Source organism: Ictalurus furcatus, chromosome 9 (assembly GCF_023375685.1).
Source record: "Ictalurus furcatus strain D&B chromosome 9, Billie_1.0, whole genome shotgun sequence".
NCBI classification, from domain to species: domain Eukaryota; kingdom Metazoa; phylum Chordata; class Actinopteri; order Siluriformes; family Ictaluridae; genus Ictalurus; species Ictalurus furcatus.
In genome coordinates, this window is record NC_071263.1 from 13,853,171 (window position 1) to 14,108,724 (window position 255,554).

The 255,554-nt window shown below is 39.4% G+C and overlaps 8 protein-coding genes across 14 annotated transcripts; 6 read left to right on the forward strand and 2 right to left on the reverse strand.

Annotated features, from left to right (window-relative positions):
• Positions 1 to 2,400: 2,400 nt before the first annotated feature.
• Positions 2,401 to 29,362, reverse strand: rps6ka5 (ribosomal protein S6 kinase, polypeptide 5). Its single transcript, XM_053633060.1, has 17 exons — positions 28,248 to 29,362; positions 22,169 to 22,240; positions 21,868 to 22,086; positions 19,884 to 19,999; positions 18,994 to 19,095; positions 18,358 to 18,441; positions 18,121 to 18,224; positions 16,818 to 16,968; positions 16,526 to 16,687; positions 15,021 to 15,146; positions 14,762 to 14,895; positions 13,318 to 13,411; positions 11,387 to 11,557; positions 10,763 to 10,954; positions 6,307 to 6,466; positions 5,992 to 6,155; positions 2,401 to 4,230 (listed from the first exon to the last, which is right to left on the reverse strand). The coding sequence occupies exons 1-17, from the start codon at positions 28,312 to 28,314 to the stop codon at positions 3,964 to 3,966; spliced, it is 2,385 nt and encodes a 794-aa protein (XP_053489035.1). The 5' UTR covers positions 28,315 to 29,362; the 3' UTR covers positions 2,401 to 3,963.
• Positions 29,363 to 31,400: 2,038 nt separating this feature from the next.
• On the forward strand, positions 31,401 to 45,380 carry cdan1 (codanin 1). Its single transcript, XM_053632218.1, has 28 exons — positions 31,401 to 31,526; positions 32,220 to 32,917; positions 33,127 to 33,327; positions 34,030 to 34,220; positions 34,779 to 34,898; positions 34,994 to 35,072; positions 35,175 to 35,295; positions 35,643 to 35,752; positions 35,844 to 35,933; positions 36,047 to 36,122; positions 36,204 to 36,409; positions 38,114 to 38,246; positions 38,784 to 38,927; positions 39,920 to 40,086; positions 40,161 to 40,242; positions 40,333 to 40,419; positions 41,466 to 41,520; positions 41,610 to 41,743; positions 41,907 to 42,010; positions 42,143 to 42,292; positions 42,399 to 42,462; positions 42,533 to 42,611; positions 42,719 to 42,927; positions 43,114 to 43,221; positions 43,316 to 43,379; positions 43,474 to 43,655; positions 43,756 to 43,863; positions 43,963 to 45,380. Exons 1-28 carry the CDS (start codon positions 31,407 to 31,409, stop codon positions 44,053 to 44,055), a joined length of 3,975 nt encoding a protein of 1,324 aa, XP_053488193.1. The 5' UTR covers positions 31,401 to 31,406; the 3' UTR covers positions 44,056 to 45,380.
• A 1,030-nt stretch (positions 45,381 to 46,410) lies between these two features.
• Positions 46,411 to 81,552, forward strand: stard9 (StAR-related lipid transfer (START) domain containing 9). Its single transcript, XM_053632857.1, has 23 exons — positions 46,411 to 46,724; positions 50,697 to 50,766; positions 53,997 to 54,125; positions 65,500 to 65,616; positions 65,717 to 65,749; positions 65,845 to 65,903; positions 66,039 to 66,151; positions 67,620 to 67,762; positions 68,645 to 68,712; positions 68,910 to 69,007; positions 69,119 to 69,319; positions 70,567 to 70,664; positions 70,771 to 70,848; positions 70,936 to 71,013; positions 71,153 to 71,332; positions 72,147 to 72,201; positions 72,310 to 72,435; positions 73,060 to 73,142; positions 73,365 to 73,426; positions 73,667 to 73,839; positions 74,765 to 75,233; positions 75,361 to 81,358; positions 81,505 to 81,552. Exons 1-23 carry the CDS (start codon positions 46,678 to 46,680, stop codon positions 81,550 to 81,552), a joined length of 8,526 nt encoding a protein of 2,841 aa, XP_053488832.1. The 5' UTR covers positions 46,411 to 46,677.
• Positions 81,553 to 81,629: 77 nt separating this feature from the next.
• Positions 81,630 to 91,504, forward strand: LOC128612258 (stAR-related lipid transfer protein 9-like). Its single transcript, XM_053632219.1, has 11 exons — positions 81,630 to 82,530; positions 83,312 to 83,512; positions 83,678 to 83,861; positions 83,972 to 84,112; positions 84,397 to 84,496; positions 84,599 to 84,762; positions 84,854 to 84,918; positions 85,014 to 85,216; positions 85,320 to 85,399; positions 88,562 to 88,720; positions 88,843 to 91,504. The coding sequence occupies exons 1-11, from the start codon at positions 81,662 to 81,664 to the stop codon at positions 88,942 to 88,944; spliced, it is 2,268 nt and encodes a 755-aa protein (XP_053488194.1). The 5' UTR covers positions 81,630 to 81,661; the 3' UTR covers positions 88,945 to 91,504.
• Positions 91,505 to 93,801: 2,297 nt separating this feature from the next.
• sptb (spectrin, beta, erythrocytic) lies at positions 93,802 to 123,625 on the forward strand. Of its 2 annotated transcripts, XM_053633679.1 has the most exons (37): positions 93,802 to 94,020; positions 98,044 to 98,257; positions 105,556 to 105,707; positions 105,792 to 105,965; positions 106,934 to 107,031; positions 107,128 to 107,208; positions 107,312 to 107,427; positions 107,530 to 107,642; positions 107,746 to 107,933; positions 108,049 to 108,166; positions 108,323 to 108,481; positions 108,597 to 108,899; positions 109,075 to 109,225; positions 109,408 to 110,278; positions 110,485 to 110,622; positions 110,738 to 111,497; positions 111,593 to 111,795; positions 112,470 to 112,560; positions 112,668 to 112,814; positions 112,938 to 113,207; positions 115,505 to 115,729; positions 115,811 to 115,900; positions 115,990 to 116,274; positions 116,449 to 116,579; positions 116,658 to 116,862; positions 117,092 to 117,315; positions 117,515 to 117,665; positions 117,798 to 118,042; positions 118,133 to 118,271; positions 118,395 to 118,479; positions 119,218 to 119,414; positions 119,492 to 119,565; positions 119,652 to 119,715; positions 119,829 to 120,085; positions 120,215 to 120,388; positions 121,083 to 121,125; positions 122,284 to 123,625. In XM_053633679.1, the coding sequence occupies exons 2-37, from the start codon at positions 98,110 to 98,112 to the stop codon at positions 122,470 to 122,472; spliced, it is 7,059 nt and encodes a 2,352-aa protein (XP_053489654.1). In that variant the 5' UTR covers positions 93,802 to 94,020; positions 98,044 to 98,109; the 3' UTR covers positions 122,473 to 123,625. The 2 variants fall into 2 exon arrangements, with proteins under 2 accessions (XP_053489654.1, XP_053489653.1); XM_053633678.1 differs by lacking the exons at positions 93,802 to 94,020; positions 98,044 to 98,257 and adding an exon at positions 99,882 to 101,102.
• A 1,504-nt stretch (positions 123,626 to 125,129) lies between these two features.
• On the forward strand, positions 125,130 to 187,908 carry ccdc88c (coiled-coil domain containing 88C). 3 transcript variants are annotated; one of them, XM_053633681.1, is made up of 30 exons: positions 125,130 to 125,944; positions 127,595 to 127,695; positions 130,599 to 130,707; positions 156,047 to 156,116; positions 157,886 to 157,944; positions 158,608 to 158,691; positions 158,794 to 158,934; positions 159,071 to 159,252; positions 162,050 to 162,131; positions 162,542 to 162,700; positions 162,850 to 162,996; positions 163,117 to 163,261; positions 163,441 to 163,622; positions 163,721 to 163,858; positions 163,947 to 164,915; positions 164,998 to 165,125; positions 166,852 to 166,993; positions 167,096 to 167,281; positions 167,392 to 167,553; positions 168,516 to 168,793; positions 170,121 to 170,264; positions 173,606 to 173,792; positions 174,070 to 174,215; positions 174,309 to 174,398; positions 174,528 to 174,817; positions 179,211 to 179,417; positions 180,086 to 180,160; positions 180,315 to 180,383; positions 183,461 to 183,708; positions 186,464 to 187,908. In XM_053633681.1, exons 1-30 carry the CDS (start codon positions 125,879 to 125,881, stop codon positions 187,283 to 187,285), a joined length of 5,808 nt encoding a protein of 1,935 aa, XP_053489656.1. In that variant the 5' UTR covers positions 125,130 to 125,878; the 3' UTR covers positions 187,286 to 187,908. The 3 variants fall into 3 exon arrangements, with proteins under 3 accessions (XP_053489656.1, XP_053489657.1, XP_053489658.1); XM_053633682.1 differs by lacking the exons at positions 180,086 to 180,160; positions 180,315 to 180,383; positions 183,461 to 183,708; positions 186,464 to 187,908 and having other exon boundaries at positions 175,321 to 179,270; XM_053633683.1 differs by lacking the exons at positions 180,086 to 180,160; positions 180,315 to 180,383; positions 183,461 to 183,708; positions 186,464 to 187,908 and having other exon boundaries at positions 175,324 to 179,270.
• Positions 187,909 to 192,120: 4,212 nt separating this feature from the next.
• LOC128613113 (ovarian cancer G-protein coupled receptor 1) lies at positions 192,121 to 199,390 on the forward strand. Of its 3 annotated transcripts, none has more exons than XM_053633686.1 (3): positions 192,121 to 193,067; positions 193,173 to 193,283; positions 196,369 to 199,390. In XM_053633686.1, exon 3 carries the CDS (start codon positions 196,459 to 196,461, stop codon positions 197,497 to 197,499), a length of 1,041 nt encoding a protein of 346 aa, XP_053489661.1. In that variant the 5' UTR covers positions 192,121 to 193,067; positions 193,173 to 193,283; positions 196,369 to 196,458; the 3' UTR covers positions 197,500 to 199,390. The 3 variants fall into 3 exon arrangements, with proteins under 3 accessions (XP_053489661.1, XP_053489659.1, XP_053489662.1); XM_053633684.1 differs by having other exon boundaries at positions 192,121 to 192,960; positions 193,152 to 193,283; XM_053633687.1 differs by having other exon boundaries at positions 192,121 to 192,960.
• A 12,108-nt stretch (positions 199,391 to 211,498) lies between these two features.
• Positions 211,499 to 239,205, reverse strand: slc24a4a (solute carrier family 24 member 4a). Of its 2 annotated transcripts, none has more exons than XM_053633197.1 (17): positions 238,409 to 239,205; positions 234,917 to 235,030; positions 225,776 to 225,852; positions 225,344 to 225,418; positions 225,107 to 225,191; positions 224,930 to 225,033; positions 223,519 to 223,593; positions 223,128 to 223,153; positions 222,985 to 223,038; positions 221,296 to 221,441; positions 219,273 to 219,442; positions 218,163 to 218,304; positions 216,800 to 216,966; positions 216,516 to 216,630; positions 216,283 to 216,395; positions 216,073 to 216,138; positions 211,499 to 214,136 (listed from the first exon to the last, which is right to left on the reverse strand). In XM_053633197.1, the coding sequence occupies exons 1-17, from the start codon at positions 238,566 to 238,568 to the stop codon at positions 213,987 to 213,989; spliced, it is 1,839 nt and encodes a 612-aa protein (XP_053489172.1). In that variant the 5' UTR covers positions 238,569 to 239,205; the 3' UTR covers positions 211,499 to 213,986. The 2 variants fall into 2 exon arrangements, with proteins under 2 accessions (XP_053489172.1, XP_053489171.1); XM_053633196.1 differs by having other exon boundaries at positions 218,163 to 218,310.
• Positions 239,206 to 255,554: the final 16,349 nt, after the last annotated feature.

A 255,554-nucleotide genomic window follows, 5' to 3' on the forward strand; every position in this document is an offset into this window, starting at 1 on the left:
TGCTGGGGCATCATTGCAACTGTAACATAAGTCCATATAAAACAACAGCATTATCCTACATGAGTGCTGGACATTTCTGCTAGATATATATATATATAGTTAGAATATTATATATATATATATATATATATATATATATATATATATATATATATATATATATATATATATATATAGTTAGAATATTATACACACACATACAACCAGTCAGAAGTTTGGAGACACTTGACTGAAATGATCTTAAAAACCTTTTGATCTGAATGTGTATGATTAAATGTTTGAAATCTGTGTTGTAGACAAAATAAAATTGTGCCAACATATTCATTTCTTTCATTAGAAAACTAACATTTTATTTAGAATTTTTTTTTTTTTTTGCGGCTAATAAGTGTCCAGCATAGGTGGGAACTCCTTTAATACTGGTTTAAAAAGCATCTCAAGAAATCGGTTGAGAAAATGCCAAGAATACATTTCTGGAAATTCTAGGCTAAAAAGGTGTCTACTCTGAAGATGCTAAAATATTAAATTATTTTTGATTTATTATCATAACATAATAGTTCCATTTGTGTTATTCCAGAGTTTTGATGACTTTATTATTATTCTAAAATGTGGAAAAAGAATAATAAAAATAAAGAATGAGTTTCTAAACTTTTGACTAGTAGTGTGTGTGTGTGTGTGTGTGTGTATATGTATATATAATATTATAATATATATATGTACACACACAGATATATATATATATATATATATATATATATATATATATATATTTATATATAGCTTCACTGATGGTAAACAATGGTTTGGAAAGGTACAAAGAAATGTAAAGCTTTTGTTGTTTTTTGAAGCTGAGGATTTGCTTTGAGCTTCACTGCTACAGATCAAAGCTTTGGCAAAAAAAACAAACAAAAAAAAAACAAATCAATGGATAAAAGACATACTATGAAAATCTATGAATATTTTTTACTTTCATATTAAGGACTGATACTCGCCCATCTAGAGCAACAGCATGTTCCAGTATTAGAGAAAACTGAGGATTATTTCAAGATGCAAAAGTTCAGGTGTCAGAGACTGCCTGCCACAACACAGTGAGCTGGTGTTGGTAATGTTAATGTTAAAAGCTCCTCTTTGTCACATTTGTTTTTCACCAGTCAAAATTCTTGCTTAAAAATGTTGCTCAATTGGACAAAATTGTACGATGCTGCAAGGTCAAAGTTAAATGTCCTGTTTAGGACTATGAGAGGTAAGTTCCTGCTCCCCAACCAGTTCTAAAAATGACAATTCATACAAAACGACCATAAAATCTGACTTCTTTTTTAAACAACAACAACATTCTTCTACTGAACACAACATTACAAAACAAGCCCCAATTATTAACATTAGAAACACAAAACAGGTGATCTATAGCCACCTTCCTCTCAGGTTACATAGCCTATGACGTAAGAGACAGCATTCATAAGGGACATGTCGAAGCTCAAATCATCATGGAGAATTGCTCCACCTCCGTGAGCAGATGAAAGAGTGATCCAACTGTCTGACCGCTGGCGGCACAGAGAGATATGTACTCACACTGGTCCCTCTGCTACGATACCAGGAAAAAAGGGCCACACAATTAACCAGCTTCGGAGAGCATTAAAGTAGGCCAACAATAACTTGTGATGAAGGAGTGCTCAGATCAAAGGAATGGGCTCTTTTCAAGAGCATGCTGTTACGATATGTGTTCTCTCTACCTCAGAAAATGGTAAAAGATACTCTCTAGAATATACATGAAACCCTCATTCAGCCAGCTAGACCAGAGAGCTCTTTAGAACTCTGAAAATCTGCTGCTGGCATTGGCTGACGCAAAACACAACTGCTTTAGAGATCAATGAAACGATAGAAGAGAGTGCTGACCTATCTGCCCGTATCAGAAGCATAGGTCTTTTGCCTCGGAGTCTGAATAGCTCTGGCGCATATTCATCAAAGCCAAATTCTCAGCCTCTTCCTAATGCTGTAAAGCGCTGACCCTGTTTTTTCCTCTCTGTGTGTTCCCATGCACCTGTCTCACTGCCCTTGTACTAGGACTCTGAACTGGCATGCTTAATCTCCCAAAGGACAAACAGCACTACAGTAAAGCAACTACTAAGGCCTCCACCCGCCCAAGTGGAGTTCAATATAGGACACATACACGTACTCTCTTTCCTGTTCTATTATTATACCAAAACAAAAAGAGCAGAGCAGGATTTGAGGGAGCTGCGGGGGTTTGGCACAAAGTGGAGATGGAAAAAAGCCACGTGCAGGCCTTTGATACTGGAACGTGAGCTGAGCTCAGGATGCTCTTATTGCTCATCTGTTGCTCTGTCACGTAGGCAGAAGCAGGAGCACCATTGTATCTGCATGCATGTTTGTGTGTCTTCTATACACTCTATACAAGCCCTCAGTGATTCAGTTTGTGGATGTTACCACTTGTTTCAATGTAAAGGTAAAGAGGTAAAGGATATGTGAGCTCCTACTGAAGGAGACTGTTTAATACACAGGCTAGTTGGCTTTAAAGAGGCATGATGTTTTGGTTTTGTTTTTTTTTTTGCTCACTTGTTTATAATGCATAATGGTCCTATACACAAAAGTCATGCTAAAGAATGAAATGCAGCTATTTTTGCATAGCAGGTCAACTGCAACGTTGAGTCTTATCAGTAGAAAGTCTTCCAATAGTACAACAGAGAATGCTATTATATCGAGCATTTTTATAAGGACGGTCCTTTAACCTCATGATATGCTCATGTGCCTTCAACAATGAAATCTATTATAACCGGAAATGCCAAACTTGGCTAATTCACCACATCGAGCACAGAAAGTACAGAGAAATGTTCGGCCATCTGTACAAAGACATAATATTATGAGGCAACCGGGCCTATATACCTTGACGCATACACTCCCTGCTGCTACCTTTTGTTCTGCTTACTACTTAGAAATCTATTTTACTAATTTGTCATTACGTACAAATTAGGACATAAAGAATATATTTATAGGGATGCAGAAGCATCATTCTGTTCTTTAGTTAAATATGTGGAGCATAAAACATTTTATATAAACATCTGCTTTAACCTGGCTATCAGATAAAAACTCTCTCAGAATAAATCCATCACTACTGGAATTTGTTTGATTGCAGTTTCTTAGCACTATGTGTTAGGATCTTAGTTAGATTTTTAACATATACGTTCACATATACAGTAAAATAATCCTTTTTACTCCCAAAATAACCCATTTACTTGCATAAAATAATAAATTTGGAACACTGTGTTAGATGTTCTTCCTTGACAACTTTTTTTTTAAAAAAGAAAAAAGAAAAAAAAGATTTGTCTGAATACACGCAAACAAATCTCTGCTACTTCATCATGAAACTCAGATCGGAAGAAGCCTGCACAAAATCAAACAAGTCCTGGATCGCATACTTCTGACCCAATCTAGACAGAGACAACACGCTTAACAACTCAATTTACAAAGACATTCACCAAAGATAACAGACTTGACCATAGGGCCATGAGAATAATTTAACACATAAATAATAAATCTTATCTTTTTGTTTGAATAAAGAAAATATCCCTTTCTTCCATTTTTTTTTTAGCCTAAAGGGGTGAGACAGCACAGGTACTGGAGCATTCGTTCCAGTTAGAGTATGATGTCATGCTTCTCTGAGTGACACTCAGCTTATGTGTGTACGTGACATATAGCAGATGCGGATCCATGGCCACTTGGATCAGGAGTGCGGAATTAAGTCTGGACCAGTCCAGAAATCAGTGGATCATAAAGGGATCAGGCCTTTTTTCTCAAACACCCCCCACACAGTACTACCCTGCACCACACATCTATTGCTAGTGAAGGGCTCGGGTGATTTCGGCTCTGGCGCTCCTGCTTGCGTGCTCTGCATTTGTGATAAAGGGAGACCCGGCTAATGTAGAGGAACACGCACAGAGAGGACGAGACAGCTCACTCTGAGAAGCTGAAAGCAGACTGTGGTTCGCTCTGAGAGGGCTCATCGTCATCAGGGCCCTGTGTGAGGGGCGTGCTGACAGACAGCTGAAGAGGAGTCTTCTCCTGAGACTGGGAGGAAGACGAGGATGAGTGGGTGCTCTCACTGGAGCTGCTGCGTGTCTCTGTGCTTGTGCTGGTCTTTTTCATCTTCCTGCGCTTGGCTAGAGGAGCCTTATCCACTGTCTGCAGTCGGAAACCCTCCCGCTTACACTTGTTGAAGGCCTAGGAGAAAACATAGTGCTACTTCACATTAGTGATGGGGAAAAGTCACTGACAATATGTAACCCCCTAACTGATTTTTTGGGCTGATGCAGAAACAAGAATCATGTTGCTGATTTTCTATTACAGTCGGAAAACAATGTATGGATTTCATACAGTCCCCTCTGAAACGACTGGTACAGCAAGGCCAATTTGTTTGTTTTTGCTCTAGACTGAAGACATTTGGGTTTGAGATCAAAAGATGAATATGAAACAAGAGTTTAGAATTTCAGCTTTTATTTCCTGGTATTTATATGCAGATGTGCTGAAAGACATAGAACATAGCACGTTTTGTATCAGACCACCCAACCATTGTAGGCGAGCAAATATTGGAACACGTGACTGGCAGGTGTTTCTCACTACTCAAGTGTGTCCTGTTAGACTGACTGTTTAAACAATAAATAGGTCTGAACATCTACTCTCGGTTTTACCCTTCAGTTTAACCTTTGAAGACTGCATTTGTTGTTAAAAAGGATAAGCCTCTACCAAAGTGAAGGAAGGCCAAAGTGTAGAGAAAGGCTGGATCTGCTCATGATCTAAAACATACAAGGGGTGGCGGTAGTGTCATTGCTTGGGCTTGCATGCCTGCTTCTGGTACAGGCTCACTGATCCTTATTGATGATGGAACTCATGATGGTAGCAGCAGAATGACTTCAGAAGTTTACAGGAACATTTTGTCTGCCAATTTACTAAGAAATTCATCCAATCTAATTGAGAAGAACTTCATCATGTGGCAATGGTTTTAGACTGGCCAAGTCAATCACCAGATCGTAACCCAATTGATCATGCATTTCACATCTTGAAGAGGAGACTGAAGGGAGAAACCCCCGAAACCAAACAACACCTGAAAGAGGTTGTAGTAAAAGTCTGGAAAAGCAACACAAACGAAGAAACCAACAATTTGGTGACGTCAGAGAGTCGCAGGCTTGATGCAGTTATTTCAAGCAATGGACATGCAACCAAGTATTAAGTGTTACTTACTTTTAATTTACTTTTGCTAACCTAAAATTGGGATGGAAAAAGATTCTATGTTTTATGTTGTTTAACACATCTAGATGTAAATACCAGGAAATAAAAGCTGAAATCCTAAACTCTAGTCACATAACCATCTTTTTATCTCAAACCCAAATGTCTTTGGTGTATAGCACAAACAAATGAATCGGCCTTGCCGTTCCAATAGTTTCAGAGGGAACTGTAGTTCATGTTGTGCTATTGAGCACAACATAGTTTAGTTTGTTAGCTTTCAGGAATGGTGTTGAGTGCATCCACCCAAAGCTTGTGCTGTAATACTTCAATGTTAGTACAAAGAAAGTCAGATGCAGCATAATGCAGCAAAAATAAGTTGTATCCACAGCTACATTTAGAACAGTTTAACTGGTGCACTAAGTAGATCCTACAATGCCATACTATACTGTATTTAATGAGCATACAGTGAAAAGGAGGTCATTGGTGATTAATCCTACACATATTCCTGCATGACAATTAAAACTGTGGGTAAACAGAAAAGAAATTTTCTATCTTTGAATATTAAATAGAACTTCATTCAATTTGCTGCCTAGTTTTTGTCACAAATTAAACTGTTTTATTTATCATTAAATTGTTGCTACTAAGCAGAAATTACAGAATTACTTGAAACGGTCTTCACTACAACAGCCCGACAATAATGATATATTGTTTTCCCTAATCATTACCCTCTCTCTCTCTCTCTCAATCTGTTTCACTCACATTGAAGGTGGCTTTAACACAGGTGTTTACAGAGGCGGTAGACAGGCCCAGAATGTCAGGCGTCATGAGGGGGTTGGACGAGAGCTGGCTGTCGTCCTGCAGCCACGTGTTATAGCGTAGCTCACACATCTTTATCCTCTTGTTAGGGTCTACTGTCAGGAGCTCTGTTCAGATCCCACAGACACATACACACACACACATACACACACACACACAGATACACATGCACATAACATTTACTCACAGTATTAGAAACATACACCATCTTAATTCATTACTGATACAATCTGCTCTTCAGCAGCACATCAGTCTCACCTTGAATGAGCTCCTTGGCCTGCTGTGACACATTCCTCCAAGCTTCGCCCTGGAAAGAGAAGTCTCCTTGTTTGATCTTCTTCATGATCTCCTCTGCACTCGTGTGTGTTAGGCCCTTCTCCTGACACTGAAATGGCACCTGGCCAGATAGCATGGTGTACTGCAACACAACACAGCATGGAGCAAGGGATTTAGACATACTGTACATTTTTCAAGTCCACTGTTCCAACACTTACAGATCTAGAATTGGATCTAGATGAAAAGTGTAACTGTTTAGATGCTGTTATATCAGATGAAAATAATCAGATACAGAGTTCCAAGAAAGAAAAAAAAAAGAGTATGATTCAGATCAAAAGCTGCAGTTCCTTTTTACAAGCCAACGTTATTAAACCTACAAGTGCAGAGGAAAGCAGTCAGTGGTGTCAGGTCAGAATATTTGGTGTGACAAAAAAATAAAAATAAAAATAAAAACAGAAGTCTCCGGAACAATTAGCTGCTAAGTTTTATTGAGCATCTTATTAGCATTCAGTTATCGCAAGCCCTTGCGATAGGCACTTTTGGGATATCGATAGTTGCGGTCTATTGTGCAGCCCTAATTCTCATTGAACATGTATTACTTGGCACTTGCAGCCATGTGATTAATCCACATGATGCAATAGTTTTCTACCAGAGAGAGCAAAATTTCAAGATCTTACATACAGCAGCTTAAAAAAAAGGTTTCACTTCCTCTTTATTTGGCCTCCTTCTGTCATGCTCCTGCTCAAAGAGAAAAAGACTCAGATACACAACTGTGTGTGCACTTTATCTCTCACTCTAACACTCAGCGCTGCAGGGCCTCTCACAGCCTGTCTGAGAGCATGTCATCAAGTGCTACCCACTGCACTACCCTGCTCACCCCCCTCAGGTGGCTAGAGTAAGGGCTAACTCTCACACAAACATGCACACATAGACAAACAAAAGAAGAGAGAGAGAAGGTGAGAGAGGGAGAGAGAGAGAGGGGGAGAGAGCAAGAGGGGGGAGAGAGAGGGGGAGAGAGAGGGAGAGAGAGAGAGAAGGGGGGTGAAAGAGAAAGAGAGAGCGAGAGAGAAGGTGAGAGAGAGAGAGGGTTAGAGACAGGGAGAGGGTGAGAGAGGGTTAAAGAGAGAGAGAGAGTGTTAGAGAGAGAGGGTGAGAGAGAGAGGGTTAGAGAGAGAGGGTGAGAGAGTGAGAGGGTTAGAGAGAGAGAGAGAGGGAGTGAGAGGGAGAGAGAGAGAGAGAGACAGGGACAGAGAGGGAGCGAGGGGGTTAGAGAGAGAGCGAGGGTGAGAGAGAGAGAGGGTTATAGAGAGAGAGATGGTGAGAGAGAGGGTGAGAGAGAGGGTGAGAGAGAGAGAGAGGGTGAGAGTGAGAGAGAAGGTGAGAGAGAGAGAGAGACAGGGAGAGAGAGAGGGTGAGCTCTCTCTCACTCTTAGCATGCTTTCTATATAGCGCTTGGTGAAACGCAGTCGAGTAAAAACTAATATTTCAGCGTATGGACAGTCTCCGTGATTTCCATGAAATCCGAGGCCATTTTCAGTAGCCGTTTTCTCCTTGGTCCTTTTGCTTTTTCATTCCTTTGTATTCTGCTTTTCTCACAGTAACATGAAGTATTTTACATATATAGTAGCTAATACCCCTATTCCAACACAACCTAGGGTTAGTGTAATATGCCCTTCAATACACATACAAAACGACAAAAAATGTGTAAACTGTGTAAACAACACAAACGAACAAGGTAAATAAAAACCGATCCGCAAAGTAAGATATAATATATAATATATATGTAATATATAATATAATATGTAATGTATATATAATGTAATGTAATGTATGTATGTATATATAATATGTAATATAATATATATGTAATATATATATATATATTACTGCATTCTTCTAGTTATTGGCCGGTTTGACTGGTCACTTGAATGAAATAGGTTTAATCTTAATAACTGAAAAACACAAAGGCCCATAAATAATGGCACCCTAGTGTTCAGTCACTGGAAATTTCAGGAATGGAAAGCTCTATGGCTCTGGATAAATATCCAGATTATTACTGCACACATTTGAATAATGAGCCTGATATTTAAATATTTCATAACATAAATTAGTGGGGATTTTTTTTTTATGGTAAAAGTGGTCCATGTTTTCAAAGGTTTTGAGAACCCCTGCTCTACGTGGAACATGGAATTCCATCCTGTCAGGTAGTCTCATAAAGATTTCACTGTATAATACTCCTTGCTATATTTTCTAATGATTTAGATAACGCGCTGTAAAGTCAGCTGTATGTATTCATTCTAGCAGCTGGCTAAATAGTTGTAACATTCTGACCTTAACTTGATCTTAATGTGACCTTAATGTGTTTTAAATGCCAATAATGATTATAATTATCATTCTCATCAAGTGTGTTTTATATGCTTTTATACAACAGCGTGGTTGAATGCTCGTTGAATCTGAGTGCATTATTTTTGTATAACAGCACAGGTACAGTAGTGGCTGGCTGTAATGAACAATAATTAGTTAGTTAGTTAGTTACAGTTATATTTATATAGCACTTTTCTAGACACTCTAAACATTCATAGTATGGGGGGGAATCTTCTCAATCACCACTAGTGTGTAGCATCCACCTGGATGATGCAACTACAGCCATAGTGCACCAGAATGCCCACAACACACCAGCTATTAGTGAAGTGGAGAGGAGATGGTGATGTAGCCAATTCAGGGATGGGGATTATTAGGGACCCATGATAGAGAAGGGCCAATGGAGGAATTTCGACAATGGAGGAAAATCTCAGGAGGTGTATCTTTTTACGATACACCTCCTGAGATTTTTAATGATCACAGAGAGTCAGGACCTTGGTTTAATGTCTCATCCGAAAGACGGTGCTGTTTTCACACTATAGTGTCCCCGTCACTATACTGGGGCATTAGGCCCTACAGAGACCACAGGGTGAGCAACCCCTTGCTGGCCTCACTAATATCACTTCCAATAGCAACCTTAGTTTTCCCCAGGAGGTCTCCCATCCAGGTGCTGGGCAGGCTCAATCCTGCTTACATTCACTGGGAAACCAGGTAAGAACTGCAGGGAGATACGGCTCTGACACACATTAAGTTCATATTGATGTGCTCATTATAATACAGTATTGCTTGGTAACAGCTCAGATGCAGGGACTTGAACACCAGACACTCAGCAACAATCTTAGACTAATAATAAATGGATTTAAAAATGTGTTGATGTTTAACAAAGCAATTCTTATAACTGTTGAAGTGATTCCTGTGTTTTCACAGTAAAATGACAGGATTTGCCTCTGTCTGTGTGTGTGTGAGAGAGAGAGAGAGAAAGAGAGAGAAAGAGAGAGACAGAGATAGTGATAAGATCCAGTATGACAGAGCTTGATAAGAGAATGGCTGTTTATACTGTAGATGTAACGTAGGTGAGAACAGGAACTAACGTGTCTCTCGAATATTCCACAACATTAAATCTAGCTATAAAGCGTTATAATGCAGACGTGTCATTCAATAATAAATTAAACATTGTAATCATTGGCAAATGGCTGTGGTATAAGCAGAATAACACACTCCAGCTCCAACTACTTTGGTGGGGATGGGCATGCATTATTTTTGTATACCAGCAGGGTCGTGTTGTTCCTCACATAAGCAAGGGATAATCCATGGCTAGGTGTGCATTACACAATTTTAATGCACGACATGGTGACAAATAACCACCCGATGTGAAGTGGAGAGCATTAAAGTAAGTGCATCGTGTAATGCACACCTAGCTGTCGATTATCCCTTACATATAGTCACTGGCCAGCATTAACAAGTCAAAGCTGTCATTAATGTTTGCAGTGCAAAGAGAGAGAGAGAGAGAGAGAGAGAGAGAGAGAGAGAGATTGTGCATGTGTGAATTACCTGCGTCTGTGCCACGTCTCTACTAATTATGAAGCTATGAGTTTTACTACTATATGGAAATGTAACTACATGTTACAATAGCTACAATTGTTTATAGGCAGTGCATTCATTTAGAACCGTGATTACACTTACTGGAACTACCTGTGTGTTTAACGATATGAACACACACCTTCCAGCCAATCAGAATCGAGTATTCAGACAGACCATGGTATAATGCCCATATAAGTTCATCTTTAGGCTTTGGTCTGAATGGTAGTGTCTGGAGGTTTTTCAGCAAGCATAATAAGCATTTGTGCTTATTATGGCACTGAAATGTTAATATAAAAAAGGCAAAAAAAGGCTGTCATTTCAACAAGATTAACATTAAACCGATCTATTGAAATTAAACAAACAAAACAATAAGTAAGTTAAATCCTATTAGAAGTTTACATTTTTAAGTTTTTCCATTTTTTTAACCAAGTTCCTTTTGGGAACAAATAACATATGCATTGCTGTTTCGATTGCAAACCCAATGGCATGCTCTTACCAGTATGACCCCCAGACTCCAGAGGTCACAAGACTCATCATAACCGCCGTATTTGAGGATCTCAGGGGCGGCGTACTGTAGGGTGAAGCAGGGTGTCTTCAGAAGCTGGTTGTCAGGAGGCTTGAGCCGAGCAAAGCCAAAGTCGATTATTTTTATTTCTGAACTCTCACTTTCATCAGTGAAGAGCAGGTTCTGAGAAGAAATCAGAGAGATTAAAATCCAATACTACTATCATTAACAGTACCCATAAAGTAGAGTTTTATCTAAACAGTCGTTTTATTTGAACATTGGAAACTGGCCTATGGTGTTTAATGTAAATTAATCTAACTACACAGTGTATATATTGGAGAGTGATGTGCTCTGTTTAGATGTTCAGTATGGTTCAGTATGATTCTGCTTTGTATACCTCACCCTTTTGATACACACCCTTTTTTCAGCATTCCCACAAAAGCGTAATAAAGACTCATAAAGAGTCTAATACCAAGAGATCTATGCGCAGTTCATCTAAAGCAGTTCCCATTATGTGGGGAGTTGTCAAACACGTTCTCTCAATCCCAAAAGACGTGCCAGGGCAAATGGTGGAGCTGAGTGTTAAGTGGCGTAGCAGTAAAAGGTCAGCTGTACCTCTGGTTTAAGGTCCCGATGCACCACACCTACGTCGTGCATGTGGCTCACAGCGGACACCAGCCTCCGCATGATGCGGCTTGCCTCCGTCTCACTGAAGTGCTGCTTCCTCCGGATCCGCTCCAGGAGCTCTCCACCACGCAGCAGCTCTAGAACCAAATACGTATGCAGCTGCACACAGACGTGAGTGTGTGTGTGTGTGTGTGTGTGAGAACAGATGAAAAGCAGCAGGCAAATATTCTTTAGCCCAGGCAAAAAAGCAACAAAGGCCGGGTAGATCAGCACCATATTTTGTTTTTCATCTCAAGAACCACATTGGATACCATGATAGGAATAAGAGGCATACACAAATATATATGAACAGGTTATTATAGCTCAGAGGAAGTGTACAGCAGAAGCACTTGGATTTTTTTTTTATAGAAAATAATAACATAATACGCACATAATAACAATAAAATATGCAATTGAAAAGGGTATACTTAATACTCTTCATCTTACTCCGAGCTAGCACAAAGCATAGCATAGAAAATGCATAAGTATTATTTAAGGAGAGGGTAAGAGAAATAGAAATGAGAAACTAACATAGATAGGAGGATTTGCATTGAATGTAGGGCAATGGGCATTCAAATACATTTGCTGTGCTCCACTTCCCCTGACTGAATAAAGTGGTAGCATGCCTAGAGCAGGTCCACAGCCCTTCAGCCTCTCTGTTTCTTTATCTCCCTTGCAAACACACACACACACACACACACACACACACACACACACACTAGGGCTGCAACTAACAATTATTTTGATAATCAATTAATCTGTCGATTATTTCTTTGATTAATTGATTAGTTGGATTAAAAGGCCAATTTTAATTTTTTTATTTTATTTATGTGAAAACACATTTTCACATTCTGCCGATGTTGTCCTTCAAACATTGTGCAAATTGAAGGCTATGAAAAAGGTATTAAATGTATCTATATGGGCTATGCTATACATTGTGCAAAGGATATTTAAAAATATTAATATTATATTTGGAAAACAAAAAACAACAACTGATTGTCCACAAGCTTTAAAGCAGAAGTTAAATCACTATATTAAAAATGTTAAAAAAGAAAAACAAAAGCACAAACTATGTGTTAACTGGTAAGAGGTTGAATGTTCTGCAGTAACACACACATTCACTCATCTGAACACAGTAACGTTACTTTATTCTGTAAATGTTTGACACTTCTTACGTTTATATGCAATTACATGTTCTAACCTCATTACAGTTACTGCTCTCATAAACACAACTACTTTTGTTTCTAAATATCACTACATATAGCATCTAACAACATATTTGATCAAAATGAATATTTTAGTCTGAGTTATTGCGCTTCCTTTATATTGCATGCTGTTTGATTGACGCGTAGATTCGCGCTCACTCAGTGAAGTTTAACGGAGACTCGCTCACTGTCAGGACGAGTCTTTATGTAAAATGGAAATACTGGCGTGAATTTCGAACATTTACAGATAAGGATATAAAGGTAAAAATGTCATTTCTGTGCTGAAGAAAACATGTCTGGAACACATTAAACAGCACACGCATGTGTCTCAGTATCCGACACGACAAGCCATGTTAATACACTTACGAGTTTGTTTGAAGAGCTTAATATAAAACATTCTCATGTTTTGGACGACCTGGATCGTGCACTTTTCCCGCAACAGCTCACTCTGTGACCACCACTGTTTCTCGGATGTGTTTTATTCATAGAAATGTGTTTTTCACCATTGTGAAGTGACATCACTGACGGGAGTTCTCCACAGTGACGTCACAGACCCGACTAATCCATAATGAAATTCCTTGTTGATTATTTTAATCATCGATTATTTTCGATTATTTTATTGATTAGTTGTTGCAGCCCTAAAACACACACACACACACACATGCAGTGGCCTACCTGATCATGGTAAATCTCATGAAGCTTGACTATGTTGGGGTGTCCCTCACATAGCTTGAGAGCAGCTATCTCTTTCTGCGTCTGTGCCTCCATTCTTCACAAAGAGGGAATACATACAAGTTTGTTTAGACCGTAAATGCTCGTTTTATTACCGCATTTAAACTCAAGACTTTCAAAAATGCACGCAGTACATAAATTTAGCCTTGTATTCACATTCCCAAGAATGCTACAACCAGAATTGAATCCTGTGGTACTGTTAGAAATGGGATATATCACGACACTTTCATAGAATACGTGAAGAATATATATGTCATTTGATAATAAACATGGAGCACACTAAATTAAGAATAATTCCTTATGCAAAGTCAAGATCCGTGATGTGAAATAATTCATGAGACATGGATTACACCGACTTAAATCACAGTATTGTTGAAATCTCAACTCTGATTGGTCAGAAGGTGTCCTTGAATTTTCTCGAACAGCGTGGCTCTGACAATAGTGCCAGCTGCAAGGCAAAGCACAGCACAGCTCGGTCTAATGTGCTATCATTTCTATAGTAACAGCTACTATAGACAGAGGACTTTGTGCCTGTTGGTTTCTCAGTAACATGACCAGCTGTGGGCGATTTTTTTTTTTTGTTTTAAAATGACAGAAAGAATGAAACTATTTGTAGCTGCTGTAATGAACAAACTAGTTCTAGGGATGTTCCACAACATTAAGTAACCACATGTCATTTTTATTTATTATTTATACATTTTTCATCCTTGGCAAAATATCTGCGGTATAAGATGAATAAAAATCTTAATGCTCTAATAATTGAGGTGGTACGTTTGGGGTTGGGTATCACACCACCATTGTCGTTGAACATGACGTTGTTCCTCTAACAGTGTACACTGTCGTGATTTATTCCTTACTTAACAAACATATATACATGTATATACACACACACACACACACACACGCACGTACTACTGTACATGACCAAATGTTTGTGCTTTTTGAACATCCCGTCAAAATGTAGTCTCCCCTTTGCTGTTATAATAAAACCTCCACTCTTCCGGGAATGCTTTCCACTAGATTTTATGATATATTACCGGTCCCTCCAGGATTTTGCGATCGCAGAAATGAAGACAAAATCAAGCATACTTTGCAATATTCTGAGGATCTCGCAATTTTTCTAAATTACTGCAGATTTTCCACAGATTTGGGTTGAGACGTGCCATGTGACATCATCACAACGCGTTCAGCGATTCACGTACGTCGAACGTGAGTACGGCCAAACGATTTCATTTACCGACAAACGTCACTGCGAAAGACGATTCAAAACTTGCATCGCAAATTTGGAAAAAAAGCTGCAGCAACATCAATCACAAAAAACTCCACGAAACCCTGTACGGTAGTCCAGTATTACACTGCTACTATTATAAGCGCTGTACGTAAATACCTTTTACTGACAATCTTTACTGCGTATTTCTGCCCACTCTTCTTGTGTGTGCACTGCCTGCAGATAGAGAAGCTTCCCTCCCCAAGTGCTGTCTCCTTCAGGTCCATCTCATAGTTCACGTAGAAAGGGGAGTCCTGAATGATTCACAGCACAAAATATAGTATCCACACTATTCACACATAGCACATGATATTTCCAAACTCTTAATATTTCATAGGCCCTAATACGACACCAGTAAAAAGGGCCGGTGCTCTGTTACCTTCATCATGGCACTGCGTGCAACTGCAGCAGGTACAGGCCTCTCCACTTCACCGCACAGCTGAACTGGGTCATCCATCACCACATTCCTCTTGAACAGGATAGAGGGAGCTATGAAGGAGTATCCCTGCACCAGGCAGCACACATTCACACATACACAAAGACAAGAGTGAGCAAACATCTCAAACAGACTGAGGCAAATTTAGCATTCCAGGAAGCGAAGCTATTACCATAATTACCATGTCTGTAAATACCTAGAGGCCATTACAGTTTTCTTACAAGTGCTTAACTTGTCAACAATTGTATGCATGCTATTATTACAGCATGAAAACACACAAACATAGAAACAACTTGTCTGTGAATCAAGTCACAACCTACAGCAAGGCCCCCCCACACTTTTTTTTTTACCTGTTAGGACTGTAACTAACAGATTCATTCCAGATGACAAGCTTTGAAAAACATGCCCCTGGGGGAAAAAAAAACCCCGCCCTCTTGCTTTTCTCTTCCCCAGTGTCGAGCAGCTTGAGTTAGAAAGTCACATTTGTTGTCCATCTGCAGTAAGTGCATCGTGTATGGTGTTTAGCCTGCATAAAAGACTCAGTCAGCAGTGGCCCCCTCACACACTGAGCCTGCAGCTGTGGGTGCGACATTGGGTGGAGGAGTGGATGGATGGACGGAAGGATGAAGGGATGAATAGACGAAATGCTCTTAATTGCCGAGCCGAGCTGTTTGATTGCTCTGCTTTTCAAATCGCATCACGGCCCTCTAATGCAACTTAATTTGGTTTTGTGAAGGGTTTGAGAGGCGGGGGAGCAGGCTGAGGGCTGAGACGAGACACGCGCGTTTAAAGTTATCACTGCAGACGCAATCGTAGCAACGCCAGCAAATTACCAAGGACCAGAATTCCACAGTACATGAAAGAGGAGCGTTTATAAAAAAAAAAAGAAAAAAAAAAAGGCAAGCTGAAGTTAGTAATCAAAGGTTGAAGGAGTAATTGAGGCAGGCATGGTTATTCTAGCAGACGCCAACCTTTCATTGCATGACAGTGTCCTTAATGGAGCTATTGATCCTGCAGAGTGGAGCATGCAGAAGGCAATCATAGATACGATTTCATTCAATGGCGCCGACATCAGCTGGCATCATGTTATAGGCAACATTATGGTTCAAGTCGCATCAAAAATAGTCATTCACATCTGATACTTAAATCCATCTCCACATCAGCATAATTACATGCCTCTAAACAGCCCTTCTGCTCATTTCAATACCAACACAGCCAGCCAGGCTTACATTATTTACACTATCATTATAGAATGTCAAATATCACTCTTTACTTTCACCCGAAGGCAAATAGAGGGTCAACTTCACCACCACAGAAACTAACCGTATGTCCTTTCTTGTCTAAAAAAAAATCAGTTCAGCTTTGCGTCTATAAATGTGTTTAACGTTCTGAATGAATTAAACTGTACATTTCTGTGTTCCTGAGAAGTCAGGCTCTCTGACCCTCACCTGGAAAATGCGGTCGCAGTTCTGAGGCAGTGCGGCAGGGGAGTAAGTAGGATCCATCTCCGTGAACTCTTCCGCAAAGTTACTCACGTCTAGTTCATCCCGGATGACTGGCTTAAAGGGAGCTGGCACTTTCTTGGCAGCCAGATCCTCCCAGTTTATTTTCTGAATGAGACACAAATATTTCTGTTCAGTTACTATGTGCTTGTACCTCAAAGAGAGCTGTAACAATGATTTACCTTGAGTCAAGAATTTCTACTTTAATATTCCTAATAGGATTGATGCCATTTCTTGCCTGGTAAAAAGGGTGGCTCTTTACATCCTGAGCCCCTGAGAGCCCAGAGCCTAGCCTTTTCTTTGGGTCCTTAATGAGGAGTCGCTGAATAATGTCTTTGGCCAGGGGCCCCATGTCCTTGGGGTATGGAGGATCCTTCTTCAGAATTCTCCTGTGATGTGAGAAAGAGCAATAAAAACAGATATATAAGGTGCCATACTCTCTTTTGGTTATCAAGTGTTCCAAGGTCTAGATATGTATGTACTCTCATGTAAAGCTAGCATACTGTAGGTGCAAAAGCCACTGAAATATTAGAAGGGATCACAATAATCATTTTTCTAATCCAAAAAATGTAGGCGAGTAAAAACCTACATTACACAGTCCGTATTGGATCACGCAGAGATTTAAAAAAAAATAATTTTTGTGATCGTTGCGGCCAAAAATGCTTGACTTTGTTGCGGCTTTGTTCAAAATTTGCCATGCAAATTAGTGGCTTTTGTTGTTGGTTGTTTTGCAGAAAAATGCTCGAATTGGAGAAATTGCAATTGCACAAAATTGTTTTGCACGCTCTTTCGCAGTGATGTTTGCTGGTAAATTAGACCTTTTAACTGTACTCATGTTCGACACACATGACTCGAAGAGGGCTTTTGGCTGAATGCGCGTTGTGATGATGTCACATTATGCGTCTTAGCCCAAATCTGTGAAAATCTGATTAAAAATTTTTTTTTTGCTTGATTTCACGTTTATTTCTGCCATCGCAAAACTGCGAAATCCTGGAGGGACTGATTATAGTACATCATAGGCTTCTACAGGTGCATTTTGTTGCTGGACCAAATAATTTCCCCTTTATTCACCACATCATCAGTTGACAAACTCTCATACAATAAACACTCAAACAGTAAAAGATATACACAAGTACACAAAATCCAATGTGGTGCAAATTATCAGCCAAAACATTCTAAACCATGTGTGTTTTGTTACACTATAAGTCCTTGTCATATACAAAACTGTAGAGTGTGCAAAAAAAACCGCACCTCCCTACAGATTTAATTAGGAAGTAAGTAAATTATCAAACCACAATATCAAACTGAGGCTTCCTCTTTATCTCAACAGTTCTAGTTTCACCGGAGACAAACTCTCTTTCTCTCAAAGAACTAAGCATGCAGCGATGTTCTGAAAGCAACATGAAATCACAATTTGTTGCGTTTTAACAAACGGTCAGCGCTAAGCAGTTATACATAACAGAACAGCACTGACATTAATGGCCTGCATAAATTAAAAAAAAAACACAACAACCAAAAACCACAGTGTAATGTGTATTTACTTAGCTATATCGGAGTGGGAGTTCTCATCACCATCCACAGTGAAAGGAGAGCCACCAGTCATGAGCTCATACATCAGTACCCCAAGACTCCACCAGTCCACTGCCTGCAAGTAAGAGGTATCTATTTATCTAATGTATGTATTTATTACACATAGCTAAGTAATACATTAACTCTGTTACCAGACAAGCAGAGTGAATGGCTGAAATAAAGTAAGGAGAAGACCAATGTATAAGTACCTTGTCATGTCCAGATTCTCCACCTTCTACAATCTCAGGGGCCATGTATTCAATTGTGCCACACACCGAGTAAGCCCTCTCTAGCTACAAGGTGAGGAGTGGAGCGACAGTAAGTAAGGGAAAGAGCTTTATGAGCTACATGCTTCCTAGTTTCTATGCAGCCCAGCTTGCAACAACATTTTTCAACAGGTAAAAAAGATAAATCACATTGAAGCTAAACATTATATATTGTAACTGGTATGCATGGGTCAACTATGGGTCAGCTAAACATGTTTGACAAGAGCAAAGCATGCTAGGGCGTGCATGTACAAAGCTGGGTGGTCTCTGGAAAGTAATGAGGAAAAACGCTGTTTTCATGCAAGTCTTCTTTAAGAGCCTGGACATCTGGATCATCCTTGACTGTTTTAACACACACAACGTAGGACTTCCTATGCTTTTTACCCTGCTGTCTTATATCAATGTAATGCAACATTTTATAATCTGTCTCTAAACTTTTACATTGAAGTTCACTCTCTTAAATCTCTGCGATTTCATAGCAAAATACTGCTCTGATGCGCAACTGAATCGAGTGTACAATCTATAGCCAAGGACTGCTTTGTGGCAGTACTGAAATGTACAGTCTATGACTGGCCTCACCTCATCAAATTCCTTGCTAAGTCCAAAGTCTGTCAGGACAATGTGACCAATTGAGTCCAGAAGAATGTTCTCCAGTTTTAGGTCTCTGTAGACAACCCCTAGCTGAAGAAAAAAAAAAAAAAAAGAGAACAAAACGGAAACAGAAATGCTGATTTTTGTGAACAGAAAGATACCGCTGAAAATAATTAGCAAGATTTCTCTTTGTTTTGCATTCATGAAATCCTCTTTTATTTATAAATGAGCTCTAAGCTTCAGAACAGCAGCCTGTATGAAGCTTTAAGGGTTTTAACATTCACATGAGCCACAAGCTGTCAGTATGTGTGCTATGATACTGAGTCTGGTTTTTTTGGGGGTTTTTTTTTGCCCACCCCTGGGCAATATTTGTCTCCATCAGAAATTGCAGCTGTGCAGGGAATCAACATGAAGCAAAAATAGTGTTCTTCTGCTTTCTGTAAACAATGCCTTTGAGAACATTTGGGCTATATCTGTGTCCATTAAATTGGCTGCCCTGGATTCTCTGCAACAGCAAAAAAAATGGAGCAGATGTGATGTATAATGACTAGGGAAAGGAGAAGGGCTGAAGTGAAGTGAAACTCTTACAAGAGACTTTCACAGTATTCCCAATTTAAAAATCTTTTTTTTTCCTTCTGTATTTTGACATATTTCTGAGCAAAACAGGCTTGCTGTTTAATCGATTAGAGCTGGGTCTGGGGGAAGAGGGAGATAAAATACATTATATGGTATGTTTCTCTCGGCAGAGTGTGCAGGGTGGCATAGTCAAACATTTAACAGCAGGCACAAGTCAGAGTACTTTGATAGATGATCACAGAAAACCAAGACCTTTGTCCTGATGAATTATACACAAAACATCGAGATGCCATGCTCCTTACCTGATGTAAGTGTTCCAGTGCCAGTACGATCTCTCCACTGTACAAAGCGACCTCTTGCTCTTTGAAATGGACCCTTTGCACCAAGTGTGTGAAGAGCTCTCCCCCATTCACATAGTCTGCAATCAGAGCCTGGCATCAATCTAAACTCACTGCTGCTTGCAGATGGCTCTGAGAAATGATCTCTCTAATACGGTTCACAGCATCGTTCCAAATAAACATATAGTGATGAAAACAGAATGTACTTTAGATACCGTTGTGTTGTCTACATGTGCAACACATTTTACTCTTATGAACTTACAATGGAGTATACAGTTGAGGTTATAAGTTTACATACACCTTCCAGAATATGTCAAATATTAATAATTTAAATAAACAAATAAATAAATAAATGAGGGATCATAAAAATTGCATTTAGATTTTTTTATTTAGTCCCACCCTGAATAAGTTATTTCTCACAACAGATGTTTACATCTAGTCCACAAGACACAATAATAACTGAATTTACACAAATGAACCTGTTCAAAAGTTTACATACGCTTGATTCTTAATACTGTGTGTTGTTACCTGGATGATTCATGACTGTTTTTATGTTTTGTGATAGCTGTTCATGAGGCCCTTGTTTGTCCTGAACAGTTAAACTGCCCACTGTTCTTCAGAAAAATCCTCCAGGTCCTGCACATTATTTACTTTTCCAGCATCTTCTGCATATTTGACCTCTTTCCAACAGTGGCTATATGATGATGAGATTAGAGATGCACCGGTACTAAATTTCTCAGCCGATAACCAATTATTCAGAGTGATATCGGCCGATACCGATAGTTCTGCCTTTTTTGCCTTCTTTTAAATTAATAATAATTAATTCAACAATTCTGAAAAAATGCAAATAAAAACTTTATTCTCTCCATTTCAACAAGTTGTTTCACAGTAACTGGTCTCATAAACAGAAAACACATTACTCTAATTAACATTAACACATGAACTAAATTCTGAAGACTAAAGTAAGATTTCTTAACTTACTGAATGTTATTAATTCATATTAACATTGACTGAATTCTAAAAAACCTCCTGTTACTCTCACATTCACTCACCACAAACAAAAGCATTTCTACTTCATCATTGACATCAAACTGGTAATATATAATATCAACTTTTTTATATATTAACATTAACTGGATATGAAATATACTACTCTACAAATATATTTTTCTGTGTAATATATACTTTTTTGTCAACTCATCTTCATTTAAATATTTCAACGGTGTACTGGTGCTTTGATTCAGCACGAGCAGCTCGGCAAAAAAAAATAGACTAGACTCCGAAACTCCCGCTTCACCGCTGCAGCGTCCGGTGTAAATTTTAGCAGTGCAGAGATTACAGAGATTACAAATGCAGTTTTGTCATCATTCCACAGAAGAGATATCATCTTTACACACAGCACAAAATCTATGTGTTTTCCTGCCCTCTTTTGATTGACAGGATATAATCGGCCCTGATCATCGGATGTTTTAAAACTATCGGCCGATAGCCGATAGCATGACAAATTGCCTTCATCGGTGCATCTCTGGTTGAGATCCATCTTTTCATGCCAAGGACAACTGAGGGACTCGTACACAACTATTACAAAAGGTGCAAACATTCACTGATGCTCAAGAAGGCAACACGGCACGTTAAGAGCCAGGGGTGTGTAAACTTTTGAACAGGATGATCGGTGTAAATTGTTATTATTTTGTCTTCTGGAAAACCTGTAAATATCTTATGTAGCTTCTGAAGGGCAGTACTAAATGAAAAAAATAAGATCTTTAAACAAAATAATAACAGTTTTCACCGCTGTTATGTGAAATGGCTTATTCATTGCAGTTATAAATAAATAAATAAATAAACAAAATGTGATTTTTAAGATCCCTCATATTATTATCACTTTTTTGAAATTATTAACAACTTATGACCTCAACTGTAAGTGCAGACTGAAAAAGAAGACACGTACCTAAAATGAGGTGAAGCTTGGTGTCTGTCTGGAAGGCATAGTGCAGGGTCACAAGGAACGGAGACTGTCTGATATGCTCCAGCACCTGCCTCTCTGTACGCGTGTGCTCGGCTGTCTTCGCCTTCTGCACGATGGTGGCCTTTTTCAGCACCTTCATGGCGTACAGCTTGTCTGAGTCGTGTCCGCTCACTTTGCGCACCAAGAACACTTTTCCGTACGCTGTTCAAAAACAATGAGATCTGAGTGCACCCAAGTGGAGGACAGAGACCAGAAGCATAGAAGCAGGTCCACTGGTACTCACCTCCTGTACCCAGAACCTTCAGCAGCTCGAAATTCTCAATGCCTACACGTTCCACATGACCCGTCAGGTTTGCTGGAGAGAGGAACAAACAAGAGGCTGATTCTATATCATCTTACAATTTGACAAAACACAACAGGACGTGCTGTTATCAGAAAACAATCCAGGACGATGTAGTGTGATGCGGGCCAGCCTGACGTTGATACATTTCCTATAACAGCATGTCTGAAGTGTTTTACTCCTCTTACATCACAGCGAGTGGACAGACTTATCTTTTAATTACAAATTACCAGCCGAATACTTTAACCCCAGTTTCATGACAGCTTTAACACATAGCTTGGTACAAGTAAAATAAAAAGTGGTTGAAGTGATTTAAGTAAACAATAAAACACTTTAGGAGGGCTGTTACCACCCTGAGTGGATTATATTCCTAAAATTCCCAAAGTGAATCTTATACCACACCAATTTCCCAACAATTACAATTTTTATTTATTAATGAACAAAATATTGTGATTTGTAACCATTTATAGTTGCACTTAATGGTGTGGAACATCCTCTAATCACTTATATTATAGTAGCTATTACCAGTTCCTCAGGGTTTTTGGATCGCAGAAATGAACGCATAATCAAGCAAATTTGGGCCAAGATGCGTCATGTGACGTCATCACAACTTGTGCACATTCAGCAAAATCCCTCTTCGATTCACACGTGCCGAACATGAGTACAGCTAAAAGGTCTTGTTTACCAACAAACCATGCAAAACAATTCACTTGCAATTGCAATTTCGCCAATTCGAGTAGTTTTCCCACAAAAAAGAATGAAAAATCAAGCATTATTCGGCCAAAAACACGGTCCTTTTCTTACCAGCCTCTCTTTTTCCCTCTATTTTTAAAGTTTATAAGACACATAAATGCAGCTTTTCCTCGATATTCCCGAGAAACCGCAAAGTCCTGAAGGCTCTCCCGTGACTGTTACAAGACTCCTTCCAGAAACGGTAAAAATGTTTTTTAAAAAAAGACATCTCCTCACAAAAAAAAAGCTTTTGTTTTTCTTTTGTTAAAAAAACACTTATTTCAAATGTGTTTTTATTAACAAATTAGTATTGTTTTGTTTATGTAGACCATCCTCCATATAAGCCCCTGTGAATGAGGTGCTACTATAGAAATGAGAAAACATTAGAACCAGTCCGTTAATATAAATGATTTTAATTACAGCTGGTGCTACTGTCAGAGCCGGGCTGGTACAGAAAATGAATCAGCCCCTTCTGACCAATCAGATTTGAGAATTCAGCACACAGGAAATATCACACGCAAAAATATCCGTGTCTATGTCACACAGGCATTTCCAAAATCAGTGACGATTTTCATTAGCATATTACAATCACGTTGATTTAAGAATCAATGACTGACTTACTGCAATGATGTCACTTGTCTATCGAGAAGAAATGCTGTATAGCATAGAGCTGTACTGTTGCGCTTGGCAGAAAAGCAATGCAAATTACTACGATTAACATGTGAACATTCAGTGCATAGGGTATACATGTTAATGGAAGTATTGTTCAGAGATGTCTGAATGTTGCTGTAGAGGTGAGGGCTGTGTGAATGGACTACGTGGAACAGCATTTGAGAAGAGCAGGCCTGCACATGTGCTATCTAAAGCATACAAATAGTAAGAGGTCACATGTTCCTTTAGGTGGCTGTGATGAGCATGTCCACTGAGATAAACACATTCCTGCTCTATCTCTTTCTCTTTCTCTCTCTCACACACACACACACATGCATGCATTAACCTCACAAGGCACTTATCTCTCATCGCTTTCACTCTATGCATTACTGACTTATCATAATGCTCAGTTTCACTGCATTAACAGCAGGAATGCAGGAGCGTTTGTGCATTTAACAACACGCTAAATATTCCAGTCATTTTTTTTTAACTGTTTGCATGAGATTAACAGCGCTCTGGTTTTCTAAAAAATCCCTGATTGGGAAGCATAAAGTAGGCTATTAAAATAAATTTCATGACTAGATTAATCAATTGCAGCGACCAAAAACTACAGTTTAAGGTACTGTACTTGGGCAAGACTTTTTTCAAGAAACTGATATTAACAGGAAATTTAAACTGGATCGAACATAAACCAGACCAATGACAGAATTTGCAAAGCTTGCTCATTTCTGTTTTCTTGATTAATAAGGCTTCACTTCTACGGTTCCCAAAATGTCAGTCTTGAGTAAATAAAGTATAAAACATAAGAGCGTGCGCTGGTACATGAAAACAATCACCAGCAGGGGGATGTGATGCCGTTACCGCACCAGAGTGGCTCATTTTCCAATAACTACATTATCCGAATGTTTTCATTTCTCTTATACCACAGTAATTTCACATTCAAAAAAAATCTTTATAACAACGTCATACTTTTTTATTTATTGATTTAAAATTACATTCAATGTCATGGAAAGTCCATGAAACAAGTTATTTCCTGTAAGTGATCACATAGTTTATAACAGCTATAAACAGTCTTTCCCTCACCAGTCTCACTTTTTCAGACGCAATATAGCCAAAATTTCTGTTTATTGTTGCTCTGCTAGCAGAAATACATCCCAAAGAAGCTACAAACACTTTATAGCATGTGGGCTATCCAGCTAGCTAGCTCACATTGAATTGTACATTCTAGTAAAATTGGTGTCCCTTCATCTGACAAGCTTTCGTATTTTAAGTCAAACGCCTCGACCAATCAAATTAGTGGACCAGAACGAACTGTTGTATAATTAAGCAATATCACACAAGCAAGAACATTGTTATACTGAATATCAGCACGGCTGTGATCTGGCCATAGATACGAAGCCACAGGCCGAGTGCAGCAGGCATTCACAGCTGGGCTGATATTCATTACAACAGCACGATTGCTAGTGTGAGATTGCTTAAACATGCAACAGTTGGTTCTATAAACAAGAAATGAATATCAAGCCCATGTTATATCTATGGAATCCTTGGAACAAGACGAACAAAACATATATCTCAGCGTTCATTTCCGTCATTAACAATTTTCCGCCATCTTGGATTTTTTTTTTCGTAAAACCTACTTTTGCGAACTAGTCCTAGGTTTTTCGTCCTATCGGGACCAAACCAGTGCCGAACGATTCTATGTTGTCTCAATATCAATAATTATCAAAAAAAGTTTGAACTTTTACTCGAGGTAGCTACTGTATGCGAAAACATACGAAGTAGGCATGGCCACTTTGTTATTTTCGTTCTTGAACGAAATAGGATATCTTCACCAAACTCTGTATGCTTATGTATGAGGTCAATCTAAGGTTGCCCGAGTGTCTTTGTCTCAGGTTCCATCATTGTCTGAGGGCATTCACGTATGTTGAATAACATGGCCACCATCAGCCAATCAGCTTTCAGCAGCTATTAGACAAGGTTAACAATGGCCAGTTGGAACGAAACTTGGCGAACCCATTTAAATCAAACAGAGGTTTGTATAAAGTAGGTTTTTGTAGGTGTTAATGGTTGCATATAGTAATATATTTCAAACAATAGCTCTTCTCATTCTAAACAACTTTGCCTCAAGAATGAAACCATTCAGTATATATTTCAGATAATGTTAAAAACCTACTTTTGCAAATTAGTTGTAGGTTTTTTGCTCAATAAAAAAATTTTAACTTTCAATTTTACATGTAAACGGCATGCAAAAAGTAAAGGCAGTGGACTTAGCCACATTAGTTACATAGTAATAACTCTTCAACTGAATGAGATATTTTCACCAACTTGGTATACTTATGTAAGGTTTCAGTCTGAGGTCACGTGACAAAAATTGCAGAATTTGGCTGCTTGGTGGTGCTAATAGTAAAAAAAAAAAATCAAAATTGTGTGTAAATGATTGTATATTATACAATGTTTCAGACATACACATGTTCTTTGTATCATGTTAGATCTCCTCATTCTGAACAACTTTGCCTCCAGGACCACTGCTTAAATCAAATCGTTCCTTAAATATTTGAGATTATTTTAAAAACCTACTTTTGTGAACTAGTCCTAAGTTTTTCGCTCAACTGAAATAAAACTATTACAAGACAATTCTTTGGACTACTTAGCTCAATAATTATCAAAAAAAATGTTTTACCCTCACTAGGGCATCAAAACGTTTGAAGTAGGCGTGGCCTCTTTTACTTAATTGGCTGTAACTCTTGAACAGAATGAAATATTTTCACCAATCTTGGGATACTTATTTATGGACTCAATCTGAGGACAGATCTAAAAAAAATGACTGACTGTGACCAGTTGGTGGCGCTATAACAGAACAAAACATGCAATTGGCACTAAATGTGGAACCATTGGTCCAATAGACTTGATAAATAAATATTGCAAGAATTGTCACTGTCTAAGGTCCTATCAGTGTATATGGGTACAATTGTGAATCTTGAAAAACATGGCCACCAATGGGATTCAACGTCATGGCCGGCAATCAATGTTTGGCAACTATTAGGCAAGCTTAATGAAGGCCGATATTTCTTATAATTATCTTGGTTTTTCTTTGATTTAGGTGCTTATATGATTGCACAATGTTAAAAAGTATCTTTTAACGTCTTTAACGGTCCTAAACGGCTTGAACCCGGATAATTGCTGCTTGCAGCTATATATTTTTTTGTGATTGTTGCAGACAAAAATTCTTGATTTTGCTGCTGATTTTTTCAAAATCTGCGATGCAATTTGCAGAGGTTTTTGTGCTTTTTTGCAGAAAACTACTTGAATTGGTGAAACTGCAATTGCATTGTCTTTCGCAGTGTTGTTTGTTGACCTTTTAGCTGTACTCATGTTCAACGCACGTGAATCAAAGAGCGTTTTGGCTGAATGTGCGTTGTGATGACATCACATGACGCGTCTTGGCCCAAATCTGTGGAAAATCTACGGTAATTTTGAAAAACTGCAAGCTCCTCCGAATATTGCATAGTTTACTTGATTTTGCGTTTATATCTGCGACCGCAAAAGCGATAAATCCTGGAGGGACTGATTGTAAAATCAAGGCTTGTTTTGTAATTACTGGTCCAGGGGTTCTTTTGAAGATTGGTGCTCATCATGAATCCTGTTAGGTACTAGCAATTCTTTAAACATAACCTGGTTGTCTCTGCCAGGAGGTTACAACTTGGCTGAGGATAGGTCTTATGAAAACATGCATCCAAATCAACACGGAAATGACATGTTTCTTGCTATTTCAGTCTCTGAATTTGAATCCCAGTTGAACAGCAGACAGCGTAGCAGTACAAACCCACGTTTTGGATGGATGAGTGTCCCTGATCCCTCAGCAAGTGTCTCCAAACTTGATACACACTACAAGAAGAGGCTCAATGCTTTTAGTTAGGATGAATATTAATTACACGGTGTCTATAAGTTTGAATTCACTGTATTACAGAGAAAGTTATACTATTAATACTGTAAAAATTGTTTGTTTGTTTTTTAAGAAATACTCTACACAGCATCACCATGGGTTTTTATTACTCATTTTCCTGAAGAATCACAATCATTTTGGACTAAGTTATGACAGGACAACTGAATAAACCAGGGCCTGGGTGTTATTTTAATAACTTTTATTTGGTTACGTTGAAGCCAAAATTGAACTGATATGAGGTTGTTGTTTTTTTTAAAAGCAAACTAGGTGACCTACATTGGCGAGGCTGCACACTACAGAGGACCAGCTAGCTTAGCTAACTATAGCTTCTCATTTCCTCAGCCCAGGGTATCTCTGGTTAACACCGCAAACTGACTGACAGCTACACTGCTTTTTACTTCATTTTCCCGTCTTTGAGAGGCCCCAGTATTGCGACTACAACAATAGTAGCACTGGCAGTTATTCTATGAGAGGCACAAAGCTCATTCAAGATGAATGTAAGCTCTGACAAACCGGAGTTTAATGTGAGTGTGTATTACAGTGTTGTTAAAAGCGTATGCATGCATGTGCACCGCGGCTTATGACAGGTCAGATGGCGGGCAAGCTGTTAGCTCACAACGCTGCTAAAACCGCCAAGTAAACTAACCAGCAAAGTGTGAACATAAATCCCAGATGTCTTGCAAACCCCAGACTTACCGTTTTTTAGCTCATGTTTTACAGTAACCACGTCACCTCCGGATAAACCTTCCTCCGAAGACGGCATTTTTTTTTCTCTCAGAGTGCTAGTGGCGAAAGCGCAGCTGCTCAATCAGTCCCCGAGTTACACTAATCCATAAGCAGTGTTTAAAATAAGCAGGACATGACGCGGAAACGTCGTGTACTACATACTTACAGGTAACAGACAGGCAGACAGGGAAACTGCAAGCACAGTGTTACTACTGCAGCAGACTAGCTGGTCATATAAATAATAAACACACTCTACACACATAGACCAAACCCCCTTCCCCTACGTTAAAGAAACGCCCGTTCAAGTAGATAAGCGAAATCCTCCACAGTAACACCTTCCTGAAGCAGCTCACTTCAAGCCTAGTGTGATCAGCTACAAGCGCGACTGATTACATCCAGCATCGCCAGTTTTCCCTGAGAGCCCTGAAAGCTAGTTTCCCATCTGAAAACCCTCAGAAACCCGACTGCTGAGTAACAAAACCATCACCACCATCGTAACCCGCCGCCTGTGGTGCTCCTCTTGTGCCATAGCTTACTGTAGCATTAGCTTCTGGATTTCAAACTTCTCTGTTTAGAGCTTTTAGACCAAAGAATAACCTCATACCTAGCGACTGGTTTATCATTTGCGTTCTGTTCAAGTCTAAATTACTTTAAAATGTGACTTAACGTCGAACCATACAAAAAAAAAACACAACAACAACAACACAGAGTCGTGGGAACCCTGGAGCATATCCCAGGAAACTAGGGGTACAAGGCAGGGGACACCATGGGCACGGTGCTAACCCATGACAATCGTACACTACTGACAATTTGGAAATGCTAATCAGCCTACAACGCATGTGTTTGGACTGGGAGAGGAAAACAGAGTAGCCAGAAGCACGGGGAGAACATGCAAACTCGACGCACACAGGGACAAGGCAGGATTCAAACCTCCAACCCCGGAGGTGTGAGGCAGATATGCTAAGCACTCAGCCATCGTGCCCCCCACTCACAGTTACATTCCTTTTCATTCATTCATGTTCAGTGAAATGCTTTATTCTGGTCATGGCTACAATGGATAAGGGGTCTGTCCCGAAGACACTGGGTGTGAGAGCAAGAATACGCCCTAAAAGAGACACCAGTCCATCGCAGGGCTCCTTGCACATATACATTCACACACACATTCACACCTAGGAGTCAGGATGTTTCTGGGAGGAAACCAGAAAACCTGGAGGAAACCCTGGAGCTGTGAGGTGAGAACTTGACTCACTGCATGAAATACTGCATGTATTTTCTGTCTTAGCTGCCCAGTCAGTCTGACCCATGAACAGTATGCTAAGTAGCAAAAAGAACATAAGGGTTAACATGGTCGTGCTGGTTGATAAAGCTTGCTGGTGCCAACATCATGCATTATGCTGCTCACGCATGATGACTAGCCATTTAAAAATTAAATCACGTCAATATTAGCCCTGTGATGGATTGGCACCCCATCTAGGGTGTACCCCACCTTGTGCCCCATGCTCCCTGGGATAGGCTCCAGGTTCCCCGCAACCCAGTAGGATAAGTGGTATAGAAAATGGATGGATCACTCTTCAATCATTGCCCTTTTATTATTCACTGTTATGAGTTAAATATGCACAATAATATTTTGGCTATTATTATTCCTGAACTTTTTGCACATTTTGTCTAATTGTCATTAGATTCAGGAAGGCATCCGGTTCAAAAAATTACTTATAAGCCTAGGCCTTTTGTATTTCTGCTCTTTATTTATTTATATTTTACATTACTGAGGTTTGGATTAAACTTATTCAATTTAAGTGACAAGTTGGGATAATAACTATAAGAACTAAATAATAAATATAATAACTCTGAAAAAAAAAAGGTACAGACTGCCCAACTGTGCTTCACAGACCCTTGGAAGTCCCTGGATCTCATTTTTTTGATTACCATGGGTCTACACCATATATTTATTTAATGAATATATTCCATCTAGGTTCAAATATGAACAGTAATATTACTGAAATGTGAACAGTTATATTATTAAAATGTGAACAGCAATATTCTGACTATATATTAGAACACTAATAGTTTTTGAGTTATTGAAGTTTGGATTAAACATTCAACATTCAATTCAAGTGACCAGTCAGTTCATTGTTTGTATTGTCTGAACAGCTGTTGCTTGTGTTCAATATCTATAATCATACACTATAGAACTTTCATACATTTGCACTTTAAAGCTCTCATCTGGGGGCGCATGTGGGTTAATGCTTGGCATGTTCGCCTCACACCTCCAGGGTTGGGGGTTCGATTCCTGCCACGGCCCTGTGTGTGTTGATTTTGCATGTTCTCCCCGTGCTGTGGGGGTTTCCTCCCGGCACTGCGGTTTTCTCCCCCAGTCCAGAGATATGCATGGTAGGCTGATTGGCACGTCCAAAGTGTCTGTAGTGTATGAATGGAATAGGGATAGGCTACCTGGGATAGACTCCAGGTTCCCCATGACCCTGAAGAATAAGCGGTATAGAAAATGGATGGATGGATCTCTCAACTGGACAAGAAACTGTTACCTATCTTTCACTGTCATATCTAAGCGTTGCACTACAACACAATGACAGCTGCTATAGTTAATAACCTCAGTTCTCAGGGAATAATACATTTATCCACACTGTGTTATTTATGAAGGCTTCATATCTACATTCCTGTATTGTACTGGTTTTGTTGCTGCTTGTACATCTGAGCTGTTGCACTGTTATTGCTCTATTACTATTATAAAGACTGTTTATAATGTTTATAATGTTACTTAGATGCTACAGTTGCACACATAGGATATACACTTGTTTTTTTTTAAATTGTATTCTTTATTTATAATTTCTTATATCTAGTAAGGAAGTTACAAACCCAGTTTCTTTTTGCTTGTGCATTACATATTATATATTCAATTCTGTTCTGTTCTATTCTCTTCTAGATAGGACAATAACTGTAAGACCTATATAATAAATAAACTTTGTTAAGGTTGCACATTGGTTTCCTGGAACCCTATGAATATATACAAACAAACAAACAAACAAACAAACTCCATGGCCATGTATGTTTCAGGAACTTCAAGTAGAACAACTGTTTCTCGATAAAGAAGCGCGGACTTTTATTTTGAAAATGAAGTTTGTTCTTGTTTCTCTTTACTTTTCTCGGGACAGAATGGCGGCTCTTTTGGAATCGTTGCTCCGGAGAGATGTGGAGTTGTGCAGCGCTTTGAACTGGCTGCGAGCACAAACTGTAAGAAGTTCATCGCGTATTTATAAGGGATCAAACTGTGTATTCTTTGTGAGATAAAAAATGGTATTGTCATCGCTCTAGAGAGTTCACAACTTCAGTTAGCAACAAGCGCCTAGCTCGACACGCCATTTCCTCACAGAGACAGAAACGTAGCAAGTTAGCTATGTGATTTTAAATAAATAAACAAACAAACAAAAGACAGAGAAAGAGAGAGAGGTATACAATTAATGACATATTGAGATATATAATGTATAAAAATAGTAATTTTCGGAAGCTAACAAGCAGAAGCCACTGTTTACTTCAGTTTGTAATTTTGCTATATCTAATGAGAGATTTTATACTCCAAAATAACCATATTCGAAATTGCATGTTATTTTATGACACAATATATAGAAATCCAATGCGTTTATATTATTAACTTTGCTCGTATTTTTTTTGTGTGTATTTTCCGTTAGTGTATTATTATCCTACAGTACCGTTTGTTCTACAGTTTAGGCCCATTTCATTGTCTTTATGCTATATAAACTAAATGATATTTAATATATTATGATATAAACTGTAAGATACTTAAATTATATATATATATATATATATATATATATATATATATATATATATATATATATACACACACATATACACATGTGTGTGTGTGTATATAAATTATAGAGAGTTTGCTTTGTGTCATGACAGGACTGTAACGGAGATCAAGATCTGCTGTTAACAGTAAGGAAGTACGAGTTTGTGCCGTTCCTCCTGAACTTCCTGAGGGATCAGAGCAGTAACACTCTGACTCATGGCCCCAGCACCCCGGCCAAGACACCCAGCACCACCAGGTCACTCCGAGCCCAGAGCTCCTGTAACGAGCGGAGAGCATCAAACAGAACATCCGCAAGCCAAGGTTCCCGCAGTGCCAGCCGAGTCCAGCTCTTCTCGCCTGCTCCCTCCACACCGCAAGCGGACAACCCAAGCGAGCAGGACAGTCCTCTGACGGCGTCTCAGAGTCTGGCTGGTATAAGTGCTTTCAGCAGCCCGTCGTTTAGCTCGGGATGGAGTCCTGCCCCTAGACACGTGACATCTGAGCGTCGATCTGCTCAGCGCCATTGTCTTGCTGACTTTATGACCTCACCACCAGACACTCAGGCCAGCCCTACGTTTCAGCCACATCGAGGGCGCAGGAGAAGCGGCGGCTTCGGAGCGTCTGCATCAAGCCGTCAGACAGGAGCGCGTGGTGGTCATTCGGCCGAGGCTGGAGGCTGTGATGTTGCAGGAAGGAAGGAAAGAGGTGGAGGGAGGTTGAGTGATCCGGTGTCACCTCCTACACAAGTAGAGCTCAACTTCAACAATTTGGAGGATTTTCCCCCAGTGAGTGTGTCTCATGCCACCCCTATGTGAGTGATTTTTCGAAAGCTAATTCTTCTTGAAATGTTGTTCTTGAAATTTTTTTTTGATGAAGTGCTGTATTGTTATTTTATCTTTAGTGGATGTGTTTTACAACAACAAAAAAAACCCACATATGCCAACTGATGTTTGTTAGACATTTATTACATACATACATGCTTTATTGTAGTCAAAGACTTATGTTTCTGAATGTGTTTAGAGCAACAAGACCGTCGCGGCGCATCAACCCAACACCAGTAAGTGCAGAACGGCCAAACTCTAAACCCAAGAGCTGCTTTATCTCTACACCCCTCAGCAAGCCATGCAGTCCTCCTTCCATCCCGGAGACCACGGGTTCTGGGCAGACTACTGGGAGCCCACTTTGTCTGCAAGAGGAGAGGGAGCTACTAAAGAAAGAAAGGTATTCATTCTGGCACTGGAGAATATATTGATCAAATTCTTAACTATTTCTTTCTCGTTTCATTGTCCTTAGTGTCACTGACTATTCTGTAAACTATACTGTTTACACGCACATCAAATTCCCTTTAAGGCCTATATTCAGCTCTTGGCCATATTCCGAATACAATGTTTGTGTGTGCAGGCATCCTCTCTGCGTTTCTTCCTCATATCATCTCAGGGAGTTTTTTCCTTGCCACCGTCGCCTCTGGCTTGCTCATTAAGGATAAATTCATACATTTAAAATCAATATCCTTAATTTATATATTTCTGTAAAGCTGTTTTGGGACAATGTCCGTTGTTTAAATCATTATACAAATAAAACTGAATTGAATCGGAATATTCCTGTATACATGGTTGTTGTAAGTATGCCGGTCTGCACACGCACTTTTCCTCTCCTGATGTTATTTCCTTGGAGATTCAAGATGCTGCCGTCACTACCCACAATTCCTTGTGGACTGACCACGTGCATAGATCGTGAGGCTCCTTTCAGTGGAGTTTCTGAATAAGGTGTTTACGTGCAACAGATTTCCGATTAAAACAGGCAAATTCCAGGGGTGGCAAACAGAGTATTGTCTTAATCTGAATTGGGCAATCGGATCGCGGCGTTTACGTGAACGTAGTCACTGTGTCTTTGTCTCTTTCCCCATGTTCCCCTTTTCTTCAGGTCTAAACTTGCACAGCAGAGCAGCTCCCCACTGAAGCCCGGTGCAGTTGTTTGCACTCCCACCAAATCAATATTGAGGTCAGGCTCAAAGGTGACTCCGGATCCCCAGGCGCCCTGCCCTGACCCTAATAAAGTGACTCATGCACCAGAACTTGAGCTTTTAGCTGAGCTGTACTGTGCATGCATTTCAGGTGAGATACCACTAGAGGGTGCTGTAGAATAAATACTGGTGAACTTTCAAACATTAAAAAAAAATAGTATGCAAGGTAGCATACTAGATAGATAGATAGTTTGATAGGGTTTTTAATTCTATTAAACTAGTTCAATTAGAATTTTTGAGTCTCCATTTACATTGTCGTGTTTATTTAACAGCAGCCAAAGCTGCCCGAATATACTGTAAGAATCAAAACAATTTTTTGCATCAGTTTTGAGGCTTTATGACAGTTTTACATTTTTAAGTCAATAATCAGACCTGACCACCTCAACAGCTTTAAACTTGTTTCATGTGCTCACAAACTGAGCTACTGGTTACATATTTGTTAATAAAAAGAAAACTATTATTTGAAGTCTGTGGTAACAAATTTGGTCCAAGCACCGATTAGTATAATCGTAGTAAGTCATCTACGAGATGTTGGCCATTTAAAAAATCACACTTCTGTGTTTAAAGGTATTTTTTGGACCTGCTTTTCCTTATTTTGGTGGATATCTTTTTTATTTGATTTTTGTTGTTGTTGGAACTTTCATTCTAGAGAACTTAGTGCCATGTGTGTTCCTGGAGCTGTTCTTTGTGCTGCAACTGCTGACTTCACGGAGCGTGTCAACCTCTGAACCTACAGAAGTGTGTCCCAGTGTGTGTGAAAGAAAGCCAGGTTAATGTCGTGCTCGTGTCTCTCAGCCATTTCGTAACCCTGCCGGAACTCCTTGTCGACCTTCTCATTTATATAAGACGTTTGTCATTTTGCAGATTCTCTTGAGAGAACCTATCTGGGGAATGTCCACAGCTGTGTGTATTTTGCAGTGCGAGTTCTGGAGAAGCAGTTTGCGTGAGTGGATTTATCTTCTCTTTGCTTTTATGTTGTCTGCCTTGCTTTGGTGCTGATTGCTCCTGTTTTTGACCACCTTGTTGTTTTTTTTTCCCCCCTCAGTTTGCTTTCACACCTGGACCGTTGCACACTGCGCCTCCTGGCAGAGAATGAAAGAGTTGCCACTTTCTCTCCAGCCCTGCGAGATTGCCTGGCACAAGCTCAAGATACCAGCACAGCTAAGGTTTGCAATCCATAAATAACACGCTCTTGATCCTGTTCCATTTATTTTAACTGATCTAGGCAGATCAGTAGCCCAGGTACCTGAGGCAAGCAGATTTCATGTCCCAGCTATTAGCTTTTTCTTCCTGCTTGTCTGGAAGATAATTAGGTTCAATAACTATAGGGAAAAAAGCCTCTACTCTTTATTGACTTTTGCAAAATTTTTTTTTTCCCCCATTTGATATGTAGTTATGTTTAAGTGTACTTGACTTCACATTGATGCTGTAACTAATCTTCCATGCTTCCAAATCCCCCCAGAAACCTCGTTTTACCAAAAAATTAAGCCCCTTCTCTCCTTCGGCACCCTAGGTACTACCCAGCCACCCCACCTTCATTCATACGGTGTCGTTCCAGCCAGCCACTGACAACCGAACTAACTTCAGCAGTGATAAAGCCTTCCACATCTTTAAGAAACAAAGGTACAGTACAGTAGAAACTCTCAACGTGATGTTTCAACGTGTGGTGTTCCAACCAAATCATGTTATTCCACGTGTTTATATTGTGTTACAGAGATATTTTTTATGAGCTGTTAAGAGAGTGGGAAGATTATCATAAGGAGCCAGGCTGGGAGTTTGAGGCAGCACTAGGCCACCGGGTCAGGTGAGGTGGCCGTTCTGTTCGTGTTAATTAATCTGCGAGTTTAAATATTTATATTATGAAACGCTACAATAATGCTTTGTAAAATGTGATTCTGCTAATATTTATTCCCACAGGGCGATGGTCAGTCAGTTGACTGCAGCAGGAAACCATTGTCACTTTGCCAGGCTTTTCCAGAAGCAGCTGGTTCAGGTAAGCCATGACGGGGTTTTTTTTTCTTACATGTGTATTGTACTGTTGGCTCGCACGCATTCACGGTATTTCTTGCTGTAGATGTGTAAGGGCCACAGGGAGCTCGGCTCTCCTGGAGATGCTCCAGATGCAGATCTCCTGGGCATGGTGGGGGCAGACAGCCTGGGGAGACTGAAGCGCCTGCAAGAGCGTCTGATCCAGCCGCAAGCTCTAAGTGGCCCTTGCCCTCCACCCTCTTTCCCTGGACACCAGGAGTTCTTCAGAGATTTCCTACAGATAGCTAGCTGGTAAGAAAAAAAAATGGAGTTATGCAATTTTTCTTAATTTTCCTGTAATATGAATTGCCTGAATCTGTCTACGACGTAAAGGCTGGGTCCATGTTAATCCGGCTAGATCCGAAAAACCGTGTCTTCATTTTTAAAACGCTCTTCGTCTACACTGGCATTTTCAAATGTTTTCCGAAAATTACTCGCCCATACTGAAACGTCTGAAAACGCTTCCACCTCTATATTGCGCACGCGTTAAAAACGTAAGAAACTGTGGCCTGCGTCGTTTCTGTCAGGCGTTTATTTAAAAACGCAATCTGAAGGTTGTACAAAGTGACATTAATCTATAACAAAGCTATCAAACTGGATTGCAGGCACAACAGCTGCAGTACAACATAGTACACCATCTTGTTTGTTTCAAGTCGAATGGGTCACATAATTGCCTCACATGACTAAAAACCCACCATTGTTTATATACGTAGAGAAAAAGATGCATTTGCAAATGGATTCGGATTAATGTAGACGTAGCCCGAGTCTGTCGTTGTGACTGCTAACGTATTATTAAAACGTTTGTGTAATTTTACTGGAAACCATAATTTAACTGATGAGGCATAATTTAACTGATCAGGTCACTGCTGTCTTGGGCGATGTGGAATTTTGGGGTTTTTATTGCGTGACTCGTTAATTCAGATATTCTAGGGATGCACCGAAATTTCTGCCGGCGACAATTTTTGGCCGAAAATGCCATTTTTTGGTTTTTGGCCGAAAGAGAAAAAAGGCCGAAAATATGAACCGAAAAAATATGCCGCTATGCCCCGCCCCTTCTCTTAGTGCCCAGCAATCAGATTTGACCCTCAGGTAGCCGACGGTCATCATGACGCTTCCCAGCAAAGGGCGATCATGTCATGTTTGGAAATATTTCAAAGTTTCTGATAAGAATTTGCCATCTGCAGTGACTGTTCAGCGGAAATTTCAAGAGGGGGTATGGTGCCGGAGCACTTTTACACAACAGGTTTGATACACCACCTGAAAACACGACATCCCGTTCAATATGCAGAGTACAACCAAACAACAACAACAGAATAGAGGCCCTCAAACATTCTGTGTTTTGCCTGTTGTTTTCATTAAAATGATTGTGTAGCATCTTTAAACTTTTTATTCTGCTCAGTTCATTACTTGACTGCAGTTTTGCAGATCATAAATTGTTAATGTTACATTATTTAGATAATTGGATAAAAAAAAAATCGGTTAAATTTTATTGTTACAGAACTGAATGAAGAATAATATATTTAATATTGTTTTTGTTTTGGTGTGTTCATTTCAATAAAAGTGTGATCATTTTATTGGTTTGTAGTTTTTCCAATTCAGATTCATTAAATTCATGAAATGATTTAAAAAGTCTTATATTAACACAATTATACAAAAAAATAGATAAAATAGGTTTCGGTTTCGGCCCAGAATTTTCCTTTCGGTGCATCACTAAAATATTCAGATCCATTTGTTGTTAAAGTTTCCAGACAGTCATTAAATTATTTATTTATAACATGCGCAAAAGGTTTGTGTTACTCTTGTGGGAATTTTACTATTCCTATTTCAAATTGAAATATATATGATCAAATTTATGAACCACGGTTTATCAAAAAGGGCAACATTCACTATTCAACACTGTAATATTGCAATTACTCGCACAGTATCTATTTCTTATGCTCCTCTTCTCTGACCCAGCTGCCAGCTGAACCAACACCTGAAGGATGGTTTGTGTCAGCAGCTCCTGCAGTTGAATGAGGTGTCTATCCTGGGCGCTGACGACTCCTCAACCACAGGAGAGGAAGGGGGTGACGGAGACATGGAGCAGCAGGTTCAAACCATGTTACTGGTTAAAATAGAATACTGACAGCACTCAGTGTGGCTCTAAATGAATTTTGCAACAGTTGTCTAATTGCACGGTTAAACACTAAGTGTGTATTTTACATTATTTTCTTCACTTTTTGCTTCATTTGCTGGAGGTGTGACTCAAGAAAACCAGTTTTGCTATTTCATTGAAAAGATACATTTGTGCACATTCGCACGGTACATACACAGATTCCGTGTTTACTCCGTTAAGATTAAAACGCTGTCGAACTAGCCGAATTGGAGAAACTGCTTCTACTTTCTGAAAAGATGTATGGCCATTACGGTTTTTTGTTTATTATTAATGTTTTGTGGGAATTGTTTTTTGAGAAACTGTGGTTAACTCTTTACCATTCAGATGGCAGAACTGTGTAGGAAAGTTTGTTGAACGCTCAAGATTGAACCGATTTAGCAAATTTTAAGCCATCCTCCATTCGAAGTTGCTATGTTTGAATTATGAACGAGTACTGAATCTCACCTCGCTTTAATGTCTTTCTCTCTGAAGGATGAGAAGCAGCGATTCTCTTCAGTACTCCTTCTGGCTCAACTTCTTGCCAAGTTCCTGGGCTTCATCTCCTTTATGCCTTACCAGACCTCTGAGGCACCATCCAGAGAGATCCAGGAGGCTGCCATCGCTCTGCGCAGTAAGGTACATGCATCTGCAAAGTGTGACCGAGAAATCTCTTAACTATACGAGTTACTTAGTGGTCTTATGGGGGAAGGAATATATATATATATATATATATATATATATAGATATAGATATATATAGATAGATAGATAGATATAGATATAGATAGATATAGATAGATAGATAGATAGATAGATAGATAGCGCAGTGATGTGCGGTCAGGGGAAATGTAATGTGTCATCATGAAATGTAAAAAATATTTATATATATTTTATATTTTTTTATATATAATAAATATTTGTTCACTGATCTGTGATAGAAATGTAATTATTGTATGATTCCAATCATTTCAATTATTTTTATAGTCCGTATCACTGAATTTGTGTATTTTCCTGTTCAAATACGGGGGAAAGACGCGAAGGGAGGCAGCGACGAGCTGAGCCTCCTATTGGATTGCGCAATCCCTCACAAACTGGGTTGAGCTGCTCATTTTTTTTGGGCTCAGCTTGAGCACGTGCAATTGATCTCTCTGTATGTCACCAATGTAATGTTTGTACACACTTTTATTATATGTCCTCACATTCCATAGTCTAGGTCATGTATTTCACGTAAGTGTATAACATATTAGTCTTGCTGATCTGACATAACGCCGCAGTGAAAAAGCAGGAGGAGCTGCTGTGATGGCATCAGAGCTTAGTGCGGTGCAGGCCAAATATGTACCTTACATATGTGTGTGTAAAGAATGCTGATATGGAATATGAAATAAAACCAGGAGTCAATGTGCAAGCAGCCAGATGAATGGTGAATTTATGCTACTCTGTTGAATTCATATATTTGTAAATCTTACTTTGAAAGAGCCAGTGCCTCCCCAGCCACAAACCTCACCGCACGTCACTGATATATATATATAGAGAGAGAGATCTAGATAGATATATATATGTATGTATGTATGTATATGTATGTATATGTACATAAAATATATATATATTTTTTTTCTGTATATTTTTCAGAGCGCCCCAGCGCTGGATGTCTCTGCAGTGTTGATAAGTTGTGTTCGCAGGAAGCGCACTGTGCTTACTGTTCCCTGGCTGGTTGAGTTCCTCTCCATGCTGGATTACACCGGCCCATTTCTGCCCTGCTACAGGACTGCTCTGGGCCTCCTACTTCAAATCTACAAGTTTGTCACATACACCGCATATATGATGTAATTTTTATTTGTCAATATCCCAATTGTATGTGTGCTTGTGTTAGGAGGATGCGGTTGGGTAAAGATGGAGAGCAGTGTTACTTGAATCAGATGTTGTTGGTGGCAGTGCTGGGTTGGCTTTTCCAGGTGAGGCGAATTGCCCTGAAATAACTTGGAAACACCCAAGAACAAGGTTCCAGACAGGACTAGACTAATATTCACACTGTCTAACTCTAGATCCCAGTCTTTCCAGAGGATCTCTTCTTTAGCATCAATGTGCAGGAAATAGAGGACCTGGAGAATCACACTAGCAGTCAGGGGCTGGTGAGTAAATGCCAGTATTTCAGTTAGCACACTCTGCAGTTACATCATTCATTCTTTATCGCTGTAAAGGCTTTTGAGATTATAATATAGAAACTGATTGGACTGGCTTCAGTATGATTTTTAACAGGCACATTTCTGTTATTGCATCATCTAAGTCAGTGGTTCTCAAACATTTTCACTATGAGGCCATCCGTGCATCCGTTTGTGGCCCCCTAGAGTCGTAGTTTTTCGCAGTTTTTTTTTTTTCTTCAGTTTTCTTCTGTATGAACTTTCTCAGATAAGAGACTACGTCCTCTATCTAAAAACGCATCCGTTTTAAACAGTCTTAGGTTTTATCAGCGTGTGGCTATCAGGACTGTACACTGGTATATCAGCAGATGTCTGTTTGGTGTGTGTCTTAGTGTGCTGTGTATAATTGATTTCATTTATTAGTATTTCTCATTTTTTATGTACATCATAGTGTAAAGGTTTGCAATCCGGACTTAAATACAGGTAAAATTAATTAAAAAAACAACAACAACATTCTAGAAATTCTAAGTGGTCCCCCGGCAACATCTGGCGGCCGCTCAGTTTGAGAACCACTGATCTAAGAACTGTCAATGCCAAAATAACTGGCATGCAAAATTATTGTATAAAAATACATATTGATATTTTTTCTCTTAGGTACTTGATGTGTACATAAGCAGTATGTAATTAGTTTTTGCCGCACTAACTTAACAACAAATCTAACCATAAAATGCAATAAAATATATGATTTTATGACAGTAAAACTAATTGCAATTTTTGAAATAATTGCATTAGATTGTCCTCAGTCTCTGAGAACAGTCTCTTGTTTCTTTTAAACATTTTCTCTAGGGTTTAAATATGAGGTTGCACAAATGTAAAATCGATTTTGTAATCCGTCGTCTTATAGAGAATCAAAGCGCTTTCAAAAGAAATGAGACAGATGTACCGCTAATTCTCGAGCTGACTTTATAAATACAGTCTCAATATTGATCAAGTAGTAAATACCTATATTTATTTATTTATTTATTTTCTCTTCTCAGGACAATCTGCCCTTGGTGGATCAGCAGCTTCTCTATACCTGTTGCCCATATTTAGGTGAGAGGAACTCACACAATGAGAGATTCTGACATTCATCTCATGCTGATGATTGTGTATTGAGAGTCATTGGAAATTTGTTTAACCAGGGGAGTTTCGCAAGCTGTTGGCAGCTTTTGTGTCAGGAAGTGCGTCCAAGGCTGGAGGCTTGATCCGCAAGATCACGCCTACGTCTGCTGAGCCCAGAGGTTCCCCCACCACCCGCTCTCAGCAGAAACTACAGGTAGGACAGGTTTTTATTATTGGCGTATTTCGACTTCAGATCAACAAGACCGAACAAATATCTATCCAGTTTATTATTTCTTGCTTATGCAAAAGCACGCGTCCAGTCAGAAAAAAGTCTGCATCTTATTTATAACGTAGCATTTTATTGTCATTCATTGTAGCTGGACCTGGAGCAGGCTTTCTTTCATAATCAACCTGCTTCACTTAAACGTACCGTGGAGTTTGTGGCCGAACGAGTCGGATCCAACTGTGTCAAACACATCAAGTCAGTCTCAACTCTCACTGCTCATATTGTGTATTTTCTGTGTTAATAATGGATGTAGTGGTGTGTGAGATTTATGTCTTCATCTTATATTTGCACACTTTCTATCATTTTGCACACACGTGTGTGAATCAGGGCCACGTTGGTGTCTGAGCTGGTGCAGGGCGGAGAGAAGACTCTCAGGGAAGGGTTGGGTTCAGATAGTGTTAACGCAGCCAAGCTGAATGACCCAATCTGTGCTCAGCTTTGTGACGCGGGCATGCAAGCCTTGGAGAAAGCCACCAGGTCAGCTTTAGTACTCGTATAGTCATGCATAGGTGAGAATGTGTTTGATTGATTTATTTATTTATTCTTCCCCTCGACTTTTCTGTGCTTGTGTCTCCTGTACTAGGTTTTGCAGTGAGAATGCTCCAAGAGCTGTAAGGGTTCTTTTGCCTGACGAGACATCTCGAGCTGTAAGTAGCCTCATGTCTAACCTGTTCTTTCTGGTGACAGCCCTCCTTAAACAGAACTTGTGTCTTGCAGGTTCTGACAACAGCTGAAAGCATCACCACACGTCTGGCAACTGAGAAAGCCTGCAGCTGGCTCTCCTCCAATATCACAAGTACTGTAGCGAAGCACTCACAGTGAACTTAATGCATTGCTGGTTATTGTGATACGACCCCTGTGTAGTATAATTGAAGAAGTATATATGCATACACTTCTCTATAGCTCTTATAAAGAGGGAGTGGAAAAGTACTTTCGAACGGGCGATGAAGAATGTGCCGTGTCCTGCGAGCACCGAGTCTGTGGACGCAAGAGGATCTGGTAAGAGTGTCCAGACACAGAAAAGCTCTTCAGGACAGGATGCTGTGTCCTCATGCCCACAAGATTGCTCCCACAAAGGTCCGCTGGCATCAGATGTTATTAACGAGATAAAGGTACAGACGGGATACTCACTGTAGTAAATGTCGCTTATATGTCATGAGTAAAAATGTGTACTGGTAACAGTAGGGGTTATTAAACTTAAAAGGGCCTTGCATAACAGTGAATTAAAACAGTGAATTGAGGATGGTTTCTGTTTTGTTGTCAGAGTTTGTTTATACTTAGACACGTGTTCATTTCAGGAGGTGCTGAGCATCGCAGTAGGGCCCAGGTCTGAAGACGAAGTGTGTACAGTTCAACAGATCGGCTCACTGCTAGATAAAGTGAGACAGACACTAAGATGTAGAAAGGTGCAGACTGTTTCCGTTCATATATCATCTTGATATTCTGTAGCTATTGTTATTATTCGCTTATTTACCCCACCCGTTTTTGTTCTGTTTGCAGTTCATTTCTTCAGTAGCTGAGCAGATGATGTTGCGTTGTACCGTCTTGTTGGCCTGCAAGCTAGGTGATTGTTTACGGAATGTATATGCGTATAATAAACCAGAAAAAAAATCCCAAACCATTCCTAGTGTAAAATGTTGTTTCGCATGTGTTTGCAGTTTCAGGAGAGCTACCCCTGGTGTCCTCCGCTGGGGATAACAGGAAAGAAGCTGTTGATGTTGGACCTTTATTGAATGAGTTGGTTGTTCTGTGGATGCGTGTTTCCTCTGGCAGTGTGACTTTGCACCTTCTCTACAATGAGCCTACTCTCACTGCCATTATCAACGCCAGTGACCTTCAGGTGACCACCAATCACAGTAGACTCGACACTGCTGATATTTATTTCGTTTTATGTGTGGTTACAGCAGTTTGAATCCAGTTTCTTTTATCTGTCCTTACAGAGATATAACTATCTGCTCTTCATTAGAACGCTTATAGAGAAAGGCCTTCTGAGAGAGGAAGAAGTGGGCTCTCACTGGGCAAAGTTATCAGAGTTATCTTTTCCAGGGGTAATGGTCTCATACACACACCACAAGGAAAATCAGCTCATCAGCATTATGTTTATAGTCACAGGAACTGTGTCATCATTTATGTCTGCTTTATTGTAGGAATCCATTGAGAAATTTCAGAAGATGCCTCTGGCCTCTCCTCCGCCAGTGCCTTTAGTGAAATCTAGTGACATGCTGCAGATCTCCCAGTGACCAAAAGAGGGCGACACCTACACTACGTGGAATATACAAAGGAAAACAATCGAGCTCACTTTAGCTTCTGTTTGCTTTTAAAACGATTTTAAACACTCGGTTTACTACCTGGTTAGCATTTGATACTCCGAAAGCACTTACCAGAATTTTTTTTGGTGCACAGCAAATTTTGTTTAAACGTCCTCACAGGTTTTAAGCACTAAGCCTGCATCTTGTACATGCCCTTGATTGAGCCAATTACAGTGTATTGAAATCTGATTTGCTGGTGGTGCAATAGTATAGCATTTGGTCTTCAAAGTAGCATTTGCAATCTGTTTGCACCTCAGATTTGGATTCCTCTTTAAGTATCAGTGTTTTTTTAATGGAAATAGGGATGTACAAAGAAGGCTATGTTCAGGGGAAAAAGCTATTTAAAATATGCGTTTATCATTTTGGCCATCATTTTGACTGAGAGCTTTTGGAAAGGTTTGTATAATCCTTCCTAATGGGTAAGGGGAGTGGTGCAATAGATCTGGGCAGTACAGTTAGCTTTTAATAGATATTTGAGTCTGAAGTACACTGTATGGCCAAAGGTTTGTGGACACTCCATCACCACACTCCTGTGTGCTTTTGAACATCCCATTCCAGATTCTGTTCCCCCCATTCGCTGTTATTATAACCTCCACTCTCCTGGGAAGGCTCTCCACTAGATTTTGGAGCGTGGCTGTGGGGATTTGCTCATTCAGCTACAAGAGTTTTAGTGAGGTCAGGCTCTGATGTCGGGTGAGGAGGCCTGGGGTGCAGTCAGCGTTCCAGTTCATCTCGAAGGTGAGGTTGAGGTCATGGCTGTCTGCAGGCCACTCAAGTTCCTCCACACCAACCTTAACAAACCATGTTTTTATGAATCCACACATGGGTGTGATTTTCAGGTGTTCACAAACCTTTGGTCATATAGGGTGTATCACTTGTGTATTGATACTATGGTTATGAATGCACCTATCTCAAAGACACATAGGTGTGTAAGTCCAGAACTGAGGTGCAGGGGACATGTTATACACCTATTTTTGAAAATGATATATCTAGGCCTAAAATTATATGCAGTAGGCTACAGAAAATTGCATTGATAGACACTTACATCATGTTAACGCATTTATGTCGTGCATCTGATTATATGTGCTTATCCTCTTATCCATATTCTAGATGTATTTCTTATATATTAATGTTTGTTGCTCAGAATGCTTTGGAATGCATTTTAACCGACACTTGGTTCATGTTGGACTTAATGTTATCAGTTGATTTTAAACTATGTTTAATATCAAAAATATAATAAATGTTTTGTAATTGGTTATTTATGTTCATGTGTATTTATTTAAATGACATCAGTCAGTTTTAATATTTCACCAAATCACAAACAAAAAAGTGTCTGAGAGAGTATGTATGTGCAATGCGGACAAAGTTACTGCTGGTGGTTTGGGGGGCGGGAACGTTGTCTTAGTGGTTAGCACTGTTGCCTCGCACCTCCAGTGTTGAGGGTTTCAATCCTGCCTCTGCCCTGTGTACCTTGACAGGTTTCCTCCTGGTACTCCAGTTTAATCCCCAAGTCCAAAGACAGGTGTTGTAGGCTGATTAGCACTTCCAAATTGTCTGTAGTGTGTGAATGTGTGTGCGATTGTGCCCTGTGATGGGTTGGCACCCTGTTCAGGATGTCCCTCGCCTTGTACCCTGAGTTCCCTGGGATAGACTCCAGGCTTCCCCCACGACCCTGTTTAGGTTAAATGTTACGGAAATTGGATAGACCGACACTTGATGGCTGACGGTGAAAAATGCAGATGCAAAATGTAAGACTAATTTGCCCTTAGGTGTTAACGTAAAGCGTGTGTGTGTGCGCGCGCGCAAACATGCTGCTCTGCTGTCCCATCCAGGGTTTATTCCTGCCTTGTGTCCAGTTTTCATGGGTGTAATCTTCGGAGCAGTCTTGACCAGGATAAAGACGTTACTGAAGATGAATGCATTTTTTAAACACAGGTTTAATACGGTTTTGCATTTTTGACAAATTACCTAATCTGTTTGTAAGTGAAGTTGGATTGAACTTTGTATTGAAAACAAGTCATATTAATGCAATATTATAGATTCAAATGTTCATTAATAAATTAAACTTACTACTATCTTCGGCATGTGCTTTTTATCAGTAATGCCTCATTTCACTATTTGACATCTTTGATGCTTTTTGTTCACACACTTGTACAGTCCAACAACTTTTCAATAAGATATATTTAGAAGAAAAAAAAACCCGGATGTCGAGTGCATTTTTTTTTTTTTAAATAACCGTCATTTAAAAGTCTGAGTACGTTATTGTTTAAATGATTGATGAAGTGACTGCATGATTGTCCACAGTGCTTGTTTGGCACTGAGCTCTGTCCCTCCTCCAGTGAGCCCTGGAGGAGGCAGGAAGTTCCAGCTTCAGTGCGGTTGTTCTCGCAGCTCTGGTGCTGTTGGGTTCTTCCTCCACACTGCCATGAACAGCATGGATTTGAAATCTCACTGCCGACGCCCTTCATTTTATCAAGATGAACTATTTATCAGGTGGCATTTAACCACATTTTAATTCGGCCAGTTCCTTCTCTGTCCTGTTGAAAACCTTCAATGGCCAACGTGAAAGTCGCAATTCGAGTCCGTCCTCTAAACTCAAGGTAAGAAAGAGCGCAACCGTAATAAGCTTCCTGTTCGGTTATATTTTATTTCTATTTAATATTATTGGTGAAAGTGCTAACGGAGAGCTTTTGTTGGTGGTGTTGCTATGTGTGGGAATTGGAGCACGCTGACAGCAGACACAACGACTCGGTTCCTCTTCTTGCCTGTTGAAGTTTATTTACCGTTTGTTCTAAAAGGAAAATGTCTTCATTTGTGGATTAAATATGCTCCAGTTAGTTGTTTGTCCCCCCACTGGAACGTTCATATCAGTAGTTCAACGTCCAGTGTCCAGTGTTTACGTATAAAAGTCCAGTCATTCCTGCTGGAACGAAAACCCTAAATAGAAAACCTCAAATAATTTGTAATGGTTAAAATGGGAATTGTTTTGGTTTTAATGGAAAGTGTAATGGTCCATGTGGGCCACTACTGGTAATATGTTGCCTTCTGTTGGTGGCATGTCTAGTGGATACCATTGAGGACCAGTAATGGTTTGTAAATATTAGAATTTCTGTCATGGTTTCTTTTTTTCCAGCAGGGACGTTGTAGGCACAATCACATGCTGCTTTGAGAACTTCAGGGAAATATGCTTTATTTCCCCCCTCAGCTCTTTAACAGCACCATTAAAGTCAGAAATGGTAATGGTTAGCTGATGGTTTGTAATGGTATTTATAGTGGAAACCGTTAGCCTTTCTGTCATGGTTTCCTTTCTTTCTTTCTTTTTTTCTTTTTTTTTTCTTTTCTTTTTTTTTTTACAGCAGGGATGTTATAGGCGCAATCACATGCTGCTTTGATAACTTCTGGAAAATGTGCTTTATTTCCCCCCTCGGTTCTTTAACAGCACCATTAAAGCCAGACATGAGGTAGTAGCATTGCTCCACCCTCTAGCATGAGCTAAATTACTGCAGGATGTTGGGTTTAGACTCGCTCTGGGGGTGAATACTTATTTCTTTCCAACCCAGTCTATAGGGACCTGTGTATAACTCATATTTTCATTTGTCCCAGCTCCACTGTACCAGTGGAAGTGTTCTTCACCACATAGTTAAGTTGTACCTGGAGCTGGAACAGACCAAAACACAGGCTCCCAAAAGTTCTTCATTGGGCGAGACTAATGTGATAAAAGAGGTAAAGAAAGTGGGGCCCAATCTTTCTGCCTTTTTGGACTTCCCTGCTAAGTCATGCTTGGTCTGACCAGCTACCAGCTGCCTAAACACAGGTGAAACTAGTAGATCGATCATCTTTCCCTGCTGAATAAAACAACAACAATGGAAACCCTCATAGAAATTGTAATGGTTTTAGTGGTTATAATCCGAATTGTAATGATCTCTGTGGGTCTCTACTGGTAATATGTTGTCTTCTATTTGTGGCGTGTTATGTCTAGTGGATACCATTAAGGACCAAAAATGTTAATGCTAATGATTAACTGATGGTTTGTAATGGTAATAATAGTGGAAACCATTAGAATTTCTGTGACGGTTTCTATTGTTTTCTTTAGCAGGGTTGCCAGCCGGTAAATGCTGGTAGAAAGAAGAGTTTCTGAATACTAAAACAAGAAGTTGATTTAAAGAAATCAACACAACACTAAAGCAGTTAGAAAATTCGACATCAAATATTCATGGATCAGTTTAGACAAGTGAAAAGCTTGACCAGCTCGAATTGTGTCAGACCGAGCTGGATTTTTCAGCAAGCGTTTTGACATTTAAATGTCCCCACAAACTGTTCGTCCATAACAAAGGATGACCTCATGTCTTACTGTTCCTGTTATGCAAATAGACATGTCTTTGCAATAAGCCCAGTTTGATATGGAGTTCAGTGACAATAGGGTCTGCTTCTCTTTCCTCTTTTCATACTTCCTATCTTTGTCAAATTAAAGCTTCGTTAAGAAGTAGTGTGTTCTGTTGGGGTACGTTGACATTTGTAATCATCCATTCGGCAGAAGCTTGTATCTAAATGAGCTTAGAAGTGAAGCCAAACATAACTGCATACAGCTGTTAAATGAGCCGCAAGTTATAAAAGTTGCACAAGCCTTCCACCAAGTTTCCATCAAACCAGAACCAGTAACAAGGCAAAGACAGTTATAGGAAGAACAAAGTTAATCAAAACGCATTATAACAGTTAAAGCTAGTGCTATTAGCACTGAAGTACACAGTTGTGTCAGAAGCAAACATTGTGAGAAGTGGCATTTCATGTAAATTATGCACAACAATCTTTGTTTATATTATATTCATCTGGACAAGCTTTGATCCATGACGCGTTATAAATCTTCCTCATGGCCAGGAGCCGAGAAGGCAGGCTGCTGAGGTTTTGGGCAGGGCTGCCTTAAGGGTTGGCAGAAAAAATAGAAATCTGCTTGGTACCACTGATTGTAGGGAATAAAATGAATCCTTTCTCTGATACACCCTGCAGACCTGAACATCTCTTAGAGAAATAAAAAAAAAAATAAGTATTTCAAAATTCAGATTGATACACTTTTGGGACCGACTTCAGATTTCACTCTCTTGCATCAGTCTGGAACAGCTGGAATGCACACACAGCTGTCCTTGCTCTTCTCTCTCTCTCTCTCTCTCTCTCTCTCTCTCTCTCTCTCTCTCTCTCTCTCACGTAGCAAGTCTGCTTTCCCTCAGCTGTGCAGCTCATGGTGGAGTTGTTCACTAATCTGTTTTCATTTCTGTTTGACACACTCTGGAGTTTGCAGTGCAGCACAACACAGCGAGAGTAGAGTCTCAGAGCCGAACCACTTCACACTGCTTTCACTCGTCTGTATGGAGTCAGCTCTATTTTTGATAAATATGATCACCAGGGAGGAATTGGAGATTATTGCCTTATTGAGGAAAAGCATTTTCATTTTAAGTTTGGCTTAATGCCTTAAAGTTTCATCTTAAACCCTAGTATTCAGTAACTACTCTGAACTAATAGAAAATGTTTATAGTTGTGAACATGAGGAATATGTATCTGGCTCCGATGATGGGTTTAATGGGTTGACGAGTATTCTCTAATCATTAAGTAAGTAATGAAACTCGACGTGGCATGCTGTAACAGGAAATAATCAACAACGGGAGGATATTTTCCAACATTAGAGATTCCTGAAGCGTTTTATCCCTCTTATGCTCCAACAATTTACCGACTCTCAGTGTTTTTATTTAAAGAATGACATCATATTTTATCCATTTATACAGAGTGCCCCAAAAGTCTCTATACATACATAGGGGACTAGATAGGTCAGAACCACGTTGGTAATGCCTTCGTCAGTGGATGTTTGTGGCCGTCCACTTCTCAGTCGGTCCGCAACACTTCCAGTCTTTTTGAATTTGTTGATAAGTTTGGCAACAGTGTCGTGTGTGATGTGTTTGCCATGTTTCTTGTTCAAGTCCATCGCAACCTTCCGTCAGCTTCCCGATCCAGCCATGAGAATGATTTCATTAAATTATATCAACGAACTGTGAAAAATTTTGCAAAAAAGTGTTCATTTCCTCCAATGTATGGAGATTTTTGGGACACCCTGTAGTTATGTTTCATGTGATGGAACGTTCATGAACCAATTTAATTTTTGTTATTCTTGTAATTCCTGTTAACAGCTTTAAACAGTCATTCTCTCCATGTTTTCTCTTATTTTTGAAGATAATAAGACAAAAATGTAGCTTATCATGTTATCAAGAAACTTTAAAGCCCTCCATCCTAAAGTGCTGACACTGGAAACTCCTTCCAAAAAATGTCAAATAAACATCTCACAGGAAAGATTCTACCACATCAACACTTTTTAAAATAGGTTCACAAATCCCTTCTATGGAAACAATACCATATTAGAATGAGTACATTAATCTAAACCTGTGTAGTAGCAGCACAAAACAGTCTGGACTTCAGTTGCACTGGAACGATCAAAACATAGTGTTCTTGTTTTAAAAACATAATTGTTTGATACGCAGATGTTATATCAGATGTCGGATGTTATCAGCTTCTTCTGTGTTGTCCCACAGGGAAAGTGTGGATGGAGGGAGAATAGCAGTACAGGTGGATGACAAAGTGGTGAGAGTAAGAAATGTGAAGGTAAGTTCTGAGTTTCAAGGCTTTGAAGTTTCAACCACAGAAAATAATTGATGTAATGGATCAATAATACATAGCAGGAGATTCAGTGAAATACAATAAACCAGTGTAAACACATGCACTGTGTGTGTGGGGGGCGGGGGGGTGGGTGGAGATTTGAGTGCAATGATGATCTCGGGGTATCACATGAACAGGAAGCTTAGAGTGGAGATTGTCCACTTCCTGCACGATTACACTGCTGTTTATTGAAAGTACCCACTACACATACAAACATTTGGTTTGTAGTCACCTCATCAAAGCTTCCACACAGACCTACTCACTTAACAGCCATGTAGTTAAACATGAGTAAACAGTGTAGAAATGCGCTTATTCTAACCCTGAATTCCATACCTCAGTGTTCTGACTGAAACCAAAGCTATATAACCTGATTTATGGGATGTTTGTGTGTCAGAATGTCTCAAAGTGTCTGTTTTTGTTTATTGACCTGTGCATTTTTAATGACATTGCTTTTGTTGTAGCATGTTGTTTACAGTCCCCAGGGATTGGTTCAATTACATTTTATTGTTGGTGTGACATTTAATTTGACTCTCTGAATTATCTTTTGTTTATTTTATCCATCAATGCAACACTTGAACTTGTCTACCACTTATAGGTTTTTGTAAATTATCATTTCATTTGTAAATAAATTTGAAATAAATCCATCAACTAACGATCGTCAGCTCAGCTAACGTGATATTTGTGAATGCACGCGAATAACCAAATTGATTAATTTTAAAACATCTCATTTGAATATATTTTGATACATTTAAGAAAAAAAATTATAATATTATTTAAACATTTTGAAAACTTTCCTACAGACCCCCTGCAATTACACCACTGACCACTAGGAGTCTGCGGAAACACTGGACGGTAGAGTATATAGTGCATAGTGTATGTGCACAGTACGTCATTTAGGACACAACTTTAGTATTTACTCTCCGAAGTGTGTTTTCAGAACAGAAGTAACGTAATGAGTAAACGTACAGCGCGCAGACCAACTAATCAATAATGAGATTCGTTGACAACGATTTTTATAATCGATTATTATCGATTTTATCGATTTATCAATTCTTTCATGAACTAATGGAAAGACTGAAGTCTTGCATCTGGTTTACATTTACAGTTATGGCATGCCGTAGTGCAAATCATCCCTTCAATATAAAGATATTAAGAGTAACATGAGTCATAAGGCTGCAGCATAAGAGAACACTAGACATTTCTCGTGTTCATTGTAGATGTGGGTCTTCATTATGTGTTTAAACACAGAGATGGACGGCCAGAGAAACTTCCGTATGTATTTCTTTTTTAGGTTGAGCTGTACTTGTAGATCAATGGCCATTGAGCTACTGTTTGAGATTTGATGAATACCATCAGGTTGCCTATGTAGCCAAGTATCAGGGTTTGAATTAGTATGTAAACAGCTACAGGAATCCAGAGGAGGGAACACGGCTTCGAGTGACATTGGTGGAGCTTGAAGAGAAGTCAGGCTGCGTTGGGGTTAGCCGCTGTCAGTGTGGAAAGAGAAAGCGGGAGGAAACAAAAACAAAGTCTTTGGCTTACTCTTGTCCCGTGAGAAGAGATGACAGATAAGAGATTATTTAGAGATTGTAGGGCAATTGATGGAGTGAGCTGATTGGCTAGTGCAGGCATGGACAAGAGGCTATACGCAGCTGGAGAAAGAGAAAGAGAGAGAGAGAGAGAGAGAGACACACACACACACACACACACACACTGCTTAATTCTATGCAAGATTTTTGCCAGTCTGAACAAACTCTTTACAATTGCAGATTCCAAATGTTATTCACATTAAACTCAACTGGGAATAACTGCACAAGGAATACAAGTTTTATTGACGTTTTCTAAACACCCCCCCCCCCCCCAATTCACTGGGGTCAATTCCCATCCAGCATCTGCATTAAAAAGATGTCCATCACATCAACAGATTTTGATAAAGTACTCAGATACAAAGGGTATTCTTCTATTTAACAGATAAATAAAAATTACCCACCTCATTCAGTCCAAAAGAAACCTTATTCAGATTGGCCTCAGTCAATTGACTATTCGGACTGAGGTGTATACATGAACGTTTATATTCTGATTGCGCTATCAGTCAGAGTTTGAACGTATTATCTGGCTGTAGGTACAGAATCATTGGATAAAGTGGTGGTAAATACATGAAGCTTTCTAGAGCGTTGAATTGTTTTTTCACATCAAAAGTGAAACTGGTCCGACATCAAGGTTCCCTTAGGGAGACATTAGAATGCAGAGAAGTTAGATATGCCTGGTATTATACACAGTATTAGTATGCATCCTGCCTTACAAATCTGTAGTCTTATAAAATATGAATAGCACAAGTATTGCAGTAATGAGGCACATTACTTAAGCTCCGCTTGTGAAAATGGCTGGATCTAAATTTAACAGCAGAGGTTTAATGGCTGTAGTAAAACCGTGTAGAGTTGTGAGGTAACTCATGCTGAACAGAGCCAGGAAAGTGCTTCACTACAACCGCAAACACACCGTTGCCATTGGCGATGAGTGGCATGTTTCTGCATGCTCCTTTCCCTGCTGTCTTACCATGACATGACATGGCGTAAATAAATGACACAGCTGGATGGCCATTGAAGCAGGTCAGGTTTGTTTAATAGAGCTGATAAACTGCTGAGGACTGTCTGTGCATTTCATATTTGCAGTGATGTGTTTACTGCTTTATGCTGACGCTAAATGGAACAGCGGTTTTCTAAATGTCAGCAGAGAGCCATTCATGAATAGTCAAATCATTTATTTCTGCTGTAGAATGGAGTGGAACTTTATTGCCGTCAGCTCTGCTGTCGACCACCCAAGTACAGGCTGTGCAACATATTTTAATTTTAGATTTTTGCATCATTTGTTAAAGTGGAGTAAAAGTTCCAGCAGAAACGGTCCAGTTTCTTTAGAAATCTTAAATTACAAATGAGATTTTATGAGAAGGTTGTATGCTATGAGTTATTATCTGTCATTTCATAAGAGCATAATGAAAGGATGCTGGCTACACATGTGTTTGGTATCAGTAATTGATGCTTAAACTACTCCCTCATAGGATATGACCTCATTGGTGCTTTGGAGTTTTGGCAGTGGAGATATGATATTTTCTCACACTCTCTCCATTGGGTCTTGAGTTCTCCTTCTCTTTTTCCGCCATATTTTTCTTTTTACAGCCGGATGGGCGTCTGGATGGGCGAGCCGAGGCTCCAGGTGACTCCAGAGAGAGAGTGTTAGAGTTTGGCTTTGATTACTGCTACTGGTCCGTGAACCCCGAGGCACCCAACTATGCATCACAGGAAGAGGTGAGTGCCATCTCATCCACGTTTACCCCCAACAGTCAGTACGTTTACATGTACAACAATAATCCGATATTAACCCGATTAAGACAATACTCTGATTAAGAAACTACCATGTAAACAATGATTTCTGATTTCTTAATCCGACTAAAGTCATACTCGAAGTAAACACAAATCGAATTAAGACGTGTGGAATATTCCTGTTTTAGTTGCATTTTCGTAGTGCATTACAGATATGTAAACACTTTAATCACACTATTAATGTCGTGTGGGAGTTTTCACCGCATTTTGCGACAGGACACGTACACACATGGCAGTGCTCAATCGTTTGACAGCAAACAAGAGAGCACGACTGCATCTGAAACTAACCTACTACAGTATATAGTAGGTGAAATACATGTATCTCAGCTACTATATAGTAGGTAAGTACGTGGTTTCAGACGCAGCCAACAGCTTCAAGCAGTTGTCTGTTTGCACGTACAGCATGAGAAATAATTAACTGCACTTGAAGCTTTCGTAAAAAATTAAATATGAAACACCCAAAACTGTATACGGTACCATAACGAAGACAAACTGTATGTTGATGCGTGAAATTCTGGAGGGAACATCGGACGGTGTGGCGCGGTGACGTAATGACGTGTGCCCTTAATCGATCTATGTTCTATAACCTGTAAAACAGGAACATGAAAGGAGTATTCTAAAAGCAGCTCGTGTAAACACCTTAATCACAATATTGTCTTATTCAGAATAAGGTCAATAATTAGATTACTGCTGTCCATGTAAACGTAGCTATTGTCGTGTCACTGTAGCGATGACGAGCTGTGTTTTAGGGTTGTGGAGGCTGATGCATGCCAGTCAAGCAACTCTGGAATTAGAGGATAGTCAAAACCTCTGGAAGCAAGTTGCCTACTATCTTCCTGCAAATGAATCAAAAAACTTAGGATGTCCATCCATGTCACAGGGGTGTTTCTTATAGCTTGTCCAGTTTGATCTAATTTAGGTCTAATTACATTTTTCACAAATCTGATTTGTGTAATGGGCCGATTAGATTCACGTGTATCTCTATGTGAGCAAAAGGCTTTCTTTATCTCAGTGTTCCTCCTCAAACTGCTCTTTGTATGCTATGCCTGAAGCCCCACTCTGACACACACAGTCATTGTCACTGGGCAGGCATCACTCCTCTCTCTCTCTCTCTCTCTCTCTCTCTCTCTGTCATTTTCTCAATTCTGCAAAGTCAGAGATTATTGCATAGGCCTGAGGCAGACATTCCTCATATAACCTATGACTTTGTTAGTGGGAGAGACTTGTTATAGTTCTCTAGGAGGAAGCAGGAGCTGCTTCATTCACATGGCATCTATAAATGTGTATTTAGAAGAGGATAGTTAGGTTGAAAAGATGCGGTTGGCTAGATTCACAGATCAGAGGAAGCACATGTTAATCTTCACCTTCATCAGGTTCCCAAAAAATACCAAAGAGGGAACTAAATGCTAATGTTAGGCAAGTATTCTGTGTTTGTTGGGTTTCTACAAGCAGTCATTCCTTTGAAGTCTTATGTGATACTAACATGGCATGTACTTGTTAACAGGGAATTTGCATTTAAGATGAAAACAGGTGTATTTTAATTGTGATAGATTGGCATTCCAATAGTTCCAATAGTATACTATTTGCTAGTTAGCATGCTTGCTGTATTGTAACATCATATACAGTGCCCTCCACTAATATTGGCACCCTTGGTAAATATGAGCAAAGAAGGCTGTGAAAAAAATGTCTTTATTGTTTAACCTTTTGATCCTTTGTTTAAAAAATTCACAAAAATACTCTGCTCTCATTGATATCAAACAATTGCAAACACAACACAGGTTTATAAAAAAAATTGTTGTTAAATATAGGTGTGCAACAATTATTGTCACCCATTTAGTCAATACTTTGTGCTACCTCCCTTTGCCAAGATAACAGCTCTGAGTATTCTCCTATAATGCCTGATGAGGTTGGAGAATACATGGCAAGGGATCTGAGACCATTCCTCCATACAGAATCTCTCCAGATCCTTCAAATTTCGAGGTCCATGCTGGTGGACTCTCCTCTTCAGTTCACCACACAGGTTTTCTATGGGTTTCAAGTCAGGGGACTGGGATGGCCATGGCAGGACCTTGATTTGTTGTCAGTAAACCATTTTTGTGTTGATCTTTATGTATGTTTTGGATCATTGTCCTGCTGGAAGATCCAACCACGGCCCATTTTAAGCTTTCTGGCAGAGGCAGTCAGGTTTTCATTTAATATCTGTTGATATTTGATAGAGTCCATGATGACATTTATCCTAAAAAAATGTCCAGGTCGTCTGGCAGAAAAACAACCCCAAAACATTAAAGAGCCACCACCATATTTAACCATGGGCATGAGGTACTTTTCCATATGGCTACCTCTCTGTGTGTGCCAAAACCACCTCTGCTGTTTATTGCCAAAAAGCTCTATTTTGGTTTAATCTGACCCTAGAACCCAATCCCATTTGAAGTTCCAGTAGTGTCTGGAAAACTGAAGATGCTTGAGTTTGTTTTTGGATGAGAGTAGAGGCTTATTTTGTTGAAACTCTTCTAAACAACTTGTGGTGATGTAGGTGACTTTGGATTGTAGTTTTGGAGAATTTCTGACCCCAGGACGCAACTAACTTCTGCAATTCTCCAGCTGTGATCCTTGGAGGGTTTAAGGCCACTCAAACCATCTTCTTCACAGTGCGTTGAGACAATATAGACACACGTCCAATGCCAGATTGATTCATAATATTTCCAGTTGACTGGAACTTAACTTAATTATTATAATAGGGCAACTTAATTATTGCCCTAATGGTGGAAATGGGTATTTTCAATGCTTGTGCTATTTTCTTATAGCCACTTCCCATTTTGTGAAGCTCAACAACCTTTTGCCGCACATCACAGCTATATTCCTTGGTATTACCCATTGTTATGAATGACTAAGGGAATTTGGCCTATGTGTTACCTCATATCTATACCCCTGTGAAACAGGAAGTTATGGTTGAACAATTTCCTGTTCCTAGTCACCCAGGTGTATTTAAAAAAAAAAGTAAAATATAAATGGGAATGTACTTCAAATATGTTTTTCTCATATGATTTCATGGGGTGCCAATAATTGTTGCACAACTATATTTATCAAAGTTGGGTTTTTTGTTTTTTTTTGTGATAAACCTGTGTTGTGTTTGCAATTGTTTGATATCCATGAGAGCAGAGTATTTTAATGAATTTTTTTGAACAAGGTTAAACAATAAAGACAATTTTCACAGCCTAGTGGAGAGCACTGTATAAGCTAGAAGTGGGTGTTTCTCTTGTGTGCTGTGCAATGTTAGGATATTCACCTGTGTAGCCAATTCTGCATGGAAAAGCAGGTAATTCATGTTAAGAAGTTGCTAGAAGTCACCTGATTCATTTGCATAGTCAGTAAATCATCACAACAACGATCAAAAATTTGAGGAACCAGATTCACTCTACATTATACCGCTACAAAAGTGGCTCAGACTGAGCCTGGAGTTTATTACCTCCAGGGGATTAATACAAATTCCAGGGTGTCCATGGATCTTTTAAAAGTCCTAAATTGTCTATGAATTACCGTCCTTAATATGTAAGAATGTTTGAAATTTGAATTCATGCATCTTATAATATTAGCTTTGATTCTAATCTTAGTCTGATGTCGTCTCATTTGTGTTTTCTGATCTCTCACAAATATCAGATGAATCGGGATTTCCCATCCTCATGAGGCAGGAGTGTGCCTTAAACTGAAAATAACTGTAACGGTTGTTGAGCTACTGTAGCATACACATCTTAGAGTCACGTCTATATGGGGAAGTTCAACCGAAAGTGGCTGCAGAACAATAGCCTGCAGTTCCTTTTGCTGGTTAAAACCTGTGTCCATACAGATTATGCCATAAAGCTTGGCATATGGAAGCTATCTGCAGTTTACACAGAAATAGACAATTTCTCTAAAGTGTGAAGGTTTTTTAAGTAAATAAATAATAATAATAGACAACGTGATGGCGGTCTAATTGCGTTCACCTTCCATAGCAATGTTTACACCATGCCTGGTTTAAATCTTTCTGTCCAGTTTTCTTGAACTCGAATGTATCGCCAGGCTCTTGTGAAGCAGCCTGTTGCTGTTGAATTGCTTTTGAGCATGCAGCCGTAAGCTGAGACTTCACCAGCCGTAGCATTTCTCTGGAGTCAGTCCTGAGAGACCGTTTCACCATAAATCCGCCAGTGGAAGAGAAACCAGCTCCACTTTCAGTCTTTGTCTTTCATTCTTCACTTTCCTGACCTTGATATGACTATGTATGAAAATGTAAGTGATTCTTACAGTGAGAGCTTGTAGATGATGTAGACGAACAGGAAGGAGGTCTGTATACATTCAAGTTTTGATGGAACAGGAAGAAGAATTCACAGAGATGGGGGATGTTGTCTAGGCCATGAAGCAGAGCAGATAAAGAGGAGTAATGGAAGCCAGCTGTTGCGCTCATATGCTCAGAGCTTACAGCTTAGGCAGTTTCGAAAATCTCGTCTCGTTTGTGTATTAAGCAGGAGGTACATGTGAGCCCTAGAACAAATGCACTGTTGCGAGTGTGCAGCTCATGAGCTAGGCTGAGAAACAAAGCTGAAAGTGGAGATCGTTGTGGGGCGGAGGGAAGAGGGAATTCCAGACCCCTCTGCAGCCAACAGCACAGCTGCTTAAATGAAAGATTGCACTGCGTGGACGTCACTGGTCAAAAGCCGGCACACAATGCTGGTTTTCTTTTCCAAGTGAAGTCAGCTCTTATGTTTTCTGTTTCTCTTCTTTTCTCCGCTCTCTCTCTCTCTCTCTCTCTCTCTCTCACACACACACACACACACACACACACACACACACACACACACACACCCCAACCCACACATATCTCCCTCTCTTCCTTTGGATTGAGTGTGAGGTTTGATGCACTGCTAGTCTTGAAAAATAATAGACGCACTGTGTGTGTGTTGCATGCAAGCGACTGTTTCTTCGTCACTGCACACACTCTGGTTAACTTATTCACAGACTGACATTTGAATTTTGGGTTGGTGGATGAGCATTAAAAAAAAAGTTATTATCAATGGGGGAGGAAACAGAAGATCTTGTATTTTACTTAGTAAACACTGTAACAAAAGCAATAATGAGGTTTTTTACAGCATTTATCCGTAGCTCCAGAAACGATGACTGTCCATCGAGTAGCAGCAGAGCACACTCTGGCCGTGCCGTCCATGCATAACCATGCCTCCAGTGTGGAGTTTTAAATCGGGGTGCGGAAGCCGTTTAACCCTCAAAAGCGTTGCTGCACATGAATAAATTTTTCTATATACACTGTCTAAATTTTTCTGCCTCTTAATTTGGCCTTGATTTGATTTAGATGGCCACTTGTAGCAACAGGTGGCTGATAAATGCCATTCCCCTCTTCTCTGTCCCACCATGCAAACTTGACCTACAAAATTCTGTGAAAGTATGCCTGATGAGGCAAGTTGAGTCATTGCCAGCCAGTGAACTCCCTCCCAGTCTCTCTCTCTCTCTCTCTCTCTCTCTCTCTCTCTCTCTCTCTCTCTCTCTGACTATTTGTGTATCCCACTTGTCCCTTTTTCACTGGTTCACATGAAGCTATAAACAGGATCTTGAACTTGGCATAACCGCTAAGTGAAACCAATAATGTTCAAACATAACACTAAAACAGAGATAATCTATAGACAATGACTACAATTCTTAGTAGCACATAATTTCCCGGTGACTTCACATTTGTCACCACTTGTTCCTTTTTTTCATGGGGCTTAAGTTATTTGCCAGCTGTCCAGTACAGCTTTCCAGTGTTGACCTGCCTGGCTGAAGTCACTGAGAACAAATATCCTGTATCCTGTATCATGAACAAAATTATCCAAACTTCATCCACCTTTTGCACTTTTTCATGATTAATCTGCTACACTGAGAGAGTTTAGTCCCAATAAGTGTTTATGTGAGATAATAGCCCAACCTTTAAGTTCACAAATGGATTTTACTAGTTAGAACAAGTTTGTTAGGAAATAGGTGAAGCTTGTGCTGTTGCTGCTTGCAGTGTTGAGATATACTACTGTATGTAGCCAAATGTTTGTGTACAGTTGACCATTACACTCATTCGTCCAGCCTTTGCTGTTATAATAACTTCCACTCTTCTGGGAAGCCTTTCCACTAGATTTTGGAGCATGGCTGTGGGGATTTGTGCATTCAGCCAAGAGTATTTGAGAGGTCAGGCACTGATATCCAGTGAAGAGGCCTGGGGTGCATTTAGTGTTCCAATTCAGCCCAAAGGTGTTCAGTGTGGTTAAAGTCAGGACTTTATGCAGGCCACTTGAGTTCTTTCACTCCAACCTTGGCAAACCATGGTTTCATGGACCTTGACTTGTGCACAGGGGCATTGTCATGCTGGAACATGTTTAGGTCCCTTAGTTCCACTGAAGGGAAATTGTAATGCTGCAGCCAACAATGACTACGTTTACATGGACAGCAGTAATCTCATTATTGACCTTACTCTGAGTAAGACAATATTGTGATTAAGGTGTTTACATGAGTCGCTTTTAGAATATTCCTTTCATGTTCCCGTTTTACATGATATAGAACATAATTAGATTAACAGCACACGTCATTACGTCCCCATGCCACGCCGTCCGACGTTCCCTCCAGAATTTCACGTATCAACATACAGTTCATTTTCGTTATGGTACCGTATACAGTTTTGTGTGTTTTTATTTAAAATTTTTGCGAACGCTTCAAGTGTGGTTAATTATTTGTCATGCTGTACGTGCAAATAGACAACTGCTTGAACCTGTTGGCTGCGTCCCAAACCGCGTACTTACCGTCTGTATAGTAGCCGAGATGCATGTATTTCGTCTACTACAGGCCTATAGTAGGTTAGTGGGCGGTTTCGGACGCAGCCGTGGTCGCTTGCTTGCCGTCAAACAGTTGAGCACTGCCGTGTGTGTACGTGTCCTGTCGCAAAATGCGGTGAGAACTCTCACATGACTTTAAGTGTGATTAAGGTGTTTACATATCTGTAATACACGTCGATAATGTGACTAAAATAGGAATACTCCACGTCTTAATTCGATTTGTGTTTACTTCTAGTATGACTTTAATCAGATTAAGGTAATTAAAACAATTGCTGTTTACATGGTAGTTTCTTAGAGTATTGTCTTAATCGGGTTAATATTGGATTATTGTTGTCCATGTAAACGTACTGACTGACATCCTATACAATTGTGTGCTTCCAATGTTGTGGCAACAATTTGGGGAAAGCTCACATATAGGTGTGATGGTCAGGTGTCCACAAACTTTTGGCCATATAGTGTATATTTCAGTCCAGTCCTAATATGCTTAAGAGCTCCTAATAATTTTCTGCAGGTTTTAAAATACTTGAATTCATAATGTGTGAAATGTCAGTAAAGCCTATATGACGGTGTAGGTCACGTTATCCAGCCAGCATGTGACTTTCTCGAGAAACTGTATCTATTTGACCTTATTGAAGGTGGTTCACTATCTCAAAATCATCAGATTTTCAGTTATAATCATCTCATCTCCACAGTCTCCATTTGGCACACTATTTATAATTGTAGTATGCAGTTTGGGATGAAGCTGCCACAAACTGTGAATATTATGGAGCTGGATCTGCTCTCTCAGTTTCAGAATGAAGTCATTTAATTGTGTATTGCATGCTCGTCTCAATATCGCTCTTAGGCAAACTGTTGTGTGTGAGGGCCCGTGTTCTCCTGACACCACAAGCTCATCAGAATTTAGCTCTGGCTCAGTCTAATATGGTGCCAGTAACCTATTAGGCTGTGTTTCAGCAGACTTCAGTTGCTTTTCCTCACTCATAAGGAGTTTCCTAGGGCCTGCTATTGGGTCAGCCACATGAACCAGTCTCCTCTGTGCAGTCCACCACAAACAGTGATTAAAGGGCTTTTGCTAAAGTGGACTTATTACACATGTCTTATAGGCATTCTTTTTTCTCCCCACTGCTTTTTTCCTCTCGATTTTTCTGTGACTTTATAAGCATTACTTTATAAACCTGTTCAGTCTATTGTACATAACCTTAACCTATGTTACTGAGGCCACTGTTGTGTTCGTATGTGTATTATGGAACGACAACTTTTGCCTAATATATAAGGTCATTTGACCTTCTGGGTATACCCTTGGATTGACTGAAGGGTCGTTTATTTTTTGGACCGGACTAAACCTCTTGATTCTTCACATTCCCTCCATAATATCTGCTGTATTCTGTATCTGCTGTATTCTAAGTTACACTTGGTCCCAGTTGGTATGAGCATGTTTGGTTTTTTAAGGCTGGGGCAAGAAAAGGGAGGCCAACTAGGGCTTGTGTATGTGTGCTGTTGTTTTTATATGGATTTCCTTCAGGAACACATGCATACACTCGAACACAGGCTCAGAGAGCCATGAGCTTCCTGTTGATGGCAGTGTTTAGTCTTTTGAATCACTGCTGCCTGCATGTTTGTCTCCTCAGTGAACTTCACTACTTGATGTGCTTCAGAGACTCGACTCTACTTTAAAACGAACCTCAGTTCTGCGCACACTGGAGGCTGTTATTTCCATGCATGACATGTTATATTAATACTGTTATAATGATGTGAAATGGCAGGAAAAGAGCTCCCTTGGTAAATAGAGATATGCTGAATATGATATGCTGAAATACATAGAGCCTAGGCATGTAAGTGAATATGAATATATGATTCTTAATCAAGATATTATGTGTTCTGAAGTGATACAATGCAGATAAGAATAGGTGTGCTGTTCTGGGTATAGGTGCTGGGAATAGGTGTCCCCCCCCCGCCTCCCCCCCCCCCACAAGCTTGCAAGAAATGTTTACATGGTGTCTAGTTGTGACTAGTGCATTGGGTCTGGGATCCTACAGAAAGTAATCTTATTTTGTCCCTGTACATTGTAATGCATTTACAATGTTCATTCACTCATCCTTAGTAACTGCCTGGTCAGGGTTGCTATGGTTCAAATTGGGCTGCTAGTTTGTTTATGTTTTTGGGGGCGAAACAGAATCAACTAAATTAGTTGAAAAATATAGAGAAGGCAGGTGCAAATAATAACAATAATAATAACTAGGCAAATGGGATTAACACTCAGCACTCTAGTTGAGACCAATTCTGACCTCAGATGATGTAGATGAACCAGAGTTCACAGACCAGTCCATACAGGATTTTGTGGAGTTGTTTTTGTGATTGTTGCTGCCAAAAAATCTTCCAATTTAGGCTTACAGATACAGATGTTTGGACCACTAACCAGTTACAGAAACAGATAGTGGCATTGCGTTACACCCCAAATCCCCAAATGGAGCCTTAGCCCTGTTGTAGTAAACTGTTTTATGCACATAATTGTGTGTGTTCATCGGTATGTCTCTAGGCCAGAGATTCTCAACCTTTTAACAGTTAGAGACCCCTGTAAAAATTAGGCAAATTATTTAAATAATTATGTCTTTACAGTAATATTTTGGTTACTGATTGGAGTCATTTTTTTTCACTCCTAGAACCCATTTTATCGGAATTGTCTTCAAATTTCCACTTCATGTTTATTTATAGGCATCATAACTTTAATAATGGTGGGATGTGATTTCCGCCACGGTATCAAAATTAGAAAACCATGGACCCCCTTCACAAACCCTTGGAGGTTCCTGGACCCCACTTTCAGAACCATGGCTCTAGGCTATTATGTATTGCATTAGAGTATGTTAAATTCACAAAGAGATCGAGTCTTTTTGTGCTGTGACTGTGAAATCTGTAAGTGACCCTAGCCCAGTGAAGTGTGATTTTATTTTTTATTTTTAACAAGCTCCTCATTGAATTCTTAAGGCAGAGTAGTCAAGCTCAGGCTAATTAAGAGAAAAGTGGACAAGTGTGCCAGCACTCTTTAGAAAGCTGTTGCTGATCCACTCATCCTGTAGATTGCATGCCAATTAGCCCCTATTCAGAAAGCCCACTAGGAGGGTGGAAACTGGAAACTGCTAGACCACATCAATCCAGCTTAGTAGTGTTAGTCAACAGAGTGACTCTTATTTTGCTGACTTACAACTTTCTCAGAGGGCAGAGGTCAGATTTGTCTATCTTACCTAAACCCTCACACACCTTTTGTACACAGCAGGGCAGGCGAAGAGCTGTTTGAAGGTGTGCCAGATGTGAGTTCTCTTCACTTTCTCCACCGTATAGTTATGAGTGTGGTCTCATGTATCATACCATAGCTGTCAATGTGTTACTGGAGCTTGACTGGCACGTAGACAAGGTCATTTGTCGTCTCACTATTGTAGAATTGCACCATGTCAATATTTGATCTACGAACGGCCTGAAAAAGCATTTGGTTTTGCATCCTTTCTTTGAACTATTTAACTTCCCTATTGCACACAAATGGTCTGTTCATTCTTCTTGAAATGAAAGGGTGTTTAAAAATGATCTCCATTTAGGCTGACTACTTCAGACTTGCAAGTTCTCGTAGAGAATATCCATATGGATTTGATCTGTTTTCCTGAGGTAAATCTGACCTGGAAAGCTAGTAAAACTAGCACCTTTCTCATTATGTGTCTGATGAAGTCCAAATGCTGTGTATGCAGAGAATGATGTGCTGTCTGTGTTTGTGCTAGCCTGCCAGTGTGTGTGAAGGGCATGTCCTGGACTCTGCTGCCACTTTCTCAGTAAGGAGAGTGAAAAATGAAAACACATGGAGCAGCTTGAGTTCAGGACCTCCACATGTTCATACCAACACCCTCAGAACCATTTATTTTCCTCCCTCTCTCTTCTCTCCATCTTCGTCTGCTTTTACTCTTTACTGCATTCCAGGTGCTGATGATTTTCAACCCATTCAGGTACTTTGTCAGAAAACAAACGAGCTTCAGAGCATGAGGCCTAAATTTCAGTGCAGCTTAAGAGATTGAAACAATCGGATCACATGAGTGACACAAGGCGGCTAGAAATACCTTGGCACGCCAATTAACAGCCCAATATTGACTTCAAATCACATCTTCTATACGCAAATGCAATTCATGCGGACTTAGCAAACTGTATCTAGTTCATAATCGATCATTGTAGAGCTGTGGATAGTTACAGAATATCTGAAGCCAGTACAGTAATGTCAACAAGACATTCTGCAAATTAATTGCTGTCCTATACTTAATAAAATGTGTTCCGTTAATATCTGGTCCTTGTGAAAATGCAGTTTCTGTGGTCCCTGCAAACTGCTGTACTGGTCCAGTGGAGTCTCATGTCATCTAAAAAAATAAATAAATAAAAAAGGAGAGCTGTCGATGTAAAAATAAATGGTTCGGTGTCCTTTTTTATAGGTGTTCCAGGATCTGGGTATGTGCGTGTTGGCTGGAGCAACTGAAGGCTACAATGTCTGTCTGTTTGCGTATGGACAGACGGGCTCAGGGAAGACGTACACCATGATGGGCAATCCAGTGAGTAACACAGTACAGGCTTTGCCTAGTACACATCTATGGGAGGTGACTTAAATCTAACGCGTAAATGTAACCCCTTCATCCCTTCTTTCATATGCAGGATTCTATTGGATTGACGCCAAGGATTTGTCAAGTAAGTCTCGGATATGAAATGTAATATTTTGCAATCATCACTTCTGGTTCATACAGAGGATTTTCACCAGGGTTTCTTTCATTCCATAAATTCAGGGGCTGTTTCAATCTGGTATAGACTCTCCTGATGGACAGAACTGCAGAGTTGAAGTTAGGTAAGAGAGCACTGCACACATGTGTTTGTGTATTTGTGTCCTATGTGTGACCCAGCAGTAGGTTATGCGCTCTTTGTTTAGGCATGAAAGTTGTTGTAAGGAGATTATTCATTTTCCCTCCCTCTCCATCTCCAGTTTCTTGGAGATCTACAACGAGCGGGTGCGTGATCTGCTGAGAGGGCCGGACCAGAAAAAGCCAGCGGCCCTACGTGTGAGGGAGCACCCAGAAAAAGGGCCATATGTGCAGGGTGAGAGTTGTAAGAAAAACTGCTGTTTAGATTGAAACTGAAATAGGAATTAGATTCATTTGGTTAACACAACCAAACCTGAAAAAGCTACAAACCAAAACAGTTCTGTTTACATCTGGTGTCATTAAAGAGCAGTGCTTTGGCCCAGCTTCAATTTCCCCACTCCTTTTTTGGCCTATGTCCAGCATCCAGTCATTGTGTATATCAGGAGAAAGCCCTGAACAGCAAAAGGAAATGACCTCACTTTCCTGTGGCTGTAGAAAGCCTAGTGGAATACACACACAGTCCACATCAATCTCTCTCTCTCTCTCTCTCTCTCCTTAAACTACTATTAATATGGGCTAAGATTTATTTGTCATAATCTTGGCCAAGGCTCCAGTTTTTCCTGTTTCCTTGTGTATCTCTGTTTTCCCTTTCCTTGTGTTTCCTGTGTTTGTCCCTCCCTCTCTTCCTGTTTGTTTGTGCTCATGTGTGTCCTTTGGTGTGGCGCTCTGCTCTGCTCATCCACCTGATTGAATCAGCGAATGCACCTACTCCTCATCATCTTATAAGCCTGCAGCGCTTAGAAACCCCGGTTCTCCAGTCACACGTCTCCAGAACGTTCTGTCTACCTGTTCACTTCTCACCCTGCCTGCCTGCCTGCCTGCAGTCTGCTATGCCCGGTCTTGCTTCGCCTCCCCTGTGGCTCATGGACAGAGTGTCCGACTCCCATGCCACCGACCGTCCGTGGTTCCCAGACCGAGTGTCTGACTCCCATGCTGCCGACCTGAGTTCAAGTCCTGGCCCAGAGAGAAACATCAAGCCACCCTTCATAAAATTAGAAATATTTATTATTATTATTATTTATTACTGGGGGCACGGTGGCTTAGTGGTTAGCATGTTTGTCTCTCACCTCCAGGGTTGAGGGTTTGATTAGCGCCTCTGGGTACTCCGGTTTCCTCCCCCAGTCCAAAGACATGCATTGTAGGCTGATTGACGTGTCCAGAATTGTCCGTAGTGTATGAATGGGTGTGTGAATGTTTGTGTGATTGTGCCCTGTGATGGATTGGCACCCAATCCTGGGTGTCCCCTGCCTTGTGCCCCGTGCCCCCTGGGATGGGCTCCGGGTTCCCCGTGACCCAATAAGGATGAGCGGTACAGAAAATGGACCATAATCTTTTCAGATGCATGCACACACAGTTCATAAAAAGTACTGCCATGATCAAAACTGAATCACGAGAATAAAATCTCAGATACTCCAGTAATAATAATTACTTTACTTCACCTCTCCTTGTAAAAGTAATTCATTCCAAATAGGGCTTTAGCTGAAATTACTCACTTCATAATTAAAGGGCTGCACAAATTCCTGACTGATCCATTAAGTGTTTCTCATTAGCAGAGGACTGTCTTTGCAAATAGAATAAAGTTGCTTTGTGTATTAAAAAAAGGAAGATTTAAGATGTTTTTTTATACTGTGTGTGCGTTCCAGGTCTCACTCAGCATGTGGTGGAGGACAGCAAGCAGGCAGCAGATCTGTTGGAAGAGGGCATCGCTAACCGCATCACAGCTGCCACACACGTTCACGATGCTAGCAGCCGATCACATGCCATTTTCAGCATCCAGTACACGCAGGTCTTACTCACACATCTGTTCAACATCAGCATTGCCCTAGTTTTGCAATTGAGCAAATCCTGTTATATAAGGGTTAGTTTTGTGACCTGTAAGACTTTGTGTCAGAATACTAATGATGTGGTCTTTTATGTTGCTATTTCACTGAACAGTGAGAAAGCCTAACTGATTTCCTGAACCCAGTTATCATAGCAGCACCTGTGAAAGTAGGAGGGGTTTTCTAGAGATTGTAAGGTGATTCCCTCATTTCCCAGCCAGTGCTAGATTTAATAGTACACTAAGTAGAGTAGCAACAATGGAGGAGCATTAATGTATGATTTACAAGGCATACGGTTCAATATGGATGCCGCCAACTAAATGTAAATTTCTCAAATGGAGACTTTTACGTTGTTTTCAGTGGTTATTATATCAGACACGAGATTCTAGCTAGCTAGTGGTTTGTTTGTTTGTTTTTTTTGTCCCCAAAATGCTACTGGTCTGACTCCAGAGGTGACTGGTGATACTTCAGTGTTGAGTGTTGCTTCAATATTTTCTGGCAAATTTAGTTGGATCAGTTTCTCAAAAGATAAATAAATGAGTAATTTAACCCACCATGATACTGACAAGAATAAAGCAGTTACTGAAGAAAAATGAAATTAAAGAAGTAAATCCATCAACAATACTGTGAGAGCACGCTTACACGCCTATTCAATCAGGCCAATAAATACAACAACTATCTATATGGGATCACGGTTACCAGAAAAGTACTTTTTTATTACACATTTAATTGACGTGAATAAGCTATTAGTAAAAAGTCCTTTATATGTAATGGCTCCTGCATATTATCTGTTGCTTTGAATTATGAAGTGGACTTACATATTGTTTTGGATAAATTGTCTTTTGTAGGCGATACTAGAGAATAACCTTCCATCTGAAATAGTGAGCAAGATCAACTTAGTGGACCTGGCTGGCAGGTTGGTGAATTTGTAAAAAAAAAAAAAAATTATATATATTTTTTTTGTACAGCTGCTTAAAGACCTTTTAACCCAACAGTCTTAATCTATTTTCTGATGTTGTCTACACAACGATCATGTCGCCCCCTAGTGGAGCTCCTTTTTTATTTCGCACTCATACTGTTTTTGTGCATGGTGTGCCTCTTCTTGTCTGTCAGTGAAAGAGCAGATCCTAATTACTGCCGGGATCGGATTACTGAAGGAGCCAACATCAACAAGTCTCTAGTTACTCTGGGAATTGTCATATCTGCTCTCGGTATGGGAAATTCCAGTAATATTCTTCTCAATAAACTTCTGTCTATTATCGTTGTTAGAATTTTGCTTTTTTTCCCCCCCTGTTTGATGTCTTTGGTCTGTCTTCCCCTAGCTCAGAACTCTCAGATGTGCAGTAGCAGTCAGAGCATTAACAGCATGCTGAGTGAGGGAGAAGCCAGCACGGTCGGGAGTCAGTCCAGCTCCCTGTCTAGCAGCAGCCGCAGACACTGCTTCATCCCCTACAGAGACTCTGTCCTCACCTGGCTCCTCAAAGACAGCCTGGGTGGCAACTCCAAAACCATAATGATCGCAAGTGAGTCTGTTTATGGATAATAATTACAAATTATTCTACTAACACACAGTTCAAATCACAGGTTTATATTAATACTAATACATTACAGATTCTATAGTAACGGCCCTGCTGGGAACAAAAAACAATAGAAATTTTCATAGAATTTGTAATGGTTTTAGTGGTTATAATATAAATTGTATTGGTTTTAATGGAAACCGTAATGGTCCCTGTGGGTCTCTACTGGTAATTTGTTGCCTTCTGTTGGTGGCATGTTATGTCTAGTGGATACCTTAGAGCGTCTATGTACAATCCTATAACAAAGCCCTTTTTGGAAGATAAGCACTCTTATTTATTCAAGGAACCCTTTAAAGAAGAACCATTTTTTCCTCCTAAGTGGGCAAGTATATACTATAAATTCCAAATTATTTGCGATTATTTTCTTTTTAATACCTAGGCATTTAAAAGTAATTTAAACTGTCTTGCTACTTACAAGTACACTCTTAAAAAGTTCTTGAAAGGTTCTTGAAGAGTTCATCAAAGGGTTCTTAGCCTGCTAGTTTGACTTAGGTTCCTAGTTTGACTCCTTTCTAAACGGGAAACCATAAAAATCTAGCGTGGATCTATAAATGTCTCGTGGATAACATTAAGGACCAATAATGGTAATTGTTTGAATGGTTAACAGCTGATGGTTTGTAATGGTATTTGTAGTAGAAATCATTCGAATTTCTATGATGGTTTCTGTTGGGTTTTTTTCAGCAGGGAGGTAATTCACAGGAACTTGTATCACTGATGATGTATACGTCTACGGCTAATAAACCAATTTTAAAGTGTTATTTAACAAAGAATAATGTGCAGTCGTTGATAACGTGATGTAAGGAGATGTTTACTTAATACTTTTGTAACTGTCAATTTCAAGAAAGAGAGGGAAAAAAGAGTGACTTGTGAGGGAGCAAATGCTTAGAGCTGCTATTATGGAAGTGATAACAGGAGCTAACTTGTCTCGAAGATGTTCTGCAACAATAAATGTAACTATTAATGGTTAAAAAGTATCGGTCATTAATTAATTAATTAATTGATTGATTGATTGATTGATTAATTAACAACAAATGGTTTGGCCATGGTATAAGAGAAATAAAACATTTCAGGACTTGTGGAAAATAATCACCTCTGGGGTGGTGACACAAACACACCAGCACTGATTATTTTCCTATAACAGCATTCCCATCAATCATTTTCTGTCTTTCTTTCTGTCTCTCTATTCCCTACAGCAATCTCGCCTGCTTGCAGCAGCTACAACGAGACTCTGAGCACTCTCCGCTATGCTGCTCATGCCAAGAACATTGTCAACAAGCCAAGAGTCAATGAGGTGTGTTTGTGAATGAGTGTTTCTACCATTCTATGGTTAATACCATTCACTGATGATGATAAAATCGAGACATCTTTGTTCTCTGTTTGCTCTGTTTTGTTTGCAGGATGCCAGCGTGAGGCTGATCAGGGAGCTTCGTGAAGAGATCGATCGACTGAAGAGCATGCTGCTGAGCTTCTCTATGGTAATTAACTTCTCTTAGAAAATGCTCCCAGCACAGACAGCAAAAGCGATCGCTCATACAGACGTTGTTTTTGCTGACTGTCTACAGCGGAGAAACCCCAGCCCGTCTCTGAGTGATGAGAGAGACAGCAGCCTTTCAGACATAGTGCTACAGAATGAACTCAAGGTTGGTTAATATGCTTAACGTATGCTTAACACGTAATAGGAAATGCAGTATTAAAAGCATCCGCTTGTTTTTTTAGGCGCAGCATTATAATAATCTTTGGAACCCACTGACATTATTTTTGCTCTCATTTTTGCTCCAGGTGGAACAGCTTACTAAAGACTGGTCGGAGAGCTGGCGGGATAAGCGAGCTCTTCTGGAGCAGTACAGTGTGGACATTAACCAGGACAGGGCAGGAGTTCAGATACATTCTCTCCGACCCCACCTCATCACCCTGGAACCAGACGTCCTGAGCACAGGAGTCACTATTTACCACCTCCGGGTACTGACATTAACCTCTCAGTTTCTCTTCAATTCAGGTGCATGAGATTGGACCTGTCTAACATTAGCATATTTCTTGTATACTCCAATATATTTAAATAGTCTGCTTTCTAACTAATAACTCTTTCTTTTGTTCAGATTCTCCTTTATTCATCTTTTTTTCTTACTCTTGCTCTCTCTGCAAAATTCTTTGAGATGCCTGCCACAGTCAGGTAAAGCAGCTCTGCTTGTGTGCACTTAATTCCTTCTTCAAATTTTCCCTTTTCACCCTTTTCCTCTATTATTATGTGTACGGTTGAGGTGAGGTTTAGTTGAGGCTTTATTTCAGAGGCTATGAGACAAAGTCCAAGTCAAAGTCCCTCTGGGGAGCCTTAGAGCGTCTATGTGCAATCCTATAACAAAGCCTTTATTTATCCAAGGAACACTTTAACGAAGAACCTTTTTTCCCCCCTAAGTGGGCAAGTATATACTATAAATTCCAAATTATTTGCGATTATTTTCTTCTTAATACTTGGGCATTTAAAAGTAATCTAAACTGTCTTGCTACTTACAAGTACTCTCTTAAAAAGTTCTTGAAGGGTTCTTGAAGAGTTCATCAAAGGGTTCTTAGCCTCCTAAATGGTTCCTACCTTGACCCCTTTCTAAACGGGAAACCATAAAAATCCTCCTGCATGCCTTTGAAGTCTGTAGGTTAAAAAACCTAAACCTGTACCAGGGTGGGTGTATTGACATGCATTTGTAATGGGCACAACCAAAAGTCTCTGTTTAATATTTAATTCCGTGCTTATTAACTTTCTTCCCTTTGTGTGTTGCAGGAAGGAATCACCAGAATTGGACCTCAAGATCCAAATGAGGAAGAACCCCATATTGGTAGCTATTTTCATATTTCTACAGACTAATGTGTGACAAAATGATTTTACTGTAATAGCGTCCAAAATGATGACTCTGTGTATAATCTGTTGCTCTGTAATGTCTTAGTCATGCCAGAGGGTTCTGTTTGTGAAATTGAGAATCAGAATGGAGTTGTTACCCTCAAACCCCTACCACACACAGCCTGCACGGTCAACGATAGAGAGGTCACTGAACCTTGTCGACTCGCACAAGGTAAATGCAAAACACAGCTACTTGTTTACACACATTTTGGCCTTGTTGTAATAAAGGGTGACTAGCATCTTCAGTGTCAGTGGCAGCTCAGTTGTTAATATGTTGGATTACGTTGGGTGGCTGTGGCTCAGGTGGTAGAGCGGATTGTCCACTAATCATATGGTCGGCGGTTTGATTCCCGGCCCCCGTGACTCCACATACCGAAGTGTCCTTGGGCAAGACACTGAACCCCAGTTTGCTCCCGATGGCAAGTTAGCGCCTTGCATGGCAGCTCTGCTACCATTGGTGTGTGAGTGTGTGTGAATGGGTGAATGAGACACAGTGTAAAGCACTTTGGATAAAAGTGCTATATAAGTGCAGACCATTTACTATTACTCATCAGAAGGTCGTGAGTTCAGATCTGCCCTGGGCCCTTGAGCAAGGCACTTAACCCTAAAATGCTCAGTTGTATAAATGAGATAAATGTAAGTCGCTCTGGATAAGGGCGTCTGCGAAAATGCCACCATGTAAAAATGTAAATGTAAACATCTGGGTGTGAATTGAATTTGTGGCAATAGTAGACAGTGGAATATATGAACACATAAGTGGAGTTTGGCTATTGTAATGGTCATCTGCTTGTTTTAGGTGCAGTGATAACATTAGGAGGATGTCACAAGTTGCGGTTTAACCACCCTGCAGAGGCTGCAGTTCTGAGAGAGAGGAGACGTGTATGTTCACATACTTCATTCTATAACGGTCTACTTGAGAATAATAAAGTGCTTTTAAGATCAGAACTCTATCTGCATGTATTTTCTTTAACACCCATGGATAAGGGAACAGAAATGAAATTACTTCAGGTGCTTCCTCTCATTATGTAATCCAAATAATACATTCAAAAATGATATCATTATAATCTCAAATCTCGTTTATTTTTTTATTTTTTTTTACAGATCATTGAAGGTGGTCCACTTTTCAGCTCATCTGAGCTTAGCGCTCTCACACATAACTCAAGGTGAAAAGTTTTGCACTGTGGTTTATATTTGTTGTGCTAATAGCTGGAAATGTTGGACTGATAATGAGATCCCTAGAGCATTATTATCTTGTTTTTGCTGGATTGACTTCAGGTTGCTTGGTTACAGAAAGATGCTAAATGTAGGCAAAGCTCATTCACCAAGCTAGTTGTCTACTTGTTCTAGATTTCTGTGTTCGGATGCAGAAATATTAGTGTCGCTTTATATCTCTGTGTGTTCAGGGCAGAGGATGTAGGCAGTCAGGAAGCCTGTGACAGGTTAGCTCCCTGGCGGAGGCTGGAGGAGCATCAATGCTACGTGGAATGTTTGCGCGAGGAGATCCTGCTGGAACAGAGAAGAGCTGAGAAAGACTTGGAGAGAGAGCAGGCCCATCTTCGAAAGCAACACTCTGAGAGTGAGTTATTTTCTTAATACCCTATAGGCAAGGCAGATTGCTGCAATATTTGTTCATTTATGATTTTAAACTTAATATACAGTGGTGTCCAAAAGTCTGAGAGTACTAGTGAATATGCTTCTATTTTGCATTCTTTTCTAATTTAATGCCTAATTTTAACTACAAATTATATTACCAGAAATGACTTGAGTGAAAAGTACAACCTTTCGTCTAGAAATATGTATATGTTTTTCTTAGCATTTGATATTCCCCTTTTGCTTTTGACAGCGTGGATTTGGGCTGGCATGGACTCCAAGTTTTTGATCAATCCGCTGGATCACATGCTTCAGTGGAAGAATAGAAGTCAATAAAAATCTAGCATTTTGTACAAAGGAATTAACATGGTCAATATCACAAATTTGCTTAAATTTAAATAGTGACCTAGAAATAGTGCATAATCTTGAATACTGAATATTCAATATACTGAATGTTTCTTTTCTTTGATTTTCGCAATTTTGAAACATTAAACTTTCTGTTGATTTTCAGTTTAAAAGCTTTTCAGTGTTGTCTCAGAAATTTGGGCCTGACTATATGTAAACTTTATAATATAAAAAAATGTATTTTATGGAGATATTCTTTCCCACTTTTTGCCATTTCTAAAAAATATTTTACTTCATAAATTACAGACATGTCTCCTGTCTGTTATTAAGAGAGATCTAGTCAGTAGTGCAGCTATTTTATAGAAAGAAATAAAGCTAAATGATTTTATTAAACTACAGTGCATATTAGATTTCATTTACATTTACAGCATTTAGCAGGTACTCTTATCCAGAACTTACAGAAGTGCTTTGTAATCTCTATCAAAAACACATCCTCTTGCTAGTTCACATGGTTAGGGACTAAGACTGTATTAATATTGAAACTATGTGTTCCGTGTATTTTACAGTCCAGCAGTGGATCTTGCAAGAAAAGCAGCGTCTTGTTGCCATCAGGGAGAAGGGAACACTCGACTCAGGGGTGCAGACAGATGTCGTTCCTCTGCCTGCACTGGCTGGCATTAACGAGAAGGAGAACAGCAGTGAAACAGTGCGTCCATCACTAATTGTGGGTGATAGGAAACGGGTGGTGCAAGAAGAGCTCCTGAAGCACCATGCATTCCGAAGAAATGAGAATCGCATTCGGCGCAAAAGACTGCGCTACCAGCTGGAAAGAATAGCTCGTAAGAGACACCTGCTAGAGGCAAAGCAAGAGCTTCAGAGACTGGAGACTGCCCTTTCACTCAGAGTTGATGGACCTCTGTCCCCTGATTTAGGATCTCCTTCAAAGCGCAGAGGACGTCCAATGGTCTTGCGAAGGCATTCCTTTTCTGTTGACCTTTTATCCCGACTTTACCCTCAGCATTCACCCATTTTCAGGTCAGTAAGAGGCACTTAATTTGGTTCTGTTAAGAGATGTTCAATCAAAATGAGCATAATACTTTAGATACATAAATCATTCAGAAAGCAAGCTCCTAAACTTAAGTCACTTTTTTTCTTTTAACAGCCAGTTTCTTAGGAGGACCAAATTATCTGAGTCAACATCATCTCTGTCTAGGGTTATCTTTCCTAGAAGATGGGTGTCTGATGAATGTCTACCAGGCAAACCTAGAGGCCGCTCTAACACTATGCCCTCAAGATATAGTCAAGCGACTTCAAGTAGGACAGGCTCCTCTGAGAACATCAAAATGTTAGGAAAGGAAAACATACCATCTGAAGGAATGACTGAGAGAAACGCTCAATCATCAGTCTGGAATCATAACATGGATTCGGATAATAGAGATAGTAAGAAGGTACTTCCGATAATAAAGCAATCAAGTACACAAAAAAACTCAGCTAAGGAAGGAAAGAGTTCACCCCATGAAGGAAACAAGGGCTTGGAGACAATCCGCAAAGCTCTTTCTCGATCAGTTGGCTTTGGAATAAAGATGGCTTTGTCAAGGGTTTTCCGCAAGCCTCCTTTAGGGTCACGAGGTGGCAAAAGTGCTAAGTCCGCTAGCAGAGCGAAAACTCAATTTGCCATGGAAGGAAAGAAAGACAAATTTGTAGGAGACGTGGAGACAAAGCAGCTAAAGTCCTCTATTAAATCTACAGTGTCTTGTGATGGTTTAGACCAGCTCATCTCATTAAAAGAGAATAAGCAGGGACGCTGGCATAGTGCAGAGACCCTGACTAAAAAGACCATGAGATGGGTCAAGACGCAACAAGATCTGACTGACTGGGTAGAAAAAAATGGTGAAGGAGTGGTTGATGACTCTTCAGACTGTGACAGCCTTTTTTCAGTGGACTCCCTTTCATCAGCCTATGCCACTGCATTGGCGGAGCAGCTTCAGCAAGAGGACTGTGAGCCGAGTGAAGTAGAGAGTGAGGACAGTCAGATGTCCAAGGACTCACTTGTCAAGAAAAGTAGTGGGAGCACTGATGCAAGGCCAGTTCTGAAGCTTGGTCACTCCATTCGTCATACTTTCCATTCAACATCTAATCCACAATCAACCACAGGTAGAGGAAAAATAGAAGAATCCAAAGAAATGCCTGAAGAGCTTTTCAGGAGTCTACATGGTCAAAAGGTAATAAGACAAGCAAGAGAGGAATCCTCACACTTCTCACAAGTAACATCTGATTCCCGGCACTCTAGTGATGCCAATGTCAGAGAAACAGAAGCTTTCCTTGCACTCACAGATGCATGGTCATCCACTGATGCAGCAGATAGTCCTAGGATCCTTGGGGCTTCAGAGACCTTGTTAAAACTATGTATACTATCAGAGACCAGTAGCAGCCAAAGTCAGGCTAGTCTAGATCTGTCTGGTACAACAACTGGATCTGAATGCCAGATATCACCCCATTTTGATTCTACACAAGGCAATAATGCGACAGTTAAGGAACAAAGTCACACATCCTATGAAAGGAAAACCGTCTTGGACTATTTTTTGAGTGATCTTACCTCTACGTCCTGTTCTGCACCTGAATGCACATTATTGCAAGAAAATAATGGGCTGTTGAGTAATTTTGAGGCACCGAGCACTTCTCTAGAGGCTTCCATCTTTCAGAACACAATGAGCAAGAACACATATTGCACAAACAAACCACCACCACCGGAATTACTGCCATTAGAAACGAATGATGATGATATGCTAATGGTCAATGCACCTTCCAAAGAGAGTGCTGTTCTGTCTGGTTGGAGTTCTTCAGCATTCCCAGGTAATCCCCCCCCTGGTAAGAACTTAAAAAGCAGTTCTACAAAACAAACTGAACGTATCCCATCAGCTGATGAGAGTGTCCTCACTAAAAGCTTTGCACCACAAAATAACTTAATAGAATCAAAACAGGAAACACAGTCCGAAGAACGTTTCATTGCCGAAACACAATCCAGAAATGGTAATATTTCCTCAAAATGTGATGGACAAACACATCTAGAAATTCAGCATTTTCACAGTACACTTCAACCAGGAAGTGCTTTGAAAAGCAGTAATAAGCAGAAACCCATATGCTCCAGTAAGGAACTCCATCAGTCAGCAGTACATAGTTTGAAAATAGAGAATGATTTTCAGTGTGAGCCACTAGGCATAATGGAGCATCTGATTAACCATGTTGAAAAGGAAGTAAGTGATGAAAAGACCTTGGTGCAGCATCAGGTTCAGTGCACAGAAAAATGTTCAGAGTGCTATGATACAAGAAATACAAAAGATTACCCTTTTGAAATGAACATCAAGTCAGACCATGCAAACGAAGTGGCTGGTTCTTTAAGACACTGTGATGCTCAACTCGAACCCTTTAATGTGCACACAAGAAAAAGAAGCAAAGATTCTCAAGATGATTTAACAGGAAATCTGAAAACCCCAAAGAGAAGCTGTGTTAAGTCCCTTGTACCTGGTGATTCTGCTGTAAATAATGTGCCATTCATCAGCAGAGACTCAACAGGCAAACTGTTACTAACAGAAAAGGAGATACCTGGAGATAATTTGTCCCAAACATTTCAGCAAGATTCTAAAACTGCATCTATGGACAATCATATCAACATGTACCACAACAGCAATACTCCTGTTGCCAGATCTCTCTCTGAAGACAGGCTTGCATCTACAGTAACAAACGAACAGAAAGTGTCCAACATTCCCATGAATAAAAGTGAAATGCAGTGTATGCCAGATGTAAAAATTTCTGATGTTATGGTTGTAGACAAAGGAGTGTTTGAGAGCTGTACATTCCAAAAGATTGGCCTTACGATAAATGACAAAATATCAGAAGTGGTGAAGGAACACCTGAACTTGTCATTGCAAGTGGATGGTGGTGAAGACATTAATGAAGAACCAGAGACAAACAACAAAACATCCTCAGCACCCAACATTTATACTCTTAAGAACAATAATGAAATTACAGCTGAGGGCTTACAAGGAGAACTTGACCGTTCTCAGACATTTCCATGTGTGACTGAATATTTTGTTGATGATGGAGAGAATCTGGACAACACAGATGACTGTTTGAGAGGCCAATATATAGTAAAAAATCCCACTGAGAAAGAAGTAATAGACCACCAAGGAGTTGGATTCCTTAGCAGTTGTCCAGCTTTGTTGGTGAAGAACAGTGCAGAAATAGAAAATTTAGAGAATCATAATGCATATGGACCTGTGCCCCAAGATTTGAAAATAAAGTTACCAGAATCAAACACTGTCCTATGTCCAGTAACAACTGATAATCATCCAGAATTGTTAAGTACCAGCCATTCCAATGGTCTAATCGATGAAGTGATCAGTGAAAGTAACACAACTATACAACTGACATTGATGTCTACTTGTAAACAAAGCCCTGTAATTTTATCTTCTGATTATGTCACTGTGGCTGAGGAACATGATCAGTTCAGTCTGATGAAAACAGAGACTATACCAATCGATAAAGTCGTTCACAATCCGGCTCCTACAGGAACATCTGTAAGGAATGAAGACAACGGATTTGATCTTTCATCATATACACAACATAAGCCAGGTATTTATCCTGAAGAAAACAGCATTTCAGAAGCTTCAAATCCTGAAACAGAGTCCAATCGTTGCTCAGAAGCTGTTGTGGACCACATTGCCTCAGACATGCTTAAGGAGGCAGTGGAAGCAAGCAAAGTAAATACGGCACCTAAATTTCAGCAGGTGCAGGAGTTAAACACTGTTTCACATCTTGACACTGAGTCAGCAATTCAATTTCAGAAGGAGAATGAACACTCATTTACTTCAGACAGAGCTGAACATGTTCCAGGTACTGATTCTAGACCACTTAAAAAACAAGTATACCAAGAATGTGCTGAAGAAAAACATGGTTTTATGACACAAGAACAACTTCATGGTGGACAGAACACAAATGAAACAGAGGACAATATCATGGACTTTGAAAACCACACTTGTTCAGGAAAACTACATAAAGAGACCACAGTTTCTAAATCTTGCCAGGCTCTAGTGGAGCTACAGAGAGACAACCAAACACAAATCATCCAAAGTGTCATTATGAGTGAAATGCATTCAAGCTGTCCTCAAAATGAAGATCAATCATTGTGTAAAGAGGACCATACACTGCAGAGAAGGAAAATTCAGGAACAGTGTGTGAATGTTCAAAAAGAACAGAAGCATTCATACCAACCTCAATCTCAAGACTTATCCATCCTTTCTAAGTCTGTACAAAGACCAGAGCAGACAGACATGAGAGAGGCAAATACACCGGAGCTTAAATTTTCTACATCTGGGTCGTTAGACTTGAAAGAACCAATTCAAGTTCAAATTGAATCTACTGAAAAAACTAATGGAGTGAAACAGCATGCAACAATATATAGTTCAAGACTCATATTTTCTAGGACTAATGAAGAGCGACAGAGAGTAAAGCCAAAGAGACACAGGAAAGCCCATTTTACAGCTCCAATAAGTTCATCCACTGATTCAACACCTGATTCATCCTTAGATGAGATAGCTAAATCCAGAATACATAAATGTGGCATTGCCACTCCAGCCATACCTGGCACATCTGCTCCTGGAAAAGCAACAACAGAAAATAGAAATAGCTCATCTGATGAATCAAGTTCATTTCTGTCTTTAGAAATTAGTCCAGGATCAACAGCATCAAAATCAAAACATAATCAGTGTTATGGGACTGGCTCTGATAATCCATACTTTTACATCAGAGATGTTACCACAGAGGAAGTGAGACAGAAAAAATGTAATTTTACGGCAAAGCTATTTAAAATTCCTGGTCAATCAAAGGATGATGAAACAATTCAGTTAACCAGAAGCAATTCTACTAAACATGTATCACATGAAAATAACAACGAGAGACCAAAATCATTTGAGAATGATTCCATCCAAAATAGAGAACCCATTCTACATTTTGGCTCAAGTGACATCAACCCCTTTGTTCATACAAGAAAAAAGGATCGGTTACTTGAAGCTGCATACAAAAATCAGCCATTTGGAAGTGCAGTCAATATACCCAGTCAGCTTTCCTCACTTGAAAGTTCAGGCAATGGTATAGCAAGATGCTGTAGTATGGACAATGGGTTGAATGTCCAGAATTCTCCTTTCAGTTCTCATCTGAGCACTTATGCAGTCCAGAAGGGGCTTTCTAGCACATTGAGTAGTGCTGAAGATTCCAAAGAACATATTTCTACAGAACCCAAGCTGAGGGAAGCTTTTCGTACCCCAAATATTTGTAATGAGAAGATCTTAACAGCTTCAGGCAGTGGCTCTTGCAATGATACCTTAGACTTAGCCAGTAGTTCAGGCCAAGTAGATGAAATAGTGCTGGTCTACTCTTCTGAACATGAAAGTCAGGAAAGTAAGCAAGATTCAAGAAAATGTGACCATGGTACCCAGACAGTCAAGTTTTATGAGGACCAGGAGAAGAAGAACAGACACAGAAGAAGCAGTACCCAGGTTCCTGTGTCCAGACAGGCACAAGAAAGATCAACCACATGGACAAGTCTACAGAATATGTCTGAACATCTTTCTGAGTTGATTCTCAGCACGTCTGATCTTCTGGGGAACATTCAGTGTATGAGAACAGGGGGAAATTCTTTGGAAAATACGCCTCCTTTAAAGACTTGCAGTAAAGTTTCAAAGGTAAGTTCTGACAACTATTGCAAGAGTGATGGCTCCACCCAAACTGCCATAGATGTTGGGATCCAAACTGAGGACATTGCACTGCTAATGAAGCAGAACAAAGTTCTCCAGCGTACCCCGCTCGTACAGAACCCCAAATCTCATGAGGTCAATGTGATCGTCAAAGTTATTGGCTCCGAAGTTTGCAACGTACCAAAGCACAATGGTGTCATCAAATCTATTAAAGATCAGTGTGACAGCAAACAGACCTTTGAAACTGTTAAACGTAATCCTGACTTGTGTCCTGGAGGCTCACCTTCCTCTGAGCAGTTTAGTGGAAAGTTAGACACTGTAAAAATTCTCTCCCTAGAAACAGTTGCACCAAATCAGCACTGTTTCAATCCTGTCACAGTAGACCATAAAGCTTCCAACGCTTTTGCAGTTTGTGCTCAGAGAAAATGCACTTCTCAAATGTTAGCAAAGGACAATCAAGCACATCAGCAAATGAAGCCAAAGAATAACCCTGATAAAAGGGTGATGCTTATCGACCGTGCCTCTTCACCTATTCTCACTGTGGATGTGGCAAGTTTACAGAAAGGGAAAATCAAATCTGGTACAATCCACACCCCCACTGAGATGCCCTCAAAAACTGAAAACAAACCAGTGTCCACCAGTAAACCTAAGTCACAGTATCAAAGAGAGAATTTTTACACATATCAAACTGTAAACAAATCAGTGTCTTCCATGTCTCTTGAGAACCTAAGTAACCACAGTTGTATAAATTTAGGTGCACCAGATGCACACTCTACAGAAGTCTCATCCAGCAGATACATACAAAATGGAAGAAAGAAACACTCTCATGGAGTGCGAAGCAAAGAAGCAAGCCAAGCTATTTGGTGCAGTCCCCTGTCTCATAGTCACTCTTCCACTGTCAAACACAGGCAACCTGTAGACTTGAGCCAAAACACATTACAATCCTCAACACCCATTAATCAAAGCCACAGCAGCAGCATGCAGGAATATAAACACAGACTATGTAAAAATATGAGCTGCTGGGGTGATGTGAGCAAAGACACTCTCCAATACCAAGAGGAAGACAGCATGTCTTTGGCTCCGAGTGACTGCAATACAGACATCCTGGTCAGCATTAACCCACTCACTGAAGCCAGTCCACTCCAAGAGGATTACTGGATTCCTGAAAACCTGCCCATGCACAACAAGTTCACCAACTGGTCAGGCATCAGTCAGCAGCCACCAGCCAGGCTCACTAAGGAAAGCAGTACAACTATGCAGAAATCCCCAGATATTAACACACATAGTCTCCACCTAAGTTCAGCAGAGTCAGAGAGTCTTGGGTACAGGTACAAACCAGAGCTCTTGGAATCAGCAGATAGACGGAGCAGAGAAATTGAGAGACTGCGGAAGGAACGGGAGCAGGTACTTGCCTCTATGCAATTAGATATGAGTCCTCATCCGCTCAGTGTAGAGCTTGCAGAGGCCAAGTTGCACTATGGCCTGGGGAAGACAGACACTCTGCTAAACATGCTGAAGTCCAGTTCCAGAAGTCCAGTTGCAGAGTCTACCATGTCTACCAAACAGCAGCTGTATGACAGGTGAGAGTTTTACGCTTGTAAAAAGTGATTATTAAATTTAAAGGGCTTATAATGTACACTATGTTAGATTTGAAACCTGTATATTGTATATTATGTTGCATTTTCACTGTGCTCAGTTTTCCACAGGAGAAATGGCCTTCTGATCAGGAAATGTGATCAGTATGATGTCATCAGTATGATAAAACACTTTGAGACATGCTGTTACAGGGAACCAGTCACCATCAGGGTGTGGATTTCCAAGAACACCATCTCCTGAAGTGTTTTATTTCTCTTAAACCACAGCAATTTGCTTACTCTGACCATTTCTAAATGTATTTAAGAACATCATGTATATCAGCTAATAGTTATTTTTAATGTTGTAGAATGTTTTCAAAAACAAGTTAGTTCCAGTTATCCCTTATGTTATAACGGGTATAAACAGATGTTCCCTCATCGGCTGCATTTTTTCCCTCTTTCTTTCGAAGTTAAAAAGACAGAAATGAAGCTTATCGAGTTATATAGAAAGCCCTCTGAGCATTACAAAGATTCTTCCAAAAATGCCAGATAAACATTTCCTAACAAAAAACCTCATCATATCAACAACTATACACATTTGTTTTAGTCCATTTATGGAGCATCTGCCGTATACGTCCTCTGTAAGTGCGATTGCATAAGCTTGTGATTTGCCTTGTAGCCAAAACGAATGCCCGAGCTGTTCAGTTATAGAAAAAACACCTACGGGAATAGAAAATTCAACAGGGCTGTGGTATTATTAGAATATCGCCTGTTATTATTTCCTCAGGCACAGGAGGCGTATTGATGGTTTAAGGAAGGAGAGAGAAGATCGTCTTCAAACGTCCCGCCGAGCTCGAAGTCTCAGCCCCAGCAAGCATCCGAACTCATCAAATCACTTGACAGAACAGTCTGAAAGACCTGTGGGTCTACCCAGCCGGCAGCGGGAATATCTGCAACACCTACGCAAGGAAGTAGTGGAGATGAGCAGGTGAATGACTAAACCAGTCCCGTTCCGCTATCTGTCACTTACTCTTTTTCTCAATTTGTGATAAAGAATTTTATTACATATCTATCTAATTTTATCTATCTAATTTCATGTTATTACATATGATTTCCTAAATGAATCGACTTTAATCCAAATGACCTTTCATAGGGTTCCAGATCCACCTAGGAGAGAGGGTCAGTATCCCACTGATATTGAACTCCTTCTGCGTGACTACAGTCGTGCACGTGAGGAAGCGAAGACGGAGATTGCCAGAGCGCGAGTGCGGTTACGTGAGAGGACGGAACAGGAGAAGCGGAGACTGGAGCAACAAGCTCTCACACAGTCTGTAAAGGTGAGTTCAAAATGCAACACTCAGACCAACTGGCATCTTAAAGTCTTATTTTATATATACAAATACCACAGTTTGGAATGATTTTATATTTCTCCTCATCACTCATGTAGGATCATATGAGACTTTGTACACGTGTCAGTAATAGCACCTTGTGCACTGGTTCCAACTTAAGTCTCTCTTCTGGACCTACATCTGGCTACAACAGTAGTAATGCAGCTGTACTGAAAGACGGTACCTCACCATCTATACAGGTGAGGGGAAAAATATGCAAAATATGTGTTGTGTTTATTCACAGATGAATAGCATGAAGGCTTTAATAAACTGTTTGTACATTGTTAGAGACTTGGCTTTATCAACATATATACACACAATACTACTTGTATAATGAGATCCAGTTTATTGTTGTTATAAACAATTGGGTATAATTCGGGCTTGGGAGTTTATCTTATAAATTATTGAGTTATAGGAAGAAAATAGGTTCACTGGTTGTATCTTTTTAAAGGTTAAAGGATATTTGTATGCCTGTACTCTGCAGATCACTGGAGTCTCAGATAGGGAGTTAAGAATCAGGTCTCGACCTCCCATGATCCCTCCTCAAAGTTTAAAGGCTCCTCGTGCATGGCTATCAGCTCAGGGTAAGTAGTGACTTCTTTTTTTTATTTTTTTATTTTTTTTTTAAAGAAGCATTCGTCCAAATAACCCGCACAGGATTTTACTAAACCAATAATCCTCGTTAGATATTCGTGTGGAGAGCTCCTCCTTGGGATATGAGCTTCACTCCTCCTCCTCTCCTTCATCTCCTCCTGGAAGACAGCGCACCTGTTCCTTTAGCTCTCCCTTATCTATTTCTATTTCATACCAGGACATTGCAGACTGTACTCTCACAAGTGCAATATCAGAGGTAAAGTGCATAGTTTTCACCATGTCCATCTCTAAATTCTGTGACATGAAACTGGCTGCTGAGTGTTTGACTAGAGTTTGTGATGTAACAGGTTCATTTAGCCTCTGGAGGAGATGTAAGGAATCTGCTGGCAGGGAGCGCCGAAGCTGGCTGGAGGTTGGTGTTGTGAAGTTAAAAAAAAAAAAAAAAAAGCACTATGCTTTGATATAAAAATTAGACCTATTCTACATCAACCCACTTTTTTTTTCCAGACACCAGGGCTTAGAGAACGGAGTACAGACCTTCCACCGGCCCTCCTCCAAACCCTCTGCTCACGGGTTTTTGGGTGCCATGGAACTGGAGAGACCCCTTGCTAGTCTGTGGAGTTTAATCCGAGATCACTCCAAGACTCATCTCTACAACAAATCTCTAAAGTCTGCCTGGACACGATTGCTAGATGACGCTACACAACTAGGTGACTGTCTTTTTATATTATGTGCTACATTATACAAAATGATGTTATATATTTATTCAGAAGAATGTAAGATAATTACAGCTCATTTTGTCACTTTCACCAGTCTACCTGCTGACTGACCCGTCCAGCTGTCATATGAAGCAGCCGCGGGATTTCTGTTGCCTGAGCGCTGAAGCCAAACGGGTTTGTCCCTTCAGTTATCTGCTTAATGTTGTGAATTTATACAGATTTATACCACAGAACTGAATTCTTAAAGCTAATTAGTCAGATGGTGTAGATAGATTTCTGAAATGTGCTGACTGCAAGGCGAAGCACGGGTTTATATTAACGTGCGCATTCTAATACGTTATCTTTTCCACGTAAACGGATTTAAAAATGTGTGCAGTTGTTGATGTGGTGGCGTTTTCTGCTAGATGTTTATTTATCATTTGGGGAAAGAGTCTCAAGTGTCAGTGCTTTGTAACAATTCGAGGTAAAGCTTTACGTTTTCTGAGCAAGAAAAGTCTTTAGGACTGGCAACTCGATAACATGCAAGTTACATTTGTGTCTTATTGACACAGAAAAAACGAGATGCTAGTGAGGGAATGACTGTTCCACAATATTAAACGGAAATATAAATGGATAAAATGTCAGTGTATGATGTGAATTTCTTCTAATAAGTAGTTAATTGTGATGGTTGAGAAATTACTGTGGTATAAGAGGAATAAAACTCTTCAGGATATGCTGTTAATCAACCTCAGTATAGTAAGCACCCTATCACTGATTATTTAACTTTCTGCGTGCCTGGTATGTGCTTTTATTCTTAAGCAAAATTCACTACATTACATTGTGGGAATAAATTTAGGACACATGAAAACACAAGGGTAACAGAGTATGTAGTTTATTGAGAATCACTGTCATACACTGGGGAGAGGCGAGGACTCGTCTGAGAATAATCAGTAGGTGATGGATAATATGGTGGTGTGTTTGATGCAAAGCTACTGTCATCATCAAAGGAAAGAATAAATGGGTCCTCCACAGATGTTATGGGAGACAGATGAACCTCAGTTTGAGTAGAGGCATGAGCATAGGTTACCGATGGAATGATACGATAAACGGGAGGATGAGGAAACTATGGGGGTACAGGTGAAGAGGAGAGCCATTCCAGCAGAGCAGTAATGTCCACTGCCAAATGTGCCAGCTGATGACGTAGATATTCATCCAGGCCTGAGAGATTGAGAAGCCGAGAGAGAGAAGGTCCAGCTGAATGAGGGTGTTGGCCAGCTGGACAGAGAACAGAGAGAAAGCACAAAAATTAGAAAGAATACACAATAAAACAGTAGTGGTAACACACATATCATATATCCACATATACATGTACAAACACATGCAAAGAGTGTAAGCAGTAAGCAATAATAACAATATATCTCACCCATTTTATTTATTTATATATATATATTATAATATATATATATATATATATATATATATATATATATATATATATTATAATATATATATATATATATATATATATATATATATATATATATATATATACACACACAGTGAGGGAAAGAAGTATTTGATCCCCTGCTGATTTTGTACGTTTGCCCACTGACAAAGAAATGATCAGTCTATAATTTTAATGGTAGGTTTATTTGAACAGTGAGAGACAGAATAACAACAAGAAAATCCAGAAAAACACATGTCAAAAATGTTATAAATTGATTTGCATTTTAATGAGGGAAATAAGTATTTGACCCCCTCTCAATCAGAAAGATTTCTGGCTCCCAGGTGTCTTTTAAACAGGTAACGAGCTGAGATTAGGAGCACACTCTTAAAGGGAGTGCTCCTAATCTCAGCTTGTTACCTGTATAAAAGACATCTGTCCACAGAAGCAATCAATCAATCAGATTCCAAACTCTCCACCATGGCCAAGACCAAAGAGCTCTCCAAGGATGTCAGGGACAAGATTGTAGACCTACACAAGTCTGGAATGGGCTACAAGACCATTGCCAAGCAGCTTGGTGAGAAGGTGACAACAGTTGGTGCGATTATTCGCAAATGGAAGAAACACAAAAGAACTGTCAATCTCCCTCGGCCTGGGGCTCCATGCAAGATCTCACCTCGTGGAGTTGCAATGATCATGAGAACAGTGAGGAATCAGCCCAGAACTACACGGGAGGATCTTGTCAGTGGTCTCAAGGCAGCTGGGACCATAGTCACCAAGACAACAATTGGTAACACTACGCCGTGAAGGACTGAAATCCTGCAGCGCCCGCAAGGTCCCCCTGCTCAAGAAAGCACATATACATGCCCGTCTGAAGTTTGCCAATGAACATCTGAATGATTCAGAGGACAACTGGGTGAAAGTGTTGTGGTCAGATGAGACCAAAATGGAGCTCTTTGGCTTCAACTCAACTTGCCGTGTTTGGAGGAGGAGGAATGCTGCCTATGACCCCAAGAACACCATCCCCACCATCAAACATGGAGGTGGAAACATTATGCTTTGGGGGTGTTTTTCTGCTAAGGGGACAGGACAACTTCACCGCATCAAAGTGACGATGGACGGGGCCATGTACCGTCAAATCTTGGGTGAGAACCTCCTTCCCTCAGCCAGGGCATTGAAAATGAGTCGTGGATGGGTATTCCAGCATGACAATGACCCAAAACACACGGCCAAGGCAACAAAGGAGTGGCTCAAGAAGAAGCACATTAAGGTCTTGGAGTGGCCTAGCCAGTCTCCAGACCTTAATCCCATAGAAAATCTGTGGAGGGAGCTGAAGGTTCGAGTTGCCAAACGTCAGCCTCGAAACCTTAATGACTTGGAGAAGATCTGCAAAGAGGAGTGGGACAAAATCCCTCCTGAGATGTGTGCAAACCTGGTGGCCAACTACAAGAAACGTCTGACCTCTGTGATTGCCAACAAGGGTTTTGCCACCAAGTACTAAGTCATGTTTTGCAGAGGGGTCAAATACATATTTCCCTCATTAAAATGCAAATCAATTTATAACATCTTTGACATGCGTTTTTCTGGATTTCTTTGTTGTTATTCTGTCTCTCACTGTTCAAATAAATCTACCATTAAAATTATAGACTGATCATTTCTTTGTCAGTGGGCAAACGTACAAAATCAGCAGGGGATCAAATACTTTTTTCCCTCACTATATATATATATATATATATAAAATGTATATGTATGTATATATGTATGTGTGTATGTATATATATATATATAATATACCATATATCAAGGTTTAATGAGAGGAAAATTGTTGTCAAATGTTTATAAAAAATCCTTTCTCTCTCCCTGCTTCATTCTCTCTTTAACTCTTTGGATCTTTTCTGCGTACTGTCCATCAGGATGACATGTGGGTGTTGGCCATGCAGTCTGTATTTGAAGAGTCTCTCCCTCGCCCAAGTGTGGACACTGTACGTGGAGAGATGTTTCCCAGTGCATGGATACTTCAGCGCAGTCAGCGGCAGGGTCGAGAGATTGTTACAGTTATCTATCTACTACAGGTAACCTTTCTATCCTCACCCTCTATATTTAATGGTATTTTGTTTAACCTACTATTGTAAACTGCAGTAGTTTAGCTTTAAATATGCTGCTCGTACAGTAAACATTGTGCCTCCGTCTACAGGTTGATTTGGGAACTCCAACCCTGCCTCAGAGACTGCTGAAAGTTGTGGCCAGGAAGCAAGCAGCTGTAATCGCAGACCTTGATTCGTTTTTGTCCTTGTGACAGAGCAGGTCACTAATAAGCACTTAAAAACCCTTAAAGGTCTTTCCTAACATTTGCACCTCATTACTTTTTTTTTCTGTTCTGTTCTTTTGGTTCACCTCAGAGCACTGATAATTAGTTTTTTTATAGAAAGATACAGTTTGTGAGATTATATTGATACTATTCTACATTGTGCATACTCTTTATGGTGCTTTTTTTTTTCGGCCAAAGACCGGACAAAGAATTCACATAGGAATATTTAGGTTTTTGTCCCAATCACCCATAAGCTTTATTTCTAAAAGTACTTGACATTAAATTGCTTTGTACATATCTCTACATAGGATAACGCAAATCAATCCAGTATTTTTCTATGTGTAGCAAAGCTCATTTTAGTGAACGTCCAAATCTAAGCTGATCTATTTGAAACTTGAATTTGCAAAGACATCTTTTTGATTGCTCATGTCAGAATGTATAATATGCAGCACACTGCTCCTGCGTGGACATCTTAGCATCTACCCATAGTTAGAGCAAACGGCTATATTTCTGCACTACTCTACACTAAAAGTCGTATAATGCTGAGCAGAAGCTACAAATAGTCGTTTTTTGCCAGTTTTTCTGACTATTGCCACATGGTGGCATTTGCAGTATTTTTTACTTTTGCAAGAAATATGCAATGTGGTGTCGTAAGCTTTCCTAATTGATTCTCTAGCACGAACAAACTTCATCACACTCGCCGTCATAGTAAACACAGTTGATTAATACATTTGATAACTACTAGAGATCTAGTCTCAGAGTAAGCTTTTATTCTGAAGTTGTTCTAGTACAACTGTTTATGAATCGAGTGAGACAAGTGGCCACTACAGTGCTAGGGCTGTGTGAAGTGTCACTGAATTTGAAATCATCCTTTAGGGTGGAGAAAATCAAATCAATATATTTATTTATTTTTTAATAAATTTGTGTATGATGTAAAAATGTTATATATATATAACCATATCTCACCAGTCTGTATTGCGTGGACATACTGTATTGTATCTGTATTGCGTGGACATACTTATTTGACTCTAGAGTGAAGTGCTGAATTGGATGTGCAGCATAAAATACATCCCTCACCACAAACCCCTGTCCTTGTTCACATCATTAGAACATATAAAGGAACTGAAAAAGCCATTGAGTGGTACTGACACCTGGAGATTGTGGCTATGAGAATAACACTGAGAGAGATGACCCTTATACACGTTTAAAGTCAAGGTCAAATGAATTATTGACTATGTAATTAGACCAGGATTTTCTTTTAAAGCACTGTAGAACGGGATTTATGTGACGTAAAAGCCCCAAGTGAAGGACCTGAAAGAGAAAGAGAAAAATCCTGTGACTTATGTTCCTCTGTTTCTTCTGTTCTCTTTAACATTTTTATTGTATATACTGTACCAGTTACCTGACAACAAATATTGCCATATGTAATCACTCCTTTTTAAATGTAAAATAATTTTTTTTGACATTTTTTGTTAACTTTTATTTTTGTATAATATTTTTTTTCTGCTTTTTATAATTGCATATTTATGTTTTTATACTTTTGTTAAATATAAAAGGTTGATTTTCCAAATGACTTGCCTATTGTTTTTTCACCCTCTCTTTTCTCCCCAATTTGGTAACCTGCCAATTCCCACCCACCTGTCAGTTCTCCTCTATCATATGACAGCTACCAAATGGGGAGGGTGAAGGCTAACATGTGCCTCCTCCGAGACACGTGAAGCCAGCTATCTGCCGTTATCCTCATACGTCAGCTTGACAGGGGATCCAGAGAGTATGGCCAGTTTTGCTGTCTTGGATGGCACCATTGTTCATTTTTAAGATAAAATGGATAACATAAGATTGAAGCATGTGGTGCAAACAAATTCTTACTATTCACATGACCTGTAGAACATGTTTGATTGTCCCCCACCACAGGTACTGGAGGTCAATGTCTCATTAGAAGAATGGTAAAGCAAAGCACATGGTGTGTGTCTTAACATTCTGAATTGTATTTAGGCTATGATAGTGATATAGTGATAATACATTATTATTACATTTATTATTTCTTTTATGTCTCAGACGCCATCATATAAATAATGAGACTTGGAAAAAGCTGTTCTAGCTTAACACAATACATAAAATGGGCCATTCATTTCAGCTAAAATGGGTCACCTCCAGAACGGACTGTCTTTCCAATAAATAATGTTCAAATCTTATTGAAACGTTCCAGATCGGAGTTGTTATTCATATTGAATTAACATAGCACAGACATTCTCTGTTATACACAGAGCGGTACAGAATGATGCTCAAAGAAATACTATTGCATGTTAAGGTTCATCATCTGATACTGCTGTAGTTAAAATGGCAGTGAGTAGAACTATGTTATTGCAGGTAAGTTCCATAACAAAATTTCTTTCCTGCACAGGATAATCTGACTGAGTGGCGAGCCAGTCCACGTTTAAGGATTATTCAAGAATTTAAGACATTGTGAACGAAATATCTTCTAAGGATATAAGCATCTAGTTAACCTTCTGTGACAAGGAGGTAGTGTAATTGTAGGAGGTTATAAAGAAGGAGAAAAAGTAGCTGTAATTGCAAAACGTAATTAATATTTTCAAATTAATTCAGTGTCATTCTCACTATATATATATATATATATATATATATATATATATATATATATATATATATATATATATATATAATATAGACGACTAATCAAAAAAGGTAAAAAATAAAGCAAAAAAACCCAAACAAACACAAAAAACAGAAGTAGTCATGTCTGCGTGTTGTTGCCCTTTTGATGGTTTTGATGTTTCACTGATTTGCTGCCACAATATCTCTGAAAATAAAACTTAAAACATTAAGGTAATTGATACAATCTGAACGTTGTGTCAAAAAAGTATATTAATATACTAAATATTAAGGTATAGTATTACACCCCCAATATTAACAGGTAACTTACAGCAGTGTACAATATGGACATGCTGTATGATGTGTTGGTATGTAGTTTGGGAGACAGCCAGTGACTATTAAATATTATGAATATTATGCAGGTTTAATATATATATATATATATATATATATATATATATATATATAATGTGTGTGTATATATATATATATATATATATATATATATATATATATATATATATATATGTGTGTGTATATATATATATATATATATATATATATATATATATATATATATATATATATATATATATATATGTGTGTGTATATATATATATATTTCATATTAACCATGCTGCTATGGCTTTTTTGGCAGATATAGTTAGAAATGGTTATGAGAGCAAACTTTACTTTGCTCTTTTTGCCACAAGCGAATGGTGATATATTTCATGGATGCAATCAACGCACAAGCATTTCCTGACAGAATTATTATTTTATATTACTGCCACCAGCTGTATTATTTTGATGAGTATTCATGTATGGCATCATGAATTTATTGGTAGATATATGGTGTCAAGTGAATGGCCTGCTGTAGAGCTGCAGAACATCACGCTGAGCACAGCTATAACTTTTATCGAGCTTAGAAAACTAAACCATACTTCAGTCAGTTTTTTACACCAGTTTGGTTTACACCAGATATACAACGGAACCCCTGTCTTCCAAACAGTTCCACTTTCAACTCATCAATCCATAGAACATTCTCCCAAAAAGTTTGATGATCAACAAGGTGTGCTTTGGCAAACTTCAGAGGAGCCTTAATGTTCTTCTGGGTTAGCAGTGGTTTTCACCTCACCACTCTTCCATTTACATTTACATTTATTCATTTAGCAGACGCTTTTATCCAAAGTGACTTACAAATGAGAAAATACAAGCAAAGCAATATCAAGCAGAGAACAATGGAAGAACTCTTCCATAGATGCCATTTTTCCCAGTGTCTTTCTGATAGTGGAGTCATGAACAGTGGCCTTTATTGATGCGAGAGAGGCCTGTAGTTCCCTTGTTGTCATCCTTGGCTCTTTTGTGACTTTGCTGGATGAGCCGTTGTTGTCCTCTTGGAGGAATTTTTGAAGGTCGCCCACTTCTGGGAAGGTTCACTACTGTGCCGAGTTTTATCCATTTGGAGAAAATGGCTCTCACTGTGGTTCTTTGGAGTCCCAGAGCCTTTGAAATAGCTTTGTAACCCTTCCCAGACTGATTTATTTCAAACACACTTTTTGGCATAGTGTGTTACTGTGTAAGATCTTTTAACCAACTTCATGCTGTTGAAAAAGTTCTATTTAAGTGTTGATTTGATTGAACAGGGTTTGCAGTAATCAGGCCTGGTTGCATCTAGTCCAGCTGAACCCCATTATTAATTCAGTTTCATAGATTTGGGGAATTAGCAACTACATTTTCACACAAGCCCAGTTGGTATTAGATAATTTCTTTGCTTCAGTAAATAACATTATCATCTCAAAACTGTGTTTTGTGTTCACTCAGGTTGCCTTTGTTTTATCTTAGATTTACGATTTACTGTCAGATCTACACAAAAACAGAAGAAATCACGATGTAGCACTGTATTATTCACTCGATGTCATGTGTTTACTGGAGTTCACGTGCAATGTTTTCCCCATGCAATGGCATATTACTCACATGTGGAACAATGTAAAATTTAAGGTAAAGTGTATATGATATGAAAGGTGTCCTATGAACCATAACACTTGGTGCCCTTTTTTTAAAAAGCTGAAATTAGCACAGGCCTCGTGCTCCCTGCGGTGTTATTGGTGGTCTACATTCCCAGTTCATGTAGAGGTGATTCTTTTGCATGGCCAGTGTCCGTGTGAAGGCGGAACACACTCTAAGTGGGAGTGAGCAGCTCCATTCTCAGTGCATGTGCCATTTAAAGGCAGTGGTGCTCAGCAGGAATGTGCGTCCTGCGCTGTGCGCTGCGAGGCGCGCTTTATTTTTAACCGTTTGGGCGGGTCGAGAGCGCCGAGCTGCACACAGTCCCCATGTCGCTGTCCCCGGCCTCAGCTCCTCACCTCGGATTATAACACACCTAACACACAACTACAGGATTCCTTTCAACTATACACTGAAGTTGCCAATAAGATTTCAATATCTCTATTGGTAAGTCTTTTTAATTTCTTAATTGTAATTCATAAATTCATTAATTTCTTAAAATAATGTATAAGACTGTTGTTTGTTATTTAAAAAAAAGAAAAGAAACTACTTTTATTATTGTATTATTGCATTGTAGTAGGCTACAATTATGTTCTGCTCTATGTGCTACTCTTTTTTTTTAATGCCTTATGATATTGACACAGTATTTACTACGTTATTATTCATGAATCATTTTGTTTGTTGGATCTTCATGGCTGTACATGAGCAGTATAGTATATTGTTTCTTGTTAGTGTGTCTGTTGGAGAAGCTGAGAGCCACAGAATGTGTACTAAAGTGTAAAAGCCAAAGGACTTGAAGATGAACTTTTTCCCCACTTTGCTGACAGGTGTTACTTGTTGTGAAAAGTTTAGTTTGTCCTTTTAAAATTGCACACCTCACCTTTTTTATCTTTATTTATGTTTTTAAATTTTATTTCCAGTGTAACGCACACATTCTGGTACCATAATGTAAAGTGTAAATACACGAGGGCACAAATAACTTTTAGCTCCAACGTCTCTCTCTCTCTCTCTCTCTCTCTCTCTCTCTCTCTCTCACACACACACACACACACACAACACACACACACACATTCTGTGTATTAAATAAACAGTGTGGTTCACAATATCAGTGGAAGTAAAACAGCCCTGTTTTACCACCAAGCTTTGAAATAACAAAGAAATTATGTGTCCTGCCTAGTCCTAACCTTATAAGGACATCCTGCTGTGGTCTGCACACTTATGTTATGAACTTAAATCTAAATAGAATTACATTAACAATCTGTTGACTGCTGTTTATTATATTCCAGGAACATTGATTTGTTCCACTTCAGTTCTTCCAATCCTGTTAACCCCTTGAAGCCTCAGTGTATCACTCAGTTATTCACAGCAAAACTCAGTAACTACTATAAATGATTCATTAACTAATAAAAATGCATGTAGCTCCTGACCCCTTGACAGGTCCTGGAAGTATTATGGGTTTAACGGCAATCAGATCACAAAGCCATGTTTGATTTTCCACGTGCATGTTATAATGTCTGTTAACGCACTCTATTCTTGTTTTGACTTGGCTGCTATTACAGCACAGTTTGCTTAACAGGTTTCCAGGATTAATGCTTTATTTGCTAACTTCATGGCAATAACACTGATCATCAGTGCTTCTGTGGAAAACAGAGCACTCATTGCCAGGTTGTAGCTCTTCATACCACAGCGCACGAGGGCATCCAAACCACGCCTGTCTCTAGTTTCACTACTTCATCATCACGCGCACCAGAAATATTCCACTACACTCTCCTGCTTCACAGCTAGTGTACAACAGTTCGCTTGGCATGATAGAAATATCAGCCTGCTCATCACACATGTTTAATATACAGAGTATCCAAATCAATATCCATTTTGAAGTTAAATTAGTAATATATATATTTTTAAATAATACATTTTTATGTGAGGACATTAGACCGGCTCTTCCTATCTAGATTGCAGGAGCTATGTCACATGCCATGTGTTTAACCATTAACGTAAGTACGGTTGCAGAAAGCAGGCTGACGGAGCAGGAGTAGACTCTGTATGCTGTGATAAGGGGATTCCCGCTGAGGGAGGGAGCATCATTCTCTGATAACATCCTCTCTGCAACCTCCTGATACAGAGGAGAGAGTGAAAGAAGCACTCCTCCTCCACCAGGGCCTCTTCTCTCAACCTGTTGTTCTCTTTCTTCTTTGCATCACGTCTTTGTACGATAGCTGCATGATAATTGCGTCATGATTCAATGGGGATATCATCAGTGAAAGCGATAACCTTACTGTGTTTAAAGCTCATAGCATTATGATTTATAAAACAGTGGTGATTTCTATCAAATCGCTATATTTGCTAGTTAACTAAAAAGATTATATATTTACCCAGGCATGAGATAGACCTGGTAATGTCTGGAGACAAGTAGTCACATAGAACGGCCCCAAAAAGTGTTTGGACTGTTAAGCCACACTTGTGGCAGATAAAGGTATGAATTTCACTAAATTAAAAAACACATCAAACAAAATGGCAATTTATTTTATTTTTTAAAAAGAAAGATAGCACAAGCACACTTTTCAAGCAAAAAAATAGATGGTTATTTTGAAAATATAAAAAGAATAGATATACTGTTCAATATTAGACCAAAAAAAGTATTTGGACACTCCATAGTGGCTTACTTGAAGATCACAGTTACAGTGTTTCAGTAACCATAGTTTGCCATCCTTTGTTCTACAGAACTTCTTGACAACCTCTGGGCTTTGAATTAACCAGTTTCTCCAAGTTTCAACCAACAAAACGTTCAATTCATCCACACTAGAGCATAAACAATCTGCTAATTTCTTCTCCATTGCATCTCATAGATGCTCTATAGAGTTTAGGTCAGGATTCTGGGAGGTAGGTCCATTGCAAGACTTCGATTTTCTCTTTGGCAAAGTATTCTTTTAAAAGGCGTTCTGTTATTCTTTGGATCATTATTCAACACCACTGTAGGAAAAACCCAGACTTGGACATTTCCACCTCTGTGCTTCAAACCTATAGTAACTACTCTACCATCAGGTCCATTCAAGTTAAAATTGGATTAATCTGATAATAAGACAGTTCCCCGTTGATGTTGTTTTGAATAGTTTGTGCTCCAGCGATATCTGATAAATCACTGATGTCTGAAGAGATCCTTGCTTCTGTTTCTCAACCGTTTTTTCTTGATTTTACTCAGAAGTATCCTGCCTAGTCTGCTGGTGGTCTTTCTGGCTCTGCCTGTATGTTGTCTGTTTTCATTTGAACATTTTTTTATTATTATTTTATTTTTTACAATATATCCAACTGTGGAGGAAGGAACAGATGATGCAAAGTTGGCTGCAAAGCCATTCTTGCAATTACTTTTAACCAAGGTAGTTTATAGTGGATGTGTGGAGTCATTTAGCGGAGTAACCACATGCTGTAGTTCATCACATTAACTATGAATTAACCGAATAGACTTAGGTGTCCAAAAAAATTTTTTGTCTAATTTTGAACAATATATCTTTTTTTTTTTCATTTTTAAACATAACAGTCTACTTTTTTGGGAAAGATTTTGCTTTAAAACTGTGCTTTATTATTATTATTATTATTATTATTATTATTATTATTATTATTATTATAGTTATTATAGTTATTATTATTATTATTATTTAAATAAATGGCACTTGGTTAGACGTGCTGTTTCCTAATGCAGTGAAATTCCTATTTCCTATTTGTAGGAAATACTTTTTTGGGGGCCATTGTATAACAAGTCCTGTCTTTGCAGTATATGTGTCTCAAATAGTCCAGAAGAATAAGTCTGTAATTTGAAGCCACTGCATGGTTAAAATGTGCTGAATCAAAGCTTTTACACATGGCTGAATCATGAAATAAGCAGCCATGTACATTAACTCAAAACACATAGTATGTGACGACGATATTAGTAGAATTCTGTGTTATTTTACTTGGAGGGGTTGCCCAGCCCCTGTGTTGGGCGATAAGGGTAGGAAAAAGCAGCATGCCTCTGGAAGATAGAGCTATCTTAACCACATACCTTCACCCATCACGCCACAGAGGTACATGCACGTACTCTGAAAATGCTGGCCTATTCAAATAACTAATGTGAAGAGTATAACTATGTGTTGCTTTGGTGTCTTGTTTAGTGGTAATTATTTGTGCTGGTATATGGAAAACTCACACATCATACAGTACTTTAAAAAACATAGTGGCTACACTGGCTTTTAAGTATCTTAAGCCATCATTTCTTTGTTTATTCTGTAGTGGTTTTACTACTTTTCCAAATAAAAATGTTCACCATTCATGTGTTTAATGAAAGCAGATCAGGATTCGGCCATGCACAATAATCTTCAGCATGAAGAAATCTGCGATATGAGTAGTCTCAATGGTTTATTTTAACCCTGAAACTTGAAGTAGGTTGGCAGAAAAAAATGGTTAATGGTTAATAATGGGTCTCTTCTGTCTTTACAGATAATCCATTGGCCCCATTCCATATTGCTCTGAGGTCTTCTTGCCCTCCCGCCCCCTCTAGCAGCCATGACTTCCACCACAGACTTTGACAGTTGTGATATCACACAGCAGTACAGCCGCATCAACACGCGCTTTGAGCTGTCCGATGAGGAGCTGGACAACGACAACAGCACAGCTCGGCGCTTCGAGCGTTCACGCATCAAGGCTCTCGCAGGTGACTTTTGTATGATGTGACCTAAAGGGTCATTTTGGCTGATTACACATTTTTGAAAACTCTTTAAGTCTCTCAGACTAAAAAGTCTAAGAAAAGCCTGAACCCCCGGCATCCAAACCCATTCCCTAGATTCTCGTTTCCTCCCCCTTTACTTCTTCAGCCAGCTATCTCAGATCTCTGCTACATGCCCAGAGTTCTTTAGTCTGATGGAGCTGGACAGCTGCCCTGCCTGTCTGCATTCAAGGCTCAAAGCAGTGAGAGCATGTCATTGCTGCTACACCTGTGGCATGGCTGCTCTGAAACTGGAGCCTTAAAATAGCTCTGTGCAAGGCCAGAGTTCTAGTGCTCCACACACACACACACACACACACACACACACACACACACACAGAAACAGAGGATTCAGGGCACTTCTGAGGCATTTATACAATATAATTAATTTGTTATTAGATCATACAGTTATTTTATGTATTTTCACCCAGTTCTACTCTTTATATTCCCAAAATGTCCAATATTTAAGATGTAGGTGGCAATATGTAAACATTCATTTAAATTTGACTTATTCATTCATTCATCTTCAATAACCACTTTATTTCACATGGACAATTTCACTGTGGTCGCTGGGAGTACGGTTGCTGCTATGGCCTTAGGACTGCTATTACCACATACAGTTTTGCACTCAAGTCTCCTTTAGTGAACAGTAGATCAGTTCAACAAAACAGACGTCATATAAAAATTATAATGAACTTCCCTTTACTTTTACACTATCCGTTGTTACCTAGATGAGGATGGGTTCCCTTTTGAGTCTGGTTCCTCTCAAGGTTTCTTCCTCATATCATCTTAGGGATAAATTCACACATTTTAAATCTGTATCCTGTGTTTATATGTTTCCGTAAAGCTCCTCTGAGACAATGTCCATTGTAAAAAGCTCTATACAGATAAAATTTAATTGAATTAAATTGAATCCTGGTTCGGGTCACACAGTGGAACGAGAACATACCCTGGATGGGACTCATTGAAATTTTAATTTATTATATCCTTATATGTGGTGGGGGGACCACGGTGGCTTAGTGGTTAGCACACTTACCTCTCACCTCCAGGGTTTGACTCATGTCTCCGCCCTGCATGCACAAAGCTTGCATGTTCTCCCTATGCTTCAGGGTTTCTTCCAGGTACTCCGGTCCCACAGTTCCAAAGACAGTCATGGTAGGCTGATTGGCATCTCTAAATTGTCCATAGTGTGTGTGTGTGTGTGTGTGTGTGTGTGTGTGTGTGTGTGTGTGTGTGTATGTTTGTGTGTAATTGTGTGTGCAATTGCTACCCCGTCCAGGGTGTCCCCTGACATGTGCCCCAAGTCCTCTGGGATAGGCTCCAGGTTCCCCCACATGTAGGATATGCGGTACAGAAAATGGATGCATGGATGTCCTTATATGCCATATTTTGTCATAACAATGATCCTTTTCCTGGGTCTCTGTTTATACAAACCCTAATTTTATATTAGTGTCTGAGCATTTTTTTTTCTTAAACCAAAACTACGCCCTTGCATGAGCACAAAGCATTTTAGTGAAATATTGATTTCTGTGAATTTGTGGGAGATCTTAATTGCTCAGATCCTGTGACACTGTAACAGGGTTGCTTGTTTTAGAAGGACAGGCAGAATAATTTGTTCTGTGTTGTTGATGCTTCTCTAGCCTGTGTCTTTAAGGTGCAGACATGCTGCTGCAGTAGAGAGCTGGTGTAATGTACTCAGCATGTGCAGTGATCTTTATTTAATGCGATTAGAGTTTCCTGACAAAGAGCAAGGTAGACACTAAGCAGACAGACTGAGGAGTGAGGGGATACGTTCTTTAGTGCTTGTGATCAAACTTCTTTTGTAACAAGCTAACAAAATGATTATATTTCACATTATACATGTAATTTCACATTACATTTCACATTACAGATGTAGTTCACATTACAGATTTAAATATACAGTTGTGTTCAGTTCTTGCAAATATACACTTCCTGTACATTTTCATCTATCGTTTTATAGAATATTTATTTCTTTTGAGAAGCCTGTATTAATGAATGCTTTTCAAAGCATGCAACCACGTACTTCCCATATGATGACATCATGTGTTTGTGCAAAGGAGGAAGTGAGCAAGGATATACTATATGCATGAGTTGGGTGCTGGAGAAGCTGCTCCTTGCACTAGCTGAGAGTAAAAAACAGGGAGGGAGGGATGGAGGGCGGGAGAATGGGAGAGGAGGAGGACTCGAAGACAGAAGAGAGGAAGCGATAGACTTTGCATCTGTCAAGCTGACCCGCAGAGGTGTGTGTAGCGCTGTCTGATAATGAGCAGCCCTTGTCTGTGTCACACCATGCCTGTGAGTCAGAGCCAGTTGCCAGAGGTGAAGCTCAGCCTGAACACCAGCAGAGAGGTCAGTTCAATCCGCTCCAGTGCCTACTCCTCAGGAAAAGAACTCCCCATCCGCATCAGCACTCAAGCCACCAGAAGCAGGAGCACACCGCCTGTGTCCAGATTTCAATGTAGCGAGAACAAAGCAGCACCCAAGACTAACGGACACACCAAGCATGAACCCAAGAATTTGCCTGAGAGGAACAGCACTTTACGGGGCATTCCACCAACCCAAGCCCCCTTAACGGTCTCTGCCTCCTCCTCCTCGTCTTCCTCTTCCTCATCCTCCTATACTTCGAGACTATCCCGACCCTCGCCCCCGCAAAAACCTTCTTCATCCTCATCATCCTCTTCGCAGAGTATGAAACGCACCCGCTGGCTAAGCCACAGCACCTCCAACATCTACTTCAACTCCATCTTAGACGGGAGGTTCAGACTTCTTCAAGGTACAGTTCTCCTTTGGCTACATCCTCTGCCCCTCGCTCCCTCCGTGAGACAAAGGGTAACATCCTCTGCCATGTCCAGCCTCCCTGTGTCCCTTTCGTTAGTTAGGAGAGTTTGGTTGTGGTGGTTTTTGTGTAGGGCAAAATCTGTTGTGCTTGGTAAGTGCTTGTTCACATTACTGCGTTTACATTAAATATTTAACGGTGTGGTGGTAGAACAGTGTGCTGGTATACCACGTTTAAGAAAATAGTGATGGTGTTTTAGTAAAGATATTTTACACTATGCTATATTGATCATAAAATGTTATTTCTAAATGCTAAAAGGTTTTGTGCATGTAGATCAGGAGTGTCCAAACTTTTTTCAAAAAGACCATATCAAAATACCCGAGGGCCGGTCGGGGTTTAACAAAATAATATTAATTAAAATAAAAAAGATATTTATAGAGTGACCTACTTATTTTTTCAACAAACATTGTATTTCTACATGGTTTTAAAAAAACAAAAAACAAAAACATAAGGTATGTAAACAAGTTTATTTGAACTCCAGTACTTTCCCTGACCAAATAATTCGCCACAGTTTTTTTTTGCCATTTCATTTGTTTGTTTTTGAAATTCTAATGCTGTATGCATACTGCAGCTTGTGGAAATACATTGGCAATTCATTTCCATGTATTTTATGCTTCATTTTTGCGTTACATTTAGTAACATAATATCAGTGACATTTAATGTCACCAAACATGTGCTAACACACAAATTCTTTACTGAAGTAAAAATGCAAATACTGAATAATTCTGAATAAATAGTCTAATGAAAGGTGAAGTACAGCTTCAAGTTCCTGACTCAAGTTCAGGTAGAAAAGTATAACATGACAGTAAAAGAAAACAAAAGAAAAAGAAGTCAGTCTCAAATCAGACGCTTGTTTTAGTTACTGAAGGTAAATCACTGCCCCTTTCTTCAAGGAACTGAGGAACATTGGGAAATATCAGCTACCTAGCAACAGCTTTATTCCTAATCTATCAAACGTTAGCTACCATGATAACTCTATTGTTACAAACTAGCTGAGTGCTAATAGCTAGCCATCACAGATCACAGTGATAGGTATTAGATTTAATTCTTGCTGTCACATGTCTTAAAGTTTAAATATGTTAGGAATTTAGATCAACTCCATGTAGTGCTCAGATGCAAAATATTAGAAATAATTGTAATTCGTTACTTCCCACCTCTGCTTACTGTTTATGAACAATTCCTTGTACTCATGCTTGTAAAAATTGCACAAAGCATATTTCTTAGCATTAAACTATGTTTAAAATGGTGTTAATGATTTGTAATGAATTACAGACAAGCATTATGAAAAGAAAAGAAAAAAAAAACCTCTGAAAAAAAGAAGTGATTCCAGCTATGCTGACTTTTAGCTAACGTTACCTAGCTAGTAGTCAGTACCAGTAGGGGTTTGGTAGCTTATTATCATTATTATTATTATTATTATTATTTATTTATTTATTTATTTTTTAAATCCCTGAATAACTTTTTTTATTTGGTTTGGTTTACAGAATTATAGTTCATTTGCACATAATGATGAGCTAATGATGCTAGTGGCAGTTTCTTTCAGTTTTTTGGGCTTGGCATAAAAGCAGATTGTGTTTCAGTCTTCTGTTTTTCTCTACTTCTCTATTCCACCCGCTCCTTCCACTGATTATTTTTGTCAAATGTCAACTATACTCTGACCTCCAATCACCCTGTTAGACATATTACCATTTCACTCAGTTAACTACAAGTTAGCATTTAGTGATGGGCACCAATAAATTTTCTGAATGGCTTTACAGCAAATGCTGACTGTAGTGAAAAACACAGGCTTACTCGGTACAAGGAAAATCCATCAGTATAAATAATTCATTGACCTGTCGCTAGAGCTTGAGAGGAGATTTGAGCCCAAGCCATGTGAAGCTGAGCAACATTTAGGCTCACTCTGATGCTGAGCTAATACCACCTGAGAGACAGCACAGTTTAGCAGAGTTTATATTCCTCCATGTGAGGATTCAACTTGGTGAGAACAGCCAGAACAATGCTCTTGCAGCAGCTGAGGGATGGAAAAAAAGAAGCCATGCTTGCTTACACACTACACAGAGAGGCAGTTAGCAGTTAGAATGATATTGCCTTTCTATCTTGGAGCAAATTTAACAGACAGGGGTCTGAAATCCCAGTTCAGTGGTGCTTGAAAGTTTGTGAACCCTTTAGAATTTTCTATATTTCTGCATAAATATGACCTAAAACCTCATCAGATTTTCACACAAGTTCTAAAAACTAATAAAGATAAAATATCATTTTAAGAGTAAAGAGAACCCAATTAAACAATTAAAAAAATATATATTATACTTGGTCATTTATTTGCTGAGGAAAATTGATTCAATGCTACATATCTGTGAGTGGCAAAAGTATGTGAACCTTTGCTTTCAGTATCTGGTGTGACCCCCTTATACAGAAATAACTGCACTTAAATGTTTCCGGTAACTGTTGATCAGTCCTGCACATCAGCTTGGAGGAATTTTAGCCCATTCCTCAGTACAGAACAACTTCAACTCTGGGATGTTGGTGGGTTTCCTCGCATGAACTGCTTGCTTCAGGTTCTTCCACAACATTTCTATTGGATTAAGGTCAGGACTTTGACTTGGCCATTCCAAAACATTAACTTTATTCTTCTTTAACCATTCTTTAGTAGAATGACTTTTGTGCTTAGGGTCATTGTCTTGCTGCATGACTCATTTTCACGACTCATTTCAGTTCACGGACAGATGTCCTGACATTTTCCTTTAGAATTCACTGGTGTAACTCTGAATTCATTGTTCCATCAATGATGGCAAGTCGTCCTGGCCCAGATGCAGCAAAACAGGCCCAAACCATGATACTGCCACCACCATGTTTCACGGATGAGATAAGGTTCTTATGCTGAAATGTAGTGTTTTCCTTTCTCCAAACATAACCCATCTCATTTAAGCCTAAAAGTTCCATTTTGGTCTCATCTATCCACATAATATTTTATGTGAACTTCTCACTTGTCCATGTGATCTTTAGCAAACTGCAAACAGCAGCATTGTTTTGTTTTTGTAAAGCAGTAGCTTTCTCCTTGCAACCCCGCTGCACACACCACGGTTGTTCAGTGTTCTCCTCATGGTGGACTCATGAACATTAACATTAGCCAATGTTAGAGAAGCTTTTAGTTGCTTAGAATTTACCCTGGCTCCTTTGTGACCTCGCAGACTATTACACTTCTTGCTTTTGGACATGTCTCATTTGTTTAATTGGGTTCTCTTTGTCAACTTTTAGGACTTGTGTGAATATCTGATGTTTTAGGTTATATTTATGCAGAAAATATAGAAAATTCTAAAGGGTTCACAAACTTTCAAGCACCACTGTAAAAACAATGATGTTCATTTATTCAGCCAAAAATCTTAATTTGCATAGTACAGTAAGTTAGTGTCATAATGTTTGCTTTTTCTAATTGTCATAACTTTTTCAGGCATTGGTGATCAGGGTTGGTGTGTTTTGTAGTGGCGTATAGTGCTGCAGCTTTCCTTCCTCTCTAATATGATTTATTCAGAACGTTTATTTCCGTACTGTACAAATCTGGTGTTTTTTTGTGTGTGTTTTTTTTTTTGGGGGGGGGGGGGGGTTGTGGAAGAGTGACATATGGGCCATATGTTTTGACAGTGCTTCTACACTGTTATTCTGTAGTTAGTGGTAAAAGTGGTAGGCTAGTGTCTCATGGGTCTCAGGGAGGATAAGCTTAAAAGCATGGGTTCGTACTCTCAGGCCCTGCACCCTGTTCTAATGTTTTCCATCCAAATGCCACTTTTCTCCATTACCGTTAGATGCATTCTCTCTCTCTCTCTCTCTTTCTCTCTCTCTCTCTCTCACTCTCTCTCTGCTGCCTGACTTTTGTTGTCATGAGGACTGAATCATTTATAAAACACTTATTAATGATGCAGTTTAATTTAAGATCTCGTTTGGCAAGTGGCGAGTTATAAATAAGAACATCATTTGAAATACTGCGAATGCTACTTCATTTGTATTTGTTACTTAAGATGTAAGGTTTCAAACCCAATGGTGGGAGGATTTGTGAGCTTTCCATGCTGATATATCATTTTTGGGTATTGTATTTTGCTTTTGCTTAGCATTTTATCTCTTGTACTGTTTGGGAAGCCCCTGTGGTCCACTTATTTCATAAGAGGAACAATCAAAAAAAAATATGTGTGACAAAGGAAGTCAAAAAGTACACCTACATGCATATTTCTGTTTATCTCAAATACACATTCCTCAGCAGATAGTATCTGTGTGTACTCTTAAGGCCCCAAAGTCATAAATCTATGTTACAAGTGAACATATGGACGGGGGGGGGGCAAGCAAGCATTTTTAGACTAGCTAGCTTAGCTTAATAGTTTCCTCTCACTCTGCCTACCAGATGAGCGAGAAGCTGTGCAAAAGAAGACCTTCACAAAATGGGTAAACTCCATCCTGGCTCGAGTCAGCTGCCGGATCTCAGACCTCTATCTAGACCTGCGGGATGGGAGGATGCTCATCAAGCTACTTGAGGTTCTGTCAGGTGAAAGGCTGGTGAGTATCTGTTGATACAACTAGGCAGACTTTACAGACATAGTTATCTTTCAGCATCCTGTAGCTTATTTCTGCATTTTACAGCCCAGGCCCACTAAAGGTCGAATGAGGATTCACTGTCTGGAGAATGTAGACAAGGCCCTGCAGTTTCTAAGGGAGCAGAGGGTTCATTTGGAGAACATGGGGTCACATGATATTGTAGATGGGAACCATCGACTTATCTTGGGGCTCATTTGGACAATCATTCTTCGCTTCCAGGTGAGCTGAATACACCCGATTTGAGATTAAAGTGCTCATAATGTATATGAATGAGTAACATGTTACCTAAGTAAAAGTCAGAAACAATCTTCAAGATATTCAAATGTCCCACCATTTATACAGCAGTTTGTATCCATGCTTTTTAATTTGGTTTCACAGCAACAAAACATTAATATTTATACTGACAAATAACAGGGTCACTATTTAATTTTAATTACTACATTGACAGTCAGTGTATTTTTAGCTCAGCTAGTTTAAACAATATGATCTGCTGCATAATTTAATCCCTCCACTTGGAAGAAAAGGAGAGCAGAGGAAAGAGGAAAGAAAAGGAAAGAGCAGAGCTGATTACTTTTTCTTTGGTCTGGATTCTTCCATGTGTTAAAAAAACTGAAAAGTTAAAAGAGAGCATATCCATTTTTAGCTATTAATCCTTACACAGCTCCCAGAACTCAAGCCTAAATAAAATCTAATTAAGTGAAGTTATGTGGGACAGTGAGGGCATGGTGGCTTAGTGGTTAGCACATTTGCCTCACACCTCTAGGGTTGGGTGTTTGCATCCCATCTCCACCCTGTGCACAGAGATTGCATGTTCTCCCCATGCTTTGGGGGTTTCCACCAGGTACTCCGGTCTCCTCCCCAGCATTGTAGGCTAATTAGCAAATTAGCATTTACAAATTGTCCGTAGTGTGTGAATGTATGTGTGATGCCTTGCAATGGGTTGGCACACTGTCCCTGGGACAGGCTTGAGGCTCCCCGCAACCCTTGTGTAGGATGTGTGGTATACAAAATGGATGGCTGTAACATTTTTGATCACAAGGAAGGCATTAGCCAAATGTTTTACATTTGATTACTCAGGGTAAATTACAATGCCTATAAATGCCATGAAATAATGTGCAGTTTTGGAAAATGGGATACCAGTAACCAGCTTATACCCATCTGCTTTCCATTTTCTTCCTGTCTCACAGATTCAAGACATTGTAGTGGAATCAGACCTGACGGGTAAGCAGGAGACACGCTCTGCTAAAGATGCCTTGTTGCTTTGGTGTCAAATGAAGACAGCTGGGTAAATGTTATCGGTCGTCTCAGTGCTATCAGTATATCATATATCATGTACAGTATCATATATAGGTTTTAATTTGGTTCTATTTTGTATTCTTAGATACCCGAATGTAAATATCAACAACTTCACCACAAGCTGGAAGGATGGCTTAGCTTTTAATGCCCTCATACACAAACACAGGTGCAGAGAAACAAAAGCAAACTAAACAAATACTGCCAAGAAATGAAATACTGTAATACGTTGAAATAATTTCATGAATTTTGCTTATCCTTCATTCCTTTAGGCCAGATCTGGTTGACTATGGCAACCTGCAGAGATCCAATCCAACTCACAATCTTCAACAAGCTTTCAATGTGGCTGAGAGAAATCTTGGAGTCACCAAGCTCTTGGACCCAGAAGGCAAGAAAATGTCTTTATACCAGAGACTCCTAATGCAAACAAACTTTTATTTTACCATGGTTCTGTTTGAAAGAGACCATCTCTTTCTTCTGTTATTTGCAGATGTGTTTACTGAGAACCCAGATGAGAAGTCCATCATCACTTATGTTGTTGCTTTCTACCATTACTTCTCCAAGATGAAAGCTCTGGCAGTTGAAGGCAAGCGAGTTGGGAAGGTGAGAGCAATTCTATTTTTATGTAAGTGTTTGCTTAACTCTGTGTGAGCATGCGTGATTTATACAAATCAAACTTGCACTGAAAAGGCATGTCATTCTTCAGGTGCTGGACCAAGCCATTGAGACAGAAGAGATGATTAAGATGTATGAGACACTTTCCTCAGACCTGCTAACATGGATTGAACAGACCATCATTATCCTCAACAACCGCAAACTCGCAAACTCTTTGAATGGAGTCCAGCAACAATTACAAGCCTTCAACTCGTACCGTACTGTGGAGAAGCCTCAAAAGTAAGCGCAAAAATGGACCTCATTTATTTTTATTCTTATTATTTTTTACGTGTTCTTAATTTGACTTAGGCAATGATGTTGAATTATCTCACATTTAATCCCAACATCTATAAAGATTCCAGGATAAGGGAAACCTGGAAGTACAGCTCTTCACAATCCAGAGCAGGATGAGGGCCAACAATCAGAAGGTTTACACCCCTAAAGAAGGCGCATTGGTGGCAGACATCAACAGGGTGAGACACCTCTACTGGCTTAGCTTTTCTTATTTTCTATTACTGTAAAGTATATATGGTTTGCATATAATAACAATATGGTAAAATTAGTAATATCTCATGTTGTATAACACTATTATTGAGTTATTGAGCGCGAACAATTATCACTTGACCCAGGCATGGGAGCGATTGGAACGGGCTGAATATGAGCGAGAGCGGGTGCTTAGAGATGAGCTCATCAGGCAGGAAAAGCTTGAACAAATGGCCCGTCGTTTTGACAGAAAGGCTGCCATGAGAGAAACCTGGCTGCTGGAGAACCAGAAACTGGTAGCACAGGTAAATTGTGTTGCCTACATGCTTTGGAATAAATTGGGACTGGTTGTTTTTTGCATCCACATGCCACAGTCTAAAAAATAAGCAATATACTTCAATGTACCCCTTTACCTTTTAGGACAATTTTGGATATGATCTACCAGCAGTAGAGGCAGCGAAGAAAAAGCACGATGCCATTGAGACAGACATTGCTGCATATGAGGAGCGTGTACAAGCCCTGGTGGCCTTGTCTAAAGAGCTTGAGGCAGAGAGGTACCATGATGCTAAAAGGATTGATGCGAGGAAGGATAATATCCTGAGGCTTTGGGACTACCTCCAGGAGCTTCTGAGCGCTCGCAGGGGCCGCCTGGAGAAGAATCTCACCTTGCAAAGAATCTTCCAGGAAATGCTTTACATCATTAACTGGATAGATGAGATGAAGGTAGAAGAGGATTTTGATTACTGCCGTGAAATTAGTTAGTTCTTTAAGCTTTAAAAATTTTCTGTAATTGTCTTTTCAGAAAGATCCGGCAAGGAATAATTGTGTTCTAAATTTCAAGCGTATCAAGTTTCTTTGTATATGATTTGATTGTGACTTAACTGATACTTTTTATCAGAATCGTCTCCAGTCACCTGATTTTGGGAAGCACTTGTTGGAGGTGGAGGACCTTCTGCAGAAGCATGCTTTAATCGAGGCAGATATTGCTGTGCAAGCAGAGAGAGTGAGCTCTGCTAATGCAGCTGCTCTCAAATTTGCAAATGGAGACAGTTAGTAGAACAGTTTTCTTACACTTCCCCTGCTATTAGCATGCTATTATGCTATTGTCATATACGATTAGCACCGGAATTGTAAACTTGTAAAGTAATTTGACCTATGAAGTACAATAATCATACAATCATAGATTCATCTATGATTTTTACTAAATTCTGCTCTCTGCCTCCTCAACCAGGCTACAAACCATGTGACCCCCAAGTGATTCGAGATAGGGTACAGCACTTAGACCTTTGTTATCAGGAGCTGTGTGCACTTGCAGCACAACGCAAGGCCCGTTTGGAACAGTCTCGCCGTCTATGGCACTTCTTCTGGGAAACAGCTGAACTGGAGAGCTGGATCCGTGAGAAGGAACACATATTTTCCTCTCTCGACTATGGCAAGGACCTGACCAGTGTGCTGGTGCTTCAGAGTAAACACCGTGCTTTTGAAGATGAGCTAGGTGCTTGGCGTGATCACCTGAAGGAGCTGATGGGTGAAAGTGAGAAGATGATAAAAGCCAAGCATTTTGGTACCCCTAAGGTGCAGCAGCGCATGCAGGAAGTACAGAGGCAATGGCAGCAACTGGAGGAGCTGGCTGCATTCCGCAAACAGAACCTCCAGGACACGCAACATTTCTTCCAATTCCAGGGTGACGCTGATGACCTTAAGGCCTGGTTGTTGGATGCCATCCGGCTTATGAGCTCTGAAGATATTGGGCATGAGGAGTACACCACACAGAGGTTGCTCAAGAGGCATCGTGCCCTAAGTGATGAGGCAGTTAAGAATGGAGCCACCATTGATGCTTTGACCAAACAGGCCAATTCACTGCCCGAGGAGCTAAAGAACACCCCTGACATCCAGCGGCGTTTGCAGGACATTAGGGATCTGTACATGGAGCTCTTGTCTCTCTCAGACCTGCGACAGAAGAAGCTAGAGGACACTATGGCACTGTACACCATTTTCAGTGAGACAGATGCCTGTGAGCTCTGGATGGGTCAGAAAGAGACATGGCTGATCGGGTTAGAAACACCAGAGACGTTGGAGGATCTGGAGGTCGTTCAGAATAGGTATGTACATGCTGCAAGCCCACCCTGTTTGGAATGTGTCAAGTAGAGTGGTATTTGGTACTTCTTATTTTAAGAACATATGGGCATTACTGACATGCATGCCATTCCACTGCAAATTCTGCATTCCAGGAGCTGCCTGGTGACACTTTGGTAAACATTTTTCAATAGTGAAGTTTTCTTACATGAATAATTTCTTGTGTTGTCAGGTTAAGCATCCTTGCCCAAGAAATGGGCAACATGCAGATATTGGTGGACAACATCAACAGAGCAGCCAAGCAGCTAGAGGACAGCAGGCACCCACGATACAAAGAGGTGAAAGATTGTCAGACTCGTCTCAATAAGAGGTAAGAACCATTCTTTAAGTATAGACTTTCAAGCCTTGCTTGCTAAATTTAGTTTGTCCTATTAAATATCAATAGATATCACATATCTTTAATAACGCTTATACTGCCCTCACAGGTGGGATGCATTTAAGGATATGGTAGAATCTAAGAAGCATAAGGTGGATTCAGCACTCAGTCTTCACAATTATGGGCTTGAGTGTGATGAAACCGGGGCATGGATCAAAGACAAGACACGAGTCATTGAGTCTACACAGGACCTTGGAAATGACCTGGCTGCTGTCATGACTATCCAAAGGAAACTTTATGGCATGGAAAGAGACCTGGCTGCTATTCAGGATAAGCTGGACTTCCTGCGTGGTGAGGCTCAACAACTTGTCAAGGACCATCCTGAGAATGCCGCTGACATCTTGGCCCAACAAGCAGAGCTAAACAAAGCTTGGGAGACATTGAAACAAACGCTAAAGGATAGAGAGGATTCTCTCGGTGAAGTAAGCAAGTTGCAAAACTTTCTGCAGAACCTGGATGACTTTCAGTCCTGGCTTTTCAAGACACAGAAGGCCATTGCATCTGAGGAGATGCCTACAAGCCTGCCAGAGGCAGAGAAGCTCCTAAGTCTTCACGATGCACTAAAAGATGATATGGATAGCCATGAGGAGGACTATCACAGCATTAGAGACACTGGAGCAGCCGTCACCCGTGACCAAGAGGAGGATGCCCAATACCAAGAGCTAGATCAGAGGCTGAAGGGCGTAGATAAGGGTTGGGATGAGCTGCAAAAAATGTGGGAAAGCCGAAAGAACTATTTGGACCAAGGCTTGGGTTTCCAACAGTTCTCAAGAGATGCAAAGCAAGCTGAAACCATCTTGAACAACCAGGTAAGTATATTGCCAACCTTTTTCCAGCTATTTGGCCAGTCCAACCCATAACCCAAATACAAAAACCTTTGTACATTTGTGTTTATATTTACTAGGAGTATGTTCTGGCTCACCTGGAACAGCCTGACACACTCGATGGGGCAGAGAAGGCTTTGAAGAAGCATGAGGACTTTGTCACCACTATGGATGCTAATGAGGACAAAATAATACATACACTAGATGGAGGTCAAAGGCTGATAGACAGTGGAAACCTTTACTCACCGAAAGTAAAGGACAAAATAAACTCTATCCAAGACAGGTCAGAAAAATTTAATAATGTTTATGCTAAATACTCTTATCTTAGTTCCTGTTTCAGATTCACTGATATTATACTGTGTGTCCATGCCTCTTGTGTCTTTTATTTGACCAGTGTTATTCTGCAATTTACATTTACATTTATGGCATATGCCCTTATCCAGAGAGACTTACATTTATCTCATCTCAGTTGAGGGTTAAAGGCTTTTTGCTTAAGGGCCCAGCTTGGTGGTGCTGGGATTTGAACTCATGACCTTCTGATCAGAAATCCAAAGTCTTATCAACTGAGCCACCACTGTAAACCTTATAAGAATAGGATAAGACAGGAAAAGAAAAGTAACCACAGTCTAAACTGCTTTGAAAGTGTCTATATGTTCTCCTTCTAGCAGGTAGTGTTAGGAGATTACTAAAACATGCTGTGTAATCTCACCGTTCTCGGGTCAGCATTGAGACAAGAGCATTAGGTAGTGTAGAGGAAGTCTATATTTTTCCCATAAGTGGAGGTCGTCTGCTGTAGTGAGAGCTGGGCGCCTGTCCTGATGGGTATTGATCTCATAGTAAAAGTGCTCATCTAGAACAGCAGAGCTTTGTTCTGGAGATAGCAAGACGTTCTCACTGTAAGTTGTGTGTTTATATGCACTGGAAACTTGCCTAATGTCTGTTTGTATGTTCCTGCAGATATGAGAAGAACCAAGACAAAGCCAAAGAGGTATCTAAGAAACTCAGAGACAACAAAGACCTGCAACACTTTCTTCAGAACACTCAGGATGTAAGTGAATTTTCTATCCGATCTGAATGAATATAGATAGCTTTCTCTAGCCTTCAGTCATTTTACTTTTAATACTCATTTCTTCCTATCTCTGGCTCATTTCTCAGCTTACTCTGTGGATAAATGAGAAGATGCTGACTGCTCAGGACACCTCATACGATGAGGCTCGCAACCTTCACAGCAAATGGCAAAAGCACCAGGCCTTCATGGCAGAACTGGCTTCAAATAAGGATTGGCTCAACAAAATTGATCAGGTTTATACATGTCTGAGCTCACTATAAAATACTTATTACTCGCATACCATAAACGATGTAAATCCCTTTAAATCTATTCAACAACATGCAAATGTAACTTCTGAACCTTGTACACCTATGTAGGAAGGTAAAGAGTTGATGGCCTCCAAACCAGAGTTTGAACCCATTGTGAAGGAACGTCTGACGAAACTTCATGAGCTGTGGAACAAGCTGGAACATACCACACAGGAAAAGGCCCGACTTCTGTTTGATGCACATCGCTCAGAGCTGTTTGAAGAGAGCTTGGCTGATTTGAAGAAGTGGTTGGCTAATCTGCAGCAGCAGCTCCAGGGTGATGTTAATGAGGAGGTTAAAGATCTTACTAGTGCCAATATCCTTCTCAAGAAGCATCAGGTAAATATTCATATTCATTTTTGAAAATACCAAACACTTCTCTTGAAAACAAGCAGCACTTTAGATGGTCTGCCACTTTCTGTTTTGATAACAGCTGTTTTTGGGATTCGTCCAAGTGCTTAAAAGTGCTCAAAATAAAATGTAGAACTCTAAAGTCCCTCTGAGGGAACCCTTTAAGGTTCTTTCTGAAAGCCTACAACAGAGTTTCTCTTTCACAAAATGCTAAAAAAAAACAACAACAACAACAACAAAGACAGAACTATTAACCATCCAATGAACTGGTTCCCATTTTCCCATAGTTCCCAGTACCATCCCATGATGAACTGGTTGTTAATAAGAGCATGCTTGAAAACTACGTTTAAAATGTGCCTAATTTTGTATCAATAAAATACTAATTTATGCTTGTTTTAGTCAACAAAATAATGATAATTTGAAAACAAAAGCATGTCGTAGTTAATTTATTCTAACTAGTTATATGTTTTCCTTGTGTGCCGTTGTATTGTTTTGCTTTCGTTTGTTTTTTTTTGTTTTTTAGTAAATTAATTTACAATATAATTGACTGTAAATTAGCAGTTGGCCTCTTTAGTCTGATGTTAGTACTGGATTTAAAGCAAATCAGCAAGTATCAAGTACTTTATATAAGGGTTCATGGACTCCATTAGAATAGGCTTTTAGTCACAATCAAACCATTCAAATATGAGGCAATAATATTTTGGCAATTTGTTGGAGCCATAGAGTTTTTTCACCCTGAAATGTCCACCAACAAGCCTATCTGTGGTCTGGTTTAAACCCAAGTGACCAGTCAGATATTACTAACTCCTTTCTAACATGGTTTTAGCTTGATTGTATTCTTATACCCTGACTTATTTGTACTAGCATGAGGATATGTTTTTGATAGAGACTAAAAAGCACTTCTGGAGAATGGCATCTGTTAAAAATGCTGTAAATGTAATTTAAAATGAAAATAACTGTAAGAGGTCAATAATAAATATAACTGATAATGGTGGGTCATTACCAGTCCTGTAACAATATAATATGACGTTTTTACATTATACCATGCCATCTTGATATTGTGCCAGGTTACCAGTTCATTATGAATTATAAAGTTTGAAAATGGAAGTTTGTGATTACAACAAGGGCTAAACACACATACTACAAGTTATGTAAGAAAGGAATTGACCATGTCTTAATATTTTTAATCTGTGCCAAACAGCCTGAAAAGACTTCATAACTCTTATGAACATGAGAATGAAGTGACAGATCTTTTTTCATTGTTTGGAACAGCAGCTGAAACACAAAAATAGGCACCTATGCACTCTGGCTGAATTACACATTCAGTAAGAGTGGAAAAGTGGGCAAAATTGACAGCCATTATTGCTTAACAGGGTTTGTACTGTTAAAGCCAGAGGGTGTGCATAAACTAGCAAAAGAAATAACACATACCTGTGTTTCAGTGTTTCACCCACTGTTCCAAATCACCGGTCTGGTGATTTTACACGCCAGTCAAAGTGTCTCAGTGTTCCATTCTGCTTGTCAAACAACTTACACACAGCCCTGTAGACCCAGCATTCATACCCTACAGTTGTCATCCTGGAATGTGGGAATGTCAGTGTTGTGTTCTGCACGAAAGGCAATCTGAGAGTCTGGCTAATACAAGATAATCCATTTTTATGACAAATTACATTTGTTCAGGTACTCAACATTGTAAATTATGGTGCAATTGGTAGACGTATATTTAATTTGTGTCTGTGTTAGTAATTTTTGAGACCAGGTGACAATTCTCACAGACATCATCAAGATAGTAAAGTATAGTCTATGTTTATTCATTATACCTTCAGTAACCTCATTATCCTGGTCAGGGTCACGGTGGATCCTGTACACTGGGCACAAGGCAAGGTCACACCCTGAATCCCCAGTCCATCTCACCCCAGTCCATCTCAAGCACCACGCAAGCCCACATTCACACACTATTTCACACCCAGGGGCAATTTTAACATAGGCATTCCATCTACTGGTATGTTTTTGGGAGGTAGGTGGAAACCTGAGGAACCCGTGCCCGGGGTGAACTTGCTCAGAAACTCCACACAAACAGTAACCTGAGCTCAGGATCATACCAGAAACTGATGTACTGATATAACATTTTATGTATAATGAGCTCAAATGTTGATTTGCTTTATACTAGAAATAGTCTGGTTAACTTCTTAGACAATGCTGTAAAAATGCTTGGATTTCATTTTGGATTTTCACTTTAGCCTTGAAACCTCTATATATAACCAGTGTGACCTGTACTCCTGCAGATGACTGAAAATCAGGTGCGAGACCGAGGTCGGGAGCTGCAAGAGCTGCAGGAAGCTGTGCAGCAGCATACTCCACTGACTGAAGAGCAACCGGAGCTGGAAGCTGAGCAGCAGATCGTCCAGAGAGACTTTCAGCAACTCCTTACACCTCTGGCTCAACGCAAGGGACAGCTCGAGGCAGCTAAAGCTGTGTACCAGTTCTACAGAGATGTGGCAGATGAGATAGTGAGTGGCAATTCCACACGGAGGGATTCACAGAGATCTAATGAACAGTCATTTAATCTTTTGATTCGATTTTGTTTTTAGCTCTGGCTTGAAGAGAGGTTGCCTATGGCCATGTCACAGGATCATGGGAACAATCTACAGACAGTCCAGCTTCTCCTGAAAAAGAATCAGGTGGGCAAGTCTTATCCTGCCTTGAGGCAACATCACAATTGTTTAATTGTTCATGATTATTTGCATTAACCAAATTTATCCAAATACAGACCCTCCAGAAGGAGATTGAAGGTCACCAGCCACGTATGGATGAGGTGTTGCAGCGGGGTCGACGTATGATGGCGGCTGCAGAAGGTAGCCCAGAGGCAGGGCATATGTCTGAGGAAATGAAGAGGTTGGAGGAGGTCTGGGCACGGCTGCAAGATGAAATGGCAAAACGGCGAGCTCGACTCAATGCCTCTAATGATGCCCAGCAATACTACAATGATGCAGATGAAGCAGAAGCATGGATTGGTGAACAGGAACTCTACATGATTGCTGATGATAAAGCAAAGGTAGAGCTATTCAGGAAGTGATGAATAAATGATTGGACACCTTTGCAAAACTTTACACAGAATAGTTTATTTTTCCTTAAACTTTTGTTTGCTATTTGTTGGATTTCTTTGAAACCATCGAGTTTAAAGACCTGCTTCTCTCTTCTTGTAACTTAATATCTCCATTCTTTACAGGATGAGCAGAGCGCTGTGATTTTGCTAAAGCGGCACTTGGTTCTGAAGCAGGTTGTTGATGACTATGCGGATTCTATCCAGAAGCTCGCTGACCATGCTCAGAAGATGTTTGCTGAAGAGCATCCTGAAGGGTATGCTAACAATTCAGTTGTAAAACAATCTTTAACAAGAGGAGTGTTGTAAATTCACATTCTCATTTTCCTGTGCAGGGAGGCCATCATCCGGAGGCAGGGTCAGGTGGACAAACAGTATGCAGGACTGAAGGAGCTGGCTGAGGACCGCAGGAGGAACCTTGATCACACCTACCATCACTTCCTCATGAGCCGGGAGGTGGAAGATCTGGAGCAGTGGATTGCTGAGCGTGATGTGGTGGCTTCTTCACAGGAAATGGGACAGGACCTGGACCACGTTACGGTACTGCAGATCATACACACCTTCACACACATAGTAATGTAAGACACTTAGAAGATGAAGATGTTTACACACACATGTCTATTGTCTAATGAAATATTGAACAAGCTCTTGTTTCTGGCCTGGTAATTAGGTCACAGGCTAAATTGTCACCATGTAACAAGATATAAATGTATAATGCTGCATTTGTTATTATAATGATTAGTCCATGTGACTCTTAAATGACACTTAGATGCTGAGGGATAAGTTCAGGGAGTTTGCCAGGGAGACGGGGACGGTGGGACAGGAGCGGGTGGATGCTGTCAATCACATCATTGATGAGCTGATCGAGGCTGGTCATAGTGAATCATCTACTCTGGCTGAATGGAAGGACGGCATTAACGAGAGTTGGGCAGATCTCTTGGAGCTCATTGACACCCGCACACAGCTCCTCACGTCTTCTTATGATCTGTTTAAGTAAGTCATTGTGGATAAAATCTAATCAGTTAAAATAAATACTTCTCAATGCATAATGTTTTACTCACTTTATTTATCCAGCAGGCAATAAAGATCATGTAGAAATAATGAGTATGATTTCATGTGCATTCCTGAGTATGTACATGCAATTTTACTAAACGGTAGAGAAGAAAAGATTGTAATCTGTCGTGCTGCCCAGGTACTTTTATGATGGCAAGGAGTTGGTAGTCCAGATCGAGGAGAAACAAAATGAGCTTCCAGAAGATGTGGGAGAGGATTTCAGCAAGGCAGAGTCTTTCCATCGCATGCATGCTGCATTTGAGAGAGATATCAGCTCCCTTGGAAAGCAGGTAGATCACTATGAAGATATTGAATGAGACTTGAATACCTTTCCATCACTAATATGTTTATTTACTGTACCTTTGGACTTTTTTGAGAAATATGAATCTTAATTTTGCTCTATTTGGCATATATATATATAGGTACAGCAGTTCCAGGACACTGCAGCTCGTCTGCATGCCCAGTATGCTGGAGTCCAGGCAGATGCCATCAAGGCAACAGAGAAAGAGGTGGTAGATGCATGGAAGGGTCTTCTGGCTGCCTGCGCAGGTAGACGGAAACAGCTGGAGGAGACAGCAAACAAGTTCCGTTTTTTCACCATGGTTAGGGATCTAATGGCCTGGATGGAAAGCATCATCCAGCAAATAGAAACTCAGGAGAAACCCAGGTGAGCTGGGACTTTCACCACAGAGAATTAAAGTAATGTTATGAATTGTGAAAATGTTTATAAACGTGTTTTTCCTATGCACGAGTACAGAGATGTGTCATCGGTGGAGTTGCTAATGAAGTATCACCAAGGGATCCGTGCAGAGATTGAGACTCGTGGACCAAAATTTAATGATTGTGTGGCATTAGGGCGGACTCTACTAGCACAGAAGCACAGGGATGCAAATGAGGTAATCAGATACAGCACTATTGGAGCTTTCATATTCGGATCTGTAGTATGGGTGTCTAAGAGGATTGATTTGGTAAATTTGTAATTTTCTTCTGTTTCTTTTTCATTGCTGTGTCTCCTGTAGATCAAAGAGAAGTTGATGCAGCTACTTGAGAAGAGAGAGGAAATGATGCTTAAATGGGATGACAGATGGGACTGGCTTAGACTGTGTATGTGCTCTTGAATGATTCAAACACACTTCACTTATGTTTAAAGTCCTGTGAAGTACCTTGAAACATTCAGCGTTATTCGATGTCTTGACATCATTTCCACTTAACAGTCAGTACGGGACATATTAAATTTTTTAAATAGCCAATAGAATTTAGCTTACTTCACAGCCTGGGCTAAGCCGTACTTGACAGTTAGTACCATGAAAAAATTCATGAACTGGCACAAGTACCTTCTTCTTCAACGCGAATGAATTCAAGCCATTTCTTTCTTAACCAACTTACAGTAGGGAAATTGAATAAAATGCATGCGTTTGAACAGCCAAAGTCACATTTATGACCCATGCTTGCTGATGATTTCTCTCCCTCAACAACAGCAACTTTGGCAAGGTGATTTTTTTATAATGTTGTGGTGGGATGCTTCAGATTCTAGACAACATTTGACTGGACAGAAAATCTGATGGGAAGCTGAAGTGCAGTATGATGTCATCAAAATTGTTGATCCATATTAGTGGTGGAGAGAGATTGTAAATTTTGAATGCATATATCTTCTAAATGCGAATTTTGTCATTGTTTTGGCACACACTAGCTTATAGATAGCCTTAAGGCTAACATGTTTGTACTAAAAGCCACAAAACTTCAAATCTGAGTTCATGAAGACTTTAACACTTCATGCACATTCCACTCTTTATCCTTCATGTATACATAAGCCTGTAAACTATTGTTAATGTCTCCCTCTAGTGTTAGAGGTGTGCCAGTTTGCCCGAGATGCATCTGTAGCAGAAGCCTGGCTTGTAGCTCAGGAGCCATATGTGGCCAGTAAGGACTTGGGTGAGTCTGTGGATGAGGTAGAGAAGTTGCTCAAGAGGCACGATGCCTTTGAGAAATCCACTGCCACCTGGGAGGAACGATTCTCTGCACTGGAGCGCCTTACAACGGTAAGGGCAATCAAGCTTTGACTATGTATGTATAAGAGAAGGTGTGCTTATAATTACTGTTTTTTGTTTGGTGCTAGCTTGAACTGATTCAAATCAGAAAGCAGCAGCTGGAAATTCAGCAATACAGACAGGAAGAGGAAAAGGACAGCAGGTAAAATTCAAGTTCAAGTCAGACCCTTTGTGGACAGTTTATCATCCACAGCTTAAATTTATTATCCCTGTACCTTTGGCTCTTAGGAGGGATGACACAGGCTATGTCGAAGAGTCCTCACGTTTGGACACAATTGAGGAGCAGTCTCTTGTCAGTGAATTTTGCCACTTTGCCACTCCATCTCCATTTTTATTCTATATCTCTGTACCATTTAATGGCCATTCATCAAATCTTTCTTTTCATACACCTGTATTTGTGTTTAGTCTGGCATGGCAGCAGTAGATCCAAGCTCAGGACATGGAGATAGCACTGCAGGGGACTCAGTGGTGCCCATGGTTTCAGATATTCAGGAGAGTGGATCTGTGGAACCGGAACCCTCAACGTCCACCCAGGCTACCAAAGAGGCAGAGCGTGCTGCCACTCTTCCCATGATGCCTACACAATCCCAGCCACCCCTGCTGCAGGGAACCCTCACACGTAAACATGAGATGGAGGGACCTAATAAAAAAGCAGCCAATAGGTAATGTAATGTATACTGTCCTCAGCTGATGCTCTCATGTTGATCTAAAATCCACTCTTATATAAAAAAAAAGAAGAAGAAGCTGTCATACAACATGAAGTACCTTTCACTTCTCTCTTCTTATCTCAGGTCGTGGAACAGCATCTATTTTGTTTTAAAGCCTGGCCAACTTTCAGCCTACAAGGATGCAAAGAGTTTTGCCCATAGTGTTACATACCATGGAGAAGACCCGCTGTCACTCCACGATGCTGTTTGCGAGATTCTGACCAATTACAAGAAAAGGAAGCAGGTGTTTAAACTGCGGTAAGCATAGCAAAATGTACTGTTCGTTATCAAACCCAAGTAAAAGAATAATTAGTCGCTCTGTTTTATGACATACATGAGAAGTTTACTTATCCTTAAGGCAGACTGAAGAAGACAAAGCAGAATTACAAGCCACAAACATGGTAAAATAGCGATTAGCTGTTAATATTGGAAGAAACCAAACTTATATGAGTTCAAAGGTTTGTATTTCCCTTTCTGAATGTGATAGTAATATTCTCTAATACCAAGCCCTTGCCTTGTCTTATTAACTGCATCCAAATTATCATATATTCACTTTTGGATAATTCCAGTTGTAACATTCAGCTCCAACAGCCTACCCGTTCCTGACATTTCTGTTCTCTGCCAGATTGCTTGGCAAATCTTTGGCTATATATCTAGAACAGTTCCGCCACATGTCATATACTGTCTTCAGGTCTACATACCAAGAGACTGAAATGTTGTTGGCAGAACTTTTCAAAATGTTATTTTTGCGCAGTGTTTAGGATTATTATCTTTAAAAATCATGGGGAATGCAAACTTTTGAACTATTTCATACAGCTATGTGTATCTGTCACTGGTAATTGAAATAACTTCAGTGTCTTGGGACTTCTTTGAAACCTAACCAAACTGATTCTTTATTTAGCCATCTGGAATGAAACATGAAACAATCCTCTGTTGTTTTTGCATTCTCTAGGCTTGGAGATGGAAGTGAATACCTATTCCAGTGTAGAGATGAGGTCAGTTCTTTCCCAGAATACACTTTTAACCCTATAGCCTATTTTACACCAGAAGCGACACATGATGCCAGTCAACCTCTCTGCAAAGGGAGTGGTGCATTCATTTATGTGTTTTCTTGCACTAGTTTAGTAAATCTAACATGAAAACATCTGTTCTGAGTGGCAGATTATAAACATGCCTTACCACTGTATATGATCGCTCCTGCATTCTGCACCATGGAGTTTCAATTTTAACTGCTATTCCATTCCCCTAATGTCCTCATAACTTTAAAGTAACCTTGTGATAAAATGTGATGGTGCGGAGAACATTCTGGTAACCTTTAGGGCACTTTCACACCTAGTAGTCCATTTTCTGCACCTGAATCAGAGTGAAATTGACACTTTTTGTTCATATGGTATTTGGTTTGGTTTGCTTTCTCACTGCAAACAATTTAACAAACCGAAAAGCAACAACAACAACAACAAAAAAACATTGTCCAAGAGGTGTATAGAGTAATCTCGTATAATCTTGCGTATCATATTATTTCCTTTGTCAAATCATCCTGGTCAGTTATCATATAACCATAAAAGAATGTTGTGTTTTGAAGTTCAGAGAATGTTTTAGGAACAGTGCTGACTTTCTTAGTCAAAATAGAACATTCCCAGAACATTATAATAGGATTCCCAAAAAATAGGAGAACCATAAGAACCAAAGGAGAACCATATGCCCAACGTTAGGGAAATGTTCTGTGTTTGCAGAGGCACTCTCCACCACCATCATTAAAGCACCAACCGAGGGAGTAACCAGTACCAGAAACATGTAGAATCTGCGTCAAAGCACATTAAAGGTGTTTTGAAGGCTTGTGGTGGCCCAATAGCTTACTAAGACACTTTATGTTGTTGTTGTTTTTTTTTTCTCATTTAATTTGACACAGATTATGGATTGTTTAAATAATGGAAATACATTCCATAATATAGCAAAAATATAGTGTTCTGTATGTGACAGAAGTACAACGTAAGCAGAAAAATTGTGCTTGCTATGTGTTTAGTGTAAAATATCACCTGTTAAAGAAAACGTATTGAAAGCGGTGCCACAATTTACTTTCAGTTTTCAGTTGCATGTGTCTAAAATTTTAAAGGAGTCATTTTAATATTCTCGGTGACATATTACTTCCACAGGAAGAACTGAAGATCTGGACTAAGGCCATAGAGAAGGCAGCAGAGTATGTGGCAGAAGAGCAAGTAGCAGGGCCTTCAGAACCTCAAGCCCAGAGCTTGCCCCTTCCTTCATCCTCAACTGCCTCAGAAGTTCCCTCTGCCAAGAAGGAAAAGGAGAAGAGGTTTACTTTATTCACCAAAAAGAAGTGAGAGGGACCCTTATAGGTCAGGACCTCAGCGAGAGCACGCAAAAACCACAGAGGACAGACAGTGGGTTGGTGAAGAAATGAACTGATTTATATTAACATGCTACATGCATTAAAAAACAACAACAACAACAAAAAACATTATGTTAATTTCTATGATTACAAATTACACTTGTGCCTGTATGTATGCCAGTGAACTGTTGCAATGGTCCACTTGTTTACTTTTTTAACTTTACTTTTTTCCGTAAAACATACCAGATTCACATTCAGACAAAAGCACAGGAATGCTGTTTTCACACTCAACCAAAGATTGTTTGTTTGTTTGTTTGTTTTTGCATTACTTGATCTTCTGTTGTGCATGCTTTCTTAATATTATATAGTAGATTTATAATCACATATTAAGCATTTTGTCAGTTTGCCATACTTCTCAAAATGGTTGTAAAATGTGATACTGTGCTCTTTGTGTTGGAACTTGTACAATGTACAATTTACAATTGGACGTTACAGAGTTTGTTGTAAATGCCAATTAGCCATACAGAGGTTTACTCAGGAGGTTTAGTTTATACACTGTACACTACTGTATAGAATTAATACAAGTGCAGTAAGCACAGTGGTCAGCAACCTTTTTTATTGTTCAAGTTTAGCTTTTTCCCCCATGGAATTAGGATTAACTTTCTGCAAAATACCTAGAAGGTACCTTGCTAGACAAAACAAGATGGCAATGTACTAAGAATTGTCCAAAACCTCTAATATGCGTAATGTTATTTTTTCTAATGCATGAATGGATGTGTTTATTTTATATGGTGCTATGTTATTACACACAGTGGCCACAGCGGTCACTGGCTCTTTCCTGACTAATCTAAATTTATAGCAGCTATCAAAAGCATGCATCATGTCTATTGTTTTAATCATATCAGATGAATACCATGTTTTGTAAAGAGTATAATGTTGGGTCAGTGATGTTCAATGCAATCATTCAATTTCAGAATGTATATGGAAAGAATGTGTAACACCAATTTGAATGTAACATACAGTAGGAGGAAATGAAGCCATGGAAGAGGAAAAGAAGACAGTAAAGACTGGTATTTAGTGGATTTATCAGGGAAAAGATATAAAGTTATATGTTTATGCATAAATAATACATAATCAAATCTGAATTGTTTTAAATGTCTCTTTTTACATGTGTATTTCCATCAGCACCTCTTAATGCAGTGGTAGTTTGTGGTTTTCCTTGCCCTAACACACCTGATCCAACAAATCAGATAAATTAACAGACCCTTTCTGAGATGATGTTGGTGTATTAGAGCAGGAAGAACACTAAAATGTGCAGAGTTGGTAGCAACTATTAACTTCTTATAGTGCAGTGGTCACCAACCCGGTTCCTGGAGATCTACCTTCCTGAAGACTTTAGCTCCAAACATAATTGTGCCCGGGGCGCATGGTGGCTTAGTGGTCCGGGGTTTGAGTCCCGCTGGGGCCATGTGTGTGCGGAGTTTGCATGTACCGGGTTCCTAAGGGTACTCCAGTTTCCTCCCCCAGTCCAAAGACATGCGTGGTAGGCTGATTGGTGTGTCTAAAGTGTCCGTAGTGTATGAATGGGTGTGTGAGTGTGTATGTGATTGTGCACATGGACTGGCACCTTGTCCAGGGTGTACCCTGCCTTGTGCCCGATGCTGCCTCCAGGTTCCCCGTGACCCTGAAAAGGAGTAAGCGGTAGAAGATGGATGGATGGATGGATAATTGTGCCCATCTGACCATCTAATCATTGCCTTAAGAAGTTCTTGAGCAACTAAAACAGGTGTTTTAGATGAAACCTCCAAGCAAATTCTAACACACCTGTTAGAACACATTTTAGTGTTCTTCCTTGAGATGGGAGAAGAGAGTTGGTGACCACTGCCCTTGGTGTAATGTAAACCTGCAGAACAGCATGCCCCACACCTCATCTAACTAGCTTAGTTTCAACAAAGTGTTGATAAATTGTTTTTAATCCTTGGGAAAGCCAGTCATTCTAAATAAACTGTTCAAACACTAAAGTAGTAGAAGATAAATGTATATTGTGTGACCCATATCTATGTCATTCGCTGATCTACAGTACCTTTTTTTTACTTCGTTCCTATTACGCGAGCAATGCAAATACAATAAATGGAAAGGTATCTATGAAGAGCTACGAAAACCTGCAAAATGAAAGCATTACCTTCATGAACTGATAGACACAGTACAATAATGTGCAGTACAGAATTTCACTAATGATTTAATATTTCCTTTAAACTGCACACTCTCAGAAAAAAGTAGTCATCAGTTCTATTAGCACCCCTTGTTGTTGGGGAGGCACACATATTTTGTACCTTTTAATATTTATCCTTTGCGTGGAAATGTGGACAGTGTGTACCTTTAAAAATATATTTAAGGTCGCTACATAGATTACATAAACTGTAATGACCTTTTGGAGCAGAGCTTTAAAAGGTACACTGTATGCACATTTCTAGTTAAGATATACACGCTGAAGGTAAAGTTGTACCAGCCCAGTCACAAGGAATGGCACACATTAGTACTCTTTTTATTTTCCCCCTCTCTCTTAGAGTGTAAACTTACAACTGGAAACGTTTGAGGTAAAGTTTACTTCATTCTTTAATTCATGGTAATCAGGTGAGAGACCTAGCAGAGGGTGCTATTGAACTGAAAGCCACTTGAGTAACCTGCCTCACCGTTTGGCTTGTTAGCTACGTCATTTTTGAATGAACCCCGCCTCCCGGCTGTCATTCATTGGTTATTTGTCTCAATCCTGAGGCGGTAACTTATTTCTGATTGGGTATTTGGCATGTCATTGTGCCTTCCTATTCATGCTTACCACAGGTTCAATGCTCAGCAACAAAGTAATTCAAGTGAAGCGTGTGGGAAGGAGATGAACTTTATTTCTTTTGCAAACACTTGCAGGCCATAACTTTTTTTTTTTTACTCCTTATAATGTTGTGAGATTCCGCGTTTGGATTGCGGGTTTCGACTTATGCGCGTAACATAAAAAAAAAACTATTTTGTTTTTAAATTCGAGTTTATTATTTGTCCGCTGTAATGTAGGATTCACTTTGTTCAGGACCCTCGCGCGCTGATCATGTCTCAGGAGGAAATGGTGCCGTGAATGTTTATCAAGCAACATCTAAAAGCGCCGCGTTCTAGTTCCTGGAAAGTACCTTGGTGTTTTATTTCTGCGCTGCACGATTTTTTTTTTTTTTTTTTTGGAAGAAGAAGCATCTTTCTGGCGCTTAAAGGATAAACATGTTTCTCATTTTTAACTTTGGTGTCATTTTGCCCACCGCGGTATTGTCCTCCTCTGAGCAGCGGTGTGGAGTTTAGGAAATGTGCTAGTGAACTGTGGTACAAACGCCTTTTGGAAGTTCTTGCTGTTTCTCAAAATGGATGTAACTGTAACTGTGTCTGAGCTGATGGCGAACTTCATGGAGTCCCCGCTGGTGGTTTGGGTAAGTCTGAAATGGAAAAGGGTGGAACATGAAGGAAGACACAGCACCTGCTGCTGCTGCTGCTGGGTGTGTTATTTTGAAAACAGACCTTTTAGTATTGCACTGCATTCTAGTGTTTATTGCAGGTAAAACCTAAACCAGGTAATGCAAACCAGGCACCAGGACCTCTAAACCTCTCTGTTTGATAGACTAAATGATGGCTTGGCTCATTTTTAGAGCTTATATTTTCACACGATACCTTTCAAACACTTTGCTTACTAAACCATTCTGCAATTCTTGCTGTTTTTACTATCCTAACTCTACCACATGAACATCACACTTACACGTGCTTTCAAGACACATGTTATGTTTAACATATTTTCCACATGTGGTGCATGTGTTATTTATTTATTTATTTTCGTTATTTTTTTTTAACCACATGATTAGTTTTTCAGATGATTTCCCTGCGTGGTTATTTCATTTTCACACGAGATCACATGTTTGTGTTTACTTGAGTTCAACCTCAGGGCATAAGGTGGTAAAATTCACCTTCAAATGTTTTATTTTCATGTGATTGACATAATTTTACATGTGATTGTCAGTAATATCACATGTGTATGTTTTTATTATTATTTTTTTTCCTCCTTAAGGGGATATTTTTATTACCAATGTACAGCGCAGTTACTTTCTGGATTCTTAATGTGTAAAATCACACGAAATAAAAGAAACAAGAAATGGACAGTTTAAGAAAATAAATTTTTAACTGCAAACCTTTTTGTTAATGCAAATGCACATCTGAGTTATGAACACTTCAGGGTTACTTAGTTTGTTTCTAGGGACTGTAGAATCCTACAACAGTGTGTTTTTGTAACACCCTTTGGGGGAAAAGAAAGGGTACTAAACTGGACCATTCCTTGTTACTGAGGTTGTATCTTCAAGGGAATATATATTTTGTACATTTAGTGTGTATCTTTTACCTAGAAAGGTACCTATAGTGCTTGTGTAGTATTATGCACTTAATGTTTCTTTTACTTAGGTGCTTGTGTACATTTATTATGTATCTTCTACCTAGAAAGGTGCATGAAGTGTACCTATTACTCTTAACAAGGAGATGATGGTCCATTTACGTTCCTTAAATCTTTTTAAAAGTACACTATATCCACTTTTTGAGGTGAAGTGTGCATATTAATTGTACAAAATGAGTACCACCCCAGCAACAAGAAAAGGTACATTTTAGTACCCAAGAATGCAGAGTGGGGAACTTGTAACTATCCAGGGGAAAAAAAACCCTCGACCCATCTGACTCTTGCGTTACACTGAGCTGAGTTAGTGTATAGAGGATGGAGTCTGTGTGTTCATGGGGAGGTGGTCATGCTTGCTGAAATGGTTTGATGAAACCTGCGGAACTTCCCACGACCCCTTCACCGTGGCACTGCATCCTGTTTGGCTGCCTCTCATACTGCTTTCTCCCCTCAGCCTCCAGCCTTTATGTTTCTGTGTAATATTTTAGCGTTTGCACAACAGCACGCTGCTGTACACAAGGTCTCAGTGCAAAATTGAAAATGCTGCTCTGTTTAGAGGTGTTGATTGACAGCAATATGGCATATAGTGTTTGTTCTCGTGCTTACGCCTTGTTGTTGTAGCCATAGTAAAGTTCTACTCTTTCTACAGGTGAAGACCTTTGGGCCACTGGCTTCTAACTCCGAGGACAAGCTCTCCATGTTCATGGAGTTAGTGGATGGGGTCTTCCTTCATAAGATCATGACCCACATGTGAGTGGCCCCAACAGCAGTTCATACAAATCTTTGTGTGTATGTGTGTAGTTTAATCGTGCAGCTGTCGTGTGGCTTGTATTTCTGTAACCACATCCTATCTCTCTCTGCTTGATATCAGACTGGGTACTGACACCATTTCTGCCTTTATGCTTCATCACGCTCAATCAACGTATAAGTATTGTATATCTACAGTGTTTAGTTACCTGGAGCTGCTAATAAGTGGTTAAGGGATATATTAGGGATGTATGATGAGGGAGATAGTTAAGGACATGTTGGATCATTGATAGTGTATTGAGCTTTCATTTGGCGCCTTTTTAAAAAAAAAAAAAAAAAAAAAAAAAAAAAATTGTAACTCAAAATGACTCATAAGAAGTTTCACTTTGCTCTGCTGTAAGAGCTGAGGATTGTAGGTGACTTCCCTGCTTCCTGTTCTGAAAACGTTACGTTTCTGATGATAAATGACACTCCTGCTGTGGAAGAGGCTTTGCTAGGGAACAGGACATATAATGCTATATTGCAGTGGTGTTGGAAATCTAAAACTGCACCTCACTCTCTGTGTGTTTTTGGTATAATGACGAAGTGGCGCAATTCTAATGTAGGAAGGTGAGGAAGTTTTGGTAAATTGAAGCATTCTGACCTCCTAAATTGATTACGGTTCAAAGTACACATAATATTAGCATCAAAGCCTTTATAGTCTCTCAAAACAATTTTCCAAAGTAAGTTTTTTAAGAATGTGTTTTCAGTCACATTCAGTCAGGTATGCTTTCTGCTGGTTGTGAGTTTGCTGCTGTCCCTACTGCTTTGCCATGCACTCACTCAGTGTTTGTGTCTTTGTGCTTTTCCCAGCTGTGCTAACCGAAGTGTCCCAGCGTGACCCTGTAACCCCTCCCCCACCCCCCAAACATCCATTAACCCCATTTCCATCAAGCTGCCCAGTCCTCTCTGTTATTAATGAATATGACTACTGCTCCTCAGACAAAGAAAATATTTTGCTCATAATGGGGGGTTTGTTGGGACTGGGGAAATTCAGATAAGGACATGACATGTGCTTGTATTATGCATGAGCTCCCCTCTGAGAGTCTGACTGTCCCATTCAAGATGGCCTGTGTTGTATAAACTGTATGCATGTCTTACTACTTGCTGTGTTACTGTGAGATGCACTCTATAGAATATCACATGCATTAAAAAGCTTTGTGTTTCTGGAAAGCAACCTTAATGAAAATTCAGTTTTATTTTGTCTGGAAAAAAACGTTTGCCTTGCACCTCCACAGTCAGGGGTTCTATTCCTGTCTCCACTCTGTGTGTGCAAAGTTTGCATGGTCTCCCCATGTTTTGGCGGTTCCCTCCAAGTACTCTGGTTTCTTTCCCCAGTCCAAAGACATGCGCTGTAGGCTGATGGCCATCTTTGTCCATAGTGTGTGAAATGGGTGCGTGTGATTGTGCCCTGTGATGGGTTGGCACCCTGTCCAGGCTTTTCTCTCAGTGTAGCATCATTGTTTGCGAAGAGGTTTCGTCCTTGATCTCAGTGTTTGTATTTGCATATTAGTTTGTATTTACATCTTTCTTTCTCTCTCAAAAGAACTTTGTGTCGGTATGTCTTGATGTGTTTATAACATGCTTCCTTACCAGTATGCATAAAGATCTACGCCGTATAGAGGGCAATGTTATTCACACTAACACGAACATGTCCTGTCTGCAGTTGCCCTTTCTGTGTACTCTATCCTTTCTCTAGATTTTTCACCAAACAAGCTCTTGTTATTCTTCTGTCATTTCCTTTAATTATGGCTCCAAAGGTATTCACACAGCAGTTGTCTTGACCTAAACACTGCAAAGCATTTAAAGGGACAGCAGGGTTGAAAAACGGTCATTGCTTTTAACTAGGGTTTATTTATTTATTTATTTATTTTTTATTAAAGCAAGTAGGACTGGTGAGCCAGACTGGCAGAATTTGCATGCCGTTCTCACAAAGCGAATGTAAATGAGGCTGGGACAAATAAGGTTTGTGTGGGAGCTCCGCTTGTGTGTGCCAGAGCCAGTCTGCTGGTCAGGCTGCTCCGATAACTAGAACTCTGCTCACTCTAAGGCACACATCAAAATACAAATTTTATATGGGTGTAACAATAAACAAAATTCTAACTTGAAACCATATGGTAGTGTCTCAATGCGATGCATTTTCGATACCGCAAAAATAGGCATTGCCTGAATATGTGCATTAGGTTTCCGTCTTCAGTCGATTAAAACATTCAACACTGCAAAAAGTACAACAGCTGAAACTTAATAACGACTGTGTGAGATCCATTCAAACTCTTTGCAGCATATGGCGAAACAAAACAAAAGCTGTTAGTTAAGCATTAGCTCTTTGGTTAAGCGTGTGTGTGCTAGTGTGGCGGGTTGCCAGGTCTCTGCACAATTTTCTCTCCAACTGCAACGTGAAAACTGCACAGAAATACCTGAAACTAGCCCAAGAATTCAGCAATTGGAAAAGCCCCCTTACGAACCCCCACCTGCCACCTTCCACCCAATTTATTTTGCGTTAGTAACAAGTATCAAGTTCACTATGGTGTGCACGTTTTTAATTTTTTGGCTTTTTGTAGGATGTCACTCTCGGGGGGGGTATGTCTGAAGCATGGGGTGCTTTATTTCACATTCACGGCTAGCTAGTGAAAGTCATGCGGCTCTGGGTTTTTTGTTTGTTTGTTTGTTTGTGTGTGATTATAATATGTTTACTTGTATTACTTTTTTCAACAAAGCTTGAGGTTAAAAATTAAGCAGTGTGTGTTGGGATTGGTTGTATGGTAATGTATTTGCATCCTTGCTTATGTTCTTTAGCATGTTTTATTTGAAAAATTGTTTCCTGTGAACTAATTTTTCCTGTGAACCCCCCCCCCCCCATCCTACAGAGACCCAAATCCTACGAACCACCGGGTGAACAAACAAGTGAACAGTGATGTCAACCTCAGAATCCAGAACCTCAGCATTGTTATCAGACAGATCAGAAACTACTACCAGGTAAGAGCACAGTGGTTTGATGTTCTTGTGCATCAGCATAGGACTTCCTGCTTACTATGAATAGTCTGCTAAAAGTGTACCTCGGATTTTTAGACATGGTTCGAGATGGCAGCTGGTGTGCAGACTTATGGCAATTTCACTTTCAACGAGATACTGGTAGATTTAAAAAAAAAAGAAGTTAGTCATCCTGTTATTGTTCAACATACTAGAAAAAGTACAGCATTACTAGACTTGTTTAGTGGCTATAATTGTTTATTGGCTTTATTTAAAGTTCAAGTGAATTATTTTAGACGGCTAGAAGGTAGAGGGCAAATAGGGTGGTCTCTGAGTTTTTGAAAGTTTTACTAGGCTTGTAATGATCTTAATGATAGGAATTAAAATAAGGGGAAAGGGAGGGTGTTCAGAAGAACAACTATCCTGAGCACAAATCCTCCAGTTTCATCCTGCATCCTGATGTGTGGTTTAACAGAACACTTTTGTAGGAAGTGGCTATAATTTTGTGGTTATGTGGGTGGATTTTGTGTCCCAGCAGTGTTTTGGTTGATTCTGGGGAGTGCTTCAAATTTTAAAGGGGTGTTTCCTAAACCTGAAGCCTTATTTCATGACCGACTCATCCCTACGGCATTCGCTTCTCTACAGAGTACCTATACAACTGCTAGAGAAAGGTTAATACAAAACCCTGATGCATGCATCAAATACAAAACCATGATGCATGCTTAAAATGTACCACTATATAAATACATAAAAATGCTGGTTACCAGACCCTTCAGGATTTCGCAATTTTTGCGATCGCAGAAATTAGTGCAAAATCCAGCAAACTCCGCAGTATTCAGAGGAGCTTGCAGTTTTTCAGAATTACAGCAGATTTTCTACAGATTTGGGCAAAGGCACGTCACGTCATGTCATCACAACATGCATTCGGCCAAAGTCCGCTTCGATTCACGATTCACAAAAAAAACTCTGCAAATTCCATCGCAGAAAAGTTGCAGCAAAATCAAGCATTTTTGGCTACAACAATCCCATAAAACTCCACAAATCCTGTACGGACTGGTTTACTCTCTCTGTCTCAGCCTTACTACTTTCTTAGGTTTCAGTGCGGGTGTCTCTCATTTTTCTTTGCGATTTAAATTCAGGAGTGTGCTGACTGTGTTGTTAAAGAGAGTCGGTAACACACAATTCACTCCTTCTAAAATGGGCCTCCTCAGAAGCGTATGTAAATTTAGACATCTGTTCTAGACCTTTAATCAGGGATTTTGAAGCCCATTCGAACCTCACCCAAAGCACAGGTTTTTAAAACTCGACTCCAGTCTGATTGCTGTAATAAGTCCTTTCTAACAGGATTTTAGCGTGATAAGACCTGACCTATTTACAGTAGCAATGAGGATCTCTTTGTGATGGAAAATGCAAAGCGCTTCTGTAAGTCACCCTGGATAAGCACATCTGCCAAATGCTGTAGAGGTAAAAGCAAAAACTTGGTCAATGCTAATCAGAAACAAAATAACACCTGATATCGTTAGAGAAGTCATTTGCTAATTAATATTTTATAGTATTAAAATCCACCTAAAAGGGTGTCCTAATAACACCAATTTGCGAATGTCTAAGTTTCCTTTCTGTTGTGTTAAATTACAGTGATCTAAATCAAGTTTCTGCTTTACTTCACGTTCACACTTTTACACACTTTCTAATCTAGACTATGGTGTTGTCCATGTGAGTGACTCGCGTGAGGTAAAGTAAGGAGGAAAATGCAGGCTGATACTGACTGCCAGTTCTAGTGTGATCACTTTTCATTTTGTAGGCCTGCTGTGTGGGCATTCTTAATAAGTAACAGAGCTGTGTGTGTGCGCATGTGCGTGCACGCGTGGGTGTGGGTGCTAATTTAGATGCACTTTTAACTTGTGGTAAATACACCCTACAGCATGCACTTAAACCTGTCCTAACGCAGCACTTCTGTGTGTAGCCAGTATGACTAAAGGCTAATTCACACTACACCGCGTCAGCAGGTTGCTGTGCTGTTCAGACTTCACGACTTGCTGTCTTGTAATCAGGGGTCATGGTCATTGTGTTCACACTATGTGATTGCTCGGCGACAGGGGGTCACACACTACATGATCTGACAACGACTCTGTCACCCGACGACTCTTATCTGCTGTCCAAACTACGTTTTTTCACGAAAACACATGTGAGAAGTTGCACGGATAGTTTAAACAGGAGTTGTTTATTTGAAGATGGACGTAGGAGAGAAACATGCTGTGCGAGCTGTTTGCGTAAGGATCTGTGCTGAAGAAACCCCAAAAAGGAAAAGACAAGCTCCGTGACTTGTCTACACTTTTCATGTTATCATCATCTTTTTTTTGTTGCGTCTTCGTTGTCGTCTTCTTTTGAATGTTAAAAAGTTGTACAGCTTCTCGCCTTTATGCTTCTGCCAAAGGTTTCTCGGGGTTCCCTTCCTCATGGTGACCTCACCCCATCGCTTGCTCTCTCATTGGCTGTAGCTCGTCGCCGCAATCACTGCCAGTGATGACGCTTTTCACACCACAGGATGTTGAGTCGCCTGACAGATCCAGATATTTAGCATGCCAAATACCTGTCTGGTGTCAGTGATGCCTCTGCAGTGCGTCGTCGAGTAGTTCACACATAACGATCAACTGCTGATCGGTGAGCGCCGATCAAAGGGTTTATCGGCGAGCTCGTCAACTTGAAATTCAGGCTTAAAATTGTGTCATGTGAACTAGGCTTAAGGCAATCAGTGTGGATATGTGCAAAAATGACCACCGTAACTTTTTCACTGAATGTGAAATAGATAGGCACCTTGTTTTGTGAAACCTCATCACCAGACTGCAGTCTCATAATGGCAGTCTAAACAGCAGTCTACAGAGCATGAAACATGTCCACTGTGGTTCTTAAGATGTTGGTGAGGAGGGGCTTCAAAGCAGCAACATCTACAGGTCAGCACTTTCCTGATCAGGAACAGATGTGTTGTTTTAGCTTACGTTAATCGCACCCCCACGCCGACCGTCACTCCCAGGACAGCGAATGGTTGGTGTAGTTTGAAAAATAGCTCCTAGGTCCCCTGACTTGTTATTTTAAGGAAATCTAGTAAGTTGTCAACGGAAATGCTTACCACTTGTACTACATTAGCTCTCACTTTAGATTAGAGTCAGTTTCTCTCTGCCGTTCAGTCTGATCCCATTCTACCCCTCCACCCTCAGCCTCCAATGAGGTGTGTAGTCTCAGGCTTTTTTCAGCTTTATTTAAAGACTCATTAAATGTTATGTTTTCAAATGTAAAAATCCCTGATGCTTGGTGACTAATTAAATTACAAGTTCTTAATTAAATTCATAAAACAGACTGTGCAGTAACGTGATGTCCGATTGTACGATGTGGTTAAAGAAAATTACTACGTTCTGCTTAGGTCATCGATCAGTGTGTTCTGGGCTTATGCAGAAAACGAGGTTGCATAAACGCAAACAAACCATTGGTGTCATAGTAGCAGTGCTATACTTGGAGAAAACATGTTTTAAAATGCACAGAAGTGTTTGGAGCAGTTTCTGGAAATGGAATGGAAAGCTCGTTCTTTAAAGTGAGTTAATAAGGATATTGTTTATGTCAGTATTTCAAAAGACTGCTTGCTATTAGTAGCTGTTTTAATGTGTTTTGCATCATACTATTCCTTCCTGTCATTGGTGGCTTTTAGATGAGCAGCAGTTGTATGGAGTTTTTAATAAAAATTTCTGATACTGTCAATGTTGTCTCAGGCTGTCTTTGGTTGCAATATCACACACACACACACACACACACACACACAAAATCATTATTTATTTATTTTTTTGGTTAGCAGCAGCAAAACATACAGTGTAAACTTGGCTTAAAGCTGTATAATTTATTATTTATTTAATTGTTGCTATTGTATTGGATTTTGTAATGGCAGTATTCCAGCAGTCTGTAGTAATTATGTGCACTACCTACCTAAATAAATAAATACTGTTCTGTGAATATTCTCAGAGGTTCTAGACACAGTTGAATGTCTTGCAGTATCCTAAATTAAATAAAGAGGGATCCTAAATTTTTATTTATTTTTATTTAGTACTGTCCTGAATAATCTATTTCTCACAACAGATGTTTACATCTAGTCCACAAGACACAATAATAACTGAATTTACACAAATGGACCAGTTCAAAAGTTTACATACGCTTGATTCTTAATACTGTGTGTCGTTACCTGGATGATCAACGACTGTTTTTATGTTTTGTGATAGTTGTTCATGAGTCCCTTGTTTGTTCTGAGCAGTTAAACTGCCCACTGTTCTTCAGAAAAATCCTCCAGGTCCTGCACATTCTTTACTTTTCCAGCATCTTCTGCATATTTGACCCATTTCCAACAGTGGCTATATGATGTTGAGATCCATCTTTTCACATTGAGGACAACTGAGGGACTCACAACTATTACAAAAGGTGCAAACATTCACTGATGTAAACTTTTGAACAGGATGATTGGTGTAAATTCAGTTATTATTGTGTCTTGTGGACTATATGTAATCTGTTGCGAGAAATAGATTATACAGGAATAGAGCTGCAACAACTAATCGATAATAATCGATTATGAAAATCGTTGTCAACGAATCTCATTATCGATTAGTTGGTCTGTGCGCGGCACTGGCAGATTTACTCATTACGTTACTTCTCTTCCGAAAACACTCTTCGGAGACTAAATATTAAAGTTGTGTCCCAAATGAAGTACTGTACACTTACACTGTGCACGGAGTACTCTACCGTCTAGTGTGTGGATTTTAGAAAGATAATATCATCTCAAATGGAACACTAGTGGGTTTTTACTAACCAGAACTATAAGCCACTTTCTAGTCGACGGTGCTTGACGTCACACGCACGTATTGCAACACCGCTAGCTTTAGCCTCAGAGTCACCGACAATGACTTTCTTCAGTTTACTGTTTGTCAGCGTAACCTTTTTTTTCCCAACATGACCTCAGTCCTCATCAGACGGAGGCAAAATAGTCACGTGACTGAGGAAGAACGTGTGCGACCTCGAAGTCCTATGAGGCAGGGAAGCATTTTATATTCAACACTGCAAAGAAGATTTATAAACTTTATAAAGCGGAGTTTGTGGAGCACAGAAGCATGACAGTGATGCGGTCGTGAGTTGCTTAAAAGGTTTAATTTAATTTCAGTTTATTGTCATTATATGCTGTATTTGTGCGCTTGCAGGTGTAACTTCTGTAGTTTATTATAACGGTAGTGAAGTGTTAGTAACGAGGCCACTTTGCCGACGCGGTGATTCAGAGTGTAGCGCGAGTAAGATCTGTAATGTCTAATTAAAACATTATGATTGAAAATAAAATATGTCTAAAGGCAGTGAGCAACAGAAACCACAAGGTGCAGTGAAAAGTGGTTTTATTATTAATTTAGGACTGGAGTTTAATTCAGTGCTTTTTGTCCATCCATAAAAAATAATGCTATCTTTCTATCTTATTTAGTTAGCTTATATTTATATTATATAAGTACTTATGCATTAATTTTTTATGGATTCACAGAAAGTACCGAATTAAACTACAGTCCTAAATTAATAATATATATTCTTGTGTGTGTTTTGGGTTTTTTCTGTTTTGGACAAACAGTTGTGTAAAGTTTTAGTCTGTAAATTTATATTTGTGACACTCAGGATTTTATTTTAAATAAACAAAAAAAAGGCACTGAAAGTTTGCCCCGCCCGGTCAGTCTTTTTTTGTGATGCATCATTAGTTTACCAGTTTGTGTTCATATATCCTATGGCGTTCATTGGGTAGAAACGGTATGCATATTTTTTTGCTACAGGCTTTCTGAGAGAAGTTACATTTTCACATTCGGTTACATTATGTTATAAAAAAATCTGTAATAAGACATCCTGACATTAATTGTAATGGCTTCCGCTCTTCCACTTCTAAAAGTTAGCTATGAATGAAAGAATGAAATGTCCCCTACCTATCATTTTTATTTTTAAAGTAAATGAAATGTATGTAAATAATACATATTTGTATCATTAAAAATAGTGTATTGTTCATTCCTAGCATACATTGTAATGGCTATGTGACCCACACCAACCCATGCTACAGAATATAAATACATCACAAATAGCTAGGATTGTACACATTTATTCATTTAGCAGTATAATCCATGTTGGTACTGTCTAAAAGAGCAGTTCATTTTCTGTGAGATGAGTTTTTGAGCTTGAATTGATGTCGCTGTATTAGTGTTATTGTAGGTTAACTCACCAGCATCCAGTGAAGTATGTGTCGCACCTTTAATTATGCTTACAGTTTACTCGTTCATTACTACGATAAACCCACGAGGCTGGGGACATGAGGAGCGAGTGAACACTACTCTTTTGTCTGCACACTATCATCCTAATTTACTTTATGGACTGAAAACACAATTAAATGATCTCTTTGATTTGTAACTCATACTGATCTCAGCTATTCAGCTCAGTGATGTGGTTTGAGATGACTGAGCATCAGCACCTAAGTGTATGTGTTAGTCACACAGGAAGTGTAACTGATAAATTACAAATAACTTGAGCAGAAAAATGTTGACACTGATATGAAGAGCACCATTTCTTTCTTTCTTTTTTTTTTTTTTTTGCTAAAAGTGCTGTCATGCCAGAACTTTGTAAAATTCCAATATTTGCAATCAAAGTAATTTTGGGGGGGAGGAGGAAAAAAAACAGCCCAACTATTTTTGTCTGTCTTGTTTAAAAACTACGCTCGTGCAAAACTTCCATCCAGCGCACTAAAGTGTTCTTCACTTTGTCCCTCTGTTTGTGCTGTCATCTCTTTACAGATTCCCTCAAAAAGACAAGCCCAGCTGCAGTATGAGAGCTCATTTGTATAAATATATTTCATGTAATTCCTTACCTTGGCCATTACCAGGGGTTCAAGAAAGCAAAGTTAGTCCTGCATTTGTACATAATACATACCTTGTACATAACACAGCTTGTACTTAATTAGTCAAAACTATTTCATTAGTCATAACGTAAGCTAGATAATGTAAAAAAAAATTGTCTGGGTAGTTGTTTTACTGCAGCTTTAAAGATCTGGTTGTGAAAAATCTGTTACAATTTATGGATAAATAAGTTATGCAAGTGTTTTTTGTTTGGACAGTTCATGACCAGTAAACTTTGGTTCTTTGTGATGTCTAACAGTGTATTTCTGTGAAAGTAGAAGGTTCTTGCCATGTTTAATGATGAAAAGATTTCTCTAAAAAAAAATCCTGCCTCACAAGGCTAACAGTAATCAACTGAAAGGCAGACGCTGAAGTCAAGTAAAGCTCCAGTGATTTGAAAACAAAAGCATTAGATTCCACACACACACTCTCTCTAAAGCTCTGATCTGTACCTGACCTCCTGCAAGACATCCTGGCAAACCTGTTGTAGGTCTGAATTGGTGTGAAATTTCATTCCTGCATTTCCAGCTCCCATATTATACCTGTGTACTGGTCTGCACTACAGTCTCTTACTTTGCCCATTGTCCTGTTTTAATACTTACTGTACTGTCTTGTGGTGTTTGCACACGTTTTTATGTGCACTTTATGTAGAATGTGTAGGTCTTGTTTTAGTTCTGTGTCGTCACATGTGCTTGGTATGTTTTTTTATGTAGCAACATGGTCCTGGAGGTTTCATTTCACTGTGTAATCACATTCCGCTGTGAAATGACAATAAAAAGCCACTTGACTTGACCGTACCTGAAAGAAGTATGGCGAGAGATGCACCTCCAGATTTACTGTATGACTTAACACATAGCCTTTGTCATCATAATAGAAGCCTTTCCCCTTAACCTGCCTTTGACCCAGATATCATCTTCATCTTTAGTAGATTCTAATAATCAACGTCACAGACTGACTCCGCTGACCTGCATGAACACTGCACTAACTGATCATATCTGACATGACTGAATTCTTTCCTTCATCTGGGTGCCTTAGCCGGCTCGCTTGATACTATTGGCTTAGTGGCGTGTTTTGATCTCGCAGTACAAAAGCAGTTCGACTGTAGTGAGACTGCAGCACCTGCGTTCAGGTTGGAGATGCAAACACTGACTTGTGGGATTTACAGTAAAACACAAAACAGGCTATGCTAGGGAAATCACTGCGCAACAATAGTTTGATTTTTGTTGGAGAGAGGTTTTTCTTTTTGACCTAGTACACTGTAACTATGACACATTGACGATTCACACTGGCGTCGGTTTAGGATGCATCTACTATACTAAGCAGTATAGCTTTCTATTTAATGCTGTCAATGCAGTTTGAGAATGCAGCCCTGAATTGTTTTCCTCTCATTGGTACAACCGACATTACAAATTGTCCTTCTACAAGCAGCTCTCACTAGTGTTGTGTTTTTTTTTTTTTTTTTTTTTTGTTTGGTTTTTTTTTCCTCTCTACCCAAGATAATGAAGTTCCAAATTTTTATTTCTGTAGCTTTAAATAAACCACCATGTATTTGTTTAGGGCTTAGTCTGGCCTAGCATTGAGCAGGACAAATGAATCTTAAAAACTTCTGTCTGTATAACACCGTATTTTGATAACATTAAATTTTAAAAAATATGTTTTAAGACCTGTTTTCTAGGTTGGAGGCCCACTTACTACATTACTGTTTATACCCAGGGATCATCTCTTTGCTTTTGCCATTTAATTCTCCAACTTTAAAAATGAGATTAGCTCCCAAGTGACCCCATGCTCAACCACCAGAAAGCATGCCCTTGAGAGATGGAGTTGCAGGCAGTAAGGACAATTAGTCTCTGCGGGGGGAGGGGTGTCATGTTGGATTCTCCTTGCCTATTGTCTACAGAGAGAGTCTGCATGTGAGCCAGTGTGCACTGTAAACTGACTCCACTCAAGGCTGCTATACCAGACATGCAAGCTTGCTGGGGCTCTTGTTGAGCGTCTGAATGTAATGAACTGAATCAGGCCACAACTGAACCTAGCACCTTGCTAACTATTTCCTGTTCGATTGTTTATTGGTGTGTCAAAGTAAATTGACATACACTCCGCAGTTAAAAGAAGTTTTGGTGGTGGCCAACGTGTCTGGGAATGATAACATTTATTGGACAAACTGGAAAAAAAAATCCAGTCATCACATTTTGGTGTTTATATTGCACTGTAACGTTTTGTACTATGCATAGTATATGTGAATATGGGGGTGGGGCATGGTCAAGCTTCAGCTGTGGATGGAGAGGAGGCGGGTCGTATCGGCAGGTTACACATGATTCTGACCGGTGTTGGATTAGCCCGAGTTTACGTGTGTGTGTGTGTGTGTGTGTGTATCTGTCTGTGCTTTCAGTGCCCCCTGTAACAAGAGCGAGAGATGTCTGTGTGTGTTTGAATGAGTTGAATAATGCGAACAAATCAGCGTATATGTTACAGGAGAAGCATGTTTGCGTAGGCAGAGACCTTATGTAGTCAAAAAACAAAGTGCACTTTAAGTTTTTAGATGATTGCACTCGTTCAATCGAAAAAACGTGCCGCAGCTTTCCTTACGTAGCAGATGGTGAGGAGCTATATCAGGCTCGGATGCTGAATGGAAAAAAATATGATGTTTACATTGCCAGCAGCCATAGCCACAACCACAACTTAAGTTGATTTTAAATTGTGCAAGCAAAATTCTCCTGCGGAGACGATTATGCTGCCATCTGACTGTGACTGAGGTCTTGTTGGGCATAAGAGGAAACATTAACATAAATAGTAAAACGTACAAATTAATTTTGGTTATGTTTGGGTATTTCGCTGATGTTGGCGCCATCGCATTACATGCGTTTGACGTAATTTGCCCTTGACCGGGATACAGCATATACTTCCGTTTAGTACAATAACGAAAGTGTGTCATTTGAAACAGTGCTACTCTTCTAAAATTCATACACTAGACGGCAGAATGGTTAGTGCCTAGTATAAGTGTATATTGTATAGTATGTTATTTGGGACACACTATTTGTCTAACCTGTGTCTGCTTCATGTTAATATTTTTACCGGACATTGTGTCCGAGTTTTTAACTTTATCTGACATTTCGAATTTTTAACGGTCAAAGAACGGTATTTTCCCAGCTAACAGAAACTAATACACTCACTAAGCACTTTATTAGGAACACTACTAATATTGGGTTGGGTCTCCCTTTGCCTCAGTTCTTCATGACATGAATTTCATAAGCTGTTTGAAACATTCCTTTGAGATTCTGGTCCATGTTAACCATTCTTCCACGTCCCAAATGTGTTCTGTTGGATTCAGATCCGGTGACTGGGAAGGCCAATGAAGACCACTGAAGTCATGGTCATGTTCATGAAACCAGCTTGAGACAACGTTTGCTTTGTGACATGGTGCATTATCATGCTGGAAGTAGCCATTAGAAGATGGGTCAATTGTGGCCATAATGGGACGCACATGGTCAGCAACAATACTCCGACTGTGGTATTCAAGTGATGATTGAGTGGTATTAATGGGCCCAGAGTGTGCAGAGAAAACATTCTCCACACCATTACTCCACTTCCACCAGCCTGGACTGTTGACACAAGGCAGGTTGGGTCCATGGATTCATGCTGTTGGTGCCAAATTCTGACCCTGCCATCTGTGTGTCTCCACACAAATCAAGATTCATGAGACCAGGCTACATTTTTCCGGTCTTTAATTGCCCAGTTTTGGGGAGTCTGTGCCCACTGCAGTGTCAGTTTCTGCTCTTGGATGACAGAAGTGAAACCCGACGTGGTCTTCTGCTGTTGTAGCCCATCTGCCTCAAGGTTTGAGGCGTTCTGCATGAATTTCTGCTCACCACAATTGTACAGAGTGGATATCTGAGGTACTCTAGCCTTTCTGTCATCTCAAACCAGTCTGACCATTCTCCATTGACCTCTCTCAACATGGTGTTTTTGTCTGTAGACTCACAGGATGTTTTTTTTCTTCTTTTATCACACCATTCTGAGTTAAACTCTAGAGAATGTTATGTTTGAAAATCCCAGGACAGCAGTTATAGAAATCCTCAAGCCGTCCCGTCTGGCACCAATAATCATGCCACAGTTTTGCAATTTATCCCCATTCTGATAAAATGATAAAATCACTTTTTTTTTTTTTTTTTTTTTAAAAGGTTTTATATCAAATACAATACGGAAATGGAGAATATTTTGAGTTCATTTATGTGAAATAAAATCTGTCAATTTATGCTGGACGCTGCGAACATTTAGACAAGTACATATTAGCTTCAGCTAACTATGTTTATTGAGGATGCCACAGAAATATTTTGGCCAAAAATGGTCAAAAACTGCACTTTAAATTTTTCGGCTGAAAAGAGAAACGAGGACACAAATTTCGACCGAAAAAAGAGCATTCAACTACTGTAGTATTACCTAAACCTGAAATGGACGACTAAAATTGCAATTTTTAAAATGGTAAATCATGAGCAGGGGAAAAATGTATATCGCACAAGCCTAGTACAAATAACGTAATTGATTTCACACATCTTGCTTAGTATCCTAATTTAGTAGACAGGACAGAGCTGGTCTTTGATCAGTGTTTATTTTGGTGCATGGACCAGCACTTCTGACTTATTGTTTTGGTGGGACACCTGTGTTTGTGTGGTTTATATTGTAAAGCTGGCAGATGGGCCCATCAGTGTTTCATCTGCCATATGGAGCATCTGAGGGCTTTAGTGGGGTTTCACTCAGTTATTTGATAGACATTTTGTTTTTTTTTGTTTTTTTAGTGGGGCATGTACAGCAGATCCATCATGTTTGGAGCCCTGGCTAAAGATCAATCACTCTTTTTAAAAGAAACTTGATTAAAGTAACATGTTAAACCCTCAAGCTTGGAGCGGCTCAAAAGTGCCCAGGTGACTCAGCACCTCTGTCTGTTGTATGCTGATATGAGAAACCTCAGAGACATTGATGTGGGAGTGTGCACAGTCCATAGCAATCTGGCACTGAATCTGTTGAGCTTGTTTCTGAACCTCCATTATGGAGGTGGGTGGTTATAGACTACGTTTGCTTAATGGAGGGGTAGAGAGGTGGGAGAGAGTGTCAGCTCTCTGGGCAAGATGGTTGCCATGGACTCTGGAATGTGTCTCTCTTTCTTTCTCGCGCGCGCACTCGCTTTCTTTTTCACCCATCATCCTCTTTATCACTGGGCAGCGAAAGTTAGTGTACATCCGCCCACAGAACACACTCGCTCACAAAGTTTAAGGGTGTGTGGGATTTGTTTGGTCTGCCTGTACTTAATGTGTATGGCCTGTGTGTTTACTCCATGCTACTATAGTAGCCACAAAACTGCACCGGCACAAATCCAAATGGTGTCGGATAATCCTTTCTTCAGGAGTTTTGTTTTCATGGAAGTCCTTCATGACTGAATCACTTCTAGACCTGTCCATTTGTGCAGGAAGGGGCCCGCAGAAATTCGTACCATGTGAAAATGATGTTAACCTCAGCACGACCTTAACAACCAACCTGTTTTATGGCCTTTGCTATTTATGGTGCTTTTAAAAAGGGAGTGCCTGAAAGCAGTATTGTCTCCAAAGGAGCCCATGTGACAGGAAGTGATGGCCTGCTCCATGTTCAATGTCACCTGGACTCTTTGTGTGTTTGTTTGCTCACTTTGCTTTAACATGACGTTTATGTTCTTTATGGTGGCTAGTGGTGGTGAATTGCTTTACTTTGAATCATCCCCATGGCTCTTGTGTGGCATTTTTCAAAAAAGGCAATGAGTCAGTAGGATGGAACCTTTACAGTATCAACTACTTCAAAGTATGTAAAGAACAGAGCCCAAGCAACTGTTTTTGCATTTGTCCTGGTGACGTTTTTTGAATTGTCTTTTCCTATTCTGTGAGAACATTTTGTAGCATTTGAAAACATTTTCCCGTTAGCTGAAACCTTTTCAGTGGTCCTGAAATTGGCAGCAGGATTTGCTTTCTTATCTGGTGGTAGTGTGTAAAGGATTGTTACGCTAATGAGCTGTAATGACCTGCATGCTGCCAGCTAAGTGGATGTATAGAACAGTGTCTAAGAGAATGGGGCCACAATTATTGCTGAAACTGACACGCACAGGGACAGTGTTTCGGCAGTAATGACAAGAAGGTAATCTTTACGGTGTGAGACTGGTGGTGTGAATATTGATTGGACTGGAATGTTTCAATACCCAGTGAAACAGCCCCAGGCTCTGCTGTAATATGGGTCACAGTGGCATGAAAGCCCTAATTAGCCTGTGCTCCAGTGACCACGTTTTAGCGAGGACATTCGCTTTCACTTTACACCTTTTTTATTTTAGTTGGCCTTTTTACAGGCTTTGACTTCTTTGTTCTTTCCATATGTAGCCTTGAAGTGGCTAAATTACACTGTATGTAATAAGCCAGTGGTTTAAGGGAGTTAGAATTTTAAATTCCACATATGGCCATCTCCGATGGCACAGGAGCACACAGGCAACAGGTATTTAGCCAAAATTTACTATGAAATGTGCCCCAGTTCACTTCAAAGCATGAATAGTTCACGGTTGAAAAATGCCTGCAGAGGATTAAAAAGTCATACTCTGAATCGCTGTATACCAGAATACCATCAATACATTATCAGTAAATGCTGTATGCTGTCTTATGAGCACTCTGTGATGGATAACCAGCCATTATAGTTGGGCAGATGCCTAAACCCCCTGTTTTTACTGTTTAATTATATTTTAATTATACCTACACTATATGGCCAAATGTTTGTGGACACCTGACCATCACACCCATATGCAGGCCTTCCTCAAAATGTTGCTACAACGTTGAAAGCACAAGATTGTATAACTGTAGCATTACAATTTCCCTTCTGGAATTAAGGGTCCAAAACATGTTCCAGCATGACCGTGCACTGTGAGGTCCGTGACTTGGTTTGCCAAGGTTGGAGTGGAAGAACTTGAGTCCTGACCTCAAACTCACTGAACACATTAGGGATGTACTGGAATGCTGACTGCTGTCCAGGCCTCCTCATCCAAAGTCAGTGCCTGACCTCAGTAATGATCTTGTGGCTGAAAGAGCACAAATCCCCACAGCCACGCTCCAAAATTTAGTGGAAAGCCTTCCCAGAAGAGTGGAGGTTATTATAACAGTGAAGCTGGGATGAAATCTGGACTGAGATGTTCAAAAAAAACACACAAATGTGATGGGCAGGTGTTATTATGCAGCAGACATCACTACCAACAGACTTATCAAGATCAAGGTAGACAAAGCTTATATATTCCTCTGGAGAAAGCATGCCTTCCTTCTTAGAACTCAGGCCATCAATGTTTCTCATTCTTTATCTCGTATGTCTGTCTCTCTTCCCTTCAACTGCAATCACTCCAGCTTCCAGAAAGCCGGACTGTGAGGACCCCAGGAACTATGGACACAATTCTTTCACCTCATTTAGATCTGGGATCTGTGACTGGGTTTATGGAACCCCCCCCCCCCTTTTTCTTCCCAATTTGGTCAGTTATTTTGAGAAGTGAAGGTATACTAGCAGCTGTTTCGGCCTGTTGTGGATTTTTCTGGATGTTTGCAAGGGGCACATAATCTTGCTATAGGCTTTATGAGCAGTGTGTGAGAGACTTTAAAATTAGTACCTAGGCCTGCTACATCTTTTTGGACCAAAGTTGTCCTTTTAAAGCCCTATATGAGGTTTGCATCAGTGTTTTCATGCTTTATTGCCCAGACGTGGTGGCCTCTACAGTGTCTCACACTGTTCTTTCCTTGTGTCAGGGTGTCCGGGATAAGCAACAACACCGTTTGGCTTATGTTATTGTTTACCATATTAAAATTGTTTTGTATAACTGAGCTGAAAAAAAAAGTTGGCTGAAGGCACCATTATTTACACTTGTAAGACATACATGAGGGCGCTCCTTCAGTCGTTACAGCTAGATGCTTGTAACATTTCCTACATGGTAGAAAAGATGCAAAGATAAAGCTGCATTTTATTTTAGATTTGAAAATCATCATATCTGGCAGTGCGGGAAAGTTTTCTAGTGTGGGTTGGTTCCTTTTGCTGCTTTTATTATTTACTTTGAATGAACAAATTATGTTAATAAGCATACTGAACTTTGTGTTTTTACTTTCTTACCTGTTGAATTTTCATATTCACTTAGCTTGAGAAGGTGATAAACATTAACATAGAAGCTATAAATCACAACTAGAAATTGTGTATTCTTTAAGAGTTATAACATTAATCACCATGATGGTTTAGATCAAGATATCCAACAAAAAATTTTGAAGGTGCAGCTGCTGAACATTCCTTTCTTAATACCAAGGTTCAGAAAAGCAACTAACATGACCGAACAGAGACAACAGTTACCGCTTCATGTTCATCCATTTATGATTGGTCCTTTGCTAGAAATTGCAATTACATGAAATTGGTTTGTACGGTCTTTCGTAGTGATGTCTGTTGGTATATGAGACCTTTTAGCTGTACTCGTGTTCGACACATGAATCGAAGATGGCTTTGGTTGAATGTGCATTGCGATAATGTCACATGGCCCATTTAATTTTGGAGAATTGCAAGCTCCTTAGAATATCGTGGAGTTTGCTTGGTTTTGCATCAGTTTTGGCGATTGCAAAATCGTGAAATCATGGAGGGACTGATGGATAAGACACGATAATTTGATGATGTTTTCTTTTATTACGCATTATAATGCTTCACGTTACCAATTTCGACTAGTGTTATTTATTCTGAACAGATGAGACATTTTTGTTCTGAGTTTGAAATTGAGAATAAATGCTTTCTTCTTTCCAGGTATTTCTAACTGGAAATAAGTTATTTACATGCTTAACCAATCAGACCAGAGAGGTCAAATATGTGAAAATTCCTCTCTTTCTTGAGGATTTGTCTTCAGCTAAATAATTAACATAAATGCATGATTGGCTACAACAGAGGATCTGCTAACATAATGTTTTATGTTTTTTGAGGTATTTTGAATTATTGTTTGGTAGATTTGTTGATCCTGACTTTGTTTATTAAACTTTCTCATGATAAGACACCTTAAAAGTTTGTCTATAAGAAGTTCTTTCTTTTTTGAGTTCTCGGTAAGCATGTTATGAGTTATTGGTCACAGCTGGGGCAGAGCATGGTGAAAGTTAGCATGTGCTTGACACTTTGTTACCCCACTTTATTATCCCCTAAAATATGATTAATCACAATGTGACTTTACAGTTTAAACTCCTGGAATGGACTTTGTATTTATTTATTTTTTGCACAAATGCAAAAAATTTAGATTTATTAGCTAAATTGTTAGCATGCTACAGGAATGTAATTTATAAGGATATAAATGTATGACTGACCTTTTTAAAAATACAATCAAGGCTCAACACCCCCCCCCCCCCCGAATAGACGACTTTCAGACATCTTCCCAGCTGACCTCAAGGCGTGAATAATTGATTTTCAGCAGCGCGAGAGCTGCATTAGTTCGTTAAATAGTGCAGTTGAATGAACGAGTGTGAATTTGAATTGCAAATAGGATATAGTCAAATGTTCAGTGGAGTGGAATCTAATCTTTGTGCCTACTAACGCAAAGCTATTGTCCAAACGCGCATTAATGCCAAATGCATTAGATTTCTGCTTTTTTTTTTTTTTTTTTTTTTTTCTTCTTTTTTCTTTTCCCTCTTCTTCTCTATAAAAACAGCTAACCTGCTGCCTCTTTTTCCTCATCCACCACTGGTCACAACTTAAACTAAAACATACAATTTACAAAGTCTGCTTGACATAACCAAATGCCTCGAGGCAACATGTCTGATCAATCTGACCGTTCAGGTTGATATTTATTCTCAAGTTCTGTACTCGCACCAGACCAACCCAAACAGGCGAATGGCATAGCGCTGTGCTGACGCAGCTGAGGCAGAGGAAACTCTCACTAAAGTGGTGGGCGGTTGACGAAACTTTCTGTCAGCATCATGAAATGTACAGTGCACAAATAATCTCCTCATCACATTAGTGTACTTGCTATGTGATTGGGTGTATGGAATTGCATCTACCTCGATTCCCAAGAATTTCCTGAAAATAACAATGAGAAACTGTGGACAGTGCTGTTGGAAGCATGTGTAAGGTCATGGATTCTTGCTGCACAGGTAAAAAGGGGCAGCCAAACACGACATCCTACATGTCATGTCTCAGCACTACTGTTTCTAACTCCTGGCTTTCCTTAACAGCTGCTTTTAATAATGAGGCATACTGAGTAGACTCCAAGTTCCACTTACACCTCTCTCGCATTGGGAAATGAAGCTTTGCTTGTTAATTATTAAGGTGTGTGTATGTGTGTGCAAAGGTCTGTGTCCTGCTGACTGACTCATAGAACTGTCGAGTAAGGCTATTCTGTCGCTGTCAGTATGTTCTCAGATAAGGGGTGCCATCTGTCTCTCTGGTAATATTTAATTTACAGGCATTGAGAGGTACCAGAGACCTGAATCCAGCCCAGAGTTGCACTACAGAAGCAGTGAGACTGTTTAAGTAGCTTTGAATGTTGTACAAATCAGAAAGAATATACTTATGAAAGATGTATGCTGAGAGCTGTTCCTTTTGTTGTTTTTTCTTTTTCTGTTTTTTTTTTTTTTTTTTTTCCTCCCCCTTAGCTGAAAGTTGACACCATCTAAAACACAAGCTCTTTGTGGTGTAGCATATCACGTGCCAATCAGCCTGTGTAGGGTTTGGTATCACGTATATTAATGCTCTCAAGTAGCAGGAATGCGTGGTTATAGCACAAGCTCTTAATAATATGGCTGTCAAACTGTTTAATTAGGGGTTTGAGAATGCTCCCTGCGGCTCCTGCTCTAAAACATTGTGCGACACAAACCATAAGTCATGCTGTGCAGGTTAAGGTTTCCCTTGGTCCTACATCATCTGTAATGGAGAATTTTTATTTATTTATTCATTTTTTTATGTAACAAAACGATATGACTGTACACTTCTGTCTAGGAAGGTATTTGGAGCTATATTACGTAATATGCAAAATCTCCTATTTTACCCCCAAATATGGTATTGTCTACCAGGATCATTTAGACCCGGGTGAATATTTAAGAAATTCTAAAAAATTTTCCCCTCTCACTCAGACAACACAAGTTTACATGGATTTATATTGTCATAACAGCTTTTATACTTTACTGAGGTTGCTTTTGTCGATCTTTCTCGTCTGCGGTTAGTTCGGTTTTTATGCATTTGGAAAAGCTTGGCTTTATAAATAGAACATCACAAGCTAATTAACTACATACATGTAACATTGAATGATGCGTGGAAGACTATAGCATAGATTTCCAGTTGAACACACCGGGTTATATATATTGGGTTATATACAGATTAAAACAAACAAAGAAACTTGACCATTTTGAATGTGTTTTTACACAATTTCTCATAATAGTTGTGGCTTTTGAGCGTAAGTCTCAGTGATTTCTTTCTTTCTTTCTTTTTTGGGGGGTGGAAGTTTAGGTTTGTTTTTCTTTCTTTTCTTCGGGAGGTGTTCTGTAAGGCCATGTTCACATTACAAGCTTCTTCGCACGTGATTTTTTTTTCTCAGATTGGCTCGGTCTATATTTGCAGTTCATATTTGTAACCACAAGCGACTTGTGTCTGCCTTCGATTTTAATGCACCTGACATTCCTACAGGTTTTGCTTGAATTGATTCCCCAAATATCAAGTAAATAACTCATTTCGTTATCCTTCCACTAAATATCATCGCTAATGTTTCTTCCATTCTCCAATGTTTTTGCCATGGTGCCGACACGATATGATTGACAGTACGTGTTGAGGAAAAGCCACATAAATTCAGATCTGACGGTCATGCTTGTTGTACGGCCACTAATCAAATATTGTATGTAACCAATTTTAAGACCGCAACGAAAGTATCTCAGATCAGATTTGATAATATTGGATTTGTGTGTCCACACAGTGCTGAAAACATCAGATCTGTCACATTAAGGTAGAAAATTGGATTTATATCACTTCAACCTGGTAATGTTCACAGATGTCTAAACTAAAACGCTCTGCCTTCATGAGTTTCCACTTTGCTAATAGGCCAAACAAATAGCAAAGTTTGTTTCAAGTAATTACTGATTATAGCCCATTATTAATGTAGTAAAATAATTGTGGAGTAGTGTTTAGGGTCTGTTTCTCAATCAGTACGTTTACATGGACAACAATAATCCGATATTAACCCGATTAAGCTGATACTCTGATTAAGTAACTACCATGTAAACAGCGGTTATTGATTACTTTAATCCGACTAAAGTCATACTCGAAGTAAACACAAATCGAATTAAGACATGTGGAGTTCTCCTGTTTTACTCGCTTTATTGAGGTGTATTACAGATATGTAAACACCTTAATCACACCATTAACATCATGTGGGAGTTTTCACCGCCTTGTGCGACAGGACACGTACACACATAGCAGTGCTCAAACGTTTGACGGCAAATGAGAGCGCGGCTGCGTCCGAAACCGCGTACTTGCCTACTACGGTATATAGTAGGTGTAAAACGTATTTTTGCAACTATATAGTAGGTAATTATGCTGTTTGGGACGCAGCCCACGGCTTCAAGCAGTCGTCTATTTGCACGTACAGCATGACAAATAATTAACCGCACTTGAAGCTTTCGTAAAATGAATAATGAAACACCCAAAACTGTATACGGTACCATAACGAAGATGAACTGTATGTTGATGCGTGAAATTCTGGAGGGAACGTTGGAAGGCGTGGCGTGGGGACGTAATGACATGTGCCGTTAATCGATCTATGTTCTATAACCTGTAAAACAGGAAGGATTATTCTAAAAGCAACTCATGTAAACACCTTAATCAGAATATTGTCTTATTCAGAAAAAGGTCAATAATTAGATTACTGCTGTCCATCTAAACGGAGTCAATTTGAAGACATTCAAATGAATTTCAGGAATTGCTTGTCTAATCAAGTTCACATTTTGTGTACTGCACCTTTCTACTAAGCTGTAAGTGGTTTTCTTGGAGCAGTTTAAAATATAGCTGCTGTAAGGCATTCAGCTATAAGCAGGCAAATTAGAAGCTTAGTGTTTGCTTATTGTCCGAGATAATTGACACTCCTCACTATACTGTCTGCCCCCTTTATGTTGAAATGCAGGCTTTTAGCTAATTGCTTGCGCTCAGACTGCTTAATCAGCAAGATGTGTTTGGTGTGTCCGATAAAGCAATAGGTGTTCTATCTGACGTTTGAGTTTTGTAGTGCATGGCCATCTTAGACTAGGGGTCCTGAGTACAAATGAATTATGAAATTTAGGCCAGTGAACTCAAAAGAAACCAAACATTATCTAAACTTTAAGTCTGCTATTTATTAATTTTTGCATCTTTAGGCATCATCAATCCAAGAAATTGAAGGCTAACATGCAAGAGACATCTCTTTACAGGAATATGAGACGATCTCAAATGACTGGCCATGGCATTGAGTGTCTATACACACAAATTAGATCTGATTACAGCTATGCTTTTGTGGTTATTGTTTTATATAGGTTCAGTATTCTGCTGTTTGTCATCCCTGTAAAGAACCCATGGACTAATCTTATGCATGCACAATGTTAGATTACTGAAAACAGGAACTATTATATAGTGTCAGTAGTAATCTGAAATGGAGCGGAAATAAAGTTTATTACCAGTTCAAAAGGTGGATTAAAAAAAACCCGACTAAATCCAGTACTAGAGGCACTAAACAGATTACTGTTAAATCCATATAGGATTTTGCAGAGTGTATTTTGTGTACGAGTTGCTGCCAAAAATTCTTGATTTTTGCTGCTGCGTTTTTTGAAATTTGGGATGCAATATAGTTTTTGTGCTTCTTTTTATTTTTATTTAAAATTTAAATTTTTTCGGGGGGTGGAAAACTACGTAAATTGGTGAAATTGTAATTGCACAAAATTTATTTTTGTCTTTGGCGGTAATGTTTGTTGGTAAATGAAACTTTTAGCTGTACTCACGTTTGACGCACGTGAATTCAAAGAGGGCTTTGGCTGAATGCACATTGTGATGACGTCACATGTTCATTTCTGCGAATGCGACTTCGTGAAATCCTCGTGGACTGACTGTTTTCAGTACAGTAATCAAGCTGTGGCATTTGAATGTTTATAGTTAAGAAGAGTTGACGGTTTTGAAAAGTTTTACATGTGTGTGGTATATAAAAAGTAGGGAAAGTTTAATGGATTACCACAGTAATAAATGGGCGTAGTGACAAAGCCAGCTCTGGGCCTCAGCTCCAGCTCAGGAACTTGCGTTGTGATCAGAGAGAGTGCTCCTCCAATCAGCCCCCTGCACACAAAGCCCTCCTGAGGGAGTCGTTCATCTCGGGACCAGATTAAGCTGTCGGCTGGGGGTAGGCAAGGAGGCCAGAGATTTACAATGATGTCATAGGTTAGGAGGATGCACCAATACACTACAGAGTATCGTTATTGGCCCAATATTTTGCTTCCTATTCTTTATCACTATGGAGATGTGACGCTATCCAATCTGATCTGATGGAGTGATTTTATTTTTAGTTTATAGATGGTTTTACAGTTAGCATAATTATATTCATATATGAGTGGAATCGGTGCATGTAAACACTAGGGGTGTTACGGTTTGAAGTTGTCGTGGAATAATGAAGTAGTATAAAAATCAGTTTCGTGGTATTACAGTATTGATTGACTCTTTAAAAACAAAAGGAAAATTTAATTACAAACTCTATATGTAAGTCTCTTAGTACATGTACCATAATCAAAAGGATCAAATCCCCTAATTGTTGTTCTTTCTTAGAAAGGAAGAAGAACCACTGGAGTAAGGACCATGATAGGTAACCCCCCTCCCCTGCAAAAAAAAAAAAAAAAAAACAACGAAAGAGAACATGGTAATGGCTAGAAAAGCATTTTAATTGGTATTTTTGAAAACTTTGAAAACAGCAGTGAGGTAATCCTACAACGGGAATAACTGTGACACTGTAACAACCCTACTTTGACCACAGGAGCACACCATGAGGTCCTGCATGGTCCCAGGTGTTCTTTTAATTTAGCTGTCATTATGGGTTGGGGCTGTAAGTGTTTCCTATCTTTTGGCTTGTTTTAAGTGAAAGATTTTATATAACATTTTTATAACCTCATTGGCAAGGGTTTATAGCGATGGTGTGCTCTTTGGTTTTGTGCGGAAGTGTGTTTCTCATCCAGAAGCAATTTCAGAATGTTATAACCCTTAGAAGCAGTTTCCTTTGAACTCATTAAGAGATCAGAGGCACAGACTTGGCGTGATGTGTGACACAGCCGCACCACTTTAACCCCACTTTAACCCCTGTGGGGGATTGAATGCACCTTAACTGCAGGGTAAATTAAAGGCTCAGTACGAGTCATATGACCAAAGGGGAGCTAGTGAGATTGTAGATATAGCTATAATCCACTGCTGTGTTCAGGATGACCCACTGACCGATACCTTTTATACTGAATTAAATGTTGATCATGTGGAGAAAATACCATGTCGAATAAGACTTTTCAACATGTACGTTTCACTTTAGCTTGTCCTGTTTGGCATTCCACCACACTCCTGTTCTGTAAATGATCATATTTCCAGTGCTTAAAACCTGCATAACTGTCCCTAACTGTGAGTGTAGACTGAAATGTGGGGTTAGGTCATATGAACCGGTCAGGTCTTGTCTATTGTGTACCCTGAGTGTTGAGTTCAGTTGCTATGGAGGCCATTGTCCTTGAGGTTGGATCACATGGCATACACGTGTGCACGCAAACCTGCGAGAGCACTCTCGCTTACTTGAAGAATATAAGTCTCTTTCTATATGTTAGATTTTTGGTCATGATTACGATTGGGGTGGGGGGCATGATGGCTTACAGGCAATATTCAGGTCAGAGTTTCCGTTAGCCGGTAAATACCGGTTTTTGACCGTTAGAAATTCAAAATGTCTGATAAAATCAAAAAGCAGACAGCCTAGGTTAGACAAAGTACGTTCGCGGTTACACACCTAAGGTCTCTCTGTGCAAATATTTTTTTCACATGCTTCTCCTATAATGTATTGCCAACTCTGATTTGCTCACATTATTCAAATCATTCAGCCACATGCGCACACTTTGTGCTTGTCATCTGTCTGTCTCTCTTTTGCTCACTCGCCCGCTACGGGAGGCACTGAAAGCACGAACGCATGCAAGTAAACTCGAGCTAATTCAGAACTGGTCAGAATGACATGTTACCTCCTCTCCATCCACAGCTGAAGCTTGACCACACCTCTACCCCCACATTCACATATACTATGCATAGTACAAAACATTACAGTGCAATATAAACACCGAAATGAGATGACCGGATTTTTTTTCCAGTTTGTCCAGTGAATTTTACCATTCCGGGACACGTTGGCCGGCACCAAAATTTATTGGCGGAAGGTTTGGTATGCAGATGGTTAAAATTGGTATATCATAAATGCACATCTATGCGATAATTTGCATATTCATAACTATATGATCATGCATAATATACTTTTATACATTGTATGTGTAGGTTTGTCCCGATACCATAAACATCTTGTACTATACCAGCTGAAGTATCACGATACCACATAATAATGTGTTGATTCATCATTCAAATCTACAAAATGAAGCAAATTTATAGAAACACTTAGATATAAATGAAAACAGGAGAACCAGATTTTCCTATCAATACTTTCTTAATGGGAATGAATAACTGGCTATTGGAAAAACTCAAGAACAATCCTACAGTTGGCAAGCAACTTATTCAGTGTGCCACATATTTCATCTACTGTTCCCTTAAGCAGTAAAATCATGCGAATGGATATTGTCCTCAGAGTACCAAGAATGAACACAACAGTAGGAATAAATAACTGAATATGGAAATGAACTCGCTTCTAGCAAACACGGCTAATTTCAGGGTTCATACAGAACTTCATAATGAAATTCAAGGACTTTCAAGGAATTTTAAAGCACTTTTTATTTGTTTCAAGCACTATATAGGAGATGTCATTCAAACATTTCATTTATTTCTTCTTTTTAAATTCCAAAAATAAATAAATAACCAATAACAACCAATCTAATTTGATTATGAAATAGTGACTGAATCGCGGCACATTAAGAGACTACATGTTAACCAGAAGTCACTTCCAAGCCATTTCCAAGCTGCTTTTTAAGCACCACTTGATAGAAAATGGCTATTTTCAATGTTTTCCAGTACGTAAAATTAAAAGCCAAATTCAGGAACTTCAAGCACCTTGTACGAACCCTGATTTTATTATTTAGACACAGCGGTTAGCATAATGTTAGATCGCTTAACAGCAAACACTGCTAATTTTAGTATTTACACAGTGGTTATTGTAATGTTAGCTTGTTTGATGGCATACAGAAAATCTTTAAAGATTACAGTAAAGAATTTAAGTTTAATGAAGTGTCCCTAACCTTTGTGTATTCTGCAAAAGCAGTGAAATGTGTCGTGTTAGTGAAAATACAGTGGCATCAGCGGTATTTTGAACCTTTAGCATTGTGATACTACTGTAGTACCGGTATACCATGCAGCGCTAATGTGTACCATATGTATATAAACGCATACTTGCACACAATACATATACATGCATGTTATACAAATGTACACAGGGATTGAACATATAATGCAATGATTATTGCCTGACTTCTTGGCTTTAAAAAATATATAGAGCTTAGATTCTGTTATAAAAATCTCCCGTTCTTAAAGTTCTCAAAGCCGCTTTGCTTTGTTTAGTGCAGCTGTGGTTTATTCCGTTTGGACTATACTATGTGAACTAAACCATTTTATATAAAACCTTTTTCGAGTGAAAGTTCTGACATGATCCAGAATATTTTTTTTGTTCCAATCTTCAGATACATTCGTAAGGGCACATATTATTTCAGGTTTGTGTTGGGTAAGAACACAGCCCCGCCTATCCTGTCTCCATCACCCCAGGCTTGAACTGTTGAACAGTGTTAATTCCTAAGAGTTCCCTTCCCCAAAAACGCCCCATATGGTGTGTTAATGTCTACCATTTCCAACATGTTTTCCTGTTAGTCTGTGAAGCTTTGTGAGTTTTCCATTCCCACCTTAAAGTTCATCCTGATTTATGACCCCAGTCTGTGTTTTTCAGCAGCCTGGTTCAGCCATCTGCTCTGCTGGATGAGCTTTTATTACTGGGAGTGTCATGTCCCTGCCCTAAAATGACCTCCTCATTGAATGGTGATAAAACTGTAGTAGCATATTACTGTAGCTACTTGATCTCTCCTTTAGTTGTTTGGTGGGGTTGTGCATATTGAGACTCCTTTATGTGTTCTAGATTTTAGTTAATTTCTCTCTCTCTCTCTCTCTCTCTCTCTCTCTCTCTCCCCCTTTTTATCACGCAGGAAAATCTCCAGCAGCTTGTACTGATGACGTTACCCAACGTTCTGACCATCGCCAAGGACCCTTTGTCAGGTAGTGAAATCTGATCTACAGTATTAACAGCTTATCTTTGCTCTCTTGTTTGAAACAACATGACTGATATATTTGTGAGAGTGATTAATGGAACATATTCTAAACATGCAGTACATATGCAAGAATGACGTACCTTGAAATTCCTTGTACAAAAATCCAGTATTGGTTTAACAAAAAAAAAAAAAAGGTGAGAGCTAGTGAAATTCAAATGCTTAATTTCCCTTATCCAAGGTCAGTAGCCTTGTGCAATATCCTCACTCCTCCACACATCCCCTTACTGACCGTCCAGCCCTCACCTTCATATCCGTGGCAAAAAGTACATGTTTTAGGCCTGTAATGTCTGGAGGAAGAGGAAAAGACTAGAGGAAGCATGCCACTGCGACTTGGCTCAGGCTGAGTGCTGATTGCAGGTCCTGCTGCTGACAGACCACTTGCTCAAGCAGGGGACACAACCCAGACAGCGACAGCGACAGGGAGAGTCCAAGGAGTTTATTGGGCAGTTTGTGCGGGTTAGGGGTTCTAGCCCCAGCACTACCAAGCTACCACTTTTGGGCCCTTAAACCTCTCTGCCCCAGGGGCACTGTATCATGGCTGACCCTGTGCTCTGACCCCAACTTCCATGTTCTACCCCCAACATGCTGGGGTATGCGAGGAAAAGAATTTCACTGTGCTGTAATGTGTATCTGACCAATAACGACTCATTATCATCCGAGGACAGCCTTAACGGTTCTTGCAAATTCCTGTTCTGTTTACGATATTCATCAGTTTTCAGACATTTAAAAAAAAAAATATATATATATATATATATATATTATTTTTATATATATATATATTTATTTTTATATATATAAGCAGGTTAAGACATGGAAGGATTTGCAAGGAGGTCTGCAGGATAACATGGGGCAGTTTATCTCTTGGTTTGTGTTTACACACTCTTGTCTCTTTGGAGTTTCCTGATAAGCCGTGTTTTCGAAGGCTGATCTGATGCACACTAGTTTTGCATGTAGGTTCCTGCAGGCAATCAAAATATCCATCCCTTCCAGCAGTTTCCTTTGCAGTCAGCAATTGTTTAACTGGCACAGTCTAAACTGGATCATGTCTGAACCAGCTTGAAAAAGCAAATCGCTCATCTAGTCTGGTGGTCAAGTATTTTGCCTAATAACATACATTCTAGATGAAAATATGTTCCAGTAAGTAGCACAGAAGATGACTGTGTTTAGGGAAACTGTCAAGCTGGTACATAAGGGCTGTTACAGTAGGCAGTGTAGTGAAAGTGGTTTGGATTTGTTTCAAGGCGCTCCTCCTTTCCTCTCTGAGGATGGGGTACACTGTGGGGAAGGGCACAGGGACTCCATGACAACTCCTTCCAGTACTCTCCAGAGTGTTATTGCAGGATACTGGTTTTAGATACACGTGCATGCACACACTTGTTTGTTTTAGCAAGTATTGCTGTAATACTGGCTAAATCACACTATTTTCATGTATTTTTATTGAAATACATGGCAGAATTTTTTTTGGGGGGGGACAAGCTCCAGAGTGAACACATGCCTCCAGAAAGGCTTTCCCAGTGCCATGTGAGAGCTCAACCACTAATAATGGCTCAGAGCTGACTAATCGATATGGCACATAGCATGTAACTGCAGGATAACAGTTGCTTTTAGAACATAATAAAAATTCAAATGACTTAATATGGCAGTCTTTGGTGCAAGTTTAGCTGACTATTGCATATTTTTTGGCTGAGTGACGCTGATAAATATTACATTTCGTAGGCAAAAGCATGGAGGAGATGAAGAGGCTTTTGCTGCTGCTCCTGGGTTGTGCCGTTCAGGTAAGCTGAACCTTTGTTTTTAGCTTTCACACCTACAGTAAGTAGCAGTAAAATCACTGTCTGGACCTGCCTCGCCTCTTCTCTTCACTTCCAGGGAAAAGAAATGCACTGATTTTATCAGAGTGTTTCATAAATCCAGTTAATGCCTCTGTATTCCAGCTGTTGTTTTTCTAAAACCCTTTTTTGGTCACATGCATGCAGTGTCTGCCTACAACTTCCTGCTTACTGTAGTTCTGTCTTTTTATATCTTCCAAACACACACTGTTGTTCCTCCACTCCTCCTTTCTTGCTCCTGTTCTGATTCCACAGGTTTTTCCTGTTTGCTGGAGCGAGGGTCAACAGCATGCACGTGTGTAGTGTATCATACTTCAGATCTCATTTCATAATTTACCTTTATCCTGTGTTCTGCCTGTGCATTTAATACCAAAGCGGTGTCTGTCCTGTGCTTTATCCCACTCACATACTTCACTGTCATAGTATAATGCTGAACAAAAAGAAGGAAAGTAAAAGTAATTTGTTGTTGATCATAATCATCAAATCCCTGTTGGGAAGGTGTGTGTGTGTGTGTGTGTGTGTGTGTGTGTGTGTGTGTGTGTGTGAAATTCTTACCATACATGTCTCTGCAGTGCTCAACTCTTTGTCTGTCTCTCTCTCTTTCTAAAGTGTGAACGTAAAGAGGAAATCATTGAGAAGATTAAGCTGCTAGACATCGAAACCCAGACAGCCATTGTTTCTCATATCCAGGAAGTGAGTAAAAATTATTAGTCCTCCAATTTTTCACTAAAAGTGGCACATACTATGGGGCTGCGTTGTGTCTGTCTGTGAGAGTATAATCATCTCTCCATGTAGGTGACCCACAACCAGGAGAATGTTCTGGACATGCAGTGGCTGGAGGTGGGGGAGCTGCCACCCGAGGACCTGGACCCACTGTCTCGTATCATGGCCTTTCACCTACGCAAGCTCATTGATGAGCGTGACGAGTGCTCAGAGGCAAGTACACTTCCCTTCTCAAACTGAGCACTGTATTGTATTGCTTTATATAGGGGGTATGTGGAGTGCAGGTAAAAGAGCTTGAATCTGAGATCTCTGGTTTGTCTGGTTTTTTTGTTTGTTTGTTTTTTTTTAGCTGATTTTGGAGCTGAGTCAAGAGAGAGATTACTTGCAGTTGCAGCAACTCCCTAACTCTGTAGGCTACTCCAGTGCTGACCAGTCAACTCAGCCTTCTATACTAACCAAAGAAGAACGCCAGCACCTATCAGTGGAGCTTGCTGATACGAAGGCCAAACTGCGCCGTTCCCGCCAAGAACTGTACGTAATGATAAATTTCAGTCTTCCTGTTTTCCAATGGCCTAAAGTTCCTAGTTCTTACATGTCTCTTAAGCCTAGTACTGAAGACTTTACAATGTATGAAATGTATAATTAGGATCGTGTCTTGAATGCCAACCTACACGATCTCTTCAGACAGAGAATGTCCACAGTGGTGCCAACATCTATGGTTTAGACCAGTGGTTCTCAACACGGGGGCGCAGGGAGATCGGAAGGGGGCACAAATTGTTTTCAAGAAAAACAAAACACAGACAGTGCATCATTTGGGTACTCTGTGTATTTTATTGCTTTTCAAATACAATGTGCATAAAAATGGAAAAACTCTGCGTTCCCTCTCCTTCTGCATTTTCTTTTTGCTGGGGAGAGGCGGAGCTTAGCCGGCCTTTTATCTAGCAGTCAGTGCAGACCAGTGTTGCCAACTAATGATGGTCCGCTCTAATGATGGGATGTTCGGATCATTTTACTGACTCGGATCTTTCAATCTCGTTCAGCAAAATGACCAAATCTTTTTTCGAGTCATTTTTGTTCATTTTAGCAGAATATAATACAAATTTTACATGTTAAATTCCCCAACACATCTAGTACTTAAACTATAAAATAAACTATAGGTTAATGCAACCAAGGCCGAATTATGAGAAACCAAAATTATTAATTAATTGCTAAACTGGGTCTTCAGGCTATGCAGTCTGTTAGTTCACCTCGCCTCCGGATCAGGGCCGGAGCAGCACATCCCGTTGATCGCACGGCAGGTGACATGGACGTGAATGTAAAAAGAAGCAAGCGCAGGTGTTCCACTGATTGACTTAACATTGTCATGGCTAACGAGACGCGCCCTCCGTCCCAATTTACCATTCCTTATGCTAATGTTTTTAGAATGCAAGACGAATTTAATGCAACATGTTTTACATGTAAAATATTACACGTTATTACAACCTAGTTCTCTTATTCAAAGTAGTTATGGTATTCAGAAACATTTTTGATCATTATGTTCCATACCTGTCCGTTATATAGTTTTATAAAAGTCATAAAACTTTATTTTAAAAATCATGTTATGAAAAGTAATTGAAAAAATACAAAAGCAAAAAAAATCTATCCTGTCTGTCTGTTTATCTATATAAAACAGATTATGGATTGTTATATATAGATAGATAATCATTATAGCCTACCTGGTCTCTCTTAATATAGCGTGGGTGGGGGGGTGCTTTAGTTACAAAAGTTTGAGAACTTCTGGTTTAGTGTTTACGATATATAAAACCCCTTGCAACAGCAGATGAAAATCAGTTGCCCTGTTACTGTAGGTCTGAAGGATTTTGATTCCAAGCAAGTATTGACTAGAAAGTGACAGAGAAGATAAGCAGTCATAAAAGATTATCGGAAGTAAGTAGCCATAATGATAATGTCGGAATCAAGGCCCCAGATGTCAAAATTTTTGTTGCTGTAAGCTGTATTCTATTTGAATAAATGTTAATGTTGCAAGACTCTTCTATGACTCATTTTGGGTGTGCTGCTTAGAGGTGCAGTAGTTAATATTCACGTTGATGTACTATATAAGTATATAGTTCGGGTAGGTTCCATTGCAGACCAAGAAAAGGAAAAACCCTTTGGCAATAATGCAGCCACCTGAAAACTGCTTTTCTAGTTTCTCTCAGAAACCAGCAGCCAGACCAAATGCGAATAAAAATTGCCCAGTAGAAAAACCAATTCACTGAAGGGGAAAAGGCGCGGGATATGAGAGGTGCTTATTTGATTCGGGTGAAACTTGCCCTGTGAATGCAGGCTTGGATTTGTCAGCCAATAGCAAAAAAAAGTTGGCACCTGTATGGTTGGTTTAAAATAAATAAAATACTCGACACCATCGGTATCAGCAGAGAAGCCTCCACCACAAGTGTAGTCCTTTTTGTTACTATTTTGTATTCCACAAATATCCTTCCATATACTTTTTTAAATTAAACTGCCAGACTTATCACAGAGCCTGTTACACCCATCTTAATCAACTTGGTACCCTGTTAAGTATAGAATTGATTTTTAAGATGTTCTTGTTTACAAAGCCCTCAATAGCTTGGCCTCTCAGTATCTGACCCATTTACTCCCTCTAGAATGCTGCGATCTTGTGACCTTGGTTTTACTGACGGTACCTAGATCTAGACTTGTGCACGGTCACCTCGTTTTTTTCGTGATTACCGATCTGAAACTTTGGAATAGTCTTCCTTTCTATGTCAGACTTGCCCCCTTCTATCTCTGCTTTTAAATCTGCTCTAAAGACATACTTGTTTTCTCTGGCTTTCAGTATTCTGTGTTTGTTTTTTTTTTCTTTTCTTTTTATTATAGTACTTGTCATTTACTTTGTTGTATGTTTATGTAGTTTATTTTTATATTGTACAGCAGTTTGGTCAGCCTTGGTTGTTTTTAAATGTGCTTTATTAATAAATATGAATATATGTGAACACGTCAAACATGAAGGATGCTATTGCGGGGGGGGCGGGATTTCAGATATTTGACCTTGCTGTGACCTTGACCTTGTTTGGATCAATTCCGAAGTCTAATCAGTTCATCTGCTAGTTATAATAATTCCTTAAAAATCCTACAAACATTCTACTACTTGTTCTTTAGATATCGCGGTAACGAGAATCTCAGCTGGACGCGTGGTCAGACAATCCGAAAACATAACTCCCTCCCACATTTTATTCATTTCAGTAGAGAACGGCACATTTGCGCAGTGTATAATTGGGCAAGTGGACTGGTAGTGTCAGTAAAATTATGATCCTAATCTTGTACACAGAGAAGAGAAGACCGAGCAGCTGATTGATGCTAGGAATGAACTGGAACGTCTGGATGCAGAGATGCAAAAGCTGAAACAAGAGGTCAGTGTGTTCTCCCTGTTATCACTTTTTTACTGTATATATGGCACCGCTTAACAATCATGAGTTATGTTGCAGAAAATTTCACTGTCCTATCAGTTTGAAGTTTGAAGGTGAGAGGCACAGCTTAATCTTTACGGTGGAGCTTGTTAATTTTAACTTGTTTATAGACCTTTAGTAATCATAGTATTTTTGATAGTGTCTTTGAAATTATATCATGCAAGGGATCTGACCCATACGGTGTACGTAGTTTCAGCAGAGGGTTTGTAGAAATTACAAGCCGCTGCTTTAATTGTAATTGGCTTGTCCAGCTTTCAAATTTGGCGCGTGTATAAGTTCAGCCCTAAACTTATAGTCCTGTAGAGAGACCATTTGTTTGCATATGTGCCCACTCTGAACTGTTTTATGTGCAGAACATGCAGCTTTTGGCGGAGGCACGGTCGGTACGTGCTTATCGTGATGAAGTGGATGCTCTGAGGGAACGTGCAGGAAAAGTGGATAGACTTGAAACAGAACTTGCTCGCTTCAAAGAAAAACTTCATGATGTCCACTTCTACAAGGCCCGCATGGAGGTAACCATATTGTGCCTTTTGAAATAATCCTCTGGGCTCCACAGCTGTCAGTGGCAGGAATCTTCTGTCTATCTGTGTTTTCTTGTCCTTCCCCGACCATTTTATCTTTCACATTATGTTTTGTTTAATCTTGTCTGAATACTCTGTAGGAGCTGAGAGAGGACAATATGACCTTGGTAGAGACAAAGGCCATGCTGGAGGAGCAGCTGGGTACAGCCAGGGGGCGCTGTGACAAACTACACGAGCTGGAGAAGGAGAATCTTCATCTGCGCTCCAAACTGCACGATATGGAGATTGTAAGTACAGCTCGGAAATTAAGATTCTGTTAAAGAGGGAGAGGATACGATTGAAAGTCTGCTGATGTCCCCTGCTCTCTGGGGTGGTGCTTTTTTCCTTTTTCCTTTCCTTCCCCCCAGGACCGGGACAGTGATAAAAAGCGTCTAGAGGAGCTGCTAGAGGAGAACATGATGCTGGAGATTTCCCAGAAGCAGAGCATGAACGAGTCTGCTCACTTGGGCTGGGAGCTGGAGCAGCTGGCTAAGAACAATGAGGTCAATGATGGTCAGTCTGAGATACAGAACACTCTTTTTGTTGTTTTTTTTTTTCTTTCTGTCTTGTCTCTGTGCAGAAGTTCTTGCAACGCACCATTTTATCCATTTCAATTTTTTATGCACAGCTAAGTGTAGTTCTGAGACTTCTCAGTGCTGAATGGCTTGTTGGCCCCTTCTCTCCATGTGCAGTACGCAAGTCATTTGGGGTTGAGATGAACGAGTCAGCATCCAGTCGGCTTCTGAAGCTGGAGAAAGAGAACCAGAGCCTGCAGAGCACCATCCAGAACCTGCGTGAGGCTGCACTCGGTCTTGAAGAGGGTCAGCTCCACACCATGGAGCTGGAGCGGGAGAACCAGGGCCTCAGCAAGAAGGTACACCTCATCTTTCTACCTCTTATTAGTTCTTTACTCTTTAGGGTTTTTATTTTTCATTTTTTGTCCTAATAAAAAGATTTATGGTCTGTTCTCAGCTTGAGAGACTGCAGAGTCAACTGGACCAGGAGAAGCAGACAATAAAGGACATGGAGAATCTTGGAGAAGAGCTCATCAAGGAAAAGCAGAGACTGGAGAAAGATCTAGAGACCCTGAGAGCAGAAAAGGGAAAACAGGTACAGCCTATTGGCACGTATTGTAATGGAGGTGCCAGAATTAACTTCAGCTACTCCGTGCACTAATAATGATTTGTGTACGTGTCAGATCTCAGAGCTGGAGCAAGAGAAGGAACACCTGAGCCTGACCGTGAACTCACTGCGGAAACGTGCCCAGGAGGACAGTGAGGCACGCGTGCGTGAAGTGGAAACGGAGAATCGTATCCTCCACCAGAAGATCTCAGACACAGGAAGTCGGCTGGTGCAGCTTGAGAACGAGAAGCAGCAAGTCACCGAGCAGTTGGAGGATGAGCTGGAATGTGCCAAGGAACTTCAAAGGAAGGTGAAGACCTTAGAGTGTACTCAGAAGCAACTCCAGGATGAGCTAACCTCACTCAAAGTGGCTGAAGAGCAGCTTGAAACCTTGCAGTGCAAGAACAGCATCCTGGAGCAGGAAAACTGGGGGCTGAAGAAGGACGCAGAAGAGTTAAAGAGTGACAATATGCGTCTGACTCTGCTGGAAAAGGAGCACAGGAAGCTGGGAAATGAGAACGTGGAGCTTCGGAGCACTGTAGCTGAACTCCGTTCCCAGGCCAAGCGTACCGAAAGACTGGAGATAAACTGCAGCAGCCTTGACAAAGAGAACCAGCGGCTCCAACAGAGCCTGGAAAGTAGCAGCAACAAAATCCAGGGCCTCAAAAATGAACTGCACGAGGCTGAAACCCAGAGCGAGGAACTGCGGCATGAGCTGGAGGAGCTGAGGAAGTTGGCGAGACGTGCTGATGAAGCAGAGAAGGAGCGGCGGAAAGTGGAGCAGGAGCTGGGCCAAGCTGAGAAAGAGAGAAAGCAGCTGGAGAGGGAGGCACGTAGGCTGAGGCAGCAAGTGGATGTGAGGGAATCTGCACTTGAGGAGAGCTCGCTTAAACTGAGCAACATGGAGAAAGAGGGAGCAGCCACGAACAGGGAGCTTGCACGGCTCCAGGAGGCTGCCAGTAGAGTCAAGGATATGGAGAAAGAGAACAAGGAACTGCAGAAACAGGTCACCATTGACAAGAGGACCTTGGCCACACTCCGAGAGGTACTGCATGTAATGATGACAGCTTTTTAATCACAAAATCTTTAGTAAACTGTGTTAACCCAGTGCTGTGTGACTGCCATAGGAGCTGGTGAATGAGAAGCTGAGGGTGCAGCAGCAGTGTAATGAGCTCGAGAAGCTCAGTCATGAGCTGGAGAAGATCGGCCTGAACCGAGAAAGACTGCTCCAGGAAGAGCACAGCTGGGAGGACAAGTGAGTGTGTACACAATTGCAGTAGCTCAGTGATGTTTAGGGCATATTCACACTTGCACTTTTTGAGACCCGAGTTCTTTTGCACCAAGAGTTCGGCGAACGTCCCAGGTGCTAAACAACCCGAAAATGATGTTCTGTCGTTCGTGCCCAATAGACTGTGGTACAGACTACAGCATGTGTGAAAAGTGACCGATTCCAGGGTTGGAACTGTAATGGGTTGAACTTTCATATTACTTCCTATTTCACATTGGCTCAGAAAAGTATGCTGTTGTCTGCCTGCTAAGTAAATCAAGCAAAGAAAGAATTAAAAAACACAAATGACTACAACTCGAAAATGGTCACGCTAATCCACCGAAAGACTTCATTCACACTCCAAAACACAAACCACAAACATGTTTATTTACTTGAATAATTAAATCAATATTAGGACAATAAAGGGAATGTGCCTGCGTTCTTTATTGTGCCATGATTTTGTAACTAGCAGGAGCAATGTACAGAATAAAGCCCACAGTCAGTCTTGGGTACAGCCTTCAGAATTCAGACAGAGTGTAAAAAATGCCCTAAAGGTCACACCAAAATTAGTTTTAAATACCAATGAAATACCAATTGCTCTGCTTGTGGCAGTTTATGGGGCCTTATGGGGTGTTTCAGAGCCTGCATATTGGAACTTGATCTGCTGCTATTTTAATTTTTTTCATGAAATAACACTTGCTTGTCAAATGTTTACATCATTGATTTTCCATTACCCCTCCATTTCTTAGAATAATGTGTCAAAACCATCACAATGATCAAGTTTCACACGCTGACCAATTCGCTTATTTCAGTTCATTTTGCCGAAAGGGTTTAACCAAATTTATTATGGGTACTTCAAGCTTCTAAGTAATTCAGAGTTTCCAAGTACTATATATATATGTGGATGAGATGCATCATGAGATGTCTTAATTTATTTTATGAACGCGTCCACCAGCTGGAGTGGGTGAGTTGAAGTAGTGACGTTAGTGAACTAACTGTGCACTAACGTAGTTGACGCTAGAGCATATTTCTCTCTCTTTCTCTATTGTCTGCTTTTAGGATCAAATGTAGTCTTTTCTTTTGTTGCATAATCTGCTTCAGTGCATGTCAGCTCTGGCCCTAGCTGGAGTTGAGATCATGGCTGTGTCCAGAAGAACGTGTGTAACGTTTTCTCATGTGAAAGTAGTTGAGACTAACACACCACTCTGCTCTTTTATTAATTTTGTTTGGAATGCACCCTGGAGAGTTGTCTCGGGGGAGGAGTTCCCTCTTTGCACTGGATTATATTTATTTCTCTTTCACTATCTATCTGTCGGTCTCTCTGTCTTTCTGTCTCTGACTGTCATCTCACTTTCCTTCTGTGTTTTTTGGTTGCTGTTTTGGAAAGTGTGTTCAGAAAGGATTAACAAGCCTGGACAGTGGCATTTCTCAATAGTTCCTTAGTACTCAATGAAATTTAATCTGCCAAGTATATTTATTACTACCATTCACATTCCATTAGCCTTTCGTCATGCTCGTGTATGTGTGTGCATGTGCATTGCTTTTGAGTGCTAGTACTGTAGATTGCTCTTGCATGGGTTCTCTATAGTTGTAGTTGAGCAGATTTGGTTATTTGTCATTAATAATTGAAAAAAAAAGACCAATGACACAAATAATTTCAATCTGATTATAGACAGCTAATTTCAACGTGGCCATCTCATTGAAATGCTTTTAGTAAATACAAGATCCTGGAGTCGAAGATTGAGTCAGCGCTGAAGAATTCCATGGAGCTGAAGGAGGAAAAAATTCAGGGTCTGGAGTCACGCCTAGAGGAGAGCAGCAGCTTGAACCAGCAGCTCCGTACTGAGCTTGCATCAGTAAGACCACAGTACACACCACAGTATGCACAGAGACTTACGCTCTCTGTCATACTCTTTATTCACCTCCTCTCATGTTACACATTTGCTCACCTTCTCCAGGTGAAGAAGACACTGGAGGCCTTGAGGCAGAGGCAGGAGGAGGAGGCTGCTCACTCTGAAATTTCCCAGAAGGCTGTGGAGCAGGTCAGGTCTGGTACCAGCCAAGAGAAATGGGAGACGGAGCAGAGAGAAATCACCACTGAGCTGCTTAAACTCAAAGATCATCTGATAGATGTGGAAAAGAATGTGTGTTATCATTTTACGTTTTAAAATGATTTTTATTCTAATCAACTTAGGTCTTGCTCTAGCTGTTACTCCACGTAGTGTGGTGACCTCAGTGTTTGTCTGCTTCCCAGAATGCATCCCTACTGACAGAGAAGCATCTACTGAAAGAACACCTGAAGCAGCTAGACTCCCAGAACACACAGCTGAATGCTCAGACGCTAGCTCTGCAAAAACAGGCCACAACGCTGCAGGAGCAAAACACTGCACTTCACAAAGACACCGCCAAACTACAGGTACTGAAACCGACACTGCTAGTTTGTGAGTTAAGCCTACTTTACGTGGTGTGGGAACAGCGGTCTTCTACATTTTATTGCGTGCTACACTGTATAAGCGGATGGCAATAAAATCTTATTTTTTGAAATTCTGTTCTGGCAGACAGAGATCAGTTTTATCCATGTGTGGTGCAAATTAACCTTTTTATGATTATCACAAGTGAAAAAAGCTCAAATACTCAAAACTCCAATAAAAACCTCCATTTTTTTTTTTTGAAAACTGAAAGATGCAGACAGTTAGATACAGATGCCCATGATTGGTTAGTGTTGCAGTGATCGGTGGGGAATCCCTGAGAGCATAGCCAATTTTGACCTCTTGGACTCCCAGCCATGGATGGCGTGGCATCAGTTGTCCAGATGAATAGGGTGAACACTTTTCTGTTGCACCAATCGGGAGCCAGTAATGAAATGTTTAGCAGTGCTTCTTCAGGATGAGGTTTTGTGATTCTCTGGAATTATTTTGCATTGATCCACAAAATGTGTCATTGGATGTTTACGTAGTCTTATATACCGTTTTTATTTAAAAAAATAAAATAAATTAATGTTGAGAGAAACATTTGATTAAAATAAAACATAGATACATTAAAGCTTTTCATGATTGATGATCGGGGGCATGATAGCGAAGTGGTTAGCATGTTTGCCTCGCACCTCCAGGGTTTGGGGTTTCAAATCCTGCCTCTGCCCTGTGTGCACGGAGTTTGTATGTTCTCATATATATAAATAATATTAATTATATACACACACATTATTTTTCAACATTATTATATCTCTCTATCTATCTATCTACTCAGTGGAATTTATTTCAAAGTTAACCACGAACCATCACGTGGATCATGCTTAGTGATAAATGTTACGTTGTATGCCTTTTTGAACAGCGCTTTTTGTTATCCCTTTTTAAAAACTGTGTGTCTGTGTGTATTCAGGTAGAGAACTCAACACTGAAATCTCAGAACTCGTCTCTGACCGCTCAGTACACAGCCCTGCAGGCTCAGCTGCAGACTCTTGAGGCAGAGGCGGAGGTTCTGCAGAGGCAGCATGAGGAGGCTCGAGTCAGACGTGACAGCATCTCTCAGGACCACGAGCGCCTGCTCAGCGTCCATGAGAGGCAGGCAGCCGAATACGAGCAGCTCATCACCCAGCACACTGCCTTGAAGAGCAGCCAGAGAGCACTGGAGCAGGAACACCGCAGTATGGAGAACAAGTCAGTCCCATTCTAATGCCATATATGCATGTTGTGTATGCGTTTTGCCAGCGTGTAACGCCAGAGTAAGGATGTGTGTTGTCTGTACGGAGACGCCACGGTGACTGTGGGCCAGGAGGACTGCTTTTACAACTATAGTAAAGCAAGGGAAATGATCAATCAAAGCTCAAGCACACTAAATAATGTAAACCCATTCAGGGTTTAAACATACATAAAAGTGTTTTTTATTTAAGTATCTAAAAAATTACTAAAAGACAAGGGACATGTGTGTTCAGATTGAGAACTCCATGCACCCCAGGCCTGCAAAATTTAAATGAAATAACTTGTAACCAAAGAAAGAAAAGAAACCCCTTGGCTTTGCTTTAGCAGCTAGATAATTTATCTCATTGGAAATAGAGCTCATTATTATCTTCCCTAACAGTTGTAGCCGACCCACTTCAAGGGTCATTCTGCTATGCTTTTCTGCTTAGAACTGTTGAAAAGAGTGATTATTTGAGTTACTGTACCCTTTGTCAGCTCAAACCAGTGTGGCCATTCATCTCTTACCTCTCTCATCAATAAGGCTTTTCCACGCACAGAATGACCACTTATTGGATGGTTTTTGTGTTTCATGCCATTCTTTATAATCTCTAGAGAGATCAGTAGTTTCTGAAATACTCACGCCAACCCATCTGGAACCAACCTCCATGTCATGGTCAAAGTACTGTATCTGAGAAGTGACATGTATGAAAGTTATAGTAGCTCTCAGTATCACAGTTATGGAGCACATGTTATGTAGCTGCCTGTTGACCAGCTGACTCTGTTGGAGCTGAACGTGAGGCACTGTAGAAACTCTTCCATGTGCTTCCTTATTTTTAAATCGTGACACGCAGTACACATTCGCGGATGCACATGTGCCTGTCGTGTTACTTTTTCCATTGTGCTCCATGGAAAATTGTGTCTAATGTTTATAGACTTGGTGTGAAAAGCAGACCAGTGTTCAGTCAGACTTTGAGAGAGATACACACATGATCTCATGAATAATGCAGCAGTGGGTCTCTAGAGGCGTAGGGCTTGAAGTAAAAGCAGACGTCTGTCACATGGCCAATCAGCTGTAATACCAGCCGTCTAGGAGCTTCAAAGGCCTGATGGGATGCTGTTCCTTATTCTATACACCACATGTCACATACGCACGATATTTTTCATGGATTGTTCAACCCCCCACAATAATACCCCCCTATTGCCTTGCTGTGGAGATGTATGACCTAGTATAAATATATTCTTGTGTAATATGGTCAGTGAGCATGTGTTGTCCATATTAAACTGTTTATAATGTGTGTTTGTGCAGGTATTTGCAACTTCTAAAACAGAAGGATGCTGTGGAGGAGCTGCAGGCATCTCTGCAGAGAGAGAAGGCGAGTTTGGAGGAGGAGATTCGTAAGAACACTCAGATTATGGGAGAGAACCGCAGCCTGAGAGAGGAGATGGACAGGTCAGCCTTTATAAATAATCTCACACGCACTGTGGCTGATCTCAAAGCAACACAACAAGCCAAAACCTTCTGCTGCTGCTTTATTAAGCAGCAGACGCTGCCCTCTGCTGGTGAAACTCTGTTACTGCTTTTTGGTTGTGAGCAGTACTGGAGTATTAAGGCACATACAATGATTTTAGTCACTGTACTATGAAGTTGCCATTAAGCGTTCCTACTACTGTTTGCCATAATAACATTTATCAGTGGGTGGCTCGACTAGCATTCCACTATTGACGACAAATCAAGATTTCTTGCCGCTAAAATGAAACATTCTTGAGGTTTGAATATATAATTCACCAGTGTACATATGAATCATATCCTATGAGATGAAGTAGTAGTGTGTGCTGGACTGTCTGGGTCTATGAAGCAGTTCAGACTCTCGGTAGCATGGCGGATCACATGCGTTCTACCGTCTTCACTCCCGTTGGTAGTCGCTGCAACAAGTCGCTCCAAATTTGCATAAAGTTAAACTTTTCTCAAATTTGTCATGTCGCTAGACACGCCCACATCTAGTCACCACCGATCGCTGTCGCTCATGTCACCGGAAGTCGGCAGCTCTCATTGAAAATGAATGGTCTCCAGTTGCTTTCTTGCTGTATGCATGAACATGCGTTAAGTCACTATTTCTAACATAACTTTTACTTGTGTTGCTTGTAGTTTGTGCAGTAAATAGACCGAGCATGTCCAAAAGTGACACTCGCCAGCCACTTTCTAAGGAACACCTGTTCATCTGCACATTCATGTTATACAATCAGCTAGTGATGTGGTAGTCGAGCAGTCATGCAGATATTAGTTAAGAGCCTCAATTCATCTACGCATCAGAATGTACATGGAACCCAGTGAGGTCTTTTGCTGTTGTCGCCCAGCTGCATCAAGGTTCAACGTGTTGGCATTCAGAGATGCTTTTCTGCTCATCACAGTTGTAAATATTGTTTATTTGATGTAACCCTCATATTAGTTCAAACCATACTGGCCATTCTTCTTACCTCTCATCACCAAAGCATCTCTGCCCACAGAACAGCTGTTTACTAGATTTGTGCACCATTCTGTGTAAAATCTAGAGGTTGTGTGTGTGTGGGTGTGAATGCTTGGAGATCAGCAGGTTCTGAAATACTCAAACCAGCCAGTCAGGCACCAGCCCCCATGCCATGGTCAAAGACTCTATGCTCGCATAAAGTGGCATGTATAGAAGCTATAGTATCTCTCTGTATCTCAATTATGTTTCACATGTATATTATGTAGGCGCTTGGTGACCAGCTGACTCTGTTGGGGGTTGAAAGTGAGGCACTGAGGGAACTATTTTCCATGTGCCTCCTTGCTTCTAAATCATGACCTTCATTAGGTATTAATGATGTTACTGTCCTGCATTTTTAGTAGTTCCAATTTTTTTTTAGAACCAGTCATTTCTATCTATAGCTTCTAAAGCTATCAGATTAAATAATTCACTGATTAATGACAGAATTGGTTGTTTGAGTTACATTTCATATGTCAAACATCTTACTAGTTTCACTGACATATTAGCAATGCAAGTTAACTGTACTAGCTTTGTACACTTACCAGGGCCACCAACCATCTCTGCTATTTCCTTCCAAGCTTTTATTTTTCCTTTGTAAAGTTTCTTCACACATTTAATGAAGGGTCAAATATGGCCGGTTAAGATGAAAGCATGGCTGCAAGTTTTTCTTCCATTTTTGCACCACAGACCGTAAATGGGAACTAGTTGCCAGTAGGAAATACAGTTGTAAGAGGGGAACTGGAAATGTTGGACCACACGCACCACAGGATTGGTCTCAGGAATAAACTGAGTGATGTACACAGAATTGAGACGGTCAATTTAAATGTCACTTGATGTGCTATCACTGAAATCATGGCTGTGTTTCGCATACATGCATTGGAAATTAATGTGCGCTTGTTGCTTTGTTGCTTGCTAGTGTGACTGTAGGTTTAGACTTTTCCAGTGTTTGGTATGTTACTTCAAAAAAAGTAACTAATTAATGTAATTAATTACCAAGTGCATTGTCAACATTGTATTTAAATTACTGACTAATTACTCTGGCTGAAAAAGAATTGCATTACTTGTTACTAATTACTTCTTAAAATCCGTATCAACCTTGACCATATGAGCAATAGAAACTTGTGTTGTTTAAATTTGAGTCAAGCATGGAATAGCTTAGCCTATTTTTAATACAAAAATGTAAATAAGTGATTATAAACTGGTTTAACAAAAAGAGCTAGTAAAAAGCAAATAAAAAAAGCAATAAAACTGTAGTTAGGGTATTTCAACACAACTAAATTTAGTTAAGTCGTCAAATGCTCTCAAGCAGTTAAGTTACTTAAGCGCTTTAGTTAATGAAGAATTATTCCTCAAGAGATCTAAATAAAAAAAAATAAGAAGAAGATTAAGATTAAATTATATAAGTAAAAAATAAACTTTGTTCCGATCAAACAGCACTGTTTAAATAAATAAATAAATAAATAAATAAATACATTTTGCCACACACAGGTATTTTGTTCAATGTGCCTAAAACACGGCGATTCTACAGTCCGCAGCGGTAGCATCTCTCCCACCATGTACCCTACAATCAGTTTTATGTATTTATTTATTTATTTATTTATTTATTTATTTATTAACTCCGCTTCAGACATTTTCTGTACTGCTGATGTAAAATCAAGTTTCTCCTGCTTAACACGGGTTGCTGCAGTTTCATCTGTCGCTGTACATGGATCAGTTAAAAGTGTCCATGTTGCTGTGTCAAGTGCTTCAGTAGGTTACTTGTGCTTCGGCTAGAGGCTGATGGTGTTTTTCCCCGGGACATAACTTACATTTTTACTGTGATGTTCTTGTCTACATGTATCAGAAAAATTAAGTAATAGGGATATTTCCATTTAGCAAAACAGACATTCGTTTCTGCTGACATCCTCGGACTTGAGCGAACTCGCACGCACTTGCCTACAGCTAACCAATTAAAATGGGCAGAGTTAAATTCTAAAACACATTTGATCTTTAGATGATAATATTGAACTTAAAATCTAAATTTGTTTTATACAGACTTGTTAAGTCTATACAGTATATAATGTAATGCAATTACATCATAAGTATCTGTAATTACGTCACTTAAAAGTGAAGAGTAATTTAATTAGTTCTGGGTGTAACTTATTACTTAGTAACTGTAATTAAATTACGCATTCATAAATAAATATAATGTATGTATATGAAATAGAATTTGTAAAGTAAGTTGACACTTAGCTTGTTGAATGTAATTCTGTCACATGACTTCTAAGAGCTGGCTTTGTGTTTGCAGACTGTCGCAAAAACACGCACATTTGCGTCAGGAGTATGACGGGCTGCAGCATCAGAGCAAGGAGCTAAAGATGTCTCTCAATGAGTCACAGCTGGAGCTGAACCGCTGGCAGTCACGATTTGACCAACTCAAAGAACAGCACCAGGGCCTAGACATTTCCCTGACCAAACTGGACAACCACTGTGAGGTGAGAGAGACTGACTGCCCCTTGGACTCAACAAGAAAATTCCCAGCCCACTTACAAAAGCAACAACCTTCAACTGATAATACAGCAAACTTGTTTTGTTAGATAGAATAGATTAAATCTTAGTCATGACCTTTTTTTTTTTTTTTTTTTTTTTTTTAAGGACTGATCATGAGATTTGTGTTCACTGTGTTTGCTTGGCTTATTCACATGGGGTTGTGAGTGTGGATAGGAAGCAGTGGCAGGGTATGAAAGACTGTCTGTCTGTCTGTCTGTGCAGCTGTTGACTCGGCTGAAGGGGAATCTGGAGGAGGAGAACCACCACCTACTGAGCCAGGTCCAGATGCTGAGCCAGCAGAACCAGACTCTTCTGGAAAGGTCCATGGAGAGCAAGGAGCTGTACCATGAGGAGCAAAAACAGTACATGTAAGTGTGCACAACAGTAGTTTAGTGTTGGTGATTAGTTTCACTATGTTGTGTGGTGTATGAATTGTATCCCATGTCTCCTGTGTGCTGCAGCGATAAGCTGAATTCGTTACGGCGGCAGAAGGAGAAACTGGAAGAGAAGATCATGGATCAGTACAAGTTCTACGACCCGACTCCTAAAAAGTGAGCTGATCCTGATTATGCATGCTATGACAAAACAACACTTTAAGCAGGCTAAAGAATTTGCTCATATTTAATTCATGCTAACAACTGATTTTTATCTCTGCTGCTTTGTGAATGTGTCTATCACAGGAGGAGCCACTGGGTGGCACCTAAAGCTATTGCGAAATTCATGAAGCCTAAGAAGGAGCGGTCACGGGAGAGGCAGGACGGCTCTCGTGAGCGGATCCGAAGTGCCCCAGACATCCCTCTTCCAGAGATCCCACACCCTCTAGACTGTTCCACCAACAGCCCAAAGCTTACTCCACCTCCACTGCCCTCTCGCCAGACTTGCCTCAACCTGGACTCCCCAAGCAGTGTCTCAGTGGAGGAAAACCACGCCCACTCCTCCCCAATCTTATCCTCAGCTTCAAACAACAGAGGTGGGTATATTCTGCTCAGTTCCTCAAAGAGGTTCGACAAATTGTTCACCTAATGTTGTATGGTTATTGTTATTAAAGCGTGCACACACTGATCAAACGGCCATCTCAAGCCTGATTTGGTTTTGTTGAAAGTGAAGTATTCACCATCGTTGTAGCAGTCTTATTCAGAACGGGGTGTCTTGTTTATAGTCTGTATATCCACATATTACTCCAGGCCTCTACTCCTCCTTTAATCTTTAATCTTGTAATTTTTTATCATTATTCAACATGTCTCTATCTTTAAAACTCTTTCTCCAAATTAACATGAACCTATTTATAATCTTGCATGCCATTCATCTAATCTTCTAAATGCTGTTATTTCTTCAAAGGGTGTTTGACATCATAGTTACGACTTTCTGACTTGTTTCTTCTCTTCCACTGATCTTTCTCCCACTCTGTTCATGTGTGTACATTAACCTCTACCGCGCGCACACACACACACACACACACACACACACACACAGCAGCTAAGCGGTTCCTTTTCCTGCGGAGTAAGAGCCAGGAGAAAATTCGGGTTCCACGGACATCGCCTTCCCGGCGCTCTCTAACCAAACGCCTCCGATTCTGGGCCTCCGCTGAAGTCATCATGCCTCCTTCCCCCAGCGAGCATCTCTCACAGATCGGCCATTTTTAAGTGCTTTTTCTTTTTTAATTTTTTTTTATCAGCAGCAGCACATTATAATACTTTTCAGTACAATCAATATTTTGTCGTTTTTCTCTTTAACTCTCTATAATATCTTTTTTTTTTTTTTTTTTTTAAATTGTAGTTGAAATCAGCTATTTATATAATTCATCATTTTAATATATTTGGCAGCACAGATACCTTTGCACACTAATAAAAAAAACATTAGTGAACACCAGGAAACATATTTCTAAAATCACCAAAGCAGTTACTTATAGGACACTACTTGCATCCTGTTCATATTCTACTGAACCGCACGCATACACACACGCACGCACACACACAGAGACACAAACAGAGGTTGAACTCTGCATCAGCGCTCTTATTGGGACTGCTGGAGCCAGGCCAAGACGCTCTGAGTAGCAGTAAGTAGCAGTGTGTTGAAACTGAGCCCCCCGAATGCATTTGGCTTTGCTGTCGCGCCATTAATAATGTGTGTGCCACTGTGCGTGTGTGTGCGTGTGTGATTGAATGGATCAATACTAGCCAAGGATGAGGAAGATAAATGGGACACTGTATGACAGCCGTCACAGAATATTTGTGGCCTGTGTGTTAATGAGGCCAGTTGATATAAATCTGATTGTGCGTGTTGAGCGAGAGGGGATAATTAATCCGAGGTAGCGTCTTCTTAGAGAGATGCCAGGATGAGCAATGGCTTATTCCATGTCCCTTCAGTGTGAGCTCTTAATTACTCTGTATACCTGCTTTCCTGCAACCTGTGCCTTGCCCTCCCTCTGCTAGAGTCTATACCTCCATATTCACACACTCATCAGACTCATCATTTGTCTTACCATCATTGTGAGGACCTTCCATTGAGATTAATAATGAATAATTTAATTTAATGCTATGCTGCACCTAATTCTAACCTTTTTCAAAAATTAGTTTAAATAAAAGCTATGGTTTTTGTGAACAAACAAAAGCAGTTTTCCCTCCCGGAGACCAGCCAAATGTCCCCATAACTGTCACGTTTCTATGTTGGGGATATTTGGTATCCACCCAAATATAAAATCTCTCGCTCTCTCACTCACTCACTTTCTTGTGCATACCATGGACCCACTCATCCCTGCTGCTACACATCGCTTCTATCATCTTGTCTCACAGCCTGCTTGGATTGTAGCAAGTTTGTGCTTTGCATTTACTTTTCAGAACTCTTTAGTCAGCTGACATTACATTTTTGCACAATTTCAGTAATGGGTATTGACACAAATGTCAATCAGCTTCTAGATCTTTGTAAATGTATTTGAGCATTAGGTAATCTTTAAAGATATTTGACAGCCCGGTCTAGCCATTTTAGACAGTGCTTGTTTAGAGAGATAAGATTAGAGAGATTGTATAATGAAGATCTATTCGGACTTTAACTGCTTTGATGTCCTCTGTTTTGCCTGGTGCTGAGAGAGATATGTCGGTGGAAAATTACCAGGTGTGATTTTGAGGGTAGTAGCAGAAGCTCAGGAAAAACTCCAAAACCTGCCCATCCTGCTGGAGCCACTAACTCCTCTCTCTGTTTGCATACGTAACTCTGGCATTTACAGCGTTTCCCATCTGTCTGCAGACTACCCATCTGGTATTGTTCGTCTCTTTACGCGTACGCTAGTGTATGCGCAGAGTTGTACGCATTACCTTTCAAGGTATACTTCATATGACGTACGCATACGCTGACGGTAAAGCAGGTCTTCTAGTGTGAAGTAGTGATGGGAAGTTCGGATCATTTTACTGACTCGGATCTTTGAATTTCTTTCAGCAAAATGATCAAATATTCTTTTCCCCCAACCCCAAACCCCCCACCCCCGAGTCATTTCGTTCATTTCAGCAGAATACAATTAAAATGTTACATGTTAAATTCCCCAAAACATCTAGTACTTAATAAACTATAAAATTAACTATAGGCTAATGCAACCAAAGCTGAATTATGAGAAAAAGAAATGGTTAATTAATAGCTTAGCTGGCTCTTCAGGCTATGCAGTCTTAGTTCACCTCACCTCCGGATCACAGTCGTTCTTTTGTCACAGTCTTTCTTTTGTCACGTCCGTTCCCCGGGAACAGAAATTATTAGTTGACCCCTCGAGTCTTTGGGTTAGAGTCATTCGTTCATCCAATAACTGCCTTATAGGCTGAATGCAGTGGGGCTGTGACGTGATGAACGAACAACTCAAACTCGAAGACTTGATACGCGAAGTACTCATTTCTGTTTCCTGTGCAGAACCTATGCGCGGTTAAAAATTAACGAATCACTCTGAGGCAACTCGTTGTTCCCGAGTCATATTAAAGATTCGTTCAAAATTAACAAATCGTGCATGAACACCTCAATAGTGTGAAGGATAACAATGAAGAAGAATCATAACACGAAGAACAACGCTTGGGCAATCTTTCGCCACAGTTAGCACCCATATACAAGTCCTTATACTCTAAGGCTTGAATTATACAAATGCGGGTACTTTCTAACCTCATTCATTTCCATCTCTTCCGTTTATTCCATTTTTTTCTTCAGCTTCCTTGAGAATCAACGGCCCTGGGTCACTGTTGCCACCTGCTGGAACAACTATATAATTATTTTGCACTAAATGCGCATGTGTGACGAGTAGAAAAATTGGGCGGTGCTGTACAGTACGCGTGTACTCTGCTGATGACGAAATTTGCGTCACGGTGTACTGTACGCTGTTCCTAGCATACACGTAAAAAGTGAAGCATACTGTCTGATAGAGACTATACTGTAACAGGAAAGAAATGGTGTAAGCCAAACATATTGTTCCAACCATCTAATTGCCCAAGCACAGTACATTGATAATTTGATTCAGTGGAAATTGTTGATACGTTAATTCACTGTCATTATTAGTATGCTTATGACAGATCTCAGAAACCTGTGCCACAGAAGCATGTGCTTTGCACTACTTTACTATTGCTCATTACATATAAACCTGAAAATGATCTACGCTCAGTGTAATGAAATAAATAAAGGACTAATAAAATAAACATTTTTCAGCTAGCTAATTACTGTGTGTGTGTGTGGCCTAAGACCTCTCTGTAGCTTGGAGAAAATAATCTCATTAAACAATCATGAGCTTGGGTCATTTTCAGATCAAATTGCTTTATCAGATAAAAACCTATAAACAGGGACCATAACCGTGTGCTAGGGATAGATTGGTTATGTGGCAAAAAAATAATTTTTCCAACCAGTATGGAGTGAAATTTTTATTTGCAAAAAAAATTGGGGTCTGTGATCTGCTTAATGTGCAATGAGCATATTGCATTTTCTGCTAAATTATCACTGTGTTGTAACATCTGCATGCATTTTGTCCAGCTGTTGCCATTAAAGTGGAATTGCCAGGTTGCCAGGTTCTTCCAGCTGAAAGGAAGAAAAAAACAAATTTCCGTTCAATCGTATTGTTTGCTCAGTATTGTTAGCTGCAGTATCCCTCAGCCTATATTAACTAGCTGACTGTATTTTAACAGCTCTTTTAGAATAGTATTTGCAGATGCTCTAAACATTTTGCTTAATGATCAACTAAAACCTGCAAAAGATCCTGCATGCTGAGTATGCGATGTTTTACTTGTCCTCTGCACTAACTTGCACACAAGCCTATGCTCTAACATGCTCTCCACACCAGCAGTGTTAGTGTCTCCTGTGCTTTTCTGCTTTCTCTTATAAAATTTGTAACTTTGCTTCTCACTCAGGTCTGAGTTACAGCAGTGGTTCCAGAAGCTCAGAGGCGTACCGGCCAGGAGGGGGCAGCACAGAAGATATGAACGGATACGAGGAGCTGGTGCTTAGACAGAGAGGCTTAGAGCCGGGGACGTCCTGTTCAACTCCGCTGAACCACAACTCCCACAATGCACCAGGATTCACCCCTTCTAGCTTGCGGCCAGGGCGCAGGCCCAAAGGTATTGATGTCAACATCTGAAATTGCACATCTGTTGACTAATTCGTCCAAGAGGGAATACTTTATGGATTAATAATGGAGACCAGCACATATATTACTCAGTTATTGCTGCTCTACTCATAAATGAGAGAAGGATTTGGAATTTTTGAGTTGGTGTATTAAGGCTATATCAGAATTGTTCATCCTAATTAATACAACATTTTGCAACGTGTTTCTTTCAAAGATCAGCAATTAAAATTATTTAAAAGATAAGCAGCCAGAGACAAACAGCATAAACTTAAAGGAAATCAGCTTTTTAAATAGGAATATGTATATTGCATTGTAGGATTATTATGGTATGTTAAATGAGAAGTTTTTGAAGATTGATTCCTTGGGAAAAAAAATATCGGTGCATAAGTTATGACGCACATCATCATGATTAGGAGAAAGTAAAATCAGATAGTGACTGATGGAGAGGAACTGAAACTAAGCTTGACGTCAGTAGAATTGGTCAACGAATCTGAATTATGGGTTGCCTCTCTTAGACAGATTATTCAGAACACGTCTGTTGGTAGTAGTAAATTAAAATGCTGCTTCCCATATTTCCTAACAAGATGTTTTCTCTCAATGAGTCATGCAGCTTACACTGTCTCTCTCTTTCACACACACACACTTTCCTGTGCTGTACAGGATTAATCTCTGAGGAAGACCTGCGTATGCACTCCCTCGATGCCGGCTTTGGGAGCTGTGGCCATGGAAACGCAGGTACAAGAACAGCTCAGATCAATAGTTCTGAACTTAATGCTCGATCTGCTGCACTTCTCTGGCATTTGTTTACTCGCGTGTGTGGGGGACAAATAGGTTTGCACTCCCCTGTTCCTCCTGCACTCTGTGAATTCCTTTTCTTTCCTTTGCACAGGACTCAGGCCTTGTTCTGCTGATTACAGTCGCCACACCTCCAGCAGCAGTTCTCCTGTCAACTCAAAAGGTTTGTGAACGTCAAAACCCGCTTACATGCTGCTGTCTTCCAGCAAGCCAAAACCTCGCAGATGCTTGTATAAATTTGTATTCACTCCTGGTGTTTATGCGCTGCGAGCAAAGGAAGATGTTTTTTCTCGGGGGAAAATTTCGTAAAACAAAGCAAGGGCTGGCGAGGCAGGTAATGAGCACAAAAGCAGAAATCACACTGATCAGTCATGACCGGTCATGGTATATGATGGTTAAAACCTAATATATGTCAATAGCTTGATTTCGATACTATTAATGTTGAGAAATGCATTATATCATGAGGTCTCATCGATTTCACTGATACACTAATGTGGAGAAGGAAATATTCGCTCTGGATGCATCTGACCTGTCACTCAAAATCTATTCTATTTTTTTACTATATTGAGTATGAACTCTGAATCACCATCTGCTTACTTTTAATCTGTTCCAAATTGGTTGTTGGGCTTTAATCCATATGCTCTTTGATGTGTATATACACTTTACTAATTGATTGCCATGTAATTGACTAATTCCTCATTAGGAATTTTCCTGTAAATTTCCACTTTGCCCAATCATCTGGATTGCACAAGTAAAGCAAACAAGTAATGTCAGCTGCCAAGCTGTAATATTTCTGGTTTTCTAAACCCATATGCCTTTGACCTTTTGGAAGCTGCAAAAATGACAAAGCTTACTCTGGTGTTTAATCTCTACCATATGAACCTGGAGATCATTTTATTCCACTGTAAAAATGCATTTGAAGGTCTGTGGATGGACGTTCATCTCTGAATTCTCGGATTATGGCAAGAAATTGTTCACCTTCTTTCACAAGAAATATTTGAACAAATTCTGATCCCACCAAACACAATACAGGGGCATCTCAAAAAATTAGAATATTGTGGAAAAGTTTTTAATTCAAAAGATGAAACTTTCATATATTCTAGATACATTACACAAAGTGAAATATTTCTTGATTATGGCTTATTGCTCATGGAAATCAAAAATCCAGTATCTCAATATTAGAATAAAGAATTTATAATACAGAAATGTCGACCTGAGATGAGCTCTAATCAGCTAATTAACTCAAAACACCTGCAAAGGTTTCCTGAGACTTCAATCTCTCAGTCCAGTTCAGTACACACAACCACAATCATGGGGAAGATGAAAGTAAATTTTGCATTTCATTTGGAAATCAAGGTGCCAGAGTCTGGAGGAAGAGTGGAGAGGAACAGAATCCAAGTTGCTTGAAGTCCAGTGTGAAGTTTCCACAATCAGTGATGATTTGGGGTACCATGTCATCTGCTGGTGTTGGTCCACTGTGTTTTCTCAAGTCGAGAGTCAATGCAGCGTCTACCAGGAGATTTTAGAGCACTTCATGCTTCCATCTGCTGACAAGCTTCATGGAGATGCTGATTTCCTTTTCCAGCAGGATTTGGCACTTGCCCACAGTGCCAAAACTACTAGTAACTGGTTTGCTGACCATGGTATTACTGTGCTTGATTGGCCAGCCAACTCACCTGACCTGAACCCCATAGAGAATCTCTGAGAGACACCAGAACCAACAATACAGACGAGCTGAAGGCTGCTATCAAAGCAACCTGGGTTTCCATAACACCTCAGCAGTGCCACAGGCTGATTGCCTCCATGCCACGCCGCATTGATGCAGTAATTCATGCAAAAGGATTAAAGCCCCGACCAAGTATTGAGTTCATAAATTAACATACTTTTTAGAAGGTCGACATTTCTGCATTATAAATTCTTTATTCTAATATTTTAAGATACTGGATTTTTGATTTCCATGGGCTGTAAGCTATAATCAAAATTAAAACAAAAAGCTTGAAAGATTTCACTTTGCTTAATGAATCTACAATCTATGAAAGTTCCACCTTTTGAAGTAAATTATGAGGGGGGAAAAAAAAATTCAGATTTTTTGTACATCACTATTAAACTCCATTTTCTCCCCATTTTTGGTCATTTGCTAATTCTCACCCACCATCTGCATCACCTCATGATACAACAGCTACCAACTGGTGAGGGTGAATGCTAGCACATACTTCCTCTGAGACACATGAAACCATTTTTGCTGCTCATGCTGTGTAACAGGGCAGTGTAATGCACTCTGAGGAAAGTGGAAACTGCTCTCTTTCTCATACATGTTCTCACAGACTGCCAGAGGCTACTGTCTCTCTGATTGACGGGGGAGAGGGCATGTCATCCCTCCTGCTTAGCGAGCACAGGACTCCAGGCTATGGATGTCTGTGATATCTTCACGAATCAAACATGCATCATCTCCCGATGATCGGGAGAATGCTTATCTGTTGCATAACTTGGACCACCCCCCTTTTTGTAACTTTGTTAAAACAAAACGCTCAGTAGTATTCTGCTCTTTGTTTATCCCAGTGATGATGATGTCCCAGCTGTTCAGACTATTTTAACTATGCAGTCACTGAGGTTACACAAACCAAATAAGAAACACTGCAAATGCTGCTAAACAGGTCCTGTTTGTCAGAAAAAAATTGGCAAGATCCAGTTTTAGTAATAACTTCACCACATATTTGCTAAATGGAAAATAACAGTAGTAGTTATCTTATTTTTTATGCAGTGGGCTTTTTGAGCGATCTGGTGGACATGCCTCATCTCTCACACACCTACACCCACATTATCCACACCCAAATCCTCTTCCTCTGACAGGAAAATGTTCAAGCATTTTTTCATCATTATAAACAAATGTAAATAATTGTATTATGTCATTTTTCTCATGTAAAGGTTATGAATATTCTGAAAGATTCATGTTTCATAGATTGAAGTATTGCAGGTAGAAATCAAATTGCATAATAACAGAACTATTGCTAAACTTTTTACAGAACCGTAAGCTGATGATTAATAATGCAGTACATGCATTGAAAAAATGCTGAAGTTATATAATTAAATTCCACATGTGGCTCCTCTTTTAGTGAGAATATATAGTCTTGAGACAGTGTCCTGCCTATTTACTCAGAATAGTCAAACTCAAATATCTGTCAAGCCCTATTTCCCTCCTCTCCCTGTTTTTGATTAATTTAATTATTTTTGTTCGTTTAGATTCCCTGGAGTGCCTGCAGAGACGTTCTACCAGTCTCTCCAGTGATGATGTGATTGGCCTGAGCCATGAGAGCTCCACACATAGTCAGACCTCTCTGCTACCTCGCAGTGCTTCTCTACCTTATGAAGCCACGCCTCAATCACGGTCTACCCCACGAAGCACCAGCTCACGCCCCAAGTCCCCTGGTAGTGAGATGGTCACCCTGGAGGAGTTTCTGGAGGAGAGCAACACCCTGTCACCTCCTACTGTAAGAAAACACAGGGGAATAAATGCACAGCAGAATGGTCTTTTTAAAAATGGCTAATACTTTTTTTTCTTTCTTTTTTTGATGCTCACTCATTACCCTGCTTCCTTTAGTTTACTCTTACTCTCGCTCTGATTTGTACAGACGTTTCTTCAAAATATGCCACAGATAATCTTTACCCAGAAGAATAGTCATAAAACTAAATGTGCAAAATAAATGTAAGGTCTGGCTAATTTATCCATATGTTCAGGTGACACCTAAGCTTTTCCCATACATTGAAGAAAAAAAAAAAAAAAAACATCAAAGGCTAATTGCCAAACAGACAGCTGTTGTTGCCAGGGTTTTGTTACCCATAGAAAGACATGTCTGCAGTTTATGGCTTCTTTAATGCTGAAGTTAATTTACACAGGTTATGTGCGTTAGAGATGCCTCAGGGGTTAGTGCATGAGATAATGCTGTCTCTGCAGCCATCTATAAACAAAAATTAACCTCGGGGCAGTGTAGAAATATCAGGGTAAAAACATTGTCTATCTAGCTATCTAACATCATGTGAAAAAATAAGTACACCCCATGGAAATTGTTGTTTTTTTTTTTAATGTATTTGGACAAGCAAACATTTTGATCCTCTTTGAAACTAAAAAAGTTGATACGCTATCAAATCACACAGAATTGACATTTTGTAGTAATTTTCACAATTTAAATGAACAAAAAAACAGATCAGTCACATGGAAAAAGTAAGTACACCCCTACATTTATCACACTTTCAGCCCAAGAGCTGAACGTCTGATGCAAGAAGAAGTCTCCAAGAACCATACAATTTTTTTAAAAAAGTCTTGAAACTGTTGGTGTCAAAGTGCATGCTTCTACAATCAAAGAGATTGCACAAATTTGACCTGTATTTGAGGTGTGCCAGGAAAAAGCCTTTGCTGTCTAAAAAGAGCATTAAGGCATATAGGCAAAGACCATGCCTTTTGGAATAATGTGCTCTGGATAGACGAATCAAAGATAGGGTTGTTTATCCACAGTAACAGCAGACATGTTTGGTGCAGACCAAAGACAGTTTTTCAGGAGAAGCACCTCATATCAACTGTGAAGCACAGTGGTGGAAGTGTTATGGTTTGGGGCTGCTTCACTCCCTCAGGGTCTGGACGGCTTGCATTCATTGCTTCAACTATGAATTCTGCATCATATCAAAGCGTGCTTGAAGATGATGTGATGCTAAGCACACTTGCAAATCCACCAAGGAATGGCTCAAAAAGAAGAAATGAAGGGTTATGGAATGACCCAGTCAAAGGATGGATTTGAATTGCACTGAAATGTTGTGGGGGGATTTGATATGGGCAGTACAAACCCTCAACCATCCTGCAACTGAAAGAATATTGCATGGAAGAGTGATTTAAAAAACATTCCAGGAAGCTGATGTCAGAGACTGGTGGACAATTATGCTAAACTATGAATGTGTGTGTAATGAACTCTGTGTGTAATTTTAAGATTGTGGACTAAGGTCTGATCATCTCTAAAGCCTATGTACATCATTTAGTATTTTATTCATCTCACAAGATGTTAACCCTAAACTGCTTTGTAAATCAGTTCCTCATGTGGCTTGGAAATTACAAATACATAGGACCGTGCCTGCATACTAGACAGGACAATAGAACAATATTCAGATGGATTATACAGCATAGTTTAACATGGTTGTGCAGTTGTATATTCATACCACTGTATGATTTTTAAAAACTAGTGCAAATTGTTTGTACACTGTCCAGCAGTTTAACTGGGAAAACTGCCCCATTAGCAGTGATGGATGTCCTGTAAGCAGCAGTATGGGGGATAAAGTGTCCAGTTGCAGCATAATAACCTCAGTCTCTAAGGGAATGATGGCATAAGAGATAACGTTCTAATTTTTGAAGTGCATGTGTGCAGTGATGGTCAAAGGGGTGTGTTAACATTCTAGGGTGGGTATTGGGAAGGGTCAGGGTGGATGTCTGGATTCTCTGGTATTACAGCATTGCAGTGACTTTGTAGAAATAATGTAATTATTCTAAATGAAAACAGTGATCTTACAGAAGGACCAAAAAGTGTCACACCTTTTTTTTAATTTTTTTGTTTATAAAAACCAAAGTTATGAAGGCTTTTGCAATATGTTCAGAAAACCTGCCCTGCTCAGAAAACTCATACCCTGAATAATTTTGAGAAACTATATGATTTAGACCAATACATTTTCAGAGTAGTTAAAGCACAGAAGTTGACCCAAGATCAATAAGGCCTCCCATTTGTGCCTTTACAGATTGATCTTGCCTGATATTTGATGTTTGGAGCTGTGATCCTCGGGCTGAAATTGCAGTGATATTTTATAATTGAAGCCCAAGCTAGCATTATTTGGTGCTGAAAGAAATTTGTTTACAGCACACAGACATTGCAATTAGGCATCACTATGGCACCAGTTATGTGGTTTAGAGCAAACTTTTCATCTGCTTCTGTGTCACACCACATCAGCTTGCATGTCCCTCTCTCTAGCTCCTTTCTTTTGCTTGTTTTTCCTTCTCTCTACCCGAGTGTGTCAGCCATTATGAAATATTTAACAAGCTGCCTACGAGTTGGCACGTTATTTATGTTTGTGCACTGAAGCATATTACGGACAATGAATGTGTGGTCCTGGGTTTATTGTAATCAAACACTGTTTTAGCCTGGAGCTGTGCATGATCTGTGTGATGACTTTTTTTTTTTTTGTTTAAATATTTGTATTTGTTTCTCCTAGGTGCACACAGGCAGTCGGGAGGACCTAATGACTGACTATTTCACCAGAGTGGGCAAGCCAACGCCACCCGCAAGAGATGGTGCCAAAACACCGACTAGTTATGTCGTGCCCACCATCAAAACAGCATCCGTACCAGATGGGCGATCCTCCAAACCCGGTCACAGCGTTAAACCAAGCATACGACTCACAGAGGCTTCCATGTCCCTTTCTCAATCCCAGACACTTCCTAACCGAGGCACTAGTAGGACAGGAGGGCAGTCTTCACACCTGCAGCACTCAGGGCCTCGTGGAGGAACTGCAGGCAGCAACAGCCTGAGTCGCACTTTCAGCCTGGCCTCAGCCGACCTCCTCCAATCAAATGGCCCTGACGGTTACCGGCCTGAGATGGGTGGCACTATTCAGGCTGAGGGGATGACCAGGAGGGAGCGCCCACTTTCAGCCAGACTCACTGGAAACTCTGGGCATCATTCACTAGACCCCCGGCGTCTCTCTGTAGCTCCTCCCAGAGATGACCCATCACTTACTTCCTCCTCCACTGCTTTGCAGTCAGACCGAGGCTACACTGGAAGTGGTGGCCGCTCAGGAGCCATGCACTCTCCCACTTCACACCATCCTCGGGGTGAGGTGGCGTTGGTGACACCAGTGCGTGCTGTCTCTGCCCTGAGGCAAAAGGAGGTGGAGGAGCCCTCTTCTTCCTTACTGAAGAAATCAGACAGTTCAGGCCCAGGCTGTTCTGTAGAGGAGAGGCCCATGAGCACACCAGCCTCGCCAGACCCCAACAACGACCAGCAGACTGTTTGGTATGAATATGGGTGTGTGTAACCCAAATTCCAACCCTTTGGCAGCTCTGTTAAACCATGTCCACAGTGTTTTTGATGCACTTCACTTTGGGACAGCAATGGTGTTGACTTTTGACTGAAAATGTTGCAAGTAAATGGATTTAAAAACTAAACAAACAAAGAACAAGGCATTCACTCTCTCTGTGCCTCAGTGTTTACAAGCCCACCGTGTAAGACTCGTACATAGATTGGCAAAGGAATGTGTTCGGGCTTAATATGGCTTGAGAAAGTTTACTCCTTCCGTTATCGAACACCAGAGACTTCCTCCAGCTTTCTGCAGAAGGCATGCCTGACAAGTCCAAGTTCTATTCTGAATGCAAAAACTCGAACATTGGTCTTCGCTTGAAGGACCGCTCCCTGGATAATCATAGAGTAATTACAGGATCCATCTTTCAGACAGTCTCAACGGGATTGGTTACTGGAAACAGCTTCTCTCTCTCTCTCTCTCCGACACCGGATTGACAAAACAGTGCCTGAACTCTTTCTGCTGCTGTGGGTCACCACCTGTTTGCTACAGGACTTGGTTTTTGGTCATGCCTGGGATACAGAAACAAAAGATCATGAACCATGCAATGAATGGTGAAGTGAGATTTAAAAAAATAAAAACAGGGTGGTGGAGATGAAGTTGGAGGTGAAGATTAATGCAGAGAGCAGGACTTTCTACACTGAAGTGACACATTTTGACACAGTGTGTCAAACTCCTGTGGATTTTCATTTACATTTGAGGCCTCAAGATCTAAAGTGCTTTTCTACAAATTGTGTCATTCTGACATAATTGTAACAGACCTTTTGAAACACTGGCTTTTAAAAAAAATATATATATATGTAAATACATTGTAAGAGCACTATGTGAGCAGGACCAGTGTAGCCTTAACTGGAGTCTTAACACTGGACATGTTCCCCAGTTTACAGCAGGAGATTAATCACGAGTAATACTAACAATGAGCAGTCTTTTGCTTGGGTATGTGTTTTAGACTTTGGTTAGTTTTACAGTTCCCATATTCTGAAGTGCTATTTATTGACTCCCCTTGACGGTGTGACTGTGATTTCCTTCCAAGATCAGTTTTGGTGTGTATTTGCTCAAATTTGTGTGTAACTGAGCTGTGACTGTATGGGTCAAACAGAGAACAATTTCATTAAAATGAAGTAACAGAGCAAGGTTTGCTTTACTTGGTGTGTGCATATGATTGATAAAATCTTAGCAGAGCAATTTCTGCCATCATGTAAATCTTTTTAGATGCTAGGGAATCCCTACTGTAATGGTGTTTTCACATATAGTTCATTTTAAAAGAATCAAACCCAGTTCACCTAAAGTGAACCAGAAAGGGAACTAGCCGAAAGTGACCTCAGTCCTTTTGATGTTCACAAAATAGTGGACTCAAAAGAGAAACCGGTTCTTTCTTTTTTTTTTGGTCCTCTACAGCATTGAAGTGATCTCAGACCCTTTCTTATTCACACCACAACTTCATAAGAACTCTGACCCCAGCTTGCACCCAAAATTTCATCCAAGTAGTCATAGAAGGGACCGGAATCCTTCATTTCAGCGGACTCTCCACTTCAACGCATTTTGTCACGGTTGCTCATGTACCTCTAAAAAGAAAGAAATAAATAAATAAATAAATAAAAACCGTGTGGGTTTTTTGTGTTTTTTTTTTTTTTTTTTTTTTTTTTTTTTTTTTTAAATAACTTTTACCTGGCATTGTAGTGCTGTTCTGTTATAGCCTCTTTCCTTCATTTTTTGAGAAAAGAAAAGAAACGCATATATTCTTATATGTTCAGGATAGTTGGCGTTTAATGCAATCCTCTTTCCAAATTTCAAGAAGTGCACAGCTCTCCACCTGAGACCACACAGCCCCGTGACCTGACATGGTGAAAAGTTTTATGTTTTCATCAGTGACTGAACATGGCTGCAGGTACGGCAAGCCTCCAGGTACACATGTCGAAACGAAACGCAAAGCGGACTGGGATCTCATTGCTTTCGCATATCACAAAGAAATCGAACCAGAAATGGACCCACAAATGAACCGTACTGCTGTACTGCAGGAGATTGGTCCGAGTGTGGTTGTTTTGCGCTGGACCATAGCCAAAAACTAAAGAAAAATTCATGACCATCTGTTAACGTTATACAAACACATGCATCAAACAACACTGGCATTATGATACTATTTTTGTTGTAAACATAATATAATAGCAGTCATTTTACAATTCATGGAGGCATACCATGTCAGCAACCACACATACAGTTGAGACTACACACTGACAGGTTGATTATTTCTGCATGCATGACACATGACACAAACTTTTCATAAGGTTTCTTTAGCTTGCTCATAATTTACATTTGCACTACAAAAATGAGTTCAACAGAATATTTAAATGTTTCCCCCAAACATTCTTTTAAAGTGACATGAGGGTGGGGGTTCACACTCCGTCAGTGAAGCACAGAAGCATATCTGGACTGGGTGTATGTGCTTTAAAGGATGGAGTGTGAACTCCATTTAGCTGCACAGCTATAGAAGTCTTAGTGGCTCTGTTTTATACACTGTGTCAATATTCCAGTACATAAAAAAATGAAGACTACTAGGTATGTAAGAGTACATGATGCTACAGTGCAATAACTTCTCATAACTTAAAAGGTTGATATGTACAGTGGAGGTGGTAAAGTTTACACACATTTTTTGTGATTAAAAAAAAAAAAGAAACCAAGATATTTAGTAAAAATCTTTTTTCCCCCACTTCCTGCAAAGACCTGTGGAGTTGAAGAGGGCTGTATGTGTTCACACCTACGCAACCAGGCTATTAACAGACACTGTATGTTTCTATTTGTATTTCACTCTAATGTTGTTGGTTGCTATGACATGAGATCTCATACATGCTTTATAAGCTCTTTGTAGACCATGGCTTCAGCAGTCGGATGAAACCAAGCAGCTTTCAAGAAAATCTTATAGAAACAGCTCATCATTATTTGGGGTTAATCAGGATCACTTCAGTGATGACAGGTGTAAGATGATTATTTATGAACATTAGTTTGAATGTGATTGGTTACTTCTGAGCAGTCACATGCCCCATTATAGAAGGGTGTGCACACTTATGCAAGCAGTTTATTGTATCTTTTCACCTAAAAATAAAATTTTCATGTTTTTGTTTTTCACTTGGATTTTGCTGGTTTGCTAAATCACATTAAAGCTAGGAAAAGATCTGACATGATTTATCTTTATTTTACATCATAAAACCATGCCATTTTATCAGGGGTGTGTAGACTTTTCATATCCATTGGGAAGTAATTCTACAGTAACTAATGTGAAAAAAGATCAGGTATACTTCAGCACATTTTATTCTTCACTATATATTTATCAATTACTATTTACTATTAGGTGAATTATGTAATATTGATTATTTAAGCTATATTACACCTTTTCTACTGTACATTTAGGCACTTTTGAATTAGATACAGTACGTCTCTTTACTGAAGCAGTTTATTAGGATGTATCAATATGCTGCTTCTTGGCATTAAGTGAAGTTCATCTGAGAACTTTCCACATTAGTTACTATGTACTTGTTTTTTTTCAGGGAACTTCTTAGTTTGGAAAAAGCTTAACGTTGCTTACTGATTTGAAACCAAAGACCAAGCAACACTAAATAATTCTATTGTTTGTGGTTTTAACACATCTTTAAACTTTGTTATTTTACATTTTTAAGCTTTTATAATGTATTTCTATAGGGTACTCTGGTTTCCTCCAAAGACATCCATAGAGTTGAAAATGTTTCACATAAAAATTATTGTTCAAGTTTGATTACTGTTTTGTCATTTTCGTAGTGGATAGTGTTCATGGCAAGGTAAGTGTGAGGGATTTGGTGTCACTTGGGTGTTGTTTTAGTGCATTAATCTGCATTAAGCTTTCTTCATGTTAAGGGTTTTTAGAACGTCTGCATTCTCAAATTATATAAATGCTTATTTATTTCTGAGCAGTTATTGCATTGCGACACTGTCGTAGTTTTCACATAAGTGTACACTATGACCAAAAATTTGTGGACACCTGACCATCACACCGTTATGTGCTTATTGAACATTCCATTCCAGATTTAGTCCCCCTTTGCTGTTAGGAAAACCTCCACTCTTTTCGGAAGGCTTTCCACTAGATTACGGAGCATGGCTGTGTGGATTTGCCCATACATTAAAACATTAGTGAAGTTAGGCGTTGGTGTTGGCTGAGGAGGCAGTCAGTGTTCCAGTTCATCCCAAAGGTGTACAGTGGTGAGATCAGGGCTCTGTGCAGGACACTCTAGTTCTTCCACTCCAACCATGTCTTTGTGGCCATTGCTTTGTGTGCAGGGGTATTGTCATGATGGGACATCTTGAGCCGCGTTTCTACTGAAATTATCCAGAACAATTAGTCCCAGGAACTTTTTTTTCCAAGGGACCATTTGGTTCTTCCAGACTTTTGTTGTCTGCGCTTCTACCATGAAGATTAGGCAAAAATTAGTCTAGCGACTGTGTTATTGTGGTCCTTAATTTTCTTATAGTCCTGTTTTAATTTCTTGAGCTTGTCTCTGCGCTGTTTGTCTGTTTGAATAATGTACAGCTCGCTCAATGGACTTGATCTTTTTAAGTATACTTTTTCATTGCAGGTCGCTGTTTCCAGTTCCCGCTGTATTTCGCATACATACTTAAGGCCTGAACCTCGCCGTTGGTCCATCAGTTGTATTTTTTAAGATAATCCATTGTGTTGATTCGAATTACAATAAACTATTACTGTACGCACTGCAACTGACTTTTTAAAATGGTGGTTGATTAAAAATAATAATGCTGTGTGCACTGAACCAATCAGCATGTTTAGTGCCCAAGTCCCACCACCCTGAACTTTGAACAAGTACCACCTCCTGAGCAGGAACTTTCCGAGGGGGGAAATATTTTACGCGGAGCTTAATTTAGACCCTGCTCCCTGCGGTGGAAACGCACCAAGTACCTCAAAGTCCCTCGTTCCTGCTATGGAAACCCTGCTTTAGTTGTGTCTCTTAGTTCCAGTGAAGGGAAATTGTAATGCTACAGCATACAAACACAATCCTATACATATGTGTGCTTCCAACATTGTGACAAATGTTTGAGGAAGGAACCCATGGTTTTGACGGCCAGGTGTCCACATACTTTTGACAGTATATTTGCGCACACTACTCCACCAAGACATTTGGTTGTTAACAGGAAAGAATGGTGTTTTGGGGTGGCTGAGAGTGTAACCTGACGGTATTAATTCATTCATTTTTTCTTTGTCGGTTTGTATTGAAGAAACTGATGTCCAAAAAAATGTTGGACCCCCCCCCAAAAAAAACAAACAAAACACACACACACACAAATAAAATAAAAAATTAATTTTGTAATAACGGCTTTGTAAACGAACTGCCTCTTTTCCTGACACATCGTCATAAAGACCGGAAACGACTAGCTTCTTTCACTCATACTCGTACATGTCAGAGCTGTAACAAGCTGATTCATGTCACTTTTAGGCTCAGTGGAAAATCATTTCAGGGTTAATCATGAAGATATTCGGGGTTAAGTTACGACAGACTGTTATTAATTAAATGTGGAAAAGAGGTGTGTTCGGTTATATTTATTCATTCTGAAGATACTCCTCTGTAAACCCGCGTAGGAGCAACAGCCTACAGGTACACAGACCTTCTGCTCTCACTATCGGAATTAATTACGCCATGAACTGCTTCAATGTTGCGGTCATCTTTACAGCCTCCCCTTTGGTTCCCGTCACGACCACGAGGTTTATTCTCCTGTGTCCTTATCATTTCAGTAATGTGTGTGTATGTGTGTGTGTGTGTGTGTGTGTGTTCGTTCACTCATAAAGCGCTCTTTCCACTGACTGTAGCGGACAGAATTGAGCGGGTCTACAGCGCGCTCGCGCTCATTATTAATCTCTCAACGGGACAAGAAGCATCGAGAAGAAGATAGAAGATTGGTACAAAAAAAAAAAAAAAAAGTAAGTAAATATCCTTATGTATACTTGTAATATTATTTTGTCTTTAAACGGAGCTTTTTTTTGTACCACTGCATGTGTTCTAACAGTGTAAACAAAACGAAAGGAAACCTGGTTTTGCGCTAATTCGAAGGCAAGTGCGCATTGTTTTGTTTATAACGTTAGACGTTATGGTGGACTTTTTCTTCATTTTCTTCCTTTTTCAGTTCCGTTCAGGAACGACCGGTTTCTTCCTTCTTAACCAGAGTCATTTGACGCGAGACTAACTATGTATGTATGTATGTATGTATGTATGTATGTATGTATGTATTTATAAGCTTACTAATAAAGAAAGAAAGTAGAACATAAGTGAGAAATGTATTTATAGAAAGAAAAAACCCCGCTAGTTATGATGGTGGGATAAAATGTGAGGAAAAACAGTTTAAAACAAAACAAAACAAAACCCCTGCATACTCTGCTGTCTCTCACTGCTATTATATCAAAGTCAAGGAAGAAAGATGGCCCTCACCTTCTTGTACAAAAAGGATGTTACTGGAAAGATGCACGGCTTGTTCACTAGCCAAACTTGCATGCACCAAAGTAATGCAAAAATATATATTAAAAAATCCTATGTAACAGTAATTCTAATTTATTTATAAGCTGACGGATGGCTTGAATTGCAAGTCAATTAAAATGAAATCGTTGAGCCCCACTCTGACATCTTAAATAATTCGTTCTCTAATTTCTATGACAAATGATCTGAATATATAGGCTAAATGTCCTCTTTCTGTGAGTGAGGTGGGCTAGTTGTGATGAAATGTTGGCTGAAGTGTAACTATTCCTTCAGAGCTTCATCAGAGAAACCTCACAGCTTGCACATGTTTTTCTTGTGGCTCTGCAGTGTCTGGAATGTTGGTTTGGCAGTTCCTTCATGCCGTACGGCCAGTACTGCCATCTACATTCTCCTGTGCTGTGCCAGTCGTCCAAGTCCATGGTTACGGATGGATGAGAATGAACACATGCCTTGTTTCACCCCTCAATTAAACATCCTGTATAACATTTTGCATTTACTACCCTGAGCAGCAGGGATGTTATAAGAATTGTCATTGACATTTCTGTCATTCAACACGTGTCAAATTGCTCACATGTGATCTCCCTTACAAAAACATAGCAAAGTGCATCACAGACATGTCTTTATTTTAATTCATTCTTCACTGGCAGTCAAAAGAACCTGCTTGGGCTCTATTCCTATGGTTTACTTACAGGAGGAAAGCCACAAAATAGTGTGGTTGCTTAGAGCTTTGGATGGGTGGCATTAAGAAGGATGCGCTCTTGTGATGAAAGGAGTAGTGACAAATTGACTTAAAATCTTTGAAAGTTAAAAAAAAAATTCTTTTGAAAAATCAAAGTGTTGGCAGATGGTGATTATTTGCAAAAATCAACAGTTGATGTACTCTTCTGGTTTCAGTCTTAGCCATGTGAGTGTGATACTAAAGAAGCACAGAGAGGATCAGTGACACACAATTCCTAGTAGAAGAACGATTTCTATTATATTGGGCTACAACCTTTTAGTATGTCACCTCACTGTAAGACAAGGACTGTTTTTGACTATGTATGCTTAGAGTAACACTTGGTTGTCTGTGTTTCTTGAATTAAAATGTCTTTCTTGACAGCCTAAAAGGTTTTACGTTCTAACACTGCTTTTATAGAAGAACTTATGGCCCCTCTGCAGATAATAACACTGGTTTCATTGATGCAGTTTGTGAACAAATGGAGTTTGCTTGTTTTTTATAGTTTCATTTCCATCCATTTTGATGTGTTTGCACAGTAAAACCTGAGTAAATGCAATAGACCACAGAGAGATTTTGTTATCTGCCTCTGAGGTTGGAAACAGCTTATTTCGGTTTGGAAACTTTAATTACAGACACAATAGGCAATGCAGATTCATGCAGCTGGTCTGAGTCATCTTGTCTGCTTCTGTAATGCTTCTGAACAATTTCATGTAATTACATAAAATCTTCTTAGTGAATGCTGATGAAATAGGCACTGGTGTCACAAATTTGCATAATACTGCACACAAAGAATGTATATCTCATTTATCAGCTTTTCATCACCTACAGTAGTCGCCACATTCTCAATATCTTAATCCCAACCTCAATCCCTGACCTCAACCCCACTGAACCCCTTTGAGATGACCTGGAATACTGACTGCACCCCAGGTCTCCTTGCCCGATATTAGTGCCTGACCTCACTAATACTCTTGGGGCTGACTGGTATATCCCCACAGCTACATTCCAAAATTTAGTGGAAAGCCTTCCTAGATGAGTGAAGGTTAATATTACAGCAAAGTGGAACTACATCTGGAATAGGATGTTCAAAAAGCACCGATAAGTGTTATGGTTAGGTATTCAAAAACTTTTGGCCATATTGTATTTGTCAGTCAAATAGTGTGAGATGTTTATTCTTAATCCAATGTTCTAAACAGCTGACCAAATCACAAGTACACCAGTATTTTTAATAGGTATTAACATATTGCTTAGGACAATGTAATATATTCTTAATATGAATCTGAGCTTGGAATCACATGTACCCTTAGAGGATAGCTCATCCATTCTAAGAGTCTGCTGGAAGACATGAAGGGAATAAAGGGCCAAATTACACAACATGCTGCAGTACAGTACAAAATCCATGTCTTGTGTTTTTTATTTATTTATTTATTTATTTATTTATTTAATACAGTGTAAACCTCCCTAGCTGGGTTTTTAGACTGATGGTACTCTTTGTCCCTGAACTAGTGAAGTAATATGGGGATCTTTTTTTGATAGAGACTACAAAGCACTTCTGTAAGTCACTTTGGATAAGGCCTAAGTGCTGTAAATGTAAATGTTATACAGGAGATGCAGTTAAAGTACCAAGTTCTAGGTCTTGAAACTGCGTACTGTGTAGAAAGTGACTTTCATATTACATCTACAGCCTATTTCTTATGTTTACAGCTAATTTCAAACAAAACTATGTTCTATGCCATTAATGCAATAATATTGAGTGTTTTGGATTAGCTTAAAACTGGGGGGGGGAAAAGCAATAAAAATTGTTTTTTTGCTTCCCTTAGATCCCATGGAAGGATATCTGTGAGAATGAGTCTTACTGCCTGAAGCTGGACTCCTGGTTTGGGTGCATGGTCCACTAGAAAGAGTCTGTCATGCTGAACATGTCAGAAGACCGGATCAACTGTACCATCGACCACAAAATTCACCAGTACCTCTTTTCTGTCACCTACATCCTGGTCTTACTGGTGGGATTTCCTACCAATGCCTATGCGCTCTACCATGCCTGGCTGCAGCTGAAGGCTCGCAATGAACTGGGGGTTTACCTGCTTAACCTGACCATGTCTGACCTTCTGTACCTGGCCTCTTTGCCTGTCTGGCTCCAGTACATCTTTTACGGAGATAACTGGGTATACAGTGAGTGGACTTGCCAATTGTGTGGCTTCCTGCTCTATGACAACATCTATATCAGCATCGGTTTCCTGTGCTGTATCTCAATAGATCGTTATCTGGCTGTGGTCTACCCCCTCCGCTTCTCCTCACTCCGCACCATGAAAGCAGCAGTACTGGTCAGTGCCATAGTGTGGATCAAGGAACTTGCTGTCGGCATTGTCTTTTTCCAGCACAAGGAGCTAAGCGTAGATGAGTCTAACCAGTTTGTGTGTTTCGAGCACTATCCCATGCAGAAATGGGAGCATCCTATAAACTACTACCGTTTCTATGTGGGCTTCCTGTTTCCATTAGGAATCCTTTCTGTCTCGTACTTTCGGGTCCTACGGGCTGTTGGCAAGAGTGCAGGGACGCAGACTGCCCAGAAAAAACGCATCAAAAGCCTGGTCACCATCACCATCATCATCTTCCTGGTGTGCTTTTCGCCATACCACATCTTTCTGCTGGTGCGGACGCTCCTGGAGACTGACTGCTCTTTTGTCGAGAAGATTTTTGACTATTACCACTTCTCGCTCTTGCTCACTGCTTTGAATTGTGTGGCTGACCCAGCACTTTACTGCTTTGTCAGTGAAAGTGTCCAGCACAGCATCCAACAAGCTGCAGAGGCTTGTGCCCATGTTCTCTGCTGCTGCTCCAAATGTGAGAGTGGCTACAACACGGACTCCGGCGAAGCAGCAACACCTAATGGCAATGGCACAGGCACCTCTGTGGTCAAACTGCTGCAGCAAACCAAGATGGAACTGTGACGTTTGTGATTTATTTTAATGAACTTTTCTCTTAAACTGTGGGTTTACCATTTGCCAAAGCATGTTATTTCTGTGTTTATTTGTCTTCATTCCATCATTTTTGATTAGTAGAAGTGCTGTAAATCAAGCATATAGCTAGTCTAGGCTATATGCTTGATTTTGTTGTGTTTTTTTTAATGCTTTTATATCCGTTTATTGATGTTTAATTCTCAGGGATTTTCACTGATGGTTTACATTTGAGTTTTGAGGGAGGAATTACACCAATCAGCCATGACATTAAAACCACTGATGGGAAAAGTGAATTACATTGATTATCTTGCTACAGTGGCACCTGTCAAGAGGTAGGATATATTAGACTGCAAGTGAACAGTCAGTTATTGAAGTAGATGTTTTAGAAGCAGGCAAAATGGGCAAGTGTAAGGATCTGAGGGACTTTGACAAGGACCAAATTGTGATCGCCAGATGACTAGGTCAGAGCATCTCCAAAACAGCAAGTCTTCTGGGATGTTCCCGGTATGCAGTGGTTAAAACTTTCCAAAAGTGGTCCAGGGAAGGACAGCCGGTGAACCAGTGAGAGGGTCATGGGAGCACAAGGCTCAATGATGCATGTGGGGAGTGAATGCTAGCCTGGCTGGTCCGATCCCACAGAAGAGCTACTGTAGCACAGATTGCTGAAAAAGTTCATGCTGGCGATGATAGAAAGGTGTCGGAACACACAGTGCATCACAGCTTGCTGTGTATGGGGCTGCAGACCAGTCAGAGTGCCCATGCTGACCCCTGTCCACTGCTGAAAGCAACTACAGTGGACAAGTGAGCATCAGAACTGGACCAGGCAGCAATGGAAGAAGATGGCCTAGTCTGATGAATCATGTTTTCTTTTACACCATGTGGATGGCAGGATGTGTGTGCATCACTTACCTGGGGAAGAGATGGCACCTGGATGCACTATGAGAAGAAGGCAAGCCGGTGGATGAAGTGTGATGGTCTGAGCAATGTTCTGCTGGGAAGCCTTGGATCCTGACATTCATGTGGATGTTACTTTGACACGTACCACCTACCTAAACACTGTTGCAGACCAAGTACACCCCTTCATGGCAACAGTGTTCCCTAATGGCAGTGGTCTCTTTCAGCAGGATAATGCACTCTACCACAGAGCAAAAAATGTACAGGAATGGTTTGAGGAACATGAAAACGAGTTCACTGTGTTGACTTGGCCTCCAAATTCCCCAGATCTCAATCTGATCAAGCATCTGAGGGATGTGCCGGACAAACAAGTCTGATCGATTGAGGCCCCACCTCGGAACTTGCAGGACTTAAAGGATCTGCTGCTGACGTCTCGGTGCCAGATACCACAGCACACCTTCAGAGGTCTTGTGGAGTCCATGCCTCGACAGGTCAGAGCTGTTTTGGCAGCACAAGGGGGACTTGCACAATATTAAGCAGCTGGTTTTAATTGCTGACCAGTGTAGATTTTAAAGGGCTAGATTAAAAAGACCAAGCCAATTGATTAAGCCAATGTAAGTAACATGACCTGTTCATCTCAGTAGAAAGAAAATGGAAGAGATGGTTTCTCATTTATAAGAAGTTTACAGTCTAGTATATACTACCTGTTAATGCATGTTTTGAAATATATGCATTGTACTCTGTGCACACAAGAAATGTGTGTATATTCTCTCTTTGTTTTCAAACATTTATACATGTTCAGAGATCAGGTATACTGTGTTTTTATTTTTCATTTTTTAATAGATTAATGTGTTTACGGTGGTGATGAGACATCATTAAATATTATGAGTGTGTCTTAATCTACAATATCTACACATTTTGAAATTTGAAATAAATGTCTGACATTGTCTCATGTATGTGCATTAAAGTATGTGCCTCTGTCAGTAACCTTTTGGTTCTTCCCTTACCTTATTGAAATAGCATACATGTTTGAAGGAAATGCTTGGCTGATTTTATATATATATATATATATATATATATATATATATATATATATATATATATATATATATATATATATATATATATATATATAAATATATATATATATATATAAAATATTATTTATGAGCGAGAAATCCTACCCTTCTTTAAATCAGCTAACAGCATGATTGCTAAGTTTGATGTGATAACACCAGCAGTGACTGGTACAGACCGATCTCCCAGATTAAGAGTTTGTATATTAACTTCAAAGTCTCGGTCACCTTATTTTTTATAATTAGCTTCTTATTATTAGTTGTAGCTTCTGTGGTGAGTTTATTTTATTGTCTTCTGTGCAACTGCATCTATCGATCTATCTATCTATCTGTCTAGCTAAATGTATTTAATGTAATATAAATAATATAACATTTTATATACAAGTCCTCCCCACACAAAAACAAAATGTTCATAGAGCAAGCATGGTGTAGAATGATTCATGCCCCACTAGGTGCAATAACAACTTTATGAAAGCTAAATGGTGCAATGAGGTCATTGATCCACTAGATTAGATTAGATTTTAAAATTAAAATAGATTAGATTCTAAAATTAGATTTTAGTGGATCTAGATCCACTAGATCCATTAGATTTAAAAAAATCTAATCTTATGTCTGTCAAAACTTTTTTTTAAATCTCTCATCACTCAAATGATATCGTTAGTATTTAATGGGAATTTAATATGTATGGGGCTGTGATTGAGGACTAGCATTCATTAAATTAAGCAATCTCACACAAGCAAGAGAGAATGGTTATCCTGAATATTGCAGGTAATCACAGCCATGCCAATATTCGGTATAACCGCACGATTTCAAATGCGATATTGCTTTTATACTATAGTTCTATAAACAAAGAAATTAATATCAGGTAAGTGACCTGTTTGACACAATCTGGCCAAATGTTCTGGGGTTTTTTTTTTCTGCTCTGCTAGTGGAAATGGACGCCAATGAAGCCACACTCACTTTAAACCATGTCGGCTAACTGACTAGCTAGCTCACAATGATTTGTACATTCCCATTAAAGATGCATCCAGTAAAATTGACATCCCTTCTTCCTTTTCATCTACATCAGACGAGCTCTCATATTTGAAGTCAAAAGTTTAATTCCTGATGATTTCGCTAACACTACTGTAGGAAGCATTTTGAACTAGGAATTGGAATTTTATGTAGCAAACACAGAAGCGTGGAGTGATGAAACATCACCGAGAGGTTACAGGAAATATTGACACTCTTGGAATGCTGCTCAACCAATCAAATTAAGAGGACAGGAACTATCTGTTGTATAAATGTGTGATATATTGTTATATTCACGTGTACACCACTTCGCTATATGAAAAACTGTCTTAGTAACTTTAAATACTCAGCAGAAAAAGAAACGTCCCTTTTTCAGGAGCGTGTATTTTAAAGATCATTTGATAAAATCCACATAAGCTTTACAGATCTTTATTGGAAAGGGTTTAAACAATGTTTTGCTTGTTCAATGAACCATAAACAATTATTGCACATGCACCTGTTTAACCGTCTTTAAGACACAAACAGTTCACAGGCGGCAGGCAATTAAGGTCACAATGACTTAGGACAATAAAGAGACCTTTCTACTGACTCTGGAAAAACACCAGAAGAAAGATGTCTAGGGTTCCTGCTCACCTGCGTGAACATGCCATAAGCCTGCTGCAGGGAGGCATAAGGACTGCAGATGTGGCCAGAGCATTAAATTGCAATGTCTGTAATGTAAGACACCTTAGACAGTACTCCAGTGCTCCAGGGAGACAGGAAGGAAAGCTGGTGGTCCTTACCGTGGAAAATTACATGTAACCATGTGTCCCCCAAGATGTGATCGAGAACTTGCAAATGCCTTGGTGGAAGAATGGAGTAACATCTCACAGCATAAGCTCATACTCACACTCACAATCACACCATGAGAGAGTTGATGCAGGAGCAAGGACACAACACTCAGTGAGGAAACTCCCACCACCAAAGGACAGGGACCGCTAGTGTACCTACCCTGGGGCCAGTCGGCTCCTTAAAAAAAAACAACCCATACACGCACATTAATCACAGTCAATGAAAAAACACTTTACCTCAAACACAATTTATAAAAATAATAAACTGACCAATGTCAATAACTTCAAATCAATTCACAATCAATAATAACAAAAGGAAACAAAAGTAAATAAGGAGATCATTGAAACACAAAATACAATGACACACAAAAAAAAGATCAAAACACAAAAGGAAAAACAAAATAAAATAGTCCTAAAATATCTTTATCTAGATTTAAAATAATCTGTCTTCCAAATCAAAGATTAATGTTAGACCTGAAGTAAATGTGAAATTTAAATGGAACTTCTGAGGAGACAAGTTTAATTTAAATTGAATGCTATCAGATTAAAGACAGGGATTATTTATATTGTGTTAAGAGCATATTAGAAGAAGAGCAGACATAAGCACACAGACAATTGTTCACGGACAGGAGGGACCTACTACATGATTTGGAGGACATTATGTTTCAGGATTCTTCCATACATTCAAATTCAATGTAAATACAGTGGAGCTTGTTTTGCTTTGTGGCCCATACGATCGTGGCATGTGGCACCATTTATCATGAAACTGGAGATTCAGGTGGAGTGAGTGAATCAATAGTTTGTTTAATTTAGAAAGGCAATTTCTAAATGTTAGGCAATTACATCGAGTTATCTGATGCTCCAGCCCAGTCTACCCACAAGCTACAATTACAAACTACCTAGGAGGGACATGCCATATTCATGTCCCTTTGTATCAGACTCTGGTGAACAAAGGAATTACATGAACTGGTTTTCCATTAATGTCCATGGTGTATGCACTCCAGAATGACATTTTTTCACTTATGATTACCTAAACTCATCTCTACTTGCTCAATTTGAACCTTTGCCACTGGCACTACATCCAGGTTGATATTTGTACAATTTCAGTGTCAATTTCAGTGCTTTCAATGCAAAAACATGATTAGTGGATAAATAAGTAATTTAATTGAATATAGACAAATTTATCTTTTTATTTTTTATTGTAATAAAACATCAGATTATGATAAAGCAAGTATAAGATTATTAAGCCTATTTCTAGATAGTTTTAATAGTTTAAAGATTTTGTTGTTTTTTTTTATCAGTAGATCTTTCAAAAATCATCTACTCATATAATAAGAAAATGTCAAGAAATACTTGGAATAATCCTATACACATTTTAAAGGGTATAATTTAAGGATTGGATTATGTAACACGGCTATGAAACTACATAAGAACCATTATGGGGAAGATTTCTCTCACATTCAATAGCTTTAGGCAATATCTGGATTTTGAAATGCAGTCCCCTTTTTAACTATTGGAAGACATTTAGGTTTGAGATCAAAAGATGAATATGAGAAGAGAGTTTAGAATTTGAGCTTTTATTTCCTGGTATTTATATTTAGATGTGTTAAAAACATAACACATTTTATATCTGACCACCCAATATGTAGGTGAGCAAAAATATTGGAACATGTGTCTGAGAGGTGTTTCTTGTTACCCAGGTGTGTCCTGTTAGACTGATTGTTTAAACAATAGCTCTGAACATCAACTCTCGGTTTTAGCCTTCAGTTTTAGAGTGCATTTGTTGTTAGAAAGGATAAGTCATGAAGATCAGAGCCGTCTATGAGAAAAAAGCAAGCCATTTTAAAGCTGCGAAAAGAGGGAAAATCATTCAGAGGCATTGCACAAGCATTGGACATAGCCGATACAACAATTCGGAATGTCCTGAAAAAGAAAGAAACCATTGATATACTGAGCAACAGGCACTGAATGGGCCGGCCAAGGAAAACAACAACAGCTGAGAGAATCACTGTGAGAGCTGTGAAGAAAAACCCCAAAATAACAGGCAGTGACATCACCAACAACTTCCATAGGACAGGGTTGAAGGTATCACAAGCCAACAATCGAAGAAAACTGTGAGAGCAGAAATATAGAGGCTATACCACAAGATGCAAACCACTCATCAGCACTAAGAATCGGAAAGCCAGATTGGAATTTTCAAAGAAATACAGAGATGAGCCACAAAAGTTCTGAAACCAGGATTAACCTCTACCAAAGTTATGGAAAGGCCAAAGTGTGGAGAAATAAAGGATCTGCTCATCTGTGAAACATGGTGGAGGTAATGTCATGGCTTGGGTTTGAATGGCTGCTTTTGGAATGGGCTCATCTTTTTTTGGTGATGTAACACATCGTAACAGCAGAATTTCAGAAGTTTACAGGAACATTTTGTCTGACTATTTACAGAGAAATGCATTCAAATTAATTGGGAGTAACTTCATCATGCAGCCAGACAACAATCCAAAACACACTGCCAACATAACAAATTACTTTATCGGGAGGGGGAGGGGGGAGTGGAAGATTTTAGACTGGCCAAGTCAATCACCAGACCGTAACCCAACTGAGCATGTATTTCACCTCCTGAAGAGGAGACTGAAGGGAGAAACCCCCCAAAACAAACAACAACTGAAAAAAGCTGCAGTCAGGAAAAACTTCAGAAAAGAACAACCAACAATGTGGTGATATCAGAGAGTCGCAGGCTTGATGCAGTTATTGCAAGCAAGGAATATGTAACGAAATATTAAGTGTTATTTACTTTAAATTACTTCAAGACTTGTCTGTTCCTATACTTTTGTTCGCCTAAAAATTGTGTGGTCTGATACAAAAGATTATATGTTTTGTGTTGTTTAACACATCTAGATGTAAATACCAGGAAATAAAAGATTAAACCCCAAACTCTCCTATCTTTTGATCTCAAACCCAAATGTCTGGTGTGTAGAACAAACAAATAAATTGGCCTTGCTGTTCCAATAGTTTTGGAGGGGACTGTATCTGGCAGTTGATGCATTAGCTTTGCTTTAACTTAATGTTTGAGAATTCATTTGGACAGAGGGTGGCCCTGTTTTATTTACAGTCAAATATGTCTCTAGGGATTATTATTGTTTTTTAAGAAAATCACTGGTTTATAATGTATCCTCTGGAAGGCATACCTCACAAGTAAAATTTCATTATATTGCTCATTTCCTCCACAGACATGTTGTTAAAAGCAAAGATGGCTAAGATTCAATATTGAGGAGAAAATAAGATTTATTGAGCAAGATCATACATGTTGCAAAATAACTCACTCCCCAAAGTGGAAAAAATTGCTATTGCATCATTTCCTCTGCTTTTCATCAGAGGAAGTTGATAGAAAGTTGTGTGAAATCATGCAGTGAATAACACACATGCATTGCTGCCTCCACTGATTTTAACTAGGACACTTACCCTACATTTTCACTTATCAGGTCAGAGTTTAGTGCATAAGGGCTCTGGTTGCCTCTGTTTCTCTTCTATAATGAAAGGGTCTATTAGACAGTGCATAAAACTTTCTGAGTGGGTGAGGGGGAAGATTTATTATGTACTGCACTGGAGGTCATAATTTAACAGAGCATGTACACTCACTATTCCATTTAATGAGAACATCTGTACATCTTTATGCAGTTATCCAATCAGCCAATCAGGTGGCAGCAGCACAGTGAGTAAAAATCATGCCGATACAGGGCATGAGCTTCAGGTAATGATCACATCAGAATTGTCAGAGATTGTCACACACAACTAGAGTTGAGTACATCTAGAGTTTACACAGAATGGTGTGGAAAAAAATCCATCCTGTTTGTGAAGAGTCTGCAGGTTGAAACCTTGTTGATGAAAGAGATAAGTGGAGAATAAACAGACTGGGATAAGCTGACAGGAAATCTATAGATCTCTATAAGCACTCTTTACAAACAGAGTGAGGAGAAAACGTCTCAGAATGCACATCAAACCCTGAGGCGGGTGGGCTACAACAGCAGAAGACACATTGGGTTCCACTTCTGTCAGCCAAGAACAGGAATCCGATGCTAACATGGGCACAGACTCACCCAAACTGTACAGTTGAAGACTGGAAAAAGACAAGGTGATTTTTTTCCCCTAATCTTCAACTGTCCAGTTTGGGTGAGTCTGTTCCCATGATAGCATCGGATTCCTGTTCTTGGCTGACAGGAGTAGATCCCAATGTGGTCTTCTGCTGTTGTAGCCCATCTACCTCAAGGTTTGATGTTTTGTGCACGCTGAGATGCTTTTCTGCTCATCACAGTTGTAAAGACTGATTATATGAGTTATTATATCCTTCTTGGCAGCTAAAACTGATCTGGCCATTTTCTTCTGACCTCTCTTAACAAGGCATTTCCACCCACAGAACTGTCACTCTGTGTTTTATGTTTTTTGATGTTCAAATCCCAGGAGATCAGCAGTTTCTGAGATACTCAAACCAGCCCTTCTGGCACCAACAACCTTGCCACGATCAAAGTCACAGAGATCACACTTTTTCTTCATTCCGATGTTTGATGTGAACATTAACTGAAACTCTTGACCTGTACCTGCATTATTTTATACACTGTGCTGCTGCCACATGATTGGCTGATTAGATAACTGCATAAATGAGCAGATGTACAGGTATTCCTATTAAAGTGGACAGTGAGTGTATATCTTATTGCACAATGAGCACTGCTACAGAACTACCACTCATAACATTTAACAAGTTTGGTATTTTGTTCTTATTCTGAATGCAATTGTGTTAAGTCTAATGGTAATTGTCTTGAATTGTGCAAGGCATGCATGTGGAAAGAAACAGAACCGGCAGTAAACTGTGACAGCTACTGAAATGACGTAGGCAGACTGAAAAAAATTAAAAAGGAGGATGTGAATGTTAGGTTAACACTGTGGTATTTCAATGCTGACTTCTAGTGGCTATGGTGATTATATCTTTGCTTGGGGCAAGGTTTGAAGTGGGCAACTAAAAAAATATAGAAGACCTACAGTCATGTGAAAAAATAAGTACAACCCATGGAAATTGTTGCCTTTTTGGACATATTTGGACAAGCAAACATTTGCTCATCTTTGAATCAATTCCTACTAATAAAGTGGACACATTCTATCAAATGACATGTAAAATCGACATTTTGTAGTAACTTTCACAATTTAAATGAACAAAAAACAAAGAAACAAACAAATAAACAGATCAGTCACATGGAAAAAGTAATTATACCGCTACATTTATCACACCTTCACATCCCTAGAATTAGAATCAGGTGTTCGAGATTGGGTGCCAGTGATTAGAACCTACTTAGGGAGTGCAGGTGGAACCTGCCTTATTTATACCCCTCTCATATCTAGTGTCTGGTGTTCCTTTTGTTATTAAGGTATGGCACAGATTTCAAATGGCAATTTGTCCAGGACCGGCCGTCCCAGGAAATTTAGCCCAAGAGCAGACCATCTGATGCAAAACGAAATATCAAAGAACTCCAAAATTTTATCACAGGATCTGCTAGTAAGTCTTGCAACTGTTGGTGTCAAAGTGCATGCTTCTACAATCAGAAAGAGATTGCACAAATTTGACCTGCATGTGAGGCATGCCAGGAAAAAGCTTTGCAAGACTACAGTTTGCCAACGAGCATATAGGCAAAGACCAGGCCTTTTGGAATAATGTGCTCTGGACAGACGAACCAAAGATAGAGTTGTCTGGCCACAGTAACAGCAGATATGTTTATTTCAGACCAAAGACAGCTTTTCAGAAGAAGCACCTCATACCAACTGTGTAGCACCATGGTGGGAATAATATAGTTTGTGGTTGCTTCACTTCCTCAGGGACTGGACAGCTTGCATTCATTGATTCAAATATGAATTCTGCCTCATATCAAAGAGCGTTTGAAGATAATGTGAGGCCATCTCTCTGAAATTTGAAGTTGAACTGAATGTGGCACTGAAAAAAAAAAAAAACGTTTCTTTTTATTATTACATCATTTCCTTGCAATTAGTTTAAATAACCAGACTGGTTAAATTGTGAAAATAAATAAATTAATAAATAAATAAATAATATATATAAATAAGTATATAAATATATAATTTATATATATTAAAAATTAGAGTTATCCAGAAATGGCACTATAGTGCCTGTAATCTAGTGAAGTGGCAGTGATGTCTTGTGTACTGCTGGCTGTGAAAAAGAGGCCATCTATAGCAGTGGTTCTCCATTTCAATCAATAGAAATCAATGTTATGTTTTCTTAAATTTCATCCAGCTCATCCACTAGTTACAAGCTTTCCAAGAGTCAGGTGTGCTAGAACAGGGTATACATGAATATATAGCATATTACATGTGTGATGTACTGCAGAGGTTTGTGAGTTCTGGTTCCTAAAAAGCCAAAATATGCAAAGAAATCCATTGTATGGTGTTTTTGTGACAGTAAAGGTTATCTTCTAATGTTGTTATAGGATGGATTATCGAATGTTAAACAATATAACTTTTAAAAATTCATTTACAGTTGGTGTTTGTGAATGATGTATTTCTACTTACTTTCTTTTTAATAATAAAAATAACATTACAGGAAAATTGACTAAAAGTATGGCTTTATTCTGTTTTTAAATGAAACTTTATTAAATAATTTTAACACTTATTACAATCACTCATACATACATATCATACTCATACATACAAAATAGAAATACACATATCTGTAACATTCCAACACAGAATATACATATATTGCACATACATTCATACATATATACATATTTACACAATATTTACAGAATATTTTAAAAATATTTACACAAAGTAAATATACACAAACTCCCCAGCAAAGTATCCATGAAGAAAAAAGGGTTTTATTCCTCCCCAACAACACCCCCATGTACAAAAATACCTCAAGTTGCACTAGTGAAAGAGCCTTGTGCTATCCTGCCATCAAGTGGTCAAATAGTACAAACAAAATGTTGTGAAAAACAAACAAACAAACAAACAAACAATGTGTATACACTTTATGCATGTGTAGAAATAAAACTATAGGTTTAATTCAGGAAAACTGGTACAGTTTAACTCTGCAGCATTTATTTTCTTTCCTGAGAAGTGAAAGTGTAAATTAATGTTTAACTCTGCAGCATTTATTTTCTTTCCTGAGAAGTGAAAGTGTAAATTAATGTTACTAAGCTCTTGCAGTTTTGCAGTGCTTCATAGAACATGACTTAATTCATGTAACATCATTTAATAGGGTATGGTATGTGGTAAGCATCAAACAGGGAGTTGCCCCTCAAAAAATCTGAATTTTAAATTGAATAAATATAAATTTTCCATCCATCCATCCATACCTCTTATCCTTCAGGGTCATGCGTAACCTGGAGCCTATCTCCGGAGCATCGGGCACAAGGGGGGGCACACCCTGGACAGGGTGCCAATCCATCGCAGGGCACACTCACACACACATTCACACACTATGGACACTTTGGACATGCCAATTAGCCTAGCATGCATGTCTTTGGACTGGGGGAGGAAACTGGAGTACCTGGAGGAAAACCCAGCAGCAGTGGAAAACATGCAAACTCCACACACACAGGCCAGCGGCAGGAATCAAACCCACAACCCTGGCAGTGTGAGGCAAACGTGCTAACCACTAAGCCACTGTGCACCATATATATACATTTTATTTAAATAATTTAAGATGATGATGATGATGATTATTATTATTATTATGATTACTATTATTATTATTATTATTTAACCAAACATGGGTTGGTAATTTGAGATATCATGGTTATTTTTATGACAATATTAAAATGCGATATGTAGAGAGAGGAAAAATTAGGAAACACCCCACAGCTATGGTTAAATGGTGATGGAGTCTATGTATATTAAATTGTGTTTTTAGGAAGCATCTTAATAAGCAGGGGAATAAGGTAGTCTGGGAATTATATAGTGTTTCTTAGGCCTGCTACTTAGGATGCAGAGATTTTTATTTAATTTTATAAAGGATTGATCTTGAATTTGGAAACTATTGTTTCTAAACCCTGCTATTGTCGTTACTGCTGAAGTGAATTATAAGAAATTAATGATCCTTAATGTTTAAATGTGATTTACTGGTGACATGAACAAGTATGCTACTGTATTTTCTTTTAATTGTCATTGTGTTTCAAAGAAAATGCCTAAACCACTGAAACTCCATTACAAATGACCAAACATACCATCCTAAACTACCATATCACTTTAGTCAGTCTTGATAAAAAGGTAAGCCATATCTGTTTCCTGTTTTTCCCATACAAAGTATATTCAGGTGTAAGTCGATAATTATGTTTGCTCTCACTCTTCATTCGTTTTTTTTTTTTTTTTTTTTGTAATAATGTGACACAAATACCACATTAGCACTTTTTAATGCTCTCAGCCAACGAGAGACTGCAGATCCAGGCCCATTTCCATATTTATTATAGGAATGACTTCAGTGTTTACAATCCAACTGACCTTATTTACAGACAGAAATGATCTACAGCACCTAAATACTTGTTAAAGCTACCTTGTCCAGGAGAAAATGGAAAAGCAGCAATCGTCTGACTGGCTAATTTCCATGTTGGAAAAGAATTGTGACTATGTACTATCCTTGGAATTGTACATTTGTACTTGGAATTGTACTTGGAATTGGAATTGTACATTTGTACACATTCACATATGTGAATTTCCTACAGGGAATTTCACTATCCCAACTAGAATTTTAAGTATGCATACTTAAAAAATAAGTATGCATACTAGAATTTTACGTATACTTAAAAATAAGTATGCATACTTAAAATTCTATTATGCATACTTAAAATTCTAGTATGCATACTTAAAAAAATAAGTATGCATACTTAAAATTCTAGCATGCATACTTAAAATTCTAGTATGCATACTTATTTTTTAAGTATGCATACTTAAAATTCTAGTCTGCATACTTAAAATTCTAGTATGCATACTTATTTTTTAAGTATGCATGTAAACTTTGTGTCCATACTCAATTTGTGTACAACTTTTTTAAAAAATCATACATATTTTGCATACTTATTGTTTAGTATTTGTACATTTGCTTAAAGACTTTTATGTATCAGTAAATTAGGTAAACGTTGCTTAGTTAACTAATCCATATGGTAAGCTAGTTAAACTTTAGCTGGCTTATGCAACTCTGACCAGGATGAATAAATTGGATGAATTAAGCATTTCAGCATGATTCAGATGCTCATACTGACATATAAGGAATAGTGAAACCCTACGGCTTGATAAATGACTGCAATGGTGAGTCGGCATAATGGGCAGTGTAATGGGTTCAGTTTCCTGTGACCCTGTGTGGGTTTCCTACAGGTTCTCTAGTTTTCTCCCACGTCTAAAAATTTTTGTATGCATACTTATTTTTTATGTATGATGCATATAAACTTTGTGTATATACTTAGTTTGGGTATAAATACAAAACAATAAGAATGCAAAATATGTATGCTTTTTAAAAGTTGTACACAAATTGAGTATGGACAGAAAGTTTATATGCATACTTAAAAATAAGTATGCATACTAGAATTTTAAGCATGCATATAAATTTGTTTCCATATTCAATTGGTGTACAACTTTTAAAAACGCATACATATTTTGCACACTTATTGTATAAATCACACTTGATTTATAGTATATATAAATCATGGTACAGTAAACAGAAATATAACTAATTGATGATGTACGATCATGTGTAAACCACCAGTCTGTATCTAAACGACACTTAGCCTTAGTTATCATCAACTAACATTACAATGATCAACCTCCTATGCTTTATATGATGGTGTTCGCTGTTTTGAAAATAAATTTAGTTTTAAAGACTTCGATTCATGGTATTTGTATGAGTTTCTGTTGTTGAGTAAAATTCGGTATTATGTTTAAAAAATTGGTTGGAAAAATATTCTGGTGATCTCTTATAGACATATGATACATTCCCCAGTTAACAAGGTTGATTTCTTTGCAGACAAAGACGGAAATCAATTTGATGTAAAGTACAATTAAATAAGACCAGAAAAAAAGCCAACACAATGCCACAAAATACAACACATATAGTAATGGCCTGTGAGTGCACTACAATTATTAAACACACAGGGGCGTTAGAAGAGCACAATGCACACCATCAAATATTTATAAACTGTAGAAGTTTAATTTGTGTTCATACAATTTTCTTATGATTCAAATATGAATGATAATATTTTGAATAGTTTATTGCTTCACAATAAAATGCGTTGGTTGGATACATCCATTTATAGCAAGACAATACATTCAAGTTAAACACTGTTGTCATACAGTATCTTTTACGTTATTATCATTTTCATCAGTGGCTTGGAAAGCGATCCAGCACACCTTTTACCTCCCACAGTGCAGCAGGTCACAGTCTATGCTAAAATAAGATTGCACATATATGTGCCAACAAAAGTGAGTGCATGTGCCCTGTATGTGCGCACCTTCATGCAGGAAAATAGATGTACTGTAGATTTTAAGCATCTTCATTCACCTTAAAATGTTTATCCTGAAGAAGTATACAGTGGGTTTTTCTGTGCATACAGAAACTTCGGTTCATGTCAGAATGCCACCACTTGTAACAAAGATGCAACCTCCTGAGTGATCCTTATCCCCGAAAGGAAGAAAACAATAATCCGGTCACTCAGGTGGCTGTGCACAATTTATAAAATACAGCTAGAGTCAAAAATACTGATTTTCTGTTCAAATGTAGTAATAATAGCCATTATAATAACAGACATGCCACAGGAACAACTGGCTTCAGATTAGATCATAGAAATGGCTTATTTACAGTGATTTGGTATGATTTGTGTTTATTAATTTATTATATGTACTATAGTAGTCTATTTGCTGTTACAATAACATAAACTAAATCTTGGCTCAATAACAAAATAGGAAAATATTTGCATATATGTGAACCACTTAATTCCATTATAGAAATTGAAACAACGTAAACAAACAAGTAAATCGTGTAATTTCTTCGCTTTCTTGAAACAGACTATGTGTTACTAGCAAACTGATGAGTCACCTCCAGTGACATTCATTAACCTTGAAACAATCTAAACACATTATCCCATCTGAACACTGATCAACTACCATCGGGGAAAAAAACCCAAAATACAACATCACACCACCATACCGCACAGCACACAGCCATGTAAAAAGAAGGTGCCATTCCTCATAGCACTAATAATGTAAGGTATTATGAATATTTGCATGCATGAGCAACAAGGGTATTTAAATATAACCAGCCCTTCTGATTACAGCCTACTGGTTACAATTTTCACTTATGGAGATTGCATATGTCCTTATATACTGCACACATTGAAACACTGCACACAGCTGCCTTTCCACATGGACAACAGCGACGGCAAACTTTTAGCACTGAACGACAACACCTGACATTTCCACAACTGCCACAGACACAAACACATCTGCCCTTTACTTGGATTAAGATCTCCTGAGCCTCTTGGATTTGGTGCAGGATGGAGTGCTAGCTGCCATTTTGGGAGATTAACAGTGATTCTTCGGCCCTGCTGTGTCAAATCATGCGTCACAGACAAACAGTACAGAGACCCAGAAAGGGGAGCTGGCGTGAACGGCCCAAAAAGAAAAAAATAAAGTAACCGTTCCAGTCATGGATGTACATCCACTCCCCCTCCTCTACACCTGTAAGGAAGCACTGGTTCAAACAAGAGGACTGTTACCGTTATATTTATGCATAAACAGTAAATGTAACATCAAGATCTGTGTTTGTGGTCTTGTCAGTAAATTAAATTCTGAAATTTGTCTTCCATACCATTAAAGAGCTTGGACCCAGTTTTTAAAGTTTCAGCTGGTCCTTTCTAATTTAATAAAGTCCTCGACTGTCAGTTTGGGTGTACAGAAGCCATGAGCAGACAGGAAATCTTATCATTTCAGAATGGAGCTTCCACAGCAGGAGTCTCTGAGGAACTGTACAGTATATTTATCTCTTGCTCTCATAGACATTCTGTATCGCATTGCTGCCTTCACAAAAATCTCATATTCCTTCACGCTTCAAAAATAAAAAAGGATCTCTCATGAATTAATTGTCATTAAACACTGCTTCTGTTTTTATTGCTCCTTTATTGCATTACAGCAGAAAAGAGCTGATGTCTTTCCTTACTGCAATCATAGTGTGACCTAGAGTCTTCACCTGATATGTCTAAAGTGCATTTTTGTTTGATTTTATTTTTCTCCAGGGAAGAACAGATGAAAGCGTGTAAATGTGATGCATTCATTTTGTTTCACTGAGTAGCATTCCTCTTTTTTCCTGTGTGTATATAGATATTCGGGCTGCGCCCATGCAGAGCCAATTTAGACATGCTATGCTGCTAAGTTGAGAAGGTCCAGTCAGAGCGAGTGTTGCCAAAGACATAAGTCTAATTGTCTGAGATCATGGACAGAGAACTGAATCCTCATTTCCATGGACAGATGGAGCAGAATGTAATGTCTTTGATTGCAATGAACAACTGGTGTGGGACATGGTGGTTTTCAGCAACAATAAAATGTTGAAAAAAATGTTGTAAATCTGATAGGGATTGTGGGTGGTAGGTCCAGTCTGGAAGTGATTCAGAAACTAAATGTTTCAGACCTCCTGACACATAGGCAGATTGACAAAGGTAAAAATGTTGTACTCGATCAAGATGGAGAAGCACAGGAAGATGGTGTACAGCAGGAGCACGTACACACCCAGCTTTTTGTCCAGCTTCCACCTGTTAACATGGATCCCCAGGACCTGTGCAGAAAGAAAGAGTATAAATGTACACAAACATGATAAATGGCCTGCACTTATATAGCGCTTTTATCCAAAGCACTTTACACTGTGTCTCATTCACCCATTCACACACACACTCACACACCAATGGTAGCAGAGCTGCCATGCAAGGCGCTAACTTGCCATCGGGAACAACTTGGGGTTCAACGTCTTGCCCAAGGACACTTCGGTATGTGGAATCATGTGGGCCAGGAATCGAACCGCCAACCCTATAATTAGTGGACAACCCGCGCTACCACCAGGGCCACAGCCGCCCGTACAAACATGTAACGTGTACTCAGATGTCTGTTCATAAAGGTCACTCAGTTATAAAAAGGTAAGGCAACTAAACTTGTGGTATTTGAAGGTATTTTGTGACTCATCCAAGGGCGACATCACTACTTCATGAGCTTTGCAATTCCCTTGAATGAGTGGCAAAACATCCTCGAGATTATACAAGTTCAGTCACCTTTTCATTCCACACTGGGGAAGACCAGGAAAGCTGTGGGATGGGCGGCCAAGGAAGTTTAGCAGTCCACTGGTATGTAGATGAAATCCAATGGATCATTTTCAACTTGCCAAATGAGTTAATATTTTCTTTATTTTGCTAAATAGTTTGGTCTGCTGCATTTTTCTGGTAAGAGCTGCCATATTTAACACTTATAACACTACATGAATAATCAGGCACAAATACCTGAATTAATACTTACTTAAATATGAACTAAAGATGAGTTAAGGCATGTACTAATTATGAACTAATGAAGAGCTAACCTTAACTACGATGCGAGTCTTATGAATTCATGAGTAAATAACGACCACCTAAAGTACAAGTTAGTACATGTTTGTTAATGTACTGTATTAATTAACACATAGGGGTAAACTAAATCAAACATTAATCAAACATATAAGAAAGAATATGAATTAAGCGTGCATAATTTAAAATTGTTTATATAATTTGCCATATGCAGTGGCACACACAAACATCATTGGATGGCACTGGATTACTTTCATAATTTACACTGATCCTCCTTATTGAATGTAGAAAGACGCACTAATAATAAACAACAGTAATTTCATCTCAACCCATTTTGCATCATTCTCCATACATTTCTCTTCAAAATCCCACTGTAGTACTAGTACTTGATTGAGGTGGATAGGGCCTGGGGCACTGCACCTTTGCCCACTAGCGTGAAATGAATACAGTAACATTTATTAATTTAACAGACACTATTATCTATTAACATCTATTATCATTTGTAAGTCGCTTTCTCATTTGTAAGTCGCTTTGGATAAAAGCGTCTGCTAAGTGAATAAATGTAAATGTAAATGTAAATATATTATCATTTAAAACCAGTGTTTTATAAAATTATTTTCCGCTTTTAGTCGTAGATGTCGTTGTGTTTATTTTGACTGCTTTACTGCATCTATGTCAACTAGCTCAACTCTCCTGGCTTTAAATCGTTATGAACAGTTGTGAACCCATTTCTCTCTTGTGCTCTTGCTCATGTTTTGGGACACTGCCCCTAAAAATGGATGAAATTATTGGTGATTATTATTAGTGCATCTTTCTACGTTCGATAATAAACAAGTTGAAATTATGCACATTTAATTCATATTCTTTCTTATAGAGCATGTTTGATTTAGTTTACCCCTACATGTTAATTAATACATTAACTAACAAACATGTATTAACATACACTTAAGGTGTTCGTTATTTACACATGAATTCATAAGACTCATGTCGTAGTTAAGGTTAACTCTTCATGATTGTAAAGTACATGTTGTGGGTCTCTGGCTATTAGTTACTTTCATGCAAGTTTGTGTGTTTCATTGGGGGCCCTTATAAAATGGTTTGTTCCAGGACTTGGAAATATGCATGGTGGACCTGCACACTATAGTATACGTTACATTAACTTACAGTCAAAGCCACTGAGCCCAGAAGCAGCACCACAGAATACACCAATCCTCTACTGTTGATTTTCACCTGAGACAAGAGTAGAGAACTAGAATTTACCAGTGCAGTTTTTCACATTTTCAATGTCAGCATTGCTGCACTCCATCCAGTTCTCCTCTGTGAATATGTGTGGGTGTGAGTATATTCGTAAGGGAGAGAGAGAGTGACAGATACCACAGATCCGTAGTTGACAGCCATCGTCTGGAGACCCCAGGGAACACCGAGCCCAACCAGGATATCAAAGACATTACTGCCGATTGTATTGGAGACAGCCATATCGCCCAGGCCTGTGGATGTAGACACATAATACATCATAGATAAACAGATACCAAAACCTGGAAAGATTTTGTAGTAATTGTCAAAAATGGTCCGCTCCTAAATTGAGTATGAATTCACACAAATGATACCTTGTCGAGCAACTATAAGGCTAGCTATACAGTCTGGAACACTAGTGCCGGCTGCAAGAAAAGTTATGCCCATTATAACATCAGGTATTCCCAGTGTGTATCCGATAATCGTCACCTGCACAGAATAATAAACAAACAATATTAATTAAACATGTCAGAATATGACATTGTGACATTGTATACATTCATTCACAAAGAAATTGTAAAAACTATGTTCTTTGCTCCAGAGCTGCTCAAGTGGTGTATTAAATAGACAGGTGATGCTAAAACTCAAACACACTCACCATCCACACCATGAAGTATGAGAAGACAGCTATCCACAGAGTGGAAAGAAAAAAGGAGAGCATAAAGAAATTCTCCCAGCGTGGTTTCGCACAGTTCGGCACGGTGAAGTACAGCAACAACAGTATAGGCCATGAAATGATGAACTTCACTCTGTTCATAGCACCCCCTGCAGGTACAAGGAAATAACACTGCACCTCATTCACAGTGTCATTATGGCAATAGGCTCACTGGTGAGATTTGCTTGCACAGAAATACTTTTAATCATAAAGTTTGATACATGCCCTGTGGACTGTGCAATAGCTTTAATGAATGTCTGGCTCACAAGAAAACACATACAATGTCCATATTAAACGTGACTGGTGCCTCCTGAAAAGGTCCACGAATGTTAAGCTGATAATCTTTAACAATAAGTCCTAGGTTCCTTTTCCAAAAGGATTTTGTTCTTCTGCTAACAAGAGAAAATTAGACAGGCATTACCTTCTTGTGTGTATTTTTTTTTAAATACTTATGCAAGAGCTTTAATACTAATTTACATACTAATACTAATTTATTCATCAGCAGATTTTTGAATGCATAGCTGAAGCACCATTACTAGCCAGCCATATATTTTAGAAATAATTATAAGATTGTTCTCCTAAGTCATAATCCCTCTGTATTTTGTAAGTAAGATTTCTTTAGTTGTACATATCACTGAAAGTAAACAAGAAATTTTTACTTTCACAGGAAAGAGGCAGCCAACTGTCAACTGTCAGGAAAGAGGCACCCAACTGTTAGCTGTTCATTGCAGTCAACCAACCACAAGCTTTTTTGGAACCAGTGATTTTCACATTTAGCTGCCATCAAAATCTTGAAAAAAACCCCCCAAAAAACCTGAAATGATGCCATGAACTTTCTGTGACCATACCTTGCTCAGAAAATCCATGGAGTCACATTGTTTAAAACTTTGTTTACCTCTTGGAAGCTGGTGGATGTACAGTATGTGTGCTTATACAGAAGTGTGGATAGCCAGTAAGAGTGCAACCTTTGAGATTCTGAAGTGCTCACTCACACCTGACTCTAATAACTCAATCCCAGTGATTGAAAACACCTGACTCTAATTTCACCTTTATTATACTGCTAATCCTAGGCATTCACATACTTTTGCCACTTACAGATATGTCATATTTGCTCATTTTCCTCAACAAATAAAAGACCAAGAATATTTATTTTTGCCTCGTTTGTTTAATTGGGATCTCTTCGTCAGATTTGCAAACAGTCCTAAAAATAGATAATGTTTTAGGTCATATTTATGCAGAAATATAGAAAAATCTAAAGGGATCACAAATTTTCAAGCAGCACTGTATGATTGTGAGACTCTCTAACCAGGTATGGTGAAGGGTGAGGACAGCTCATTATCCTCCTCCTCTGTTAGTTTGTCCTCTGGTACGCTGCCGTTCTCCATTGTTTCTGCTTTCCCATCAGCCACTAGTGTGCCATCCACCCCATTAGATGCCTGCATTAGCCGCTGTTGCTACAAAAAAACGAAATTTTAGTAAATGTAAAGGAGTTAGTATCTCATAGCTACCGAGTCCATAGTAAGATTCGAACCATAAAAGTAATTATTCTGTTTTTATTGAATGTGGTTTTGTGGAATGTACTTTCTATCCTTTTTAAAGTAGATCAATCAGATTCACATTCAAGAGTGTATGTTTGCCAAACCTTATTTAAGTATCCTTATTTTTACACATATTTATAAGTACACTATATGGCCAAAGGTTTGTGGGCACCTGACCATCAAACTCTTATGTGCTTATTAAATATCGCATCAGTCACAATGGCATTAGTGAGGTCAGGCACTAACGTCAGGTGAGAAGGTCTGGAGGGCAGTCAGCATTCCCGTTCATCCCAAAGGTGTTCAGTGTGGTTGAGGTCAGGGCTCTGTGCAAATCAACCAAGTTCTTACACTGCTACCTTGGCAAACCATGTCTTTGTGGCACTCCCTTTGTGCACAGTTGTGTTCTTCCAATTTTGTGGCAACAGTTTAGGATAGGCCTATATATGGCTGTGATGATCAGGTGTCTACAAACACTTGGCCTTATAATGTATGTCTGTGCATATTTCAGTATTATTATTAAGTACTGAAGAATTTAATAAATTGGACTGGTCAGCCTCTCACACGTGCAAGGTGTTTCCTTAGTGAAAACATGGAAGATACCGAAAGAGCTCAGGTCATTGGACTGAGGAAGCCTAACAGGTGATTTCTAAATCCCAGTGGAAAATCCCCAGTGAATGGAAAAAGCCCCTTTTAATGCACTCTACTTCTGCTGTTTCTGCGTCAGTCTTAAATTCCATTCTTTTACTGCCAGTCAGTGGAAAATCACAGCAACCAGTTAAATCCCTTTTTATCTCACGCTTAAGACTCCTGCTGGCAAACTCTGGCAACTCCACTTCTTAACAATGACGTGCCCATTAGTAGATTTGAAGGCTGTACACCTCATTAATGATGAGTCGGCTCGCCATGCGCAGACGGGTTTTAGGCCCAAAACGGTTGGTGATCATGACTCTGAGGCCGGCCTCCGGGAAGCGGTAGTTTGGAGGACTGGAGTTCATCATCTCATCCACCATCACGACTGAACCACGAGTGTACATCTTACTGGGTTTTACTAGAAACAGATGAAAGATATGATGAGAGAGATGACAATATGCATAGAATTTGTAAACTAAGTTCACATTTGTAAACAAAACACAGAAATCTGGACAAATAGTAGAATGACACTGACCTTTCTAAACTCTACTAGTACTAGTAGCCTCTTTTTTATGCCAGTATACTCACCACTGTCACCATTCAGACTTTTTGTATTATATATTAGAAGTGGAAAGAAAAATGCTTGGTGTTGGATCATAGCATATATAGTCACAACTCTAACTCTGCTTTTCTTTCTCTCCATAGTGATAAACTAAATTAAAAAGCTGGTCAGTTGAGTATTTTGTGCTACACTACACACTCAACAGCTTTAATCATGTAGAAAGCATGTGGTCATTTCATGCAAACCCCAAAGGGTCACGCTGTCCTGTCTTGACGACTCATCTGAAACACTTATCTTAAGTTCAAAGTGGTGATGCAATTCGGCCTGCAAATGTGAAATCTAAATCTCAAAATTTTGATTCAGAGCACCCTGGGCAAATACACTGTTATATACGCACTCTTAAACACAACTATAGTAATAATAAGTGGAAGCTTAGTAGATAAGGATTTGGCCTACTAATCAGAAGGTTGTAAGTTCAAATCCCAGCACCAAGCTGCCATGACTGGATCCCTGAGCAAGACCCTTAACACTCAACTGATCAGTTTTATCTTGGGTCAAACGTAAGTCACTCTGGATAAAAGAATTAGCCACATGAACATGTACATCCAAGGTCTGGCAAATGATACAGTATATTATACACACATTATCTGTGACAGGACACCCAACTATTTTTGGTGCAGACTGAAGAACCACCGACTAAGTAGTTGATCTGATGTTGGGAAAAGTTTAATATTATAGCCATTTGTGGTCAAGAAGTCCAGGAGCATATAACTGGCCTGGCTGTCTCGATGAGAAGGATGTCATTCTCACTAGTAAACAGTTAGCCTATATGGAGGGAAGAGGGCACGTAGCACTCGCTTCTCCAAGTGCTTTCAGCTTCCCTATGACATTGCATGAACAGCAGCTGGTAAAGTTGCAGTGGAATTGGCCACAATTAAATTGGGAGCAAATGGGATGGAAGAACGGAGGAATGAATAAAAAAATAAATAAATGATGACCCATCATCACCTCCTAAAAGCACATCACCACTGTTAAGGACACTGTGAGACAAAAGTGGCCTACTTAGAGTAACAAAAACTCCTACAACATACACCATGACATCAGGGGAACCACACAGCAAACCAGTTTAGCACGGTAGGTCAAGGCTATTTAACAATACACACTTTCACGAACATTACTCATTGATATTTATGCCTTTTAGGCCTTATTACTTGAACATACACACACATATCACTTGCATGTGCAAAAATATTAAAATACTGTATGCACACACTACAAAGCAACAAAAATCCCCTTTACAGAACACACAAAACATGTGGTAAGGTTCATAGTACATCACACTCTCGCTGTCTCTCACACACACACAGGGCTCTGGAGGTAGAAGGAGAAGGTAGTAAGTATTTAGTAAGGCTAAGCAGACAGGCTTCACAGTAAATGTTAGAGGGTTTCTAATGCCACATTCTGAAATAAAGATACATAATCTATGCAGAAGGCAAGCAGTGACTCCCTCTCTACTTTACACACTATTAGCATTGGCAGCTAGTTTGCACATCTACTAAGAGGAAAAGCTCCAAAGTGACAGGAAAGAGGCAAGAACATGTTGTTAGTCTCAGCTGTAATCATTGTGAGTGTTTGTTGATTTGAGAAGAGGCAGAGCAGAAGGGACGAGCTGAGCTGGTGCAGAGAGAAGCCTGTCTAATTACCCTTACCTGAGCTGAGTAATGGCCAAGAGGGATCATCCCAAAACTGCTCATAATATGCATTACCGTCCTCCAGCTCGCTGAGCACTGCATTACCGTTGGCAACACCCTTATCTTCTGTCCCAGAAAAGTAGTTCTGCATGCTGGTGTTAAACCTGAGACAAGGAGAAATCTCCAACTGAGCCTTGCTATTTATAATAATTCAATATTTATTCAGTAAAAATGTTTTCTCTCCCTCAATAATATATACTGACATCTCTATTTTCTAAAAACATAAATATATTTCATAAAAATTATATTTAAAATGTAGGTTAATTACTGACCTTGCCTTGGTGTCAAAGATTCCATCAGTAAAGGAGCCATTTTAATAAACAATACCGTAAATTAAAAAAAAAATCACTCTTCCTACAATCTTGCTAGCTTAGTGTGCTTTTCTCATACGATGGGCCTCATTTATCAATCTTTTATTTGTAAATGTTTGCATAAGCCATACTAAACAGTAACACCGCATTTAGAAATGTTTTGGATCCTTTGATTTTCTTTATACTCGTGTGAATATGTTGATTAATAACACCCACAAACCTCCATAAAAGGCAAAGCTCACACAGCTGAAAGGATGAGCGAAAGGAAAAAATATACTTTCTCAGATGTAGAAGTGAAAGCGATTTTGACTCTTATCTTTGCCAGTAAAAAATATAGAGTATTTAACAGCATCAAGTGAGGTCAAACGAAAATGATCTGACATAAAACATGGAGGGAAAAATATATCAAGTGTACCCAAGTGATAGTGGACACCAAGCACATTATACAGAGAAACAATGTTTAATTGTTTCTTATTCAAAACAAAGTGTCTTGGCGACTCTCGGCCTGACACCATGTTAAAAAAGAAGAAGGGCATGCATCCACAGCAAGCAAATGGTCTGAAGCACACTAGAGAGAATACGACAAACTGCAGCTCGAGACCAGATCGGACACTTATTGCTGGCTGTAATAAAGTGTTACAGAACTGACTTATACACCTCTTGAGCCCATCCTCCTTTTACACAGTGGCATTCCTAATTGAATGACAATGAAAATTTATGGATTTATTATGGCTTGCTTTCTTTATTTTTTCATATTTAATATTTATTTAATTAATGACATTAATATAAATGACTGGGTTTAAATTTGTGTGTGTAACTAAAAGTACACAAACTATTTAAACTTGACACAGTATTCCATTTATAAAAGTGCAGTAACTCATTACGATTTATCTCATTTTTAGCCGATCAGTCAAGGTTCATATTAGTTAGCTTTTTTATATGTAAATTTAGGATACAAATGTTTTTCCAAAAGTATGGGATCTACATTCATTTACATACAGGATTTACATTCATTACCAGCTTGATAAAGAATACATTAACAGATTGGATAGCCATGGCAAAATGAACATAAGCATATTAAATTTATTTCGTAATCAGATAACGACTGTCCATATGTCAGCAACGTCATATAATCTAATTGTGTATTTTGTCAAATTCGCATTATTGCTTTTTTCTTGTTACTTCTCATGACAGTCTTTTTCTGCTATGTTTACATAATGTGTTTATGATATTTGTATATGCACCAAGGATTCTATAAATGCACCTGGGTTGACTGCCTGTAATGTCTCAATAACCAGAGAATTACAAAACATCTCTACTGTGTGGAAGAACTCACTTCATAATGATTATGTAGCCAACATACATGAGCATGAGCACCAGACTCTCCCACCTGTAGGCAGAGAGGAGTAGTCAGTAGGTCATGATTCTGCAACTGAAAACTAACCACAAACACTGCTTTTATAGTACTGGGACACTTACCATATAATCTGCCCATCATAGATGAACTATAAAAGGAGACACACTAAAGTGAACAATCATTAAATAAGTCCTTTTTTCTCAGAACATAAGAATCATCCTTTGTGTGATCATGTGTTTTTGTGAAGCTGATCCTGACAAATATGCTTAAGTATTACACAGAGGACACCCTTGCAAATATAACATCGTTGTACCTGTTTGCTCACAATATTACATTTTCTGCCGAAATTACTTTTTTCTTTTTGCAAATATAAAAATTTGGCATATAATATAAAAATGCATTTGCTTTCACAGCTGTCTTGAAATGATTTAGGGTTTACAATATACTGAAAGCATTCCTTTAAGAAAAACACAATAAACACATATTTATTATCACTATTAATATCATACTTACTACTATAAGTGCTACAACAGACAGTGTGTAGTAAAGGGAGTCCCGAAACACAGAAAACTTGGTGAGAAAGACAACCTTCAGAAAAGAGAAAAGAGCTTTCTAAAGGCAGTCGTTAAATTTAACATTGCATTAGATTCATTGTTCATCACTATGTTTTACTTTAAATATTTTTTTCCTTTTCCCTTAATTTGGTCACCTACCAATTCCCACCCACCAGCCATAGCTTCCCTATCCACTGCTACCAATTGGGGAGGGTGAAGGCTAACATGTGAATCCTCTGAACCAGATGAAAGGAGCCAACTGCATCATTTCCAACTGCTGCTCATGTGTAACACACTCAGAGGTATGCATTATCTGCCCTGTTCTGCATACATGAGCTCGTACTGTAGATGCCCGTGATTGGCTAGTGTCTCTGTGATTGACAAGGGTGAGAGAGTATGCCATCCCTCTCACCCAGAGATCATGGCCGATTTTGCTCCCTTGGTGCTGGCCCCATGACGGCTGTGGCATCGTCAGGATTCAAACTCTGAAGTCTTAGAACTCTTGCGATTTCCCCAAATATAGGGCAAATGCTTTCTGTTGTGCCACTCGACAGTCCTTAACAGATATTTTTTATTACAAGCAAACCATTTTTAAAGAGTAAAAGTACAGCACAATATTGTTACTCTCCCATTATGTCATTAGTAGGTAGGGCATAGTTTAACATGCTGTTGAGTTTGTTACACGTTTTTCACAAGATCTAATCCATAAAGATCAAACCAGCTTTTATTTTCAATTAGTGAGAATTACAGGGTAATATCTGCCACATATCATGAATCACATAAAAAAAATTGATAACACAGGTAGATGTTGACCTGCTATGGCATTACTGCCCATCGTACCTCCTCCAGTGCCCACAGGATTACCGCTCTTCCTTCATCCTTGTCACCATGCCTAACGCAACCAAAACCACACAGGCCTCCCCAGTGACTAAGGCTGTAGCCAGCCCCTCTGGCACCGTTAATTTATGCTCAGTGCCACTTGTTTCATATGGTTTTCTGTTACACCTAATACCACTCAGGCATGCTTGCCTAACACAAGCAGAGCCATACAGACCTTCCCAGTGGCTAAGGCTGTGACCGGCCCTGATGGCACTGTTAGTGCATGCTCAGTACAACTGGTTCCATATGGCATGGTCAGCTGTAGGGTCGTCAGCCTGGTACTACCGCTCAACAACTTATAACGAAATGAAAGCAATGGTACTGTTCAGCAACTGAAAATCGTTTCATTCATTTACTTCGAGCTAAGGCAGTTTAATGTGTAACACACCTCCAAAATTGTAAAAAAGTAAACATAAAAAAGTAAAAGGCAAGAGAACAACTGAAATGGACAAATAATGCAGTTACTATTTCAGAGGGAGGTTCACACACACCTGTCCAGCGAATATTCCACACACACCAATGATGCAGAGAATGTTGAACACAGCCGACCCCACGATTGTACCCACACCCACATCACCGTGTGTTATGAAAACACCTGCAAAAAAAGACAATATTTAGTCCCTACAGTAATTCACAGGAGCTTACATGGATGTGTGTGTGTGTCTCACCAATGATGGAGGCAAAAAGCTCTGGAGCTGAGCTTCCAGCAGCCATAAATGTTGCACCAGCTACATCCTCACTCAGATGCAGTTTCTGACAGATGACAAGAGAAGACAGAATACAGCATGCAATATCAGAGCAGGGGTGAGGTGATGGGAGTGAGCTTGATGGAGTGATTCTAAGTGGAGGCTGGTTTCAGAGCTTGAGCTTGAGTTTAGAGTTAAAGCTTCTATAATCCCACTTACTTCACAGATCTTCTCTAGAGACATAACAAAGTAGTCATCACACACGATAGCTAGAGCCAGGAACATGTAGACAGCCTAAAGCAAAAAATATATATATTTAATGTCATACAAACATTGAGGTCATTTAAAATTTTATATAATTTCTATTTTATATTTAATGAAGCAGAACTGTGCCTAATATGATTGTAATGTGCTTACGGGTCCTCTAGAGTCACTGAAGACTGTTTGTGTTTTTATTCATTTATAGATTTAGGCACCGTGGACACATGGGGTTTTCAGGACAACCGGTCACATGGCACAATGAACGGCTGACAAACAATTTATTATGATCATAAAGTTGTCAGAGCTGCTTCATGTATTCTGAATGACAGGGTCAATTGTGGAGAGCAGCCAAGCTTTGACAGCACAGTCACAGACACTGAGTTTACCTACAGCAAATATGTGTAGCAGGACAGCTCCTCGTGTTCGCTCTCGGTTTGTGAACATATCCTCAGGGAACTCATGGATGGCTGAAATGAGAATACATGTTAGATGCAATATTCACTTCTTTTCATGGGATTATAAGCACAATTAGTGAAACAACTGGCATCCTTTTATGAAGATAAGGCTTAGGACTACAATTGCTATGACAGCTTTAGGACTACAATTGCCACACACAGTTTTGCCCTGAAGTCTCCATCAGCGAACAGTGGATAAGTTTAACAAAAACAGACTTCATGTGAAAACTGTAACAAATCTCCTGGTTACACAATTACACTTTTGGACCATGTAGTACACAATTATAGAAGGGAAATAATATAATTTATATAATAAAATAATCCGTTTGTCACCCAGATGAGGATGGGTTTCCTTTTGAGTCTGGTTCCTCTCAAGGTTTCTTCCTCATAGCGTCTAAGGGAGTTTTTTCCTTTTCACCGTCACTTCTGGCTTGCTCATAAGGGATAAATTCATACATTTAAAATGTATATCCTGAATGTATTTATGTCTGCAAAGCTGCTTTGTGACACTGTCCATTGTTAAATGCGCTATACAAATAAAGTTTAATTGAATTGAAGATAAGATATTATATATATATATATAGTATCTCACAAAAGTGAGTACACCCCTCACATTTTTGTAAATATTTCATTAAATATTTACAAAAATGTGAGGGGTGTACTCACTTTTGTGAGATACTGTATATAAGTTAATATTAATTTTAAAAATATTTTTTTCAAGCTTAATATCTTTCTTCAGTAGATTTTTCCACAATTTATATTTTCTGAAGCCTTCCTTGGAGGGACAAACTACACTAATGTCTAACATGACTGATGTCCTTTAATGTCTAACATGGTTGTACAGCAGCCTAATTTAAAATCTATATGAAATGTAAAAAATCTCATTTTTAATTGTAATTCTAAATTAAGTTCAATTTGTTGGAAGTAACTGTAACAACAGTTTCAAATAAGATTTGGGAAAAAAGTGATAGTCTTGTTATTCCACTAGTGCACAGGCGTTTTTCCTGCAATAACACACCTCACTTAGGAAGGACTAATTGAGCTAGATGTGCTGAAGCAGGGAAAACACTAAAAAGTGCAGGGCAGGGGGCAGGACCAGGGTTGCGAACCTGTGTACTAAGGGGCAAAATATGACATATTATTAAAGTTCATTTGTAGGTTGTAACATAAAATGTGGAAAAGTTCAAGGAAGTGAAAATTACACAAGGCCCTGTATAATTTGGAACCATCATGTGAACCATGATTTTCTTTTTGTAATGAACTGCAGTCTGTTCACCTGTCTTATAGGTCAGTGGTTCCCAAACTTTTCCAGGACAAGGCCCCCAAATGGCATTAACATTTGACCGAGGCCCCCCTTTTCCAAGATGTCTTTAAAACACATTAAAAATTCAGACTTCTGAATATATCCCCCCCTTTTTTATTATTAATAATTACATCTTGCATAATTATATTAGATTAGATTTGGAATTGTGTGTGTGTGTGTGTGTGTGTGTGTGGTTGTCTGAGAGTGAGAAAATCATGTATTTGTTTATTTTTCACACAAAATTGTTGAGGCCCCCCGGGCGCCCCCTGGCGGCCCCCACTTTGAAAACCACTGTTATAGGCGATATATCCATTTGTATCCTCAGAATGCAGCTTTCAGATAAATGCTAATAAACGAACACATTACAAAGGAGTTGTTGATGTGTTACTGTTCATTAAGCTGTTTTTTTTTTTGTCTGGCCCACTTGACACTGCACTAACTTTAATGATAAAATGAGCAATGATGTAAAATGAGTTAGACACCCCTGTTGTAGAGGGACCTTTTCCACTTTCATACATAACATTTCAAACATTGTTATTCTTAGGTTTGTGCATGTAGTCTGTCCTGTTCATTTCACCGGGATGATTTTTCGCAGCATGCAAAACGGTCCGTTTAACGCCCCAATGGCTGTCAATGGGAGTGCTCACACCCAGGCGTAAACAGTGTGGCCTCAAAGCATCAAATTTTTTAATATCGAGAGGTACAGGGTTTTTTTGACGCGCCGTGTTAAAAACTGGCCGACCAATGAGATTCACACTTTTGTTCACGTGCCTGGAGCCGCTGACGTTACATAAAAGTATAACTTGAAGTACAAAAGTGTCTTACCAATGAAGAAGAAGCCGAAAAAGAAGACGAAGAAGCAAGCACCCACCAATTTAGTGAGAGTGCATAAGTGACATACCTGAAATAAAATGCTCACTGCTAATAAATCCTTCTGCCTACACACATAAACAAGGTGTCCTTTGAAAGCACCAGATTCAGAATTACACATTAACACTATATAAGTGTATTTATTATGCTGTGGCTATTTTTTTTTGACGACACTGAAATCTAAACATATATTCTAAATGATCCATTTAATTATTTCAGTGTTGTTTTCTACATTAAATAGCATCATTTGTTTCTTTGTCTCTTCCCTGCAAATGATAATCCGCTGATTGATAGTCCATTGTATGTATTATGCACCTGGCATATATATGCACATAAGTATTCTTGAACTCTTATTCAAATATCGAAGTGCCCCATTGAGGCGTTGTATTATCATACTGACCACAAAAAAGACTCATATTCAACACTTCATCAATCTGCAGTATCATTAACATTTTTGGGCATAATAATAGTTGCTTTATTACCCCCAACAACAAACCCAACAACAACAAAAAACAATTTCATTAAAAACAAAAAAAACAAAACAAAAACATAATCTGGGTCTTCCCATAAGTGTGTGAATGCTATTGCTATGACTGACATAATTCAAATCATTACCTTTTAAAAATAGTATAGTGTATAAAATTAGAATTGTAATGATTTAGCTTTAAAGACGCATTTGTTGCAGTAACCAAATCACCAAAGACCATTTCATAAAGATCTATACATGCTTTAGCGAGTTTGTAAAAAGTGTGTTAACGGCTTAAAGACGTAAATACGGCTCTCTACTTCTTCTTCTTCTTCTTCTTCTTCTTCTCAGTGATGAGCGGGTGTCAGAAACGGAAAGCTGTGCAGCGCCACCTTATGTACCTGGGTATTTCTGCTTTTCAATAAGCGCCATCTACTGTCAGGGAGTGAATTTACACTTTCATTGATTGAGTTTAATAACTGGGTGTGAACACAAAAAAAGCGTTGAAAAACTGACCGTTTAAAGCCTTGTTTATACTTCCGCCTGGCTCCGCACCGCGAGTCTCCGCTGACTGCGCGCGCACCTCCCCAAACGGACGAGGCGTTTATACTTGACGCGCTCGCCGTCAATATAAACCAACAGGAAGTAGCTGAGAGAAGAAGTAGTTTGTCGGAACAACCATAGCAACGCTTACAAACAAGGCGTCTCGTGTGTACAGCAGTTGCTGAATGCTGAGGAGGAATTGCTGTGTTTGTTGTTGATGTTTGTTTTCAGTAAACTTCACTAAAACCCACATCATGAAAAAAGAGCAAAGAATCATATAAGAATTATATAAAACTCAGCAAACCTTGAGATTATCACTTGTCACATTACAGCAAAATACAGTTATAAATATGAGAACATGTATTAAACTAAATTGAACAACCTAAATTGTTATATTTTATTCATTTCATTAAGATTTTTTATTAAACATGGACATTTACTTTCATTAAATAGACTTCTTATTTATTGTAGGTTCATTTTGTAAATGTTAGCAATTACCATAGACATAAACAAAAAGTGGGTGCTTCCTGCAAATGTAATTTTTCACATTTACAAAATCAGGTGATTATGTTCGCCCATCAATGCAAATGTCACTTTATGTTTAGAGACAAAAGAAAGTTAATACAGAATGATCAATATTTATGGCCGCCCATCCATGTAAACGTCTCTATGTATAAAGACAAAAGAATGAGGTTTAATCACTGTGTCTGATAGTGTAGTGTAGTGACTCGGTTTATTTGTAAAGATACTGATGAATGAAAACATGGTGAACCCCCCAAAAAACTTTCAGCTTTGGCTTTATTATTTCAACAGTATGTACAAAGCAAATCGAAATAACTATTTTTAAAAACCTTTCCATGAATGTTGTGCCATCTGGCTATCTCTATGGTCCCGTATGGATGGATCATGGAGATGACTGTACAATTGTACCTTTCGCCAAGAGTCGCCTAGAAGTCATTCATTTTTGGATGTGGTGCCGCGCAGCAAGTTACAAAAAATGCCGTGCACTCTGCCACACGGAATGAGACCTTGCGCACTCAATGTGCTCGACTGCCCACTCCGCGATGATGTCATGATGCGGACGCTTCGGGTATAAACCAGGCTTAACGCACTGCGAAAAACGTCCCGGTGTGAACAGGCCCTTAGAGTTCAAATCCAAAGTGTATTTTGTAAGAATTTTGCTAGAAAAATCAACATGATCATAAATTAGAACAAAGACAGGAACATTTGAAAAGACAATGTTAACCACAAAACCTTGATTTCCAAATGGTGTAAAAGCTGATAGTTATATGTGATGATGTTGGTATATATACAGCACACATGAGCAACATTATGAATTATTCACAAGAAATACGTGAATTCAGTTTTTGGAAAGAAAGGAAAAAATGAGCAAAAGTTATAAACTACAATTTTTGGCTCCATTAGTAAAGAAAGGAAAAATGTGACAGATATGTATTTTTAACAGTTGTGGGGATATTGGCAGCAACACATATTGTCATGTGTTGTCCAAGTTTAATCTGGTGGATGACATCCTGATGTCTCAGACCTATAGACCCAACCCAACTTTTCCCTGCTGGTGCTCTGTCAGGCATATAATGCAGAGATTTTCAGTTCCTCATGGTTTTGGCCATTTTGTTTGTTTGTTAACTGAAGCAATAACTTCATGGTTAAATGGATGAGGTCAAATAATTGATATTGCCAGTTGACATTCCTTGCTTGTGAGCTTTAATGTATTTCCTAGGATTTAACCAGTTAACAGACCTCTGCAAACATCAAAAATACTCCATAAAATTATGTGGCTGAGCTGCTGTGAGTTACCATGCATACATCATATGCTAGCCCAGACACGACAAATACTGTATCATCACACCTGAACTTCCCCTATAAGAGTCCGTTATAATCAATTTAAAAAAGTGACTGAGAGACAACAGCAGCACATGTGCAATGTCACATCTAGAATCAACACTAGATAGTTTCTTAGCTCTCTCGTGCAATGATGTGCAAAGACACAGCTGGCTAAGAACCACCTGAGCATATATCTGAGCAATTATTTTTGGTCTCCTGAAATGAGGACATTGTAAAAAAAAAAAAAAAAAAAAAAGGAAAAATAAATACACAAAAAACAAAAACAAAGGAACAAACAAATAAATAAAAGTTCTACACTGTTTACCCTATATGGAACTACATAGGCTTGAAATAAAGCAGATATTATGCACTTTAATATCTTGGCTATTAAGCTTTTTTATGTTTGCTTTTTAATCTAATAGGCCAACTGATTTCCCTAAAAAGATCTAAAGAGAGAAAAAAGACTCATATGATGTAACTATAAAGCACAAATAAAGGAACAATTCACGGATCAGTGAGAAACTGAACACAGCATTCCTTCATTCATTGGGATGCCAGTCCATCACAGGACAGCATGCACACACATTCATGCATAGAGGGGTGATTTTTACCAAATGAATCCCAAATGAACATGGGGAGAACATTCAAAACAGCACAGACAAAAAAAAACTGAATGGAAAGTACATAATACATTTTTACACACAGAAAAATATATCACAGAGCTTCATGTGGTCCCTGCCTGTTCCAAAACAATACAGTTTTTTAAAACCTAATGTTTAGTATCACTTTAAAAAAAATAAAATAGCTAATATAACACAAGCACAAGTCCACATACACCTGAGATTTTTGAGCTAATACACTAAGTGGTGCAGAACTAATACAGTCTCAGGAGGATGATTTTTAGGAATAACTCCAGCCTGAGGTTGTCCCTATTGGCCACTGACAGCCTCAATTGCACTCAACCAAATTTGGATGCCTCCACTGTCCATCTGTCACCCATGGTTCTGGCCCTCTGAGCCCTGGAACCCCATGTGACACTGTGACTATCTGCCTCATCCCGTTCTGACAAAGACACCACTGGCCCAAGTAGCTTTGCAGTGCACAATCAACATCCAATGCTTGGATGACAAAGCTACACTGACACAAAGCTACACTGCCCATCCCTAACTACAATGAACGCTATCCACATTGCCATCTGCTGGCGTGTGGATTCAGTTCAATATGATCTGTAGGCTCTAGTTCTACACAATTTTTTTTGTGACAAAAATGTCTATATGTACTTCAATACCAGATGACCTTTCATATTTATTTCATAAATTATGAGTTCTAAAATGGTGCTAGTGAATTTTGGGATGTTTCTTCGCTGTTTTCATCTGCCTCTTCCTGACTGCCATGAGCAACAGGGGAAAGTACAACAGAACATCGATCACATTTCTCTATTCACAGACAGCCCCCACCCTATCATACTAAGGGAATAGGAGATGATATGGTTTGGAGGACAGCCTCAAGGTCATGTGTGGGAAAAAGGATCTCATACATTCACACATTTTATTTGTGCACAAATGCAAGCTTATAAACATTTGCATATCCATAGCTGTTAAAAACACAATTATGGACTAACACCATTCTCCTGCTGGTAAATTGATTTCATACAGTAGAATCTTATATTCTAGGTGCTAATTATTGTTTTATGTAAAAAAGGAAAACATGTTTGGAGCACAAAACAGTGTTTAGCATTTAAATATGTTCCTTGAGGAACATAATTTATGACAACAAAAACTCTGTAGTAGACATAATCATACAATATCACCTGAGCACTTGCAGTCAGAGATCCTGAAGTTCTCTGTATGCAGTTTGCATCATTCCTTATGGAGCCATGGGTGAGCAGGTGTCTGACAATAAGGCATTTCTATTAGACCTTCAAGCGCCATCACAGGAGCTGACATGAGCATCCTTGCCACTGAGCTCCTGGTTTCAGCCTCCTATATTTTTACTGTTGGAACTTCTTCCCTCCACACTGAACAGATTACTCAAACTCCAGCTGGTGAACCATTAAAAGTGTTCACAAGCTCTGGCATGCAAGTTTAATAATTAATAGCAGTACCATTACAACGTCCCAATGTCTCCTTGGCTTTTTTAAGTCCTCTTTGTGAGAATGTACCACATATTTTTCCCATACGAATCTGTGACTGGGTGATTATCATTTGTTTCTACAGCAGATGTCAGGACCATTGCTTAGGCTTATAAGTCTTTATACTAGTAGAAATTCAGACACTGTGAGTCACTATGAATAATTATCCCTGCACCTGGCTAGACTTCACAGGGAAACTTCTGCCATTTTATGCTCTGAGACCCATGCTCAGGTCCAATTCACTCAGTTTTAACAGTAAATTAAAGGTTTGGTCAGTCCCTCCAGGATTTTTCGATTTTGCAATCGCAGAAATTAATACAAAATCAAGGAAACGCTGCAATATTTGGAGGAGTTTGCCATTTATTTTGCAAAATTAACACGGATATTTTGCAGGTTTGAGCCAAAAGGCATCATGTGACATCATCACAATGCACTTTCAGCCAAAGTATTCTCCGATTTACGTGCGTTGAACATGAGTACAGCAAAAAGGTCTAATTTACAAACAAACACCACTGCAAAAGACCTGCAATTGCAATTTTGCTAATTCAAGCAGTTTTTCACACACAAAAAAAACCCCCACAAACAACTCTGCTTAGCCGGCTTTAATTGGGGCAAGACCAGGGGTTGGGAGCCTATTGCTCACGAGCCATATAGGTCTCTTTCAGTAATTGCTTATGGCTCAACAGCAGGAATCCACATGAAAACAATGAAATACATCAAATAAAAAAATAAAAACAATCACGAATCATGAAAGCTAGTGTGTCAATTCAATTAAAACTCTACATGTTACATATTTTAAAATATTACATAATTCATAATCAATGCCTGTTTGTAATGTATACACCAACCAATTGTGATGTGGCACAATGAGCTCAAGTTTCATTGGACAATGTGGAGCAGAGTGGTAATTTCCCAGTCTAATTCATAAATTGGTTGAAAACTACATAGTCAGTCTGTTTTCAGTTTTTTAACAAAGGTGAAATAGCTAAAAGAAAAAAAAAAAATGTTATTCTTTCCAGGCCAAACGGACAGACAAAGTTTTGGAAGTCGCATTAATAAGTAGTGTTCAATTTAATCTTACTTACATGCTGCATTTTGTATTGATTTACCATTTGATGAAACTATTATAGATGGTTAAATGAAGTCCAAATGCCACACAGACAAATCGCTGGACTCTCAAAGATCCCAATCACAAACACTGGGTAGTTCTGCACCACATATCGGAGCACTTACAGCATCTCACAGATGATGAAAGCTCTTTACAAGAGAGCATCAGCAATTTCTGACTCCACTACACACTGCAAAATATCCCAAAGCACATCACAAGCCCTATTAGCCTGTGTAATTACTCCTCTACACAAACCTCCAGGCTTTTCTTTTACGTTATTTTTGATGAGTATGTGAAAAACAGTCATTCGATACTGTTAGGGTCACTGCTGAGATGGAAAACATGACTAAAAATAGCTTCCAATACCTCCAGTTATACTATGCATGAGGCAGTTTCAGCTCCAGAAGATTTCTTTGCCCCATGACTGCAAATCTTTCATAATCGCATTCCCTCAGCACACTGGCTCTTTAACAGTAGGGAATAATACCCAAGATCAGGATTCAACAGGCAATGGCTTAATTTGCCATTTGAATGCTTCAGAAGGAAATGGTACAATTGACATAGGACTGAGTTTGCTTGATGCACTGACATCAAGGTTACAGTTTAAATGTACCTATAAACTTCTCAACAGAGACCCATTCTGTTCAACTGAATTTGAACCAAAATATGATTAGCTCTCCCTTGGTGGCAAGAATGACATGGAATTCACCCATTACTATATCAAGACAATTACCACACTGTGGCACAATTACTGAAATAAATTATGTTCTTTGAGAGCTAAAGGAGAGAATAATGCATGTCCAATTTTACCTGGTTTTGAGCAGTTCTTTTCTGCAGTCTCATTGTCTATCACGGTGGCCATCAGCCTACGGCCCAGGTGGTCTGTGGGTCCAGCAAAGTGCTCCTGCACCATAATCCCATGACCTGATGTGGACACACACACACATCAAAATCAAAATTCAAAAGTCAAAATCACAGTTTTCAGTACATCACAGATTTAATTCCTAAACATTATTTAAAAGTACAGTCATGGAGCACTTTATTAGGAATTAAAAAATTACAGAACACCTTTGGGATATGGTAGAACGAGAGATTTGCAGCATGAAAGTGCACCTGAAAAATCTGCAGGAACTGCACAATGCAGTCAAGTTAACATGGACCAGAATCTCAAAGGAATGTTTCCAACAGCTTGTGGAACCCATGTCATGAATTTAAGTAAATTAAATTCATGAGTGTATATTTAGAGCCATAGAGCTTTCTGTCCCTGAACTGCCACTGATAGAACACATTATGTCCAAGTTGAAATTATTTGTAGGCCTATTTGTAGACATTGTTTGCTCACAGCTCCAGGCTCCGGGGTTCATTCCTGAACTCAGGTTAATGTCGGTGCAGAGTTTCTGTGCACCACACCTGGAAATATTGACTTTTGTGGTGTCACTATAACAGTGTGATTTTAGATTAAGTAACATAAACTTAACTTTATATTAGCTAGCATCAAGTTAGAGACTCAGACTTAAGGTACCTGCCTGATAACCTGATGACTAAAAATTGAAGAATATTAATGGCTTAATTTACTAATCCAAAATCCACTGAGAGGTTTAGGGTCACCTACCAACATGAAATGAAAGAAAACCTTATTTTATTGGGCATTTTATTTCATAGTTAAAGTGCATAAAAAGAAATGGTTAATACAGAAGGTTTGGAGGATGGTATGGGGATTTCCAAGAAATCTAAGCTCTAAGAAAGTACCTGACATTTGTAAAACTCAATAAAGCTGAAATGTACAGTATATAAGGCCAATTATTTGTAAATATGAAAGTGTGTAGAGTGCGGAGTACAAAATGTTTCACCAGTAACAAACGGCTATGGTGTACATCTTATAATCAAACCTACTACTTTTCATGTTGGTTAGTAAGAAGTGTGGGTATAGAGGTTTACCACAAATTATTTATTTTGACTTTACAGAAACTGACATTCATATAAAGTATGTACAGTTACAGATCATTTACATTCAGCATAATTATCCAAGTTATATATTTAACTATAATGCTTCAAGTTAAATTATTATTTATATCCCCCCCCATTTATTTTTTCCAATCCATGAGGAAAACTCTATTTTTACTAAATGAAGTTACAACAAATATTGCTAATGACCCTGGTTTATTTTTTTCTCATTATGCACTGATTTTTTAGATTTAATAAATAAGGCATGTTTAGTAGATGTGTCATAAGTGATCATGTACCTACTGTAAAAGCAAGGTGCATTCTTCTGCTTAAGCAACTTGCTGGGAAAATCCTTCCATAGTAGGGGATCTGCTTACAGGCATACTTTTTAAATTAGCCAAGTACAACCTCACTGGCAGGGCTCCTTGTGAGCATGTGCAGTTTTTTAGGCTTTGACTCAGCTGGTTTGAAAATGACCGTTGTCTCAGGAAATCGAAAAAACCTGTACACATTTAAACCTTGTCCACCATCAGGCCAGAAACACAGGCAGAAGCATCTACACTGTTTATAACTCAGCAGGACCAATCGTCAACCTTGTCCACATGATATGACACGATAATGATAGATCTCACAAGATTCATCATTACCTCACTTTTTTAAAGTTTAAGTAATTGTTAGTGGCATAGCAAAAAAAACAAAACAAAAACAAAAAAACAACTAACCACCACCTACTGAAAATATAGAACTTTATATAGACATGATTTCCCCATTTATCGACAGGAACTGAAAACTGTATTGTTTCAGTTCAATTTTCAGTACTTTTTAAAAAAAATTTATTCATTTATTTTTTTAAAAGCAGTTCAGTAATGGTATAAATAGAAATCTGTTTTAAAAAAATCACTTGGTATAATGTGTAGCACTATAATTAAGATTGGGAATGTGCATAAGGTTAAAGTCTGTAAGTCTGATTATTGTTCTTCAATTGCAATTCAAATTTATTGCTTTCTTTCATGTTACAAACTATCTTACTGTTCTCTACAAACATTTTGTTTTTGTTGCAAATCCTGTAACAGTATATTTCCCCTCACCCACTTTGTACAGATGGGTTACAAATAATTTTGGCTCCACTTCTTTCTTAAAAGGGAAGGGTCAAGGAAAATCAATACAAAGTTATTCTGACTGATCACTTTTATCCTATGATGAAACATTCTTAATCCTGCTAGGAGTGGTCTCTTCCAGGATGGCAATGCCCCTATCAACAGGGAACAATTGCTCACTGAATGGTTTGATCAAGAAGAAAATTATGTCAGTTATATGCTATGGCATTCACAGTTAGCAGAGATTTTGGTCTGACATGTTAGACAGCTCTCTCCATCATCAGAACACCAACTGTGGGAATATCTTTTGGAAGAATGGCGTTCATCGTTCCAGTACAGTTCCAGAGACTTGTAAAATTCTGGTGGCTTGTGGTAGCCCAACACCTTACTAAGACAGTTTGTTGTTTGTTTCCTTTAAAGTGAAATTCAACCCCTATCCGTTCCCATGTACTACGTCATTGTGTGTGTGTGTGTGTGTGTGTGTATATATATATATATATATATATATATATATATATATATATATATATATATATATATATATATAGCAGCACATAATATATAAAACGCTTTATGTGTAGCCTATATAAAATGTACATGCATTATGTTGTTTGTATGAGTGCGTTGAAGAGCATTCATCGACTATATACAAGACAAAAAAAACCCTTAGGGATTTGAGGACTTGCTCACAGCTGTCTCAGTCTCAGAGCTCTATCTAACTCCGTTTAGGCCAGCGAATGAAAAAAGGACTTGTAAAAACAAATTGATGAATGCACAGAGATCGTATACATGTAGACATATAGACTGGGCAGGATGTGTAATATGTCCTATAGGAGTTCCAGCAGGTCTGCTGTGTACACACTGCGACACCGGTCAGACAGGCGTGCGCACGCAAGCAACATACAATCTAATGTCCACATCCGATGATGCTGAATTATACAAGACAGCCAGAGCATTTCTCCCCAAAGTATGGCTAAATAAACGGTCCTCTCCCAGCAACAAAATCACGTGTATTGATTTGCATCCAATCCCCTTCAGTCGAAATCCTCCGAAATGGGATGAGCGTCCCACACAGACACGGTTCCACACCAGTACTAATAACTCGCCACTGTCCCGAAACGGTAACAGAGATCATACATTTCTGCCTAAACTGTGAATCTGCAGTTTGAATCTACAGATGCGTGTGAAATGTGATGAGTGAAAAACACTCCATCACTGAGTGACCGGAAGATGTCGGCCATCCCCATCTCCATGCACTCACCTGTTTTGGTGAGGAGCGCTGACATGCACCAGGCCGCCAGCAGCACTCCGCACACTACACACACTTGCGCCAGGAGCATCTCCCTCCGCTTGCGCACTCTGAAATGCTCGGTTATCATAGTCTTTTTGGATATGGAGCAACTCCGCTCCAGGTCCGACATGGTAGCCGTCGTCCGTGCGCCTTTAGCTCCAAAAACACAGCCGCAGATGGCCACGATCAGTGGGATATCGGTGATTTGTGGTGTCACGCTGTGCAGGATCTGTCTGCGCTCCTCATTTCGCGTGCAATTAAACCCTGCTGTAACCGGGGTGTGTGTGTGTTTGTGTGCGTGTGTGTGCGCGCGCGCGCGGCGCCGTGCGCGCGTGATCGTTTTGTCCCAGTCGCTGCTCTAATGCAGAGCTACGGTTCAGATGTCAGATCGTTAAATAGCCTGTGAGAACGATGCCCGCGGTGACACAACCAGGTAAAATGTTCATCTGCGATTTCAGTCAAGTCTGCACCAGCTCCCCTGCCCGAGTGCTTCATATAGGCTATTCCTGTACATCTTTTTATTTTTTAAGAATGGCTAAAAAAAATTCAGTAATGCCTATAAATATAGCCTACTTCCATGCATTTCTAAAAATGCTGCCCGTCACGATCTATTACAGCGGTCACAGATAAACACGCATGCACATCACTGACAGGAAGCTTTTTACTCGGCCCTCTCGAGCTCGGATCCTCCACGTGACTGGTTGTTCCGATTGAACACGTGACCTGGGCGCGAGCTTGTTGTCCCTTCTAGTGCTTTGAAATGTCAGGCGCGCTTACTGCTATACTCCGTGTGACCAAATTAGTACGCTGTTTATTTTAATACTACCTTTATAAAATAGTACACTATGGCGTATAGTACGTTAGTAAGCGCTTCCGATGTTGCCAAAGCATATATTAAGTCTTTTAATCGTTATCGCGATATTGGCGTTTTCATGAAAATGAGAAATATGAATACAGCTAGATTACATCATTAAGTAGGCAAACACATGCACTGTGTGAAACGGTATGCTTAAACATGTAAGGCTGCTATATATATTTTATTTCAAACAAATTTAAGTGATGCAAATTTTCTTCAAAAACTAGCTTCAAAATTAACCCCCACAAATATTTGGTGAAGCTTCAGAGTCTTGTAAAGTCTACCAAGTTTTGAGACAATTGTAAGGGATTTTTCAAGCACAATTGTTTCTATGCAGAACAATTCAAGCTCCTTCCTATTCTTACCTTTGTATGTGTGTGTAATACCCCTTGAAAGTTTTCAGTAGGGTTCAAAGGTGGAAACTGAGATGGCCTTTACAATTGTCTGTGTTCCCACAATCATTCCTGTGTTGATTTGGATGTAAGTCTTGTATGAAAGTTCCATCTATGATCAAGTCTTGATCTCTTGGCAGACACAACCAAGTTTGAGCTACAATATCCTGGTACTTAGCAGAATTCATAAATCTTGAGATCCCCTGATCCACTAAAAAACTGCCTCAAAACAACAGTAATCCCCAGCCAGCGGGTAAAAAGGTTTCAGCAAAATCTCAAAAGCCACCCAAAAGACCTGAAACTAGCCCAAAAATTCTCTCAGCCTTTACATGGAGAAACAAGTATTTTACATGTACTGTAATTCAGACATTATCCATTGCATAATTCTCCTTTCCCTCTCGCTATCTTTGCAATATATCTTACACTAGGATTCTGTACATTATAGACACTTACATATTGCCATTTTTTGGACATTAATTAGAATAAATTCAGATTATTTTCTTTAAAACATTAGTTTATTTTTAAACTCATCCAATCTGGCAACCCTGCTATTAACTCATTAACAGTCCTGTCCTGGCTAACTAGGCCTCTATTAATGTTTGTTGCAGTTCCTATTTTCAACCAATAATAACTCTATGGAAGCTAAGCGGGGAAGTGAGCATGCTGCTCCACAGTTTCATGTGACATAGAAAGGTGAGCCATTTAATCGAATTATTATAATTTTTTTTAAATCATTGGTTACCCAAAAGAGATAATTAGTATTCAAACAGATTAAAACAAATTAAAATGTCAGGGATTTGTAGAGGAGGTGGCTGCAAGTGCAGATATTTAAATAAAGTACAGCCAGATAACCAAAACAATCAAAACAAGAACCAGAATTAGAACAGAGAAAACAAGGCAAAAACATCCAGGCAATAAATGGAACTGTGGCACCCTCAACAACAGATCAACATGACAACAACAGAAGCTTGACAATGAAACACATAGAAACCAGAACTTAAATAAGGGTGAACTTTAATAATATTAGGAGTAACGCAGAACAGGTGTGAGTGATCAGCGAGATGTGACATGGTCAGATGATGTGCTGGGGCTGATGGGTAATGTAGTTAAATGCCGATATCGGCATAACCATGACAGCCCCTATGGAAGAACCACTGCTCACTGCTGTATTTTACAGTTGGTATTGGTGTTTTAGCAGTTCACAGTCCCCTCCTTTCACTAAACATAGGTATGTTCTGTAAGGCTAAAACAATTTAGTCCAATCTGAGTGCAACACAATACAGTAACATTTATGCTTGTAGTAGATGTCTAAGAGTTTATTTAGGAGTCAACTAAATTGTGCAACCCTAAAACTGATCCTTACAAAGTTAAAATAACAACAACAACAACAACAACAGCATCAACAACTGTGTTTAATGCTTTTGTAAACTTATTATTAGGGGGCCAAGCACTGAAGGTGCTTAGGCACCCTACAGTTATTCTACCTTTTCTTTTTCTTATTTTCCTTCTTCTTCTTCTTCTTCTTCTTCTTCTTCTTCTTCTTCTTCAAAGTTGTGAAATTTGGGCCTAATTTCCAAGGACCTTTATTGTCATAACTTTTCTTTTGAATGCGTCCAAAATGTAAAAGCCAGGCATCCCTGGATTCCCTTGGTTCAGTCGAGTTCAACACACTCTATAACGTCAATTTCTGCCTAAATAGATTCTCTGCCATCTTGGATTTTGTCAAAATGTTTTTTTGCTACTCCTCCAATAAATTTTGTCCAATCGTCATTAAATTTGGCAGACAAAATCTTCAGAGTAATAGATATCAAAAGAATTTTGAATACTTCAAACATTTGGACATTTGGACACTCCAGGACCATGCCCTGAGGCTATGCATAAAATTTCGTGACAGCGTCACTTACTGGTCAAAAGTTATAATAACATGCTTCCATCTAAGTGCTGTTTTTGCTACTCCTCCAATCTTCACCAAATTTGGCTCAGATCATCTTGAGACCCGTTTAAAGTTGCACAAAGTGGGGAAAAAAGCCCAAACTGATGAGGGAAAAATCCCATAAATACTTTAGATGTTTTTAAATTAAAAGAAGAAAAGAAATCTCGACCACAGGTTAAAGTAGCAACAGACAACACCACAGGTCACAGCAGTAGTGGCAGCTGCAGCAGAAATGCCACCCTGCTTATCATTTGTTCATCTAGACTTTTTCTCCTACAGGGAGAGAATTCCTCAATTCAAAACCTACATATACTGAGTGAAACAACAAATCAGTGGATCCCTTTGCCAAAAAATTATGGATTTGCTTTCCTGTGATTGCTAAGGCAACAATTGTAGCGTATCTGTAAAAGGTTGGGTGACTTTTGGGGGCGAAAATGCTGCTTGCATACTTTTATTCTTGTTCTTTTTATTATTATTATTATTACTGATTATGTATCTATTTTTATCCATTGCTTGATTTGTACTGGTCAACAATCATCTTATGTTTGTATTGAAATTCCTTTGATTTTCCTTTGCCACAAGTTGTTTGATGTGAATCATTGTAACGTTTACAAGGCATACTTCAACAATATCTATCACTGTATTTTAAATATTGCATATTCTTCCTATTTGTGCAGCTGCACTGTGCTTATAAGCTCTTTATGAAAGATTAAACCATTACTCTTTTGTTTGAGATTTATTTTGGCAATAAGGCTTTGCCTGACAATATTTTTAAATAATGCCAGATTAAAATATTCAGTCTAACTATTATGCAGATTTGCTATTGACTCCAAATAATGTTGAAGCTTAAGTACCTTTTTAAGAATCAAGGCATGCTTAGTCAGCAGTCCGTAGCTCTGATTCCAGTAAATCATGGCAGTGAAAAGTGCTTGTCATCTTAATGATTTTGTGTACAAAAAATAACCCTCCCTTTGTTGAAGAGGCTGGCAACCCACCAATCTAATGAAAAAAAGTATATAAACTGAGAAAAATACAGAAGTAATACTGCAATCATGTTGTTAGGAGTCCCTAGATATCAAGCAAATCATGTGCACTAGCTACACTCAAGTGGACAAGTGCTCCTGTAAACTCCAGATCAGAATAGAGCCTACACTCTCAGAAAGGATGTGTTAATATCTTACACACTTTTTGTATTATTGATATTACAACACATGGTATATTAAATTATCAAATAAACATGTAAAAAAAAATTTATTCACACGAGTGACCATCACAATGTGTTAAATTATTGTCCAATCACGTTGCAGACTGCGCTGCTGATGTCATCATCCAACACTGAACTCGCCTCAAAGTTAAAGTTTGTTGCTTTGACCTTTTGATTGTGACCCAGAGTCCTGAGGCGAGAAAACCAAAGGAACACCAGTAAATTAGCATTCACGACTATTTAGCGTTAATGCTGCTGAAAATGCCTGGCTGAGTTTGTGATATTTACAGTGCATCCGGAAAGTATTCAGAGCGCTTCACTTTTTCCACATTTTGTTATGTTACAGCCTTATTCCAATATGGATTAAATTCATTATTTTCCTCAAAATTCTACAAACAATACCCGATAATGACTACATGAAAGAAGTTTGTTTGAAATCTTTGCAAATTTATTAAAAATAAAAAACAAAAAAAGCACATTTACATAAGTATTCACAGCCTTTGCCATGACACTCAAAATTGAGCTCAGGTGCATCCTGTTTCCACTGATCATCCTTTAGATGTTTCTACAACTTGATTGGAGTCCACCTGTGGTAAATTCAGTTGATTGGACATGATTTGGAAAGGCACACACCTGTCTATATAACGTCCCACAGTTAACAATGCATGTCAGAGCACAAACCATGCCTTGAAGTCCAAGGAACTGTCTGTAGACCTCCGAGACCGGATTGTATCGAGGCACAGATCTGGGGAAGAGTACAGAAACATTTCTTCAGCATTGAAGGTCCCAATGAGCACAGTGGCCTCCATCATCCGTAAATGGAAGAAGTTTGGAACCACCAGGACTCTTCCTAGAGCTGGCCACCGGCCAAACTGAGCAATCGGAGGAGAAGGGCCTTAGTCAGGGAGGTGATAAAAAACCCGATGGTCACTCTGACAGAGCTCCAGCATGTCTCTGTAGAGAGAGGAGAACCTTCCAGAAGAACAACCATCTCTGCAGCACTCCACTAATCAGGCCTGTATGGTTGAGTGGCCAGACGGAAGCCACTCCTCAGTAAAAGGCACATGACAGCCCGCCTGGAGTTTGCCACAAGGCACCTGAAGGACTCTCAGACCAAAGTTTGAACAAAGATTGAACTCTTTGGCCTGAATGGCAAGCGTCATATCTGGAGGAAACCAGGCACCAGTCATTACTTGGAAAATATCATCCCTACAGTGAAGCATGGTGGTGGCAGCATCATGCTGTGGGGATGTTTTTCAGTGGCAGGAACTGGGAGACTAGTCAGGATCAAGGGAAAGATGAATGCAGCAATGTACAGAGACATCCTTGATGAAAACCTGCTCCAGAGCGCTCTGGACCTCAGACTGGGGTGAAGGTTTATCTTCCGACAGGACAACGACCCTAAGCACACAGCCAAGATAACAAAGGAGTGGCTACAGGACAACTCTGTGAATGTCCTTGAGTGGCCCAGCCAGAGCCCAGACTTGAACCCGATTGAACATCTCTGGAGAGATCTGAAAATGGCTGTTCACCGACGCTCCCCATCCAAGCTGATGGAGCTTGAGAGGTCCTGCAAAGAAGAATGGGAGAAACTGCCCAAAATAGGTGTGCCAAACTTGTAGCATCATACTCAAAAAGACTTGAGGCTGTAATTGGTGCCAAAGGTGCTTCAACAAAGTATTGAGCAAAGGCTGTGAATACCTATGTACATGTGCTTTTTTTTGTTTTTTATTTTTAATAAATTTGCAAAGATTTCAAACAAACTTCTTTCATGTTGTGATTATGGGGTATTGTTTGTAGAATTTTGAGGAAAATAATGAATTTAATCCATTTTGGAATAAAGCTGTAACATAACAAAATGTGGGAAAAGTGAAGCATTGTGAATACTTTCCGGATGCACTATAAGCAGGGAGCTCTCGAAAATGTATTTGTAATTAACTTTACATATTGCTTGAAAAGTGAATATCATGTACTGCTTCCTCAGTGTTGGTGTTTGTCACGTAATGGAGGCTGAGACGGATGCAAGTGCAGATAAGAAGAGCTTTATTAGAGATAGGCAGACAAATTGAAAGGCAAAGGCATGGTAATAAACAGGCAACAGGTCAGGCGATTGGCAAACGGGCATAAACTAGGCAAAACAGAATCGAATAACGAGGACGAGAATAGGATCAAAACTATGGCACAGAAACGAGGAACAAAGGCTTGGTACTGAGTCGAAACATACCCACAATACTTCGCGACGAACAATCAGTACGTTTACATGGACAACAATAATCCAATATTAACCCGATTAAGACAATACTCTGAGTAAGTAACTACCATGTAAAAAGCGATTATTGATTACCTTAATCCGGCTCGAAGTAAACACAAATTGAATTAAGACGTGGAGTATTCATATTTTAGTCGCATTATCGACGTGCATTACAGACATATAAACACCTTAATCACTCTATTAACGTCGTGGGAGTTTTCACCGCATTGTGCGACAGGACACGTACACACACGGCAGTGCTCAATCGTTTGACAGCAAACAAAAGTGCATGGCTGCGTCCGAAACCACGTACTTACCTACTATATAGTAGGCATAATACATGTATTTCTATATACTAAATAGGTAAGTACACGGTTTCGGACGCAGCCCAAGCAGTCGTCTATTTACACGTACAGCATGACAAATAATTAACTGCACTTGAAGCTTTCGTAAAATTAAAAATGAAACACCCAAAACTGTATATGGTACCATAACGAAGACCAACTGTATGTTGATACGTGAAATTCTGGAGGGAACGTCGGACAGCGTGGCGTGGGGACGTAATGACATGTGCCGTTAATCGATCTATGTTCTATAACATGTAAAACGGGAACATGAAAGGAATATCCTAAAAGCAACTCGTGTAAACACCTTGATCAGAATATTGTGTTATACAGAATAAGGTCAATAATTAGATTACTGCTGTCCATGTAAACGTAGTCAATGAGACACAAGGGGTTTAAATCAGCGGTGAAACAGGAAACAGCTGAATACAATGACGACACATAAGGGAAACAACCAATGACAATACAAGGGTGGAGACAGGACATAAACCATAACAAAACACATGTGTCAAAAGTAAACAAAGTCAATGTCACTGAAAAACCTGGAAGTGCGTGCTCGTGCTTCAAGCTCGCGCTTGGGGTTTCAGAGCATGCTGCGAGCTCCAGTGCTTTGCATGAGGGGAAATCATGATAGCGTTACACTTCTAGTGTCATGTGTTTATGTTGGCTGTGAAATATGGACTGAGGTTATTCTATTACTCTCTTAAAAAATGGACAAAGTTTATAATTGTTGAGGATAGTGAGGAAAGCAATAATATAAATATATAGATATATATACAGTATCTCACAAAAGTGAGTACACCCCTCACATTTTTGTAAATAATCGATTATATCTTTTCATGTGACAACTCTGAAGAAATGACACTTTGCTACAATGTAAAGTAGTGAGTGTACAGCTTGTGTAACAGTGTAAATTTGCTGTCCCCTCAAAATAACTCAACACACAGCCATTAATGTCTAATTAACCATGATTGCTATATATATATATATATATATATGTGTGTGTATATATATATATATATATAGTATAGCAATCATGGTGCTTCTGTCTGACAGGGCTGGAATCTGATTGAACACTATACCCTCTTGAATCTTCATTGCCCTGAAACCCATTGCACACATCAATTGTTATTGTGCACTTATGGACTTGAGAAAACAACCCCAACACTGTCTTTTTGTAATTTTGTAATCCCAAGGTCGACCTCTGTAGCTAGGTTCAGACATTAATTGCCTTTTTGAGCGGTGTAAATTGCAGTGATTTCACTGTTTCCACGTGAATCCCTTCTATTCTTGTATTATTGTGAAGAAGTGAGGGATGAAGTCCTTTCAGGAGCTTTTTATTAGGGTTGGGATCCAGACAACAAGCTCAAGTGTTGCTGTGTTACTATGGGGAAAGTGTGTCTGAGACCAGAACGTAGCAGCTCAGTGAGGCCTGCTGACCGGCTGCCTGTGTTCACGTGAATAGTCTGAATTCTCCTGGAGCATGTAAGAGTACATGTGATTAAGAAGTGTAGTGGAAATGCTCTGAGTCATTCTCAGTGGGAAAGGTCAGTTGACAGGGATTTGGAGTGTGAGTCAGCAGGCAAGATGGTCAGCTGAGGAGTGAAGAATGATCACTTGTTAGTGTTTATGCATATGTGTATGTGACTAAGTAACGCCTAATAATTCCAGCACAATTAAAAAGAGAATACTTTAAAACAACAACAACAACATTCCAGTGTTATAATAAGACCTGAATGGAAATTGCACTGAAATTGCAATTGGGCAGACTAGATGTTTTAGTTTTCTTCCCACATGCCCAATTCTCAAGCATATACAGTAATTGAGGTTATTTAATAACAAATGTAATGCAGATAAATGATTAAGTTCCACACAGTCTCCTCTAGCTCTATATACCATACATCAAAAACCAGCCGTTACAGTAGCAACATCAGCTGCCCTCCGGAGCCCCATTCAGGCTAGTAATTATTAAAAATAAAATGTTATGTTTAAAAATTTAAAGGCTGGCTAACTGAATCAGATGTAATGTGATGTGGTGGAACAAGTATGCTTCTACAGACAGAAAGTGTAGGCCATTTGGCTCACTCTCTCTCACTTTTTTGTCACAACTGAGTCACTTGTTATTAAGGAGTAAGTAAGCGGATTAAGATGATGGATGTTTCAGACATGCTTAGTCAATTAGGAAATTGAAAATGGTCAAAATCAAAAGGGTAAATGCCAGGAGCCTTGTATATATATATATATATATATATATATATATATATATATATATATATATATATATATATATATATATAAATATAATCTACTCCTGTTTAACAAGTATACATGCAAGCATGCAGACTCACACACAGGGTTATTGTAAGTCACCACTGGAGTAAATGGGCAGATATGGAGAAATATTGTAGGAAGTGTTTTTATTTGATTCTAAAATTCTTAGACATTTTGATGCTCAGACTTGCACACCTGGGTAGAACTCACAGAATTAAATTTTTTTATCCCTATGAGTTGGGAATGTATCCACATTTAATGAGCAGTTTATGGGCTGATATGTATTCCCCCTGCCCATGCATGCAGCATTTCCCCTTGCAAATTAGGAATATATCAAATTATAACAACACTATACAGTACTTTGAAATGGAAGGGACAGTGCACTGCGACACAAATTAGAGGGTGCATCCTCCCCGTGATTGTATTATTTTGGCCCATTATTTTCTGTACCAAGGCCTATTTTTCAACAATAGTGTTGTGTGACAAGGAGAAATGGAGTGAGAAAACAAATCTAACTAACCCTGAAACACCTGCACACAGAGACAGCAGAACACTGCACATCTGCACGGTCAATGCTCACCTATCCCTATGATGGGCCTCCTCTATTATAACTGCACACACATGTCTATGGATTAGCACACTGCTGAATGTCATATGGCATTAAATTTGACCAATTGTGTTGTTAATAATATGGATGAGACCAATATACTGTACATCACACATGTATATTCAAATTTTGATACACAAAAAAGCCACCAATCTTCTCTTCCTTATGCTGGAGGTAAGTGAAGCAATAAATGATGCAAGTGTGAAAGGTCACATACTTTCAGATGGTACTATTTATATACAATATATGGCCAAAAGCTTGTGGACACCTGACCAACACATTCATGTACATTCATCTAGTCTTCCTTTGCTGTTATAATAACCTTCACTCATCTGGGAATACGTTCCACTAGGTTGTGGGGATTTGCCCAGTAAGCCACAAGATCATTAATGAGGTTAGGCACTGATGGAGGAGGAGCCCTCATACGCAGTCAGCATTCCAATTGATCCCAAAAGTTATAAAGAGCTCTGTGCACACCACTCACGTTCTTCCACTTCACCCTTCTGAAACCCTGTCTTTATGGACCTTTATTTGTGCACAGGGGCATTGTCATGCTGGAACAGGTTTAGGTTAGGCCCTTTAGTTCCAATGAAGAGAAATTTGTATGCTACAGCATGCAAAGACATTCCAGAAATTTCTGTGCTTCCAATTTCATGGAAACAGTTAGGGGAATGCTCATATATCAGTGTGATGGTCAGGTATCCACATACTTTTGGTCATATAGTGTACATTACATCCTATAGCCGTACTGTAGGTCTCTTGCCAGCCTCCCTGATAAGTTTTCGTCTTGTCCTTTCGTCAATTTTGGAGGAACTCCTGTTCTTGTGATTGGTTAATTCTGAGCACAGTCATGTCACACGCCCAATTATAAAAAATATTGTAAGTTGTTTTTTTCCCCTGAAACTTTTTTTGAAAATCTGTATTTCACTTGAATTTGGTTGGTTGCTATATCACATTAAAGGTGGAAAAGATCTGACATGATTTATCTTCTTTTTTTTATTTTAAAACCTGCTATTTTAACAGGGGTGTATAGACTTTATTTTTGATATCTACTGTATGTCTTAGTTAACATTTACAGAAATCCTGATTTCATTCTTTGATTATACCATTTGTGCAAAAAAAAAAAAAAAAAAAAAAAAAAAAAACCCAAACATCATAGCTCTGTCTCCCCTCTGTGGTTATGTTGGGTATTTGTCAGAAGGTTGTACAGTATATTACCAACCAAAGAAACAGTAGGGAGATTTACCAATCATTTTACCAAAAAAACCCCCCCAAGATGCTACTTGCTTTTGTTCCAGAGCTAAAAGCCTGGTACGAAGGCAAGTAGAATTTTTTTTTGTTTGTTTGTTTCCTAAAAAGGATGGTTTCCTTTTTCCACTAGGGTTTATTCCTGTTTGCTTGTTTCCAGGTTCTCATGACCATGACCACATGTGGGTATCTAATGCCACACTCATGATTTTTCCTATTCCTGTTTTATAGAGGAGCTGGAGAAGTGGATTCAAAGATGTTAAGTATAGTAGTCTAATCCTTGCTAATCTTATTACTGCTATTGTTAAAACCTGCACCAACAGATAGAATGTAGTTCTAATATTTGAATAATTACTAATCTCTTCACAACTGAATGTTGCTGAACAAAACATGTGGTCTGTTTGAGTTTCCATGTATATTCATAACAAGTCAATAAACCAATGTTTTGTATGAATTCTGGAAACTTTATAAACATTCCCTCTTGCATATTTCAGGGTTGTGAACTGTTTGTTCTCTGATGGAGTTGGATGATTGACATGATCAAAGTGTTTGTGACCTGAACATCTGTCACAGGCACTTGGAGAGCCTTTTCCTATCTGGAGCATAATGCAGTTAGTGATGTCTGACTGGCTCTTCATCACTTCTGGAGCTATGCTGATGGAGCAAGGAGTGAAGCAAGCAGCAGATATAGCTTCAGTGCCTGCTGGGAAATAAACGGTAAGCTCCTTCACTGCATTTCAGGGACAGTAACAGAATCAGGTAGAAGACTCAGCTAATCAGTCCTATGGAGAAGGAAGAGGGAGTGCAATTACTAGAGGAGCTTGCAGATAGTATGGGCCAAATACAAGAGTAGTTAGTGGGAATGCAACAGCACAGGGCCACCTTGCCCTGATGTGCTATCAAGGTCTGCATCTCATCCTTTGAACTTGAGGTTCACTTTGGTGAGGATTGCCGATAGCTCCTCCTCAATGTATCAATGTCAAAAATGCAATATCTTCTTAAAATAATGGTCAATCTATATGCTATGCATAAAATACACAATGCAAGTGGTGAACAAACATGACTCAGTTGTAGATCTGATGGATGTGCATTTTGCCATCCCAACTGCTGAGGAGCACAGGCAATTCCTCTGCTTCCACACAAGTGGACTTATATCAGTTCAATGTCCTTCCCTTTGAGTTAACTTTAGCACCCAGGGTGTTCAGAAAATGTGTGAGTTGCCCTAGAGCCCCTGCAATGCTAGGGTCTGTGCACAACTGATTGGTGTGTGAACAGTGCCAACAACAAAGGACAAGCCAGATTGTTCTGTTTTGTCCCTTGCTATTGTTCTTACAGTTGGAAGTTTTATGTTTGAAAGTCAGTTATGAGAAGACTCCCCTGACAGCTGCATATACAGTACTGTGCAATTCATATTCATAAAACTTGACTAGAGGGCGCACGGTGGCTTAGTGGTTAGCACGTTTGCCTCACAGGGTCCGGGGTTCGATTCCTGCCGGGGCCATGTGTGTGCGGAGTTTGCATATACTCCCCGTGCTGCGGGGGTTTCCTCCGGGTACTCCGGTTTCCTCCCCCAGTCCAAAGACATGCATGGTAGGCTGATTGGCATGTCTAAAGTGTCCGTAGTGTATGAATGGGTGTGTGAATGTGTATGTGATTGAGTGGCACCCTGTCCAGGGTGTACCCCGCCTTGTGCCCGATGCTCCCTGGGATTGGCTCCAGGTTCCCCCGTGACCCTGAAGAAGGAGTAAGCGGTAGAAGATGGATGGATGGATGGATGGAAAACTTGACGAGTGGGCCTTAGAAACTTTTTTGACGGAAGATCACAAATGTCTTTATCACAAATGCAGTCTGAAAATGATGAGTGGCCGCACACTGCCCATGTACTGTACAGACTTTCCTCGTCTGGCAGGTTGTTGACAGCAGCAACCCCAGTGATAAAACTGGGAGCGCTGCACCTCGGACTATTTCAGTATTGTCTTAATGAATCAAAAACTGAATGTCAGCTGAATGCTGCTTTACCAAAACTCATGTGCTCTTTGAGTTTGAGTAATACTTAACTCACTTATGATCTTGGTTGTTTCACTAGATAAAGATTGATGATTTTAATATTCATTTTGATAACCCAAAAGAGAACAGTGGTTGTGTCCATTCTAGATTCAGTTGGGGTCAATCAGAATGTAATAGGACCCACTCTTAGTGGTGGTCATACTCTTGACCTTATACTAACATACGGGTTAAATATAGAGACTATAGACACACTTCTGCAGTCTGAAGCTATCTCAGACCATTATCTCATCTCATTTAAATTGCTTAGTGATCAAAATATTTGCACCTTGCCAGGCTACCGCGTCAACTGTACTTTGACGACAGCTACTGCACAGAGTTTCATCAATAACCTCCCAGAGACATCAACTATAATTGGATCACCGATTAAAAGAAAGAACTTAATCAGGCAACTGAATGCTTAGAGTTGGTCCGCTACACACTAGATAAGGTAGCCCCACTTAAAAGAAAAATAATTAGAGAGAAAAAGCTAGCACCCTGGTATAATGAGCACACACGCACCTTAAAACAGACCACTCGACAATTAGAACGTAAATGGTGTCAAACCAAATTGGTAATATTTCAAACAGCTTGGAAGGAGAGCCTTCTGAACTATAGAAAATCTCTTAGTGTTGTTAGAAAAGTATATCTCTCCACCCTAATTGAAAATAACAAAAATAATCCTAGTTTTTTATTCAATACTGTAGCAAAATTAACTAGGAATAAAACCACCACAGAAACATTCACACGATCATTATATAGCAGCGATGATTTCATGAATTTTTTTCATTAGCAAAATTGAAAATATTAGACATTCAGAAATTCAGACTATTAATTTAAAACCAGACAAGTCTTATAACTAACCCTGTAGATAATAATATAGCAATATCAGATCAATTATTAGAATGTTTCTTCAACAAAATCATCAACATGTATACTAGATCCCTTACCTACATGTTTCTTCAAACAGATTATTCCTGAAGTAATCAAACCCCTTCTAAAATTAATCAATTCTTCCCTTAGCACTGGGTATGTACCTGAATCACTTAAATTCGCAGTTATTAAACCCCTGATTAAAAAAACTGACCTCAACCCCTGTCAATTCTCCAGCTACAGGCCAATATCTAATCTCCCGTTTATCTCCAAGATTTTAGAAAAGGTTGTAGCACAGCAGCTATGCTCATACCTACATAGGAATAACATTCATGAAATGTATCAGTCGGGGTTTAGACCTCATCATAGCACAGAGACAGCGCTGGTTAAAGTGGTAAATGACCTTAGTGCAGCATTTGATACCAGTGATCATACTATTCTCCATGATAGACTAGAAAATGTTGTTGGCATTAAGGGAAATGGCCCTCTCCTGGCTTAGGTCTTATTTGACTGATCGCTATCAGTTTGTATATGTAAATGGCGACTTCTCCACGCATACCGAGGTTAAATTTGGTGTTCCGCAAGATTCTGTTTTAGGCCCACTGTTTTTTACTTTATATATGCTACCTCTGGGTCAAATTATTCGTAAACATGGAATTAGCTTCCACTGTTATGCTGATGATACTCAGATGTATGTTTCAGCAAAGCCAGATGACAGACAGCAGCTTAATAAAGTTCAGGAATGTGTAAAGGACAATAGACACTGGATTCTTATTAACTTCTTCTTTCTTAACTCTAACAAGACAGAAGTACTTGTACTAGGACCACACGCAGCTAGAAGTAAGCTTTCAGATCACATAATAACTCTGGATGGCCTTTCTGTTTCATCATGTGCAGCAGTAAAAGACCTTGGTGTGATTATTGACTCCAGTCTTTCATTTGACATTCATGTAGATAATATTACTAGGATAGCCTTCTTTCATCTCAGAAATATTGCGAAGATAAGAAATATAATGTCACTATATGATGCAGAAATATTAGTTCATGCTTTCGTCATCTCTAGGTTGGATTATTGTAATGCCTTACTATCTGGATGTTTCGGTAGGTGCATAAACAAGCTCCAGTTAGTCCAGAATGCAGCCACAAGAGTCCTTACTAGAACCAGAAAACATGACCACATCACCCCTATCTTATTCACACCGCATTGGCACCCAGTAAAATTTTGCATTGATTATAAAATACTACTATTGAACTATAAAGCACTGAATGGTCTTGTGCCACAGTACCTGAGTGAACTTCTGGTCTTTTATGATCCGCCACGCCTACTTCGATCAAAAGGTGCAGGCTATTTGTTGGTATCTCGAATAGTGAAGGCTATAGCACCAGGGAAGAGCTTTCTCTTACAAAGCCCCACAGTTATGGAACTGCCTTACAATTAGTGTTCGGGACTCAGACACAGTCTCAGTATTTAAGCCCAGGCTGAAAACACATTTGTTTATTCAAGCTTTCCATGAATAGAGTTTTTTAACGCAAAAAAGTACACTGTCTTATCCAATATGGGACAATAAGCATACCTAACAATCTCTCCTCTCTTTCCCTCCCCCTCCCTCTCTCCTTCTGTCGAGCTACACATGATACTCCTGATATACCAGTAATCCTGACTCTTTCTGCTCTTCGGACCTACCTGATCCATCCTGATGCTCTACTTCTGGTTGGAGTTCTCATCAACTGGAAGCTACATTCTGCTACTAAGGATGGCCCCACATGGTGCAGCTTCGAGATTGCTGAGATTGCTGAGGATAGTGCCACTTGAAGTACCATGGGAATGGTTTTGAACCTCAATTTCACATGGACAATTTCAATGTTCACTGGGACTACAGTTGCTTCTATGGCCTTAGGACTGCTATTACCACATACAGTTTTACACTCAAGTCTCCTTTAGTGAACAGTAGCTCAGTTCAACAAAACAGACGTCATATAAAAATTATAATGAACTTCCCTTTACTTTTACACTATCCGTTGTTACCTAGATGAGGATGGGTTCCCTCTTGAGTCTGGTTCCTCTCAAGGTTTCATCCTCATATCGTCCTAGGGAGTTTTTCCTCACCACCAGCTTTCTCATTAGGGATACATTCACAAATTTAAAATCTGTATCCTGTGTTTATATGTTTCTGTAAAGCTGCTTTGAGGCAATGTCCATTGTAAAAAAAAAAAAAAAAAAAGCTATACAAATAAAATTGAATTGAACTCGTACGGTATTAAGACTCTGCATGATTGGTATTCTTGTAGATCAGAATGTTGATTGTTTCTTATCCTAAAGTAAAGAACAATATCAGCACTAGAGTTGTATAGGAAGTTGTATTAACACTTTGCTTCTCATCCTCAATAAAGTATGGTACTGACACCATTTGAGTGCTCTGCTATTCTCTGGTGAAGTGTAACATTAGGACATGTTATGATCCCTTGTGACTTTAATATATATCACTCACAAGTTGTGAAGAAAAGGTATGTCTTGAAGGTAAGGAATAAGAACGGATTGGTTACGTATGTAACTGTGCTTCTATGGCCACCAGGCCACTTGGGGCACTCAGGATGACAAGAATGGCCAGAGGATGAGGATGAAATAGTGGGCACCATTTATAAGCTACTAACATGAGGTCACAAGATAAAAACTTGGTACTCAACAAAGAAAACAGCAAACAGGAATACTTCACTAGCTCAAGTGGAATGCTCCCTGGAGGTTGTCTGCTCGGTCATAGGGACACCGTTACATAAATAGACTTTGGTTTGTCAGGTTCTTTAATACATTATAAATTATATATGCATTTCCACCACTGTTTTTGATATCTAAAGAATCGAATGCCAGCAGAATTCAACCATCTACTACTGCAATGCAATTATGGCAAGAAAAGTTATTTTCAATTTTTGGATTATTCATTGTCACACAGCTCCTCAAAACAATTTTTTTCTGTACTTCATGTACCTTGAACTGCTTTGAGCAACAACACAAAAAAAAAAAAAAAAAATACAAGCAAGAATGACATGAGGATGAAAAACACACCTGTTTTCCCAAATCAACACAAAAGGCTTCAAC

Bases quoted from the DNA above. Each gene is read 5' to 3' on its own strand.
- ccdc88c (XM_053633681.1), top strand. From the start codon at position 125,879: ATGGATGTAACTGTAACTGTGTCTGAGCTGATGGCGAACTTCATGGAG. The intron at 162,997-163,116 runs GTAAGTACAGCT...CCTTCCCCCCAG, and splicing joins AACTGCACGATATGGAGATT to GACCGGGACAGTGATAAAAA. The intron at 183,709-186,463 runs GTAAGAAAACAC...TGTTTCTCCTAG, and splicing joins ACACCCTGTCACCTCCTACT to GTGCACACAGGCAGTCGGGA.
- slc24a4a (XM_053633196.1), bottom strand. From the start codon at position 238,568: ATGTCGGACCTGGAGCGGAGTTGCTCCATATCCAAAAAGACTATGATA. The intron at 225,034-225,106 runs GTGAGACACACA...CTTTTTTTGCAG, and splicing joins GCTTTTTGCCTCCATCATTG to GTGTTTTCATAACACACGGT. The intron at 223,154-223,518 runs GTAAGTATGATA...CTCCTTTTATAG, and splicing joins CTGTTGTAGCACTTATAGTA to TTCATCTATGATGGGCAGAT.
- stard9 (XM_053632857.1), top strand. From the start codon at position 46,678: ATGGCCAACGTGAAAGTCGCAATTCGAGTCCGTCCTCTAAACTCAAG. The intron at 65,617-65,716 runs GTGAGTAACACA...TTTCATATGCAG, and splicing joins ACACCATGATGGGCAATCCA to GATTCTATTGGATTGACGCC. The intron at 73,427-73,666 runs GTGAAAAGTTTT...CTGTGTGTTCAG, and splicing joins GCTCTCACACATAACTCAAG to GGCAGAGGATGTAGGCAGTC.
- LOC128613113 (XM_053633686.1), top strand. From the start codon at position 196,459: ATGCTGAACATGTCAGAAGACCGGATCAACTGTACCATCGACCACAAA.
- sptb (XM_053633678.1), top strand. From the start codon at position 100,592: ATGAGCAGCCCTTGTCTGTGTCACACCATGCCTGTGAGTCAGAGCCAG. The intron at 111,796-112,469 runs GTCAGAAAAATT...ATGTTCCTGCAG, and splicing joins ATAAACTCTATCCAAGACAG to ATATGAGAAGAACCAAGACA. The intron at 116,863-117,091 runs GTACTGCAGATC...AATGACACTTAG, and splicing joins AGGACCTGGACCACGTTACG to ATGCTGAGGGATAAGTTCAG.
- cdan1 (XM_053632218.1), top strand. From the start codon at position 31,407: ATGAAGTTTGTTCTTGTTTCTCTTTACTTTTCTCGGGACAGAATGGCG. The intron at 35,753-35,843 runs GTACAGTACAGT...ATTGTGTTACAG, and splicing joins CACATCTTTAAGAAACAAAG to AGATATTTTTTATGAGCTGT. The intron at 41,744-41,906 runs GTAGGACAGGTT...CATTCATTGTAG, and splicing joins GCTCTCAGCAGAAACTACAG to CTGGACCTGGAGCAGGCTTT.
- rps6ka5 (XM_053633060.1), bottom strand. From the start codon at position 28,314: ATGCCGTCTTCGGAGGAAGGTTTATCCGGAGGTGACGTGGTTACTGTA. The intron at 16,688-16,817 runs GCAAGAAATGGC...TGTCTCATTCAG, and splicing joins AGAGCCACCCTTTTTACCAG to AAAATAAACTGGGAGGATCT. The intron at 15,147-16,525 runs GTGAGGGTCAGA...TGCCTGGTGCAG, and splicing joins ACTGCGACCGCATTTTCCAG to GGATACTCCTTCATAGCTCC.
- LOC128612258 (XM_053632219.1), top strand. From the start codon at position 81,662: ATGTCTCTTGAGAACCTAAGTAACCACAGTTGTATAAATTTAGGTGCA. The intron at 85,400-88,561 runs GTTTGTCCCTTC...ACTGTCCATCAG, and splicing joins TGAGCGCTGAAGCCAAACGG to GATGACATGTGGGTGTTGGC. The intron at 88,721-88,842 runs GTAACCTTTCTA...CTCCGTCTACAG, and splicing joins CAGTTATCTATCTACTACAG to GTTGATTTGGGAACTCCAAC.